At 50.7% G+C, this 287454-nt stretch overlaps 2 protein-coding genes and 1 long non-coding RNA gene across 29 annotated transcripts; 2 read left to right on the top strand and 1 right to left on the bottom strand.

Annotated features, from left to right (window-relative positions):
* The first annotated feature begins 55411 nt into the window (after positions 1-55411).
* Positions 55412-68378, top strand: POFUT2 (protein O-fucosyltransferase 2). Of its 3 annotated transcripts, none has more exons than XM_081570188.1 (9): positions 55412-55558; positions 56819-57069; positions 59076-59220; positions 59829-59939; positions 64827-64893; positions 66099-66224; positions 66506-66686; positions 66982-67105; positions 67327-68378. In XM_081570188.1, the coding sequence occupies exons 1-9, from the start codon at positions 55428-55430 to the stop codon at positions 67478-67480; spliced, it is 1290 nt and encodes a 429-aa protein (XP_081426314.1). In that variant the 5' UTR covers positions 55412-55427; the 3' UTR covers positions 67481-68378. The 3 variants fall into 3 exon arrangements, with proteins under 3 accessions (XP_081426314.1, XP_081426313.1, XP_081426315.1); XM_081570187.1 differs by having other exon boundaries at positions 66479-66686; XM_081570189.1 differs by lacking the exon at positions 66506-66686.
* A 33262-nt stretch (positions 68379-101640) lies between these two features.
* On the bottom strand, positions 101641-215411 carry ADARB1 (adenosine deaminase RNA specific B1). Of its 23 annotated transcripts, none has more exons than XM_081570162.1 (13): positions 192787-198452; positions 191987-192093; positions 169580-169716; positions 139891-139965; positions 139689-139727; positions 135196-136130; positions 130548-130662; positions 129656-129824; positions 128897-129045; positions 127200-127368; positions 121808-121989; positions 106815-106993; positions 101641-105973 (listed from the first exon to the last, which is right to left on the bottom strand). In XM_081570162.1, exons 1-13 carry the CDS (start codon positions 193234-193236, stop codon positions 105794-105796), a joined length of 2886 nt encoding a protein of 961 aa, XP_081426288.1. In that variant the 5' UTR covers positions 193237-198452; the 3' UTR covers positions 101641-105793. The 23 variants fall into 23 exon arrangements, with proteins under 23 accessions (XP_081426288.1, XP_081426294.1, XP_081426292.1 ...); XM_081570168.1 differs by having other exon boundaries at positions 106815-106986; positions 121804-121989; positions 192744-192890; XM_081570166.1 differs by having other exon boundaries at positions 192744-192890.
* Positions 215412-215475: 64 nt separating this feature from the next.
* On the top strand, positions 215476-244119 carry LOC145538309 (uncharacterized). Of its 3 annotated transcripts, XR_014076772.1 has the most exons (5): positions 215476-215785; positions 218417-218468; positions 234817-234946; positions 237053-237216; positions 241703-244119. It is a non-coding gene; the product is annotated as an uncharacterized LOC145538309 (long non-coding RNA). The 3 variants fall into 3 exon arrangements; XR_014076774.1 differs by lacking the exons at positions 234817-234946; positions 237053-237216; positions 241703-244119 and adding exons at positions 217506-217674; positions 229303-230362; XR_014076773.1 differs by lacking the exons at positions 234817-234946; positions 237053-237216; positions 241703-244119 and adding an exon at positions 233829-234683.
* The last annotated feature ends 43335 nt before the right edge of the window (positions 244120-287454 follow it).

Below are 287454 nucleotides of genomic sequence, written 5' to 3'. Positions count from 1 at the left end.
GCACAGGAATCTGACCCCAGCTCTGAGCTGTTCTGCAGAAACCAAGACCTCCCCCGACTCCCCCAACACCAGCTTGCCCCTCTTGCTGCCCCGACCTGCCTTTCAGTTCAAATGGCCAAGAACCTGGACTACGCAAGCTGAGTCCCGCAAGGTGGGGGCCACCCTGCTCCAGGAGCAGTGGGTGGGGCCCTCACTTGAGGGAGGTGGGCAAGGGGCTTCCCCCAAAGGGGTTCTGGTGCTGCTCAGCCTCTCATCCCAGTTTCAAGGGGCAGCAGACATGTCCTGCCCTCAGTACCCCGTGGGTATGGGTGTGGGCGGCACAGCACAGGATAGCGACAATGGGGTAAACGCCAGCACCAGGGGCACAGGGAGAGCAGGCAGGGCGGCTTCAGGGAGGAGGTGGCCTGGGACCTGTAACACATCTTGCTGGGCTGGGAGTCAGCAAGGTCAAGGCTGGGAGGGCAGGGTAGATGCAGACCTGTGTCCCCTACCACCATTATCCTGAACCTCACTGTGTCCCCTCCAATGTGACCAGATTCGCTATGGGTGTCACGGGCCATACAGGCTGCTGAGGGGCCGCTGGGAGAGCAGAGGGGCCAGACCAGGCAGGGACCACCAGGTCCTCAGCACACGTGGCCTTGTGCTCCAGCCAAGCTCCTCTGGTGGCAGGCACAGCAGGAGGCATCTCTGGGTCTCCCAGGGACGTCACTTTCCCAGAGAGGCCTCTGACCCCATCCAAAGTGGCCCCCATTTTCCTTTTTGTTGTAAGCAGAGCCTCCCTGGGCCCATGTTCCCTGTCACTCACAAGGATGTGGGCATAGGGCCCCAGGAGGCCAGGCAGGGCTGACCTGTGTCTAGAGTCTCCCTGGGCCTCATGTGGTCACCCCTGCTCCAGCCCCCACGGGTGCTCCATAAATGCGGCTGAACCCAGTGAACTTTCCAGCATCATCCCTCCACCAAGAAACAAAGGCTCCACGATTGGAACCTTGTGAAGTTCTTAGTACAGTTTAATAGTCTCCTCTCACTGACCCCCATGCACCATCAACTGCCTCTTCCTAATCCCCTGAAGCTGAAGTTCCAATACTTTGGCCACTTGATGCAAAGAACTGACTCATTGGAAAAGACCCTGATGCTGGGAAAGATTGCAGGAAGAGAAGGGGTGACAGAGGGTGAGATGGTTGCATGGCATCACCGACTCAATGGACATGAGTTTGAGCAAGCTCCAGGAGATGGTGAAGGACAGGGAGGCCTGGCGTGTTGCAGTCCATGGGGTCGCAAGGAGTTGGACACAACTTAGCAACTGAACAACAATGATCCCCTGATGGTGATGACGACTGTGAGGAGGGCCTGTTTGTTCCCTTACGTTTTCTGGCTAGTGCGGGTGCGGTTGGGGGTGCGGCCTCTGCAGAACTCAGAGCAGAGGTAGGGTGGGGGGAACCAGACCAGGTTTGACCGCAGCTGAGGAGGGCGCTCCCCTGGGGCTTCCAGGCCACCTCTGAGCACAGTCACTGCTCAGGGCCCTTCCGTGTGGCTGTCTGCCCTCTGCTCCGAGCCCAGCTCACCTTCCCCGGGTCTGCAGAGCTGGCCCGTCCCCTCAGGGCCTGTGTACAAGCCCTGCTGTGAACCCTCCAGCTCTTCATTCCTGTGCTGCTCCAGGTCCCCAAGAGCTAGGACTCCCACATATCCTTATTGATGTTCCTTTGGGGAGCTGGATGCCTGGTGAATTAGAGCTTCAAGTTCAGGCTCTGAACTTCCAACGATGTGGTCTCCTGGCACCTCAGTTTCTTACCCTCTTCTGGTGGGGATGATGGTAGCACCTATGCCAAGGTCGCTGTGAGCACTGTGTTAGAACTAAAACCTGCACCTACCAGAATTAAATACAGATTTGCAATGTGCTGACCCAGCCCCTCCCCCACCCAGGAAGCTCTTGTCCAGTCCTGTGCCCATGGCCCCCTGTCCAGCCCAGCCCTGTCCCGAGCCGAGGAACCTGGTGAATGGAAGAGTGCCAGGACCCATGGCTTCTGACTCTGACCCGAACAACCATCTAGGTCCTGGAACTGATTGTGAATCGGGTCCTTGCCTTGCTCAGGAGTGATGTGGAAGTGGCCCTGGGGCAGTGTTAGTCACCATTGGTCAGATCTACGGGCGGTAGGGACCCATGGTACTCATAGCAAGGAGGTGGCTGGAGGAAGAGCAGACTGATCCTCAGGGACACGCGCCGCCCGCTCTCTGGAGCCCCACCTGTCAGGTGACATTCGTCAGCTGAACGGCTCCTGGAGTCCTGGGCGGGTCCTCAGTTGTCATGTGTGGCTTTCCCCAGGGACAGGGCTCAGGAACCAAGGGAGCTCAGGCCAGCATCCCCCTCCACCGGATGGTCCATGTTTGTGACCATTACATATGGGCTTCATTTCCACCCGTGCTGTTGTTTACATGACTGATCAAAACATTTGAAAACCGCAAGATACCAGGCGATTTGACTATTGTCTCCATATTTGACAGGAGATGAGCTGGGACTCTCAACCGCCTGCCTGTAAATGCCTCGGCTGGTGAGCTCACCCACGTCACCCATGACCTCCTCTGTGTCCAGCAAGGGACTGGCGCCTGTGTCCAGTGGGCCGGCGATCTGAACTCTCGGTAGAGAAGAGTGAGTGCACCCGGAAAGCATCATTAGCTGGGAGACCAAATGCCAGAAGCTGAATGTTCATTCCCTGCAGAATAACATCTGATTGGAAAACACGCAGCTCCAGGGAGCTAAGGTCAGCTTTGAAATGTGCAGCTTCAGCGCATTTGGCAGCAAAACAACCTCATAAACATGGAGCCGGGTCTTGCTTGCTGGGCTTGTGACCATGTGGTCGCCTTCTTGGGAGAAAGAGATTTAGTTTCTGACCTAACTTCTCTTCTTTTTTTTTTTAGTATTTATTTTGAAATCATTTCAAACTTAAAGAAAATTCACAGAAAGTTGCCAGAAGAGAGAGGGCCTTAATGCTGACTTGCTGATTTCCTGCATTTTATCCCATTTCCTCCAATACTCACCCTCTGCCTGAAGTGCTTTCAGAATCAGCAGAAAGTAAGTGGGGGATCCTATGTCCACTGGCCCTGAGTACCTCAGTTTGCATCTCCTGGGAGCTTGGACTCTCCCCACAAATCCTCAGTGCAACTGTTGGGTGATGCAACATGACTGTGTTACCCACGGTCCCCGCTCACCTTCTCTCAAGGGTCCTTCCCATCAGGGGTGCTGCCCAGGACCTCACACTGAACTTGGATGTCACCTCCCCTCAGGTGCAGGCCCTTCTGGCCTCTCTCTGGCACCTGCTCTTGGCCAAATGTGCAAAGAGGCAGTGGGCAAAGGAGGACTGATGTTTGCAGAGCCTCAGCCTAGTAAGCCCAAGCTGAGCAGAGGGGGTTTTGGTGGAAGAGGGGCCCTGAGTAACAGACACATTTTGCAAACCATTTGCCTCTGATTTCTCAGCATCTCTTCTTGAGTTGGCTGTAATTTCCAGTACGACGTTGCAGTGCGGTCAGAGCACTCAGCCTGGCCTGGTCCCAGACTTTGGGGCCCAGCATTTGGTACTTCACCACTAGCTATAAGTGTTTCTTGGATGGACAATGTCAGATGAGAAGGCTCCACTTAGTCTGTATAGAGCTTTCATCGAAAATGGGTGTTAAATCTTTGATAATTGATTTTTCTGCATTTATTGAGGTGATCATGCTTTAGTCTACTAATATGGTGAATTACACTGATTTTCAATATTAAATCTTGCATCCTTGAGCTAAACTATGCTTGATCACACTATGTGTTTCATTTTACATGTGTCACTGAATTTAATTTGCTAATATTTTGTTAGGTATTTTGTATCTATGTTTATGAATATTATAAATCTCTACAGTTCTTTTCTTATAATGTTTTTTGACAGGTGTGGGATTAGAGTTATGCCAACCTCATGAAATGAGTTGGGAATTGTTCCCTCTTCAATTTTCTGAAAGATTTTGTGTGAGATTGATAATATTTCTTTCCTAATCTTTGATCAAACTCACAGGTTTCTTTGTAGAAACAGTTTTGATGATGAATTCAACTTTTAAAGATAGTTCAGTTCAGTTCAATTCAGTCACTCAGTCATGTCCAACTATTTGCAACCCCATGGACTGCAGCATGTGAGGCCTCCCTGTCCATCACCAACTCCTGGGGCTTGCTCAAACTCATGCCCATCGAGTTGGTGATGACATACAACCATCACATCCTGTCGTCCCCTTCTCCTCCTGCCTTCAATCTTTCCCAGTATCAGGATCTTTTCCAATGTGTCCGTTCTTTGCATCATGTGGCCAGAATATTGGAGTTTCAACTTCAGCATCAGTCCTTCCAATAAATATTCAGGGTTGATTTCCTTTAAGATGGACTGGTTGGAACTCCTTGCAGTCCAAGGGACTCTCAAGAGTCTTCTCCAACACCATTGTTCAAAAGCGTCAGTTTTTTGGCACTTAGCTTTCTTTATAGTCCAACTTTCTCATCCATACATGACTACTGGAAAAACCATAGCTTGGACTAGATGGACCTTTGTTGGCAAAGTAAAGTCTCTGCTTTTTATTATGCTGTCTAGGTTGGTCATAGCTTTCCTTCCAAGGAGCAAGCATCTTTTAATTTCATGGCTGCTGTAATCATCTGTAGTGATTTTGGAGCCCCCCAAAATAAAGTCTCTCACTGTTTTCATTGTTTCCCCATCTATTTGCCATGAAGTGATGGGACCAGACACCATGATCTTAGTTTTCTAAATATTGAGTTTTAAGCCAACTTTTTCACTCTCCTCTTTCACTTTCATCAAGAGGCTCTTTAGTTCTTCCCTTTCTGCCATAAGGGTGTTGCCATCTGCATATCTGAGGTTATTGCTATTTCTCCTAGCAATCTTGATTCCAGCTTATGCTTCATCCAGCCCAGCATTTGCACGATATACTCTATAAATGCCTCGGCTGGCGAGCTCAGCCGAGTTAAATAAGTTAAATAAGTTAAATAAGCAGGGTGACAATATACAGTCTTGACGTACTCCTTTTCCTGAATTGGAACCAGTCTGTTGTTCCATGTCCAGGTTTCCAGACACCTGCATACAGATTTCTCAGGAGGCAGGTCATGCGGTCTGGTATTTCCATCTCTAAGAATTTTCCACAGTTTGTAGTGATCCACACAGTCAAAGGCTTTGGCGTAGTCAATAAAGCCAAAGTAGATGCATTTCTGGAACTCTCTTACTTTCTCGATGATTCAACAGATGTTGGCAATTTGATCTCTGGTTCCTCTGCCTTTTCTATATCCAGCTTGAACATCTTGAAGTTCACAGTTCATGTACTGTTGAAGCCTGGCTTGGAGAATTTTGAGTATTACTTTGCTAGCATGTGAGATGAGTCCAATTGTGCAGTAGTTTGAGCATTCTTTGGCATTGCCTTTCTTTGGGATTGGAATAAAAACTGACCTTTTCCAGTCCTGTGGCCACTGCTGAGTTTTCCAAATTTCCTGGCATATTGAGTGCAGCACTTTAACAGCAATGTCTTTTAGGATTTGAAATAGCTCAACTGGAATTTCATCACCTCCACTAGCTTTGTTTGTAGTGATGCTTCCTAAGGCCCACTTGACTTCGCATTCCAGGATGTCTGGCTCTAGGTGAGTGATCATACCATCGTGGTTATCCGGGTCATGAAGATCTTTTCTGTATAGTTCTTTTGTGTATTCTTGCCACCTCTTCTTAATATCTTCTGCTCCTGTTAGGTCCATACTGTTTCTGTCCTTTATTGTGCCCATCTTTGCATGAAATGTTCTCTTGGTATCTCTGACTTTCTTGAAGAGGTCTCTAGACTTTCCCATTTTATTGTTTTCCTCTATTTCTTTGCACTGATCACTTTGGAAGGCTTTCTTATCTCTCCTTGCTATTTTTTGGAACTTTGCATTCAAATGAATATATCGTTCCTTTTCTCCTTTGCCTTTCACTTCTCTTCTTTTCTTAGCTATTTGTAAGGCCTCCTCAGACAATCATTTTTCCTTTTTGCATTTCTTTTTCTTGGGGATGATCTTGATCACTGCCTCCTGTACAATGTCACGAACCTCCATCCATAGTTCTTCAGGCACTCTGTCTATCAGATCTAATCCCTTAAATCTATTTGTCACTTCCACTGTATAACTGTTAGGGATTTGATTCAGGGTCATACCTGAATGGTCTAGTGGTTTTCCCTACTTTCTTCAATTTAAGTCTGAATTTGGCAATAAAGAGTTCATGATCTGAGCCTCAGTCAGCTCCAGGTCTTTTTTTGCTGACTGTATAGAGCTTCTCCATCTTCAGTTGCAAAGAATATAATCAATCTGATTTCCGTGTTGACCATCTGGTGATGTCCATGTATAGAGTCTTCTCTTGTGTTGTTGGAAGAGGGTGTTTGCTATAACCAGTGCATTCTCTTGGCAAAACTCTGTTAGCCTTCACCCTGCTTATTTTGTACTCCAAGGCCAAATTTGCCTGTTACTCCAAGTATCTCTTCACTTCCTACTTTGCATTCCAATTTCCTGTGATGAAAAGGACATCTTTTTTGGGTGTTAGTTCTAGAAGGTCTTGTAGGTCTTCATAGAACCATTCAACTTCAGCTTCTTCAGGATTACTGATTGGGTCATCGACTTGGATTACTGTGTTGTTGAAAGGTTTGCCTTGGAAAGGAACTGAGTTCATTCTGTCATTTTTGAGATTCACCCAAATACTGTATTTCAGGCTCTTTTGTTGACTATGAGGTCTACTCCATTTCTTCTAAGGGATTCTTGCCCACGGTAGTAGATGTAACGGTCATCTGAATTACATTCACCCTTTGCAATCCCTTTTAGTTCACTGATTCCTAAAATTTACTCTGATTCATGGACCTAACATTCCAGGTTCCTATGCAATATTACTCTTTACAGCATTGGACTTTACTTCCATAACAGTCATAGGTCTATTCAGATTTCCTATTTCATTTTGTGTTAGTTTTGGTAAGTTGTATTTTTACAGAATTTGTGTCACCTAAGCACTCATCTCACATGCTAGTAAAGTAATGCTCAAAATTCTCCAAGCCAGGCTTCAGCAATATGTGAACCGTGAACTTCCAGATGTTGAAGCTGGTTTTAGAAAAGGCAGAGGAACCAGAGATCAAATTGCCAATATCCGCTGGATCATCGAAAAAGCAAGAGAGCTCTAGAAAAACATCTCTATCTGCTTTATTGACTATGCCAAAGCCTTTGACTGTGTGGATAACAATAAACTGTGGAAAATTCTGGAAGAGATGGGAATACCAGACCATCTGACCTGTCTCTTGAGAAACCTGTATGCAGGTGAGGAAGCAACAGTTAGAACTGGACATGGAACAACAGACTGGTTCCAAATAGGAAAAGGAGTATGTCAAGGCTGTATATTGTCACCCTGCTTATTTAACTTATATGCAGAGTACATCATGAGAAACGCTGGGCTGGAAGAAACACAAGCTGGAATCAAGATTGCCGGGAGAAATATCAATAACCTCAGATATGCAGATGACACCACCCTTATGGCAGAAAGTGAAGAAGAACTAAAGAGCCTCTTGATGAAGGTGAAAGAGGAGAGTGAAAAAGTTGGCTTAAAGCTCAACATTCAGAAAACTAAGATCATGGCATCTGGTCCCATGACTTCATGGGAAATAGATGGGGAAACAGTGGAAACAGTGTCAGACTTTATTTTTTGGGGCTCCAGAATCACTGCTGATGGTGATTGCAGCCATGAAATTAAAAGACGCTTACTCCTTGGAAGGAAGGTTATGGCCAACCTAGATAGCATATTTAAAAGCAGAGACATTACTTTGCCAACAAAAGTATGTCTAGTCAAGGCTATGGTTTTTCCAGTGGTCATGTATGGATGTGAGAGTTGGACGGTGAAGAAAGCTGAGCGCCGAAGAATTGATGCTTTTGAACTGTGGTGTTGGAGAAGACTCTTGAGAGTCCCTTGGACTGCAAGGAGATCCAATCAATCCATCCTAAAAGAGATCAATCCTGGGTGTTCATTGGAAGGTCTGATGTTGAAGCTGAAACTCCAATACTTTGGCCACCTCATGCGAAGGGTTGACTCATTGGAAAAGACCCTAATGCTGGGTAGGATTGGGGGCGGGAGGAGAAGGGGACAACAGAGGATGAGATGGTTGGATGGCATCACCGACTCGATGGACATGGGTTTGGGTAGACTCCGGGAGTTGGTGATGGACAGAGAGGCCTGGCGTGCTGCAATTCATGGGGTCGCAAAGAGTCGGACACGACTGAGCGACTGAACTGAACTGAAGTTGAATTTATTGACCCAAGTTAGAACCAATGGAAAGTTGGTTGTAACATAAATTTGTGTATAAAATTTATTTGTTCTCTTTTTATTAATTTGAAGGATCTGTGTTGATGTCCCTTCTCTCACCCTTGATTTCTGTCTCTTCTATTTTTTTAATAGTTTTGATAGAGAGTTATCAATTTTTAAATTTTCAAAAAATCAATTTTTTGCTGTGTTAATTTTTTGTTTGTTTTCTATTTATGATTTTCTTCTATTATTTCTTTTACTTTTTGTACTAATTTGCTTGTCTTTTTCCAGTTTCTTATGGTGAAAACTTAGATAATGAAGCTTTTCTGTTTGTTTATATCTAAATATCTAATGTAAGCATTTAATTTCTTAAATTAAATTCTTAAAGAGATGGAAATACCAGACCGCCTGACCTACCTCTTGAGAAATCTGTATGTGGGTCAGGAAACAACAGTCAGAACTGGACATGGAACAACAGATTGGTTCCAAATAGGAAAAGGAGTGTGTCAAGGCCGTATATTGTCACTCTGCTTATTTAACTTATATGCAGAGTACATCATGAGAAACGCTGGGCTGGATGAAGCACAAGTTGGAATCAAGATTGCTAGGAGAAATATCTATAACCTCAGATGTGCAGTTGACGCCATCCTTATGGCAGAAAGCAAAGAAGAACTAAAGAGCCGCTTGATGAAAGTGAAAGAGGAGAGTGAAAAAGTTGGCTTAAAACTCAACATTCAGAAAACTAAGATCATGGCATCTGGTCCCATCACTTCATGCCAAATAGATGGGAAACAGTGAGAGAATTTATTTTGGGGGGCTCCAAAATCCCTGCAGATGGTGACTGCAGCCATGAAATTAAAAGACACTTGCTCCTGGGAAGAAAAGTTATGACCAACCTAGACAGCATATTAAAAAGCAGAGACATTACTTTGCCAACAAAGTTCCTTCTAGTCAAAGCTATGGTTTTTCCAGTGGTCATGTATGGATGAGAGAATTGAATTATAAAGAAACCTGAGCACCGAAGAATGGATGCTTTTGGACTGTGGTGTTGGAGAAGACTCTTGAGAGTCCCTTGGACTGCAAGGAGATCCAACCAGTCCATCCTAAAGGAAATCAACCCTGAATATTCATTGGAAGGACTGATGCTGAAGTTGAAACTCCCAATACTTTGGGCACCTGATGGGAAGAACTGACTCATTGGAAAAGACCCTGATGCTGGGAAAGATTGAAGGCAGGAAGAGAAGGGGACGACAGAGGATGAGATGGTTGGATGGCATCACTGACTTAATGGACATGTGTTTGAGTAAATTCCAGTAGGGAGATATGGCGTGCTGCAGTCTATGGGGTTGCAAAGAGTTGAACACGACTGAATGACTAAACTGAACTGAAGCATTTAAACTATGAATTTCCCTCAAAGCTCTTCTTTGGCTGCTTTCTGTATGCTCTGACGTGTGTATGCTCTGACCTGTGCATACCCATATGCATATATGCACACCTGTGCATGTGTACATGTGCACCTGCATGTGTGCATGTGTGTACCAGTGCAGGTAAGTGCTCTTGTCTGTGTATCAGTTTTCTAGAGCCACTGTAACAAAGTGCTACAAATTGGGCAGCTTACACGACAGCAATTTATTTTCCCACTGCTCTGGAGGCCAGAGGCCTGAGATCAAGGTGTTGTTGGCAGGGTTACTGGCTTCTGGGGCCCTAGAGGGAGAATCCCTTCCAGGCTTGTTTCAGTCTCTGGCAAGTCTTTGGGGTTTCTTGGTTTGTGGAAACATCAGCTTGGTCTCTGTCTTCATCTTCACATGACATTCTCCCAGGTGCCTGTCTCTGTCCTTTATCGAAGAACACAAATCTCTCCTTTATCTAAGGACATAATCATATTGGATTAGGGTCCACCTTAATGACCTCATCTTAGATTATCTCTGTTATGGGCTGATTTGTGCCTTCTTAAGTTCACATGTTAAAGTTCTGACCCCTCGTCACCCCATAATGTGACCTCATTTGAAGACAGAGTCTTAAGGAATAATTAAGATAAAACATAAAGAAGGAAATGGCAACCCACTCCAGCATTCCTGCCTGGGAAATCCCATGAACAGGGGAGCCTGACGGGCTACAGTCCAGGGAGTCACAAAAGAGTCAGACACAACTGAGCAACTAAACAACAACAACAAAAGGTAGAATGTAGTCACTGGGGCGGCCCTGATCCCATTTGAACAGCATCCTTGTGAGGATGGTTGAGACGTCCTGTGAGGGGTCCTTGAGACAGGCGGTGAGGACACACACATGCAGAGGAGTGACCCCCTGAGGACAGAGGGAGAGATGGCTGGCCACACGCCCAGGAGAGAGGCCTCAGGAGGGACCAACCCTATGACTCCTGGATCTCAGACCTGAGCCTTCAGGACTGTGAGAGAATACTGTGTGCAGTTTAAATCCCATTCTGTGGTATCTGTTATGGCCGCCTAAGCTGAGACACCCTGTGAAGACCCTGTCTCCAGCCAAGGTCACACTCTGAGATGCTGGGGGTCAGGACTTTGATATGTAAGACGTGGGGGCACAGTTTGGCTCACAACAGCATGTATATGTGTGTACATGTGTACGTGTGTGTGTCTATGTGTGGAACCACATGGCTCTGTGCATAAAGGACACAGGTGAAGAAACTGGGTTCAGTGTGGGCCCAGGACCTACTGGGGGGCCCGGAGGCCCACGAGTGGCCTTCTCTCATGGTGCCCCCCAACACATCTTGAGGCCTTGACCACCACTGCCCAGCCCCCATCCCTTCTGGAGGTAACTTTCCAAAGGGATGCAGAGGTCAAGAGAGTGGGTCCCTGAGATCCTGGCTGTGGACACCGGGACAGGCTGTGGGTCACACACCACAGCGGGGGACCGGTCCCGTGGGCAGGAGTGTGGTGATGCTGCAGAAGTGACCACTGGGCACTAGAACAGAGTTGCAAAGCCAAGGGACAGAGGAGGCTGGTGGGGGAGCCAAGCCAGGGAGGAGCCCAAGGGACCGTGGGCTGGACGGCAGGGCCAGCACATTGGGTCTGGATGGCCGGGTGGGCTCTGGGGGCCGGTCGGGCTCTGGGAGCCAGCCTCCTCTCTCCCAGTTTCTGGCGTTTTATCTCTGGCGCATCCTTCTTAAGGCCCCCACGCCCCAGCACACGTGTGGCTGCCCTGGAGAGAAGGTAGAGCCTTACCCTGGGCTGTGTCCATGACTGATGGGCTGCCCCAGGCCGGCCAGCTGGCCGTGGCCCAGCCATGCCGTGTGTAACCAGCAGGAAATGGGTCCCAGATGCTGCTGTGCGGGGCTGGGTGTAAGTGTCCCAACGTATGGAAAGAGGAGGTTGGCCGTGATCAGCTGGTCAGAGTTTCCAGGGCTGCACTCCCGGGGTCGCCAGTGTGGGAGGAAGGAAGCTGTTCTGGGAGGGGCAGATAAGCCAGCCCACCCCCACAGGAAGGGTGGGCCTCACATGCTCTATCTGGACCCTTCCTTCCCTGGAAATGTTGGGCCCAGTTTAACCCAGAGCACCTGTGGGGGCAGGCGCAGAGGTGAGCTGGCTGGCTTAGCTGCACATAGACCCAGGGTACCCCCAAAGCAGAGCTCCCCAGTCAGCCTCCTGGACCAGGGAAAGGAGTAGGATCCTCTCCCTGTGCCCCAAGGCTGCAGATGGGCCGAATCCTAAGGGAAATCAACCCTGAATATTCACTAGAAGGACTGATGCTGAAGCTGAACCTCCAATCCTTTGGCCACCTGATGCAAAGAACCAACTCACTGGAAAAGACCCTGATGCTGGGAAAGATTGAGGGCAGGAGGAGAAGGGGACAGTAGAGGATGAGACGGATGGATGGTATCACCGACTCAGTGGACATTAGTTTGAGCAAACTCAGGAACATAGTGAAGGACAGGGAAGCCTGGCATGCTGCAGTCCGTGGGGTCACAAAGAGTCGGACACAACTTGTCAACTGAACAACAACAAGGGGTGGGGGAAGGCAGGGAGGCCCGGCTTCTTCTGGCCTCAGATCCCAGCTGTTCAGAAGGCCTGAGTGTGAGCCGAATGCAGGCTCAGCACGAGCTTCAGGGCTCCACATGCCAGGTGAGGGCCTTTCATCATCACCAGACAAGTCTGTGGAGTTTCTCTTATTTCTCAGCAGCTGCCTTCCTGGAATGGAGAGAGACCTGTCTGGCAAGCTAGCTCTTCATGGTCAGCCTTGGTCAGCTGGTCCAACCAGTGGCCTCTGGCCCTACACACGCCTCATACCAGCTGACCACTGGAAGAGGCTGAATGATGGAGACCTAAGCTCCCTTTTGTGAAATCCACCTGCTTGTCTGGGATCATAACTGTCTCTCACTTGAGTTGCAGCTTCTGTGACCCTCCACAGGCCCAGCACAGCTTGTCAAGTAGAATAGCACAGAGAACCAAGTCCTGGCAGAGGCACTGACCTCACACGATGATCAGTAGAGGCTGAGGTGACAATCCTGTCATGCCAGAGCAGGGACCGCTCAGATGTCCCACACGGTCTCATGAGACCATCATCCCCACTGGCCAAACCTGTCTTTGGGCCAGAAAGCCAGGTTAAACTGAGTAAGCCTTGGTTGATAATTTTGTCTTCGGAATTATATAATTCAGTTACAAAAGTTAACAAAAATTAAAAAAACAAAGCAATCCCTAAAAATCCAAAACAAGTGAACAAAGTTTATATCATACTGGTAGCCTATTTGCACAAGAAATAATTTCGACTGAATTTAAACACAAAGAATTGGAGTATACACTCCTAATGACACATGCCATAAGGATGAAAGGAACCAGGCAGAAATACTAAACTGCATTCATAATCCACTCATTGGCAATAATACTGGTTTTATTAACTTTAAACTGCAAAAATACAGTTTCAAATAAAGCATGTAAGGATGAAAGCAAAGGCTATTATGTTAATGCCTTTAGGAATGAACATTTCAGGGTTAGAGAAGAGACACAGATATGAAATCAAAGAAGTTGAGAAAATTCTTGCACTGCAAACAGGCATGCAGAGCACGCCTCACAGAGTGACTGTCCTGCCAGCAGGCAAGGGGTGCAGAAAGGGGCTACCCCACAGAGTGGGGCAGGTGGTACTCCATGAGCACAGGGCACGGTGTGGAGACCACAGTGAGGGTGGGGAGGGCTGACTCAACAGCTTGCTGGTGACCTGGGCAGTCTGAAACATAAAGTCCCAGCTGCCAGATCCCAGGTTCACATTCAGAGGCTGTGGAATTGGACTCAAGCGACCACAGACCAGAGGCTGTGTGCTGGGCGACACCCCCACTGACTCCTCACCCCCCTGCTGTAAAGAGGGTCCCAGGTGCACCACGACACCCAATTTACAGATGAGGACTAGGGGCCCCCAAGGTGATGAGCCTGCCCAAGGTCTCATGGAAGAGAGGCGGTAAGAGCCTCTGCAGGCTGCAGGCAGGGCCTTCACACCGCTCTGCGAGGCTCCATCACACCGCCAGAGAGTGTAGGACCAGAGGGCGCTGGGCCAGAGGGCAGCGGCTGGGCCAGCTGAGCCAGCAACTGACCATGAGGAGTCTAGTTTACTCTGGTATGAGCTCACCTGTCCTCATCCGCCTGTAAATCCAAACTCCTTCCCACTGCCCGACAAGCAGCTGGACCTTTCACAGGACACTTTGTGGATGCCTACCACTGGCTGGACCTGGCTGTGGGGCAGGTGGAGAGGATGGGTGTTCACACACCAGAGGTCACAGCGCCCAGCATCGTCACTGAGGACTCTCATGTTGAGTCTTGGTATCTGGTGGCAGAGCCCCTGGGCCGGGTCTTCTGCAAGGTCTTCTTGGTTATTCTGGTCCCTTTGCACATCTATGTAAACTTTACAATCAGCTTGGCAATCGTCCCCTCCCCCCAATGTGTGCTCAGTCGCTCAGTTGTGTCTGACTCTGCTACCCTATGTACTGTAGCCTATGAGGCTCCTCTGTGCATGGGATTCTCCAGGCAAGAATACTGGAGTGAGTTGCTCTTTCCTCCTCCAGAGGATCTTCCTGACCCAGGGATTGAACCCGCATCGCCTGCGCACACACACACAAATACATACACCCCTGCTGGGATTTTAATTGGGATTAAAATGAAATCTACATTTCTATAAAAATGTACAAAAAAATACATTTGTATATCTATATAATGTTTATCTTTTCATCTATGAAGGTCATAAGCCTTCATTTATTTAGGTCTTCCTTAATACCTTAATAACTGTTTTACAATTTTCAGAATATTTTTTTAGCTTTATTACTAGGTATTTGATGCTTTTGAATTCTATTAAAATGGTTTTGTTCAGAAATTCTTATTTTCTAATTGCTTGTTGCAGGTCTATATAAGTACAACTGACTTGCGTGTGTGTGTGTATATATGTGTGTTGTGTGTGTGCTGTGCTCAGTTACTTCAGTCATGTCTGACTCTTTGCCACCCCTATGAACTGTAGCCCCCCAGGCTCTTTTGTCCATGGGATTCTCCAGGCAAGAATACTGGAGTGAGTTGCCATGCCCTCCTCCAGGGTATCTTCCCTACCCAGGAAGTAAACCCTTGTTTCCTGTGTCTCCTGCATTGCAGGAGGATTCTTTACCCACTGAACTCAATGTCCTTACTAAATCCACTTTTAAAATAGCAGCTTTATTGACATATAATTCACATGTCATGTAATTCAGCTATTTCAAGTGTAATTCTTTTAGCATATTCACAGAATTATTCAACCACCATTGCAATCATTTTAGAATAGTCTTATCACTCTCTCCTTAAAAAAAATCTCATACTTTGGCTACATTCATTTTTAACCAAAGAATTTATCTGTAGATTCTTTTAGATTTTCTACATACATGATCAAACTCCTGCTGTGCTTGTGGTCATGAAACCTCAAGTAGAACTTTTACTGTAGAAGTAAAACTTTAATAAAAACACACACCTGCTGATGAGGGAAACAAAGTGAGCTTAAGGAGATAGTCTGAGTTTGCACGTGTGCCTGTGTGAATGTGGCAGCCAGAGCAGAGCAAAGTGGGTGGCATGGTGAATGTTTGCGTGTGTGTGTGTGTGTGTATGTGTAGTGTGTACCTAGTCTTAGGTACGGGTTGAGAACCAGTCAGGTGTAAACAGCACTGGGAGTTTTGAGTGACTCCATTATAAGCTCCTGACCACCTTTCCTGCAAAGTCATCTCTGGATCATAAGAGAAGACTGAACCTGCCAGGAGCCTGGTTAGACAGGTGACTGTATGTGGCCAAGCCTGGCCCCTCACCTGTGCTGCTGGCAGGCCAAGATTCACTGGGCAATCTTAGCATCTGATGATGGAGGTGATGCTGATGAAGCTAGGCTCTAAACCAGCCACAAGCTTCCTCCCACGGGAGGCACCAGAGGGCCTTCCACCTTCGCTCCCCACATCCTCAGAGGACAGGCTGATCCCAACCTCCAGGTGCCTTGAACAACTAAGAGAAAAAAGCTGTTTGTGCCTTAACTGTCTTTTCTGCATCAATCTCAGGTACACTGAGAGTAAAAGACACTGTATTTAAGAGAATTTCTGCTTGAGAAAAGAGCACAGCGTGTCACAGAGCTTGTGATTTTCGGGGGGAAATCACATCAATAGTAACGCAGGAATTTTCACTGTGAAAATTTTACACATTTTACAGTCACAATGATCACACTGGTATACTGTGTCAGGTTTCACAAGCTGAATTAAATTTTCAGGGATAACTGGGCAAACAACTCCCTGTAGTGCGAGGGAAATCCCCTACTTGACCAGTGAAGTCCTCCCTTCCTGTTCTCCCCTCCTCCTCTCCTGTCCTCGTGTCCTGGGACTTCCCTGGAGGTGAGCGGACGTGGCTCAGACTTCAGCCTGGCACCAGAGCTCAGAGCTTTCCTTTGTTTCGACCGGGCTTCTGCTTTCTAAGAGGAAGAAGTGATGTTGAAACCTCAGCTTGAAAGAGGATGGACTCCTGGACAGAAAAGCACAAATAAATGAGTGAAAAAAATGAAGAAATGGGTGGACGAATGTTTATACAGGAAGAGATTGTAAGTTTCATCAGTTTCCATGTGAATTCCGACTAGTAAAACTAAAATGTCGTCATGAAACCAAACTGTGTTTTGAATTGAAGATCCTGTTTTGAGGATCAACTTACACTCAGAAGAAAAACACGGCTTCTGAGCTACTTGTCTGTGAGTTGGCACACACCACGAGAGATAAGATAACACACTTCTGGCTGCATGCCCCAGACGCGAAACAGTGGCTGCTGTTGAAAACATTTCCTTCCAAGGCTAATATTTTCAGAAGGAAAAACATGACGAAAGTTATTACTGTGACATTTTGATCTCTGTTAGGCCCCACTTAATTTTTAACCTAATAAAAAGGACCCAGACTAGTAGACACATTATTATACATTTTTTGAGACTCACAGAATGAGCATCACAAAGAGTGAACCCTAAAGTAAAGTATGAATTTTAGTTTACAACAATGTGTCAATGAGTCTCTCAGTTGTAACAAATGTAGCACACAAAACATCACGGGGGGTGGGGGTGGGGGGCATGTGGGGTGCCCCATGGGAACTCTGCTCTTTCTGCTCCCTTTATCTCTAGACCTAAAGCACACTCCAACAATAACATTTACTAATTTAAAGAATTTTAAAGGAGCCAAATCGCTTTCCAGTTATTTAATAAACCTTCTATAAACGTTTTTGTAATAATAATATTAATCATTTTAAATGTCAGATTTGGAGTCTTTTGTGTCAACTTTTGGAAACACACAATCAAAGAACACTGGCATTTTAGTAATTTCCTGTCTGGTAATTCCCCACCCTACAACCACTGCTGATGCTGTTAATTAAATATTTTGTAAATGACTAACTTATGCAGGTTCTCCCTTTTCTTCCACTCTTGAATAAGAATTTAAAGGTGCAGAGGTGATATTATGACCGACCCCATGGACTGTAGCCCACCAGGCTCCTCTGTCCACGGAATTCTCTAGGCAAGAATACTAGAGTGGGTTGCTTTTCCCTTCTCCAGGGGATCTTCCCGATCCAGGGATCGAATCCTGGTCTCTCGCATTGAAGGCAGATTCTTTACTGTCTGAGCCACCAGGGAAGCCCTATTACAACGTTATAAATACCTAAAAACAGCTCCATTTGAATTTTCTCACCCTGTTCAGGCTGCCATAACAAAATACTTCAGGTTGGGTGGCTTTTAATTCCTTATTCTGATGTTCACAGTTGTGAAGGCTGGGAGTTCAGGTTAGGTGCTAGCAGTGTGGAGGGAGGGGTCCCAGATGTCTCACTGGGCCCACATGTGGGAAGGGGTGGGGTGGGCGCTAATCCCACCCTGAAGCTCCACTTCATTCCTGGACCACCTCCTAACACCATTGCATGGGGTCAGGGTCTCAATACATGCGTTTGGGTGACACTAAACCTCTGACCACAACACAGACATTCAGGGTGGAGCTTGAAGGTGAACATCACCAGGAATGTTGACATGATGATCACTTTTTAGTTTGATTTCATCATGGTTCTTAATGTTCTCAATGGCCTCTGCACTTTGTACAGATACAACATTAGAGAACAAACACCTAAGTTCCTTTTAAAAATTGGAATTCCAACCCAAATTGTGAGGTTTTTTTATATCAGAATTCCCAGACAAACCCCCAAGCATTACTTGTCTGGCCCTTCTGTAGACCCCTCCACTATCCGCAGCCACGCTAGGGACAGACCTAGGCCTTTTGGAAGGTAAAGATGTCTTTTTCTCTGTCCTCTGAACTATACTGATTTAAAACACCCACAGGGATAGCCACCAATGGCTGTGGCTGTGACTGCAATCCCAAGACATCGGGACAAAGGGAAGGGACATGCCCAGTGGGGTGACAGTCCTGGGGCCTCGCTGGGCCCTCACGGCTCCTGCTGAAGCAGAACCAGCAAGCAACAAGACCAGTGAGGCCGGGTCATCTGTGTGGCAAGCTACGTTTAAACTGAGGCCCCGATTACTTTCTGGGTGTCATCAAGCAGACTGTTTGGTGTGACCCTGTATAAGCAAGGTGTCATATGAGCATTAATAATAGAACAGTAAAACGGGACCTAGAAGGAAAAGGCTGGTTAATTAGAAAAGTGGGAGCCATCAATATAGGGGTTCTTATGAAAATGAGGTCTGAATTGACATGTGCTTCACCCCATTTTGCTGCCCATTGTAACTACGTATGGCACCTCCCTTTCTAAAAATCATGTGTGCAATTCCATGATGGGAAGCCCTGGTGCTCAGCAGTAAAGAACCCACCTGCAATGCAGGAGATGTAGGTTCAGCCTGTAAGTTGAGGAGATCTCCTACAGAAGGGAATCCTCTGCAGCAGTTGGGGAGAACACCCCAGTCTTTTTGCCTGGGAAATTCCAATGACAGAGGAGCCTGACGAGCTATAGTCCATGGGATCACAAAGAGTCGTACACGACTGAGAGACTAAACATGTTTCCATGACAGCGCTAGACACTCAAGTCCTGTGAACAGAAAAACATAGAGCAGGCTTGTCTAGTGGACCATGTCCCCATGGAGCCTGCCCATGGGGCCCTGGCGTCTGGGAATCCCATGATGCTGAGTGAGACTTCCCATGTGATAGACGGTTGAGACAGACCACCCCCAGGAACAAACCACCGTGGCCAGGCATGAGCTCTAGGTATTGAAACACCAGAGCCTTCAAAGCAAACATTTATAGCTGGACAGAGTGTATCCGACAGGAGGGCTTATTCATCACGATCCCACAAAAATATCAGACACACTCAAAGCAAGGTGACTGCATGTCATTAAAGAGATACACTCAAAAGTGAGTCACAAAATACTCAGTGTAATATAAAATTTCATTACACACCCACTCTTTTCATGCTCATATTAATTTTTATATTAGACTCATCTTTACTGTTGACAATGCCACCAACATATACCATGCTCCCTGAATCGATGTTTGGTTGGATAAATTATTGTATCATCTGGGAAATTATTAACAGGGAGAGTTAAAATGCCAGCAAGGGTTATTAAAGAATGGACTCAGGTCGATATGATATATGATGCTGTAGATACGTTTAGACACTTTGGGTTGTCCTTGTGAGTTCAAAGCCTCACTCTCGATCTGACCCTGGGTGCTAGAACCAGAGCCATCACAGGGACAGCCTGACTGGGACCCAGAATCCACCTTTTTGCAGAGGGTCCCTGGGTGCCTGCATACGTGGGGCGACACCAGCTCAAGATGCTCATGATGGGCAGAGACTGACGGGCTGAAGGGCAGCAGACCTCAGGGTCACTTCACTTAAATGTGGTCTCTGCAGGCTGCAGGCTTCCAGGTACTCAGGGAGAACTTCTCTTGTCAGATTAATAGCACTAGACTGAGGCCAGTTTATTCAGCAAAAATGCTGCTCCGTTGAACTGGTTTTGAATTTATATTTGTTCTCAAAAGACACAAAAACTGGTTTGGAGAAGGCAATGGCACCCCACTCCAGTACTCTTGCCTGGAAAATCCCATGGAGGGAGGAGCCTGGTAGGCTGCAGTCCATGGGGTCGTGAAGAGTCGGACACGACTGAGTGACTTCACTTTCACTTTCATGCATTGGAGAAGGAAATGGCAACCCACTCCAGTGTTCTTGCCTGGAGAATCCCAGGGACGGCGGAGCCTGGTGGGCTGCTGTCTATGGGGTTGCACAGAGTTGGACACGACTGAGGTGACTTAGCAGTAGCAGTAGGGCAGCTAGTGTGTGGTGTGTATGTGTGCTATGTGGTGTGTGTGGTATTTGTGTGGCATTTGTGTGGTGGGTGTGTGATGTGTGTGTGTTATTTGTGTGTTGTGGTGTGTGTGTGGTTTGTGTGGTATGTGTACGTGGTATGTATATGTGTGTGTGGTATGTGGGTGATGTGTGTGGTATGTGTGGATGGGTATCTGTGGCATGTATGTGTGTGTGTGTGGTGTGTGGATGGTTGTGTGTGTGTGGTACATGCATGTGTGGTGTGTGTGTGGTTTGTATGTGTGGTATGTGTACATGGTATACATGTGTGTGTGTTGCAAGTGTGTGTTGTGTTTGTGGTGTGTGTGTGGTTTGTGTAGTATGTGTGTATGGTATGTGTACATGGTATGCTATGTGTGGGTAATATGTATGTGTGGTGTATGTGGTATGAGTATGTGGTATATATATATGTGTATATGTGTGTGGTGTGTGTGAGATATGTGTATGTGGTATATGTATGTGTTTGTGTGTTGTATGTGTGATATGTCTATGTGGTATATATAAGTATGTGTGGTGTGTATGTGGTATGTGTATGTGTGAGTGGTGTGTGGTATGTTCATGTGGTATGTATATGTGTGTGGTGTGTATGTGTGGTGTACATGTTTGTGTGGTGTATATGTTTGTGTATGATGTGTGTGGGGTATGTGTGTTGTATGTATATGTGTGGGTGGTATGTGTGGCGTGTGTATGTGGTGCATATGTATGAGTGTGGTATATATGTGCGTGGTGTGTGTGTGTTGTGATGTATGTGTGTGTGGTATGTACATGTGTGTGGTATGTACATGTGTGTGGTGTGTGTAGTATGTACATGTGTGGGTGGTATGTGTGGTATATGTGGTGTGTGTGTGTGTGGTGTATATGTGTGTGTATGGTGTGTGGGGGGTATGTGTGTGGTATGTATGTGTGTGGGTGGTATGTGTGGTGTGTGTGTGGTGCATATGTATGAGTGTGGTGTGTGTGTGGTATGTATATGTGTGTGGTGTGTGTGTGGTATGTGTGTGGTGTGTGTGTAGTATCTATATGTGTAGGTGGTATGTGTGGTGTGTGTGGTATATGTGGTGTGTGTGTGGTATGTGTGTGTGGTGTGTGTATGTGATGTATATGTGTGTGTGGTATGTGTGTGGTGTGTGTGGTGTGTGGTGTGTATATGTGTGTTGTGTGTGTGGTATGTATATCTGTGGGTGGTGTATGTGTGTGCGTGGGGGGGTGTGTGGTGTGTGTGTGTGTATGTGTGTGCGCACGCACAGGCGGGCACGCACACCTCTGGGTCCTAACTTCCCATTCCCATGAGGACACCTCCCACAGGATCAGGGCCCACCCTCACGACCTCATCTCAGCTGATCACATCTGCAGAACCCTGTGCCCAGGTGAACCCGCAGTCACAATACAGGGCATGAGGACTGCAGCACACCTTTGCAGGGAACACAGTTCAACCTGCAACAAGCATCCCTGTGAGTCAAGACTACAGAGGGACTATCTCCTCAGGTCTGGGGAGACTCCCGCCAGCCGTGTATCAGCCACCTCCTGCTGTGTGACAAGGGGGTGTCCTGTGTGCCCTGTCTCATAGGCAGTGGCCTTTACTGCCCTCACAGCAGCTGAGCTGGAGGTTCCAGGCACAGCAGCAGGTGGTCCCTGGGCTGTGTCACCCAAGGGTCATTGAGCCCACAGGGTCCAGCTCCAGATGGGGGCTTCCGTGGGGGCTGGAGGGGGCTGGTGGGGGCTGGCTGGGGTCTCTACTCTACCGTGAGCCCTTCCGCTGTCCAGCCTCTGGGAAGAGGAGCCGGCCCCCTCACCACTTTTCCAGGTGGGGGGGTGGTGGGCATTCCTGGCGAATTCCACAGGAAGGTTTGTGCAGGAGGCAGGGTTTCCAGACATTCCTGTGGCCAGGAAGCTCTCCTTTTTTGGAACAATGAAAACACCTGGGTGATTTCTCTTTTCCTGCCAGGTGTGAAAGCCACAGACGCTTCTAAGCTTTGTGCCTCAGAGGCAGGCCGCCTCAGTGCACTGAGGGCAACTTGTCCAGAAACCATGGTGATGGGCAGCGATTTTAAGACTGATCATGGAGCACTTGACACCTGTGGGGAGCTTAGATGAAGTCAGTTCTGACTCCTATTTGGGGAAAGGATGGGCCACGGCAGAGCCTGGATCAAACCCCTGGGAGCAAGCCTGCCTCGAGGACATGCACCAGGACCCATCTCACCGGGGCCAAGGTGGGGAGTAATGGGGTCCTTCCTAGGTCTCCTGGAAGGGCCACCCACCTCCCCTCTACTGTCGGCCAGGGCAGCTTGGTCAAGCACTCCTCAGGCACACCCATGTCCCTGCATGTGGGTAACAGGCAGCCTGACAGTACTGCATCTCTGAGGCCCGGGCCCATCTCTGGGGGTCACGCTGGGGAAGCACTGCCCCAGAGAGGGGACCAAGGCCCAACCGCACAGGCAGCTAGAGGTCGGTGGGCCCTCAGGCCTTGTGGCTCGAGGGACTGTCCCATGAGAGCACTGGGCTGGGGCTACAGGCGGCCCCCCTGCCGGTGGGTCCCCAAGGACTGTGTCACTTTCAGCCACTCACTGTCAGATGTAGCATAGAAATGAGGAATGGCCCCTCATGCGGCAGGCAGAGTGATCGTGAACTAAGTCATCATCTCCTACCTCAGGCTGGCCTCGGGGACGGTGCACCAGCAGAGGGGAGGGGTCTCGGCTCCATCGGCAGTGCCCCACTCCCCGCCCAGCGTAAGTGAGCAGACGGGCGAGCACAGGCCTCAGGCTGCGTCTACAGTCTATCTTATTGACATCGTTGTCCGAGCCCCTGCAGGGTCAGCGGTCAGGAAGGCGCCAGCTCTGAGCCCAAATCCAGGGCCCTCCCAGCAGCCGCCTCGTCCTGGTGACCTTCTGACCCCAGTGGATTTAGGGGAGGGGAGGACACATGGCGTCATCAGCTCCCAGGGGTTGGTCCTGCCTGTGGCCTCCAGACCCGTCTTGGAAAGGAATCTCAGGGAAGAGTCCACTGGCAGTGAGCACCTGCCTTGCTTGTCATCGGCCCTGAGCCTCAACGGCCCCTTACAGGGGCTGTGGGAACAACTCAGAATCCATTCTCCCAAAGGGCCAGAATTTCTGAGGATGCTGGACGTTGCGGTAACAAATGGACAGAATATGAAGTGGTGAGACGGTTGCTCACACTCATCTTGAATCAGCAGAGGCACCGCCTCCAGGCAGCCCTCCAGGGACCACTGCTTCCAGGTTTCTGTCATGAGTTTATCACAGCAGCTAGGGGCCCCCAGGAAGGACCTGAGTCTGTGCCCACCACGCCCACTGGCCAGGGTGTCACATGGCCACACCTGATTTCTAGAAGGAAGGAAAGTGCTGAGACCTGGGGAAGCTGAGGGCTGCCCCAGAGCCTCCCCACTCCTCAGCCCACCCTCATCGGGCTGCCACAGGAAACTGGTACTTGTCTGTGGGAGACCTGCTGGTTCTGGGACAGCCCTGATACAGAAGAGGCTCCCGCCCCTGGAGTCGCTCATCGTGGGCCACCCCACATGTGCTGACCTGCCCACCTGTGTCCACAGGTTCTCTGACACGCGGCCCTTCCCAGGGTGCAGCCTGGAGCCCCTCCTGTGAGTGGGGACTAGAGTTAGTGACTGGCTTCCTGTGAATAAAGGAGGGAAAGGGGCAAATGGTAACGTTAGGGGAAGAAGCCGGAAGACGTCACTCTGAGGAGGAGTCAGGCTCCACAGCCTCTGCGACAGGACATTGGGAAGCCCTGACGAGCCATGCTGAGAAGGGTGCCCGGCTCCAAGGCTGAAGTGAGGGACGGTCCTCAAGCCCAGGCCAGCGTCCAGGTGCTGGGGGGGACACCAGGAGAGCTGAGGGGCTGTCGTCAGGCAAGAGACGCCTCAGGGACCCACAGCAGGTGCGCTGTGGGACCCTGGACGGGACCGGCAGTGACTTCCTGTGTCCCCGAGGCTGTGGGTCCTGGAAGGGACCCCATGTAGGGAGGTGTGGAAGGTCACGGAGCACCCCTGGGAGGGTAGAGCTATGGCAAAATAAAAAGTTTAAAGTCTTTCAGAAAACACATGTTCAGGGAATTAGCTTATTCTTGCTGAGTTGGGACAGTAACTTGAGGGGAATCCCGGGTCTCCTCTGTGACGGGGGCCACGGAAACCAAATCCATGAGAGTTTCCTCTTTCAAAGGTCAGCAAGCTGTAATTTGGGCGACTGCACCTCAAAGTGTTCTCTACTTTGTGGCTCGGTAACAATGAGATGACATTCCTTCACCTGAGAAGGCCCTGAGGGCTGAGGAATTTTTCTCTAAAACCAGGAAGTTCCTTCTAGGAGCAAGACCTCCCCGAGCCCATGTTACCCAGGTTCTTTGTGTCAGAAGAGCTCTGTGTTTTGGCAAGACCTGGTTTCCTTGATTGCCAGTTTCCTGAAGATGCCCCATCTCCCCAAATATGACCCCCTCCACCCTGGCTGCCCCCTCCCCTCAGTGATCTGCGCTTCTTGCCCCATCTGAGTGGCCAGAGGCCTGCCAAGTGTGCCCCACCCAGGCAGCCTCACTGGGGCTGGCATCCCAGAGGGCTGGGTGGGCGCAGCCTCAAGGGGCTCCCGGACTCTGAGCCATGTGGACAGGACTTGCCATGGCCTGTGCACAGGGTCAGAGGGCGCTAATGTGGGCTGAGCTCGAGCCTTAAGCCACAAGCTCTAGGGCTTTCAGAAACTGTAATCACCCCATCTCCAGGCAAAGTTAGCAAGTCCAGAATTATTGCTTCCATTTCACAGAAGAACCTGAGACTCCGAGCCATGGGCTTACTGTGCGTCTAGGGGTGGGTGCCAGTTCCTCCTGTCCCAGGCTTTGAGGGCTTCCCCTGGATCTCTTCTTAGCCTGGACCCCTCAGAGCCCAAGGATCAGAGGGTGGCTCAGCCCAGACACCCCACTGGACGTGCAGAGAACGAACACCCCCTCCTTCCCTACATCCTCCCCATCATGGGTCCTGGACTCCCACACGCCCAGAGCCAGAGCTGCCAGGTGTGTCAGACACCCTCCCCACTCCCTCGTCCAGTTCTGTCCAGTGAGCTCAGCCCCCAGGAGGGTCCATCCACCATGCAGGCCACACCACCATCTGGTCCAAGACCTGCTCACCTGGGCGTGAGTCAGCTGCTCCCCTACCTGGACCCTGGCACCTTTTCTCCCCATGCCATCTGATCTTCACCAGCATCAAGTGCTCAGGAAATTCCCTGGCTCCCCTACTGAGGACACTTTTAGGGGTCTCTGGGCCCCTGGCCCCTCCATCAGGGTCTCCCCGCTGCTCCCTGTTTTTGCCTCAAAGACATCTTTTTCCCCACAGCCCCTCTTTCCAGCCTCAAGATATTCACACCTGCTGTCCCGCTCCACCCCGTTCCTCCTCCCGCTGTGCCCCGGGTCTCACCTGCAGGGCTCCCACGTAGCACCACATGGTTCTCCCTCAGTGACCTTGGGTCTGCTCTGGTAGTGTCTGCCCCTCCACAGCGAGCTCTGCAGGCTGTTCCCGTGTCCCTCCCCCTCCCTGGACTCCACCATCCTCGGCCCCTGACACAGAGCCTGCCCCTCAGTGGGAGCTTCACAGACACTCATAGAACGTCAGGCGAATGGAGCAGCTGGCCTCACACCTGGCCGTTTGACTCCCAAATCTGAGATCTTCACTGCATCTGCAAGGGGAATTAACTACCCCCAGACAGTCATGGCAGGGAGGGGGGCTTCCCAGAAGAGGTGATGTGTGAACTGGGCTTCGAAGGCTTACTGTCAGACAGCAAAGGGCAAGGGAGCACCCTGCGCACAGAGTCAGCAGGAGTGATGCTGGGGACAAGAGCTGTGGTCACTGCAGCCAGGAGGCAGGGGAAGTGTGGAGGAGAGATTGGAGACACCACAGTGCCCAGCCAGAGCACAGGTGTCATTGGAGGTGACTAAGAGGATGTGACCCGAGTCTGGAGGGATTGGGTTCTGAATAACGCTGCACAGGGAGGCGGGTGGGGGAGACCAGGGGCCAGGTGTGGGTTTCAAGGATTCCAGGGCCATGAATGTGGTAGCTGCAGTATATCTGAGCAGAATGGACAGAACCAGGATCGGGGGGCAACAGACGCTGTGTAAGCTGGGGGTCGGACCTGCTAAGGTTTTAACTCTGCTGTATTGAAGAGTACAGAGTGCATCTTGAAGAAAAATTAAGGAATAGTGATAGACACAAGCGGAGTGAAAGAGAGAAATGGGGACCCCTACCCTACTCAGGGTGTCCTGGGCAGCCTCTAGGCCTGTTCTCCCAGCAGGTTCTGTGCAGTGCCCCGTCCTGGTGAGCCTCGCCTGGCCAGGGGTGGTGGGTCCCACAGGCCAGGTATCAGACAGGCACGGCCCGTGGCCGGGACTCCTGGGAAGAGGCAAGGCAGGACGACTCACAGCCAGTGACTCTGGGACAAGCCCGTCTGCCTGGAGAGACATGTCCCATCCTGCCAGACGGCCCCGCGGGCCCCACTGGAGGAGGGGTCTTCCGGGGCTCAGCAGGAGAACAAAGCCCCTGTGTCTGTTCCAGGGCCGAGGCCCAGTGGAGGACAGAGCCCCTTTCAACACCAGCCCTGGCTCCTCCACGTCCAAGGCCAGCTCAGTCTCCTGGCTCATGGGGGCCACTGGCATGATTGACGCAACTGAGTGATTCAAAAATAGCCACATGCTGGCCATGGCCACTGGGCATCTCTGCAGATGAGCTCAGCTTTGTCTAGTCTTAGCTCCATCTCCAATCAAAACTCAGAGCAGGCCCTCTGAGGGGCCAAGCTACTCAGAAACCCTGGAGGGTGATGGCTTTGCCAACTCGGTGAGGTGTCTCCAGGCAGGGCCTACTCTGGAGGGGATAGGCATCCAGAGATGATGACGTCCAGAGCAGACCTTTCAGGGGCATGAGGGACCAGAGCCCCTAGGGGACCAGAGCACCCCATGGAGGGCTGAAACCATTTACCACAGATTGGGACTTGAACCCATATGCTGGGACTCAAACCCAGCCAAAATGCACGGTACTTGGTTTCAGGGCTTAATGAAGCTCAGAAAGAATTCAGTGAGAGACAAAGTGATAGGTAAGAAATGGATTTATTCAGACTCAGAGAGAGGCACACTCCACAGAGTGTGGGCCATCGAAGAGGGTGAATGTGGTCCCAAAATGTGGCATGGTTAGTTTTTATAGGCTGAGTATTTTCATATGCTAATGAGTGGGAGGATTATTCCAGCTGTTTTTGGGAAGAGGTGGAAATTTACAGGATTTTGGCCACCACTCACTCCTTGGTCTTTTAACAGTGCCTTGGAACTGTCATGTCACCTCTGGGTGTGACATTTAACTTACTGATTGAGGATCAAGGTCTAGTCTTGTCTGCCATCTTGGTCCCATTTGATTTTAATCGGTTGATGTGGTGTCCTTGGGCTATGTCATTCCTTCAAAAGTTGTGCCCTGCCCCTTTCCCTCCTGTTACAGGGACACAGCCCACGTGGCCCACAGCCAGGGAGAAGTGGCATCATGCAGCCAGGTGCAGGCAGGATGAAAACCTAGGGGCACTGTCAGCCTGGAGCCTGGGGAATGGTCAGCAGCTGCAAGTTCAGGGTCACAGAGTCAGCGTCATGGCCCCCAGAGTGCCAGGCCAAGAGGGCCCTGGATGAGGCAAGAGGAGGAGGGGACCAGGTATTTTTGTCCAGGACATCTCTGTGTGAAGGCCCTGTGTGGGCAGCCCCCCATTCCCTACATAGCAGCCAGTGGCCCAGGAGTTGGCCACACACAGGCTCCTGCTCCCTGCAGACGTGAAGCTGGACGTCCCCCAGGCAGGGGGTGGGCTGCGACCTGAATGCAGGGGACAAGGCGGGATGTGACAGTGGTGTGACCGAGAGGGAATTCCCGGAAAATCTGGCCTTTGGTCCGCGGGAGGGAATAGCCGGCAGCCGCGAGTCATCCAGACACAGGACCTTCCCCAATGCGTCCCCGGGGCCTATCCCTCCACCTGTGGACCATCCCTCTCTGGAGGACCTCTCCTGTGCCCCAGCTGCCCAGCACCCTGGCTCTTGGTGCCCTGGCTCTATTCATTCCCATCCCAGAAGCCTGCATAGTGGGTGGGTCGATGGGCCTGGGGCAGGAGGGGACAGCCACCTGGGGAACTGCAGTTCTGCCAGGGGCATTAGGGGAGTTGGCTTAGGGGCCAGGACCCCCACATCAGGTGGGAGGGCAGGAGGATGGGAAATTGAAGGGTTCTCGAGAAGCAAGAGCTGAGGCCAGACAGATCTCTTGGGGCAGAACTGGAGGAAGCCTGCCTGTCCCCTGCATGCCCACTGAACTCACCCCACCATGCTGTGACCAGCCCTCCATCTCCATAGGGCCAGTCCTGCCCCAGGGCCTCAGTGCCCCCTCCTGCCCTCCTGGGAGGCTCCTGGACTGGGTCTGGCAAGACTGGGGGGCCCAGAGCCCAGCCCAGTCTGTTCAGGGAAGCTTTGTCTCCCCCCGCCATCCTTCAGCCAGTCCCAAGGCTACACCTCCCAAGTCCTTCCAGAATCTGGCTGCCCCACCTCCCACCCCTGCCTTGGCCCAGCCTCTAGCACCTTTTGGAGCCTGGCCTCCCCCACCAGTCTCCCTGCCCTGCCGCATCTCCTCCCCGAGGCAGCCAGTGTTTAAACAGGAGAGGTCTCGGCTCCCCTGGAGCCCTATGCAGGGACACTTTCTTCAGAGGAAATTGTTTCCGAGCATGTTCTGCCATCTGCAAGGGTGGTCCTTCCACAGCAGCTCCTGCCATGTCCCCAGGCCCCCCTGGCTCCTTACTCTCCCTGCCAGAACCCCCTCTCTAGACACCTTTGTGACCTGGAGCTCTGGGACCCCGCTTCCTCCCCGCTTCCAGTCAGTTGAAAGTGTGGGAGGTCAAGTTGGGGCTTCTTTCAGATGATCCCTGCGAGGTGGCTGCCCAGGGTGGGCGTGCTGACCCTGGGAGCCTCGTCTTCCTGGGGGCTGACTGCTGGGGACAGAAGACCCTCAGACCCAGTGGGTTCATCATCTCTTAGCCGCTGGTTGGTGAGGGAGGGGCAGGGTGGGCCGCATCCCCACTGCTGAGCCCACACAGGCTGGCCTGGTCTGGAGGGGGCATGGCGTTCACAGCACCTTGACTGTAACAGGCCTGGAATGCGGCCCTCTGCTCGCGGGAGGGGAGGGTTAGGGGCCTCACATAGGTAGTGTGCATGTCCTGTGTTACGGAGAAGGGGGCTGGGGGCCTGGTCCCAACGTGCAGGGACTGAGGGGGTTGGGACGGCCTCGTGCAGAGGGCGCAACTGAGCAGGATGGGGGTTGGCACACAGGGGCTTCTGAGCTCATCCCATGAGGGCTGTAGGCATCCACCTGGGTCTCATGGGACCCCGGCTCTGGGACTCAGCCACGTGCAGCGGCCATGCCTAGACCAAGCCTGCGCCCGATGGCCGGCATTGTCCACGTCCCTGCGAGGGAGCATCTCAGAGTCCAGCCTTTGGGTGACACCCCTGCTAAGCCTACGGACCCTCAGAGCCCCAGGCAGGGACAGATGCCACTGGGGCTGAGACCATGTCCCCAACAGGCTCCCAGTGACACCAGGGGCCTCCTGGCAGAGTCCAGAGGGGAGGGGCCAACTGTTCCCTGTCACCTGCTTGTCCAGGGGGCTTCCTAGCAAGGCTGGCTGCGTCCATTCCGGGAAAACACCTGTGAAGCACCCCTCAGACTTTCCCCACTTGGTGTCCTGGCCTGCCACACACAGACGGCCACATCACAGCCTGGGCAGCGGCCACCATAAGACTGCGCTGGGCACAGTTGGTGTGTAAGCCTCCTCTTCCCAGCACTCAGGGCCCCGAGAACAGCCCACCCCTCACTCGCATGTTCCCTCTGGTGTTTGCACAGTGGATACCCAGTGCCAGCAGAGCACATGGGCACCAGGCTCAATGCCCAGAGCCACCCAGGAGTAAACCTCTCAGGAAGGACGTTACGATCTGGTCCTGGTCTCATGTTTCTAGCACTGTTTCTCTCGACCCTGTTTGAAAGGAAGAGCAGAAGTGACGGGGTGGCTTGCTGCAGCGTGTCCCCTGGGGACACATCCACACCAACCAGACCCCCAGTTGTGCGCTGTGGGTGGCGGGACTCACGGGCTGCTGCCTCAGGAAACCCCCCCCCCCGGGCTCCCCAACTGAGCACTGTCTCCCTGTTGAATGACTTGCCCTGAAGTTATGTTTTTGAACCAGTAAGAGATGTGTGTTAGTTGGGCCCAACCCAGGTGTTCCAGTAAAGAGACTATAAATAAGTGGGACCACTGGCTCCCACGACCGATTGTCCAAACGCTGGTGACTCAGCGGGACCAGGCACTTCATCTTATAAGGATGTGGAAGGCCAGCCCGGCCAGCTTGGAGCTCTGCTCCCTGCTTCTCTCCCGAGACCCCCTACAAGACCCAGATGCTGGTTAAATTTCATTTTAAATCTCAGGAGAGCAGCTCTGGAGACAGGAGGGAATTTGGATCCCAGGCCAAATGGGTCAGGGCAGCGAGGTCCCTGCAGCCCTTGGGCCTGGCTGCAGGCGGGTGGCATGGCAGACCTCTGGGTCACACAGCACCAGGCTGCTGGACGGGGCCTTATAAGGAGCTCCCGAGCCTCCACGCAAGCTCCCAGAATAGACTCCTGGCTTGGCCTTTGGACGGGCTGGCGCCTGACCCAGATGAGCAGCCACTCAGGCCCACACTCAGCCCGACTTCCTTCCTCCTGGAGGTCTGGAGGTCTCGGGAAGTGAGGAGGGAGGGCCAGGCACCTCGGGCCGCAGGTGCGAACATTGGCTATTGTCCCAGCCCCACTTGGCTGGTCGCTGCCCACCGGGCACAGCTCACACGGGGCCAGACCAGGGCCTCTCAGCCTGCTCAGAGCTGCAGGCCCTTGGCCATCTGGGGAAGCCTATTTATTCTCAGATGCTATTTCAAAATATGTAAAGCCAAACACAGACAATTATAAACCCATTGTGTTGACATGCAGTCGGAACACGCTTCTCAGTGTGTACAGGGATGTGCACGCTCACTACTGAGGCCCTAATAGCAGCATCCAGGCTGAATCCAGCAGCTGCCGTCACCTTCTCTGGCCAGTTCACAGCTCTTGAGGTCCACCCGGGACCCAGGAGAGCGACCCCCAGCCGGCCACTGTCCCGAGTCTGACACCTTGAGGGGTTTGTTACCTGAAAGACTCAACCCACTCACTGTCTCTGCCTGTTTCTAACTGCACACATGCTCACATTCACGTTTACACCAATACAGCCTTGTACACACATCTGCTCACACACACACACTGACACAGGCTTGTACACATTCACATCCATTTACACACACTCACACTCAATGTTTGTACTGACACAGGCTTATACACACTCACATCCACTCACACATGCTCACACTTCCCCCCAACTCAGACTCGACCCCTCTCATTTGATGCCCAGTCCCTTCCCACCTCCTGTGCCCATGAAAGGTCAGCTGTCTGGTGCCCTCTGACTAGGCCTGATGCAGAAATGAGTCATCAACAGCCCTGCCATCCACATGGGGTTCCACTCCTACCCAGAAAGGCTGCCCAGTGCCTGGGACCTGCAGGACATTGGACCACGTCCCATCCAGCTGGCCACTGACCATTTAGGACAAGGGGTGGTGACTCCATTTCCAGGGCATGAGGGACCCCAAATCCTGGACCCCAGCCCAGGAGAAGTGTCGGGGTGCACACAGACCCTGAGGAGGTCCCAGAGCATAGGATATGATAAACAGATGTAGGAGTTGGGGGTGGGGGTAGGCAGAGGTGAGGCCTGAGGGGGTGAGGGGAGGAGAGGCTGGGGTGGCACTAGGGGGACCCTCGCAGCCCTGCCCCACCTGGCCTGCCATCCTCTGACACCCCCAAGGCTAACCCAGGCCTCGGCCCAGAAGCAAGCCCCGGGGAGCCTCCCCTCCGGGCTAGCCCTCCCACACCCCTGAGCTCACACCTCCCTGTGGGGTGGGGGCACCCTCTGAGAGCACAGGCCCTCCCCCGTTGGGGGGTCAGCAGTCTGTGGCCACTCGGAGGCCACAGAGACCGAAGGAGGGGCCAGGAGGCCCCCTGAACCCGGGGCTCCAGTATCCCAGGCTGAGACACAAGCACACACTGACTCTGGGCAGCTGTGCGGGGAGGGGCTCCCACATTAGAGTGGTCTCTGGGGAGGGGTGGGGACAGCAGGCCTCTGCACCTGCCCCCAACCTGGTCCTCCTCTACACCTGGACCCCACCTTCTGTATAGGGTCTGGGCCGGCTGTGAGTCAGGAAGGAAGGTTGAGGTCCAGGGATCTAGGGTGGGGGACAGAAGGGCCCATAAGGGGGTGCCCCCACCAGGGGGCTCTGGAGGTGGTACAAGGGCTTCCCCACCAAGGCGGGGAGGGGCAGCCCTACAGACATCCTGAGCCATCCAGAGGCAGCCCAGAGACATTAGTTTGCCAACAAAATTCTGTCTAGTCAAAGATAATGGTTTTTCCATTAGTCATGTATGGATGTGAGAGACCATACATTGGACCATAAAGAAAGCTGAGCACCTAAAAATTGATGCTTTTGAACTGTGGTGTTGGAGAAGACTCTTGAGAGTCCCTTGAACAGCAAGGAGATCAAACCAGTCCATCCCAAAGAAAATCAACCCTGAATATTCATTGGAAGGACTGATGCTGAAGCTGAAGCTCTAATACTTTGGCCACCTGATGTGAAAATCTGACTCATTGGAAAAGACCCTGATGCCGGGAAAGATTGAAGGCAGGAGGAGAAGGGGGCAACAAAGGATGAGATGGTTGGATGGAATCACCGACTCAATGAACAAGAGTTTGAGGAAGCTCCGGGACTGGTGATGGACAAAGAAGCCTGGGGTGCTGCAGTGCATGGGGTCACAAAGAGTCAGACATGGCTGAGCTACTGAACAACAAATTTAAAGGCAGCAGCTGGTGGGGCGGAAATGCCCTCGAGGGAGACTGGGCCCCCTGAATGTTGTGTAGAAAGGTAGCACTTGTGGTCCCACCCGGGCCTGCTGAGTCAGAGGGAGGGCTGGGGCCCAGCATCCAAGCACGGGCACCCAGGGGGCATCTGGCAGCCCGAGAATGAGCACTGGGAGGCATCTGGTGACCACCACAATTGGCGCAGACTGCCCAGCCTCGCCAGCTCCTTCCCCCGCCTGCATCCTCAGACCCGTGGGTGCGCCCCAGCGGGAGTGCCACCCCTCCCCCTCCCCTCCCCCTCTGGGCGGGGCCCAAGTTTGCATTTCCAGCTGCGCCCAGGGGTGCAGAGACGGCTCAGAGCAGCCAGAGGGTGCAGACACTTGAGCTCCATCTCTGTGTCTGGAGCCAAGGATCAAATGGCAGGGTAGAGCCGAGTGGCTGCACGGAGAGCCTGTGTGCAAAGACAAACATCTTTAATGCCCACCCAGCTCTGGGTGCCAAAAAATAGGAGGCCCTGAGGCCATGGTCATGGCTGGAAGCCACAGGGCTGCCTGGCCGTTGGCCACGACTCTTGCTGAAGCTTCAGGTGGTCATGCAGCTCCTGTCTGCTGACAAGACCCCTTGTGCACCTCCACCAGCAGTGAGTGAGAGTTCCATCATTTGGTCTTGTCTGTGTTCTGGATCTCAGAGATCCTAAGTGTGCAGTGGTAACTCATCGTTCTTTTAATTTGCATTTCCCTGGTGACAGCTGAAGTGGACCATCTTTCCCTATGCCGAATGGACGTGTGTGTATCTTCTTTGGTGATATGTCTGTTCAGGTCTTTTGTCCATCTTTTTAAGCTAAACTTTTTAGTTTTTGAATAGTTTTAGAAATACAGAAAAGTTGCAAAGATGGTACAGAAAATCCACCTCACCCAATTTATTTTCCTCTGATGTTATCATCTTACACTGTCATGGTACATCTAAGAAATCAACATTGTTCAATTATTTGAACTTAGCACTGTTTTCCCATAATGCCCTGTGTCTGCTCTACAGCCCAGTCTGGAGCATCACGTTGCATCTGGTTGTTATGCTTCTTTCAGTCTCCTCTGGTCTCCCTCAGTTTCTCAGGCTTTTTTTTTGTTTTCATGACCTTGGTGGATCTGAGATTTGTCTCTAATTCACTTATTTATTCAAACCCAATTTTAGGTGTTTGTTTATTGTTTTTACTACATTTGATAACATAGGTTCTAATGCCACTTGTCATAGTAGTATCTTTGAGTTCTGCTTTTCTTTTTCTTATTTTTAGTTGGAGGGGTTTTGTCCATTTTTTAATTTCATTGTTGAGATTCTAGTGTTCTTTGTATATTTTGGATAACATTCCTTTATCTGATGTACAGTTTGCAAATTTTTTCTCCCAGTCTGTGGCTTGTCTTCTCATTAACAGTGTCTTTTAGAGAACAGACATTTTTCATTTTTAGGAAGTCCAGCTCGTCAGTTCTTTCATGAATTGTGCCTATGGTGTGCTTAGTTGCTCAGTCATGTTCAGCTCTTTGCGACACTATGGACTGTAGCCCACCAGGCTCCTCTGTCCATGGAATTCTCCAGGCAAGAATACTGGAGTGGGTTTCCATTCCCTTCTCCAGAGGATCTTCCTGACCCAGGCATCAAACCCACATCTCCTGCGTTTCCTGCATGGGTAGGCAGATTCTTTACCGGCTGAGCCACAAGGAAATAGTGTTGTATCTAAAAGTCATTGCCAAACCCAAAGTCTTCTACGAGTTTCATAGTTTTGTATTTTATGCCGTTTGTTGAAAAGTTGATCTTTGCTTCATTGTTTTGCCTTTGGTCCTTTGTCAGGGTCAGGGGCTGTGCTTGTGTGGGTCTATTTCTGGGCCCTCTGTTCTGTTTCATCACTTACTTGTCTATTTTTCCCCCAACTCCACACAGCAGCTTCGGTCTTGAAGTTGGGTAATGTCACTCCTTCAACTTTCTTCCTCTCCTTCAATGCTGAGTTGCCTTCTTAGTTATTTTTCAGAATTGTCTTGGTTCTTCTTTTAGGTCTCTTAGTATCTCCAACTGTCAAGTTCCATAAAAAATGGGGGATTTGGCTAATATTGCTTTTACGGTACATGTCGGTGTGGGGAGGAATGCCATGTCTGTAGTTGGAGTCTCGGGCTGTGGGGCTGAGCCCTCTGCTATCCTGATCGCCATTCTCCCTGACTAGTCTTCAGGGGGTCTTGGGGGAAGTGTTCTGTGCTGACCCCAATTTGCATGGGGACCCAGAGCTGCAAACTGGTTAGGAGGGTCAGTGTCGTTGGGGAGTTGGAACACTTGCTCTGTTCCAGGCCCCACCCAGGTTGGGGGAGTGGATGGGCAGTGCCTCTGATAGGGTCTGGACCCTGAGACTAGGCATGTTCAGATGCACTGGTGCAAAGTGCCCCCCCTCTGCCGGAGTGTCCTGTGCCTTCTGGGCCTCCAGGGGTGTCTGCAGCCCAGAGGGAGGAACCCCTCTACCTGATCTGATGTCTCCTGCGTCCAGGCGTCGGGGAGCTGACTTCCACCTGCTCCACAGTCAGAAGCGAGTCTCACAGGGGGCACTGCCCGTGACGTGTCCCCAGCTCTCCGGCCATCTCGTTGTTTGCCTCTGTCTCTGACGGGGGATGGGGGGGCAGTGCTCTACAGCCTGCTTAGCAGCTGATAGACATCTATTTATTTTGGCAAGAAGGATTTTTCCAGAAATGAGAAATGGAACACATTGTTTAGTCTTCCGTCTTTCTGCTGGCTCAGGAAGAGGCCAGGGTGCCCAGCCACAGAGCAGGGATCAGGAGCAGCCAGGAAGGGAGCTCCAGGGTATGGGGTCCTCATCCCACATGGGGTCCCGTTTCCCTGCTCAGGGCACTCATCCAGCTCCACATGGACTGGCTCATCCTGGAAGCCAATGGTCTGGCCAGTTTCAGCACCTGAAGCAAATGGAGCAGGGGCCACCCCACCTGCATCTCCAGCCAAGGCAACACCAGAGGCCTTCCTGGAGGTGGCTGGTTTCTCTGGAGCAGCCCTTTGACCTCAGCCATGTTGTTGCCCCTTTGCAGAACCCTATTCTCCTTGATTCAGGACAAGCAGGTGCAGGACTTAGATGTCCACCTGAGTTTATGGCCAGGTGGGGCTCCCTGACCCCCCAGGTCAGGGAGGAAATCTGTCCACAGGCATCAGGGGGCGTTTCAGGGTAGGTCCTGGCACCAACTGGCTCTCCTCTGGTGTTGGCCTGACCAAAACAGGTCAACGATTAATTTTCTTACATGAGAGTCAGGTGGGCCTTTCTCTGAGCAGCCTGGCTGTCCTCTGCTCCTGTCGCCCTTAGTTTAGAGGAATTTGAACAAAACGTGTGTCTCCAGTCCTGAGAGGGGAGGCACCCAGGGACCCATGGCCTCTGCAGTGAGGACCACAGATGAGGGTTTAAACCACAGAAGCCATTCCCTAGCAACCTGGTGGCAGAAGCCCTGCATCCAGGCGTGAGGGGCCTCACCAGCTCCTGGTCCCAGGCTGGCAGCCACGTGGCCTCCTCCCTGTGTGTACTCCCTTCTGTCTCGTGAGGACCCAAGTGACGCTGTTTAGGGCCCCCTGGATCAGCCAGGGTGAACGCGTCGCGAGGGCCTTTGCTCAGCCACGTCTGTGCAAGTCAGGGTTGTGGCTTCAGGGACTGAACATGGATACTGAGAGGCAGGGCGTCCTGCCGCAGGCTGAGGACAGAAGACTCTCCCCTAAATGCCCTGCTCCCCCAGATCAGAGCGCCTTTGCAGAGGCAGGGGTGAGGCTGCCCGGAGGAGGCATCTCTGCTAGGTGGGGCTGCTGCTCTTGGCCCCGGCTCACTGGTCAGACTCTGGCCGGCTGCGCCTCATCCCTTTAAACTGGCCCAGCTGCGGGGTGAGGTGAGGCAGGTGAGTTTATCCGTAGGTGACCACAGGCCAGCACAGGGTCCCCAGGATGCCCACCCACTGGCCTGAGAGGTGCTGCCCTCAGGCTCAGGGGCCCTCGCTCCCCTTGAAAGTTCCACTCCATGTTTGGATGCTGAAACCTCGATTTTGCAATTTTCCTGTGATGTTTACAAGAGCCTCTTTCTGTTGCCCCAGCTTACAGTAAATACGCAGGCCCCACTCTCTGCTGCAGAGCTGCGGTCTGGAGGCCAGTTCCAACAACGTGCTCCAGCCCCGCGTTATCCGGTTCTCTGGGAAGGCACTGGATCCACACTGTGGCAGGGAGCAGGGCTCGCAGGACTCCCCTCCCGCCCTCTTGCCCTGCCCTGGCAGCCGGAGTCACGCCTTCCTGTTGGCCTGGCATCACCTTGGGTCCCACTCCTGACAGCAGGGACAGAGCCCAGACCCTTCAAGCCCCTGGCCTGGGGCAGGGCCAGGCGTGGGCAGCAGGCAGGGATGGGGAACAACAAGCCTGATTTCACTGGGATAGTAGCTCTGCCGGGGCTGGTGGGGCTGTGTGTGCACGTGTGTGCATACATGTGTGTGCCTGTGTGTGTGCACATGTGTGTGCACCAGTCTCCTTAGGAAATGGATTCTGTGCCCATCACTCTGCCAGAAATCCATCTTTTTGTGTATTTGTGCGTGTGCATGTTCTTGGTGTGTGGGTGTGTGTGTGTGTGCAGGTGATTGCCTGTGTGTTCCTGCTGTGAGTGTACGTGTGTGTGCACATGAGTGTGTGCCCCACTCCATCTTCCTTTGGTCCCTGGGCTGCCTGTGCCCAGACCAGCCCTGAGTGGAAGGTGCTGATGGACAGGTGGCCAGGGCAGGTCAGCTGGGTATCAGGACCCCCTGCATGGAGTGACTGGGGAGGATGCCCTGGGTCCCTTTGTCCAGCGTGAATGTCAAATGTCAAGTGCAGCCTGAGGCAAATATTTCCCACACCTCATCATCTCCCAGAGCGAGGTTGGAGAGGGCACACGTGACAGGAACAAGGCCCCTTTGTGTGCCGGGGCAGCTGTGGCCCTGCAGGAGCTGAATGGCCTGGCTGTCCGGCCGCCTGCTCTCCCACTTGTCACATCAGTGTCTGAGGTGCCCAGTCACGCGGAGCCTTGTTTCTGGACCTGCTTGGGAGCCTTGCCCTAGGCTGTGGGCTGCTTTCTCCCCAGCAGAATGTTTCCAGGCCAAGGCAGTCACAAATATGGTAATCTCTGGTGGTTACTCAGAGCGGCCAGAACAATTAGAAGTGAACAATCTCAACTGGCTCTGGCTGAGGCCGAATCCCAGGATCTACAGACCAGCCTGGATCTGTGCCCCACCGGGCACGGCCTCAGGGAGATGGGGGTGCAGTGAGGATGCGCTCTGTGCCTGACTGCCCTGCCATCCCCCTGCGACCCCCAGTGTCTCCCTCCTCTATTGTTGGTCTGACCCCGGGCTGCCCTGAGACCAGCTGAGCCCCCTCACCCCCTGGGGCTGGTGTAGAGCTAGCGTCCCCTCGCCCCCACCAGGATCTCCACCCTCAGGTCCCTGGGTATCTCCTTGCTGTTGAGAAGCAGGCGGGGAGGGAGTCCTGTGGAGGTCAGGCCCCTTCAGGTGCGTTGGAGTCGTGGGGAGAGGCAGCCTGCTGCGGAGGAGGCCTCACAGACAGGGCACTGCCAGCAGCCTGGCTACATAGAGGCTGGGGAGGGGGGCAGAGTAGTTGAGCAAATAGTACTTGCCCAGGGGCTGCCAGGACCTGAGTTCTTGCTGGTGGAGGAGGTGTCCAGTACAGAGGAGGGGGCCAGGGAAGCTGAGGGTTGGAACTCGGGAAGGAGACACTTGCAGACTCAGGTGCAGATTGAAGAGACGGGAGACCAGTCTAAAGGGACTCCTACCAGGGCACATTCTAGCATCAGAATAAAACAGACGGTGACAGGTGAGAGCCTGTCACATGAAGTGAGTCTCTATCGGCATAAACAGGTTTAATTAACTAATGAGGGGAGGAGACAGTGCTCCCCTGCACTAGAACTCCAGTCAACCAACGATGGGGTTAGAAACACGCCGCCTGGCTCAGGTCACACCAACAGCAAGGAAGACTTCCGGCTGTGAGAACAGGCCAAGATGCCGCCCAGCTGTGAACGTGGACTGACTGATCTCACATGTCCCCACAAACCCGCATGAATTACGCAGAGGACATGCCTTTCCAAGGGCAACCCCTACAGACCCACAGTCACTAGCCAGCCAGGACTGGCGCCCCAGGCCTGACACAGGAATGTGTCCACAGCCTCCAGACAGGACAGGACACACCCAGGTAAGCCACTGCCCTGGGGTAAGCCTGGGTCTGCTTCAGTTCAGGCCGCACAGCAAACCCAAAGTGGGGACTTGTCAGTCTTCAACAATGTCAAGGTCATGGAAGCCCAGGGAGGACTGGGGATGCTCCTGATAGAGGGAGAATAGAGACAGGGCCGCTGGACACACCATGTGACTCTAGGGTGGGTCGTCTTGCTGCAAAGGTTGTTATGGGGACAATCAGAAAGACTAAAATGGGTCTCTAGGTATATATGAGCATTTTTTGCATCATTTTTGCAACTTTTCAAAATGTCTAAAATTGTTTTGAAATAAAATAAAATTTTGGAAGAAAAGGCAGTTGCTCTGGCATCCGGGTTCCAGCGTCCAGAACCACCTGCCCAGTTCGGAATGCAGGCCCATGAGGTCTTGAGGGTGGCAGTGCTGGGACACCCGGGACAAGGAGGATGGAGAGGAAGGCGCTCCCCCAATGGGGATGCAGCTTGGACTCAGAACCCAAGGGGGGCAGGTGGGGAGGCGCACTCATGCTCACTGCCCTGACCGCATCCCCTTAGTCCCGAGCCTCCTCTACCCACTTCCTCCCTTTAGTGAAAGCCCACTGCGAACACCCACTCAGCTGGGGTCCCGCTCTGGGACCCAGGCTTGAGGTTCTGGTCTGAGTTTAGTCTTGACCTCATGCCCTGCAGCTGGGGGCTACCTGGCCGTCTACAGGCCTGGTTCTGGCTCCCACGGCCATTCCCCAGGGAAGAGTGTTACCTGTGACCTGGACGGGGGGGGGCACACGTCTTATAGCTAAGCCAGACTATGTACACACAGGCACACACATATAAACACATGTACACACGTGTATACATACATCCATGAGTGTGTGAGTTCAAACACACACACGACTTCCTTGCAGATAAGCCTGGAGAGCTGCCCTGGAGAAACATCCAAAATGCAGTTTCATCTCCAGGGTGTGGAACTGTACACAGTTTTGACTTTTTGTGTTTTGCTTGTTCACATTTTCTAAAAGAATACATAATATTTTGTGGTGAGAATCTCTAAACAATACTCTTTAAAATACAAACAATGAAAGCAAATGATCAGGAAATGATGCACTCTCAGCATGCTTTCCAAATGTTTATTTAAAACACAATCTTGGGGACTGCCCTGGTGGTCCAGTGGCTAAGACTCTGCATTCCCAGTGCAGGGGGCCCAGGTTTGATCACTGGTCAGGGAACTAGATCCCACATGTTCCAGCTGCATGCTGCAGCTGGAAAGGCCCAGGACAGCCAAACAAATAAATGTTTAAATTAATAATAAAATAAAATGGTTGTACCTTTAAAATGGAGAGGAATTATAAAGTATTTTGAACAGAATTAAATGAATACATAAAATGCAGCCTCAGTAGATCCTGGCACTGTCCCCCAGAAAGTTCTAACCTTACAGCAGCCTGCCACAGGATTTTAGTCTCTAGGAGGCCAACTCCAGAGCAGGCCACCCCTCCCGACCCTCCTTCCCAACCTTCCCAGACCCTGTCGCATTTCATCCCCAAGGCCAGGTCCCAAAACAAGTCCTGCAGGGCTGCCCAGACAGGGCCACTACAGGTGAAGGACCCTGGGGGTGAGGAGGAACCGTAGCCCCCTGCCAAGGAGAAGGCTTGACGGAGGTGATCCCGCCTGTGCAGTGCTGGAAGGGAAGGCTGAGGGCTGACAGCTGAGCCATGTCGGCTCGGTGGGAACTGGGGTTTGACCTGGAAGCTGAGGAAGTGAAGGAAGGAACACTAAGTTTTTAACCACAGTATAATATGTGTATTAAAAAGCAGAGACATCACGTTGCTGACAAAGGTCCATATAGTCAAAGCTATGGTTTTTCCAGTAGTCATGTATGGAAGTGAGAGTTGAACCATAAAGAAGGCTGAGCGCCAAAGAATTGATGCTTTCGAATTGTGGTGCTAGAGAAGACTCTTGAGAGTCCCTTGGACAACAAGGAGATCAAACCAGTCGATCCTAAAGGAAATCAACCCTGAGTACTCATTGAAAGGACTAATACTGAAGCTGAAGCTTCCAATACTTTGGCCACTTGATGCAAACAGTCAACTCATTGGAAAAGACCCTGATGCTGGGAAAGATTGAAGGCAGGAGAAGGGCAGAGGATGAGATGGTTGTATGGCATCACTGACTCAATGGACATGAGTTTGAGCAAATTCCAGGAGATGGTGAAGGAGAGGGAAACCTGCTGTGCAGCAAGCAGTCCATGGGGTTGCAGAGTCAGACATGACTTAGCAACTGAACAACAGCACATAATATGTATGTACACACACACATGCACTCATATACAATGTTTTAAGTGTGTAAATGTGATCACATCCATGCTTTCTCAGAGCAGTGTTTCTTGTACCTAACAGAGGGCTGCGGAGCCGTCCCAGGACAGAGGGGAAGTCCGCGGTCTGGCTGGCACATAGGGTCAGAGAGCATGAGGTCCAGACAGCTAGAAAGGCTGCAGGGCCAAGTTTGGACTCAATTCTGTTCCTGGAGCACAGCACTGAGCCACCTCTGATTTTGTTCTGGGTTGTTTGGGAGCGGCAGGAATGGGACCCCCTGGGGAGGAGTTGGTGTGGCTATGTTCACAGGATGGACTCAAGGAGACAGGACAAGGGAACACAGGTCTGCTAACTGAGGCAGTAACACTTCCCCTGCAGGGAGCCCCACACTGGGGCTGACCTTGGCTGGCAGACAGTGGCCCTGCTCCTGCTCTCAGAGCCCAGGGGTGGCCCTGATGGCCCTTGACGCCAGGAGATCTTCTCCAGGCCGTCATACGCAGGGCAGCAGATGCACGGCCCCTACTGGGTTGGGTCCCGGATCTGGGCTCCTCTTCTGGAGCAGACACGCATGTGGTGTCACCTGGTCCACTTCAGGTCATCCTGTGGGGACTGGGTTCAGGGGACAACACAAAGCCGCCCCTCCCTGGCTGCCGTCCTGGGTGGGAGGCACGACTGTCCTTGGCCCTGGTCCAGCTCCCGAAAGCCTGGGGCAGGATGATCTGTCATCCAAGAGCTCCTGCAAAGCCCACAGCCCCTGGAGATGACGCACACGTGGTTCAGCTCCAGACGTGCATGGGGCGACGCGGAGCCACATGTCTGGAGGGGACAGAGGGAAAGGCACTCAGTCCTGCGAGGCTGCTGGGCTCAGGGATGCGAGCTGCAGTCTGGCCCGGGGGTAGGGGAGATGGAACCCCCACCCTTTCCTTCCACAGACGGACACGGACAGTGGGCACACGGCAGCCAGCCGCCCTGGGACGTGAGCACATCCGGGCCACTCCAGGCTCCCAGGAACAAAAGGAAAAGCCATTGGCCTGCAGGCTCTCTGAGGCGGATGCTGATGGATTCCCCATGTGCCTCCGGACCGCGGGGCCACCTCTGGCACCTGGCTCTGATCAGAGAGATAACCTTTCCTCTCGGGACAGTGGACTGCTTGTGTCCACGCTCCAGGGTGTGAGGCCTGCACTTGGGGACGTCCCTGGGGCCACGTCGAAACACTGGGCGATGCCAGGGTGGGGGCAGCTCCCTGGCTGAGGGCTGAGGCACTTCCTCTGAGTGGGAGGGTGGCTGATCTGTGCATATTTGGGAGATAAAAGCACCCAGAACCACTGCCCAGTCCCTTCTCCTGCCCCTTCGTCTGGCTGTTGTGAGGCTGAACTTTAAAACGCCAGCATCGCCAAGTAAGTATTTTAACTAAGTGCAGGCAGCACTGCCTGGATGACTAGAGTTCACATTGAAATCCCCATTTCTGATCCCTCCCCCACCTCAGAGTCTTGCATTCCTCCCCGCAACAAGACACATCCATCCCTTCTCCTTGGTGACAAACTGCCCTGGATGGGCCCGGTTACGTCCATGAGGCAGGACAGGGGTTCAGGGTGCTGGCTGGGTCCCCAGAGCCAGCACTGCCTGGCGTGGCCTCTCCCACAAGCGTCCCAGCCTAGGGGTCACAGCCCCTGGGCACTGGGCTGACAATGACTTGACCTGGGTTCTGGCTGAGCTAAAGGCTGCTCGCCCAGAGGAGGGTAGACGGAGCCTGTCCTGGCCTCGGGCGGCCTCGTCCCCAGAGGCCCAAAGGCAAACAGGGACCTGGGCTTTCCTGACCCACCACAGGATTCAGGCCCCAGCCCCACACTGGGACCTGCTGGTTCAGTCTAATCTCTGGGCGATGGCCAGGGGTAACCAAGGCCTCTCTGCATGAGAGACCAAATCAGGACCAAACCAGGTCACCTGACCAGCCCTGGCCCTTGCCTGGAGCCGAGCCGTCCAAGATGGAAGAAAGTTCATTTTGATTTCCCAGCCATAGTGGACTCCTGCGTTTTTCTGTCTGGGAGGCTGGGTGTGGGACTCAGGAAGGGTGGACAGTGTGGGGCGGCCCATGGCAGGGCTGACCTCGCTCAGGTCCCAGGGACTTGGGAGGACCCCCAGTTGCCATGAGAACTGAAGGACATACCAGGAGGGTCCCCAGGAGGCAGGACCCACAGATCACTGTGGGCCCAGATATTTCCTCCCTCACCTGGGCAACAAAATCTACTGAGGTCCTGGTGTGAGACACAAGAGGGGGGCCCCAGGGAAGGAGACGGACTTGAGGGGATGAAGGACACACCCCCAAAACCAAATGAGATAGAAGAAGAACTCAAGGGGTGGGGGTGGGTGAAGTCTTGGGGTCGTCTACATTTGACACATGGGGGTGCAGTGAGCAAGGAGGACAGGAGGGCAGCTGAGGGAAGATTCTTGTCACGTTTGCCTTGGTTTGAGTGAGAGGCACTGAAAGGCATCCCAGAGCTGAGGGATGAACCAGGAGGAAGAACCAGGAGACGAGGGAGGAAGTGGCGGAGGTCAGGGACCAAGGAGGGGGCATCAGGGCGTCTGGGACAGGCAGGGTGTGGGCAGCCCCAGGACAGCACTGGGGTCCTCGCCAGCTGTTCTCAGATTCCCCAGGGGCAGCAGCTGCATGGGGGGTGGCGGGCCTCCCTGGGGGTAAGCAAGGCCCCAGACAGAGGCAGAGCCCTGCAGGAGGGGACGGGGAAGGACGGGGCCTCAGGAGTCTGTTCTATGGGCACACGGGCAGGCTAGATGCCTGGGGTGAATCTGGGCAGAGACATTTCCCAGGGTGCTGACTACCCTTCGCTGCAGGCACAGTTCCTGCTGGCTTTCAAGTTCTCATGATCCAGGCTTTCCCTGTTTTGTGAGATTGAGACAGAAAGTTGTGATTTGCAGAGGATGGAAATTCCATCCCTGTGGTCTCTCATGGAATCATCGTCAAATGCCTCCAGTGTTTGCATGGACCAGCCAGCTCTGGGAAATTCTCCTAGCCCCTGACCCTCACCATTCCTGCGGGCTTTGGGGGCCCAGGAAGCCCCAGTGGGGTGGTATAAATGCTGGACCCACACCTCCCAGGAGTCCTAGCCCAGACTTCTGTCTCCAAAAATATCTTCCGTTCAGGAGCCTGGTGCTTCCTTTACACTTTTCTGTATCTGTAAAGCCAAGTAACTTCTAAAGCCACCAAATTCAAGCATCTCTGCTTCCTGTGCATCTGGCTCCCAGGGAGTCCACGGGGTCCCTCTGCTCAGTGCCCATCCTCTCCTTCCAGGCAGGGTGTTGGCAGAAGTGTGTTCTGCCAGCTTCTAATGTGGCTACCCCCTGCAGGAAGAGGCGAGAGAGAGACAGAGAGATGAGGTGGAAGAAGTGGGGTGAGGGGAGGGGAGAGGGGTGGGAGAGAAAGAGAAACTGAGGGCTGGGGATATCACAGGGACCCCCAGACTGCATTCCCCTCCCCCACTCTAGCCGGATACCCCAGGACATTCTGCTCTTCTTTTTTAAAAAAATTGAAGTACAGTTGATTTACGATATTGTGTTAGTTTCAGGTGTGCATGCATGCATGCTAAGTCGCTTCAGTTGTGTCTGACGCTTTGCGACCCCATGGACCATAGTCCACCAGGCTCCTCTGTCCATGGGATTCTCCAGGCAAGAATGCTGGAGTGTGTTGCCATGCCCTTGTCCAGGGGATCTTCCCAACCTGGGGATAGAACTCAAGTCTCTTATGTCTCCTGCATTGACAGGCAAGTTCTTTACCCACTAGCACTATCTTGGGAAGCCCAGTTTCAGGTATACAGCAAAGCAATCAGATCATTTTCCATTATAAGTTATTACATGATATCAAATTTTGTTCCCTGTGCTATATAGTAAATCTTTGTTGTTATATATGGTGGTATGGATCTGTTAATCCCAAACTCCTAATTTATCCCTCCCTGACCCTTTAGTGTTAGTTGTGTCTGAATCTTTGCAATCCCATGGACTGTAGCCCGCCAGGCTCCTCTGTCCATGGGATTCACTAGGCAAGAATACTGGAGTGGAGAGCCATTCCCTTCTCCAGGGGATCTTCCTGACCCAGGGATTGATTCCAGGTCTCCTGCATTGTAGACAGATTCTTTAGCACTGAGCCACTAGGGAAGTTGGTTCCCCTACTCTTTGGAAATCATTAATTTGTTTCCTATGTCTCTGAGTCTGTTTTATATAGATTCATTTATTCTCTTTTTCTGTCTGACTTACTTCACTTAAGTATGATAATCTCTATGTCCATCCATGTTTCCACAAATGCCATTATTTCATTCTTTCTAATATTCCATCGTATATATGTATCCCATCTTTATCCATTCATCTGTTGATGGACATTTAGATTGTTTCTATGTCTTGGCTAGCATGAATAGGCTGCTATGAACACGCAGGTCCACGTATCTTTTTGAGTTTTTAGAGTTCTGTCTGGATATATGCCCAGGAGTGGCATTGGTGAATCAGATGGTAATTCTATTTTTAGTTTTTTAAGGAACCTCTACACTGATCTCCATAGTGGCTGCACCAGTTTACATTCCTACCAATAGGGTAGGAGGGCTCCCTTTTCTCCCTCTCCAGCATTTGTTATTTGTAGACTTTTTAATGATGGCCATTTTGACATGTGTGAGGTGATACCTCACTGCGGTTTTGGTTTGTATTTCTCTGATGATTAGCAATTTTGAGCATTTTTCATGTGCCTGTTGGCTATTAGTATGTCTTCTTTGGAGAAAAGTCTAGTTAGATCTTCTAACTGATATTGAGTTGTATGAGCTGTTTGTATATTTTGGAAATCAACCCTTGTCAGTCACATGGCTTGCAAATGTTTACTTCCATTCTGGGGTTATCTTTTTGTTTTGTTGATGGTTTCCTTTGCTGTGCAAAAGCTTTGAAGTTTGATCAAGAAGTACATTCTTCTCTTAGCTCGAGTCCCTGGAAGTTCAGCTCTGTCTCTGCAGCCAAAAGGCCTCATTAACACAGGGAGGCTCAAAGAGCCAAGCCTGTGAGCCCCAGCCCCGCTGGGCACTTGACCAGCCTTGAGCAAGTACTGGCTTTAATCACTGCATTTAAATATTCGATATTTGACACACATTCCATTTGACTGTGAGGTTGCCTGGCACCCCATGTCCCAGAGGTTGTTTGGAGCTCTGGTTCTAAACCCTTTGGAGATACTGGCCCAGATGAGACTCTCTGGTCCAGAAGGTTCCCACAGACAAGGGCTGTGATAAGAGCCCTGCCTGCATTCTCCAGCTCCGACTCTGCTCCTGCCAGAAGCACATTATCTTCCCCAAAGGAAACAGCTCAGACCACGTGGTCTGTAGACCTGCCTCACCCCAGGCACTGACCACAGCTAACTGTGAGCCCACATCGAGCCCTCATCGCCATCTTGCTCATCCTCTGAGACCTTGTCTGTATGACAGCTTTGCAGGATGTTAACATCACTCACCTACCAGATGCTGCCCCAATTCTGAGCTGGTTTTGGTAGACATAACCTATTATATGCTTCTGATGAACACCATTCTTAGCACATTTCCATCAATTAACAAAATCCAGAGGAGGAACTTTTCAAGTATTTTTTGGCAGGTCACTCTTAAAAACACATCCATATCATCTTTGTAAAATGTTCAGTCACTTCATATTGACAACTTTTTTCCTCTGTGTCTTTAGACACATTCTCTATTGGAATATGAAAACCAAGTATGAGCTAATCCCTGTAGTAAAGGTAACTTGGATAAATGTTAAAAACCAAGCAACTCAGTATTTATAGCAACTTTCCTTTCATGTTCTGCTGGGAGGGACAGACATTAATGTGAAAGCCCCCACAGAGCCTGCTGGCCGAAGTTCACAACCAGCCACTGTCCCAGTCTTACTCAGCAGACCCTGGGGGTGACAGAGGTGAACACCCGGCACACACACTCTGTCCCCAGAACAAAGGGCGAGAGGAGAAAAAAAGAATGGGAGATTTAAAAAAATTGAAACAATCATATTCCAGCTTGTAGGGATAAATTTTAAAAGCTAGATTAAATGGTTTTCTTCAAAAAAATATAAAGCACAGAATTGGCTCAAGTAGAAATAGGAAATCTGGTCATTCCAGTGGTGCCAGGGATGGGGGCACAGGCGGTGTTATGTATGTTTTCACAACCTTTAAGGGGTAATCTCTCTGCAAGGGAGGCACAGAGTGGCCTGTGCTTAGGAATGCAAGCCCCGGAGACCAGCTCCCAAGTCCTAGTTCCATCTCCACCTCCTGCCAGCAGGGTGACTTTGGACAGGCCACTGAAATGGCCTGTGCCTCAGTTTGCCCAAATGTCAAATGGACATAAAAATAGAGCCTAACTCACAGGGTTGATGTGAAGTTTAAAGATTTAACTCGTGCAAAATGTGTAGAAATGTGCCTGTTGCCGAGTAAGAACTCCAAGCAGATGAATTGTTGTGAAGAGCTGATATCCTTCCCAGGCACAAGAAAAGACAAGAGCATCACTCTTCACTCTATATAGCTAGTCAAAATCCTGAAAAACCGATGGTGGGTTTTTACACACACACACACACACAAACGCATAACACAGCAATAGGGACACATGAGTTATGAAGGGACATCATTATTCTAAGTAAAAGCAATGACAGACAGATAGAATCCAATATACCAGGAGCGAGTAAAGCTTATCTCAAGAATGCCAGGATGAGTCAACATTATAAAATGTGTTAGTTCAATTTGCTGCATTAAGAGATTAAAAAGAAGAAAATCCCCAATTATTTCAAAAGATAGTCAGCCCCCTCCAAAAGCATTTGGTACAAGTTAATATTCATTATTGAATTCTAAGCACATACAACTGCAAAATTTTTAGGAAGCAAGTATGGTAGGAAAATTCCTCAACCTCAAACAATATGGTACTTAATACATTAGAACAGGGGTCATAAAACTTCTATAAAGGGTCAGATAGCAAACAGTTTAGATTTGGGGAACCATATGGACACTGAAGTCACTGCAGATGGTGACTGCAGCCATGAAATTGAGACACTTGCTCCTTGGAAGAAAAGCTATGACAAACCTAGACAATGTATTAAAAAGCAGAAACATTACTTTGCAGACAAAAGTTCATCTAGTCAAAGCTATGGTTTTTCCAGCAGTCATGTATGGATGTGAGAGTTGGACCATAAAGAAATCTGAGCACCAAAGAATGGATGCTTTTGAACTGTGGGGTTGGAGAAGACTCTTGAGAGTCTCTTGGACAGCAAGAAAGTCAAACCAGTCAATTCTAAAGGAAATCAGTCCTGAACATTCATTGGAAGAACTGATGCTGAAGCTGATGCTCTAATACTTTGGCCACTGATGCAAAGAACTGACTTTGGAAAAGACCCTGATGCTGGGAAAGATTGAAGGCATGAGAAGAAGGGGACGACAGAGGATGCAATGATTGGATGGCATCACCGACTCAATGGACATGAGTTTGAGCAAGTTTCAGGAGTTGGTGATGGACAGGGAGGCCTGGCGTGCTGTAGTCCGTGGGGTCGCAAAGAGTCAGACACAACTGAATGACTGAACTGGACTGAACTGATAGTCACTGTCCCAAGTATCTGACATCACTGTTACAGCACAAAACATTTAGACCATATGCAAATCAGTGTGAGTGGCTATGTACCAATAAAACTTTATTTACAAAGAGAATCGATCAACTGGGCTGGATTTGGCCCTTTGGCTATAGACAGCTCAGATAGTAAAGAATTTGCCTGCAGTGCAGGAGACCCAGGTTCCATCCCTGGGTTGGGAAGATCCCCTGGAGAAGGGAATGGCTATCCACTCCAGTATTCCTGCCTGGAGAATTCCATGGGCAGAGGAGCCTGGCAGACTACAGGCCATGGGGTCGCAGAGTCAGACACAACTGCATTAGAGCCGTTCACATTATAGTCAGAAACAAAAGAAAGATACTTGATTTCATGCTGCAGTCCTTGTGCAGGCAAATTCTTTACCAGCTGAGCTACCAGGGAAGCCCTCAATATAAGAATACATACATGAAATACAAATACTAGAAAGGCAGAGATAAAAATGCAATTATTTAATAGTGATATGACTATTTGTCTAGAAAATCCAAAACAATCAACTGACAAACTGGCAGAATTAGAAGTGGCCAATTTTAAGGTCAACATACAAAAATAATAGCATTTGTTGAAATGGCAGTATGTAATTGTAACATTTCATGAGAAAAAGGGTCCCATTGGTGATAGCAACAAAACCCAGAAATAAACCAAGAAATGAGCAGTTCCAAATCCAACCCTGTTGATCGATTTCTGTCTTAAAAGAAAACTTGAAATATCACTAAAGTTCTAAACGAGTCTCCAGACAGACCCCTTCCTGAACAGGGCTTCTCATCACGCCAATGTCAGCTTTCTAAACTGCCCACACTCAGCACAACCCTCATAAAACCGCCAACAGGGCTGGTTTGAAGTAGCAGCTTCTTATCTTCACGTGGAACAGAAAATGTGCCAGCTCCACTGAGACATATTTTCTTTTAATTTTAAACATTTTTATTTTGTATTGGTGTATAGCCGATTTGGAGAAGGCAATGGCACCCCACTCCAGTACTCTTGCCTGGAAAATCCCATGGACGGAGGAGCCTGGTGGGCTATAGTCCATGGGGTCGCTAAGAGTCGGACACGACTGAGCGACTTCACTTTCAGTTTTCCCTTTCATGCACTGGAGAAGGAAATGGCAACCCACTCCAGTATTCTTGCCTGGAGAATCCCAGGGACGGGGGAGCCTGCTGGGCTGCTGTCTATGGGGTCGCACAGAGTTGGGCATGACTGAAGCAACTTAGCAGCATAGCCGATAAATGAACAATACTGTGACAGTTTCAGGTGAATGGCAAAGGGACCCAGTCATACATACACATATATCCATTCCACTGACACATATTTTTAAAAGAACACAAGAAGGAACTTGCTGTAAAGCCATCGTAATCCATGCACCTTTTGTTGTGCAGAAATTGACATGTAGGTAGGTCCGCACTGAAAGACCAGAGGCTGAACCATGTTTGTAGGAAGTTAGTTCAAGATGAAGGTAGCATTTCACATCACTGAAGAAAGATACCTTTTTCAGTGAATGATGAGATGACAACTGTCTGTGCATCTGAAAAAGAGAATAATAAACCCCAGCAGCACACAGCCCACTTCTCTGCCTCCAGTTGCTTCCATTTCTTGCTCAAGCTCAGAACCTATGGTGAGCCTGGACCTCCATCACCTGCAGAGATGAGGCTGCAGAGTGACCTGCTGGAGAAGGGAGACAGATATGGAGCTGTAGGGGCACTGGGGGTCACCACCCCGATACCAGATGCCAGTCACACCATGTGGGGTGAGGAGGGAGCAGAGAGAAGGCAGAGAGAGTGGGGGTCACCCTGAGAGTCTGGGGGAGATTGTGCCCCAGCTGCAGTGATTAAGTTGGGAAGACTAGGGATAAAGGCCCCTCCCCCTCCACCCCCTGTCCAGGTTCTCACAGGCTGGTCTAAAACCCGCCCCCCGAAGTCCACCCTCTGAGTTTCTGGAACTCAGCTGGAAGAATCTGCAGTCCCGGCCAGACCCAGAGCCCATGCCCTGCAGGACAGGGTTACGTTGAGCCATCATCTCGAGCTCGCAGTGGGCCTCTTTGTGAATCCACAGACCCCCCGGTCTGCCTCCTTCTGAGGAGGAGCCTGAGCCTTCCTGGCCCTGCCTGGGCTTCTGCTGACGATCACCCGAGATAGCCCAGCCCTTCAAACATAAATAAGCAGTCTGCTTGATAAAACATATTACGCACTTTTTGACATTTGCTGGTATTCCGATCCCAGAAAGGCTGTTAAGATGATTCTGACAATCCCCTGTCCCCCCACCACCAGGTGGTCCTCTGCTGGGGGGGGACATGAGTTCCTGCCCCTGCAGCCCACCTGTCAGCTGGGCCAGAGGGGAGGCTCCCACAGAGACACAGATGTTCACGGGGTCCTCTCCCTGGCGTGGCATCGAAGGCGGCAGCATCCCTCCAGGTCCAGCATCCCTCCAGGGCACACTCCCGAACAAGCTGCCTCCCCAGGACTTTCCCTACTCCCACATGACCACCCAGGCTGTGCCGGAGCTAGGGGCTTCACTTGTCCAGGACAGGCAGGACCACTGGGGCCAGGGGGAGAGGTCTGCCTCTGCCTCAGTGGGGAGGGGGCCCCATGTGGCCGGCGGGATGGCACCTGGTCACTTTCTCACTGTGGACCTCCAGGAGTCCCTGAGCTGGCCTCCTGCTGGTCCTGGGAGCCACTGCCCTGGAGGACAAGCTCCTCTGTGGGCAGGCTGTCAGGGAATGCTGGGCCCGTGTACTGACCACAGGAATCCACACGCCCCCAGGAAACGCTGGGCAGCCTCGGAATTTGGCCACTTGGTGGCCTGAGTCACGTGGGGACCTGGGTTGTTCCATAGGGCAGGTGCTGCAGTTTAGAAATCCTGGCACATGGCCAATGGCCACAGAGCCAAGCCCAGAAGTTCCCTGCCCGCAGTGACTCCCACTGTGGTCAGATCCCCTGTGCCAGTCCAGCAACAAATGCCAGAACTGCAGAGGGTGGATTCCACACCAAGTCCCAAAGCTCCTAACATATGGACTAGGTCATTCACTCTGCACCCTAGAAAGCACCAGTGAGAAGCATGAGTATTGGGGTGTCTGTGCCCCCAGGAGAGCCGCTCCTTGGGATCCCAGGCCCCTCTATCCTTCAGGGCTCTCAGGGACTGGGCCTAAAGGTCCAGGTCCTCCCTCCGAGGGTGGAGGCCCCCTGTCTCGTGGTCTGCCTTCACTTTACTGGACCTTGGTGAGTTCTCAGTGTTGGCTGCCTGGCCTGCCCCCGGCACCCCACTCTGCCTTGCTCCTGCTGACCCTCCACACCCAGTGCGACTAGGCAGCCCTGAGGCTGCCCCTCCCCTCCCCCCATCTGCTCCCAACCCTGGGCTACCTCCAGGTGGTCTGAGGGCTGTTTGTGAAGTGTCCAAGCTGTGAACACGACAGGACAAAGCTGGGGGGCCCCCTCAGAGCACTTCTTACTCTCTTCTCTTAAGAGGACCTCATGCCCCACACCCCCTCTCCGGGGTCTGGTCAGGACACCACCCCCCAACTCTGGGAGGGCCATGCCCTAGAATCCAGCGTCCTGAAGAATCTGTCTCTCAGAGACTCCCAGTTCAGAGCTGCTCCTGTGTCTCCTCCCACCCCCAGAATTGGGACCGAGGGCACCCAGGAATGACCCTCCTGAGTCCAGGGGAGAGGAAATCGAAGCGCTGGCTTGAACAGGTGTCCCTGGGGCTCATAGGACACCCCTGCCTGGATCCAGGCCAAGGGCCTCCCTCCTTCCTCCTCCCTCCTGGATCCTCGGTTCCTGTTTGTGGGGAGCTCAGCCAGGCCGTGGGGCCTAGAGTAGCTCTTGGGGTTCGCCAGGCAGGGAAGACTTGAGCCAGACTGGCTCACCTGGTTTCCCAGCTCTGAACCCTGCTCCTTCCTTTGGGTTGGGAGGCTCAGCCAGCTTCAGGGTGGGCCCTTCCTCCATCTGCCCTCACGCCCTCCTCTGCTGGCCTTGGGGAAGGGCTCTCTTGCCCTCTCGTGGCCAGGATGCTGCTGGGTGAATGCAGCTGGGGCCGGAAGTTAGAAGGAGCGCTTTCTCAGAGGTGAGGGCCTCAGAAACTTGACACCAGTTAATAAACCTCAACCACAGGAAAGAGGATCACATGCAGGGAAAGAAGGAAGCTCCCTTCAGTTGTTTGTGTAAAGATTTTTTTTCCTCTCTTAAAGGCTCATAAAACATCTCCTGGGTCATTCCTGGTAAAGACCACCATTCAGGGATCAACCAAGAGATGCAGGTAAGGGGAGAGAGAAGGGCAGAAGGAGGAGAGGGGAGGGGAAGGGAGGGGAGGGGAGGACCGACTGGGAGGAGCCACCTTTCCCTCCGTTAAAGAACAGGGCGTGGTGGGTGCCCAGCACCAAGAGCCTCAAGCTTCTGGCACCTAGCAGGGCTCTCCTGTCCCAAGACCTTTTTCATCTGGGGGTGTTCCCAGAAGGAACAGTGGGGGAGGGGCTGAGAGGGGCTACACCTAGACCCCAGGGAATGAACAGCGGGGCAGTCACCGTGCTGGCCCTGGGGTCTGGAGCAGGGCCGGCCCTGCAGTGGAGATCAGGGTTCTTCTCTGCAGGTGCCATCGGGCTGCTGTGGTTCTGCCCCACCTGGCACGCTGGCTGCCAAGCCCTAGCGGGAGGGTGAGGCCTGCCTTGGTCTTGTGACCCTTGCTGGGGAGGCTTGATCTTGGTTGCAGGGTATTGCGTGGATCTCTCTAAAACCGGCTTTGGCTTCAGTTTGAGTCCAGAGCCAACAGAAAAAGCGTACCCTTTGTCCACTTGCATTCAAACTTTTTCAAAAGAGCAAATGATATTTCCAATAAAAATACCTACTGCTCTCCCAAAGTGGCCTAAATGGCCAGCAGTGTGGGCAGTGCACTCCTGGGCAGCAATGGAGGAGAGGGGCCAGCTGTTCTTGGCCGCGCATGACCCAACATGGCTGCAGTGCTGAGGGCGCCTGGCCTGGACAGCCAAGCAGGGAACACCACCCTGCAGGGCTCTGTGCACCCAGGGGTGAGGGAAAGGCCCTCCCTTTCCAGGAGGGTTGCATTCAGGCCAACTATCCCAGAGAGAACCTGCAAGTCTAGAAGCGGGTATCTTCAGCCAGGAGGTGCTTTGTCCAAGACGGGAATGAAGCTTTCGTTTGGGTCCCCGGAGAGGGGAAGTCCAGGGGCTAGGGGGTTTCACACTGGAGACTTTTGGACATCCCAGAGACCCCGTGGTGTGGTGGTCTTTCTCGGGCCAGGGGGCCTTAGGGGCCTTGGGGCCAGGTCTGCAGCGAGGGAGCAGGTGTGGAAGCTGGCTCCAGTCTGCAGAGAGCCCACCAGTGCCCCCAGCACTGAGAGAAGTCCTGGCAGGCAGGGTGGCTGCAGAGGGAGCTAAGTACATCTAATAGAGACAGTGCCAGTGCGGGAAAAGGACAGTGGGCACTCCTGGGGCAGGGGCGTTGGTGCTGGTGAAGGAAGCGAGCTCAGTAGAGGGCGGAACAGCAGGACCTCTTGGTCTGGAATGACGGTTCCTGAGGAGACCCCAGAGCACCATACACACCATCCCACACCATACCCCAAATGTCCGAGGCCCGCTGGCTGCTCTGCTCCCTCGAACTGTCCTTCTCCAGTGAGATCGCACCCATCCCAGCATCTGGCACCCCCGCCCCACCCGCCTCCTGCCGCACCTCCCATCTTGGGAGAGAGCCTGTCATCTGGGAAACTGCCCAGCAACGCGAATTCAAGGCCCGCAGCGGACCTGGCGGATTTCTGGGTCAGGTACCCCACCTGGACAGCCGTACAGGCCTGGGGCTTGCTTATGGCTAGCCCTCCCGCAGAAAGCACGCTGACGGGTTTCGCGTCCGCGGCCCCTGGAGGCAGCAGAGACAAGGAGGCCCGCGAGGCCCCGCCCCCTCCACGGCCACGCCCCCGACCTCGCCCCAGTCTCCGCCTGGCACGAACTGCAGGGAGGACCTCAGCGCGGCCCCGCCCAGGGATCGGCCCCGCCCTCTCGCCCATTAGTCCTGCCTCCCAGCCCCGCCCCAGCCTCCGCGGCTCTGCAAGTTTGACAGAAGGAATGTCCGGACTCGGGATCACACACGACGCATGCGCTAGGTGGGGCCCCGAGGCGTTGCCGTGGCTACGGGAGACGCTCTCCGCGAGGGCGCGCTGCGCTTCCGGGGTGGGGCGCGGCTACAGGAAGTGCGTGGCCGCCCGGCGCCATGGCGGCGCGTGCCGTCGTCTTCCTGCTTCTCTGGGCGGCATCCTGGCCATCGGCCTCGGCCTCCGGCGACGAGTTCTGGCCTGGCCAGTCGGCAGCCGACATCCTGTCTGGGGCGGCGTCCCGCAGACGGTAAACGCGTGTCCGCGCCATCGGCGGGGCCGGGGCCGGGACCGGGACCCGGAGCACAGGGCCGGGAGGTGGGGCTCGGAGACGGGGTGCGGAGCGGCGGGGCCTCGGTCTGCCCTACACCCTTGGCGCCCTGGCCTAGGGGCGCGAGCCAGGGTCGCCTGGCGACCGCGGCCTCCCGGAGTCCCTTGGAAGGAGAGACTAAGGTCCACGTTAGGGAGCAGGGCGGGGGCCCCAGTTAGTTGATACGGAGTGTTGCCTGGCGTTCGAGGAGCCCCAGAATCAGATGTTCGAATGGGGTGTCTCTTATGAAAGCCCAGCCGTATTTATCTGCAGGAGAATTTCCGCCCTATACAGATGCTGGTTGTTCTATAGATAAGTCTCAGGAGTAAGAAACAAGCGTTACAGCTGTTACTGAGGGAGGGCCTGACCCAAAACAGACTGCTGGGTGCAGGGTGTACAGACGGTAGACTGGCAGTTTTGGGGAATTGGAGGCCCAGGCCGGGCATTCCAGCATGGTCTCATTTGCAAACGGAGGTGCAGAGAAGGGAGGGTGAGGCCATAGCAGAGGCAGGAGTCCCCTCCCTGGATCTTGTGTAGGGGAGTCTCTCTGTGGACAAGGCAGCAGTTCTCAGTGGGTGCTCAAGGACCCCCAAGGTGCCAGGTCATTTTCCTAGAAACACTGAGATGCCGTCTGCCTTTTGCACACACTCGTGAGTTTACTGTGGGGGTTTCCAGAGAAGCAGACAGGAGAATACAGGTGTCACCTGACTGAAGAGAGACTTGCAGAAATTAAAAACACTGACACTCTTCTCACTCATGGTTTTTGTCTTGAATATACTGGGAATTCATAAATAAGTTCTTGCTTTTTTTCCTAGTATAGGAATTATTGATAGATTTAACCCACATAAACAGCAGCCTTTTGGAGTCCTCAATAATTGTTGAGAATGTGCAGGGGTCCATAGACCAAGAAGATTGAGAACCCCTATGGGACGAGGACTCAGATTCTAGCCATTGAGATCCTGCTCGTTATAGCTGTGAGTTATTGCTGATGGTTAAACAGATGCTAAGATGCTTTCTGCGCCTACTCGAGGGCTCTTTAAGTAACTGGTCTCATAGAAATGGGTGGGCCACTGCCTCCACTTTACAGACCAGAAACTACTGATGGTGCCTGGTGTTGGGGCCAGGCTGCAAATGTGTGCCATTGGGTTTTCCGTGCAGAGCCCTGGCCCTGAGGCGCTGTTGTCCTGCCCACCCTGCCAGGTACCTTCTGTATGATGTCAATCCCCCCGAGGGCTTCAACCTCCGCAGAGATGTCTACATCCGCATTGCCTCCCTCCTGAAGACTCTGCTGAAGACGGAGGAGTGGGTGCTGGTGCTGCCCCCCTGGGGCCGCCTCTACCACTGGCAGAGCCCTGACATTCACCAGGTCCGGATTCCCTGGTCTGACTTCTTTGACCTTCCGAGTCTCAACAGAAACATTCCTGTCATTGAGTACGAGCAGTTCATCTCAGGTGAGGTGGGTGGTGGTCCTTTAACTGGGGCCAGGCGGTCATTGGTTCTGGTGTGAATGTCTGGCCAGGCTAGAAACCTCGGCCATGGGGCCATCTTCCCTCAGGCCTTTGTGTAGAGGCCCTGCTTCCTGCTTCTGTTTTCCCCACTACCAGTGATCTTGGTCTTTTTGTAGTTTTTTAGGGAAATAGATCTGAAGCGTCGGAGCTATGTGTCCCCTCACCTCTGAAAACCCGGGCCACCTTGTTGAAGTGGACCTGTGATGGGGAGGCCACTGCCCACAGGCCGGCCTCGTCCCAGCTGGACCGCAGGCCTCCCTTTCTGTGCAGGCCAGGCCACTCACCTGAAGGAAAGCTCGGTGCATGATTGGTGGTGGCTGCGTGCTGACAGACATCTAACGCCATGTCCTGCCTTGTTCGGTCCTGCTCAGGGTTCCTGTTTTAATGTTTTTAAGAGAGAAGAGCTGACGATTTCTAAGAATAAAGGTGTTGGAGCACACTGCTACCTTGTTTAGGAGACATGAACTTAAATAGGGTTATCTCTGCCCCGTGTCCCTGGAGCTGCCCAGAAGTCATGGCTCCTGAGTGATGGTCACGGGACTTCTGCTGTGTGAGGGCCTGGGGGCCTGAGAGTCGCCGCTCCCGCCAAGGATAGGCCCGCATGTCCTCACCAGGTTCTGTTCTTGCAGCGGGCCCTGTTGCCCGAAGACATTCTCCCCGTCAAGATCAGCACCGTGGGTGCCGCAGGGCCGGAGCCTTGAGGTGGCTGCTGCTGGGAAGGCAGACCCGAGGCTGGAGGTCGGCCTCCCTACCCGAGAGGGGATGGGGTGTCCAGTCTGACCCAGCTCCTCCCAGGGGGCAGGCTTGGCCTTGCTCTGCATAGGGCTGGGCCCCCAGGGAACTGGCCCCTGACTTGCTGGTGGGGCACGGCCTCGACCACGAGCTGGGCTAAGTGATGGCAGACAGGTGTGGTTCCTGCTGCTCTGCTCATCCCTTGGGCTGGGCAGCAGGGTGAGGACTGAGCCCATGGGTGACAGTGTGAAGGTGGCAGCCTTGACCCCGCTCAGGTTTCTTCCTGCAGAGGGGACAGGCGTGGGTGCCACCGCAGAAGACTGTCAGGCATTGTGCCGTGGGTGCATCGGTGTCTCAGTTCCAGTGTCACCACCCCTGCCTTAGGAGGGGTGCCTTGTCACCACTCCTGCAGTAGGATCACCTGAGCTTCGGGTGTTAGCACCCAAGCCGAACGAAAGTGAATGAGCCTGGGTTTCACTCACTGTGGCATTCTCATTCCCAGGCTCCATCGTTCCGTCTGTGAACACCTCTTCACTGAGCACCGGATGGTGGGTGGGAGGCTCTAGGTGTGAGGGGAGCGGTGGGTGAGAGGGACACTGACCCTGCTCGCCTGGGCCCCTGTTGGAGAGTGGGGGCCAAGCTTAAGTCAGTGGTGGGGACACGCAGCTCTGGGACAGGCACCAGAGCCACGGGACGAGAAAGCTGGAAGGGTGTGGGGTTGGGTGGTGGTTGTGGCCTGGGAAGGCATCTTTTTTGGGGAGCTGCACTTTGAATGGGCTCACAGGGGTCAAGAGAGAGCCCTGGAGGAGACAGCTGGTTAGGGGCCTGGGGAACGAGTGTGCCCTGGGCTCCAGGCACCACGTGGAGGGAGCCAGAGGAGGAAGAGCCCAGGAGAGGAGAGGGCAAAGGATCGGCCATGCCCCCAGGGAAGGGGGTTGCAGCCAGAGAGGGCAGGGGGCCCAGGGCCAGCACAGGTGCTGTCAGAGGTCAGGGCAGCGTGGGGCCCTGAGGAGCTGCAGGGCCTGGACGTCCCCACCCTGGTGGCCCTCCTGTCCCGTTGGACCCCCATGTCCCGAGGTCCTTGTTCCATGGTCTCTGTTGCTACAAGCTCTCTCCAGTCCCGTTTGGGAAGACAGTGTTGTTCTGTATGGGGTGATTCTCTGTGTCGCCATAACCTGGGCTGTGGTCCCTATTCTTGTCTGCCCTGTCTCCTCCAGAGTCTGGCGGGCCCTTCATCGACCAGGTCTACGTCCTGCAAGGCTACGCAGAAGGCTGGAAGGAGGGGGCCTGGGAGGAGAAGATTGACAGCCGGCCCTGCCTCGAGCCACCGCTGTACTCTCAGGACAAGCACGAATATTACAGGTACCACTGGGAGGTCCACGGGCACGGCCCACGTCCAGGGTGGCTCTCGTTGCTGCATTTAGGGACTCAGGCTGTTTAGAAGTATCCGTTTCCATTTCTAATGCATTTGAACCTGGTTGTGGAGATGTCATCACCCCAGGCTGCGTTGCTGTCAGATGAGCTGCCTGTGAAAGTGCTGTCCCTCCTCCCCTCCGTCTGCAGCCTTCCCAGCCCCTTTCCCCACTTCCTCAGCAGAGGACCAAAGTAATATGGTTCTAAGACCTGGAGTGACTAGGAGCTCCTGAGAGCAGAGTTGCTTTGAGGAGAGTTATGTCAAAACGGGCCCTGACACATAAAGCATCATTTCCGCCGGGTTTCTCTGGGACGGCCCTGTTTTCCCGTCATTGAACCCTCCGGGTTCCTGAAAAGAGTGTCAGTGGTCTCATCAGGTGAGATGAAATTTGCAGTTTCTTTAAACATTTCCGCACTATCACTACCTGCAATCACAACCAAGTTTTCACATAGGAACCAGCTGAGTTTCTCCAGGTCAGGCTATGTATCAGGACTTGACTCCCTGCCCATGGACGAACACACCACACTGACGGGGTGCCGTGGGTCTTATTTTCCAGAGGATGGTTTTGGGGTTACGAAGAGACGAGGGGTTTAAACGTTTCCTGTCTATCTGTCCAGGGATCGGCCTCCATCATCGCGCCTGTGCTATTGAGAAACACGTCTGCACGGTGAGTGTCTGCGTGGTCGCTGGGTGATGGCTGGTACGTGCGCGCGCGTGTGCTTGTGTGTGCGCGTGTGTGCCTGTGTGCCATGCTGCTGGCATGGCGGAGGGGAGGGGCACTCCCTGGAGGGTTAGCCCTCGGCCCTCCCCCACCCCCAGGGGCCCTGGCGGTCAGGACCCAGGGAGCACCCCCGGGTGGGGAGGCCATACCTGCTGTCTTCTGGGTGCTGCTTGGAGCAGCTGTGCTCTGAGCCTCACCTTGGTGTGTGTGTGGGGGTTGTCTCTGGTCCCACCAGTGGTGGGTGGTGCAGTCGGATTCACACCAGATCCTGCCCTGGGGTCCCATCAGCTGGCGAGGAGAGTTGGGGCCACGGGGTGCAGGCGGGGGCGGGGGCAGGAGGAGAGGATGGGGATGAGGGCCGTGGGGTTGTGAGGCTGAAGTAGGGTCAGGGCCAGTACAGGAGCGGGAAGAGTGACCCCTGAGGGATGGGAGTTGGGGGGCCTGTAGCTTGTCTTGGAGTCTCGCGGTGGAGGAGGAGCGCTTCCCTTTTGGGCGGAGGGGTCTCTCCTGAAGCAGGCCTTCACGAAGCTGGGCTCTGAGAGGTCAGAGGGACAGCTCGAGCCTGAGCACAGCACCCTGGTGGCTGCTCCTGGCCTCTCATGTAGGAAGTCTGCACGCCCAGGCTCTCTGAAGCAGAAAACCAGGCATGCACACACCTCCCCCACCACACACATTACCCTCTCTCCCCCACAAAACACACACACACTCACCAGAGGGCCAGCAGGAAGGGGCACAGGTCTTGGGCGAGTCTCAGGTTCTGGTGTGTGAAGGAAGCTCCTCTGGGGGTACATGCTTGGCTCCAGCATGCCCTGGGAGTTCCCTTCAGGTGTGAGTTGTGGGGGGCGTGGGGACCCCAAAAAGCCAGCCATCCCATTAGCCACCATTAGTGTCCTGAGCCTGTAGCAGGCGCTGAGCCCCTTCCCTGCTCTCTGGGGCCTGGCAGGTCTGGCTGTCCCAGCACTGCCCCATGTGCCAAGACGCCAGGCCGATCCCTCCTGGGCCTTTGTAGACAAAACGCAGGCGGGCCCATGTGCTCTGTGGGTACGTCCGATCTCCAGGAAGAGAGGAAGATGCACATGGTTGCCAGAGGTTTGGGACTCTGATACAAGTCCTAAAACTTGCATTTCCAAAGCAGATCTGGCTGAAGTTTTAGGCTGTGGGGCAGGTTTTTTTTTTTTTTTTGGTCGGATTTGCAGGTAAGGGGAGCTAAGCCCAGGAGAGACTGGTGCCCAGGGACCCCTCCTTCTGTTTAAGAGACATTGGTGGGAGGGAGCGGGACTAGGGTTAGGTTGCTGACACGTGAGGCCAGACAAGGCGGGGAACCCCTACCACACAGATAACTCAAGATGTGAAAAGCGCTAACCAAAGAGAGGATGGATACGTTCAGTGACACTGAAGTTTAATAAGGCCGGTCTGCCAATAGATACTATGAACAAATGGAAACAAAGCACACAGAGGGGCACTTGTAGCCTGTCCTATAGGACCCAGATGCAGACAGAGCTCCTGAAGGCTTGTGAGTGCAGGGCAGGCAGCCTTAGAGCAGATTCAACAAAAGACACAATTATGTACATTGTTGGGGGTGCGGGGGTATCAGGTACACCCTGTTTGTGGTCAGGGAGGACACACTGCCCTTAGACCCGAGGAGAGACGCAGCCCACTGCCCTGCAGTGCCCTTGGGAGAAAGGGTCCCAGGAGCAGAAGGAGGTGGGAGACCCCTGGGGGTGCAGGGGATGTCAGGCGGAGAGGGGCAGGCGCGTGACCCTAAGTGCACGAGCATCCCACACGTGTTCCGGAATTCCTGCGAGCCCCAGACCAGGGAGCCATTATACCCCTCAGCAGTCAATCACTGGAAAAACTAGGTTGTGCCAATTCAGAATTGAAACGACTGAGCCGTGAAAATCAAAAAGCACTGCTGCCTCGAGCAAAGGTGATCACGAGGAGCAACAGCAAGTGAGAAAAGCAGAAGATAAGTCCAGCCATCCCAGGGCGGGAAGTTAGAGGGGCATGGCCGCCTGCTCGTGGGGGCCCAGGGCCAGGGCAGGGCTGTAGCACGCCCTCCAGGCCCCAGAGCCGCTTCAGAGCCCCGCTTGGCTGTTGATGGTCTAGGATACCTGCATCTGCAGGCTGTGCCGTGTCTTGTCGTAAAACGGAGGCTTCAGAAACTGTCTCTGTTCTCACAGGGACCTCAGGCTGCCACTGTGTCCATCTGCTCTCATCTTTCCAGAGCTCTTCTCCCACCCAGCACTCGTGTCCGTCTCCCTGTAAAGCACATGTGCAGTCACACCACAGGCGTCTTCTCTGCAGAGTGTCCTGTTTGTCTCTTTCCCACTTGGCGGTACCCCTTGGGAGTCTGTGAGGTGAGACCCACGAGGTCACTGCAGAGGTTGCCACGCTCCTCTACAGCTGTCTCCGCACAGAGGAAGCAGGTTCACTGAACCTGTCCGAGGTGGTGGCCTTTGACTGGTCCCAGGTTTTGCCGTAACAAACAGGAACCGTGTTTGCACAGTCATGGGGGAGTGAGGACACAGGCTTTCAGAACAGAAGCTAGGTCTTGCTTTCCAAGTGGTGGCTGCTGAGCCGCGGTCCCCACGCAGCCCCGGGCAGGGCACTTTGGGCTCTGGAGCTGACGAGTGAAGATGGACCTCTGCTATGTTCATTTGTGTTTCTTTGATTTCAGAGTAAAACCATGTTGAAAAGCTCTCTTACAATGATTTTCTGTGAAGCATCTGTTCAAATATTTTGCCAATTTGTTTCTTTGCAGAAGTTTTAAACTTTTATATATTCAAAGTTGTTACTTTGTTTATTTTTTAAAGGTTTCTGTGTTGTTGTTTTTTTCTTAATAACCTTTTGGTTCAGTTCATTTCGCTCAGTCGTGTCCAACTCTTTGCTACCCCATGGACTGCAGCACACCAGGCTTCCCTGTCCATCACCAACTCCCAGAGCTTCCTCAAACTCATGTCCATCAAGTCGGTGATGCCATCCAACCATCTCATCCTCTGTCATCCCCTTCTTCTCCTGCCTTCAGTCTTTCCCAGCATCAGAGTCTTTTCCAATGAGTCAGTTCTTTGCATCAGGTGGCCAAAGTATTGGAGTTTCAGCTTTAGCATCAGTCATTCCAATGAATATTCAGGACTGAATTCCTTTAGGATGGGCTGGTTGGATCTCTTTGCAGTCCAAGGGACTTTCAAGAGTCTTCTCCAACACTATACTTCAAAAGCATCAGTTCCTTGGCACTCAGCTTTCTTCATAGCCCAACTCTCATATCCGTACGTGACTACTGGTAAAACCATAGCTTTGACTAGATGGACCTTTGTTGGCAAAGTGATGTCTTTGCTTTTTAATATGCTCTCTAGGTTGGTCATAGCTTTCTTTCAAGGACCAAGCGTCTTTTAATTTCATGGCTGCAGCCACCATCTGCAGTGATTTTGGAGCCCCCAGAAATAGTGTCTCACTGCTTCTGTTGTTTCCCCATCTATTTGCCATGAAGTGATGGGACTGGATGCCATGATCTTAGTTTTCTGAATGTTGAGTTTTAAGCCAATTTTTTTGCTCTCTTACACTTTCATCAAGAGGCTCTTTAATTCTTCTTGGCTTTCTCCCATATGGGTGGCATCATCTGCATATCTGAGGTTATTGATATTTCTCCCAGCAGTCTTGATTCCAGTTTGTGCTTCGTCCAGCCCAGCATTTCGCATGATGTACTCTGCATGTAAGTTAAATAAGCAGGTGACAATATACAGCCTTGACATACTCCTTTCCCGATTTGGAACCAGTCTGTTGGTCCATGTCCAGTTCTAACTGTTGCTTCTTGACCTGCATACAGATTTCTCAGGAAGCAGGTAAGGTGGTCTGGTATTCCCATCTCTTGAAGAATTTTCCATAGTTTGTCGTGATCCACACAGTCAAAGGCTTTAGGATGGTCAATAAACCAGAAGTAGCTGTTTTAATACTCTCTACCATTTCAGTCTTCTTAAACATTCTCTCGTGTTCTACTTTTTATAGTTTCCGTTTTCACGATTAACTCTGAGCCCCTGAGGACCTGTTCTGGCTTCAGAGCCTCTGCTCACCCAACCTGTGTCCCCAACCCAGGCAGCTGGGAGCCGCCCTCTCCAGGGTTGTCCTGCCCGGGGGCCAGCCTGGAGTGGATGTGGCCTGCTCGGGAGGGTCCTCTCTGCGTGTTCTGATTCTTCAAGTTGCTTGATGAGCTCAGGTGGGCAGCCTCTTCTGCCTCGCACTTTGAAGGATCGAGTTGACGCTTCTGAAGAAGGGGCCTGGCTTTTGGCCGGAGAATGACACACACGACGAGGATTCTCTTTCGTTAAGGCGATCCTTAGAAGCAGGAGTAAACACTCCTTCCTTTGGGGTAGCTGTGGTTGTTTGGCTTTTCCCTTTACCCAGGAGTGTGAGTTAAGCCATAGCTGTTCTAACATTGAACCAGCTTTGCATTCCTGGTATGAACTCCATTTGTCATTTGTGTTTTTCTTTTAGTATGTTGCTGGGTTCTGTTTGCTAGTTTTATTTATTTTGTGTCTTTGTGTGCTTTTTTTGCATTGATAGTCACAAATGAGCTTGGCTGCTGAGCAAGTTCCGTGGCTTGGGCAGGAGAGAGTCCGTGAATGTTTAGAGCCACTGAGGAAGCAGAAGGCCTCTGCAGACGGCTGCCTTTGAGAGGGTCAGCAGAGACTTGCCTCATGCACCCAGCTGACCCTGCAGGGTTTGGACCTGCTCAGGTTTTGTCCGGGACTCTTCCCTTGGCCCAGGGCCCTCCCACATGACGGTGCTCAGCGGAGCACGTGGGCATAAAGACCTTCTTTTTCTGTTGTTTAAAAATAGGTCTGTGATGTTGGACCGAGCCGAGAACCTCCTCCACGACCACTACGGCGGGAAGGAGTACTGGGACGTGAGTGTTGCCTCGAGTGTCTGTGTGCACGTGTGTAGTTTGGGAAACACATCCCAGCCCCAAGACACACACATACGCACACACACAGAGCAGCTCCTGTGTCCATCTGCTGACTAACACAGTGAGGCCCAGAGCATCTGGGGGTGGGCCCACCGGTGAGTGCTCCCCACCTGCCCTGAGGTGCTCCTAAAGAGGGCTTGGGCGTCCCAGGCCTCCTCTGGCACTGGCTGTCCTTGCTGCTGGCGCTGGGAGTCTAGATGAGAACTCTGGCCCCATGTCCTCAGCCATGGGAGGTGGACGCACTCTGCTCGAGTCCTTGATAATGTAGTTGGGCTCTACTTTGACGGGGAAGTGCTGGTTCTGGTGGACAGATGGTGATGGAGGTGGGCCAAGGCCTTCTCCCGTCCTTCTGGGGTGGGGACGCCTAGTCATCAGGTATCTGGTTTGGAAAAGAGGTACACTCCTGCCCAGGGGGGCCCAGTGCAAAAGCATCAGACCTTCCCTGAGAAGAGCCCTCGACTACGAGGCGGAGACCCAGGTGACGTCGGCACGCCTGGCCTGTACCCGGCCTGGCCTGTCCGGGGCTCTGCCAGGAGCATCGGGATGGGTGGGCGGGCTGCACGGACAGCTCCCACCCTCCACGGGTACAAAAGCTGACTCTTAGCAGGGACATTTGTTTGTTGTTGACATGAAATAGAAGTGGGGGTTGGGCTGGGCAGAGGCCCCCAAGTGAGACCTTAGACTCGGGCACCTCCTGAATGGCTTGTTTCAGAATCACAGAAGGGCCATTGTCATCAGGTGGACACAAGTTCTATGCCTCTCAGCAGCACTGGGCCCCCACCAGCTCTTTCGGGTGGTGACCCCTCAGCACTTTCCCAACCCTGCCAGTCACATTCACTTAGCCAGAGCCAGGCCCCAGGCCACGGGGACACTTGGGAAGAGACAGAGCTGCAGCGTCGGCCTGCACAGCCCGGCGGAGCGTACCAGGCCGATGTGGTCACCCCCCTGGACGCTCCTGACCATCCGAATGGTGGACTCCACTTTGAGTCCACTGCACGGCTCATGGGCCAGTGGCCAACCTGCCTGAGGCCCTCGCTCGCTCTTTGTCCTCAGGTTGGACTCCGGATGAATAAGGGGGTTCTGGGGATGAGAGGGAGTGGCGGGCGAGGAGGGTTGGTGATGGGCTCACGCCCTGTCTTCTGCAGACCCGGCGCAGCATGGTGTTCGCCAAGCACCTGCGGGCGGTGGGGGACGAGTTCAGGAGCAAATACCTCAACTCCACGGACGTGGCCGATGGAATCCCCTTTGAGGAGGACTGGACCCGGATGAAGGTACCCCAACCCCCGTAATCCTGGGGGATGGGGTGCATTTCTCTCCTTGAGATGCCTCACAACTAAGCCCTTAAAAGTTAGGAACTGTCTGAGGGGGCAGGTTTGCCCATCACACGGCTCCTGGCCCTGCATCCCAGTTACCCGAGCTGCTGCTCGTTAGCGGGGAGCCCTGTCCTAGTGTAAACCTGAGGACATTGGTAATCAGGCCAGGGACAGACCCCATCAGGCCCTGAATCTTGCCTGCTTGTCACCAGCTCAGCCAGTTTGGTCCCCTTCGCCAGGTCAAGCTGGGCTCCTCGCTGGGGGGCCCGTACCTGGGTGTCCACCTGAGGAGGAAAGACTTCATCTGGGGGCACAGGGAGGACGTGCCCAGCCTGGATGGGGCCGTGCGGAAGATCCGCAGCCTCATGAAGGCCCACCAACTGGACAAGGTGTTCGTGGCGACAGATGCCGTCAGGAAGGGTATTCAGCTCCTGTCCATCTGTTCCTCTCTGGGTTAATGGTGGGGTCGTGTTTCTGTCCTCGTCCCCCACCCCATGGTCCTGCTTGTGGGCACATGTGCATGTGTGTGCGAGTCCCTCTTGGCCTGTGTGAGTCGTGGGCATGTGTATATGCGTGTGCTAGTCCCCTGCAGTGTGCGAGTCGTGGGCACATGTGCATGCATTTGTGAGCTCCCTGCACCCTGCAGAGTTATGGGTATGTGCCTGCCTGTGCGAGCCCCCGCGGCCCCCCCTCACTGGCCCCCTCACGCCCACAGAGCTGGAGGAGTTGCGGAGGCTGCTGCCTGAGATGGTGCGGTTCGAACCCACGTGGGAGGAGCTGGAGCTCTACAAGGACGGGGGCGTGGCCATCGTGGACCAGTGGATCTGTGCGCACGCCCGGTGAGCGCCCCCTCATCTGTGGCCCGTGCTCCTGGCTGGGTCCTCCTGTGTAGACTCAGTCTGGTTGCCCACCCTGAGTCCTGAACCCAGGCCGCTTGCTGGTAACTGGCTACAGGGAACCCCGGCCAAGGGGACTAGGGTGAGGGCCCGGGCAGGCGTCTGGGTGGGTGCTGGATGGGGGGTTTGCACTGCAGCCCGGGTGACAACCTGTTCCTTGGCAGGTTTTTTATCGGCACATCAGTCTCCACGTTCTCCTTTCGAATTCACGAGGAGAGGGAGATCCTGGGCTTGGACCCCAAGACAACATACAACCGGTTCTGCGGGGACGAGGAGAAGGCATGTGAGCAGCCCACTCACTGGAGGATTGCGTACTGAGCCCCTGCGGCTGCCCGAGGACATGTGTCCCATCCCGGATCTCAGGCTGGCGGCCCCGCGGGGCTGCACTGTGTGCATCCTCGGCCTGGTTGTCTCTCTGTGAGCCAGCGCCCCTGCATCCCCAGGACTCGGGTTGCTTTCACTTGGGATCCACCCGGAAGCACGCGTCTGTAGAGAGCGAGGCCCCTGGTGATGCCGCGGAGGTTCCGGCTTGTCCTCGCTGACCTTGGTCTGCGGGGTTTCCAGCAGCGCTGGCAGGCCTGGTACCTGGGCTGCTCCAGCCCTGGGCCGGTGGACGCGATGCTGACCCTGCCTGTGCCCGAGAGCAGTGTCCTTGGCCCTGCCCTTTTCCCCACAGAACCCCGTGCCAGCTGGACGGCAGGCGGACCCCACTTCACCAGGGCTGGGCTGAGGCTTGTGGGGGCTGTGATCCCCACCCCTCACCTCGGCCTGCATCAGAGCACCAGAATATTCCTCGGGAGGGCCCGGTGCTCTGTGAGCTCATATTGAGGAGGGGGGGAGCCCTTTCGTGGTTGTCTGCAGGGTCCGTCCAGGCAGTGTGGTCTAATGGCCACAGCAACACGCTGGGGAACCGGATGCTCATCCTTGAAGCCTCTGTGCCCCCGCCCCCCTGCCTTGAGGGCAGAAGGAGCAGGCAAGAGGAGCAGGGTCGGGCCAGCCTCAGACCGGGTGCCCAACTTCCCCAACACCTGGGGTGACTGCTGATGTGGGTGTGGGGAGCCATGCAGAGTTTGGGGGTAGGGTACCCAGAGCCCTGACCTTCCTGCGTCTCCTCCAGGGTCCTAGGTGTCACTCTCGGCTGTGCAGGGTGAAATGACAAGATATTTATTCTTTCTCCATTTGTACATCAAATATTCATAAAATACATTTTCTAAAAGCGGTGGTGCTTCCGTCGAGTACTCTTTTGGCCAAGAGCTGGACCAAGCATTTGGACTTGGTCGTCACCTTCCTCTTTCAGGAAGGCAAGCTGCTCTGTCATTGGTGTGTTTGTAGTTGTGAGCGTGATGGAGGCACTGCCCACACTGCCAGCCCTTCTGTCCTTTACGCGTGGCCGGCAGATGTGTTGGTAAAGAGTCTGTGGTTCCAGACGTGTGAGAACTGCTGTCGTCTAGGCGCCAAGTGGTGGGAGCCCTGAGGTCACGGAGCCCTGAGGCCATCAGCAAAGCCTCCCACGGTGGAGACGGCTTGGGCTGCTGTGCGGGGACAGGAGGACCCACCTTCATTGGGCCAGGCTGGGCTGGGTCCCCCAGGACACACCTTTGCGGGTGGAGGACGAGGGAGACACGCGTCCCAGAGGTGTCTGATCAGAGGGTGGGAGGGGCAGGTGGCGGATGACTCACGCCCTCTGGGACTGGTGCCCTCTCTCCTGGAGGTTACCGTTCAGTCGCTCAGTTGTGTCTGACTACGACCCAATGGACTGCAGCACCCCAGGCTTCCCTGTTTCACTACCTCCTGGAGTTTGCTCAAACTCATGTCCATTGAGTTGATGCCATCCAACAATCTCATCTTCTGTAACCCTCTTCTGCCCTCAATTTTTCCCAGCATCAGGGTCTTTTCCAATGAGTCGACTCTTCATAACAAGTGGCCAAAGTATTGGAGCTTCAGCTTCAGCCTCAGTCCTTCCAGTGAATATTCAGGGTTGATTTCCTTTAGGATTGACTGGTCTGATCGCCTTGCTGTCCAAGGGACTCTCAAAAGCCTTCTCCAGCACTACAGTTGAAAAGCATCAATTCTTTGGCACTCAGCCTTCTTTATGGTCCAAATCACATCCGTACATGACTACTGGAAAAACCATAGCTTTGATTATACAGGCCTTTGTCGGCAGAGTAACATCTCTGACTTTTAACATGTGGTCTAGGTTTATCATAGCTTTACTTCCGAGGAGCAAGCGTCTTAATTTCATGGCTTCAGTCATCATCCACAGTGATTTTGGAGCCCAGGAAAATAAAATCTGTCACTCTTTGCATTGTTCCCCTGTCTGTTTGCCGTGAAGTGATGGGACCAGATGCCATGATCTTAGTTTTTGCACTCAGAGGCTGTAACTCACCTGGTGAGGAGGGGCCTCACCAAACCCCTCCCACCTCTCCTCCGGACCCCTAGATCTGCTCCAGCTGATGGCTGCTGACACGCTGATCACTTTCAGGGCTGCGTCTCCTGTCTGTGGAGAAGGTCAGGAGTCAGGTGAGCGGGCAGGAGCCAAGCCAATGCTCTGATTGGCTCCCACCCTCCACACCTGCCCCCCCACCCCCCCGCCATCGCCCCATCCTCAAAGGCAGGCACAGCTCAGCCTCAACCAAGTGGAGAGGCTGGCCTGAGATGAATGCTCATGTCCCTGCTGCCTGCCGGTTATCTCTCTGATTAAAGTCGGCCCTTGTTCAGGGAGGTGATGACACAGCCAATTAACTCTCAGGACATTGTCACCAGCATCAAAGAAACCCAGACAATCATGTGGTCCTTTCCAACCAAGAGAAGGAGGTGAGAGTGGAAAATTCAAAGATGTCACTTACAATGAAGGCTGACTTCCAGAAATCCTTCTGTCTTGGCTCATGTACCTGATTTTGGCCATGGACCCTGGGGTCAAGGCCAATGATGTCTAGGTGTGGATTTGGGGAGAGCAGGAGCCCCCTCTGTGGGGACAGGGAACTCCCATCCAGGCATCCCACCCTGGGCGACCCACTTGGGTGAAAGAACCAGGGCCTGGGCTCCTCCCAGAGGGAAGAGACTTCCGCTTCAGGAGCGCGCCTGCTGGCCCAGAGGATGTCCCAGGGGCGGGCATCTGGGCCTGGGCCCCCTCTAGATGGGAAAATGGGATTCTCTTCCTGAAGCCAAGCATCAATCAAGAGAACAGAAACCCCACCAAACTCTACCCTCCAAAGAGCAGATTTGCCTCCTGAGGCCACCACCAAGGAGGCCAAGCTGAGGGAATGGGACGTACAGAGCCGGTGGAAACCAGACGCCGCCTGGGTTGGGGCTAGTGACAGGACTTCCGCTCGCCCGGCTTCAGAGCAGGCCCTACCCGCAGACGCCTCTCACCCGCTGGGGTCCAGGGGGCACAGTGAAGGTGCAGAGGGCCACACACACCTGAGCTGCCCCCAGACACCCCTGAGCCCTCACGTGGACACACCTCAGCAACCCACCCCAGGCACCCCTGAGCCCTCACCTAGACTCACCTCAGCTCCTCACCCCAGGCACCCCTGAGCCCTCACCTGGACACACCTCAGCCCCTCACCACAGACAGCCCTGAGCCCTCGCCTGGATACACCTCAGCCGCTCACCCCAGGCACCCCTGAGCGCTTGCCCCAGGCTGCCAGACTAGTGTAGGAAAGTTAGGAGCCTCTGGATTTTCAGATGACTGTATCTTTGGGGGCCTGGTGGGGGTTGGTTCTCCAGAGCCTCCACACCCCCCCTGCCCCCATGTCTGCCTAGGGCACCAGGCACCGTGAGACTCTCTGACTCCCCACTGCCCCATCACGGCCACCCTGGTATGGCTAGGCCAGGCCTCAGACCACCAGGAGTTGGCTGCGGCCATGCACCAAGGCTTGAGATCCAGAGAGAGCTCGGGAGGAAGGACGTGCAGCTGCCTCCTACCCACCCTCCTACTGACCTGAAGGGCTGGGCCTGGGGGCCTGGCCATAGGAAGGCTGCAGGCTTGTGGTCACTGTCCGGCTCTGCTGTGTGGGAGCACCCTCCAGGGTCCCAGCCGGGCCCTGATCCTTCTATCATAGGGTAGGGCAAGAGCGCCTTGCCCACGGTCACTGCGATGCCTGTGGAGACCCCAACTGCTCACCTGCCTCTTCTCCTCCTGACCCATGAAGACAGCCCGTGTGTGGGCCTCACTGGGCCGCCCCGTTGTCCACCAACCCACGGCTCCTGCCCAGATGGCCCAGTGGATGTGGAAGCTAGGGCCCGACTCCTGGAGGCTGGGCGAGGAACCAGGCTGCCCACCAGGAGTGTGCCCTGGTTTCTGAAACACATCCCAGACCTGTCCTTGCCAGGTCCTCAGCGGCCCCTCCTCTTGGCCATGGGTCCCCGCCACGCCCTGCCCTGCCCCTGAGAGTTCCCTCTGCCCTGGCTGAGCTCTGCGTGTGTCCTGGGCGGGGGCATCCCTTGCGCACACTTGACCCCAGCCCGCTCCATGGCACCCTCACAGCGGAGCCCTCTACCCTGCCTGTAAGCCTGGTAGACCCGTCAGGGGCTCTGAGCTCACTGGGTGCCTCCTCTCTGGCTGACCATGCGGGACATCATCACGGGTCCCCTCTCCTGCCCAGGGCTCCCCCGAACCCACACCCCAAAGCCCTGCTCCCACCCTCTCCTCCCTCCTACCTGCAGGCCCCCAGCTTTGAGGCAGCCAGATCCCACCTGAAATGGACAGTAGCAGCCTGAGAACCTCCCCCCCCGGCCAGTGTTCCTCGGCTCTCAGGATGTCTGGCCTGGCCCTCGCCACCCTGAGACCCTCAGCACGTCTCCCTGCCTCTCACCTCTGCCAGGCCCTGCTGCCCTCCCTTCCCTTCACTCTTTGCCCAGAATCCCTCTGCTGTCCACTCCTCTGCTCGTGTTGTCCCTTCTCCTGAGCTGCCCAAACCTCCTCACAAGCAGACAGGAGACAAACGAACTGAACTGACTTAGATGGTCCTCCTGGTCTTGACCTCCTGCCGCACTGGGTTCATGTTGGGCCCTGGTTCTCCTCTGGGCCGGCTCTGTCTGCTGGGACCTATGCTGCCTGCCTTGGGCCCCAGCTGGCCTTCAGAACCCCTCCCGGGGGACAGGTCCACCATCGCCAAGTGCCCGTGGCCGCACTTTCCACCAACGCCATTGTGGTTTGCTCCCGGCCATCCAGCCCTGGACCCCCACAGGCTTGTTGAGGGGTCACACAGCAAAGCCCCCTAGTGCAGGGAGGAAGGACTTTGGGGCCTGAGAGGGGGCAACTCACCCGTGAGCCCCAGCAGGGCCCTGGAGCTGCCACTTCCAGGCTGTCCCCATGGCCGGGTCAGTCCTGGGGCTCTGAGCAGGGATGTCCATGCTGCTGTAGATGCTGACACGGTGGCCCTATGGGCATCACAGGGGACTGGCCATGCACTTCTGGGTTCATTCCCTAGGGGCCAGAGTGGACCTGGCTCCCTCGTCTTCTCCATTGAGCTCTGGCCCTGGGGCTACACTGCTGACCAGCATGACTGGGATCCACCTCTGGAGCTGGGTAACTGTCCTCCCTGAAAACAGGGATAAAGTTCAGATTTGACCTGGAGACAAACCACGTTCTTATGGTCAGGGAGATGTCCAGCCACCCTGCAGGCCTTGTGGTATTGAATGCAGGGTGTCCTGCCATGAAGACCAGAACGTTTTTGTGCCCCTCCCCCAAAGTGGGCAGCGGGGAGCCCCTGGGAGCACCCTGCTGCCCTCGCAGCCACACGGACAGATTCCCCAACAGCCTAGTGCCCTCCAGCTGGTTCCAGCACCCCTATCCTCAGCAGGGCAGGGTGGGGGGAAGGGAGTGTGGGGTGTGGGAGCTCACCACCCAAGGGGATGATGAGGGCCGCCTAGAGCCGGGTGCTGAGGGGGCGCCCCTCCTCCCCTCTGACCCACAGGGTGCCTGGGGAGGGAGGGCCGGCTGGAGCCCAGCGCTCCCCAGAAGTCAACCAAGCGGGTCTGCAGATTCAATAACCTGGTTCCTGAAACCCAGGGGAGGTAACAGGATGCAGAGCCCTTTCTGCTGGGCACCAGAGCCATCTGTCCCAGGACCGTCCATCACTCCTGGATGACATTAGATGGCTAATGCAGGTTAGACGCCTCAAGAAATGGCCTGTGACAGATTAAATCTCTTGATTCTATTAAAAGGCCTTTTCAGGACAAACCAGGGAGGCTCTGTGTCCCTGGGGCCTCTCTCTTCACGGCTGGGCTGTGTACACAGTGGGCAAGTCGGGTGTGTGTGTCGGGGGGCACAGTGCCATTGACCGTGTCCTGGGATAAGCATGACACAAGCTCCCCTGCAGGTCCCCCACCTCCCCCCGCTCCAGCCCCCTTCCACCACACCCCCACGCCCCCACACCCTGGCATTTCTCTGGAGGACCTGCTGGCAAAGCTAGTCTGCAGGGTAGGGCCTGTTGGCTGGTGGACTGGACGCTGGGGTCTGGGGCCCTGCTCCTTGCACTGCCCCCTGCCTCAGCTTCCCAGGGACGGTGAGGATGGGTAGCAAGTGCCGAGTGACCACAGTGACAGCAACTTGAGGAGACATGGGGGAGGCGGCAGTTTGGGGAACAAGTGATGTTTTGCTGCCAGGACATGCAGGGGTGGTGAGGCCGGTCCTGCAAGCGGTTCGGAGAAATACGGCCCAAGAGGAGGAAGGAGTGGATGTGGAAGGATTGGCCCCCCTTCCAGGAGTGGGTGTAGTGTTGAACACCAGAGGCTGACAGGGAAGGGGCTCTGTGGACCCTCAGTGAGTCTGAGTGGGGCTCCAGCTACACAGGGAGCAGGGCGAGGAGGGGGTCCTGGCAGAGGACTTCTACTCCCCAAAGATGACCAGTGAGCCCCCAGTCACTCCTTTTGGATGCAAGGCTGAGCCCGGGAGTGTGGAAGGGGAGCCCCCAAAGGCCAGAGAGGGAAGTGGGGGTGCAGCATAGGCTATGTCCAAGGAGATGCCACTGGAGGATTTCCAGATGCTGGCTCTCATATTCAGAAGGCTTAGTGAATCCCAACAGGTTAAGCCAAGAGATGCACGTGCAGAGAATGACAGTGAAACTACAGAAAAACTGAGACGGAGAAGGTCACCGAGTCCCTAGAGGCAGGGGACTGATAGCCCACGAAGAGCAGCTAGACTGGCTGCTGACATCTTCACAGGACTCAGGGCAGAGGTAGACTCAGGCCCGGGATGAAGATTTGTGTTACCAGCAAAACTATCTTTCAAGGATCAGAACAAAATATAGCTTCAGTTCAGTTCAATCACTCAGCCTGTCAGGCTCCTCTGTCCATGGAATTCTCCAGGCCAGAACACTGGAGTGGGTTGCCATGCCCTCCTCCAGGGGATCTTCCCAATCCAGGGGGTGAGCCCGGGTCTCTTGCATTGTAGGCAGATACTTTACCACTGAGCCACCACGGAAGTCCCCATAGAAAGGTATGCCGCTGCCGCCGCTGCTAAGTCGCTTCAGTCGCGTCCAACTCTGTGCGACCCTGTAGAGGGCAGCTCACCAGGCTCCGCCGTCCCTAGGATTCTCCAGGCAAGAATATTGGAGTGGGTTGCCATTTCCTTCTCCAGTGCATGAAAGGGAAAAGTGAAAGCGAAGTCGCTCAGTCGTGTCCGACTCTTAGCGACCCCATGGACTGTAGCCTACCAGGCTCCTCCGTCCATGGGATTTTCCAGGCAAGAGTACTGGAGTGGGGTGCCATTGCCTTCTCCAATAGAAAGGTATAAACGAACCCAAATATATCAGCGACTCCAATAAATGTAAACACAGAAAACTTCCAATTAAAAGACTAGATTGAGTGAAGGATGAGACTGACCCTTTAGCTGAGTTCTGTGCTGCTCTGAAGAGGCCTGTCCTGTCCTGAGTGGGAGATGCGGCCAGGCCTCTGGGTGCCTCTGCTGTGACGTGAGCTGGCATGGGCTGGCCCTCTGGGCCCCACAATGAGGGTATAGCCTCACTGCTTTGGATCCTCACACCCAGGGCCTCAAACCACACAGCTCAGATGGTCAGAAGTCCGGCATGGAGCCTGAACGAAGAGGTCTTACCTGGATCAACTTCTGGCTCCCTCGGCGTTGGGGTGCTCAGCCCTTCTCGTGACTTCCACATGGCTCCTGCACCTTCAGTGCCTCATGGTCTGGTGCCACAGGGCTCTCTGCACTTGTCCCATCACCACGCCTGCCTGCCTCTGCCTGGGGCACTCCCATGGCCACACCCACCTGCCTGGGTAGCCCAGAACAGCCTTCTGTTTTCAGGTCCCAGCCTTGGTTGCTGACGTGTGTCGGCACCACCCCTTGTGCTGTGTAAGGTAAGAAGTTCCTGGGCATCTTGCCCGGGGACAGAGATGACCTGGCCAATTTCTGCCAACCACACCCAGAGATACCAAGGAATATTTCATGCAAAGATGGGCTCAATAAAGTACAGAACTGGTAGAGACCTAACAGAAGCAGAAGATATTAAGACAAGTTGGCAAAAATACACAGAAGAACTATACAGAAAAGATCTTCATGACCCAGATAATCACGATGGTGGGACCACTCACCTAGAGCCAGACATCCTGGAATGTGAAGTCAAGTGGGCCTTAGGAAACATCACTACAAACAAAGCTAGTGGAGGTGACGGAATTCCAGTTGAGCTATTTCAAATCCTGAAAGATGATGCTGTGAAAGTGCTGCACTCAATATGTCAGCAAATTTGGAAAGCTCAGCAGTGGCCACAGGACTAGAAAAGGTCAGTTTTCATTCCAATCCCAAAGAAAGGCAATGCCAAAGAATGCTCAAACTACCGCACAGTTGTACTCATCTCACACACTAGTACTTCCCTGGTGGCTCAGACGGTAAAGAGTCTGCCTACAATGCGGGAGACCCGGGTTCAATCCCTGGGTCGGGAAGATCTCCTGGAGAAGGAAATGGCAACCCACTCCAGTATTCTTGCCTGGAAAATACCATGGACAGAGAAGCCTGGTAGGCTGCAGTCCATGGGGTCACAAAGAGTCGGACACGACTGAACGACTTCACTTTCACTTCACACACTAGTAAAGTAATACCCCAAATTCTCCAAGCCAGGCTTCAGCAATACGTGAACCATGAAACTCCAGATGTTCAAGCTGGTTTTAGAAAAGGCAGAGGAACTAGAGGTCAAACTGCCAACATCTGCTTGATCATCGAAAAAGCAAGAGAGTTCCAGAAAAACATCTATTTCTGCTTTATTGACTATGCCAAAGCCTTTGACTGCGTAGATCACAATAAACTGTGGAAAATTCTGAAAGAAATGGGAATACCAGACCACTTGACTTGCCTCTTGAGAAACCTGTATGCAGGTCAGGAAGCAACAGTTAGAACTGGACATGGAACAACAGACTGGTTCCAAATAGGACAAGGAGTATGTCAGGGCTGTATATTGTCACCCTGCTTATTTAACTTATATGAGAAATCCTGGGCTGGATGAAGCACAAGCTGGAATCAAGATTGCCGGGAGAAATATCAATAACCTCGGATATGCAGATGACACCATCCTTATGGCAGAAAGTGAAGAAGAACTAAAGGGCCTCTTGATGAAAGTGAAAGAGGAGCGTGAAAAAGTTGACTTAAAACTCAACATTCAGAAAACTAAGATCATGGCATCCCATCACTTGGTCCCATGGTCCCATCACTTCATGGGAAATAGATGGGGAAACACTGGAAACAGTGGCTGACTTTATTTTTCTGGGCTGCAAAATCCCTGCAGATGGTGACTGCAGCCATGAAATTAAAAGACGCTTACTCCTCGGAAGGAAAGTTATGACCAACCTAGACAGCATATTAAAAAGCAGAGACGTTACTTTGCCAACAAAGGTCCGTCTAGTCAAGGCTATGATTTTTCCAGTGGTCATGTATGGATGTGAGAGTTGGACTATAAAGAAAGCTGAACACCGAAGAATTAATGCTTTTGAACTGTGGTGTTGGAGAAGACTCTTGAGAGTCCCTTGGACTGCAAGGAGATCCAACCAGTCCATCCTAAAGGAGCTCAGTCCTGGGTGTTCATTGGTAGTGTTGAAGCTGAAACTCCAATACTTTGGCCACCTAATGCGAAGAGCTGACTCATTTGAAAAGACCCTGATGCTGGGAAAGATTGAGGGCTGGAGGAGAAGGGGACGACAGAAGGTGAGATGGTTGGATGGCATCATCGATTCAATGGATGTGGGTTTGGGTGGACTCCGGGAGTTGGCGATGGACAGGGAGGCCTGGCGTGCTGAAGTCCGTGGGATCGCAAAGAGTCGGACACAACTGAGCAACTGAACTGAACTGAACACCCAGGATCTGAGTCAACCTGGTGTCCAGTTGGTTTCCAGGGGGACAGAGCTGGTCAGTAGCCAGAGGTGAGGACCTCACCCAGAAAGGGAGTTTTGTTAACCTTCACCCACAGGAAGCAGCAGGGCCATGTCAGGGTTTGGGTTCCAAATATGGAGGGAAATGTAATTCCCGTGCACGCTCCCTCCTTTTACCCCCACACGTCTGTCTCCTCAGAAGCACTGTTAAGTGCAACCAGGGCAGGATCAGGAAGCCAGTGCATGGGTGCAGGCAGTGCAGGGGGCCAGGCAGTTCAGGGATGCTTGGGTGCTGGGGTGAAGGGTGAAGGGATGCAGGTTGTATATGGGTACAGGGTGCAGGAAGTGTAGGGGTGCCAGTGGTACAGAGGTTCAGGGGTGCAGGTGGTGTAGGGGTGCAGGGGTACAAGGGTTCAGGGGTTCAGGCTGTGTAGGGGTGCAGGGGTTCAGGGGTGAAGATTTTGTTGTGGTACAGGTAGTACAGGGGTTCAGGGGTGCAGGCTCTGTAGGGGTGCAGCATGTTGCCTGGGACCTGAAGCTGAGCTCTGCATTTTAGTGTGGATTCCACCCTTCCCTGAGCTCATTTGCATAAATGGGAAGGTGACCCCTGCACCTGCGGTCTAGTGAATAGGGCTGCTTTTTGACTTTCGTGCCCAGTTGGTCAGGGAATGGCTTCCAGATCTAACAGAGCTGGATCACAGCCCAGCCGCCAAGGAGGGGCAGCGCCTTAGACTGCCCTGCCTCTCACCACCTGACTTTGGCCTCTTAGTCCTCCAGGTCCTGGTTTCCAAAACTCTGAATTAAAATAGAGTGCCTGTCTGGGCTTGGGAAGGGCCCCCTGGGCTGCCAGGAACATAAAATTTTTCAGTAGATGTCAGCCAATGAACATTATCAGTACAGATAATGAAGCTTCTGAAATGGAAGCTTTTAAAAAAAAAAAGTCAACCATGCTAAAAAGAAAAAGGCTCAATTAGTGAAAAACACAATGGAGATGGTAGACTGTGTTTTTTCTGCTCAACTGTGTACATACTTCTTTCTTTTTTTTTTAGAACATCTTTGATGTGTCTGAGAGCCTAAGAGTCCTGACTCTTTCAAACCAACTTAAAAACAACCCCTCTGCAAATAGTACTTAGGAAATTACTATCATATTATCAGTTATAGCAAAAGTCCCAGAGATGGGTATGTGCTTTGACCCAGCAATCTTGCTCATAGGGGTGGGGGGTTAGCTTAAGAAAATATCTCACCTGAAATAAAACCCCCACGAAGGCATCCATTGTAGTGTTAGTTATCAAGTGTGCGATGACAAGACACATGTTGGTCCATCAATGTACGTGTCCTTAGTGGACAAGTGGGCATTGAAAAGAGTCATAGAATCAGGTGTGTAGATGAGCCTTGATGGGAAGTCAAGTGGAAAAGGGACAATATCAGAATAGCACAACTCCATCTTTACAACCATGAGTTAGTTAACGTAAGACATGAGCAAAAATTAAAAGAATGTGTCCGTTTTGGTGGGTTACAGATAACTTGCTCATTTTCAGGCTTGTCTTCAGTATTTCTGGTTTCTTGGGATAAGAAGGGGCTTCAGGTTGTGCTAGCGGTAAAGAACCTGCCTGCTAATGCAGAAGACATAAGAGATGCAGGTTTGATCCTGGGGTTGGGAAGATCCTCTGGAGAAAGAAATGACAACGCACTCCAGTACTTGAAGGACAGTGTCAACTACAAACTGGCACTTGCCATGGGTGCTTACTATCTACCTCTACTAGGATTAGATGTGTCCTAAGTGGACAAGGGGGCACAGATGTAGCTGTGCGCTGCAGCTGCTGACCTTCAACACCCTCTGAAGGAGTTCAGGGTGGAGAGCAAGAGACTGGCAGGACAGGTCTTCAGATAGTTAGATGGTTTCAGGGCCCGATTTTATGAGCCCAGTTTTTGCATCTCCTCATATCTAGAAAGGGGCTTCCCTGGTGGCTCAGACAGTAAAGCACCTGCCTGCATTGTGGGACACCCAGGTTCGATCCCTGGGTTGGGAAGATCTGCTGGAGAAGGAAATGGCAACCCACTCCAGTACTCTTGCCTAGAAAATTACATGGGTGGAGGAGCTGGTGGGCTACAGTCCATGGGGTTGCAAAGAGTCGGACACGACTGAGCAACTTCACTCACCACATATCTAGAAAATGACTAAAATCCTTCATGGTGATGACTGTTCCCCATGACTAGCAGAAACCTTCTGGAAAAATGTGTGCTAAATTGCACATACTCCCCCTTCACCAAAATCACATGTATACTGACCTGCACCTGCCTCTTTGGAGCAGACTCTCAGAGCTATCTGAGGTGCTGTCTCCCAGGCTGCAGACCTCTTTTTGCCCTCAAATAAGACATAACTCATTACTCTTGACATTGTGCCCTTTTTCAGTCGACAACACTCTGTGGGGGTGACCCTGAGTGGCCACACGTCCAAGGGAAGGTTATTCTCAGCCCTGATCGTGGGTTGGGGACACGTCTGCATAACTGAAAAGCCACATGTGGTTAGAAGGCCATGAACTCCCTGTAACAGGGACCCCCACACACTGTAAGCTCACCCATAGGCCCAGGTGACCACCCCCCACCCGAGCAGCTGCCAGACTCCCCCACCACCCACACTGAAAGAGGAGGGCTTGGGAGAGGCAAAGAGCCACTGGCCCCTGAGAGAAGCAGGAAGCAGAAACGCTGCCACTCACGGTGTCTCACCACTAACTCCCTAGTCAGAGAGACGTAGCCAGGGCTGTGACGCTGTCCACCCCATTACTGCTGCCAATAGGACTCAAAACCCTTAAATTACAAATTCCCACTGGAAGCACAGCCTCGACCGTCACCTGCCATGAATCTTCTCTGCTGCTGCAACTGCTCTGCTCCGCTGGTTAGCATTATGAGAGTCCCTGCATGGTCAGACCGGACACCCTCACCTTCCTGACTCGTCGTCCCCAGGATGTTCCTAGGGGGAGGTCAGCAGGTGGATGGTGGTGTGGGGTCTGAGGGGGGCCTGGTTTGCCTCCCTTCGACACCTTTGTCCCTCTGGCTGCCTTGTGCCCCACACCTGGAGGTCAAGCTGCTGCATCCCCCCTGGACAGTGGAAGGGTGCAGCTGGCCCCATTTGGGTGACTGTCTGAGCGTGGGTCTTGGGAGCACATCAGCAGGTGGCCATGTGTTTGGCCACGGGGTCCCTTTGTCCTATACTCTGGGCGATGTTTTCTGGGGTCAGTGATCGCCTCCCAGCCAGAAGATACCTGTGCGTGACTTTCAAGGGGTCGCATGATGTTTGTGGGCTGGGGAGGAGGTGGGTAAAGATGTATGGAGGCTTGGCCAAGGGCCCCGCAGAAGTTTGGAGTCTTGTCCTGGAAGGACTGGGGTGTCAGCAAGGGTCTGAGAGTCTGTGAGTGCAGTGACAGTGGCCAGGGGACAGGCGTGGACCTGCCACCAAAGCTGGCTTCCTGCCAGTTCACCTAAACTGAACTTGCCCATCAGATCACAGGCTGGTGGCTGGCAGCCCAGAGCCTCTCCTTCAGAGAGCAGAGCCTGTCATCCCACCCCTGTCCCACGACCCACCCCCGGAGCATCCAGTGACCTTCCCCAGGGCCCACCCACCAGGGCGGGATGACAGGAGAGCTGCAGGGCCAGGAAGATGGAAACATTGTCAGTTCACACTACTTCTAAAAACAGGAGATTTTACTTCTGTCAGAAATCATAACCTGGCCTGGCAATGACACCCTAGTCCAGCAGGTGTGGCCAGAAGTGCCCAGGTCTCTGCACTTCCCACTCCTTCCTCCCCCTGCCAACCACCTCAGTACAGCCCTCCTGCCACTTCTGCCGCCCTGACGACATGGTACCCAGAGCACCGTAAAGAGGCCAAGAGATGCAAACCACGGCAGCTGACTCTCACGGGTGAGAACCTCGATCAGTGGAGAGTGGGTACTAGGAGGCTCCCAGGCAGAGACTTTCCCTCTCCCCTGCCCCTGAGTGCTCCAAGAGCCATTTTCTCTGTGCAGCCTGTTTGGGGGAGTCCCTAGAGCTGAATGGATGCAGCAGCCATGGTGTGTCATTCCAGCCCCTCTTAAAGCAGTAGCCAGTGCCCATGTCTCCCCTTGCACTGACCACATCTCTCCTTGCCCACTTCCCAGTTTCTTACACTCTCTGCTCTATGTCTGCACCTCCCAGTTGAAGTAGCAGCACTTTCATCCTGGCCTCAGTCTCTGTTTTCTGGAGAACCTCAGCTAAGACGAGCCATACCTAAGGGGTACCAGAAGTGAAGAACAGCCATGAGGACTTCTATTTCCTGTGTCTGGCAGGTTAGATGCCCTGAACAACCCTTCTGAAGAAAATAGATGTATAGCTGAATTAAAAGAAAACATACAATATATCATAGACCTTTCATGAAAACAAAGAAATCACATGGCACCAAACAGAAGAAAATCAGGAACGCAGGAGGCAAGCTAGGTCCAAACCAGGTTTCAGATGTGGGGTGCCATGCAGGGTCCTACAGACCTGGTGCCCCTCTGACAACCACCCAGGGCTTGGAGGAAGACAGAAGGCTGAGAATCTTCCAAAGAAGATTAACACAGAAATATGTAATTAAAAGTGAAAGCATACTTTAGATCCATGTTGTCTGATGCTGTAGCCGTTAGGTACACATGGCTCTTTACATTTAAGTTAAATTTACATTAAATAAAAAATTCAGCTCCTCAGTCACACTAACCACATCTCAGTTGCCCATGAGCCACGTGTGGCTGGTGGCCACCAGACTGAACAGCACAGACTTTCCATCATCACTGCAAGTTCTATTGGACGAGTGAGCCTTCATTATCTCCCAGAGTTTGCTCAAATTTATGTCCACTGAGTTGGTGATACTGTCTAACTATCTTATCTTCTGCTTCCCCCTTCTCATTTTGACTTCAATCTTTCCCAGCATCAGTGTCTTTTTCGATGAGTCGGCTCTTCACATCAGGTGGCCAAAGTATTAGAGCTTCAGCATCAGTCCTTCCAGTGAATATTCAGGGTTGATTTCCTTTAGGTTTGACTGTTCTGATCTCCTTGCTGTCCAAGAGACTCTCAAGATTCTTCCCCAGCACTGCAATTCTAAAGCATCAGTTTTTTGGTGCCCAGCCTTCTTTATGGTCCAACTCTCACATCTGCACAAGGTTACTGGAAAAACCATAGCTTTGACTGTATGGACCATTGTTGACAAAATGATGTCTCTGTTTTTTAACATGCTGTCTAGATTTGTCATAGCTTTTCTTTCAAGGAGCAAGTGTCTTTTAACTTCATGGCTGCAATCACTGCCTGTGGTGATTTTGGAGTCCAAGAAAATAAAATCTGTCACTGCTTCCACTTTTCCCCCTTCTATTTGCCATGAAGGACCAGATGCCATGATCTTAGTTTTTGCAATGTTGACTTTTAAGCTTCTTTCATTTTTGGTTTTTGGCCTCAAGGCATGTGGGATTTTAGCTCCCCAACCAGGGATTGAACCAGCACTCCCTGCATTGGAAGTTTAACCACCAGACCACTAGGGAAGCCCCATACACCACAGACTTTTTAAACCAAGTATGCATTCACAAAAGGGCACTTACTACCTGGATGATCCCAGAGAATACAACTTGTAAACATATAGAGGAAAAAAGGATTTTTAAAGCATGTCAATAAACAAAAACGAAGATAAAAAAGGAGGGAGGAAAAATCTATAATGGGACAAATTAAAAGCATACACATTAGATCTGAAATGCTGCTATTGTGAATCTTACCATTTTGTGTATAATTAAGGAAGAAAAAACACTGACAAAGGATGATGATAATTTCTTACCATATCAATTATAAGACACATTTAATTTTACATATATGTGAAAAATGTACATCTTAGAATTGATGGAACCCAGTAATAATATGGAGAAAATTAATCCTATTTTGTCAGCATTTACATGTATAAAATATATAAACATGGACTAAGTCACACCACTTAAAGATATATAGTGTCAGTGTGGATAGTTGTTGGGTTTTTTTTTCAAGTATCTGTTTATTTGGCTATGCCAGGTCTTAGTTGCAGCATGTGGGATCTAGTTTCCCAACCAGGGATCAGACATGGCCCCCTGCATTGGACACGTGCAGTCCCAGCCACTGGAACCAGGAAAGTCCCTGGGTAGCTTTGAGAATTCCAAATTATTCATTGTTTAGAAGTCAGGCGATCACATACCATACTGTCCAAACCAGGTTACTTTGGACTGTAAGAGGAGGTTCTAAACCTGGTTCTGGCTGAGAACCAGGGATGGCATAAACCATCCCTGCCCGGGGCAAATCAGGAAGTGTGGTTCCCCCACTTATAGGAGTGCTCAGTCTCTCAGTTTTGTCGACTCTTTGTGATCCCATGGACTGTGGCGTGCCAGGCTCCTCTGTCCGTGGGATTGTACAGGCAAGAATACTGGAGTCGGTTGCCATTTTCTTCTCCATGAGAGATCAACCTTAAAAACAAGGGCGTTAAAAAATAGAAGGTCAAAGTTAGAAACAGATAAACAAACTAAACACCAGTGAAAGAAGGCTGAATTGCTGCTATCAACCTCAGATGACATAGTCTTAAGAGCAGCACCCAACAGTGGCTGTGTCTGTTGCATCTTCTCCCCACAGGTTATGAAGGACAAGGACCCAGTCTCACCCTGTATCCCCTCTTCTCCGAGGATCCTCAGGACTCCCAAGGAATGTACCCTGGGTGCGGGCCCACCTTCCTGTCATTGCTGTGTCAGTTTCTCCCTGCTGCATCGTCTGTATCTGGTGGCCCTCTGCATAGGACTGTGCCCCTAAAGTCTGTTTGCTGTACGACTGTTGATGTTCAGGAAGGACTCACAGACTCCAGTGTGATTGGATCTGTTATTGTTGCCAGAGCGAGTATGACATTCTCTCCAGCTGTCACCCTGAATACAAACCCTCCAAGCACACTTATTTTTTTTCCCTTAGTTTTGTCACCAGGGGTGGGAAAGCGGGCAAGCAGAGCAAACTGAGTGACAATAATGAGTTTTGAATTTCAGTGTCCTTTTAATGTCAAGGGCTAAGTCACGCACCCTCTTGGTCACTAGGAATACAGGGATTGGCTTTGTCCCCACAATGCTTCAGTTTGAACACAGACAGGTAACCCTAAAAAGGTTGCCTTCTTCTGGATTCAGGCAGCCCATGTGACAGGGCACAGAAGGAACGGCAGGCCATCTCCTGCCGCCTGGGCTCCAATCCCCTGATGGATGAAGGGCGAGTGACCAGGCTCTGGTGGCTCTGCTGGGCAGGTGACAACATTTTAAACCACAGTCAGCATTTCCACCCTAAAAGGTTAAAGATCAAACAGTTTGAAATAATCCGGAAAAGAAACTGTCTCTACTTTGTCCCTTACATGACCCAGTGTTAGCTGTTCCTGAGAGAAGGTCTAGAATAAACCAGGCACTCGTGAGACATGGGATTTTCATTTTTTTTTTTTTTTAATAAAAGATACACTCTGGATGCGGTGGATCCTCCATCTCAGGGACCCAGGGCATCATGATGAGCTGATTAGTTCTGGGCAGAAGGAGAAAGACCAACACTGCTTTGAAGGTCAGTGTCATCTGACTTTGCTTAAAAATATTCCAGCTCCAAAAAAGCCCTTCCCACCCACTCTCTCTCAACCTCTTGGTTCTTTCTCCCCAAAGGAGGCTGTAGGGAGTGGGCTCAGGACACACAGTTGGACACTCAGCCGTGCAGACCCAAACCTGGGAGGGTCCTCTGCCCATGACACTCAGGGGCCTGTCCTATGCCCTACAGGCCCAGCCAGCCTCATGACGGGGTCTCAGGGGTATCAGTCTTGGCTAGAAGCCCACCCCAGGACTCGGGATTGGGGCAGTCAACCTCCCCAGAGAAAGGCTCTGTGGGACTCCCAGTGTGGCAGGATGGGTGGGGCGAGAGGGTCTTGAAGGGAGGCCCCCACAATTTCAGTTTTGCTGACAATCTCTGAGAGATTTTTGACACCCTGTTGTTATTGTTCGGTAGTTCAGTCATGTCTGACTCTTGTGACCTCATGGACTGCAGCACGACAGGCTTCCTTGTCCTTCACCATCTCCCAGAGTTTGCCCAAACTCATGTCCACTGACTAGGTTATGCCATTCAACCATCTCATCCTCTGTCACCTTCTTCACCTCCTGCCTTCAATCTCTCCTGGCTTCAGGGACTTTTCTAATGAGTGGGCTCTTGGCATCAGGTGGCCAAAGTATTGGAGCTTCACCTTCAGCTTCACTCCTTCCAAAGAATATTCAGGGTTGATTTCCTTTAAGATTCACTGGTTTGATTCCTCGCAGTCCAAGGGACTCTCAAGAGTCTTCTCCAACACCACAGTTCAAAAGCATCAATTCTTCGGCACTCATCCTTCTTCATGACCCAACTCTCACATCCATACATGACTACTGGAAAAACCATAGCTTTGACTATACGGACTTTGGTGGCAAAGTGATGTCTCTTTTTTGATACACTGTCTAGGTTTGTCATAGCTTTTCTTCCAAGGAGCAAGTACCTTTAATTTCATGACTGCAGTCACCGTCTGCAGTGATTTTGGAGCCCAAGAATATGAAGTCTGTCACTGTTTCCCCATCTATTTGCATGAAGTGATGGGACCGGATGCCATGATCTTAGTTATCTGAATGTTGAGCTATCAGCCAGCTTTTTCACCTTCCTCTTCCACATTCATCAAGAGGCTCTAGAGTTTCTCTTCACTTGTCTGTCATAAGGGTGGTGTCATCTGCAGTTCAGTTCAGTCGCTCAGTCGTGTCCGACTCTTTGCGACCCCATGAATTGCAGCACGCCAGGCCTCTCTATCCATCACCAACTCCCAGAGTCTACCCAAAACCATGTCCATGGAGTCGGTGATGCCATCCAACCATCTCATCCTCTGTTGTCCCCTTCTCCTCCCGCCCCCAATCCTACCCAGCATTAGGGTCTTTTCCAATGAGTCAACCCTTCGCATGAGGTGGCCAAAGTATTGGAGTTTCAGCTTCAGCGTCAGACCTTCCAATGAACACCCAGGATTGATCTCTTTTCACTCTCCTCTTTCACCTTCATCAAGAGGCTCTTCAGTTCTTCTTCACTTTCTGCCACAAGGGTGGTGTCATCCGCATATCTGACATTATTGATATTTCTCCTGGCTATCTTGATTGCAGCTTGTGTTTCTTCCAGCCCAGCATTTCTCATCATGTACTCTGCATAGAAGTTAAATAAGCAGGGTGACAATATACAGCCTTGACGTACTCCTTTTCCTATTTGGAACCAGTCTGTTGTTCCATGTCCAGTTCTAACTGTTGCTTCCTGACCTGCATACAGGTTTCTCAAGAGACAGGTCAGATGGTCTGGTATTCCCATCTCTTTCAGAATTTTCCACAGTTTATTGTGATCCACACAGTCAAAGGCTTTGACATAGTCAATAAAGCAGAAATAGATGTTTTTCTGGAACTCTCTTGCTTTTTCGATGATCCAGCGGATATTGGCAATTTGATCTCTGGTTCCTCCGCCTTTTCTAAAACCAGCTTGAACATCTGGAAGTTCACGGTTCACGTATTGCTGAAGCCTGGCTTGGAGAATTTTGAGCATTACTTTAATAGCATGTGAGATGAGTGCAATTGTGTGGTAGTTTGAGCATTCTTTGGCATTGCCTTTCTTTGAGATTGGAATGAAAACTGCACCTGCATCTGAGGTTATTGATATTTCTCCCTGCAATCTTGATTCCAGCTTGTGCTTCATCCAGTTCGACATTTCACGTGATGTACTCTACATGTAAGTGAAATAAGCAGGGTGACAACATACAACGTTGACGTACTCCTTTCCCAATTTTGAAAGGGTCCATTGTTCAATGTCCGGTTCTAACTGTTGCTTCCTGAGCTTCATACAGGTTTCGCAGGAGGCAAGGTGGTCTGGTATTCCCATCTCCTTAAGATTTTCCATAGTTTGGTGTGATCCAAACAGTGAAAGGCTTTAGTGTAGTCAGTGAAGCAGAAGTAGATGTTTTTCTGGAATTCTCTTGCTTTTTCTATGATCCAGCGGTTGTTGGCAATGTGATCCCTGGTTCCTCTGCCTTTTCTAAGCCCAGCGTGAGCAATGGGAGTTCTCGATTCACATACTGTTCAAACTAACTTGGATCATTTTCAGCAGTATCTCTTCATATACTTTACTTCATGACTAAATTTCAGCTCACAGGCTCCTGCGTCCTGCCTGGGACACTGTGCCCCTGACTTTCAGGCAGACTCCTCCTGCCTCAGACAGCAGCACCAGTGTCTGTCCTGACGGGAGCCTATCACCCCAACCGGCAGCGGGTGGACGAGTCTACAGAGCAGAAGGGACCATCTCTCCCCTGGTTCCTGTTACCCGATCTTCTGCTCCCTACAGTTGGACCTCTGGGTCCCCTGGACCATGCACCTGGGTGACTTCTTCATCCCTGGATCCAACACCCAGGACAGTCCTGGAGACACCGGAGGAGCCCGGAGACCTTAACTGAACAGATGGATGGAAATAACGGAGAACACCCCCACCCCATACACACTCAGGATTCACTGCAGTGCAATGCTCACTCCAGCACACCTGTAGGGGTCCTTTGCAGGTGGCTCTGCCCCAAGGCTGCCCTCTGGCCACCTCCCCAGGGCCTGTGCCTGACCCCAAGGTTTGCCGTGAGCCTGGGTGGGACACACTGCCTTCCCCCACGGCCACCTCCCCCAGCCTGGACACGAACGATGCCTTTCTTTCTTTTTTTTTTTTAAATTTATTTATTTTAGTTGGGGGCTAATTACTTTACAATATTGTAATAGTTTTTGCCATACATTGACATGAATCAGCCATGGGTTTACATGTGTTCCCCTTCCTGGACCCCCCACCCACCTCCCTCCCCATCCCATCCCTCTGGGTCATCCCATTGCCCTGGCCCTGAGCCTTTGTCTCATGCATCGAACATGGAATGGTGTTCTGTTTCACATATGATAATATACATGTTTCAATGTTATTCTCCCAGAACGTCCCACCCTCACCTTCTCCCTCAGAGTCCATAAAATTGTTCTATGCATCTGTGTCTCTTATTCTGTCTCTCATATAGGGTTATCGTTACCATCTTTCAAATGTAAGTCAGAGCCTCTCCTGAGAACTAGCTCTTGAACCTGGTGTGCCTCCCCTCCCCCACCGCAGTGGCCAGCCCTGGTCGTCAGGCACCTGTTTACCTTAGAGACGGGACACTCCCCAAGGTTCTGAGCAGTTGGTCGTGGCCCACAGGACACTGGCCCTTGGAGGCAGAGCTGGGGAGCCCTCGCAGCCATGGAGGGCCCACTGCCTGTGCCTGGGGTCCACAGCCAGCTAACCCTGGAGCAGCTGGGGGGCGCTCTGCTGCTGGCTTCTGAGCGCTTGACCCGAGTCCCAGGCCTCCCTCTGTTGCCCTGGGGGGTCCTGGTTTGTGTGGTATGGCTGCTGTGGGTACTGAGGAGACGGCACAGTGTCCGCAGAGGGAAGATGCCAGGCAGGAGGTGTACTGCCCGTGATGAGGTCTGTGGACAAAGTAGCGAGACGACCGGCTCCCGCAAGGGACAGGCCGACAGAGCCCCCGGGCCGCCCGACAGGGAAACCGGCCCACCCACGCTCCACACCCCGTGCCTGTCGACACTGAACGCACGCCTGAGCGACTCCTCTCATCAGGACACGGTGGACTCTGTGGAAAAGGCACAGAAGAGCCGGGAACCTCAACGCCCCCGAGTGACCGATGACAGACCTGGCCTCAGAGCATCCGAGAAGAGTGGGGAGCAGCCTTGGCCGAAAGCTGTGAGCGATTTGAATGAAAACACTCTTGTTGCCGAGCATCCAGGCCTGCTGGTCCAGGAACTTGCCAGATGGAACCAGAGAGTCCAGGAGAAGCAGGAGGAGAAAGAGAGGCTGCGGGAGGCAGACGCACGGAGGCAGCAGGAGCTGGAAGCCCAGGTCTGCCAGGCAGACGCCCTGGCTGAGCAACTGCTAAGGGTCTTCCCGGTCCCCGACCTCCTTGGGGGCCGTGAGGGTGACGGGGACGTTGAGCCGGCTGGCAGTGCCCCAGTCCAGCAGCCAGAAGGTGTCCTGAAGAAAGTGGGCGCTGGCGGGGACATGTGCGTGTCCCTCCCGGGCCTGGAGCCCCAGCCCCAGGGAAGAGCTAGACAGGAGCTGGAAGAAAAGCGGCGCTTCAAGAAGCTCGTGGTGGAGACAGTGCGTCTGCAGCAGGAGCAGGCAGCCCTGAGGGGAGCGGCCTTCCGGCTGGAGCACAACGTGCAGCTGCTGAAGCACAAGCTGCAGGTGCTGCCAGGACAGCATGCTCGGCTCTTGGTGGAGCTGCAGGAGAGGGAGCTGGAGGCGGAGACGCGCTGCCTGGAGCTGGAGGGGAGGTTGTCCGCCATGCTGGAGGACCTGGCTGCCCAAGAGGAGGCCCGCAGCATCTACCGCGAGACGGCCAAGAGCCTGGGCCATGAGCTGGAGGTCAGCGTCACCTTCCTTCGCAAAGAGGCCCTCTTCCAGGAGAGGAGGGTGTGGGAGAGCTGGATAGCCGCCGAGAAGACCTGGAGAAAAGTCCAGGAGCTCAAGAGCTACAACGCGCGCCTCAGGCAGGAGCTGGCCGCTGACCTGGCCCCCTCCCAGCCCTGCCCCCGGAGACCCAGAGTGCCCGCCACTGCCCCAGAGGCTCCCTGGCTGATCGGATCCCCTACAAGGGGGAGGCTCGGGGGTCCCGGGAGACAGGCAGGTCTTGACTCGGCTCCAGCATCCAGCCCAACCGCCAACACCACACCCAAGACCCACGTGTGTCTGTGAAGGAATCTTCCTTCCTCTCCACGTGCAGCTCCCAGGACTAAACAGATGCCCCAGTGACTCCAGATCCCATCATGACTTCTCATGATGATGAAATTCCCCCAGGGAGCCTTTAGAAGTATATTCTATAAGTCTTGTGGTTTTGTTTAAATGATATGCCCACTGTGATCCTGAGCCTCCTCTGTGTGGGCCTTGATAGAAATGTTTCAGATGATGAGAACTCTTCTGTGTCTGGGGCCAGGACTAAAATTGACTGGAATAAGTTTTCATTGGTTTTTAAAACAGAAGCAAGAAAGCAAACAAAACAAGAAAACCTTAAGGAAAAAACGAACTCCCGGCAAATTACTTAGTATTGGTGTTAGTTTATTCTTAACTCATAATTTACTTCTACTTCATAGATTAGGAAAAGCTGGGCAAACTACTTAGTATTTGTGTTAGTTTAGTCTTAACTCATCATTTACTCCTCCTTCATAGATTAGGAAAAGCTGGGCAAACTACTTAGTATTTGTATTAGTTTAGTCTTAACTCATCATTTACTCCTCCTTCATAGATTAGAAAAAGCTGGGCAAACTATGTAGTATTTTATTAGTTTAGTCTTAACTCATCATTTACTCCTCCTTCATAGATTAGACAAAGCTGGGCAAACTATGTAGTATTTTATTAGTTTAGTCTTAACTCATCATTTACTCCTCCTTCATAGATTAGAAAAAGCTGGGCAAACTATTTAGCATTTTATTAGTTTAGTCTTAACTCATCATTTACTCCTCCTTCATAGATTAGAAAAAGCTGGGCAAACTACTTAGTATTTGTATTAGTTTAGTCTTCACTCATAATTTACTCTTAATTCATAGATTAGAAAAAGCTAAGATTTTGCAGCCACTGTTTCATGCCTAATTAATTTCTTTTTAATCTTTGTTGCTTTGTTTAAGACCATATTTTCATTTAACTTTTCTGAAGCTATGCACTCAAATTCACAAGTTTTATTTTGATGTCATGCACACGCACACATACACACTTCGCAAGACAGGTATTAGACCCTGTTAGCTGTGTCGTGTGCCTGAAAAATGTAAAAGAAGACTTTCAGAAAGTATTTAAAATAAATATGTGTCTGGGAAGAAACAATGGTGCATGTGTCACTTCTAGAAATCAGGCCCATCTCGGACATACAGAGGGGTGGATTCCCTGAGACCGTGAGCAGGCTCCAGCGGGACACCTCCCCACGTGGAGCACAGGAGACGCTGAGCTGAGGCTGTGTCCTGAGCGGTGGCAGGAAGAAGGGAAGGACCAAGGACAGGCCTCCAGGGTCAGCAGGGAAGCTGTCTCTGCCCTGGGCATGGAGGGAGGAGGGGAAGAGGTGTGGTTTGATCTGGGGAGCGGCTTGTCGGGAGCATGGAAAGAGCCCCCACCTGGGTGCTGTCCCCACATTGATGCAGGAGCAGTGGATGGTGCCCTAGACCTGGCTGGTGCCGGCAGAGGGGAGCCTTGGGACTGGCCAGGCCAAATGGATGCCTGGGGGCGTGGGGAGTGAGCACCACACTGCAGTGTCCTGGATCAGAGTGTGTGTTTGGGGCGCGGGTGTTCTCCTTTATTTCCATCCGCCTGTTCAGTTAACGTATCCGGGCTCCCCCGGTGTCCCCAGCGCTGTCCTGGGTGTTGGATCCAGGGATGAAAACGTCACCCAAGTGCATGGTCTAGGGGCCCCAAGGGTCCAGCTCTCGGGAGGAAAGGAACCAGTTGAGAGACGGTCTCATCTGCTCCCCAGACTCGTCCACCAGCTGCCTGGCGGGGTGACGAGCTCCCACCAGGGCGGACATTGGTGCTGCTGTCTGAGGCTAGGCGAGTCTGCCTGGAGGTCAGAGGCACAGTGTCCCAGGCAGGGTGCAGGAGTGGCAATTCCTGCGATTCGGTGTCTGGGGCCGGAAATGTGGCAAAGGTGACCTGGGGTAGGGGCGGGGTGGGGCCTCATGCTCCCAAGCAGGTCCTCTAGTGCCCAGACCCCACCATGGAGGGGCAGCCCTGGGGAGGGAGTTGAGGGAAGTGGGGTGGTAGCTGTCCCCTGCAGACCCCTATGGGGGTGGGAAGGGTGGAATGTAGGGGCAGGAATAGGGGGAGAGCCCTCATGGGTCTGCAGGGAGAGCTAGGTGGCCCTCGGGTGGCCATCACGGGATGGAGGAGAAGCCCGAGGGGGCTTGTGGTGTCAGAGGGGAATGGGATGACCAAGAGCTTTCTATGGGCCTTGTTGTCATCGGGACCCAGGTACCATGTCTATGGGAGGCCGTGGGAAGCCCTGGAGAAGGAGGGGGAGGCCCGTGAGAGCTCTTCCTGGGGACAGAGGACAGTGAGCTGGATCTGTCCATCCAGACTCATGGGATGGGGGTCCTGCCAAGCCGCATCCTGCCATCAGGTCTCAACTCCCAGGACCTCCCACACAGGGCCTCCCAGGGTAGGAGCGGGGGCTGGATGCAGGTGAGGCCTCCTGAGGGGGCTCCCCTGCCCGCTGAGTGCAGCCCGTGTGGTGCTCCTCAGGGGCCAGGGTGGACCGGGTTTCCTCCTGCACTTGCACGGCCTGGAGGAGACAGACTCGGGCACCCAAGTGCCCTCAAGTGTGCCTGTACCCTCACTGCTGGTCCTGCCTGGTTCTTCACCTGTCTGGGCAGCCAAATGGAGGGAGGATTCAGGGAGGGCTCCCTGGAGGGCGTGGCCCTGAGCTAGGTAGTGATGGAAGAGCAAGAGTTCTCTGCAGTGCTTCCTGCACCTTAGGTCACAGGGACCCCTGGAGAACTTGTTGCCAAGCAGGTCCTGATTCCCAGGTTCTGGCCTGGGTCTGACCCTTCACTGCTCCCTGGAGACCCTCAAGCTGGGAGGAGGCAGGAATAGCATGATCATTAGAAGATGATGGAGCAGGAAGGGGGAATGATGGGCAGGGACATTTCTCCTCAAGGGCAGCCACAAACAGACTGGAGGCAGGAGGAGCCTGGCGGAGCTGCGGTGTAAGATGTGCAGGTCAGCTGCCCAAGGTTTCCTCCCAGAAGCTCCCCTCTCCACTGGACCCACATAGTCTCGAGGACACGGCCCAACTCAGAGCTACATAAGGAATCTCGGATTCATGGTCATCCTTGGGGAAGCCGGCCATGGACACTGACTTCCATCCTGATCCCTGTGGTCAGCAGATGGCTTGCTTTATTTCTGGTTTCTATTGGTTCAGTTGATCCTTTTTCTGTCTGTTCTTCTTAACTAACACAGTGCTGTTGTTACTACTGTGCTTTGCATTAAACCTGGAAGTTAGTTAATGTATTATAATTTCTCCAAGTTTGTTCCTTATTAAATTCTATTGGCTATTCTAGGGATTTTGAATTTAATATAATTTTTGAGACGCTTGTTTGGTGATTGAGGGTGGCATTCCATCTACAGGTAAATTTGAAGCAAACTGACATCATAAAAATGTTGTGTCCAATCCTGTAAGCACTATATTTCAGTCGATCAGTCATGTCCGACTGGTTGTGACCCCACGCACTGCAGCACACCAGGCTTCCCTGTCCTTCACCAAGTTCCGGAGCTTGTTCCATCAGGTCTGTTATGACATCCAACCATCTCGTCCTCTGTTGTCCCCTTCTCTTCCTGAGTTCAATCTTTCCCAGCATCAGGGTCTTTTCCAATTAGTTAGTTCTTTACATCAGGTGGCCAAAGTATTGGAGCTTCAGCTTCACTTCAGCATCAGTCCTTCCAGTGAATATGCAGGACTGATTTCCTTTAGGATTGACTGGTTTGAGCTCCTTGCTGTTCAAGGGACTCTCAAGAGTCTTCTCCAACACCACAGTTCAAAAGCATCAATTCTTCGGTGCTCAGCTTTCTTTATGGTCCAACTCTCACATCCATACAAGACGACTGGAAAAACCATAGCTTTAACCATATGGACCCTTATCACTAAAGTAATGTTTCTGCTTTTTAATATACTGTCGAGGTTGTTTATAGCTTTTCTTCCAAGGAGCAAGTACCTTTTAATTTCATGGCTGCAGTCACCCTCTGCAGGGATTTTGGAGCCCAAGAAAATAAAGTCCGTCACTGTTTCCATGGTTTCCCTATCTATTTGCCATGAAGTGACGGGACTGGATATTATGACCTTAGTTTTTTGAATGTTGAGTTTTAAGCCAGCCTTTTCACTCTCCTGTTTCACTTTCATCAAGAGGCTCTCTAGTTCCTCTTTGCTTTCCGCCAGAAGGGTGGTGTCATCTGGGTACCTGAGGTTTTGCTATTTCTCCCGGCGATCTTAATTCCAGCTTGTGATTCATCCAGTCTGGAATTTCACATGATGTACTCTGCATATAAATGAAATACACAAGGTGACAGTATACAGCCTTGACGTACTCCTTTCCCAATCTGGAACCAGTCCGTCGTTCCACATCTCTTCTAACTGTTGCTTCTTGACCTGCATACAGATTTCTCAGGAGGCAGATAAGGTGGTCTGGTATTCCCATCTCTTGAAGCATTTTCCAGTTTCTTGTGATGCACACAGGTAAAGGCTTTAGCAGAGTCAATGAAGCTGAAATGGATGTTTTTCTGGAATTCTCTTACTTTTTCTATTATCCAGCAGACATTGCCAATGTGATCTCTGGTTCCTCTGCCTTTTCTAAATCCAGCTTGAACATCTGAAGTTCTCGGTTTATGTACTGTTGAAAGCTCGCTTGGAGAATTTTGAGCATTACTTTCCTAGCGTGTGAGATGAGTGCAATTGTTGGTAGTTTGAAAATTGTTTGGCATTGTGTTTCCTTGGGATTGGAATGAAAACTGACCTTTCCCAGACCTGTTGCCACTGCTGACTTTTTCAAGTTTACTGGCCTATTGAGTGCAACACTTTAACAGCATCATCTTTTAGGGTTTGCAATAGCTCAGCTGGAATTCCATCACCTCCACTAGCTTTGTTTGTAGTGATGCTTCCTAAGGCCCACTATACTTCACACTCTAGGATGTCTGGCTCTAGCTGAGTGACCATATCATCGTGGTCATCTGGGTCATTAAGATCTTTTTTGTATAGTTCTTCTGTGTATTCTTGCCACCTCTTCTTAATATCATCTGCTTTGGTTAGGTCCATACCGTTTCTGTCTTTTATTCAGCCCATCTTTGCATGAGATGTTCCCTAGGTATCTCTGATTTTCTAGAAAAGATCTCTAGAAAAGTAGTCTTTCCCATTCTACTGTTTTCCTCTATTTCTTTGCATTGACCACTTTGGAAGTCTTTCTTATCTTTCCTTGCTATTCTTTGGAACCCTGCCTTCAGATGGATGTATCTTTCTTTTTCTCCTTTGCCTTTCACTTCTCTTGTTTTCTCTTATTTGTAAGACCTCCTCAGACAACCATTTTGCCTTTTTGCATCTCTTCTTCTTGGAGATGGTTTTGATCACCAGCTCCTGTACAATGTCACAAACCTCCACCCATAGACCTTCAGGCACTCTACAGATCTAATCCCTTGAATGTATCTGTCACTTCCACTGCATCATCGTAAGGGATGTGATTTACGTCATACCTGGTCTAGAGGTTTTCCCTACTTTCTTCAATTTAATCCGGCATTTTGCAATAAGGAGTTCATGATGTAAATACTGTAGATTACCGTTAATTTGGTTCCACTTTACATATCTCAGTCTATCTACCATGCGGGTCTGTGCTCGTCTCTCAGTCGTGTCTGACTCTCTGCTACCCTCTGGTTTGTAGTCCCGCCAGGCCCCTCTTCCATGGAATTCTCCTGGCAAGAATACTGCAGTGGGTTGCCATTATAGTTTATTGTAATTAATGTATTACGTGTCTGTTCAATTACTATATTTATATTTTTTACTCTATATGCCCTACACAACTTTTCTTATATTTATCTTAGTATTTTATGTTTCTGGATAATATTATAAAGGGTACTTAACATTTTTATTGTTAAATATTATATAAAAAATATATAGAAATCTATATATGTACGTTTGTGTTTGCATCTACTGCCTGTCTCTCTATCTATACCTACCATCTATCCATCTATATCATCCATCTGGTATGAGTACCGTTTCTCTGAATTGGCTAAATTATAATCCTCAGTTCATGGAAGCTTCCATCATTAGCCATGCTTGGCAGGTATATTTCATGCATGCACACATATGAGTGTATACTTGGTAATGCATGAAGCCCCTTTAATGTCTGCCATACCAATAGCTTCGCTAGTCATCAGTTGTGTCCATGCCCTCTCCCCAAGACCTCTTGCTCCCCCTTACTCATAGAATATCATCCTAAACCTATCTCTGAATTGACTGAATTGTCCCTTTGTGTTTGGACCTTCAGTAACATTTCTAGGTTTCTGCTATAACAAGTAATTCTGTAATAAATATTCTTTTTTGGTATATCTAGTCCAAACACTGATTATGGTCCTGGGATGTGTTCCCATAACTGGAATTTTTATGTCATCAACATCCACGTTCCATGGTCTACAATTCATCTTCCAATATCCACAATCACTTTCCACCATCCCCCAGTCAATTTCCACAGCCCACCACCTCTCACTCTTCTGCATCCACCATCCACAATTTACTCCTCACTATTCTTCAGCAACCATCAATCACCACCATCTGCCTTCCACCAACACTCCACCTTTCACCACCTCTCACCCATCAACCACGATTCACTTTCTTCATCCTATCCTCCATCACTGGCCATTTGCTTTCCACTTTCAACATGCCACACCCCACCACACTCATTTCCCCAATTACCACCCACCACCCACCCTCCAAAACCCACCACACACCATCTGCCAGCCTCCATCCACCTCTGACAGTCCACCTGTTACTTCTCACCTTTCGCCGCACACATCCACCATCCACCACACAACATCCACCATTCATTTACCACCCAACATCCTCTATCCACAACAGATCATCCACCTAAAACCCTGTAACCTCACCACCCATTTCCCACTATCCACTTCCCACCATCACGTGCCATTATTCAAATCCCATTCCTGCTATCCATCTTCCACCACCACCCTTCCACCCTTACTTCACTTTCCACCACCCATCTTCCTTTCCCTACCATCCCCATGCACCACCTTCTACTGTTGATTTTTCACCTTCCACTGTCCTCCATCCTCCACCCACCTTTCACCACCCACATTTACCACCCACGAGCCACCACACACCACCTACCACTCACTATCCAAAACTCACACCTGCCACCACTCACCTTGAGCCATCCACCTTCCACTTGTCACCTACAACCTGAACCTTCCATTGCCCATCTTCCACCTTCCAAAACCCATATTTCACTTTTCATCACATGATACCCACTACTTACATCCACATAAATTTTCAGCTTCAACCAGAACCACCTTTCACCTGTGACCACTCACTGTCTACCTGCCACCAACCCTCCATCACCCTCCACCTTCCACACTTTACCACCCACCTGCCTCCTGCCACCTTCCACCATTCACCTTCCATCAATCACCACTATTTCCCACCACCCCTACCAGCCACTTTCTACCACACAGCATCCACCATGTACCTATTACACCCCCCATCTTCCTTCTACCATTTACCAGCCACCACCATCATCCATAATCCATTTCTACCTTCTCCACTCCACCATGATCCTCGACTGTTCACAACCCACTTTCCTCTCTTTGACTTTCCAGCATCTTTTATCCTCTTTGCCTATCCTTCCTTTTCATCTCTTTGTGATTACCAGATTTTACTTATTAATAATATCTCCTGGATTTGTATTTTTTTTAAATACTCTCAGTTGACAATTATTCAAACAGCATAAATACATACTGGAGAAGGGAATGGCAACCCACTCCAGGATTCTTGCCTTGAGAATTCCATGGACAGAGGAGCCTGGGGGACTATATAACAACATTGATAGGCAAGTATTACTCAAGAGTGAAAAAACTGGCTTAAAATTCAACATTCAAAAAACTAAGATCATGGCATCCAGTCCCATCACTCCATGGCAAATAGATGGAGAAACAATGGAAACAGTAAGAGACTTTATTTTCTCGGGCTCCAAAATCACTGCAAATGGTGACTGCAGCCTTGAAATTAAAAGACACTTGCTCCTTGGAAGAAAAGCTATGACCAACCTAGACAGCATATTAAAAAGCAGAGATACTACTTTGCTGACAAAGGTCCATATAGTTAAAGCGATGGTTTTTCCAGTTGTCTTATATGGATGTGAGAGTTGGACCATAAAGAAAGCTGAGCACCGAAGAATTGATGCTTTTGAACTGTGGTGTTGGAGAAGACTCTTTCTTGAGAGTCCCTTGGCCTGCAAAGAGATCAAACCAGTCCATCCTAAAGGAAATCAACCCTGAATATTCACTGGAAGGACTGATGCTGAAGCTGAAGCTCCAATACTTTGGCCACCTGATGGGAAGAACTGACTCACTGGAAAAGACCATGATGCTGGGAAAGATTGAAGGCAGGAGGAGAAGGGGACGACAGGATGAGATGGTTGGATGGCATCACGCACTCAATGAACATGAGTTTGAGAAGCTCTTGGAGCTGGTGATGGACAGGGAATCTTGTTGGGCTGCAGTCTACGGGGTCACAAAGAGCTAGACATGACTGAATGACTGAACTGAACTGATTACACACAAAAGCAACATCTGAGGTAAAAGGCATTCCTTAATGAGATGAGGACTGTTCTTCTAACTAGATGGTTCTCAGGCATAAGGATCAGGAGCAGTCTGCTGCAACAAGACCAGCTCAGTCTTAGTTACGCTCTTAGTGTTTTTTCAATAGCTGTAAAGCCATGACACTTTGCAGAATACACTGAGAAGGAGGCAGTGATACATGACAGCAATGTCCCTCAACTGCTTATTGAACTCCAACCTAATATCCTTTCATCAGAAGGTGATCTGTAATAAAAATTACAGAAACACTTAAAATGCTTTATCAGGTCTCTACCAGGTCACCTTTTCATTCAAATGCTTTGAAAGCAAAGGATCCGAAACTCTGTACTTGTCAGGTGATACGTTGTCCTGCCATTCTCAATTGCTGGGACATTCACTGGCGCGGCCCCACCGCTGCTTACAGTGACTCTCATCACCGAGCGGTACTTTGTTCAACCTGACACATTCTGGGAGGGTTGGGAATGTGGAAATGTTCACTTCATTGCTTTTTAGCCCATTTGACATTTTTTCAATAAAATGCTCTGGCCATTCTATTATTTTAAATCTATTTTCACCAAGGCTTGGAAGTGCAGATTATTTTCATTCTACTGATCCTAATGGCCTGTGTCTGCCATGCAGCCTGACCCTCCTTGTCAAGCCTGGGAACCGAGTTAGACTTACCTTCTGTCAGACCAGGTCTGACCCAGTTTTCTGATTGAAATAAAAACATTAACATGATTTTCCAGCGATTTTCAAAAAGAAAATCCTGAGAAATAAAATTATAGGACACACCTTATAAACGTCTGAAGGCAGTGAGGCCAAGATTTAGAACACCTAGATATCATTAATTGACCCACTTTATAATCTGCCATTAAAAGAAAATCAGTCTAAATACTGATTTCCTAACTTAATTTGTAAAATTTAATGAAAGTATGTAGGCAAATGTTCAGGTTATATACTGAGTTAGGAGAATGATGACAAAAAACGTGTATATGTCGGTATTGAACATCATTCCCAGAAGCTAAAGGCTAAGTAAGAATTAAGTCTAAAAAGCATTTTAAAAAGCCCTTCCTCACTAATTCATGATCAAAGCCTCCTTCGTGTTTAATGAAAAAGAAAGTTATGCATTGCTAAAACTAATCAGTCTGATAGCTAGCACTTTCCAACGTATGTCTGCAGTGTTACTTAAGAATATTCAGTTTATCCATATAAGAAAAGAATAGAGAAGTGAGTAGTCTGACTCATGAAATCATTTAAAGTGGGGAGGAATTCAGTATTCACGAGAAGCTCATGCTCACGAGGCCAGACTTTATCCAAACATAGCTGACTTTCGCTTTGGCCCCACTGTTTCCTGCCCGAGGAAAAAATTTAAACACATAAAAGCAGAAAGAACAGTGTAATGAATTTATATGTGCCACTCTAGCAATTTCCTACATTTGGCCAATAACCTTTCATCTAGACCTTCCCACCATTTATGCTGCTTTTTCTTTTAAGCAAATTCCAGACTTGTTCATCTGCAAAGACTTCACTGTGCACCCTAGCAGTGCCTTTGTGATGGTGACAAATGACACAGACTCCCCATTAGCTAGATGTCAGTACCTTTCTGCTAGTGTCCCAATATTTTAGCATTTCTCTCTTCCTTTTTCCATCAGTTTTCTGATTGTAAATGCATTCTTTTATTGAGATCATCCATTATGTTCACTATTTCAACTCTTCTTTGCTCTCACATTTTCTTATTTCTTTTAGAGTTCATTGAGCTCATTTTAAATTCTTGGGCTCTCTGTTTGAAAATATTAGCACATACTGTGATGGAGTCTAAATCACTGTCACCATTCTAATTATCAAATAGTTGTACTCATCACATGTCTTCTCCTCAGGTTATTCCTCAGGGTGCTGTTGGCTGCTTGGCAGCTGGCCTCAGTGGCCACAGCCCCAGGGAGCTGAGGGGTAGGGAGAGGTGGGGAGCACCAGGGGGGTGGTGCCCCGGCTCAGCAGCCTTGCCGCTTAGGGCTACAGGTGAACGCTCCCAGCTCAGGGCCCTTGCACGGCCCAGAGCCAATCATCATTTTTACAGCTATGAAGACGGCAGCCCATGCTTTATAAACAATAAAAAAAAAAAAAAAATGATGATCTGGGAAGTCCTGGGGCCCGCTGCCCCCATAGACACCCGGTGAGTTCTCACTGTGCCCTTGTACCCAGAGCCAGTAGTGTGGGGACCATGGTTCTGACCAGAGCGGGGTCGCTGTCACTCACACATCTGACTGGGACAAGTGATGCCTCTCATCACAGCTTTCAGAGGCTGCACCGACCCATCCTCAATTCCGGGGCTCTTGCAACTTAACAGGTATGCTTCAGTGTGATCTGCACATCTGCACCCTGTTCTTGGGCCTGGGGACTGCAGGGAGGTCAACGAGGCCCAAGAGGGGGCGTCCGAGGTACAAGGCTCCCCCAGGGCCTGGAGGGCACCCGGCAGGCTGAGGCTCGGGCACAATGATGAGCCAATGGCTCTGAGGATCCAGGATGGGAGCCATAGGAAGACCCCACGACTCTGTGGACTGAACCTGTGAAGGAGAGGCGGCTCCCAACCTTTTCTCTGAAGCATCATCGGTCTTTCTGATGACACATTTCTTCACTCGAATGTTGCTTTTATTGTGGGGAAAGAAATGGAAACAGAATCAAAACTGACGCGAAAGAGAGCAAACCACTTGTCTCTAACAGTGCTGCTTTTTATTTGTATGGGACTGTTCACTTTCCAAAAACTTTTCCTATTTGCTTTTCATGTCATTGTAGGAATGCTGGACAAAGGTAAATTTTTTAAAAAGAAAAATAAAATGAAAACGACTTCCCATCCCGTCATCCACGCACAGTGACCAGACTCAGTCCTTTCAGATTGTTCCATGCATGCTTGTACCTCCTTCCATGAAGCATCCAAGTTTCTCCACAACCATGAACTTAAAAAACTGGCTTTACAGTTTTCCACTCTATTGGGAATGTCCTTCCAAAACACCAGCCCTGAACATTACTGCGACCGGGGGCTACCTCATGGCCCCAACACCCAGATGGTCTGGTCAGCACCACCCTGGGGTGTGGCTCCCCTCTGCTGCCCCATCCACATCCCTCCACACGCCTCCTGTCACGTGGGCTCATGTCCCCCCTCCCCAACAGATGGGACAGGAGCAGGGCAGCTGTGCAGTGGGACCAGACTCGGAGGGCTGACCGCTGGGCAGGCGCTCAGAGCAGGCACAAGTGGGGAGCAGAGCCCAGCCGCAGCGCCCCCAGCAGGTGTTGCTCCTGACACCCCTTCCCAAGCAAGCAGGGGGGTACTGGGAGGAGAGAGAGTCCGGGCAAGGCTGTGGTGGTGAAACATGGTTTTATTGAGAACATCTCATGCCCTCTGTCTGAGTGACAGCATCTCATGCTCGGTTCTGGCTGGTCTCGGTGCAGGAGGAAGCTCATGCGGGGGTCATGTGTGGCCTGGACATTAGTGTAGACGTGTGGACACCAAGGGCTGAGCCCTAGTGACAGTGTCCTCAGCTGAGTTACATTCACAGAAAGTGTCTGAATTCTAGAACACAATTTAAAGCATATAACCCAAAGTCGGAGAAGCAAACAGTTTTCAGGGCTCACTCCATAGACCACCTTAAACTGCTCACGACTGCGTCTGTGATACACTGTTAGCACAAGTTGTGGCCCAAACACGAGTCCTTGGAGGCAGGAGGGGGGTGGGGGGGCGGGGAGCCTCATCCCTCCAGACACTGAGTGTGTGGGTGCAGACATGCTGCCAGGAACAGGAGCTCAGAGTCAGGATTAAGTGAAAGTCCCCCTCGCTCACAGTCATGTGGACACAAAACCCAGCACCCTGGGCTGGCTGCTGGTGAGGGAGAGATGGTCCCAGCACTCACAAAACTGGACCCACATGGTCACACTCGCTTTTTCCATCTGTATAGGTTTGATGAAAAATAAACCTTCTGAGAGATTCACCGATTTCATAGAATTTAGAGATGGGAATGCCAGCTTACTTTATTTCTCATGCCAGATCAAAGTGATGATTGGGGCAGACCTTACATGTTGGTGTAAGGTATTTTGGAAATGCCAAACATTCATCCTTTTTGTCTGTTTTGAGAAAAGGGGTAGGTGGTGAACCCTGGGACCTGCCCAGCAAGGAGACCCAGAGGCTTGGTCCTGAGACGAGGACAGTAAGGGCTCTGTAGTCTGGAGGGCAACAAAATTATTGCAAAGAAATAAATTCCAGAGAATATCTCATGAAATGCTGGCTTGTACATTTTAAAATAAAATAACTCATTTTGATCACAATAAAAATCTCCAAAACAGAAAAAGACGAAAAGCCCCACTAAGACTCAGAGTCAATCGGCAGGAAGGAGTAGTGTCCTGACCCCAAGCAAGGGTGAGGGATGGAGAACCCAGGATGGGGGCCTGCCTTGGCCCCAACCCCACGAGCCCTGGCTCACTGTTCTACAGCACAGGACAGCTGCCCCTTGGACTGGGCACCGCAGAGGGGCCGGTGTCTTGGCAGAATTAACACTCCAGGCTCAGCCAGCAAGTCAAAACAGGGCCCTTCCCATCCCTGCTGGTCAAGCTGTCCTCAAAAATGTAAGATTGTTTTCAAAAGATCAAATTCTTGGTTATGTCAAATCTCTGTTTCTAAAGCCCAGATTAAGGACCCTATATGTAAAGGACTCCTCAAGGGAACAGCTCCATGGTGATGCCCTGGGGGCATCTGGGAGGGGTGTGTAAGATGCTGGGCTCCCTGATCTCTTTGGGGGTTGAGGGGGTGCGCTCTCTGCTTTTCCTGCCTACAGACAGACAGACAGACACACAGATAGAGGAGACTGGGTGCGCTCAGGACGATCGGGCTGGAGACTTCCTGCCATGAGTGCGTCCACTGTCCTATTCCAGGAGCAGGGCTGGCCTCCCTCTGACCTAGCACAGGGGTCCTGCCCACCCTGGGCTCCCTGAGCCCCTACCCCTGGGAACCTTGGCATCTCCAAAGGCCTGAGAACTCTTGGGGCAGGAGCCCTGCGTCAGGCCTGTGCTGCCCAGTGGCACAGATCCACCTGGGAGAGGCAGCGGCATGCAGCTGAGGCCCTGGGGACCCGCACATAAGGCAGCCAATTATCTGAGGGGGGGGGCGCCGGGCGTGCTGGGTGGATTGTGTGTGCGCAACACCGTTCCTCTGGACTTTGTAACCAAAATCCACGTATTTTTAAAAAACTAAGTCCATCTTCCAATCCCCATTAGAAAAAAATACCATCTACAGAGACGAGAATACAAATGCAGGGGCTCACAGACGTCTTTTTGGAGTGTGCAGGCCCCCCAGGCACTGTGCTGGCAGGTCAGGCTGAGCCACCCTCCGCAGAGGGAGGTGTGGGTGACCTGTCCTTTGACCCGGTAAGCCCTGTGTGTGGACAGCCCCCAGCACGCATCCACAGGGCACACCATCTCACGTCTCTATGGTGCAGGGAGACAGCTGGAGGCCAGCCCTCTTCAGCCTACCTCCCACCCTGAGCACAGGGTGATGGCCAGGGCCGCCCTGCTCCTGCTGACTGAGTCCATAGAGGACACCCCCACCCCCAACATGCCCCCTGGGCACACAGCCTGACTCCTGGACTCGGCTGGAGAGTGGGGTCTGCCCTCTCGCCCACAGCACCCCAAGACCAGGAACTGGCACTGACCCCACAAAGGGCAGGAAGCTCCTCTGCGGTCCTGAGTGGAAGCAGGAGGCAGTAAGCGCGGACTTTGTACTCAGTGGGGATGGCCTCTCAGGCCTCCTGCCTGCCCTGATCCCAGCTTGCTGGCTCAGTCTACCTGGGCTCGTCCCTGCACAGTGGGGTGCCGGCCTGTGTCCCAGGTGTTCTAGACACCAAACCAACCCCTTCCCTGCCGTGACACCAATACCCGACCCTAGTCGAGACCACGTGAGCGACACGCTGTCTCGCCAGCTTTTGGCCTGAACACTTCTTATATTTAAAACATGTCTTTGATAAAGTGGGAAAGAATAATTTAAAAATATGCCTTCAGTGGCATTTTCCAAGAGTGAATATCTATGTAATTCATCCTATTTCCATCCTGCGAGGATTCTAGGATGGTCGTTCCCATCCACGCGATTCAGAGGAGGGACCAGAGGGAATCCTAGGCCATTTATTGTGCAGTTAGCCTGCGGACTCCTTCTGGTCCTTAAGAGTTAAATACTGCTTAAAAAACCCAAGTGAATGGCCAGGCTCACCAGCCACATTTGACCTGTGATTACCAAGAGGTTTTCCAGGATATGGTCCGACAAGGGGTACAGACGCTTCTAGAAGAGGGGGCTGCAGGACCTGGGCCGCAGTCCCAGGGGCCACCCGGCGGGTCACTGTGCTGAAGGTCGGATTCTGGGGGAGGGCAGCGACTGTGGCCGGAGGGGCCACGGGCAGACGGGGACGGTTTCCTTAGGCTAGCTTCCTCGCTACTTCCTAACGCCCTCCATATGGAAATGCCTCTGCACTTAAAACGATGTGGCATAAGAGTGACCTGGCATAATTATTTCTTATTTTATAAACCACATTCCTAGTTCTGAATAAATTATTTAAGAATTTCACACAAAGTAATTTCTATTTTCCTAAACTTCAGGAAGCCCTACTTAGTAGAACTCAATTTCTAAACGTAAACTGAGATCAAAAGCAGTCACTGGATGACTCAGAGGGGAAACGCTGCTGCTGAGATGCAGGTGGGGACTGGGACCCCGAGCCCACACCCACCACCCCACCCCTGCCCCGAACCACACGCCTGCCCCCAGAATGGCGCCCGCATGCCCACACCTGCCCCAGCCCGGCTGTGAGGTCGGGGCTGCGCTGCACGCCATCAGGGTGTGAGTGAGAACTGGTCCTGTTCCGTGGGCTTCTCCACCCACGCACCAAGCCCGGCCTTGATGAAGGCTCTGAACAGACACGCCTTGGCAGCCTGGTACTCCTTGGCGACCAGCTTGGACTCGTGGTACACATTGGGTTTGGTGATCTTGGAGCGCAGTAAGTTGGAGGGAACCTGTGAAAAGACAAAAAGGCAAGTGCAGCTGTTCAAGCCATAACAGTGGAAAACACAATCCAGTACGGTGTTCAAAGAACAGCATTTGAACCTGTGCTACTTCTGGGGGACCCCACTGACCCCAAGGACCACATCACACAGAGCCACGCCAGACACCCCTGTGGGCCTGTGTCCTCAGCCCCAGTGGCAGCTTCACAGTTAAACAGGCAGGCTGCTGGTGACCCATGAGCAGGGGACTCAAATGATACACTAACGCTTTTGGGTCTTGAACAAACACGGCTCTGCTGTTTGGTCACAGAGAACTCGGTTCGCCCTGCCTCGGCCAACGTATTTCTGTGCAGCTAGGATCTGCAGGGAGGGCAGCTGCCGTGAGGCCACCTGTGTGGTGACCCTCTTGCTACATGGACATGGCAACTTCTGTCCATCGCAGATAAAAGCTTCTGACTCGACTTAATAGGTGAAAACTGGTCACATACTGATCCACTAGAGAAGATTTTATTTGGGGAAAAGGGGGCCTGTTGCTGTGAAAACCCTCTAACTCCAAACCAAACCTCAAAATCAACAGGTTTAAAAGGCTTCCTGAAGGGCTGAGTGAATTCAGGGCAGCCCCAGGTTGCAGGGCCGAGTCTGCAATGAGGGGGAGTGCCTGCCAGGCAGAGATGGTGGGGGGCCGAGTGGAGGGGGTGCTGAGTCCTGGGTTCATATGGGGGTGGGGGCTGGGGGTTGTGGGATGAGCCTGCTTTGGATCTGAGGAGGCAGGCCCTGACTGCCAGCTGAGAGCAGCCAGAGGAGACAGGGAAGGGTGGCCACGAGCGGGTGGGGGATCTGGGCACCTCAGTACCTTGCCGTGCACACGCATCCAGCGACAGTACAACGCGTGCTTACACAGGCGCGAGGCGCGGCCCAGCTCATCCTTCCCCGTTGTGGCGTTGATGACCTCAATGGCTGAGTCGCCCACCGTCCAGTTGACGCTGAAGTTGGGGGCCTTCCCTGGCTGCCGCGCCTCCGCGTTGCTGATGCCTGGAATGGAACGAGACGGGGCAGGTGACACGGGTGCTGCGGGGACAGGTCTAAAGGTCACCAGCCAGGCACACCTGCCCTCCCAGCAGCTCAGCTCAGGCCAGTGCTGCCCAGAAACACGCCTGTGGGGAGGCGAGCAGGTCCACAGAAACCCCAAACCTGAGACTTCATGCAGTCTGAGCTCCCTTGGGGCCCAAACTGCTGACATCCAGGAGCAGATGGGCTGTTTCCAGGTTAATTCAGGGGCCACGTGGCTGTGTACCTTGACATGTTTGTGCTTGGGCCCTGCCGCCGGGGCCAGCCAGGTTCAGACCCCGCCCCACATGCATGACACTCAAGACCCAGCAAGCTCGCCTCTTAGCGAGTGTGTCGGTGCTGTCTCAGCAGGGTACAAGTCTCCTGTTTTAACCAGTCAGAGGCTTGTGCTCTGGGGCTGACAGGTGGATGCGCTCGGGTCACTGGGGACTGAATGCAGGTGCCCACCATGGGCAGAGTGACTCAGTCCTGTGGACCCAGACACAGGCCACAGTGTTCGCAACAAAAGCTGGTTTACGGTGGCAGTACCGGACCTCAGGAAGCTCCCCCTGGGTCCCTCGCTCTTGGTGACCACCTCCTCCCTCTTGCACAGAGTGTTAAAGCCAGGACAGCAGGTCCAGGCAGACCACAGCTGGCACCCAGGCCTCGCTCAGAAGCCTCACTTCTTCAGGGCAAAGCCGCATGAGAAGGAACAGGGAAAATTCATGTTTACAGGCCACCAACCTCAGGGATTCATTTCAAGGGACAATATGTGTTCAATGTGATGTCCTTGCCCCCTCCCCCAGATGTGCAGGGGAGGGGTGGGTACCCACTGTGCCCGGCCTCCCCTTTGTCCCTCCACTGCCTGGTGGGTGCTGGTGTCTGAATTCACATTTGGATAGCAATGGGTGGAGCTTCCTGAAGACCCGGGTATTTAACACAGACCCCATGATGGAACCCCTGGGGTGGCTACCCAGTATGTCTTCCCCAGGGAGGTGGGGGGGGGGTTGTCCCAGCAGAGGACGGGTACCAGGCACTGGAAGGGAGCTCATGCTGGGAGCAATCCACCCTGGGTCGCCTGCCCTTCTGAGGTGACTGGCAGGGTGGTGTCAGGTCAGCAAGTGAACACTTGAAAAATGATTTGTCCCCAGGAAGAGTATAGAATAAGAGGTGCACATCCCCTCGAGTCATTTGTCCACAGAACTGCCTGGCCCTGCCAATCTTCATTCTGATTCACAAGTCCTCCTGGCTACAGTGGCCACCTCTGAGGTCTCTGTCCAAGCCCCACACGGGGGGTCCAGTTGCCTGACTGGCTGCACACCCTCCTCCTAGAGGCAGTGAAGAGCCTAACCACGGAAGGGGTGAGAGCCCCCGGTGAGGCCAAGTGGAGAACACACCTCACGCACAGAGCAGAGGCGCGCTCGTCCTGACCTCCAGTGACTTCTCCTGCAGCCCCAGCCTGTCTACCCGCCTGTCTTCTCAGGTGTACACAGCACCCGCCTGCGGAATCCTCCCAGCAAGGCCAGTCCCTCGTGCAGTCCCTCACAGGTGCCCAGGGCCGCTCCTCCCCAGCAGCCTGCCTCCAGCTTGGTGTGGGGGACTCGACAGCCGCTAGGGAGACAGACCCAGTTCTGAGAAAATTTTCATGGTTTTTCAAGGTTTCTGCCTTCTCCATGAAACTGCTGAACGAATCATTTTTTTCATTCTAAGACATGAGCCCTGAATTATTTCACTTTCCATAAATGCTTTAACTAAATTATAGAACATCTAACAGAGTGAGCAAACCCTCAATAAACTGAGCCTCTGGCCCCAGAGTCTGCCCCTGTCCCCAGTCCTCCCCCAAAGCAGCCACCAGCAGCCTGACCACTGCTGTCTGCCTTAGTATCTGTTACACAAGTGCTTTCCAAATTAACGTGTGATCTCTGTACTTACTAAAAACACGTATTAATAAGGCTTATTCCTTACATCCTCTCTGTCCTCAGAGTTACTTTCTCAGCTGTGTTTTCTCATATAGATCACTCTCTTCTGTGTTTATTTTCCTCAGAAGTTTGATGGCCATTCATTCACGTTTGTGAGTAAATGTCTTGGCTGATGAACAGAGGCAGCTGGCATGGCCTCCAGAGCCTCTTTCTGGGACGGGCCTGCGAGTACAAGGAGAGCCTGGACCCATGTCTGTCTAGACCAAGAGTCCAGAGTCCAGCTTGACTCCTGTCTGGCTGTCGGCATGGGAGCCTCACCGTAAATAAACTACCATCTTTAGCAAGAATGGAGAAAATAAAGCTACAAGACAGCAGCCAGTCCAGGGTTCTAGTACCAGCCATGTACTTTCCTGGGGCAGGGAGCCCACATGGGGCCAGGAGCTCCTGTCTCTGAGTCTCTGGGGTCAACACTCCTGCAGGACAGACACCCGGAAGGAGTGCAAAGTGAGAACTGGGGTAACGAGCTAACCACAGGCCACCATGCAGAAAACAGTAAAAGCAGCAACAGCTTGGCGGTCCTGAGAGTGTCTCTGCTGCTATATATCCAGCGTGCTGAGTCAGAGCTTTTAGAGCAGAAGTATGAGAAACTATGAACTGGCCTAGTAACTGACCCAAGGGAAACTCAGGAAACCTGGCTGCTGGCGCTGGTGTTTCTCTTGCTCCCCTTGTAAGGCTGCTTGCTGTGCCACACACGGTGTGACTAGATGCAGCACACACACAGTGAAGAGTAATGGATGCCTAGGGGACTGCTGCTGCTGCTGCTAAGTCGCTTCAGTCATGTCCGACTCTGTGTGACCCCATAGACAGCAGCCCACCAGGCTCCTCCATCCATGGGATTTTCCAGGCAAGAGTACTAGAATGGGGTCCCATTGCCTTCTCCGGCCTAGGGGACTACGGCTCCTGTTACAGAGGCTACTGTTCACTCATTAAATGGCCGGGACAACGTGTAGTTATAATCTGGACTGAGTGTGGCCTCTTTTCTGCAAACACAAGAAACCCCAAGCAGAGCTAAACGGGAAGGAAACCGAGTGCACAGCACAGTAATGGCCATGTAGTCCGTCGGCCGGGCCGTGTGTCCCGGGCCTGCAGCCCCTGGAGTGGGAACGTCCATCTCATTTCATCAGAAGAGGCCCCTGGGCTGACGGAGGGGGTGGGCAGCATGAGTCTGCGAGGGCAAGGTGGCTACACACACCCATTCTGTCGTCTTCAGCTCCCCAATCCCAGACACAGATCGTGAGACTACAGGCTCCACATGGTGGACCTCAGGCCAAATCAGACCCCCTTCTTACACCAGCTCATGGTGGGGGGATGTTTAAAGCACCAACTTAGGCGAAATACTGGGTGCTCTGGTCCACAAGGTGATATGCACGCGGCTGGCAACCTGGCCCAGAGGATAGGGGACCAAGCCAGCCTCACCCCCAGGACAACAGGGCTAGTGGGTGGAAGGGAAAGTGCCCCCACCCCAAGCAACACGCCCTGAGGACAAGAGGGGAGCTCCAACTCTGGTGCAGGGGAAAGAGGACATCTGGGCAGGGCAGGGCAGTAGACCCCAGGACAGACACAGAACATGCGGCTCCACGGGAGGCACTTCAGACAGGGTTCAATCCTCCATGTGCCATTATATCTACTGGTGTGGGCAAGAATCCCTCAGAAGAAATGGAGGACCCCTCAAAGTGAACAAGAGTCCTAGATGCAGTACTTGGGTACAATCTCAAAAATGACAGAATGAACTCAGTTCATTTCCAAGGCAAACCATTCAACATCACAGTAATCCAAGTCTATGCCCCAACCACTAACGCCAAAGAAGCTGAACAGTTCTATGAAGACCTACAAGACCTTCTAGAACTAACACCAAAAAAAGATGTTCTTTTCATCAGAGGGGACAGGAATGCAAAGTAGGAAGTCAAGAGATACTTGGAATAACAGGCAAGTTTGGACTTGGGAGTACACAATGAAGTGGGGCAAAGGCTAACAGAGTTTTGCCAAGAGAACACACTGGTCATTAGCAAACATCCTTTCCTAAGAACACAAGAGATGACTCTATACATGGACGTCGCCAGATGGTCAATAACGAAATCAGACTGAATATATTCTTTACAGCAGAAGATGGAGAAGCTCTATACAGTTAGCAAAAACAAGACCAAGAGCTGACTATGGCTCAGATAATGAGCTCCTTATTGCAAAATTCAGGCTTAAACTGAAGAAATTAGGGAAAACTACTAGGGCATTCAGATATAACCTAAACCAAATCCCTCATGATTATACAGTGGACATGACAAATAGATTCAAGGGATTCGATGTGATAAAGAGTGCCTGAAGAACTACAGACAGAGGTTCCTAACATTGTACAGGATGGCCAAAATCATCCCAAAGAAACAGAAACGCAAGAGAGCAAAGTGGTTGTCTGAGGAGGCCTCACAAATAGCTGAGAAAATAAGAGAAGAAAGGCAAAGGAGAAAGGGAAAAATATACCCAAGTGAATGCACAGTTCCAGAGAACAGCAAGGAGAGACAAGAACGTCTTCTTAGGTTAACAATGGAAAGAAATAGAGGAAAATAACAGAATGGGGAAGACTAGAAATCTCTTCAAGAAAACTGGAGATACCAAGGGAGCATTTCATGCAAGGATGGGCACAATAAAGGACAGAAACGGTATGGATCTAACAGAAGCAGAAGATATTAAGAGGTGGCAAGAATACACAGAACTATACAAAAAAGGTCTTAATGACCCAGATAACCTTGATGGTATGGTCACTCAACTAGAGCCAGACATCCTGGAGGGTGAAGTCAAGTGGGCCTTAGGAAGCATCACTAAAAACAAAGCTAGTTGAGGGGATGGGATTTCAGCTGAGCTATTTCAACTCCTAAAAGATAATGTTGTCAAAATGCTACATTTAATATATCAGCAAATTTAGAAAACTCAGCAGTGGCCCGGAGAAGGCAATGGCACCCCACTCCAGTACTCTTGCCTGGAAAATCCCATGGACGGAGGAGCTTGGTGGGCTACAGTCCATGGGATCACACAGAGTCGGACACGACTGAAGCGACTTAGCAGCAGCAGCAGCAGCAGTGGCCACAGGACTGAAAAAGGTCAGTTTTCATTCCAATTGCAAAAATGGCAATGCCAAAGAATGTTCAAACTATTGTACAACTGCACTCATTTCACATGCTAGCAAGGTAATGTTAAAAATCCTTCAAGCTAGGTTCAGTAGTACATGAACTGAGAACTTCCAGATGTACAAGCTGGATTTAGAAAAGGCAAGGGAATGAGAGATTAAATAGACAACATCTGATGGATCATAGAGAAAGCAAGGGAATTCCAGAAAACACATCTACTTTTGCTTCACTAACTATGCTAAAGCTTTGACTGTGTGGATCACAAGAAACTGTGGAAAATTCTTAAAGAGGTGGGAATACCAGACCACCTTACCTGCCTCTTGAGAAACCTGTATGCAGGTCAAGAATCAACAGTTAGAACTGGACATGGAACAACAGACTGGTTCCAAATTGGGAAAGGAGTACGTCAAGGCTGTATATTGTCACCCTGCTTATTTAACTTATATGCAGAGTACATCATGAGAAACTCTGGGCTGGAGGAATCACAAGTTGATCAAGACTGTCGAGAGAAATATCAACAACCTCAGATATGCAGATGATACAACTCTAATGGTAGAAAGCGAAGAAGAGAGTGAAAAAGTTGGCTTAAAACTCAACATTCAAAAAACTAAGATCATGGCATCTGGTCCCATCACTTTATGGCAAATAGATGCGGAAACAATGGAAACAGTGACAGACTTTATTTTCTTGGGCTCCAAAATCACTGCGGATGGTGACTGCAGCCATGAAATTAAAAGATGCTTGCTGCTCCTTGGAAGGAAAGTTAGGACGAATCTAGACAGTGTATTAAAAAGCAGAGATATCTCTTTGCCAACCAAATCAAAGCTATGGTTTTTCCAGTAATCTTGTATGGATGTAAGAGTTGGATCATAAAGAAGGCTAAGTGCCAAAGAATTGATGCTTTCAAATTGTGATGATGAAGACTCTTGAGTCCCTTGGACAACAAGGAGATCACACCAGTCAATCCTAAAGGAAATCAACCCTGAATATTCATTGGAAAGACTGCTGCTGAAGCTCCAATACTTTGGCCACCAGATGTGAAGAGATGACTCATTAGAAAAGACCTTGATGCTGGGAAAGATTGAGGGCACGGGGAGAAAGAGGCGACAGGGGACAAGATGGTTGGCATCACCAACTCAATGGACATGAGTTTGAGCAAACTCTGGGAGATGGTGAAGGACAGGGAAGCTTGGCATGCTACAGTTCATGGGGTTACAAAGAGTCAGACACGACTGAGCGACTGAACAACAGCAATAATAACTAGTGATTCTGGGCATCTCTTCCTGTTGACCATCCATGTCTTCTTTAGAAAAATGTCTATTCAGGATTTCAGCCCATATTTTGTCTGTTTTTTAGTACTGAGTTGTATACACTTTTTGTACACGTTGGATGTTAACATCTGATCAGTTATATCATGAGCAAATATTTTCTCCCAGTTGGTAGGTTGTCTTTTCATCTTATTGATGGTTTCCTTTGCTATGCAAAAGCTTTTAAGTTTAACTAGGTCCCATTTGTTTAATTTTACTTTTCTTTCTTTCCTCTTTAGAGACTGATCCAAGAAAATACTGCTATGATCTTTGTCAAAGAGGGTTCCACCCAGGTTCTCTTCTAGGAGTTTTATGGTTTCAGTTCTTAAAATTAGGTCTTTAGAAACCATTTTGAGTTTATTTTTGGGTATGGTGTGAGGGTGTGTTCTAACTTCACTGATTACAGGTGGCTGTCCAGCCTTCCTAATACCACTTGCTGAAGAGACTTTCTTTTCTCCATTGTATACTCTTGCTTCCCTCCTCAAAGATTAATTGACTACAGGTCTGTGGGTTAGTTTCAGGGCTCTCTATTCTGTTGCACTGATCCATGCATCTCTTTTTGTGCCAGTACAACACGTTTTGATTAATGAAGCTTTGCTGTATAGTCTGAAGTCAGGAAGCATGATTCCTCCAGTTTTATTCTTTTTTCTCAAGATTGCTTTGCCAATTCAGGGTCTTTTGCGGTTCCAGAGAATTTTACGATTATTTGATCTAGATCTGAAAAATGTCATGGGTATTTTGATAGAGACTGCATTATATCTGTAGATGTCTTTGGATAGAATGGCCATTTTAATAATAATAATACTTCCAATCCAAGAGCATGGGATATCTTTCCATTTCATTGCATCATCCTCAATTTCCTTCATCAACGCTTTATAATTTTCAGGTCTTTCAGATCCTTGGTTAAGTTTATTCCTAGGTATTTTATTCTTTTTGATGCAATTTTAAATGGAATTCTTTTTAAATTTTCTCTTTCTGATACTTTATTATTAGTGTGTGTGCTGTGTGCTAAGTTGCTCCAGTCATGTCCAACTCTTTGCGACCCTATGGACTGGTAGCCTGCCAGGGTCCTTTGTCCATGGAGTTCTCCAGGCAAGAAAACTGGAGTGGGTTGCCATGCCCTCCTCCAGGGGATCTTCCCAACCCAGGGATTGAAACTGCGTCTCTTATGTCTCCTGCATTGACAGGTGGGTTCTTTACTACTAGCACCACCTGGGAAGCCATTATTAGCATACAGAAACAAAATGATTTCTGTACAGTAATCTTGGATTCTGCAACCTTGCTGAATTCACTTATTAGTTATAATAGTATTTGGGTGGACACTTTAGGGGTCTCTGTAGAGATATCAGATCATCTGCAAATAGTGAGTTTTACCTCTTCCCTTCCAACTTGGGTACATTCTATTTCTTTTTCTTGTCTTATTGCTGTGGCTAAGACTTCCAAAACTGTATTAAATGGTAGCGGCAAGAATGTTGCCACTTGTCTTCTTTCTGAATTTAATAGGAAAGTTTTCAGCTTTTCACCATTGAGTATTATGTTGGCGTGGGTTTGTTGTAAATGGCCTTTATATTGTTGAGATATGTTTCCTCTATGCTTTATGAAAGCTTTAATCATGAATGCATGTTGAATTTTTTCAAATGCTTTTCTTGAGTCTATTGAGATGATCATATGATTTTTATTTTTCATTTTGTTAATGTGGTATATCACACTGACTGACACGTGAACATTAAACCATCTTTGTGACCCTAAAGTAAATCAATTTGACCATGGTACATGATCCTTTTAATGTATTGCTGGATTTGGTTTGCTAATATTTTGTTGAGGAATTTTCCATCTATATTCATCAAAGATATTGGCTCAAAGTTTTGTTTCTTTATAGTATCTTTGGTTTTAGTATCAGGGCAATGGCGGCCTCGTAGAATCAGTTTGGGAGTGTTTCATCCTCTTCAATTTTGGGGAGTAGTTTAAGAAGGATACATAGAGGTTCTTCTTTGTATGGTTGGTAGAATTCCCATCAGGTCTTGAACTTTTGTTTACTAGTTTTTTTTTTTTAATTACAAATTCAATTTCACTTCTAGTGATTGGTCAGTTCAAATTGTCTGTTTATTCTTGACTCCATCTTGCCAGGCTATGTGCTTATAGAAATTTGTCCATTTCTTCTAGATTGTCCAATTTGTTGGCATATAACGATTCATAGTACTCTTATGATTTTTTGGATTTTTGTGGTATTGTTTGCCATTTCCCCTCTTTCACTTCCTATTTTGTTTATTTGGATCCTCTCTCTTTTCTTCTTGATGAGACTGACTAAAAGTTATCAAGTTTGTGTGTCTGTACCAAAAAACCAGCTCTGGCTTTCACTTATCTTTTCTATTGCTTTTTGAAAACTATTTTTAAATTTTTCTCTCTGATCTTTATTATTTCCTTCCTTCTGACTTTGGGCTTTTTTCTAAATTTTGTTCTTTTTCTAATTTTTAGATGGCAGCTTAAGTTGTTTATTTGAAATTTTTCTTCTTACCTGATGAAGTGCTGTATTGCCATGAACTTCCCGTTAGTACTATTTTTGCTGCATCCCATATATTTTGGAAGGTTGTGTTCCATTTTCATTTATTTCAAGTATTTTCTGATTTCCTCTTTGATTTCATCATTGACCCATTGTTTTTTTCGCAGCATGTTGTTTAGTGTCCACAGATTTGTTTTCTTTCTGTTTCTCTATCAGTAGTTGATTTCTAGTTTCATACTACTATGGGGCAGAAAAAATACCTGATATAATTTCTGCCCTCTAAAATTGTTGAAGTTTGTTTTATGACATAGTATGTAATCTATTCTGGAGAACATTCCATGTGAACTTAAAAGAATGTATATTCTCCTGGTTTGAGACATAATGTCTTATAGCTATCAGTCAAGTCCAACTAGTCTAATGTCATTTAAGACCACCTTTGCCTTATTGATTTTCTTTCTGATCTGCCCACTGATGTCAGTGGAGTGTTAACGTCACCTACTATTGTATTACTGTCAATTTGCTCCTTTACATTTGTTAGTATTTGCTTTATAAATTTAGGTGCTCCTGTATATGTTAACATATTATTGACCTGGGGGGGGGTTGCAGAAATTAATGCCTGTGGCTGGCGATTTGTTATGTAAATAAATATTGAAACACTCCAGTTAATAACATTCAGGTAACAAAAGGCATATTAACACATCTCTAGTCAATACATGGTTAAGGAATGTTATATCCTCCTCTTGTATTGATTTCCTTTATCTCTATATAATGCCATTCTTTGTCTTTGTTAATAGTGTTTGTTTTAAAGTCTACTTTGTTTGATATGAGTATTGCTATCTTCTTTTTCTTGTTGTTTCTATTTGTATATCTTTTTCCATCCCCTTTCAGTCTGTGTGTGTTTTACCCTGAATTGAGTCTCTTGTAGGCAGCATATTGAAGCGTCTGTTTATTACCCAATTAGCCACCCTGTGTCCTTTGATCAGAGTATTTAGTCCATCAACACTTAAAGTAATTACTGATATGTACGTTCTTATTGCCATTTTGTTACTAGTTTTCCAGTTGTTTTTATAGTTCTTCTATGTTCTTTTCTTCTTTTTGCTTCTCCTGTCATGGTTTGATGATTTTCTTTAGTAGTATGGCTGCAATCCATGGGGTCACAAAAGAGTTGGACATGACTGAGTGACTAAACAAAAACAATGCTTAGGTTCCTTTTTTATTTTTGTGTATGTATTGTAGGTTTTGGATTTGTTGTTACCTTGGGGTTCACATGTGTTGACCCATAATCATATCTACTAGATTTACACTGATAAGTCATTTAAGTTCAAACACACTCCGAAAGAGCTACATTCTTTACTCTCCTCCCCCACATTTTGTGTTTTTGATACCATATTTTACATCTTCCATGTTTATCCCTTTACTGTTTTTTTCTGGTCAATTATAGTTGAATATTTACTATATCTGATAACAATATAAACTGTTTTACAAATAGTTAAATCAAAATTATATATACATTAAAATGTTTGCCATTCAGAGGGATATTAGGGGTTCACACTAATTTCTAATTCCTCAGAACTGACAAATGGGTGAAAAACATTAACCAAGTTTGAATAAGGGGAAATGTTCATTTCTTTGTGATTGATCTGTCTTGCCATGAATGGAAATTGTCATACTCTATGAGTTTCAAGCTGAAAAGCATGTCTGCCATTGGACAGAAATATGGGCATCATGATATGTAACTGTATTCAGTGTCACTTCTTTTCCCATCAACTCACTGTTAAAAGTTTATGAATATGCTTATAAATAATATCAAAACTCACTATAAAATGCATTATTTAAGACAGTAGCATTTTAATTCATAACTTGCTATGGAAAATATAATAAGTCTAGTTTTTTCATTTTTTTGTTTTCTCAATCAAATTACAACATTCCTGTACTTTAAATTATTTTTCACATAGTTTACATAACTAAATTACTACCTAAGATAGAAGGCAGCACTCCTGCAAAGTCTTCACTATGTTAAGGTCAGATAATCAATTTCCTATCTCAAAAGACACAACTAATACAGCACAGAGAATTATCACTAAATATTAGCAGCTGCTTTTGTTAAGATGAGCTTTTATAGGGAATACTACAATAATGGAGTAGGAAGGAAACAAAATTTCATGTATCTCTATCTGTGAATTCTGTGAAAGCTACACAGGTTTTTTTTTTTTTAACTTATCATTTATTTTGAATACATATACCTGTATCTATTCTTATTTTCCCAATTAGGTTGTTACAGAATATTGAGCAGAGTTCCTTGTGCTATACAGTAGGTCCTTGTTGGTTATCCATTTTAAATATAACAGTGTGTATATGTCCATCCCAAACTCCCTAACTATCCTTTCCCCCCACTTCCTCCTTGGTAACCCTATGTTCATTCTCAGTCTGTGAGTCTGTTTGTTTTGTAAATAAGTTCATTTGTATCATTTCTTTTTGGATTCCACAAAAAGCAGTATCATATAATTTCTGTTTCTTTGTCTGGCTAACTTCATTCAGTATGACACTCTCTAGGTCCATCCGTGTTGCTGTAGATGGCATTATTTCATTCTTTTTATGGCTGAGTAATATTCCACTGTATACACGTACCACACCTTCTTTTTCTATTCATCTGTCGATGGACATTCAGGTTGCTTCCATATCTTAGCTATTGTGAACAGTGCTGCTGTGAGCACTGGGGTGCACATATATATTTTCCTTTACTGTTTATCGTAGTCATAGTTGCTTTTATATTTTTTGGTCATTTAATTACATACTGGATTAGTTAAGTGATTGTCTTACTCCATATTTGCCTTTCCTAATGGGGGTTTCTCTTTCCTATATTTTCTTATTTCTTTTCCATTTAGAGAAAGCCCTTCAATAATTCTTTTAGGGTACATTTAGTACTGTTAGAATTCTAGTTTTTGCTTGTCTGAGAAGTCCTTCATCTATTCTTCTATTCTAAATTATAATCTTGCTGGGAAGAGTATCCTGGGTTGTATGTTCTTCCCTTTCAGCACTGTGAATATACTGTGCCACTCCTTTCTGGCTGCCGATAGCCTTACCAAGGATCTCATGTAACTGACACCTTGTTTTTCTCTTGCTGCCTTAAGAATTCTTTAGCTTTTGCCATTTTAATGATGTGTTGGTGTGGGTTTGATTGGGTTCATCTGGTTTGGGACTTTCTGTGCTTCCTGTACCTGGATATCTGTTTCCTTCTTTAGGTTTGAAAAGTTTTCAGCCATAATTTCCTTGAATACACTTTTTACCCTCCCTTCTCCTTCTAGAACTCCTACAACATGAATGTTGGCACATTTGATGTTACCCCAGAGATCCCGTATGTTCCACTCATTTTTGTTTCGTTGTCTTTCTGTCTACTGCTCTGGTTGGGAGAGTTCCATTACTCTCTCTTCCAGATCATTTCTGTGTTCTTCTGTGTCATTCAATCTATTATCCATGGCTTCTAGAGTGCTATTTAATTTCAGATACTGAACCATCTATTTCTGATTGGGGCTTCATTAAATTTTCCATTTCCTAGGCTTTTGTTCTGGGGGTAGGTGAGCTCCACACCCTCACCCCACCACCTTGCTCTTCCTCTGTGTGTTACTGTTCTGTGACACTGCTGGCAGTAAGATTGGCACCATGGGTCTCACCCCACGACCCCAGGCAGCTTGGCTGTGACCACAACCCTGGAGCCTAGGCACCACAACAGTCAAGCGTCTTGGTCTTCCTCACTGAGTTCTCTCGGTTCACCTGACAGCAAACAGGGCCAGTGAGAAACTCAGACCTGGGGGCCAGTGGAGGAGAGTCAGGAGCCAGAACTGTCCTGAACTTGCAGGTGCTGGATTTGAAACTAATCTGAAAAGGAGAAACAAGAGAGTTCAGAAGGATGGTAAAGTGCATCACATGGTAAAGTGCATCACGTGAATGCCCAAGGCAAAGGTTCACCTCCAAGAAGTTCTTTCTTAAACACACACTTTTCATGCTGAAATTAAAGGAAAATTTTCATTTTAACCTCGACGGCATTTTCAAACACAGTCCGCCGATAAACCTTTTAATAAGTCCATCTAGATTTGCTCCAGTTTCCAGGGAACCTTGTTCAGTCACCTCAGCCTTTCTCTGTGTGGCATTCAGGTCTATTTCTCTCGCTCCCTGCAGACACTACCGTTCTCTCACAGCTGTTACACAGCATTCTCCTTCCAACATGGGAATGACCTGTGATAAACTATGAGGTGAAAAAGAGCAACAAACAGGGCATGACTTGTTAGGCACACAGCTGTGCACCATGTGTGCACAGCAGGAGGACTGGGAGGGGACAGCCCAGGTGGACCTGGCCACTCACTGATTGTGGGGACTCCCTGTGAGAAAGTTGAGGGCTGTGCCATGGGCCCATTTAAAAGGAGTGTGACCTCCTGAGTTACTGAGACACGGACACCCTCTCCTCCAGATTTCTCCTGCTTGAATCCTTTTGTCTGTGAAGATGCCCTGCATGGTGTCTGTGGGCCTCAGGGCAATACTGGGGAGGAGGAAGGAAGAACAGATCTTCCTTATTTGTAAGTTCATGTTTGTAACAAACATACATGGTGAAACACTATTTTCCAGCATGTGCTCATAGATACAGATGCACTCTGTACACGTACGACACGATAAAAGCACACCTGAATTCATGGGTGAGCAAGCCTGTCAGTGCCTAGGACACTCCTTTAGCAAGTGGTGGAGCAACACACCTGGAGTCACCCAACTGGGCACTGGGCAGCAGTGACTCCTGAGTAGCCCCTGGCGCCGCGTGTGCCACACATGATGTTCTCAGTGGCTACGAACACTCAAGACAAGTGACAGCTGATTGAATCAAAGCACTCTTGCCCCACACACAAAGCACAGACTGAACAAGGAAAACTGTTTTCTGACTCATGAGAGATTCACACGCAAACACATATCCAAGTATACCCACTTCACATCTACCAGTGTAAGTTCAATGGCAAGGATGCTACAATTTCAACTTACCATCAAATTTTATCAGTCTACTTTTATCTTTTTTCTCCTAAGAAAATAACAGTTTACAGTAGAGAGCTGTGAAACTGAATTTGGAGCAACTTTTTCTCGATTCCTGTGTGATCCATGTGCTCTAAGAGACATGCTTTCAAACAAAGCTCCACGTTGCTTTTCTCAGTTAGAGATGGGCTAGTAGCAAGACCACAGACCACGGCAAAACACACACACACCAAGAGGCATTCTAGTTCACAGTTAGGGTTTTAGTTCTAGCTTTAAAAGTAGGTAAAGCAATATTTCCAAAGGATAAAAATACCTTAACTGTGTCCTTTTAAGTAAAGGTGAACTGAGAAGTTAGGGCCCTTGAATTCAAAAGCTCTTGTTCACTTTACTGCTAGCCACTGACATTCTAGAAGAAAAACAATAAACAACCAGTAACCCAGGGCGCACTGGTCAGGTGCACGTCCCCACTGAGAGACATTGCTGCCTGCCACGGGCACACAGCCCCATTGCCGACCTCCTGCAGAGCTTGTCACTGTGGCCATGACTCCTCTGTGGGCCAGCCCAGCATCATCTCGGGCAGCTGAGGCCCGCGGAGTCTTCATGGCACCTGCAAGCCTCTACAGTGGACGCAGGACTCAGCAGCACGAGTACGGGCGAGAGGAAAGCCCACAGGTGCCAAGTCTGGGCTCTAATTTCCCTGTAAATGGCGAGGTTTTCAACTGGCAAGAGAGGGGAACCTTGAGGGACCCACTTAAATGACCCATCCATTGCCTCTGCCCCTTTTTAATGGCCCAACACTCCCCACCACCAGCCCGCCTCAGTGCAGCCCCCACTGGTGTGTTACTCCTGAGACCTGGAAGCTGCAGTCAGGAAGCGGGGGTACTTGCCGCTGAGCAGAGGCTTGTTGAGGGTGTACAGCGGGGGCAGGTCCTCGATGTTGGAGATGCGCTGGTACATGGCCCTGGAGAGGTGGTCCCCATGGTACAGGCTGCCCAGAATGATGCTGGAGAAGTAAATGGGCTCCACGAAGATGCTGAGCAGGGACCCCTGGATGCCCACCACATTCCACCTGGAGGCAGAGGAAGAGGCCCTCAGTGCGGGGTCCCTTTGGCCTGGGCTCTCCATAGCACCATGCTCACGCGGGCATGTTGCTCATTCCGTACAAGTGTTAACCAATTTAAAAGGCAGTTAAATAACTGACTTGGGTTCCCTGGTGGCTCAGCTGGTTAAGAATCTGACTGCAATGCGGGAGACCTGGGTTCGATCCCTGGGTTGGGAAGACCTGCTGGAGAAGGGAACGGCTATCCAGTCCAGTATTCTGGCCTGGGGAATTCCACGGACTGCACAGTCCATGGGGTCGCAAAGAGTCGGACACAACTGAGCGACTTTCACTAAATAACTGACTTAGTTTAAAATTCTAAAGAGAAAAATCTACTTAATTATTTTATGCTGGAACGATCTTTTGCCTCCATGTTTCCCAAGATGACACATTTACCGAAGATTAGTTCTAAAAAGATATCGAGCCATGTTTCTTGTGAGAAAAATCAAAAGAAAAAATAAACCTTTATTTCATTACTTCTAATAAATAAAAAACAGTAGCTCCAGAGGGACGGAAACTGGTCTCTTCCTGCTCCCTGGTGGCAGCACCGACCTTCCTGACCCTGCATTTGGTGTGGGTGAGATCACAGCACCAACCCTCCAGGGCTTCGTCTCAATACCAACCTCAACACTGCCTCATGGACACGCCACTGCTCTGAGCCCCACAGACAGCAGGAAAGCCACTCTCCATGGCCTCAGGTCAGGGTTCCAAGTCCCAGCACCCAGGGGGCAAAGCTCACTGGCTCCAGGGGTCTCCTCCCTCACACCCCTTCCCCGAGCCAGCAGCAGGGGCACCCTCTGCTCCCTGCAGAGCTCCAGGGGTCTCCTCCCTCACACCCCCTTCCCCGAGCCAGCAGCATGGGCATCCTCTGCTCCCTACGGAGCTCCAGCCCTCAGCCAAGGGTCCCCAGTGCCCCCACCTTGGTCTGTGCAAAGTCCTTCTCTCTGGGCAACCCCCCTCAGCTGCCACTGGAGCCCACCAGGTGCCCTCTCTGCTGAACCCCTGCAGATCTTACCATCTGTCCCCCACCTTCTCCCATCAACAGGCTCCAAGTGGGAGGGATTCGTCTGTTTAGCATACTAAAACATCCCAGCATTCAGGGACCTGGCCTTACAGCTCAGTGTGTGCTGACTGGACAAATCCCCAGCTCCCTCCACCCTCTATGAAGGAAATTAGAGCACAGGTTTTCTCCTATCTAGCAAGGAACAGGAGGGAAGGATTCACTGTGCACGAAACCCACAGGGAGCCCTTTCTTATGTAAATCAGAGGCTTGTCAGGGGGTTTAGGCCCCATTAAGCTGAATTCAGCCTCCTGGGGCAAACTTGAAAACCCTGCTCTTGCAGAAACCTATACTAGTTACAAGTCGTTAATTCTGAACACATGCTTCACAGGCGAATCCTAGGCCCGACTGCTCCACGGAGACCCTGGTGAAAAGTGGTCCACCCACTTGGCTCAGCTTCCCTGGGCGAGCCTCATGGGGAGCACCGAGGGGCTGACTTTACCAGCAGCAAACACGCGTGGGGTGTGCGCCGTACAAGCCCACCGCCCCCAGCAAACCCCTGTGAAAACTGGCTGTCCCCAGACCCCACAGCCTCCCCACGGCAGAGGGGCTCACAGCCGATGCCCCCAGCCCCCTCTGTGTCTCGGGGAGGGGGAGGAAGCAGTGGTGGGGGACAGGGCTCTGCATGGTCGCGCGCACTGCTGCCCTCAGGCAGGTAGTCTCTGCTTCTTCCCCAGCTCTGCGCGGAGCACAGGTTATGCTACCTCTTTCCATGGCCCAGTCAACAGAATTCACCCAGACGTGAGAGCCCCCAGGACCCCTCACCGCCACCCCCTAATGTGGTCTCACCCGAAGCCCGCCCACTGCCCTGACCCCTCTGGAACCGGAACCGTCTGTGGGAGGCAGCCCTGCCCATGTGAGACCCAGGCCAGCCCCCCAGACCCTGTTCATGGTGACCACATGACTGCCAGAGGCAGGGGCCGCACTCCAGGGGCACCAAAGATCAGAGGCTGGGAGTTCAGCCCCGCCCCCACTTCCAGGGTTGAGTTAATCACCAAAGACCAAGGATTCAATCATCTGCATGGAGATCCCAGAGGACAGGGCTGCTGCCGTGACCACTCAGCAAGACAGGCTTACTTTCCCACTTGAGTGTCAAGTGCTATGAAAAATGATGAGATTTTGATCAAAGTTACAGATTTGGAAGAAAATCAAGCTATTAGAAATAATGTTGAATTTGGCATATACGTGAATGTTTTAGATTAGAGGACAGCTCATCATTTTGTTTCCCCTTCTGGCTTGGTCTGGGGATACGGGATGAGCTGGGGCCCTTCCCCACATTTCTGATCTGTAGAAATGACTGAATGTATGAAGAGGATACCTCCCCAGATGCAGAGAACTCACTCAAGGGTCTCCTGCAAGAGCTGCATCCTCTTTCTCTGCAGCCACCTCTTTGATTTTCTCCAATTTATTTACTTCTTGGGAGTGAGGGTGTGACTGGTTTACTTTTTCTTAATGTTTGGAATTCCATTCAAATTTCTTACACATGCTTGAGTCAATTTTAGGAAAACACACGTTTCTACAAAGCTTTTATGTCATCTCAGCTTTAATGGTGTCCGTAACTCTCACTGTAGCCATCTGCACACGTGTGCATTCCTACTAGACCCTGATACCCTTTCCTCCTCCCCTGACTTGGCCTGGCTGCACCCTGTGTCTTGGTCAGACTTTCAGAGGTCTGCCAATTTTATTACCTTTTTCAAAGCAGCACTCCAGGTTTCTGACTGTTCGCTGCTCATCGCTGCTGCATGGAGTACTAACGTCTGCTCTATGTCCTTCCCTCCCTTCTGGGAGTTTGGACTTGCTCTCTTGTTCTCAGCTGTGGTGTTTTAAGTCATTCACTTACGACCATCTCCTAGCTTCCCCTGCAATTTCTTCTGTGAGCTGCTGAGGCTTGATGGACACACAGAGCCCTGCATGGGGTTAGAGCACAGAATCGGGGGAGTCCTGGCACAGGACATGTAAACACCCTCCTCGGTCAGGAAGATCCCCTGGAGAAGGAAATGGCAACCCACTCCAGTATTCTTGCCTAGAGGATTCCATGGACAGAGGCGCCTGGAAGGCTACAGACCACAGGGTCGCAAAGAGTCAGACATGATTTAGCAGCTAAACAACAACAAAACCACCACCCCCAGCCTTCTAGTCTCTTCCTGCCTTGCTCCAGGCCTTCCTCCTGCCCCTCCTGCTCTGCCCCATCCCTGGGCACCACTGACCTGCTTCTGTCACTTTCTAGAAATCTACACAATGGAATCACATGGTAAGCACTCCTTTGGTTCCTGGCATGCTACACAGTTCTAATGCAATGTGTCCACATACAACTGACTGAACATCAGTTTATTCTGTCCCTTGCCTGAGCAGTGCCCCGAGGCACAGATACCCCCATTTAACCCTGTTTAAAGACTGACAGCCGTTCGAGCTGCTCCCAGATGTGGAGAAGCCTCTTCAATCACTCTAGTGTGAGTCTGCATGGACAGTGCTTCCATTTCTCTCTGGAAACAGGAGTAAAGTGGAGGGAACACACGCCAGAAATGCCTTTAACATCTAAGACATGGGTGAGCTGTCTTCGCAGTTGGCTGCTGTATCTGTTCCCAGCCTGGGAGGATGATGCTCCAGGGCCTGGGGTCCCCACCGTACCCAACAGGGCTCTAACTCTGGAATGAAGAATGTGCCCTCATAGCTCTCTGTATGTCCCTGTGATTAACGATCTTCTCATGTGCTAATCTGACATCTTTTTTTGGTGAAGTGTCCATTAAAATATTTTGCCCATTTTAAAAACTGTTTTTCCCCCTTGTTGGTTTTAGAAGTCTTTGTATAGTGTGGATCTAGGTCCTTTATCAGATGTACAATATGTAAATATTTTCTTCCAGTTGGTGACTTTATTTCTCATTCTTTTAACAGAGTCCTTCAGAGAAGCAATTTTTAATTTGATGATGTCTAACACCATTTTTTTTCCTCTCAAGGAGCATGCTTCTGGTGTTGCATCTAAGACATAACCCATCCCAGTGGCCAGGATTTTCTCTTCTTTTCTTCTAAAACTTTTACATATTTAGGTCTATGACACATTTTCAGTTAACTTTTGTATATGGTGCAAAATATGAAGTACACTTGTTTGTTTTTACATAGGGATGTTCAGTTGTCCCATTTGTTAAAAACACTATTCTTTCTCTACTGAACTGGCTTTGAACTTTGATCAAAAATCAGCTATGACCAACAATGAACTTGTGGAACTTGAAGTTTAAAACACAACACTGTTTACATTAACACCTCCCAAAATTAAATATTTAGGTACAAAATCTAACAAAAATATAAGACCTATATAAGGAAAATTATAAAACTGACAAAAGAATCAAAGAATTAAGTAAATGGAGAGAGAGCCCATGTTCATGGAAAGGAAGATTCGATTCTTTCCAACCTGAGCTACAGACTCAGCACAAACCCATCAAGACTCTAACACAGTATTCTGCAGATGCTGACAAACTGATTCCGAAGTTTACATTAAGGGGCAGAAGGCCCAGAAGAGCCCACACAATACAGGAGAACAAAGTTAGAGGACTGACTATCCGACCTCAAGACCTACTATGAAGCTACAATAACTGATCTTGTGATTTATCAGAAAAGTACACTTGGTCATTCAGATGATCAAAAATATATTTTTCTTATATACGTTTGGTCTTCTTCTGGGGTTCCTGGCTCACAGCTCCCAGGCCCTGGGAACTTCCTAAGTGATTAACCATAAGGTGTCTATGTTAATGAGGTAGACTGTGTCACCCACCTGAGGACGGGGGGCTGGTTAGCTGTGGAGCCAAATACGTGATTACAAACAGTGGGAACTTTCAGCCTCACTCTCTTGACCTCCCGGTAGGGGAGAGGCACTGGAGGTTGAGTTCCCATACCAACAGCCATGATTTTAATCAATGGTGCCTTTGTAGTGAAGCCTCCATAAGAACCCAAAAGACCTCCATAAGACCCCACCTCTCCTCTCAAGGTGGCCCCTGAAGCACCTTTTAAAACCTGAGTCCTTCAGTGAATCTGCAGGACATATGCCCAGGTGTCTCTGGAAACACCCTGGGGCACCCAGGCGTGCAGGGGTGGGGGCGGGCCCGGGAGCATGTCAGAGGGGATTTACCTCGCCATCTTGTCGCTGCAGGACATGGTGAGCAGCCGCTCCCCTTGCAGCACCCCGTCCCACGTCTGGACGCTGGCGTTGGAGCGAACAGGGATGGTCCCCTCACCAGACTCTATCTTCGTCCGCAGCTGTCCACGGGCTTTTCGGTTCGGATGTCTGTCTGCTGGCTCTAAGACAGAGACACAAGGTCCTCTTGAGAGTGTCTGCTGGTCGATCACCTATTTAACTCACCAGAAAGCATGTCTAACAACACTCTATCAGTTCAAAATACAGCTCACACGCACGTGTGGATGTGTTCATTCTACATGCACCTAAGGCATGTGCGTACAATGCAAGCACAAAAAATTGGACAGGAGGATACAATACAAACCAAATTCACAAAAATGGTTCCCTTGGTGGCTGGGAGAAAAGAGGGCCTCCACTTTAACCAGGGTCTTCCCTCATAGCTCAGTCGGTAAAGAATCTGCATGCAATGCAGGAGACCTGGGTTTGATTCCTGGGTCGAGAAGATCCCCTGGAGAAGGAAATGGCAATCCACTCCAGTAGTCTTGGCTGAAAAACTCCATGGACAGAGGAGCCTGGCAGGCTACAGTCCGTGGGGTCACAAGAGTCAGACACGACTTAGCAACTAAACCACCACCACCACCACCACCACTTTAACCAAATGATGTATTTCTAGGATTAGAAACTAGCTGAAGCAGACAGAACACAAGGCTGACATTTGTTAATTCTAGGTGATGGATATTAGAGTACTTGCTATATTTCTTTGGTGCATATTTAAATTTTCAAAAATAAATCTAGAGAGATGTGGAAATAAATCCATAGGAAACATTCACAAACACCCAGAGATTTTTTACATGAATACGGTGATTTAAATGTTATTTTTTATGTTTTAAAAATATTTGGCAATTTCTACAGTGCATATTTGTTGCTTTTTAAATTTTTTTTATAATTTTGTCTTTTCTTTTTAAAAATTTTTATTTATCTGTTTATTTATCTGTGTTGGGTCTTCTTTGTGGAATGCAGGATCTTAGATCTCGGTTGCAGCATGTGGGATCTTTAATCGCAGCATTGGGATCTAGTTCCCTGACCAGCATCAAACCCATGCCCCCTGCATTGGGAGCGAGAAGTCTTAGCCACTGGGTCACCAGGGAAGTCTCCACATGTTGCTTTTATAATCAAGAAAAATAATGTAATCAAATGTAATCTATTTGGAACAAATAATGCTTAAGCTTGTAAGCAGGGCTGTGGATACAAATTACTATGAAACAAGAGCAGGAACAAGAATGAGAGCAACACGGAGGACAGAGCGTGGCCTTCCTGCCCTCCGACAACCTGCTTCTGAGGCTCGGTCACACTCTCGTGATATCACAGCCCACCAGAAACATGGACCACGATGTGCATTTCCAATCTAGAGATGCGTGTCATCCAAATTCAAAATCCGAACACAATTTTGATTTAATATCCTCACTCTATTCTAATTTCTTGTTTGAATCCACATTTTCATTCATTAAAAATTTCAAATTACTAATTGAGAAGAAAACTTCATGTTTTTATACATTCCTATCAGATCCACATCCAAGGTTGAAATTTTTGAAGAAGAAACAACATTAATACAGGTTTGTCCTTTTCTCTGTTACAACACAGTCATGAACTTTCTTGGGAAGCGGCGGCTGCCGCCGAGCCTGGCGTGGTACCTTCCAGGATGGGTTCATGTGGTGAGAAGATCCTGGCGTCCCCGCAGGGGGAGGTACTGATGTACAGGTGGAACTGGACATTCTCCTTCAGCTTGAAGCCGCCCCGCTCAGACTTCTCAAAGATGGATCTCTTTTGATCATCTTTGCTACTGAAAGGAGTAAGTTGCAAAGATAAACCTTAAAGTTGAACACAATCAAAATTCAGTCTCTCATAGCTTATGATGAATTTCAAAGGCCAGTGTTTTCAACAGGGTAAGATAAGTTTGCACTGCGGTATTTACTTGACGTGTTTATGATAATTAGCATGGCTTCTGTCTGCTCACCAATGAGACAGGTCATCAATAGACAAGTGACCCCATTCTCCTCATTCACAACCTCAGAACAGAAAGGCTGCGAGTAGGACATGGCCTGGGGCAGGAAGCAGTCAGACTCACAGTCAGCCGTCCGGGCACAGTGACCTCCCCAGCACTTATTCCTGTATAAAGCAAAAGCCTGGGGTCTGGAACACAGACATGACCCCTCTGACTGCAAACGTGGTGGGTATGTATGTGGGCATGTGAGTTATATAACTCAGCCAACTCTACTTGACAGCATGAGCTTCAAGGGCAAAAGGGATCCCAACCTGTAACCTAGAAAGTTACTATGTTGAGAATTTTTCAGTGATGATAGACACAGTGAAAAGGATGCAATACACTTGGATTGGAAGAAAATTTTTTTTATGGAAAACAGCTTCCTTCACCCATTTCCTCAGACACTCACTTTAAGTAAAGCTCAAGCTGCGTGTAGAGAAACCTCAGCAGGGACCTGCGGGCTATGATCTCCGCGTGGCAGTCATTGAGTGCAAGCCCACGGTCACTCATGTACTCGCCATTGATGCATTTTGTTCCCGTGGAGATGCTGATCACCTTGGCGTCCTTCACATCTGTGCCTGGAACACAGGAGAAACCGTCTCGTGATTCCTCTCCAGGAATCAGCTCAGCCAGCTGGGTTGAGAGGATACTCCAAGAAGAGAGGGCCCCGAGACAGTCCCAGACCCGGCCCCCAGGAGCCCAAGGTCCTCCGGCCGCCCCAGGGATGCAGGCACTGGCCGTGGTTGTGGTTCCTGCTCCCAGGAGTGGTCCGTGTAGATGTTGCTCAGGGAACTCACTCCTGGAAGGTGGAAGAGGACTTGGGGAGGGATCCCTTCACAGCTGGGAACTCAGGGGCAAATTCAGCTGGATTTCTGTTGCTGTCCCCGAGCGTGCTTCCCCCATGGACTCCCTATGCTTGCGGAAGCCTCCTCTCGTGGGGAAGGGAACAGGGAAGCTTATCTGACAACAATGATGTGAACTGACACACCAGAAATGGCTACTCTCAGTGAAGCGAAAACCAACAGGTCTACTGCATTTCCCAGACTCGCTCAAGATGATGCAGGTAAGATTACTGGACTCAAATACTAATACAGGACGCTTTCTCCAAACAAAATACTCAGGTTAAACAGATGAAATGGTGGGCAAAAAACAAGTGCAGCTCCTCTATTTACACACAGCAGATATTCTGAAGGAGAACGAAAAAGTAGCCTCCTTCTGCTGTCAGAGACTTCTCTAGACTGAGAGCGTGTCTTCTTCATTAAGCGTGAGAACAGGCAGTGGACACATGCTGACACGGTTACCTGTTGTCATGACGATCCCAGCAAGGACCTTCCTGCGAGCGTGGGGGGAGGCGAAGCTGTCTGTCAGGTCCCCAAACTTATCCAGCACCAGGCGGGCCACAGCATCAGCAAGGACCTGAGGACCAAGAAGGGGTCAGCGCCCTCTGGGGTTACATTCTGGGGCTTCTTCTCTGAGCCACAAGGTAGGTCTGGCAAATGAGTGTGTGTGTGTGTGTGTGTGTGTGTGTGTGTGTGTGTGCCCTCTGGGGTTACATTCTGGGGCTTCTTCTCTGAGCCACAAGGTAGGTCTGGCAAATGAGTGTGTGTGTGTGTGTGTGTGTGTGTGTGTGTGTGTGTGTGTGTGCAGTTTTTCTTCCAAGACATTTCTTGGAAACAGGCATCCAAGGAGCATACGAGGGTCTCTACAGACAGGATGGTAGGAGCCCAGCCACATGGGAGCAGCACAGAGCAGCTAAGGCCTTCCATCCCAGCCCTGTCTCCAGGGGGAACCCAGGCCCAGGGCGGCAAGGTCACCTGCCTCCCTCCCTCTGTGGCTTGGAGCCAGAGCTCTGAGTCCTGCAGCCACATTCCCCAAGCAGTAGGGCTTCTGGAGGAAGTACAACCACAGGAGGGACCGACTGGTCACCTCAGGGTGGAGGCCAGAACGGCCCTGCAGGGGACACTCAGGAAGGAAAGGGGAGTCAGAAGGGAAACCATATCTCAGCACCTCCCTCCCAAGGCACCAGTCCACCTGTGCCTATTACTTCCACATCTGAGACCAGAGTGCAGCACTGCTCAGAGCCCATAAGCGAGGGCTCTGTCCCCTAGCTGGGACAATGGGGGAAAGCTGCAGGACCACTCATGCACAGCAAGTGCTGGTCACGTCTGGGGGGTGTGCAGCACTGCACTTGGGAGCAAACGGCTTCGAGAGTGTGGACCTGGTCCTTCTTCCACAGCATGGACTGAGGGACCCCGTGTTCTGGGAACAATGCTTGATGGAAGGAGGTGCAAGGAGTCACATGGAACCCATGTCCCAGCAGCTCACACTTGTCTCAAGTTCCCAGCTAAGCCCTCAATGAAACACTCCTGAGTGGACAGAAGAGCCATCATCCTCAATGGCAGTTTATCTGGAAAGAACAGTCGTCAGGACATTGCCTCATCCCCGCACCAGCAACGAGCCCCAGAAGATAGTGCTCACAGCCGAGTAGGAGGGGGACAGGAGAGTAGGGACAGGGCCAGGACCCCACCCTGCACCCTCGGAAGAGGAGCAAGGCCATGGGTGAGCACAAGAAAGGCAGCGAGACTGAGCACAGGACAGGAAGTAGAAGGAATGTGAGCGAGAGGAGACAGCGGCCCCCCTACAGGGTAAGGAGCTCCAGATGGGCTGATGGAGAGTCTGGGCTGCTGCCACGCCTCTGCCTGGGCAGTGCCCCCCCAGCCATCCCCCTGACACACTGGCATGAAGCCCCTCCCTCCAGTTTTGGGGCGGACAAGGTCACACAGCAAGCATGCTCTCACAGTCAGTGGGGACTGGGTGGGCTCCTGGGACGCCTTGTTTGGGCCACGTTCATCAAGTTCATGGATGGCCCTGTGCTCACCACGTGGGCAGTACCATCTGACTTTATAATCTCTCAATGCAGCATGAAGGTAACGCAGAAGCAACAAGTCCCTGGGACCAGGGACAGCCCCCCCACATCCTTCAGGGTGACCCCAGGAAGACAGCAGGACGCCTCACTCCCAGTATGTATGTCTGGAAAAGGCCGTCAAGTCCAGAAATGACACTAAGTGGACTGACTTTCTGACGGCCGCCCACAGGTCCTCTGAGGAGGGCATGACTGCATCCTTGGGTACCGCTTGGGGGCAGGGAGCCACCCTGGGGCCCCTGGAAGCAGTAGGGGATGGGGGGAGACAGTTCACCTCCCCAGACCTGGCTGGCCTGGGCCACAGAGGCAGCTGGGCAGGGCTGATGAGGCCCCTCCAAGCCAGCAGCTCTAGTCACTGCTCCCCACTGCTGTCACAGCCAGGACAGAAGCAGGCTGCCACTGCACACGCATGCACGCACACGCATCCCTCCCCCTACAGGTGACTCCCATGCAGCTTTTGATGACCCCAGTCTCTTTACATGACTGCTGACACTAGGAGAAGACGGCACATGTCAGGAGTCACCATGACCACAGCATGGATGAACCTCGGCTGAAAGACTGCATCAAATAGTCAACTTGAAAATAAAGTCCCTCGAGAGCTGGTGCCCCTGATGTGTGCAACGATAAATGGACCAATAGTCCTTATAAATCATATAACAAGAGGCTAACACGGGAAGCAGTTACTTGGTTCATTTAAAAAAAAAACAGTAATATACTTTGAATATATTACTTTACGTTGATGCTGTTTTGGTTGCTTTAAGCAAAAATAAATAAATAAATAAATAAAGTTTCTTCTTTCACAGTTGAGAAAGGGTCCCCCAAAGCAGGACGGGGGTGAGTTTTCCTGGGGGAGTGCAGGCTGGCCTGTCAACCTGGGCTCCTCCATACCTTCTCATCACATCAATGTGTATTTTATCCTCAAACCGAATCATATGTTGATAGAAAGGATTAGAGAACAGGGTGAGAATTTCTCCCTGAAATAAACATCTTCACAATAGACCAGAAAGATGTTGCATTTCCATGAAAAGAAGCGATAAATAACCAAACAGTTCTAGGGTGTTGAGATAACTAAGCATTTCTTTCTACTTCACTCTCCTCAGAGCCCCCCCTGAAATGTCCCCTTTTCACCCTGAGATGACCCCTCACCTTCTTGTGACATGAATCACCCTTCACCTTAAAATGTCCCTTCTCTTCACGCTGAAATGTCCCCTCTCCTCACCGTGAGATGACTCATCTTCACCACAGATGACCCCTCCCTCACCCTGAGATGACACCTCCCTCACCCTGAAATGACACCTCCCCCCACCCTGAGATGACCCCTCTCCTCACCCTGGGATGACCACTCCCTCACCCTGAAATGACCCTCTCCTCACCCTGAGATGACCCCTCTCCTCACCCTGAGATGACCCTCTCCTCACCCTGAGATGACCCTCTCTTCACCCTGAGATGACCCCTCTCCTCACCCTGAGATGACCCTCTCCTCACCCTGAGATGACCCTCTCTTCACCCTGAGATGATCCCTCCCTCACCCTGAGATGACCCCTCTCCTCATCCTGGGATGACCCCTCTCCTCACCCTGGGATGACCCTCTCCTCACCCTGAGATGACCCTCTCTTCACCCTGGGATGACCCCTCTCCTCACCCTGAGATGATCCTCTCTTCACCCTGAGATGACCCCTCCCTCATTCTGAGATGACTCCTCTCCTCACCCTGAGATGACCCCTCTCCTCACCCTGGGATGACCCCTTTCCTCACCCTGGGATGACCCCTTTCCTCACCCTGAGATGACTCTCTCCTCACCCTGAGATGACCCTCTCTTCACCCTGGGATGACCCCTCTCCTCACCCTGAGATGACCCTCTCTTCACCCTGGGATGACCCTCTCTTCACCCTGGGATGACCCCTCTCCTCACCCTGAGATGACCCTCTCTTCACCCTGAGATGACCCTTCCCTCACTCTGAGATGACCCCTCTCCTCACCCTGAGATGACCCTCTCTTCACCCTGAGATGACCCCTCCCCTCACCCTGGGATGATCCCTCTCCTCACCCTGAGATGACCCTCCCTCACTCTGAGATGACCCCTCTCCTCACCCTGAGATGACCCCTCCCTCACTCTGAGATGACCCCTCTCCTCACCCTGAGATGGACCCTCTCCTCACCCTGGGATGACCCCTCTCCTCACCCTGAGATGACCCTCTCTTCACCCTGAGATGACCCCTCCCTCACTCTGAGATGACCCCTCCCTCACTCTGAGATGACCGCTCCCCTCACCCTGAGATGACCCTTCCCCTCACCCTGAGATGACCCCTCTCCTCACCCTGGGATGACCCTCTCTTCACCCTGAGATGACCCCTCCCCTCTTCACCTGATTTTCCTGCTCCGTGCCCTGTCCAAGACCAAACTAACAGCAATGCCCACCTGTGGCTGAGCAGGCAGAGCTGTAGGGACCCCACAGGGACTCCAGGTGCAGACAGCCCTGGGACCCTGGGGCTCTGGAGCACTTGTGGAGGCCCCAACGCCCCAGCCCTTCTGACACGTGCTCACCACTGTGGAGGCTTGGCCTCTGCCTGGACACACTCCACAAGGCCCTGGTACCTTGACCCCAACTTGGGTTTCAGCTGCTGACCGGCTGGCCTCACCTTTCCCATACCTGGGGTTCCATGTGAGACGTGGAGGGAGGAGACCACTGAGCTGTGACAGGCGCAGGGCTCTGGCCCCTCTCCTGCCCTCCCTGCTCCTCTGAGACAGGCTCTGGGGGGTGTGGTCACCACAGGGTGGGCAACAAGGTGAGGGCACCTCAGCCTGCCTACCATGGGGAGCACTGACCACAGAGCACCTGTTGGCGTTGGCTTTGGCTGGGCTCCCCGTGAGCACACAAGCAGCACTGTGAAGGGAAGGCCACCTGGCAGCCTGGCTACGGGAGCTCTCTCTCTGCTGGGGACAGGGTGGCAGAGAAACAGTGACCCCGACAACCACAGCTTGTCTCAGAGCATTAGCCACACACGGCGTTCAGCGGCCCTCCTCACCTGCGGCAGGTGCAGCTGCAGGCCCTCGCTGGGGATGGGCTGGCGAGACGGGGTTTGATCCAAGTGCAAGTTAAAGATAGTTGCCAGGGCGGACTGTGCGGCCCGGGCCTTGGCCAGCTTTTTGTTCCTCCCAGAGCCTTCAAAGAACTGGCCGTCCACGACCACGGACATGACGAAGTTCTTGGCGTGGCTCTCCCCACTCTCTGAGAGGAAGTCATACTTGAGTCCCGGGCGCAGCTCATTCAAGATCATCACAGGGTTCTTCCCGCTGGGTGGCGGGAAAGGCGGGGGCCCAGGCAAGGGCGGCTGGGCCAGGCCGGTGGGCACTGGGGACGCGGCCAGGCTGAGGTCCCCGCTGGAGCTGAAGGAATCGTCGCCATTGGAGCCCAGGTAGAAGGGCACCTCCGACCTGTCGGGCGTCTCGAAACCGTTGAAGAGCGCATCAGGGAAGTCGGCCTGGTCAGACGTAAAGTCCGCGTTGGTGGACAGGCTGCGGCCCATGGCCAGGTGGGCCTCAGAGGCGTTGGGGAACTGGACGAATGAGCGCAGGGCCTTCTCGGCCGCATGCAGCTTGGCCTTCTTCTTGGTGGGGCCGGAGCCCTCAAACACCTGTCCATTGACCTCAACGGACATGAGGAAGAGGGGCGCATGTACTGGCCCCGTCTGCGACAACAGCGTGTACTGCAAGCCGGGCTTGATCTCATTCAGCTGCATTAGCGCATTCTTGGGCAGTGCTGGCCCTGGCGCCCTCCTCCGCTTCTTCAGGCGGAACTTGGCATGGCCGTTGCTGCCCTCATCCAGGGCCCGCTTCCTGCTGGTGCCCCCGCCGCCCCCGTTGGAGAGCGGGGCACCCTCACCAGGCCCTGGGGCGCTGCCGTCCTTGGGGGGCGCGCCGTCCACATTGCAGTTTTCCTTAACATCTGTGCTGCTTGAACCTGCGGTGCCCAGAAAGAGTAACTTACAACGCCTTCGTTGCAGGATCTTGTAAATGCAAAATTTATAGATTCCTTTATCTCTCTTTGTAACTGGTTAAGTGATGTGTGCTTATACATCTTATTCCTGGCTGCACTTTTAACCACAGAACTATCCACCTACGCTGGAACAAGCAGTTTGATGTTCTGCTAAATAATGGCTAATCCTGTTTCTATTTAGTATCAACGACTGCTTTTGCATCAAAAGGTGAATCTTTAAATCATCTTTTTCTATGAGAATATTCTGAAGCATCTAAAGGTATCTATTCAAGTTTATCAAAATGTGGAATAAACTAATCCAAGAAGACCTTACATTAATAATCTAACATCAGTATCAACAAAGTGCCTTTTATTCTAGCATTTCCTCCTTTTCAAGGCTGTTTCTCATACTATACCCATGTTGGGCTTTCAACTGCAGCCTTTCCAGAAGAGAAAATATGATGTAAAATATGCACTCACAAGTCATTTAGTTTTTCTGGTTTCAAATATTCAATTAATATGCGCAGTTGTTTGATTTGGTTCATGGAAAAGTCTTAGAAAACTATTTATGTAAAGTGTTCTGGCCTTTTAGAAATTATTTTGAAGGACACAGCTTCGCTTCTGGTGCTCAGTTAACATTTTTTCAATATGTTATGGGGACCGATTTGCCTCTGAATCCTTAATACACCCCATGATAGAAAAAAACATATAAGGCCAGACATGAAGACTGACACTGCCGGTGGTGGCCACGGCTTCCTAACTTCCTGAGGCTAGCAATGTGCTCTTTTTTAGAAAAACAAATATTTGATGAAATTGCAAAATAATTTGGTTATATTACCTTTTAAAGGTAGTTTATTTTTACAGCTAATATAAATAATTTTAGAACTCTAGAAGTTCATGGCAAAATAAATATGATTTTAATTTCAAAAAAATGGGAATAAAAAAGCACTCACTCTTCCTTTTAAGTTTATCAAGCCTTTTGGAAAAGAGAAAAAGCAGTAACTTCTTGTTTTCCTGGTTAGCTTGCATAGGCCACTGGCTGCAGGAAGCACAAGGTTAATGACCACCAGGCTTTACAATACTGTTGATGTGAATGTATTTAAAGCCCTACTGCTAACTTTTGAGAAACCACAAGTGTTTTCAGCAACGGAATATTGCTGACAATCATAAGCTGGTTTACAGGTGCCCCATTAGGTGCCCCCCGCTCCATCTCTATTACTTAATGTGAAAGAAGATTCTGACTATGCTAAGGAGGCCGTTTCTATTACTTAATGTGAAAGTAGATTCTGACCATGCTAAGGAGGCTGAGGATAGCCGTAAAGACCTTTACCAGCTGGACCCCTGGGAGGCGCTTAATGTGGTAGCAAGTCTGGGTCCCCAGCTGCCAGTGTCCACAGTTCAAGTTCCCGGGCTCCCGGGCTGCCATCCTCACTGAGATGCAAGAATGGTGCTGATGTAAACACAGCCACAGGGAGACTGACTCTATCTCCACTGTGGTGAGATTAGGACACTGCTAAGCCTTCCCTGGTGGCTCAGACGGTAAAGTCTGCCTGCGTTGTGGGAGACCAGGGTTCGATCCCTGGGTCGGGAAGATCCCCTGGAGAAGGAAATGGCAACCCACTCCAGTACTCTTGCCTGGAAAATCCCATGGGTGGAGGAGACTGGCAGGCTACAGTCCATGGGGTCGCAAAGAGTCAGACATGACTGAGCGACTTCACTTTCACTTTTCAAGCCTTCCTATGACTCACTGTCTCCGAGGTACACCTGACACACACACCACTTCTCCCAGTTGACAAAGCTGACGGAATGAACACTAAATTTTCATTTATAACATCCTCCAGCAAAAGCTCAATAGGTTACTCCTTTCGGTGCTCAAAGGAAACAGAAGGTTAGAGAGGGCAGAGCAAGATAGAGTTTAGATTAACAAGTGAGTGAGAACATGGCACATTGCATGGCTGCATACATTCTCGTGTTACTGCTAAACAGAATTATCAGTTAAGAAGTCATGATAAACATTCTGACATACATTTAATCAAATGTTCATACTCTCTGAAACCAATGCTTTCCTTTAAGAAATAAAAATAGTGTTGATTATAGAAAAATACACTTTCTACAAGAGAGTTCATATAAATTCTACATTCTTATGTGCTTCAGTTCACATGAATTCTACGTTCTCATGTGCTTCAGAAGCTCGGAAATACTACTCATGCTCTACTTTTCTAAAAACACTTCTACATAAAGGCAAATAAAACACTAGAACTACAAGAAGACATCCCACCCTCACAACTCTTCTTAAATAGATGCTTTCTATTTCCATATCGTGCTATTTTATTTTATAAATGTGAATACTAATCATGATAAAAATGTTTCATTGCTTTCAAAATGACAGAAAAATATGGGACTGGCATTTCAGTTTCAGCACTAGAACCAGCAGCTTATCCTTCCAGAAAACGTATTCAGAAGGATTCTTTATCTGGTAACTGACCCCCAGAGCAGTCTGGGGACAGTTACATAACCTACAGCATTGTGATGCTTCCTCCCAAACCCGACGGCCAGCACTGTGGACGAGAGCTCACAGTCCTGATGGCAGGGGGAAGGCTGCGTGGGTGACAGTGGGCGTGGGGAGTGGATTGGCCCCAAAGCCTCCTGAGAGTGACTGCTGGGGCAGTAGCCTGGAGAAAGTGCGGGCAGCCAGAGGCCACACCCACGCCGTGGGAGGAGGCACTGCCAGGTGACCTGAAACCGCACCTGGTCACGTCTTCTCATGCCAGTATCCTGGGGGTGGCCTTCCACATGAGGGCACACAACTGCAGGGTCACCCGGCAGAGACCCAGCAACCCACAGTACCCACTACCCTCGGGGACAGAGGCTTGGATTCTGCGAGCAGACAAGCTAACCCCAATGCCTCGGCTGCAGGCTCTGGGTGAGGCCGCGGGACCCTGGGCTGAAGTATGTCCTCATCCTAAGTGACCGTTCATCCCTTACACCCGTGGGCTCTTCCAGGGACATCTCAACATGCACAGGTAACAGGGAAGGGCACACATTACACACACCCGAACTCTGGGGTCTCTGCTGTGACCCCTCCTACAGAACACCCCCAGCCTCTGTGGGAACACTTAACCTGATCTAACTGCTCTGCTACGCGGGATCAGCAACAAATAGAACAGAGAAGTGTGTCTACTGACTCTTCACAGGGAACAGTGTCAAGGGTGGAGCCAAGGCCCAGGGAGGGCAGCGAGGAGGGGCTTCTTCAGCCAACTCCAGCCCTGAGGCTCATCAAACAAGACCAAGAGACTCCTGTGTGTCCCTCAAAGTGCAGGACAGCCCACTGCACCTGAAGCTTCTAGGCACTGGCACCCACACAGCCAATATCAAAGGCCACCTTAGATTTACACAAATGGAAATCAGGGCCATTGTTATGAGAAGCAAGCAGGGACACAAAGCATGCAGCTTTATGGCATGTGTGCCTGGAGGCTGGGCCCCTCCTTTCAGCCATGTGCCCTGGGGCCCCAGGGCGAAAAGAAGATAAAAATTCAGACAAACCTCTGTAAGGAAAACGCCCACAGCAGACTCTGAAACCTACTGTAGAGAATATATGAAAATTAAACACATGCCACTGTGAAGAGGCTGTATCGAAGGAAAAAAATCACCCTCCCCAAATCGGTCCCATTGGATAAATTTACAACACTAAGATTTTAATATAAAAATGAGCCACTTGACACTACAGGAAAGGCCTGGGTCTTACTCATGTTTTCTTCATCTTCTACATCCATGGTAAAATACTTTTGAGGATTTCTTGACTGGCGGAGGCTGTTTCTGTCTGAAAGACATCAAGAAGACCACACTGAGTGTACAAATAATGTGGGTAAGTCTCCTCTGTGGGAAAATGGCAAAACAGGATGGTTAGGTCTGCCCTCTGGACAGCATTCTGACGTTCCCACGTCCTGAGCATGTGCCAGGACCCCCAGGGTCCTGGCCAGGACTCTGCAGCTGCGGTGGGGTTGGGGTGGGGCCGGGCCGATTTCAGGCCACGTTGCAGAGGGCAGCCTGGATTCTGTGGTCAGGACCATGGAGAGCTCCAAGCCAGGGCAGGGTGAGGACCTATGCATCACAGATGCCTCATCAAGTCAGACCCCAGACAGAACTCAGGCCCAGCTGCCACGTGATCTCTGCTCTGGGGAGACTTCAGTTTTTGGGTCATAAGATAAAGCTGTGGCGCAAGAACAAACATGCCTCAGCATTCACCCCACCAGTCCCCTCTCATCTTGAGCAGCATCGCATGGATGACATTAAAAAGCAAGTAATTCCTCAAATCTGATCTAATTTCTTAACCATATGTAACCTATTATTTTGTTGGCAGGAGAAACCACAGGAAATCCTCAAAGAACAATTATTCCAATTATATAATTTTTAACAAATTCAAGAGTTTCCTCTTCCTAAATATTTAGGAAGAGAAATATTCTAAATACTTAGGCTGTACTTTGCAGGACTATACTAACGTATTTGCTGCTGTTTGGTTGCTAAGTCATGTCCGACTCTTTGCGGACCCGATGGACTGCAGCATGCCAGGTTTCTCTGTCCTCCACTATCTCCTGAAGTTTGCTAAAATTCACGTCTATTGAGTTGGTGATGCCATCCAACCATTTCATCCTCTGCCACTCACTTCTCCTCCTGCCCTCAATCTTTTCCAGCATCAGGGTCTTTTCCAATGAGTTGGCTCTTCCCATCAGGTGGCCAAAGTATTGGAACTTCAGCATCAGCCCTTTCAATGAGTATTCAGGGTTGATTTCCTTTAGGATTGACTGGTTTGATCTCCTTGTTGTCCAAGGGACTCTCACAATTTGAAAGCATCAATTCTTTGGCACTCATCCTTCTTTATGGTCCAACTCTCACATCACACATAACTACTGGAAAAACCATAGCTTTGACTATGGTGGCAAACTGATATCTCTGGTTTTTAATATGCTGTCTACGTGTGTCATAGCTTTTCTTCCAAGGAGCAAGTATCTTAATTTCATGGCTACAGTCACTGTCCACAGTAATCTTGGAGCCCAAGAAAATAAAATCTGTCACTGTTTCCACTGTTTCCCTTTCTATTTCCCATGAAGTGATGGGATTGGATGCCATGATCTTTATTTTTTGAATGTTGCATTTCAAACAGCTTTTTCACTCTTCTCTTTCACCCTCATCAAGAGGCTCTTTAGCTCCTCTTCACATTCTGCCATTAGAGTGGTATCATCAGCATATCTGAGGGTGCTGATATTTCTCTCGACAGTTTTGATTCCAGCTTGTGCTTCATCCAGTCCAGCATTTTGCATGATGTACTCTGCATATAAGTTAAAAAAGCAGGATGACAATATATCCAGTTATAACTGTTGCTTCTTGTCCTGCATACAGGTTTCTCTTACCTGTCATACAGGAGACAGGTAAGGTGTTCTGGTATCCCATCTCTTGAGGAATTTTCCATAGTTTCTTGTGATCCACATGTCAAAGGCTTTAGCAATGAAGCAGAAGTAGATGTTTTTCTGGAATTTCCCTGCTTTCTCTATGATCCAACTGATGTTGGCAATTGGATCCCTGGTTCCTCTGCCTTTTTTACACCCATAATAAAGAATCCCATCAAATTGCCATTGAGGAAAAAAAGAGATTTGCAAATTTTGTAGTAATATGTTGCTTTGTATACAAATTAAATTATAAATCAGTAAAAGGCAAATTTATTGCTTTTAAGAAAATGTTAGCCAAAATGAGCTAAATCATGCTTATATCTTTTATATCTCTCTCATATAACACATATATAAAATAGTTTCCATGACAATCATTTGTTAATAACATTAACTCTTACTGTGTATCTCTGGCAAATACACAGTTAAATGAGTTAAAAGTTAAATGGGTTTCTGTTTTTTGGCTTTGCCATGCAGCATGTGTGATCATAGTTCCCCAAGCAGGGATTGAACCCGAGCCCCTGCAGTAGAAGCACAGAGTGTTAACCACTGGGTCACCAGAAGTCCCTATGAGTTTCTTATTTAGACTCCTTTATTCAAGAAAGTGTTTCAGATAGTTTTTAAAGTATTAATATTTTATATTCATGAATTACTTCAACATATATCTTCTGAAAATTTATATAGGAAAAGCACAGTACTGGCTACTATAAGAACCTAAAACGAATCAGACAGACTCTACAACTAAGAAAATTAAATAAAAATATTGTCTGGATAGCTGCCTATATTAAGGAATTGCTTTTTATCATTTTAGGTGTAGAAATAGTGTTTTTATCTTTTGGTGATATATACTGAAATGCTTACAGATGAAATGGTACCTGGGATTTATTACATAAGATGATCCATTGTAGCCAGAGAAAGTAGATACAGATGAAACTGAAGAGCTGGCAACGCTGGTGCTGCCGGGGATGTGGCGTTGAGGCTGCAGTTCTGTATTGGTATGTGTTTTAACCTTACCCCTATGGAGAGTGTTAATAAAAGTAATTCCCTTGAGATCCAAAACAGACATGAGTGCTGACCGCCCCTCACCCCGGGTGAGGTAGGGTGTGCTGAGGAGCCTCTGGGCTGTGGTCAGGCGTGCGGTGGCTGTGCTGAGCCTGGAGGGGAGGGGTGTTTGGGAAGCACAGAGGCTGGATCAGAAAGGACTTACAAAGCGCTGCTGAGAGCTCGAAGGACCAGTCCTGGAAGCAACCACACAAGCCGTCCAAGCACCCTGCTCTCTCTGGCTGAGAGCTGGAGTCAAAGCAGGCAGAGGGGCTCGTGTGGTGGGAGGTCAGAGGGCACATCCATCTCCTCCCCTTCAGCCCAACTGAAAACCCCAGACAGCACAGCACAGCACAGTGAGAAAGCTCGGGCAGGGGGTAGGTGAGAAGATGGCAGAGCAGCTGGGACCCGAGGATGGTGTGGCTGCGAATCCCCTAGTCTTCTGTTTGTGTCACCACCCCAGACTTGGAGCTGAGACACCAGCAACCTGGAAGCACCAGAGGGCAGACCCAAACTCCCAACAAAACTGTCTTTCTGGCCAAGGGGCCAGGAGAGGCCCTCCCAGCAGGACAGGAGACTGACAGACTGAACTGCGCCATTCTAGCCAGACCCCAGCCTCCCACCCAGCAGGAACAGGGGGTGGGGGAGCCTTGAGTCCCATCCCCTTTGGGCTGTGACGACCCCTCCCACCCCGCCTGCGATGCAGTCAGGAGAAGAGGTAGGAGCCTGGACTGCCCCCACCCTGTGGCACCCAGGTGCTTGCCCCCTCCTCGCTGGGGTGGCGCAGGAGGCCCCACCCAGCAGTGCCAGTGGAGGCCGGGGAGCCTGGACGTGCACTCCCACTGGCAGCAATGAGGCAGGTCTCCCCTCCATTATAGAGGCCATGAGAGAAAGCGCTGAAACAGAGGTTCAAGTAGGATTCAGATCTGGTAACATAATAAGTCCAGGTTGCACTCGAAGTCACTCACCAGACTGAGAGCCTCAAATTGAATGAATGAAGGCAACAGATGCCTACCCCAGGATGTCAGCATTATCTGAGAAGGGCTTTCAAGCAGCAATCAAAACAGAAGTGGGAGGAATCAGTAACCAATCTCAACACAGCCTATACAGCCTGCGTCACCAAGACAGACAGGCAGGCCACACAGAACAGAACAGGGGACTTGGAGACCAGCCTGCAACCAGCCTGCACAGCATACCCGCTCACTGTTGACAAAGGCAAACAAGCCATGCAGTGAAGGGAAGACGGCCTTGTCTACAGACAGCGCTGGGTTAACCAGGCATCTCAGCTCACATCCCACACAGGTCCTTGGAATGAACCACAGGCTTAATACAAAGCATAAAACCAGAAAATTTTCACAAGAATCATACCCCAAATCCAGGACTGGGGAAAGAATTTGCAGACTAGCCGCCAAGTCCATGAAAGAAGAAAATGATAAACTGGAACCCATCGAAATTTAAGGCTTTTGCTCTGTTAACAACCCTGTTAAGAAGATGAAAAGACCAGCTATGGACTGTGAACAGATATCTGAAAACCACGCATGCAACAAATAGAACATAACTCACAGAGCACACACTCACACGAGAAAGAGACCTTTCACCAAAGAGTGTACACAGGCAGAAACACACAGGAAATGATGCCCATCGTCATCAGCCACAAGGGAAGGGACTGAGAACCACAGGCCTCTACCACACGCCCGCGAGAACAGCTGAAGCAGAGGACTGACGACCCAAAGGCAGCGAGGACAAGGGGAACTGGATCACCACAGAGCCACTTGGGAACAGTCTGGTGGGTTCTTAACACTAAACACAGACATCTATCCCAGAGAAATGAAGACTTACATTCACATAACCAAACAGTGTGGGAGAATGTTTACAGCAACTTTATTCATAACAGCCCCAACCCAGAGACAACCCAGATGCCCTTCTGCAGGTGCCCGGCTGGATACACTGTGGACTGTCCACACCAGGAGCACCACAGACAATAAAAAGGAACAAACCGTCAACACGCAACAACCTGGATGAGTCTCCAGAGGACTCAGCTGAGTGGAAAAGCCAACCCAAAGGTCACATACGTTACATCTATTTACACACTGGGAGCCTCGGGCAAGGCAGGCTTGAACTGCGTGGGTCACTCAGACACAGATTTCTCTCACTAAACGCACACTGCCCACTGCACAGCCAAAGGCTGGCTGAGGCCAAGGACAAGGACACAGAAGGCCGATGACCCATGACATGGGCTTTTGATGGCAGCTCTGGTCAAGGGTCAACTTTCAAGGGTTCCAAAATGAGAAAATCATAGAAACAGGAAGCAGAGCAGTGGCTGTGGGGGTCGGGGAGGATGTGGGCGTGGCTACAAAGCACAAGGGGGTGGGGGGTCCTGGTGACAACAGACACGCTGGACCTCTCCCCGGGGTCTGCATCTCACTGAGACCACGCACCGTGTAAAGGGAACACAATTCCCCTGTATTCACAGCTGCACATGAATGTAGGTTCTCTCAAAATAAAAATGTCGATTTAAAAGTAGGCAGCACATTCATATGTAACTAATCAGTGACTCGTGTGCTGAGAGGCTGGCTTCCCTGGGGCCTGGGACGAGGGGAACACATGCTGGCAGTGACCAGGATGGGCAGTCTGAGCCACAGGAGGAGTCCTGTGGCCCCAGAGTTCACTTGGTCTATAGGACGTGCCTTGTTTTCCTGCTCTTTCATACTCAAGTCCTAAAAAAGGACAGGAAAAATGTCTCACAATAGAAAATAGTCAGACTGCGCACCGTGCCAGTGAGTACACGTGTAACAGAATGGAAGCCAGAGACCTCTTGCAGGGCAGAAGCCGGCACTTCCAGCTTGTACAAATGCCAGCTTTCATACTGAAGTTATAAAACAAAGTAAAATAGCAAATACGTGCACTTCAGAGCATTTTACATAACCATTTTTCTTTCATTCTGAAAAGCACCTTATATGGCCTGGACCACAAATACCTAAGAATTAAAACCCCATCAAAAGTCCCATAGGAACAAAATTCCAGGAGCTGCCAGTTAAAGAAAAGCTCTATCTGATAGCAACATTTGAATAATTTCTTCATTTTGCAGGATTCCCCCAAAGCATTAAGAAGTAGGCAGTGAGGTATGGAAAGACTATTAAACTTGGCATCAAAAGGCCTGGGATTTCAGTTTAACTTGGTTCCAGTTATAATTTCAACTTTCCTTTTTTAAAGTAGAACTAGACACACTGATGTTAAAGTTTATGTGGAGAAATAATCAGATTTGAATAATTAGGAAAACTATGAACTGAGGAACAACGTGGTGGGGCTGGTCCTCCCAGACTGGAAAGGATGGAGCCCCAGAATGTGCTCACAGCTCATGGACGCAGAGCAGAGAGACAGACTCAGGACAGAAGGGCTTCCCCACCACTGACCAATGCACTTTATAACAAGTGGGGCCGGACCTGGGGTGACCCCTGGAGGAAGAGGAGGCTGGAACCACCAGGGCCCTCGGTCAGTGTCGGCGTTGGTTCCCTGTGGGTTTGCATCTGACTTCCCATAACTCGACCCAATGGCAAAGCTTTACTTTCTAAGTGGCTGGTGGGTAGATGGTCATCCATTGTGTGATTCCTTACATGCTTGTAGGTGTTTCTGATGTAAGACAAAATATAAATAAATATGTAAACTATAGCATCTCTCTCTGCATCTTATCTCTCACTGTGGAAACACCAACCTGCACACATACCTTCCCTCCCTTTGTGAAAAGAAGGTCTTCTGGAATAAAACACGAAGAACAGGACTTATTCACACTCAAGATGCATCAGAACATGAATTCTCTGTTGCTCTGGTTAAAAAAAAAAAAAGCTATCTTGAGGAATTCACTAAAAATTTAAAAAATGTTAAGACAGACAGTAAAGTCGACAAAACTTACTAGTAATTATTACTTGTTTTAATCTACCTTATGCTCTGAAAAGGATGGTTTTGAAAAAAGTTTTCCATATTCTTAATGACTGTTATGGGTTTCAGTTAGGAGCCATACACTACAAAATTTTAAAGAGAGAACTGTTAAAATGAAGATTCTTCATGTTAATTATTTTTACTATAAATCAATCAACTTGCTAAGGGGCTTCTCTGGTGGCTCAGATGGTAAAGAATCTGCCTGCAATGCGGGAGACCTGGGTTCAGTCCCTGGATTGGGAAGATCCCCTGGAAGAGGGCATGGCAACCCACTCCAGTATTCTTGCCTGGAGAATTCCATGGACAGAGGAGCCTGGCTGGCTACAGTCCATGGGGTTGCAAAGAGTAGGACACGACTAAGCACAGCACAGACTAATTTTGCAGCTATGGGAAAAAATTGAATGCTGATTTGATTATTTATTTAACAAAGGTGATTGAAGTACAAAATTCTTTAATTTAAAAAATAATCTCAAATTCAACAACTTAATCATGCATGTTTAGAGAATGCATTCATGACTTGTATTTTGCTTCCAATATTTTGCTTTCTAAACAAAGTAGTATCACTAAAATATTCAAAACAATCAACTTATAATTCTTTACAATGAAATATTTTCCTTTCTAGGAAACCACCCAAATAATAGATGTTCAGTTCAGTTTCCCTTTAGAAACTCAGTACACATTGAACATGGTAAGGCAGACTGTGTACAACAAATAAGGTTCAAGCACTACTTTCAGAAAACGTAGTTTTCCTAGTGAAATGCAACACAGAATAATTAAAATATGCACAGCAACCGACAGGAAGACTCTTGGAAGCAGTTATATCAAGCTTGCAGAATGTGAAGTTAATACACAAAAGACAACTGCTTTCCTACATATGAGCAATGAACTAGAATTTGACGTGAAAAACTATACTGTTTACATTAGTATCACTCCCCCCAGTGAAACAAATTTAACAAAATATGTAAAAGATCTACATGAGGAAAAGTACAAAACTCTGATGAACAAAACCAAAGAACTAAATAAGCGGAGATATAATCCATATACATGGATAGAAAGACTCAACAATGTCGATATCAGCTCTTCCCAACTTCACCTATAGATTCAACAAAATCCCAATAAAATCCCAGCAAGGTATTCTGTGGAAATCGACTTGTTCCCATGTTCATGTGGAGAGGTGGACACCCGGAGCAGCCAACATAATACGAAGGAGAAGAAGAGAGGGGCCCTGGCAGTCTCTGACTTCAAGACTTATTGTGTATACAGCTATAGGAATCAAGACGGATCTGAACAAAGATGGTGGAATAGAAGGACGGGCGCTCATCTCCTCCTGCAAGAGCACCAAAATCACAACTAGCTGTTGAACAACTATCGACAGAAGGACGCTGGAACCCACCAAAAAAACATACTACATCCAAAGACAAAGAAGAAGTCACAGTGAGACAGTAGGAGGGGCACAACCACAGTAAAATCAAACCCCATGCCCGTCGGGTGGGTGACCCACAAGCTACAGGACAATAATACCATAGAAGTTCCCTTGCTGTTGTGAAGGTTCTGAGCCCCACATCAGGCTTCCCAGCCTGGGGATCCAACAAAGGGACTGGGAATCCCCAGGGAATCAGGCTGAATGAACTTTTTGGCCATCCCAATACAGTCCACAGACCTAACCCCATGTTTGTTTTAGAATTTCAACTTTCAGACAAGGGGCTCTGTCCACCCCAAAGGCCCCCCACTGGAGCAGCTCCTCCCCAGGGAGCCTGGCCCCCACTCATGCTGGGTAGCCCATTGGTACAAGTGCAGTAACATGCACCCACACATGTGTCACGGCCAATGCTGGGAGCCCTGGGCCAGCTGCTATCCACAACTGCTGCTCATCAGCAGTCAGCAACTTCCCCTCCCTGTACCCTCTGCTGGCAGACATGGCGCCTCCTACTCTTGCCAGAGACTGGCTCAGATCCTTCCTTCCTGACGCAGACACGGAAATCTTCCCTCTTCACTCTCCAAAGGGCACTTCGGGTGGCCTGCGGCAGAGCGGTCTCCAGGCCTACCATCCTATCACCCATGCCTGCAGACACAGGCCCCAATCCTGGTGCTGGCACATTGCCAATAGCTACTTGTTGCATGAAAGGATGCCTGGGTGGATGAGTGGATGGACTGGATGAAAGAGTGAATGGGCGGGTGAACGAATGGATGGATGGAAGGATGGATGGATGGGTGGGTGGGTGGTAGGATGAGTGGATGGACTAGATCAATCAGTGGGTGAACAAATGGATGGATGGATGGATGAGTGGATGGATGGGTGGGTGGATAAATGCTCTCCCTCCCTATGCCTCCAGCTGGCACAGTGTTCCACCCCTCACAAGGAGGTGTTCTCTCAGCAAGGCGGAAACAGGGAAGGAGGCTGAAGCCTCAGGCAGTGTTTGCATCTCCTCACTCGATGAGGAAAAGTCAGCCCAGTCTCTGCTGCCCTGTCCTCTGGCGGTACTCAGAGGAGGCTCACCTCTCTGGGTCTGGGCTTCCATTTTTACAACAGGCCCCATGCCCATCCACTTCTCCATTCTGCAAAGATGGGGGCGCCCAGATGGCCTGAGCACAAGACAGTGACCATCACAGGGTGCACAGATAAGGGTGTTGTCACACTCAGGACCCAGCACTCACTAGGGAAGCCCTTAAACCCAAAACACAGGAGCCTGTTCACATAGGGTTCCTCCCCTCCCCCACCCATTCTCAGCAGCAGGCCAGAAGTGGAGGAGGCCACAGTGGAGCTGGCAGCACTGCTTGGGGACCTGGGGAGGCTGGGGTGTGCTCCATTGTCCCCGGGTATGACCTGGGCTCCAGCCCATCTTGGGCCTTGGGCAGCAGCGTCTGCCTCACGGGTCCTGGTTGGTGGTTGGTAATTAAACTGCACATCACTCTCTTCTAACTGCCATTCATTTCCTGATGACTGAGCTAATCCACCGGAGTCTCATCCACAGCCACAGCCAACACCTGCCTTGTGGAGGGGGCGACCACAGGGATAATTCAGGAGCAGTGAAAAGCCACTGAGACCCCATCACTACTGAGAGCAAGTCTCCTGCTGCTCTGCTGTACTGACAACCAATGACATTCGAAAAGCCACACGTCACCAGGCTTTACACTTGACTGGGAGCACTTTAAAATTACACAATACTAAAGACTACATTTCAAATCCTGTGAAACTGCCAGTTTGGTATAAACAGGATGGCCAGTTCTAATAACACTCATAAATTTGAAAGGCATTTTTATTAATTTCAAACAAAGGATGTGTGGAAAACAGGAGCAGGCATTCACGTGTGCCCCACTCATCAGCAATGTCCACAATGAGTGTGCATGCACAGCAACCACGATGAGCGTGCACACACAGTGTCTACCATGAGTGTGCATGTAACGTACAGAGGCCACCATGAGTGTGCACACATAGCGATGTGCAATGGGCACTGCTACATCTCATTACACTCAGCCTCTCAAGATGCTGGTCTGAAAATGCAAACAGCTTTCCTACTGCAGAAAAAGATTCCAGCGTGTGTGAAGACATTCAGAATTTGTGTACGGTGGGGCTAACACAAACCACTTGAGTTACAGCAAGTTCCAAATGATGACACAATTGTTCTTACACTTCTCAAAACTTCCCCCAATTTAAATGTCTGGTGATGAAGGACCATGGGAAAAAAAGGTGGCAAGTCTAAATTTAGGGTCTTTGAATGAGAATTCTTGCAGTTTTGGCTCCTGCCTTTGTTTCAATTCCCTGCTGCTTGTCTTCCTGCCATCTTGCTCTCCCACGCCTGACTGATACTGTCACCCAGGTGCGGGGCGGGAGCAGCAGGGACATGCTGAGAGGCAGCACCTGCATGCCCTCGGGTCCTGGACAAGCATGTGGGCACAGCACCCCTGGAGGTTTTGCACTGCGAGCCAGCACCACTGTTCCCACTAGTGTGGCTGTCTGTGTCAGTCAGCAAGATGCTCATATCGAAAGACTGCCAATAGCAAGATGGGTTTCCTCCTCCTCCTCTCGGGAAGTGCACTAAAAACTGAGGCTCATTCTATTTCCTAGAAAGGTGACGGTCTCCTGCTGCAGAAGACCCCAAAGATGCGGTGCTCCTGAAAGACTCCAGCCCTGTCGGCTGCTGGGTAACAGTCCAGAAATCACCTGGCTTTTCCCTCAGGAGGGGCATCTTTGCACTGAGGACGTCTTCTGTTAGTTCACGCACGTTACATGGAGACAGCAAACTCTCAACATCTCTTAAAGCAGCAATTTGCCCCAAAGCCAGAAGTGTGTCATTTTTGTAGTCAAGGGCAACTTCTGAATCTGATGTTAAGAAAAAAATAATGATTTTAACCTCTTAACACATTAAGTTGAATTAAAGACTGAAATCATCTGAAGTGGTGAATGCAACGCTCTCTGCATTTTTAAAAGGCAAACACGTAACAGTGGTAAACAGCATGAAGAGCAGTTTTAAGGTTGGAAAAGTCAGTAAGGAAGCGTGGCAGCAGAAGGGAAATTACAGAGCACCCGTCTCTAGAGGGAGAATCCCCCAGGACTCCAAGCTGCATGCACACTTCTGAGATTCCATAAACATCTTTCTAAACAATACTTTAAACCTGGAAGCCAATGCGATTTCTAGATATGTTTCTAGACATGTTTTTTAAATCTGCCTTTGTAAGCTGGCCCCTCACTGACATTCTATGAAGTGCTAACAGAGAAAAAGAGGAGGGCTTTAAACAGAGAGCTGGAATCACCGGCATCAATAAGATGAATTCACAGCACAAGTCAGAACACATTCCCACAGCGCATTTGCGTCCAGGATCTGCATTTCAGAATAAAAGAGGACTCACCTTTCCTCTCGGAGCATCTCTTGCGCCTCCTCTTACGCCGGCGGCCCCTGATGCTGAGGACGGTCCCCATAGCCAGGGTCCCCATGATGAGGAGCCAGCCCAGGGCAGGCCGGCCCTAGTCTGGCCCCGTGGCCACTGGGGTGAACGCTCAGCCAACCCTCGGAGCTGCACGGCTATGACAGCCGCCCGGGGACACGTGGGAGGGCAGTTCCTCCCCCGCCCCAGGCTCACTCATCAGAGGCAGACGGAGGGGCCACCAGCTGGAGGGTGACCCGGGACCCTGAGCCCTAAACACAGGCAGGGACATGACCCTGAAGGGGGAGGAGAGACATGCTCTCCCCGGCAAACAGAATCCCACCTGAAAAAGCCCAGCATCTTCAAAACAGACAGAACCCTCTAGTAATGAAGTAGAACTGCCAGGAGACCAGTTCACAAAACACACTGCACAAAGTAACGCTGCTAGGCAGCACCACACAGGGGGCCAGGACCCCGTTTCCTGGGGATGCCACCGACCTGCATGTGTGCATCCAGGCCAGGCAGTGCCACTCTCCCCTTCCCATGCAGCCAGGCACACAGGCACATGCGTGCGCGCACACACATACAGAGTTACACACCTGCATGCACGCACATACACACAGTCACACACCCGTGCACACGCAGTTACACACCCGCATGCGTGCACACAGTTACACACACACAGAGTTACACACAGTTACACATCCGCGCGCATGCACACACACACAGAGTTACACACACACACACACAGAAAGGCACATCTCGGGGCATGGGACCCGCACTTGGGCTGGCCCAGCACAACCCATGCCCTCGGCCCCCCTCATCCAGACAGGCTGTGTAGACACTCTCCCACGTCTAGGGGGCCCTGTCCTCAGAACAAAAGGCAGCTGCAGCTGGGAGGACATGAATGGCAGAGTCCTTCTCCCACAGAAAAGTCAATCAATGTGTCAAACCCTTCTTTTCAACATGACTGACTGTCTTGCAAAAAAAAATGTTCCTTTCCCGGTAATGCCAGCATCCCTTTAAAAATTTAGTATTCCAAAGATGCACACGAATTAACACCGGATTCACCAACTGCACGCAGAACTGAGCCATGTCTTGTCATGTCAAGCAGCTTCTATTACCTGAGACTTGTGGGTGTGCCCATCCAAATGTGCCCCACAGAAGAGGTTGCCCTGCACAGCCCCCTCCCCAAGGCTCCAGGCAGTGGGCACCAGGGGAATAGACTCCACTCCTGGCCTGGGGCGGGGTGGGGCGAGGGGACCAGGGGGCAAGCCCGAGCGGTGTGCCGGCTTGCTGGGCAGAGCCCAGGCACTGTCCCCAGCCTCAGGCACAGCCGTTCATGCTGCTGATGGGGGCACTCATGCTAGCTCTGCTTTCCGGAACTCTGTCCGGTATTTTTCCACGTGGCATCCATACACCACATGGCACGTTACTTTAACTACATTTCCTTTTTGTTGATGCTCTGGCACGGGGAGAGGCCTTGCTGACCCCAAGAGAGACTGCCCCTCCCCAGTGAGCCAATTCTCAGAGACAGCAGAGGGCTCAGCCAGGAGCAGTGCAAACCCCAGTGCCCACCAGCCTCTCCAACCTCTCCCCAGGCCCCTCTGCCTCACTCCAAGGCCCTCAGGCAGGGACCAGGCCACCAGAAGCCACTGTTCCAGCCCAGAGCCTGTCAGCACAACCAGAACCAGTCAGTCCTACGTGGTTGACTCTGCCCTGCCTTGCTATTCCCATGTTGTTATTCAGTTGCTAACAAAGTCATGTCCGACTCTGCAACCCCATGGACTGTAGCATGCCAGGCTTCCCTGTCCTTCACTATCTTCCAAAGTTTGCTCAAATTCATGTCCATTGAGTCAGTGATGCCATCCAACCATCTCATCCTGTGTCATCCCCTTCTCCTGCCTTCAATCTTTTCCAGCATCAGGGTTTTTTTCCAATGAGTCAGCTCTTTGCATCAGGTGGCCAAAGTATTGGAGTTTCAGCATCAGTCCTTCCAATGAATATTCAGGGTTGATTTCCTTTAGGATTGACAGCTTTGATCTCCTTGCTGTCCAAGGGACTCTCAAGAGTCTTCTCCAACACCACAGTTCAAAAGCATCAATTCTTTGGTGCTCAGCCTCCTTTATGATCCAACTCTCACATCCATACATGACTACTGGAAAAACCATAATTTCAACTATATGGAACTTGGTAGGCAAAGTGATGTCGCTGTTTTTTAATATGCTGTCTAGGATTGTCATAGCTTTTCTTCCAACAAGCAAGTGTCTTTTAATTTCATAGCTGCAGTCACTGTCCACAGCAATTATGGAGCGCAAGAAAAGAAAATCTGTCACTGTATCCACTTTACCCCCATCTATTAGGCCTGAAGTCATGGGACCAGATGTCATGATCTTAGTTTTTTGAATGTTGAGTTTTAAGCTCTTTCACCCTCATCAAGAAGTTATTTAGTTCTTCTTCCCTTTCTGCTATTAGAGTAGTATCATTTTCATATCTGAGGTTGTTATCTCTCCTGGCAATCTTGATTCCAGCTTGTGATTCATCCAGCATGGTATTTCACATGATGTACTCTTGTGGCTCAGCTGGTAAAGAATCTGCCTGCAATGTGGGAGACCTGGGTTCCATCCCTGGGTTGGGAAGATCCCCTGGAGAAGGAACGGCTATCAACTTCAGTATTCTGGCCTGGAGAACTCCATGGATTGTATAGTCCATGGGGTCGCAAAGAGTTGGACACAACTGAGCAACTTTCACTCACTCACTCTGCACAGAAGTTAAATAATCAGGGTGACAAAGTACAGCCTTGACATATGTACTCTTTTCCCAATTTGGAACCAGTCCGTTGTTCCATGTCTGGTTCTAACTGCTGCTTTTTGACCTGCACACAAATTTCTCAGGAGACAAGTAAGGAGGGCCTGGTATTACATCTCTTTAAGAATTTTTCACAGTTTGTTGTGATCCACACAGTCAAAGGCTTTAGCATAGTCAATGAAACAGAAGTAGATGTTTTTTGGAATTCTCTTGCTTTTTCTATGATCCAAAGCATGTTGGCAATTAGATCTTGGGTCCTCTGCCTTTTCTAAATCCAGCTTGTACATCTAGAAGTTCTCAGTTCACATACTATTGAAGTGTAACTTGAAGTATTTTGAGCATTACCTTGCTAGCTTGTGAAATGAGTGCAATTGTGCAGTAGTTTGAACATTCTTTGGCACTCCCTTTCTTTGAGATTGGAATGAAAACTGACCTTTTCCAGTCCTGTGGCTCTATTGCTGAATTTTCCAAATTTGCTGGCATATTGAGTGCAGCACTTTCACAGCATCATCTTTTCAGTTCAGTTCAGTTCAGTCACTCAGTCGTGTCCAACTCTTTGTGACTCCATGAATCGCAGCACGTCAGGCCTCCCTGTCCATCACCAACTCCCGGAGTTTACCCAAACCCATGTCCATAGAGTCAGTGATGCCATCCAACCATCTCATCCTCTGTCATCCCCTTCTCCTCCTGCCCCCAATCCTTCCCAGCATTAGGGTCTTTTCCAATGAGTCAACTCTTTGCATGAGGTGCCCAAAGTATTGGAGTTTCAGCTTCAACATTAGTCCTTCCAATGAATATCCAGGACTGATCTCCTTTAGGATTGACAGCTTTGATCTCCTTGCTGTCCAAGGGACTCTCAAGAGTCTTCTCCAACACCACAGTTCAAAAGCATCGATTCTGTGGTGCTCAGCTTTCTTCATAATCCAACTCTTACATCCATACATGACCACTGGAAAAACCATAGCCTTGACTAGACGGACCTTTGTTGGCAAAGTAATGTCTCTGCTTTTAAATATGCTATCTAGTTGGGTCATAACCTTCCTTTCAAGGACTAAGTGTCTTTTAATTTCATGGCTGCAATCACCGTCAGCAGTGATTTGGAGCCCAAAAAAATAAACTCTGACACTGTTTCCACTGTTTCCCCATCTATTTCCCATGAAGTGATGGGACCAGATGCCATGATCTTAGTTTTCTGGACATTGAGCTTTAAGCCAACTTTTTCACTCTCCTCTTTCACCTTCATCAAGAGGCTCTTTAGTTCTTCTTCACTTTCTGCCATAAGGGTGGTGTCATCTGCATATCTGAGGTTATTGATATTTCTCCCAGCAATCTTAATTCTAGCTTGTGTTTCTTCCAGCCCAGCATTCCTCATGATGTACTCTGCATATAAGTTAAATAAGCAGGGTGACAATATACAGCCTTCATCTTTAAGGATCTGAAATAGTTCAGCTGGAATTCCATCACCTCCATTAGCTTTGTTTGTAGTGATGCCTCCTAAGACCCACTTGACTTAGCACTCCAGGATGTCTGGCTCAAGGTCTGTGATCACACCATTATGGTTATCTGGGTCATTAAGATATTTTTCGTACAGTTCTTCTGTGTATTCTGGCCATTTCTTCTTAATATCTTCTGCTTCTGTTAGCTGTTCCCATGGAAACTCCCCAAAAGGCCTTCTTACTGCCAGACCCCAATGTGTGCTACCTGTTCTACAGGGCATGTGTGCAGCCAGGCCTCTCCAGGGCACCCACTGCTCACGATGATCCCGTGGGTGCAAGAGGACACAGTTTGGTTCTCAAGACACCTGGTGTGATGACACTGAGTTCATTTAGATTCCTTTCAACTAAAGGGCACATAACAGTCTATGAGACACAAAGGCAAGCTAGCTTCCTACAAGCATGTGCACAAGCCCACTTCACACCCACTCTACATTCGTATCAAGAGGCAGGCAAAGTGGCAGTTACATGCGTACAGCCTTCACTTCATAAACTGATACCTTGCTTTTTCTCATCAAACGACATGACCCAATGCACAATGAATCTTCATCAAGTAATACATGCCATATTCTCAAGAGTAAGCGTGAGGTAGAATCCACCAGAATGACAAGGTGAGTGGGGCCCTGACCATGCCGAGCCTGTGGCTGTGGTCAGGTGGGACCCTCAAGGAGCCCCATGCTTCTCTCTGCATCTTAATTTATCTCAGAGCCACTCCACATGGAGTCCCCAGAGGTGAAGTAATGACCTCTCGCTGCATATATCATATTCTTCTTTCTTCCCATTTCCTTCTTCCACCTTTAGGATTATTTCAGAGAAGTGTAAAAATAGAATTCCCATGTTCATGAGAATCAAGAGGCCCCCAGCAGAATGGCACTGATTTGTTGTTTCAGATAGGGATTCCAGAACGATTAAATTGACAGTTTATAATCTAAAAAAAATACTTCAAAGCTCTTTTTCTCATTTTAAAAACACATCAATTTCGGACTTCAGCTGTCACATCTTTGCAAGTTAGTAACTACTGACTTCCAAGAGAAAGTCATAAATATCCAGACACCATTTAGCATCTGACATTCCTGGTACCTAATTAACTGTATTTTTATCTAGGTCCTAGAGTAAAGACACTAAAATTTAATGTTCCTAGACTATTAATCTAGAATAAGACTCTTGAAAACTATTTTTCTACTTTTACGAGAAGGAAAAAAACGTTTATTCTATTAGAATTCTAAACCTTCTAAATGAGTCAGTTATTCATTAGTTACTCATATATAATCAACACATGGGAAATTGTAACAGTACTTGATTTAATATTAATATTATGGCACCTCAGAAATATCTCTCAGTAAGAAAAGCAACACTCACTCACTCACTCACTCGTCCGACCGGTCTCTGGGGAGGAGTGGGCGTGGGGAGGGGCTGAGGAGGCAGACAGGGCAGGAGGCCAGAGCCAACAGCCCCAATGGCTCTGAGCCCACCGGTGGACGAGGTGAGAAACAGCCAGACTCCACACAGTGGAGTGGAGCGCACAGCAGGCAGGCCAGCCTGATGGCTCTGGTCTGGGGCAAAAGAGAAAGGATGCCTGCTTTTATCCTGAGAGCCCAGAAGGACGGAGCTGCTGAGCTCAGAGGCCTGTGGGGGGTGGGGGTGGGTCACTGGGAGTTCACTCTGATGTGCCAAACTGGAGATGAGGTAGTCCCCCAGAAGATGCGGGGGGACCCGGGGTCTGAGTACAGAGAGCAAGGGAAAGGTCTGGGCTGGAGACTCAGGTGTGGCACTCACCTACACAGAGAGGAGGTGAGAGTCTTGAGTGTGGATGCGATGCATGCTGCTGCTGGGCAGTTAGGAGAGGGAGCAGCCACGAGGTGGTGTGCATAGGACAGGTTTATCCAATGACCATCACCTGTCGGTCACTACCCGTGCTTTAGCTCACTTAAACGTCACCAAATCTTAGTAAAGAAGACTCTGCAATGACCGCACAAGGGGCAGCCTGGACACAACCACCATCTGTTTCACGACCAGCAGGGGTGCCAGTCAAGCCTCTGTGAGGGGAGTTGTGCAGTGCACAACCTGTATGAATGTACAGTGCGGCCATGATTACAGCATAGGGGTCTCCCTGCTGAAGCCCTGCTCTACCTCCTACTAGCCTGGAGGCCACAGGAACTTCTTACCCTCCTGGCTCCCACGTGACAGTGAAGGTTTCCTCGAGGCTTGCTGGGGAGACCAACTGAGGACGGTGCGCAGGGCAGGGCAGGGGCCCCTCAGCTTTAGCTGCTCTTGTATTAGCAGCACCGCTTTACAGAGGAGCCTGCCAGCTGGAGAGGCTAAGTGACCTGTCCACGGTCACAACTGGACAGGCAGCAGGACCCTGTTCAGAACCCAGGACATGCCCAGCTCAGACCCGGCGCTTCAACCTCTATAACACAGCCAACACAGCAAAAGCACAGCCATTCAAGTTTACTTTTTTTAGTATATTAAGATTCTACAATATCGTCAAAATGACATGCACATATTTCTTTAACATTGCACATTTCTGCTTTCTACAATAGAACAGTTTCAAGCAGACTAAGGTGAGTGTAGTTGTCAGTCTACTTGCAACACTGCTCCACTCAGTTAAGATCATGGATTCAAGTAGCTTTTTCCATTTTCTTTTAAAGTGACTTTACCAAGGAACTTTGGATTAAAATAAAAATCTACACAGCTCAAATAAGTAAAGCAGGTGTTGAATTTGAAAAAAAAAAAGCGAGGAGACACTTGAATTGAAATTAGGCCCTGAAATTAGTTCCAACAGCCAATCACAGTAGACAGTGACTGCAGCCATGATATTAAAAGAGGCTTGCTTCTTGAAGAAAAGTTATGACAAACAGGCAGCGCATTAAAAAACCGAGACATCACTTGGCCAGCAAAGGTCCGTCTAGTCAAAGCTATGGTTTTTCCAGTAGTCATGTATGAATGTGAGAGTTGGACCATAAAGAAGGCTGAGCACTGAAGAACTGACACTTTTGAACTGTAGTGCTAGAGAAAACTCTTGAGAGTCCCTTGCACTGCAAGATCAAACCAGTCAATCCTAAAGGAAATCAACCCTGAATATTAATTGGAAGGCCTGATGCTGAAGCTGAAGCTCCAATACTTTGGCTACCTGATGGGAAGAGTCAACTCTTTGGAAAAGACCCGATGCTGGCAAAGATTGAGGGCAGGAGAAGGGAGTGATAGATGAGATGGTTGGATGGCATCACTGACTCAGTGGATATGAGTTTGAGCAAGACAGTGCTCAAGATCCAGGAGACAGTAGAGGACAGGAGCCTGGCGTGCTGCCATTCATGGGTTTACAAAGAGTTGGACACAACTGAGCAACTGAATAAAGTCACCTATAGCAAGGAAGTAGCCACAGATGGCAGCAGGCAGAAGGCTCAAGTGTTCCATGGATGATGGAGGTGATCCACAAGTGGCCACGGTAGCCCGTGGGTGAGTGCCCACAGCAGAAGCCATCTCAAACCCAAGAGGCCTGGGCTGTGCTGGGTGGGCTCAGACACCTAGCTAAAGATGAAAGGAAAGTCTGAAATAAACATTGCCATCAAGCCTGAACATAAATTTGAAGCTAAACTGAATATACAATTGATAGTCATGATTAGATAGGTATTTTTTTCTCTATTGTATATTTTTTAAATTAATTTATTTTTTAATTGAAGGATAATTGCTTTATAGAATTTTGTTGTTTTCTGTCAAACATCAACATGAATCAGTCATAGGTATACATATATGTATGTTTTTCTTTAAACATTATTTTTTGAAGCATCCTTTAAAATGCTTTACCTATTACTGATTATTAATAACAACTTAGAACACAAACTTTGAAATACAAAGTAAATCTGGCTGGTTCTTCAAAGAAGACAGAGTGACTTTGCTCAATCTAGAGTAGAAAACCTCTGGCCTAGTTAATTTATTTATAAATGATTCCAGGGTTGTCGTTTTTTAACTGGGTATGTGAGGATGAAAGAGCTGACGTGAACGTATGTATGTACAAGGAAGGTTCAGTTCAGTTCAGTTGCTCAGCCGTGTCTGACTCTTTGTGACCCATGGACTGCAGCATGCCAGGCTTCCCTGTCCATCACCAACTCCCAGAGCTTGCTCAAACTCATGTCCACTGAGTTGGTGATGCCATCCAATCATCTCATCCTCTGTCGTCCCCTTCTCCTCCTGCCTTCAACCTTGCCCAGCATCAGGGTCTTTTCCAATAAGTCAGTTCTTCGCATCAAGTGGCCGAGGTATTGGAGCTTCAGCTTCACCATCAGTCCTTCCAATGAATATTCAGAACTGATTTCCTTTAGGACAGACTGGTTTGCTCTCCATGCAGTCCAAGGAACTCTCAACAGTCTTCTCCAACACCACAGGACAAAAGCATCAATTCTTTGGCACTCAGCTTTCTTTATGGTCCAACTCTTACATCCATACATAACTACTGGAAAAACCAGAGCTTTGACTAGATGGACCTTTGTTGGCAAAGGAATGTCTCTGCTTTTTAATATGCTGCCTAGGTTAGTCACAGCTTTTCTTCCAAGGAGCAAGTGTCCTTTAATTTCATGGCTGCAGCCACCATCTGCAGTGATTCTGGAGCCCAAGAAAAGAAAGTCTGTCACAAGGAAGGTACAAGAGGACAAAAGTGACCATATTTGACTCAAAACTTCAGCAAGACTGAAGGGGAAGAAACAACTTGAAAGGAGATCAGAGACATGAAAGCCTGCACCCACAGGTGGCGCCTGAGGCACGCAATTCAGGAGCCTGAGGAGCAGACACAGGAGGGGCACACTCAGAGCCACGTGAGGGGAAACATCTCAGGGTGTGAAGAGCCAAATCTGCCACCAAATGGATGCCACGTGCAAGAAGACGGTGATAAAAGGCAACAACGAAAACCCACATCTTTGTCACCAGTGTCACTGAAATCCGTGACTAGAGAGCGCCAAGGGAGTCGAGACCAAAGCAGTCTGGTTACTGAGGCAATGAAGCTGGGCTCGAGGGCAGTGGCCGGGTGTCACCCAGTCTGAGAGGGGGTGACCCAGCTCAGGTCCCTCAAGCTGGTCACCTACGGGGGCCTAGGAGTCCCCGAGTCCCAGGGTGGGGCAGCCCGCAGGCCTTACCCCACCTGCAGATCTGTATCCCCAAACTGCCAGGAGGCCATTAGGAGACGTGAGTGTCATCCTGGGCGGACGTTCACAGGGAGGTGTGGGAACAGGTCCCTTACTCGCTCTGGCCCACAGGGATCTCTACTGGCTGGAGTGTGCCTTCATCCCTAAAGTCTAGCACTCTGGGATCTCGGAGGCAGAGTCTGAGCCACAACTTGGAGGCCCTGGATTACACCATGGACCCCGGCTACTGCCTGGCCAGACCCGACCCCCCTCCCCCGGACCCTGTCCTAGTGCATACTGCTGCATGGTCCGCCTCAGGAGAGCAAGTGAGGGTGGGGGCAGGACAACAGTGTGGGCGTGGGCTTCAACACAGCCATAGGGCTGCAGACAGGGGTTTATGGAAGAGGAATTTTAAACCTTAAGTAGTCACATTATTTCTTCACTTTATGTTGGCAACTCTTCACTAAAGATCAAACATACAGACACAAATTTTGGTTAGTCTTATTAAAATTAGCAATCTGTTACCACACATTTAGAACTTGAGAGTACAGACTGGGATTTTTTTTTTTCTTTTGCATTTTTTCTTAATTATTGCCTATTTGAAATATTAAGCTAAAACAGTAGAACTATAGAATTATGTTACACATAAATAAGCAAAGCAATACTTTTTTAAAGATGAGAACAAATTATGCAATTGTGCTTTCCAAGTCTGTAACACAGACTCAACTTATTAGTATAGTTAAACATAAATTATTTGATAAAATTTAATTTATAAATCAGGTCACTAACTAAACTAAACCAGCTGTAAGTATTCCATGCCATTGTCTCCTAGGCCCTTTAAAACGGTTAAAACAAAGCCAGTGAACCGAAACTTCCCTGCAGACTTTTCTACAAGAAGTTGGTATCTGGGTTCAGGATGTGAAACGGGCTTTTCTTGTTATCTCAGCACGACCCCACAGCGCCACCTACCGTCTGAATGCGTCCACCTGGGGCTCAGCACACTTGACAGTGCGGTCTGCCCTCTCCACTGCTACGTCCTGGTGCTCTGTTCGTAGCAGGCAATGACCCAGAACACCACCAACAGACAAGGCCACTCTGTGATGAGGGTGGATGGGGACATCTGAGTGGGCCAGAGGGCGCCTCTGGGAGGAAGGAGACACAGTGGTGCTGTGCTAAGTGCACACACTGTCAGCACACGTCCAACCACTCACAGAAAAGTGATTTTTATTGCATGTCATCTATATCTCAGTAAAGTCAGCTTTAAAAAAAAAATCCCAGAAAAAAACACAAATTGTATGAGAAAGTCGTCGTTCAATTTGAAATAAAATAAAAGGTATGTAGATTTCAAGAAGAAGGAATGAATAGATTCCAAACACAGAATGAATCAGTTGGAAAAGACTGGAAAGCACGGTCTCTCTCATTGGGACAGCAGAGGACGGTACTACCAGCTCTCGCTGCTATGGCTGACATATCACACGAGGAGACCAGGTCGGGAAGCCAGCAAACTGCCCCAAGCACAGAGCTGTGTCAGGGAGGCCAAGGTCCAAACTCGGGCTGCAGCCACTTCTCACCACCGGTTCCACCACCCCAGACAATGCAAGAATGCAGGAAGAGGGTAACACTGAACAAAAAAGGCATGACCCAATGATAAGGCTAGCTAAAATGCCCTCCATGCCCCTACCCCGACAGCTGCAGCCTCCCTGGGCCCACCAGACTGCTGGGGTCCTCTCCTGTCCCTAATTCCCTGCTCCATGCCCACCTCCCCATGCCATCTGCCTGGAAAATACATAATGTTCAGGACTCCCCACCGCCATGAAGCCTGCAGCCCCCGTCTGGATAGCAGGTCGCCTGCCTCTGCCCCCACTGCTGTCACAGCAGCAGCAGACACCACTGTCATCACTTGCTTCCTACTCACCCCTAGCCACAGCCGTCCCCCAGGGCCTGCTTGTGCGGCACTGCAGAGGCCTGAGTGCCACCAGGAACCAAGAGACCCACCCTGTCCTCTAAGAAGCTCTGTGCTTTGTTCTTCCAGAATGGCGCCCATGGAGCTCTCACCACTGCTGCCAGTTGCCACCTGACAAACTCCAGGGAGTGATGAGACCACATGGAATGTCCCAGTTCATGTTCAAAAGGTGGACCACAAATCCAGCAGCAGTCACAGCCAAGGGTGCATTAATAAGGTGGTCAGGAAACACCAGTCTTCTAGAACTCTCCATGTGCACAGGAGGGGCAGGGGGTCTCATAGATTCAGCCTTTCAGATTTTAGAGTGGTGACTACGTAACAAACCCATCCACAAGAGGGCGATGCTAGTATTTCTAAAAATCCCTCCGTGAGGACACAGGGAAGAACACCAGATTTTCCTGTATCTACAACGATCAAGCAACAGAGGATGGGATGGTTGGATGGCATTACCGATTCAACGGACAAGATCTGATTAAACTCCAGGAGATACTGGAGGACAGAGGAAACTGGTGAGCTATAGTCCATGAGGCCACAAAGACTTGGACACAACTTAGCGACTAAACAATATAAACGAATCTCTTAATTTTTCTTTTACACATCAGTCTGAAGTGTCTGGATCTATTATCTGGTATTGAGTCATGACTAGAGCTCAAAACAGCTGGAAGAAAATCACCAATTAATCTCTAAGAACAATAGATACAACTGCACACAACACTGCAAAGGCAATTAAATTTTTATTTACCAAGTCGTATTTCTGAGGTTGTGCTGGGCTTAGTTGCTCAGTTGTGTCTGACTCTTTGCAACCCCATGGACTGTAGCCCACCAGACTCCTCTGTCCATGGGATTCTCCAGGCAAGAAAACTGGAGTGGGTTGCCATGCCATCCTCCAGGGGAATCTTCCCAACCCAGGGATCAAACCTGGGTCTCCAGCATTGCAGGCAGATTATTTACTGTCTGAGCCCCCAGGGAAGCCCACTCTTGAGGTTAACTGTGCACTATTTTTGCCTGCAGCCACCCTCAGCCAGGGATATGCAGAGAAGGCACATGAGGGCCCCTCCTGGGTCCTCTCTGGGATGCTGCCCCCGGGAGAGGTCCCACCCCTGGCCTGCAGGTCCCCCTCACAGCCGACACTGCCTGGTGGCAACCATGACTGTCCTCTGCTTCCAGTAGCGTCAGTGGGTTCTGTCTGTCTCACCCACCCTGGTCCCAGGGGCCTCGGTTAGTGCCTGCCCACAGGTGTGAGGCACATATCTGCTAGATAAATGACAGACTGGGTCCAGGGTGCAACAGAGATCTTTCTTGAACACCGCTGCAGTTAGTAAGAAGCAGAATTACCAGAGTAACAAACTCCCAAGCTTGGTGGCCCCCAACTGTGGCCACAGTCCCTCTGTCCACTGGCTCCACACCACCCTTCCCTCTGCCCTGCCAACATCTGGCAGGTCTGTAGCTTCACTCGAACATTCCCTGCCATCTGAGCCCCATCTAAGGCCCTGGAGCTGAGAAAGAAGGAGCTTTAGGGGCCTGGGACGTTGAAGGGGGCACCCCCAATTATGCAAGACCAGCCAGGAGATCATGAACCCAGTGCCTGGTCGGCAACATCACCCACAAGAGGGGTGGGGAGGAAGCCAGAGCTGGACCACAGTCGGGGACGACAGCCTGGGGAGAGTCCTCCCAGCAGGTGAGCTCCAGGTGGGGGGAGAAGATGGGAGTTCTTCCCTTCCCCCAGCTCCAGGCCCCGGTCCACTCACCCCAGCCTCGCCCCAACCCTAGGCACCCCAGCAGTCCAGCTGTAGCACTCTCCATGCACCTGACCACCTAGTAGGCCCCCATCCTTCCCAGCCCATCTGATGGGCAGTGAGGCGCAGAAGCAGGCCAGCAGTTCCAGAATGACCTCCTGGCTCTGCTGATGAGCCCGTAAGGCCTCCCTGCGAGTATGCTCACGGCAGCCTCTAACTGTCTATCCTGCACTGAGTGCCGAGACAACAGCCGCAGTGAAAATATCAGGGCCTCCTTGGGCACCGGGAGTGCCAAGTAGCAGGAAGGGGGAGAGGGTGAGCAGGGGAGGGTTCCCCAGGAACCAGCCTCTCCACTCTGGTTTCAAGTCCAGGCACGCAGCCTGAGTCAAGGGCCGCTGCCAGGGTCTCAGTCTCTAGGCTGCACATATCTTCAGACAGGCCCCAGAAGTAGAATGCCAGACCCACCTGGGGCCCAGGTGCCCCCCTGGGAGATGGTTCTGGGAGGATCCCCAGGTGGCTTTCGGGGTGGTGCTGGCCCAACCTCCAGACATGCTGGGTTTCGCTGCCAGTGGGCACTGCTTCATATGTCCATTGGCCGCCCATATTTCATTTCTGGTGCCAAACCTGTGCAAGCTTTCCTGCCCTTTTTCCCCCACTATCTTGTCCATATTGGTTTGTAGAGACCCTATGCATTACGTGCTCTAGAGACCACACGGGACTCTGCCTGTCTGATACACACCAATCAGATACACATCCTGCGAGGCACACACCCATGTCAGACACATGCCTCGACCGGGCACGGTGCAGTAAGTCCTTCCCCAGTCAGTGGTGTTGGCACCACACTTCATTTCACACCTTGCTTCTCCCTCCCCCTAGATGGTGGCAGAGCTGCAGACATGATGGGCCTACTGCCACAGGAGGCATGGGGAAGGGACGTGTAGATATGATGAAGGTCTCAAATCAGATGGCTGAGTTAATGTAAAGGGGACTTCCCTGGGTGGGCTCACCTAATTAGGGTGGAGGAAAGAAATCCGAATAGGAGGCAGCAGAAGAGGCTCCCTCCCCCTCCTGTGTCCAGGGGTTGGGGCCAAATGCCTGCATCCTGCAACCACAAGTAACTTGGTGGGCTGGGTAGGGCCCCGGGGCCTCTAAACTCTGGACCAGGTGAGAGCGGGAGCAAGGAATCTGGCCCTGACCCTGAGATGGCTGGAGGACATTTGCTGCGGTCTGTTTCACAGCGACAAGAAGTTAGTCCACGGGCATGTTGACCACAGATGCTTCCAAGGGCAGAACTGGGTTCACACTCTGCACTGAGTTCACGGGTGACCTGTGGCGGCTGGGGAAGTGTGGCTGGCCTGACGCTAGCCATGCCAACTGCACCAACTGCAACCACGGTGCCCACCATGCCCACGATGCTGGCCACACCCATGGTGCAGGCCACGCCCACCACAGAGGCCACACCTACGACCTGGGCTCGTTGGACCCTGAGCGCACCTCCTCCAGGTGGCCTGAGAAAGCAGGCCCTCGCTGCCCCACGAGGCAGGACACAAGCTTCCCAATGAGTGATGACTGACCACCACGGTTCACATGCAGAAGCCTCCAGAAGAGCACGTCCCCGGCACGATCCATTTCCTGCTCGGCTTCCTGGTTCCGGAGCAGAAGAGCGAACACGGGCAGACCTGAGCTGGGTGGACCGCAGTTCCCTGGGCAGCACCAGGGCCCCACAGGGCCAATCTCTGCCCCTGGCTGCCCCAGACCCGCGACCTCCCAACCAGGGCCACTTCTGCCTGGACACCCCTTGCTGAGCTGATGCTGATGAGTCAGGCAGGCCACACAAGGCCACCTTCTGGGCAGCAGGGACTCCTGCCAGAAGCACGCTGAGACACTCTTCATTTTCAGCCAAACTTTTCTTTATTTCACTGACCTTCAGCAGTGTTTGTAAACTGAAGTGTCATCTGTGTTAAGCAGATTCTGTTAGCCAATAAATCACAGTAAGGGGGAAAAGTCACGTTTCTACCCCAATATGTAAGGAGTTAGCCACCTGCCTTAGCACTAGGTGCCCTCGCAGCGACGCCTCCCGCTTTCCCCACTGCTGCTGTTAGTTAGGGGCACCTGGGGTCACCTGCGCCTGCCAGGGCCTGCCCGATGCCCCAGGGGACCCCTCCCAGGCCCACAGCTACCCCAGCTTTCAGAACACCCAGCAGGCCTGTGAGGGTCTTGAGGCCATCAGGGGATAGACCCTCCTTGCCACTTTCTTCTCTCTGCAAAGGCTCCTGTCAGTGGTAGCCACGTGTGGACGTGGTCTGGTTGTCACAGGGCTGAGGTGCTCGGGCACCGTATGGGGAGAAGGAATGTGTGAGGCAAGCAGGACCATCCCAGAAATAACCGTTCTGTCCGAAGGACTGACATGCAGGTGACAAAGAGATTCATGGGGACACAAGCCCAGGCCTGTTTCAATACGATCACAACTTCCCACACACCCAGCAGTCCAGAGTGCAACTGCTGTGTGAAGGCAGACAGGACCGCATCCTGCTGCTCTGAGAGCCAGTCCATGAGCTGAGAGCCATCCCACTCAGGCTAGCACTGCAGTCCCACGTCACCATCACAGCGCCTGCTGCGCAGCACAGAGTGTTCAGAGGTCCACATGAGAGCTATCTCATTGTGCATCCTTAAGTTCTCTTTTACTACATTTGGATATGGTCATAATTATAATGATTTCATTTCAGAATTAGAAGGGGAGTCTATACATATTTGTCATAAGCAGACTGCGGGGATTGGTGGCAATGAGACACTGAGGAAAGCCTCAGTGTCTGAGCAGAGCCAGGCCACCCCGGGACCCCCATAAATTAACCCCCTGAGGGAGCTTAGGGGCTTTCCAGGTGGGACTAGTGGTAAAGAGCCCGCCTGCCAATGTAGGAGATGTAAGAGACTCGGCTCGATCCCTGGGTTGGGAAGATCCCCTGGAGGAAGCATGGCAACCCACTCCAGTATTCTTGCCTGGAAAAGTCCATGGACAGAGGAGCCTGATGGGCTACAGTCCATGGGGTCACAAAGAATCAGACAGGACTGAAGCAACTTGGCCTGCACAGCACGCACGGGGCCTTAAACTCTGCAAGGGCTCCACAGCACGACCTCAAGAGGCCCAGCCTCAGAAGGTGTTCTCACCTGTGAGACACAGGAAGCAACTTCAGCCTGTTTAAGGAGCAGGAGAGGTGGAAGCAGGGACTGGCCTGGAGTTAAAAATACAGGCTGCCTGCAGCACTCCCGCCAGACGGCAAATGAGGCTACTGACCAGGAGTGCGTCAGCCAAGAGATGCTTTATCCAGCCAGAAACTTGCGTGCTTTTTTCTTTTACAAATTACTGTGAAAAAAAGATTAATACACGGGATTACGGTTGCTAGAATTAGCTCTCATTTTATGAAACAAATGCAAAGTGTCTACTCTGCAGGTACCATCTATCAGCACAGACTCAGCAGAAAACCTGATTCCTGACACTGGGTGTCTGACCATTCCTGCCCTCCGTTCTGCTTCAGATGCCACCTTTTGTCCTTGCTTTTTTTTCTGTGCCTTCAGGGACAACTGACTTGTGCATAGGATCGAAAACAATTCGCTTCTTCAGTGCATGCTTATGTCACATTAAAAAACACTTTATAATTCACTTCAACAGCATAATTAAAGTGATAGTTTACATCGCATTATAATTGGCTCTGCTGCTTAGCTATGAAAGCACCTGTCTAGTAAACAGGAGATCTTTGGTTTGAATCCCAGATGGGCCTAAGAGGGCAATGTTTTGGGGGCTTCCCTGATGCCACAGTGGTAAAGAATCCATCTGCCAGTGCAGGAGACACAGGTTCAATCCCTAGGTCAGGAAGAGCCCCTGGAGAAGGAAATAGCAACCCACTCCAGTATTCTTGACTGGGAAGTCTCATTGACAGAGGAGCCTGGTGACCCACAGTCCAAGGGGTCATAAAGAGTCAGACACGACTAGGCGACTCAACAAGAATGTTACATCTACAGCACCCTGGATGTAGGTGGCCATAAATCACAGCTCACTTGCAGTGCTAAAGCATGGTCTCACTCTGGGCTTTTCACCATCTCCCAATCAACTCTGGCTACAGAGAAACTGATTTAAGATCACTAATTGAGCTAAAAGATGAGCTGTGGTTAAAAATACAACTCCATCCCACTGGCACAAGCAGTGATAAAAGTAATCATGGTTTTGCCCTCTCCATACACTTGCTGGCTATGTACAAATAAAAAAAAAAGAAAACAGAAAGAAAGCACCAGTTGAAGATTAGGCAAAACCTCTTAAAGGTTTCCCTGGGAACCAGGGACCTGACGTTCCTGATGTCTATGGACACAGAAATGGCAGGTGGGGCCTTCAGGTACAATCCCAGGGTCCTGTGGTCAGGCAGGGCAAGTCTCCCACCCCTAACCGACCCCATGGGCTCCACACCCACCACAGCCCAGAGAGGGCTGTGTCCTGGCTGACACGCTTCAGCCCCCAGTGAGGGAGTGGACGAACGCAGAACGTCCTCTTTCTGCACGCGGCAGCCTCTGGCAGCCACTTCCTATAATACTTCTTCCCCAAGAAAAAACCTCCGTGAAAGTTCAGCGCTCGACCTTCCTGACTCAGTCACTCTGCAGGCCACAAACTAACCTTACGTCATACTAACTACCGGGATTTTGAGTCGTCTCAGCTTCCCTCAAAAGCAGACGCTGAATCATGTAATAGTCACCAACAATAAGTACTGAAGAAATGTTCTTTTAATTACCTCAAAGAAAATAATCTGCAGTAAAGGCTGTACAGCGAGTCCCTGGTAGTGCCCAGCCCTTGGCCGCCCATGGCGGCCACTGGGGGGCAGCAGAGCACTGGCTGAGAGGCTGTGGGGACAGGAACAGACCATCTGTAGGAAGCTCCTAACAAAATGCGTTTTAAACGACCAGCCAAAAGGCTTAACTAATGCGTTTACGTGGGGCCAGAGGCATTTTTTATGAGTCGAAAGTTAGCAGAGGTTTACAGGTTCCATTCTTACCGTGAATCCCACGTGTTCCTGTGCCTCCTGGGCCCTGCGGAGCGGGTGGAGCTGAGATGATCCGAGGGTGGCGTCCGCTAGGCGAGCTTTCTTCAGGCCCTTGTCTAGCTCTCCATGACGACCGGAAAGCCTTCCCCCTGGAACAGACGGTTCCCGTGCTTCATGTTAACTTTAACCCAACAATAAAGCCTTTCCACCATAGCAGAGGTCAACTCGATAACAAATGCTGCTCATGAAAAGTCCTCTCCCAGGGAACTGATCCTACAGGCTGCACAGCACAGCCCCAAAACACCAGTCCTCTCTTGAATATGGGGGCTTCCCTGGTGTCTCAGCAGTAAAGAATCTGCCTGCCAATGCAGGAGATGCAGGTTCAATCCTTGGGTCAGGAAGACCCCCTGGAGAAGGAAACGGCAACCCACTCCAGTATTCTTGCCTGGAGAATTCCATGAACAGGGGAGCCTGGAGGGCTACAGTCCATGAGATCACAAAGAGTCAGACACAACTGAGCGACTGAACAACAACTCCTAAATATGTTTCACTTACTTCTAATGTGTTCTTGATTTTTAAAGCAGATACCCCATGATAACTTCCACCTTCACCCTCTGCCACAACAGGCAGGTGCACACATGACACACACCATCAGATCTCCACTCGCCAGCAGGCCAGCACAAACAAGCACCAACCCACATGCTAAGGAATGAGGCCTCGGGCAGAGTCCTGTCCGGACCCATCTTCCGAGAAAGCAGAGGCCACCTGCGCAGGCCTGTGCACACGCGTGTGAGTCCAGACAGACCCAGAGTTGCAGGCTCAGCAGCCCCCGCCCCTTCCCACCCAGGTCAACGCCGACAGCCAGCCCTGTGGCTGGAGCGGAGCCTGGAAACAACTCTCTAGATCACTTCCTCCCGACCAGTGGGACAATGGAACTTGCTGATATATCTATGAGACCTGACAATGGAGCACCCATATTTTCTTTCTGAAAAACAAACAATATCCAAACGACACCTGCTTCTCCAGTCCACATCCGTGGGGAGAGTGGTGGGTCTCAGAGGGGCAGTGGGAAGACCGAGGTAGACAGTGCACCTGACTGCGGTGCGGCCGAGCTGTGTAGACCCCCATCCCCAGCCACCAGGACCCTCCCTCTGCATAGTCATAGCTGCAGGTCCTCAGGCTCCGCCACACCTCTCCGCCGTGATGGGCTCAGATGCCCCTAGAACATGTACCAGTGGGTGCCTGTGAGGACAGGGCACGCGGAGTCCCTATCTCCTTCGGCAGCATCACCAGGTGTGACGGGCACTCGCTGCAGAGCCCCGCAGGCCTGGGGTTACGGTCACACAGCCATCTTGTCCAGAGATTCTGAGCCAAGTGCCCAGAGCTGTGCATAGCGTCGCCCACCCATCATCACCCAGCCACGGGAGGTGCCAGCCATGTCACTCATGAAGCCTCCTCGGGCAGAACACTAAGCACCAATGAACCCAGTTATCAGCCTAAACAATGGTCCCAGACACATGGCCAACCTCCAGATATTTGGGCGAGCCCAGCTGAGGTCCCCATCACTGTGGAGCACAGACAGGCCATCCACACATGCCCCACAGATCCCTGAGCCATGTAGATACAAGCAGAACAACATCATGGCTGTTCTCTGAAGCTAGGTCTTGGGTGCGTAAGTTAAGCAGCAAGAGACCCCGGAATGGAGCTACTCCAAAAATCTTGTAAACTCAGGTAAAATGAGCAAATTCCAAGAAAAATGCAACTCATCAAAGCTGACTCAGGAAGAAATGGAAAATCTGACTAGACTACCAACGTTAAAGAAGTAGAATCAAGAGAGAAAAAAAAAATCACTGTACGAACAACAGTCCACACCCGGATGGCTCCCCCAGGAAGTTCGCCCAACACTCAGCAGGAACGCATCTGCCAAGTGCGAGGAGGAAGGAAGAAGGGTTAGCCAAACTACTCCCAAGGACAGACGTAAACACCCTCGACAAAACGTCAGCAAATGTAGTCCTGACTAATCCTGCATGATCTAGCTGGATTTGTGCTGGGAACACGAGAATGACTGCATGCGTGGAAATCTATCGATGTAATCCTCTGCGTTAATAAACCTAGAGGGACATAAGAGGACATCCCGTGACCCCACTACAGGCAGCCCAGTAGCAGGCACAGTTGAGCTGGATTCCAAGGGACACAGGCTTCCATGCTGATGATGAGAGAACGGCAAAGGACAGCACTGTTCTGAAACATGTCCACATGGGGCGGGGCTGTGGTCAAGGAGGAGCTCAAGGGAGACCAAGACATGTCTGCTTTTACCCTGGGGAGGGCAGAGGACGGACGTGTCATCAGATCCGCTCTCCTGACCCTGACGCCTCCGTAGGAGTCACACAGCTTATAACACAAATGTAGGAGAAAATCACAAGGCACAGAAGACAAACCCGCCCATGGTGCCCACGGTGTTAGGGAGCGCTGTCAGTAACGATGGAGCCCAGCACAGCTGACCCGGGAACAACCAGGGAACGACACAGCCACGCATGGTGCCCCGAGTCCTCAGGTCCCCCGTGTCCTCGGGTCACGCAGTGCTATAAAACTACTGCTGACGGAAAGGTGACCCATTCACACCCAAGCTGGGTCAGGGCCAGCGGCACCTGCCACACTGTGAAGCAGACAAGACCAGTGACAGTGGCATTACCTGCAGCAAAGAGAGCCGAGGAGCCTGGTATAACGGGCGGCAAGACTTCAGGAAAGTCAGGAGAGGCAGCTGGAGGATTCCTGCAAGTCAAAGTGCAAGTGTCCGTTGCTCAGTTGTGTCTGACTCCTTGTGACCCCATGGACTGTAGCCTGCCACGCTCCTCTGTCCATGGGATTCTCCAGGCAGGAATACTGGAGTGGGCTGCCATTCCCTTCTCCAGGGGTTCTTCCTGGGATCCAAACCTGAGTTTCCTACATTGTAGGCAGATTCTTTACCATCTGAACCATCAGGGAGGTTTCCTATTTCTTGCAAAAGAGTTAAGAAGAGAGACCCTGTGGGAGAAGGGAGAGGTGCACAGGGAGCCAGGCTGCAGGGAGAGGAGGTCAGCTGATGGCGCAGGGTCAGGAGCCAGAACCCTGCCCGGCTCGATACACCCGGCATGCCACAGGAGAAGGGCAGGGCCTGGGCACCCTAAAACTCCAGAAAGGGCAGAGGGGGTGGGACACGGAGGAGCCCTGTCATCTGGAGGCTCCATGGTCTCTAGTCCCTGACACACCCAGGCACCATCGCCACTGCCTCCCGGAGCCCTCTCCTGGTGGCTGCGCCTGGCTCAGGACACCCTGCTCTGACAGTAGCATGACCACTCATTAGTCAGACTGCAAGGGTTTCTGCAGGGCTTCACCTGTATCTGCTGATAAAAGGAGCTCAGATGCCACAGCGATGCTGGTGAAACAGGGTTGGTGGGGCTGAGCTCGTGGGCACTAACTGCAGACACAGAACCAGCCCTGTTACACGAATGCATCGCTTGGCACCCGATGGACTGCTGTGCCCTTGGAAATCTTGCTGACAGAATGAAGCTCTCGAATTTCCTTGAAAAGTGGCATTTATCATTACAATTTTACTAGACTGTGGAAATTAAGGCTTCACTCTGCCCCCAAATAAGTGTCTCACATTCTACTCACAGACGTGTAGCCCCATTCGTAAGTGTGCAGATACACAAAGCAGATACCCACTCCAGTATTCTTGGGATTCCGTTGTGGCTCAGCTGGTAAGGAATCCACCTGCAATGCAGGAGACCTGGGTTCGATCCCTGGGTTGGGAAGACCTGGAGAAGGGAAAGGCCACCCACTCCAGTATTCTGGCCTGGAGAATCCCATGGACTGCATGGGGTCGCAAAGAGTCGGACACGACTGAGCGACTTTCACTCACTCACTCTGCCCCTACATTCTATGTTGCAGGTGTGTAGCACCGTTCATGAGTATGCAGTTACACAAACCAGATTCCCTGATGTTAGAGATGCTATCTGAGACACAAGGCTTCATAGGCTCAAGGCAGGAAATGGTCAGCAGAGGGATGCTGACACACAGGGGTACTTCTGCATCACTGGTACCCCCACTGCTTCAAGTGCTTAACTAGTCCTGCGATCTTCCACCAAAGGAGGGTCAGCCAGGGGCACCAGAAGGAGCGCCCGCAGGGGAGGGCACCAGAGAAGGGGCTGCGGGGGGGTGGTACTGGAGGAGGGGTCGCAGGGCCCCCCCCGCCACTGAGTCACTGAGCGGGCAGGAAGGGCACTGGGAGGGGCCATGGGGGAGGCACCAGAAGGAGGGGCTAGGAGGAGGGGGCACCAGGAGGTGGGACCACGTGGGGGGCACCAGAGGAGGGGCTGCAGGGTGGACCCCAAGTCACTGAGCCAGGAGGGGCCCCCTAAGTCACTGAGCCAGGAGGGGGTGGGGACGCCCCTCAGCTGAAGCTGAGACTGAAAGCAGCAGGAGTCCCTCCAGATGCCTTTGGTGGGGGAGGGGCTCTCGGCAGAAGCTGGTGTGAGAAAGAGGAATCTGGGCTGTTTTCTGAAAGATCAGGCTGATAGCTCTGTGGGTATTGCCAGGGGTGAGGCCGGGATAGCTGGGGGGCAGAGGGATGACAGAGATGGAAACGTCAGGCTTCTCATTGGGAGGCTCAGTGGACAGGCCTTGGGGATGAGGCCTATGGGTGGAGGAGTGAATCAAAGCCGAGTGACTGAGTGACTCTGAGTGACTCTGAGGATCCTGGCTCCACCCAGAGGGCAAAGTAGCTCTTCAACAACTAGCATGAGAAAATGCAAAGGAAGTTCTAGAAGACAGGTGTTTTCAACTGTTCTGAACTAGGGAAACCTCTGAGCATTGATATTTCAGCTCCGATATGACAGAAGCTTCCCTGGCTAACATTTCAGAAGAATCAAGCCGATCCTGGTATGTGACCACTGTGGAGAAAAGCAGTAGCTTCATGTGGTAAAACTACAATAAACACTTAAATACAAAAAGGTCCCTAGGAGAGGGACACCCAAGGAAGGGAAGTGGGTGGGGGACACTGGCCCTCACGTCCTCTGGGAAGTCTATGTAGAAAGACTCGACCAAGGAAATGATTCTCTAGTCCAGAGGCCTTGGTTTGATTTCATCTCTTTTTGTATTACTTACATTCCACTTGGAATTCCCTGGCAGTCCAGTGGGTAGGACTTGGCGCTTTCACTGCCAGGATCCAGGTTCAAACCCTGGTTGGAGATCCAAGACCCTGCACCCCGACGAAACGCTCCACACAGTGCATTTATTCCAGGACACCCAAGAACCACCCTTGTCATTGCTCCCAAGCAGGGCCCACTCCAGTCTGAGCCAGCAGGACGGGGTCCAGGGGTAGAGCATGGGATCTAGCTGGTCCTGAAGGCTCAACCAGACACAGGTTGTCATGTGACCTTGGGACCGCCCAGCAGGGCCTCAATTTACCAGCCTTTTATTCCCCCTGCATTTGGGGCTTAATAGCCCCAGTTGAAGTGGACTTTGTTCTACTCAGTGAATTAAATCTACCCCACCTTCTGAACAAGAAAGAGTACTGTCCTCCCCTAATAAAAAAGATTCCTTTGGGATGAAGCACTGACAGTTGCAACAACATGCTGGGCCTCTGAGTCATCGCACTGAGTGAAACGAGCCAGACAGAGAGGGACGCATGGCCTGATCCCGTCCACGTGAACCAGGAGCTGCAAAGGATCCACTGTGACAGGACGCAGCAGGGTGTGGGCGTTCACCACCTTCACAGGGCGATGCCCTTTGGGGCTCAACACTCAGCCAGCTGCACCCGTTACAACATGTGCAGGGGCCAGGCATATGTCAACTGCACCCCAAAAAAGCTGCTGTTAAAAAAAGACTACTTTGTTTTGTATTTTAAAACCCCCCTTATTTTTTGAAGTGAACTGGTGAACATATTGGAAATATTTTTATGACCTGAAGGAAATGTTATTTTTTTTCAAACTTTCAACAATCAAATGCTTCATGGGCAATTAAAGCATGTTGCAAATATTAAAACAATTCATTAAGTAGGTGGGAAGTTGCTCCCTGTCTGGATATATTTTATTGTTTTATCATCATTTTAGAGAAACCCAATGTTCCCAACACTAGGAATGAGCCCTGGGTCTCCACTGGAAGACAGCAGAGATGGAGTGGAAGACAGGGAGACAGACAGAGACCCAGAGAGGGAAAGACACACACAGAGAGACACACACATAAAGAGAAGGAGAGGCACACAAAGAGGGAGACACACAGAGAGAAGAGTAGAGAGACAGCGAGAGAGGGCCAGACATGCAGGCGGGACAGAGCGAGCTGTCACCCAGCACCCAAGGCATGGCCTCCCCTGCCTCTCCCACACTCGGGCCCAGGACAAGCAATGCTGACACGAACTGCAGGCAGCACCAGCTCAGAGCAGGAGTGACTCCATGCTGGGCACAGGGCAGTGGCCTGGTCACCAGAATAGCAGGTGCAGCAGATGGGGAGGAACAACCATTCTGAGCCCACCCCGTCCTCGGCCCCTGCTCCCTTCAGGACAAACCAGCAAGACCAATGGGTAAGCACAGGAGGTGTCTTTGGCAAGGGGAGCCCAAAGGCACACTGGCCTAGAGTGGACTCTCGCACCTCATCACAGCCAACAAACAACAGGACCCAGAGCAGCAGGCGAGGGGGACCTGCCCCAGAGGATGCCCCCCTGCCCCTAGTCTGCAGCCGCTGCCCACAGACACCAGGAAACCCACAAGGAAGGCCCTGCCACTCCCCCGAGAAACCCAGACTGGATCATGAACTGAACAACTGGAGAAAACAAAATGCTCTCCAGGCTGAAATGCACAAGCCAACTATGGAAGGCAGAGTGACAGGAAGAATTAACACGCAGAGCAAAACTCAGGAAGCTTCCTGTAACTGAAAGAAAGAACAAGGCTCTGAGACCCGCACAGACCCGAGCGGACAAGCCGAGACACTGGGGCAGCAGCCCTGGCAGGGAGCGCAGGGATCCACCATTCACTGCAAGGTCTAAAAATACCAATAATGCAGAAACTGCCCTAAGGACGCATGTCCCTGAGTGACAACAGCGCCAGCTTCCACCGTCACGTCCTGCGTTACATAAACCTGGGACAGCCATCAGCCTCTTGGATCCGATTCATATGTCAAACTAACACATTCTCAGAAGCTCTTAATTAAAGCCCAAACAAATATGATCTCTGTATTTCTTAAGTAATGTTATAACTTTAAAAGCCATCAGTAAGGTTACGTATCAGATACTGAAAATTAATATAGCCTATTATCCATTGCAAGATGAGCTGTCTAGACAGGAAAAACCTTTAATCATTTTTGATAGAAAGTTCTCAAATCTGTCTCCCTGCTCTTACATAAGATGAACTAAATATAAGTTTTTAACCAGAAAATGGTCTTTGGTTAGGGATCAGAGAGGAGAAGGGGGCAGGTCCCTAGAAAGAGTGAACAGCCAGCTGGTTGGGGGGGCTGGGGGACCAGCCCAGTCACTCCAGATGAATAAATGAAGCTATAAAGACTATGAGCTGAGACCCCAGAGAGCATGAAGCCCAGGCTCAGGAGGGGTGGCGAGACCCCCACCAGCAAGAGACATGGGCAGTAGCCCTTCCACAGTGAGGAAAGCCGAGAGGCCCAGATCAGCACCTTGGGCCTCCGGCAGCCGGCACAGTAGCATCTCAGGAGGAGGAGGTGAGGTAGAGGATGGGGAGGATGGAGATGAGGCAGGCAGCCCGAGAGCCTCCCAGACCCTCAGAGGAGGGAAGAAGCCACACTTCCCAACGCTCCTCACGGCTGCCACGACCTTGGCCGGAAGCCTTTTGAGGACATCGGTTACAGGCATTAAAATCTAGGGGCCAACTTCTCTTACAAACAGAGACACAAAAACCATAACGAAAATACAAGCGAGTTCAAACCCCAGCACATGTGACAATATGTCACAACCAGCTCCTTGTGTTCATACCAAGAGGGCACGGTGGGCTGGATCTGAAAACAAATCAGTACCCACATCACCAGCGACAAGACTCCCCAGTGATCCAACTGGTGTTCTCCCAACTGTGCACTAGTATGGTGAGCCTGGTGCTCTTCCCCAAAACCACCCTCTACTGTGGAAAAGAACTGAACACAGGGCAAGGAGAAATAAAGAAGCCAAGAGGATGAAAGTCAGCGTCCTTGCTAATCATGAAGATGAAAACCAAGCACACAGAAGTCCCCCCAACCCCATCCTTCCTTTGGAAGGAGGAGGGCCACAGGGCTCGGCGTCCTCAGAAGACTCTGGGTCATCCGTCAGGAGGTTGTGAGAGAGCCTCAGGCTGAGGCAGGAGGGGGCAGTGGCCTGTGGGGCCTCTGTCCTTAGTTTCCATGCATGATGCCCCCGCCGGGTGGGTGCTGGGCAGAGGGAAACAGTGGCCCCATACCTTACCTAGAGGATGAGTGCACCAAGGGGTCCTCAAGTCTGTGGAAACATAAAATTAGACACACAATGGTGTGCATGTGTCCAGACACACCTTCCTAGGACAGATGAACAGAGCTTCAGTCAGACGCCCCGAGACCCTCTGGCCTGCACCCTGCTTCAGGCATGTCTAACCACAGGCTGTGGCTGACCTCAAACCCAGTCTCTTTTTTTTTGCTTTTTAATGATTTTCAGCCTTTCTTCTGTTTATTAGGTCATTTATTGGAGGGTCTTCATTGCTGCGCATGGGCTCTCTCTAGCCGTGGCAAGCAGGAGCTACTCTTCGTTGCCCTGCGTGGACTTCTCACTGTGGTGGCTTCTCCTGTGGAGCAATGGGGTGTAGGTGTGTGGGCTTCGCAGGCTTCAGTAGTTATGGCACGCAGGCTCAGGAGTTTGGCACATGGGCTTAGCTGTCCTGGGGCATGTGGGATCTTCCCAGAGAAGGAATCGAACCTGCGTCTCCGGCACTGGCAGGCAGATTCTTATCCACTGGACCACCAGGGGAGCCCTCCCTCCTCTCTTTGGCACTTAACCAACAAGATGTTACAGCCTTTCTTTTTTTGATATAACTATTAATCAATGATAACCTATAAAGTGAATTATTAAGGAGAACCAAAAGTTGTAACTTATAACCCAAACCTGGGGTGTTCTCCAGTTTGCAGAGGGCCACACACTCCCAAGTTCAGAAAGAATGGTTCTTTATCAATGATGGCCTTAATTTATCATGGACTTCAATGGCTACTATTGTTTTCTATCATTATAACAATAGCTTTGCTTTATCATTCCATATTAGTTTAATATGGGCTATTTGGGTACACAGGGAGGAAATCTGGTCAGTTTTCCTGGACCATAATTTTTCAATAACTAAACTTATCAGTATCATAAATGATCTCCAACTTTATGGCAAAATAGGTGTATAGAGCCCCTCTGAATTGTGATCCGGTAGAGATGTTTATCAGGAAACCATGTGCTGATACTGAGTCTGTGAAATTTAATCAACTTGCAACACACTATCTAGGTAAATGTAACAATATTACCCAGCTATTTTTAAGTTTATGGGGCACGCTTAGATAATACAAAATGACAAGTATATGCTGCTGACAAATTTACTCAAACTGGCTCATTTAATTTCTTCCCAATTCTCTGATAATGTTGGGCAGTTCTTCCGGTGGAAAGAAAGAATCCCGATTGTTGGAGATGTTCAAGGTACAGAACCTTGCCGCTCACAGTGATCTAAAAAGGCTTTTAATTGAAAACAGTGATAAAGTCCACTCCTTCCTTTCCTTCCTTTCCTTCCCTTCCTTCCTTCCTTCCCTCCCAAGGCCCTGTCAAAGGGTCAGAAAAAGTACGTTCTGGAGGTGAATGAGCTGAAATAGTGCTGAAAATTCACCAAGGGGGCTCAGCAGTGGAGGAAGCTGGGACAGGCAGGCATGGCAGAAGACAGGTGGACCCAGGCTGACTCATGTGAGTGGAAGGAGCTGTGTGCTGGACGGCAGGGCAGGGGTTCCAAGAGCAAGCAGCCAAGAGCAGGACTTGAGAATGACTGTCAAAAGACAGGCCGAGAGTCTGAAGGGGGCCCAAGCATGGGCCTGGAGGAGAACCAGGGCGGAGCAAAGGGCAGTCCTAAGGCAGATGAGCAGCACTCAAGGCCGTGCAGGGACATGACAGGAGAGCAGGAGATCTACCTGCAGAAGAATGAGCATCGCCATCCTGACTTCCCATCAGTGACACCAGACCTTGGAAGATACTAGAGAATACTTGCCAAGTTCCAAAGGAAAGTGACATGGACCAAGAATTCTAGACCCAGCCAACTATCGATCGAGTTCAGGAACAAAAAAACCACATGTTTGAAGACTGTGTGCAGGAACCCAGGAAGTCTCTAAGCTGTGCATTCCATAAGGAAGTGGATGAAGGAGCTGCACCAGCAAAAGAGAAACGGAATCTAAGAAATGAACATCATGGGGTATGAGGACCCACAGCAGCTGGAGCAGCCAGAGGCAGTACGGAAGCCCCACAGGAAGGCAGGAGGTGCCGTCTGAATGTCCTCTTTGCTGGGCAGGAGCTCTGTGATTCGGAGTTGCATTTTCTGCTACTTGGCTCTGCAGTGAAATACATTTATATGATCATAGTACTATACACGCCACTTTCCTTCTGTTAACATTCCCGGACTAACCCTGTAGAAAAAGCACAGAAAGCCTAAAATAATGGTGGATGAGAAACAGACTACAAATGTTTAGAGCTTAGTCAATATAAATCTGAAAATGTAACTCGTAAAAGTCAAGCACAGGAGAGGCACTGCTTGCCGGCTCCGCACATGAACAGAAGTGAAACTAAGTGATGACGGTCAGGACCAGAAGGATGGGGAAGCAGAGGAGCCGCACACCATCAACTGCTCACCTCGGGGAGCACAGAGAGCGGAAGGGCACAGGTAACTTCGTTCCTACCGTATGCTCACAGCACTTTGGGCTTTTAAACAGTTCAACTGCAAGGGCACCCTCACCCATCAGGGCATACTGAACGACTGCAGTGCATCTGCAGGACAGAAGGACAAGCTCTCCTGATAAACAAGGCAAAATGAGCCCGATAACAAGGTTATGAGCAAGGTATTAGTTACATAAAATCAGAAGGCTTCTGAAACTATTTTTAACTGTGGAAGCAAACAGATAAAATGTATCAGTCCTAGGAAGAGGGAGATCCCTGTACACTAACATGCCCACAAGGTAATAGAAAAGGTGTGTTACATTTGTGCAGAGAGTAACCCAATATCTAATGCAGAAAGCCCACAGATACGTCGTGTATATACGTGCTATATGATGTGTACATAGATCTCAGGAATCCCATGTGCACAACAGGAGTCCCATACGTACCACAGAAATGCCACACAGACAACAGAAACCTCACACCTGTCACAGGAAGCCCACCAACATGATGACAGACCCACACCCAGCACAGAAGGAAGTCAGGGCTACAAGCACGTTTCTCCTGCGTGTACACTCGCACACTCACACGCCCCACACGCCAGCCGGGAAAGTGCACAGACATCATGGGAAGATGCCAGAGTGCTTGGAGATGGCCTCCCTGGAAACTCAGAAGGGCAGCAGGCACAGCGTCCTAGAGGAGAGCAAGGCGGGAGCAGCGCCCGGGGCTGCTCCTCTCTGCTGCGCCACCGTCCTCAGAGGAAGGAACCCCAAACGTACAACAGTGCCGTCCACTCCACGTGGGACCTGCAGCAAAGTCCTTACTAAACGACACTGTACAGTGAAAGCTAAATATAAACCATTTTTCGTCACTGCTGCTAATCTGTAGCATATGTTGCTCCGATGACATGAGAGACCCACAGAAATACGCAGAGGAACAGCAGTCTCTCGACTGTGTTCAGGGAAAAATAAAACATGTCCATATGAAAGAAGACTCAGAGGACACAGACAAATGCTATCAGCACAGCTGCCGTCAGGCAGGGGGATCACTGCACCTGCTTCCTCCTAGTTTGCATCCCTGCAGAGTACGCAGTTTATAACAATATTTTGTTTCTGAATAAAACATAAAATCTTACTCAAACTCAGCAGTGCGAGGAGTGCTCTGCAGAGACTGCAGGTGAGGCAAAGGGCACATGTGGTGGGATAGTGTGGCCAGGGGGCACAGAGCCTGTCCTGCCAGCCCCGCCCGGACAAAGTGGCTCCCAGACTGACCCTGCTTGTAAGATACACCCAGCTCAGAGGAGGACCAGGGGGACACGCCAACCACGGGGACATGCCAGACCAGGGGGACACGCCGACCAGGGGGACACACCAACCACGGGGACATGCTGGACCAGGGGGACACGCTGACCAGGGGGACATGCTGACCAGCATTTCTAGAAGCACTCACCACCCCCCGCCCCATTATCTGCCCTAATGAGTGGGCCAAGTCTCCATGGTGGAAACGCAACACACGGGCTCTGTGTGGTGGCAACCAAGGAGAGGTCATTGAGCCAACAGATGTCTGTCTCCCCAGCTTCCGCCTGTGCAGAAGATGACAAAGCAAGCTCCCTTCTGGACAAGTCCACATTCCAAACACTAAGTTAGGAGGATGACCTCACCCTGCAGTTCAGGGGACGAGGCCTGGCTCCGGCTCTGCCCGCGACCCCGTGTGTTATACAACAGCACGCAGACCCCACAAGGGCATTCAGAGCAAATGAGTCACCCATACCTTCCAGACAACCTTGACGACTTCTGCAAGAATCCTCAGGTTTCACCAACACAAGTAAAGATAGACATCTCAGCTCTTAAACATGTGAAGTTCAAAACCCAAGACTTTAGGAGAAGGGGGAGGGTGCTAAAGCCAGAGGCACGCACAACCAGGAGATCGCCCCTCATCACAACAGGACCGGGAACGAGAACTCTGGAGAGGGCACCGGCAGGGCAAGTGGTGCCGTGGCATTCTGAATTCCACGCGCCTGGTGAACCCTGCCTGCGAGGTGGCCCTGGGGGATGGAGGTGGGGAGGCTGTGGGCCGGCAGGGCTCCGCTCCCGGTGCTCAGCGTCCTGCTCTGTGACAGCCCACTGGGCTGCGTGTCTCTGCTCTGTGCGCATTCCATGCATGTGATGCCTCTCAGTAACAGTTCAAACATTAATTGTTTTAAGTCACTGCCGAGTCAGAACAGGTGAGAGAGTAAGTGCGCAAGGGTTCCTGAGAGAGTCGAGCACCCTCACCTCCCAGGAGGGCCTCCACAGAGGAACAAGTTCTCGCAGGGCCCACGGCTGTCCTCTCCAGAAGAACCAAACAGGACAGAGAGGCATGGCGAGCTTTTATGAGGCAGGACAGGAGTCTGTGTAACACTTCCCATGAGATTCAACGTGTTTGTTTATTACTTTTAACAGTGGCCAAAGATTCATCACCTGTTCAAAACAAAATGAATCCTGCTGGGAGCTAACTAGAAAGGTCAAAGGTGCTATAAATGTTAGCAAGTCCTCGACTGTGAGACTCTCCAAAGGGACAGAGGCTTAAACATATCAGGCTGACCCCTCCCACGGCTACCAGTGAGGGGTTCACTCTCTGAGGAATTAAAATACATTTCTGCCAGTGATTATTATTTAGTTTAATTCCTGTAGGAAAACATAAATAAAAACCAAACAGTAAGCAGATCCTCCGCACACTTGCCTCATCTGGCTCTCTGACAAAACGGCCCTCATGTGCGGCCACGCCACGACCCTCTGCCCTGGGAATCTGCTGGACTGCCTGGAAAACACAACCACTGCTTGGGACAGGTCTGTGCTGTTCTCCAACTTGCTGAGAAAGAATTAACAATTACTTCATAGAGTAAACAGATTGACATTTTAAAGTGTGCTTCATGAACGGAAAATGAACATGCTACCCTGAGGTTAATCCCACCACTTTCGGAGCATCTAGTGCTGAAAGTGGCTTCTTGTCAAGGCACAAAATTATGCAGAGAAAAGAATCACACATTTTCTACTCAAACTCTGGAAGTGAAAAGGCCAAGTAAAAATAAATACAAAGCCAACTGACTAATCTGGGCTTCTCTCCTCCCTGCGCTGGCTAATAGAGCAGAAAGCTAAAGTTAGAAAGCAAAGCGGTCTGAGCTTTCTGGAGAAAGGCTGAGGATATAAATACATGCTCACATCTGACTTGGGGCTGAGTCGTGACTGCGGAGCAGCCCTGTGCCCGACCTGCACATTTCCATGAGCAGCCGAAGAGGAAACTCCTCACCTCGTGGCTGGCAAGCGGCTGTGCGCCGGGAATGATCCGCTTGTCACAGGACCCCAAAGGGAACTTCAGGAGTAGATTAACTATGTTTGCTGACAATCAGATCGAACTGGCTTTTCTATCGTTTCAACTGAAAGCACACTAAGAGCCGCTGCAAACACTGGTTAAACAGCAAACCTGGAGACAAGGAAAAGGCACACCAGGATTAAAACATTGAGGCACCCAGCCACTCTTCAACAAGCGAGGGCCTAGTCCCCTAGAGGCCAGGTGCTGGGGAGGGTGCTTAGGAGGAGCGCACACTGGCTCCAGAGGGAGGGACGCGGAGGGACACCACTGCCCATGAGGGCACTCACACACAGAAATGGGCACTTGACAAGCCAGCAGTGCCACGACCTCATGTGTGAGCCCACGCAGATAAGACATGGATGTGCTTGGGCGTGGCTGTACAGTGACACACATGTGAGCCCAGAGCTATGCACCCAGGCAGCTGCTTGGTCCCCCTCTGCTCCCTGATCTGTGATGAGAGCGGAGAGGCCGGACCCCATGTCCCCTTGGCCACTGACATGCCAGGGGGACTTGGGTCCAAGGTACACCCCCCCATGCGCCCACATGTACCCATGAGAAGGCACCGCCCCAGATGGTCACTGCAGTCCCCTCTGGGTGGCGAGATGACGTCTTTTGCTTTCTTCTGCTCATCTCTGCAGTCTGAATTTTCTACAGCAAAGCAAACGATTCTCACAAGAGAAAAAGCTCCAGCGGTGAGAGGGGCAAGCCCCACAGGAGAGGAGGTGGCTAAGCCCTGGCTGCCACTGTGCCTGGGATCTGCGGCTGGGCCTTCGGCTGGGCTCTGTGCCCCACACCGTCCCCTGCTGTCCCTCACTTAGGCCCTCGGCATCCGTTGCACCTGAGCAGACCAACTTCTGTCTCTATTTAATTTAAATGCAAACTGGCACAGCAGGCGGCACTGCTGTCAGGGTCCCTGCGAGTCTTACGGCCACTCAGGAGGCGGCTCCCGTGCCTCCCTCCCAGGCCCTCTTCATGGCAAGGCATCTCTCCTCCCCTCCAGACGGTCCCCAAGATGAAACAAAGCTTCAAGGCCTGGCACGCACAGCAGGAAGATGCCAGGGACAGGAGCTTTCGATGAGATGGGTGATGCCCGAGCAGCCTGTAAAGGACGGGCTGCCTGCAGTGTAGGGGGGAAGGGAGTGAGGGACAGAGGGGGACGCACACCTGCCAGACCTCCCATCCACCCAAACGTCCACTGTCTCTCCTGCAAACACAGAGTCTAGGCTGGGCCATGGCCACAGAGGAGGACTGAGAGTGTCTGGTGGGAGGGCAGGGAGCAAGCCTCCAGCCAGCCATCCTCATGGCCCCACCATGGGGCAGACCTGTCACCCTCTTCCACTGCTGACCCTGGTGTGACGGTGGGGGTTTGTCTCAATATAAGCGACAGGGTGGGTGCTGAAGCCGGCCGGGGCCAAGCTGGACCCCCAGAGAAAAGCAGGCCTCAGCCCCACAGGCGGCCAGCAGGATGGACAACACCCACCATGTTGTCACCCGCATGGAATGGGGGCACGGCTTCCAGTCTGGAAGGGGCCTTGGCCTGGCCTCCCACTCCACCCCGGGCGAATGCCCACTCCCACATACTCACACTCACACACACTGGGCACAGGAGGGCCGGAAGCAGCCCTGAAGCTCCTCAGTCAGACCTTTGAGGCTGCCTTCCCTGTGTGCAAGGCTGTGGGCTCATAGGTCCACACATGAGACACAAAATCAAAACAATTTGGCCTTTCATCAGAACCCAGGAGCAGAGAAGGCTGTCCAGTGTCCCTAGAGGGTGTCAGTGGTGAGACAGCGGCCTGAGAGCCGGGCCTGAGGGCCAGGATGGGAGGGCCCGGCACAGCCCAGGCAGCAGGTCTGACATGCAGGCAGGCCTCTCCTCCCTACCCCACCCCGTCTCACTTCCTCACATAAAGTTCCCGAGACAGATGCCAGTGGGGCGAGGCCAACACTCTCCACACTGACTGCACCGGGCTGTCTTGTCCCCAGAGACCAGCCCCGAGGGTGAGCCGGCCTGAGGATGGATGAAGGGCACCCACATGGCCTACACGGATGAGGCATCACCCTTCCCCCTAAATCCACACACGCATCGCAGACACCTGCCCGCCAAGCAGAGCGTGAAATCCATGTAAGCACAGAGCCACCTACAGCAAAGGGCAGCAGAGCAGTAGCTCCTAAACTTCAGGTGTGGGGAGAGGGAAGGACCAACAGCCCGAGGGACCCATGGGACCCAGGAAGGGGCCCAGGGGCCCAGCAGCTCACTCATACAGCTTCCCAAACACTTGCTCTATGCTCAGAACCTACGAACAATGAAATCAAGGGCAGAGTTGCCACTTCATCATAAAGTCCATTTCAAGGCCAGTCGCAGGTCAGCTCAGAGTCAACCACTGTGAACTCAGCCTCTTGGTGGAGCCAAGAGGCCCCTTCATCCACTAACCGTCATCTCCCACTAAGCACACACATAGTGATAGCTTTCCAAAGGGCTTTGGAATTTCTGCCAATCTGATGTGTGAGAAACAGTACCTCCAAGAAGCTGGAGGGCCATGTTTACATGTCTGTGTAAATACATGTGTACATACATGCACACGTGTGCATGCATGCATGTGTGCATGTGTGATATGTTGCATAAATGTTTCTCACAGCTGACCTGTTTTCTGACATGTGTGCACAGTGTGTGCACATGTGTGCATATTCATGTGCATGCATGTGTGTACATGTCTGTGTGCACGTGTGAGGATAGATGTTCCTCACAGCTGACCTGTCTTCTAACCTCAGTGTATGCACGTGTGTGTGTTCATGTGCATATGTGTGCATGCTGTGTGTGCACATGATATGTTGCATAGATGTTTTTACAGCGGACCTTTCTGACTTCTGATCTCATGCAGTGTGCACGTGTCTATGCATGTGCATGTGTGTGCATGCATGTGCACACGTGTGCGCACATGTGCGTGCCGTGTGTGTGCATGTGATAGGTGGCATAGATGTTTCTCACAGCTGACCTTTCTGACTTCTGACCTCATGCACAGTGCTATTGCTGCTGTTTGAGTCCTCGTCAGACAGAAGTTCTTCATCGCTGGAGTACTGTAATGTCATAAGATTCGCCATCTCCTGGTTGACTCTCAACTCTGAGTCATGTTTTAAAAGCCCTTCCCAGCACTGAGGTTATACTGGCAGGTGTTTCTAACACTAAAATAGTCTCCTCGGATCCATCTGGCACTTATCTTCGTACATGGTTTAAGGCATAAACCTAATGTTGTCTTTTACAAAATGGTGTCAGACTGTCCCAAAATCACTTACTGAAAGTTCACCCTGACCCAGCACTCTGAGATGCCACCTTCGTCAGACCCGAGGCTTCCGTCTGTACCTGGGCTCCTTCCTGCACTTCTGGTCTGCTGGGCTGTCTGTTACTCGTTTCTGTCCTGTGAGATGCCGCCTTCTCAGACTGGAGGCTTCCGTCTGTACCTGGGCTCCTTCCTGCACTTCTGATCTGCTGGGCCGTCTGTTACTCATGTCTGTCCTGCCCGGTCACCACCTTATCTTACTTAGAGGGTGAGTTAATGTCTGGCAGGGCTCTTCTCCTTGGCCCTTGCTCTTCTGCGTTTTCTAGGTGGTCACAAATGTTTTCCTGTTAATGACACAATCAACATGTCCAGCCCCAGGGGGAAAAAACAACTGACGTGGAGAGAACTGCCATCTCACTGATGCTGCAACAACCAAACCAGGAAAAGGCCTGTCCTTCTGTCAGCCAAAGGCTACCTTTGTGTCTTTCTGGAGAACTTTGAGAATGTTCTTACTTAGGTTTTGAACAATTCTTATTCCATTTACTCCTAAGGACTTTATTTTGCTATTGTAAAGGGGGCTGTCTTCTCCCCAATATCTTCTAATTGGTTAACTCTGTGAATGTGAAAGGCACTATGAACATCTGCATATTAACTCTGTATTTCCACTACCTTAGCAAATTCTTTCATTACCTGAGTTGTTCTCATCACTGATTCTCTGAGTGGTGGCCTCTGCATGGACAGCTCAGGTGTGAGTAGCCCCGCCCCCACCACAGAAAGTTCTGCTGGACAGTACTGCCCAGGTTTGCGGCAAAGAGTGGCCACTCACCTCCTCTGGTCCAACCCCACCTTTGTGTTCTCCTATTCTTTCCTCAGCCTGGCTGGTAGGAACACTGTGATCGGTCATCACACTGCACACTTGTGTTTTGTGCAGCCCCTGCCTCCTGCCCTCCCTTTGGTCCTACGCCTCGGAGGGGAGTACAGGGGATGGAAAGAGGATCAACTAGCACCTAAAATTTATTTTTCAATAAAACCTTCTTTACTTTTCTGACTCTTATCTAAACCCCTGATAAGACTTTTTCAGACAGAAAAACAAAACTTCCATCTGGGACAAACTGAATGATTGACACCTGTGGACCTGGAAAAGAGATCCTTAAGATTTCTAACATTACATTCATTAGAATTTGAAACAAACAGAACACATGTTTCTGCCTCCCATTCCATGAGTGCAGCATCCAATGATCACATGCCTCAGCGACCCCATGCTTAGCCCCGGGCATCGCACTCACACAGGGACGTAGGACTCCTTGCATCCTGCTGCTCAGGGTCTTTCACTGGGAGGACCCGAGGCCACTGCAGATGCAGTAACACAGTTTGTAAACGTGACGTGGGCTGAACTTCTTTATGTTGCTGGGAAAATTCATTTTTTATTCATTTGTTGCTCTAATTCCCAAGTCACTCATTATTAGAGAGGAAGAAAAAAGGGGTCAGCAAACACGCCAAAGGCCCACGGCCTCCCAGTGCTCTCCAGGGTTACTGTGGAGACCACACCCAGGAAGCTCGATGCAGGCACCACAGTGGTCAGGCCTAGGCAAGTTCACGCGGTGGGACGGCTGTACAGAAACGATCATGGAAACAGAAGGATGAGTTAGCTGACAGACCACAAGTATACTGAATATACTGGTCTAGGCTGCAACACGGAGCAGGCCTACCACCCGCGCTGAACACAGAGAGCTCTGTTGGATCCAGAAAAGGGCTTTAAACTCAGCAGGCATCGCGGAGAGAGGGACCTATAAAAACCTCCAGAGGAATTTAATAAGCCTGGTTTTACAGGATACAATTGCAACAAAAACAAAGAAAGGAATTACTACTGCTGTGAAGAAGGAAAAAAAAAGCAGCTTTGAAAGCCTGAACCCTATTGACGATGCCTGAAAATCTAAGAACAGCTTTGTAAACAAGCTGAGAAGAATCTTAAGACTCAAAATGGCATCAAGGTGCTTTCTCTTCAGGAGAGAAGGGACACCAGGTTCTTGACATTCCTCCACAGCTGCTCCACTGGACAAAAGCAACAATGTCATGAGCAAAACAGTCTGAAAAAGCAAAGAAACTGAGTTCAGCCCAAGTTCCTAGACAGAGGCCTGTTATGAAAAAGGCACACAGCCGACAGGTCCAGAAAGCCTGGCCAGGGTGAGGGTGTCATTGCTTCTGAGGCCAGTGAACCCCACTGCGGTCGGTCGGTCCCATGGCCTCCCATGGCCTTTGGTGCATCTTCATGAAAGAGGTCAGTTCCTGAAATAAACCCCCTCATGCAGTCTCTAGGTAGCAGGTGTACCAGAGAGCCAGAACCCCCAACACTTTTGGGTGCTTTCATCTGTACAGTGTTGGAAATACTTCCCTGTTTCCTTACAGCTGGCTCTCAGGGGCTGTCTCCTTTAGAGTACATGTATGTGTGTAAGTGCTCAGTGTGTGTGAGTGCTCAGTGTGTGTGTGTGTGAGTGCTCAGTGTGTGTGTGAGTGCTCAGTGTGTGTGTGAGTGCTCGGTGTGTGTGTGTGTGTGTGAGTGCTCAGTGTATGTGAGTGCTCAGTATATGTGTGTGAGTGCTCAGTGTGTGTGTGAGTGCTCAGTGTGTGTGTGTGAGTGCTCAGTGTGTGTGTGTGAGTGCTCAGTGTGTGTGTGAGTGCTCAGTGTGTGTGTGAGTGCTCAGTGTATGTGAGTGCTCAGTGTATGTGTGTGAGTGCTCAGTGTGTGTGTGTGAGTGCTCAGTGTGTGTGAGTGCTCAGTGTGTATGTGTGTGAGTGCTCAGTGTGTGTGTGTGAGTGCTCAGTGTGTGTGTGTGTGAGTGCTCAGTGTGTGTGTGTGAGTGCTCAGTGTGTATGTGTGTGAGTGCTCAGTGTGTGTGTGTGAGTGCTCAGTGTGTGTGTGTGTGAGTGAGTACTCAGTGTATGTGTGTGAGTGCTCAGTGTGTGTGTGAGTGCTCAGTGTGTGTGTGTGTGAGTGCTCAGTGTGTGTGTGTGAGTGCTCAGTGTGTGTGAGTGCTCAGTGTGTGTGTGTGAGTGCTCAGTGTGTGTGTGTGTGAGTGCTCAGTGTATGTGTGTGAGTGCTCAGTGTATGTGTGTGAGTGCTCAGTGTGTGTGTGTGTGAGTGCTCAGTATATGTGTGTGAGTGCTCAGTGTGTGTGTGAGTGCTCAGTGTGTGTGTGTGTGAGTGCTCAGTATATGTGTGTGAGTGCTCAGTGTCTGACTCTTTGAGACCCCATGGTCTGTGACCCACCAGCTTCTTTGTCCATGGAATTCTCCAGGCAAGAATACTGGAGTGAGTTCCCATTCCCTTCTTCAGGGGATCTTCCCAACCCAGGGATTGAACTCATATCCACTGTATCTCCACTGGCAGGTGGGTTCTTTACCAGCTGAACCACCAGGGAATATATTCCATTACTTGTCCTCTGAGAATGACCAACACAAGAGACCTGGCTTTGCCCCTTGGTTATTACACAAAGGGCCAAAATGAACCCAAATGTTCCTCTAAAAACACAAACGCCACCGTCAGAAAGTGGAAATCAAAGACTCAGTGATGCATCTGAGGCACCAGAAGAGACTCGGAGAAGGTGAGCCAGCCAGCTCACACACCCCTGGCACCGTCACCCTCAGCAGGAGGCGAGTTTCTTCCACTGAACCCTGCCCTTCATTTGGGAGGGTGTCCCTTTGGGGAAAACACAGATTAGTATTAAGGTCATAAAACCCAAGACCCCTCCCAGCCAGCAGTCACCCCAGGCAGCCAGCAGGAGCATGTGCAGAGGCGACACTCGGAGCAGGGCTCCCAGGCCAACAGGCAGGAAGCTCACAGGGCTGCCATCCACTGCAAGGCAGAGTCCCCGCTCCCCAAGGTCACATGGTGTCCCACTTGGAAAAACAGACACCTCAACTCTGCCGGAGGCATGGCCGGCAAGCAGGACAGTTTCTGCTCTCAGCCCTCACTAGTGACCTGACCTTTTCCCCCTGAGCAGGGTCTGCACTGGCAAACCCACAAGAGACAGCGACCAGGGCAACAAATCAAGGTGATATCTACGAGAACCAAGCGGACAGCTGTCACCTAAGTCGGACTTTAGCTAATGAAACCAGTAAATCACAGTCTGTTCAGACTCCTCAGTTTCCCCCAGTGACCTTCTGCTGCCCCAGGACTCTGGCCAGGACCCCACATGACATATAGCCATTCTGTCCCCTCAGAGCTTCTCTGGGCTGTGACAGTCTCTCAGATCCTCTTGTCTTTAATGACCTTGACAGTTTAGAGGAGTCGTCCAGTGTTTTTCAGGACGCCTCTCAGTGAAGACGACAGAGGGGAAGGGTCCTTCTCACCATGTCCCGTCCAGGGTGCATGCCATCACGTGACCTACATGGTGGACGCTGACTGTGGTCACCTGGCTCAGGTGAGTCTGTCGGGTCTCTCCACTGTGCTGCCACCACCTCCCACTGTACTCTGGAAGGAGGTCGCTGAGCCCACCTCCCCACCCAAGGAGGGGGTGCTCCCCTCCCCTGAGGACGGGGCAGCTGCAGAGCTACATGGATCCTCCTGGTTTCCTTCTCCATCACTTGTTTATGTCAGGTTGGCCCCGTGGGTATTTATTTTATGCTTTGGGCCATGATCCAGTACAACTCTGTTCTGTTGCTGAACCTGTTCCAGCGCTGGCCCTCGGGAGTTCCTTGGTTGGCTCCGCTATCTCCTGACACGCCTGTCCATGGGGGCTGGGTTTTTGTTTGGTTTTTTTTTAGCACTTCTGTACTTTCTGGCACTACCAGGGGCTCCATATCATCTTGGGTATTTCCTGCAGTCTCAGAAAGGAACCCTCACTCTTAATTTTTTACATGTTCATTCATCATGTTAAAAAACACGAGTGGCAGACAGCTAGCTTTGCCTACCTTGCAAAGGTAGGCATCTTCCTCCAGGGAACGGCACCTTGATGTTGTTTAGAAGTAATGACCTTCTCCCACTGGACATGACTGGGTGGTCCTGTGGAAAGGGTTACCTGCAGGGAGTAAGATGGGGGAGGAAGCCCAAACTTTTCATTTTAAACTGCTTGCATAATTTTTTCCAAGGATGTGTATTATTTCCATAATTTTTTTAAAATGTAAAAAAGAAATTTAAACCCTTGTGTTGTCAATAAGTACAGACCAAATCTAAGAAAGACAGAGAATACTAACAATTCTGATTTTGAATAAAAATAAACACCAAGCATGCTCACTTTAGAAAGGACTGAGTCTAGCAAAGCACATACCATGTGTCCAGTGTCCACTCTTTTTCTTACACAATTTTAAGTTGCTCTTTCACTCATTTAACAATCAGCAAAGACTCTGGTTAACTAACATGAATAGCATTCAAAGTACTCAAATGCTTTTGCTGAATACACAGTATTTAGAAACTTTTACAAAACGCTTTGCTTGAGAAGTTTTACAGCTGCAAAGATGGTGAGGTTCACCATAACTCCCCAAAGTGAAAGCATTCTTGATCTACTTGAGAAGTGTTACCCCTTAAACTCCAGGACGGTAAGTAAATGTTGTACGTTAGCAGAAGAGAAGCATTAGCCAAAAAAATGTTTTAGTTACATCACAGGTATACTTAAGAAAAAGTATAATTTATAACTTCAAGGTTTTTAAAACCGAATCTCTGTGTGCATACTTTAGGAGGCAAGGTTTTCCGATGTCCTCTAAAATATCCGCACCTGGGGATCTGCGGAACCGGGCGGGGGTGGCGGCGGATAGAAGTGGGAAGGGGAGACCCAGAGCAGGCAGCTCGCTAACCCCTCACCCAAGGCTGGGCGCGTGCGCAGCTCCCGAGAGGGCGAGGGCGCAAGCGCGCGGCCAGCCCAGGGCAGACCGTTAACAGCAGCGGACGCGAGTTCATAGGGTGCAGCCTCACAGACCTCGCCCGACAGGACCCCAAAAGGTCTCTGCTGAGCAGACTCACCGGGCACTGACGCGTCCCGCTGGCCTGACTGGGAGGTGCCTGAGCACACGGCCATGGCGACCCCGCCCACGATGGTGCTGCTGCTGCTACTGGCGCTGCTTTTGCCCACGCAGACCTGCACGGAGCCCACGAACAGCGCGCCCACCCCGACTCTGACCCTGACCCCAGAGGGCAACACCTCGGAGAGCCGGGCCTTGCCCGGCATCGAGCTCAGAGCTCGCGGCTCGAGCCTCGTGCCTGGCCCACTCGCCCTGCTGGCCCCACTTGCCCTGTGGCTGGTCCTCGGGTAGGGACGCTGCGTCCAGGCCTGCCCAGCGTGGACACTGTGCAACAGCACCTCGCCAGCCTCCACGTCTCGACCTCATGGACAGAAACAGGTCCAGAAAGCAGAACCCCACCACCACCCGTGTGCGGTCAGTGATTGTCAAGGTCACACCTCCCAGCAACTCCGTGAACAGCTGAAAGGAGATGCCACATCCCAGCAAACTGAAGACAGGGCTCAGGAAATCTGGGTACCAGGAAATCAGAAGATAGTTTATCTCTACTTTGGTTCATTAAATTATAAAGTCAAAAAATGGCTGGGTGGTGTGCAAAGAGTGTCTCTGAACTGTGGGCCACTGGCAGCAGCCAGGCCTCCCACCAGGGCAGCTCGTAAGCTGCAGTCCTCTTAGGAGGTGGTGGCTGCATTTGACCTGGGAACAGTAAGTGACGGGGCCTACACAGTGATGGCAGATGGTCCCCAAATGCAGACCCAGTAAATCGCTTGTGTACCCTGCTTCCCCACACCCCACACTGACCCAGAGAGCAGATGCACATAACCTCCTGAACTGTAGATGCTGCTGCTTTATTTCTGTATGTTCAATAATTTTTACAATTTAAAGGTGAGGGGTTTTTTTTAACATATTTAAAAATCTTAAACATAAGGTTTGGGTAAAAAGGTAAATTGAGCGTTTGGAAAGGGAAGACTGGAACTTGCCTAGCTTGAGTTCACACAAATTTCATGCTCTTTTTATAAGGTGTGTTTTCTCTTTACAAATCCATACCTGGACTATTTGCTATCAGTGTTTCCAGACAGTATCTGGGGCAAAGCCTAATATAGATTCCAGAGGTAACTCTAATACGGTCAGTGATGCACAGACACCCCCTTTAGAGTCTGTGGTTCACGGTCGCACATGGACACTCCAGCACCCAGAGGCTACAGGCCTTCATAACCAAACATGTGCCAGTCTTAGAGGGCATTCCAGAAACACCGGGGCCAGAGATCTGGAGACAAGGCCAGCACATGTGAACAAACACTGCGTGTGTCCTGGATCACATGCTGTGTTTAGTGTATAATTATGTTTTGATTTACATAAAATGAAAAAGTATTTGCACTGAACATAAGTGGTAGTTTTTTTAAGCTTATAGAGCAATTGAAAGAAAAAGATCCTAATTTAACAGCTAGGTTTTACCCTGCAGTAAAGAATGGTGACTAATAACAGCTTTATTTCACTTAAAATAATGATGAAAATGCTGCTCTCCCACAGCAAACTACATTTTCTTGGCCACCAATCCTACAAACCCCATTTCTCAAGGAGTGGTGCTGAATTAACACCCCTTAAGAGAAGACATGGGAATTCCTTTCAATCTCCAGCATCTATTAGATTTCACCTCTGAAGCCTGGAGAAGCCCTTGCCAGCTCCACTCCTGCTAGTAAATGATCAGGTATCTATTTTGTTGGGGGAACTGTGTTCCTGTCCTGTGGTCAGCCATGGCTGCTCTGCAGGGAACATGCTCACTCTGGTCTACCAGGCTGAAATACTAAGAATAGCCTGGCCATGTGTCCAATCCCAAGGCAAGGCAGTAGGGCTCAAGGGTAAGGGGACCAGTTCCTGACTGCCTAAGCGTCCACTCTCTGCGGGGCACTCTGCCAGGTGTCCAGTCCAGTTCTTCCCAGCACCTGCTGTCTACACACAGTCGCAAATGCTTCACATGATCATTCAATCCTCATCTTGCAGATGGGGAAACTGAGGCCCAGAAGGTTAAATGTCAAGGTCACACAGTAAGAGGCAAGGTCAGCATGACTCAAACCCAGTTTGGTTCCAGAGACTAGGCCCATGACCAGGTCCTGAAGCCACCTCCCTAAGAACATCAGAAGACACCACCACAAACAGGGGCACCAGGACCACCTGAGAGGCGGTCACCTGATGGAGAAGAACAGCCCAGGACAAGCCAGGAGGTGGGAACAAGTGAAGCATGTACAAGAGCTGGGAGGCTGGTGCGGACCAGGTAGACGGCGGGGGCGGGTGGTCAGAAGGGGGAGGCTGGGGTGGACCAGGCATAAGGAAACAGTGGTCAGAGGGAAGCCAGGGCCAGCTGGAGGCCAGGTAAAGCAGAGAGCTGGTAGCTAAGAATTAAGTCAGGGTCCTCTGTAGATGCACAGGTACATCAGGAAAGACTGAAAGCACAAGGTAAGATGGTTTGACCTCCACTACCTTGCGGAGGGCTTGGAGAGACAAGGGAAGACTCAGGGCCCATTGGGATGCTTCTGTCAAGGCCAAAGGAGAGACAGCAGTGGCCTGCAAGCTGTGGTGGGGGCGGGGTGGGGGGGAGTGGGGAAGCAGGCGTCCAGGAGGAGATGAATGCAGGGACAGCAGTGACACAAGGTGAGAGGGACTGGAGGTGACAGCAGGGAAAGTCTAGGACAACTGCCGGGTTTCTAGCAGAAAACCTGGGGGGGGTTGTGACACTGACTGGGGGGGGGGGGTAGAAAATTTAGGAAAATAGAGCAATTGGTTCCAAATGTTCAGTTTGGGGCCTGTGACTTGTCAGTGTGGAGTGGGGCTGTACCGTGCTCCTGGCAGGCCCGGGGCCCAGAGCTCCGCGGGAGCTGAAGACGGAAATGCAAACCTCCCTCATGTCCAAGTGTGCGCGTGCAGAAGAGACCTGCTGCTACAGGCCTCCTATCACTACAGCCGCCTCCCAGCAAGCTCTGTTCAGGCAAAGGCACCCCTTCACCCCACACGCAGCCCCAACACGCCTGAGCTCTCCACCTGCCCTAATTCTCAGAGTAGACACAACTGCCTGCCACCCACAGACCCTCCACCAGCCTCCTCTCCTGCAACCCAGGCTTCCAGCAAAGCTCTGCTCCATCCCCATCAACTAACAAAGAGAAGGTACAGGGCCTACCTGGTGGTGAGTGACTCTCTCTGAAGAACTGAAGGGGCCATCCACCTGCTCTTGCCACCCCTCTCTGGGGGCTGCAGAGGAAACCCAGCCCCTTCCCTGCAGGAAACAAGGTGGCAGGGGTCGGGGGGGATGCCGGGGAACACTCCTACCAAATCCCAGAAGGGTGTCCCCAGAGGTGCCCCTTGGCTCCCAGGACTGTGGAATCAACCCTTGGGGGGGAGGTTCTCCTCAGAAGCCAAAAACAGGCAGCAAGAAGGGGGCAAGGGTCAGCAGGGCCCCCAGGGGGGTCACAGAGGTATGAGGGGGACTCATCGGGGGCTGTGTGAGGACAAGGCCACCATCCCTGAGGCTGCCCCATGTCAGGCTTCCCCACTGGAGATGGCCAAGCCCACGCAGGATGAGGAGGCCACCTTCCTGCTCCTGTTGCCCTGAGGGGAGAAGCCAGTTCATCCTCAAGGAGAGAGGAGGAAGCAACGATGGTCTGGCAGAGGGTGGCCCACCCCTGAGCCTGGCCCCTCAAGTCACTGTGCAGGAGGGGCTCGTCCCTGTCAAGGTCACCTGCCTGGCCATGCTCGCCACCATTAGTCGGTCTGACTAATCTGAGATGAAAGAGGAGCAGCCTGTACACTAATGATAATGTCGTCCCACAGGGATGGGCTTGCCTCTGTTCTCCACGAGCCCATCCATGGGGTGTGGGGCCCTCCCCACGGAGAAACTTGAGCCAAGAAGAGTGAGTGCAGGTGACAGGAGGCCACACCCTATAGCCCTGCCAGGCCTCCCCCAACCATCTCCCTGCTCCTTGCAGAGCCTGACTCTGGAGACACCCTCCCAGCCAGTGGGGTGGCGGCAGGGCTCCTGAAAGAGACCCGTCCCCTGCTTCCCCTCAGAATAGCCGCCCCAAGGCCAAGGAGCCAGCAGAATGCTGGCACAGCAGAGAGAAGAAATGGAGGGTCCCGGCCCCTGACAGGAGCCGGTGGTCTGCTATTTGCTGCCAAACCACTCCAGAGCCAAACACAGGCCCGGGAGAAAGCCCCCAGCAACCTGAAGCCACCAGTGACCCAGGACCGCCTCTGGCTTCCAAAAGCTCACATGTCAGGGCAGGGGACAGACAGCACACGTACCTACAAGCAAATAGGGCACCTTGAGTGCTCACAAGAGTGGGTAGGAAGGCCAGGGGGCCAGCGCGAGGGTGGCTGAACAGGGAGCAGCGGCAGCCCTATGAACACCAGGAGACAGTCACCGCCCATAGGAGGAACAGCAGACATTCCGGCCCTGCGGGGTAGGAGGCAGGGTGGGTCTGCGCAGAGCCGCACACAGGGCAATGGGGGAAGCAGGCTGAGGGAGCACGGTGAACTCCTGCCAAGGGACTGCCCTCCCGGTGTGATGGGAAGTCACCAGAAAGGTTCCCTGACAGGATGTGCCCCCAGAAAGATGCCTGCAGGGGCCAGATGAAGGGTGGCCTTCTCGAGAGCAAATCCAGACCCAGGAAGCTGAGGAGGAGTGCCCATGGCTCGGAGCAAGGCTCAAGCGGGAGACAGGAACTGGGAGGAGAGGATGACCAGCAGGCTGAGACACAGCAAAGCTGAGAGGGGGGCTGAGCACATGGCCGGCTGGTGAGGAGCAGGGGTGGGCAGGAGAGGTCCCGAGCCCAGAGCACGAGGGAGGGTGGTCTCGGGCTGAGGGTAGACAGGAAGATAGGCTGGCATGGGCCACTGTCCTCAACAAAGACAGGTCCCCAGGGGCTGGAAGAGTCACGTGGAGGGGTGGCGAGGCCACCCGACCACAACACCCCAGGAGATGCTGACAGCGGGGCCAGGAGGCGGGAGGCACCTGTGCAGAGAGCCCCCAGGCTGGCACTTGAGGGAGGTGAGTTCACCTGGGGTGGGGTGGGGGGACAGGGCCCACTGAAGCAGACACTCTGGGGCTGCTTCTCCAAACAGAGGGGTGTCCCGACCAGTGACCACACCAGCCCAGACAGCAGTGAGGGCACTCGGCGGCAGTGGTGGCAAACCATCCAAAGCAGATTATCCACCCAACACACAATTCAAAAGCACCCCAGGGAACAAAGCCAAAGCTTTCCAAACTTTACTTAAAGATTTCCCACCCTAAAGGTGATTTCAGACAACAAACTAGCATTGGGTCCAAAGTAGGCTACAGCCCTTGAGAAGCCCCGCCCTCGATGAAGACAGGCAAGCGGCCCTGCACTGGCTGCTCTTCTGGGCCTTTAATGAGACACATTAAAGACTGTGTTTAAACCCAGCTGCTCTCGGAGTTGTGAAACCTACTTCTGGACATTTCTGAACAAATCATTTGATTTATTCCATTTCTGACAAGAGCCTCACTTTTTATATACAAAATCACCAGAAACCCACCTTAACAAAAAAGACTTTATATACTAAAAACAAGACACCACTTCTAAGAATGCTTTGAATAAAAACGCTGCAATCACACAAAGCAATACAAATACTCAGATGAGTCACAAGTTGAGAAGGCAACTAAAATGATTGTCCTATGAAATGCCGGAAGGCAAGTTATTTCATCAGATTTTATCAAACCTCTTCTGGGCACCGTGTACAGCGGGGACATGAAGCCCAGCCCTAAGGTGCCCAGCAGGAAGGACATGGAGGAAGGAGGTTCCAGACTGTGACTGAGAAATCCAGGAGGCCTGCTTGTACCCTGCACCCTCAGACTAGGCCTGTACCTCCCCAGGCCCTGTGCCCTAAGGCCTCCTCCCAGGAGTGGCTGTGCCCTCGCAGTGAGACCGCAGCCCTGAGCTTGCCCACGGAGCCTCCCCATGGAGGGCAAGGCTGGTCCCAGGGCCGCAGAGTCAGAGGACAGCAGAGGGGGGTCTTTGAAGGTGGCACCATGAGAGGTCCCGCTTCTCTCTCTTCCAACTGATAGCCAGGGATGCCAGCGGGTCTGGAAAGTGGCCAACAGGAAGGGATCCGCCCCGGGACAGCAGTGCCCAGGGTGTAAGAGGGCTCACAGGCCAGGTCCAGCTCCAGAGCCGCCCAGGAAGTGGGAAGGAGGCCAGCCTCCAGCGGCTGCCCCCACCTCAGGGCCCAGCGCCCAGCAGCCAGGGTCTCGAGGTCCCTCTTGGCCAGAGTCACGTGCGGGTGGGTGTGACCCCACAGGGTGTCAGGAGCCAAGCTTCCTTCCTCCCAGAGACCTTACTTATCTCAGAGCCTCGGTTTCCTGGTTTTCATTGTGCCTATTGTGTAAACATAGGGGTGGGGGCAATCTGAGACTCCCCAGAAGAGTGTCAGAGGCCTGTAACCTTGTCAGCTCTAGAAAGGAGGACAAAGATTTCCTCAGCTTTAGGAAACTCAACGTGACAGTGGTTTTCACATCTCTAGGACCCAGGATCCACCTTCAAGAAAAAGAACCAAGAATACAAATGTATGGTGATGAATGAGTGCTACTTCACAGTACTGAGAGGCTCTACTCATTAAGACACTTTAAATAAGGACACAAGAGTTAGGTTTGAGCCATTAGAGCTTCATCAATCTCCCCCACCTCATCTGCTGTGTCTGTTACAATCTCTAACTCGTCCATTCTTCTGCTATCTATAGAAGGATGTTTTGTTTTCATATTCTATGATACTATTAGTATCTGACTTACACATTTAGGTACAGATAAATAAGATGTATCTATTTTAAAATCCAATAGGACCACAACAATGGAAAATTACTTCTGACAGGGGTTCTTGAATTCTGATTCTAAGATTTAAAGGTTGTGAGGATTCAATCTTCAGATTAAGCCCTCACCCCCAGAATTGTTACTTTCAAAGACTAAATTCCAAGGTGTAGCTATACTCCCACCAAAAGATATTTAATCCCATGAAAAACGCTTTCTGTCACATCCATTTTTATAATAAATCCTCCTCATAAGTCAGTTGCAATATGGTCAGAAGAGAAAGGAGAGCCAGCTCGGGGAGCATTTACTAATGGTCACACGTCACCCATGGCAGAAGGCTCTCAGAGGTTCTGTCCATCCTTGACACTGAGGGCCAGGCCACACCTCTGGACCGACAGCTGGCAGCAGAATGACCCGTCGTTCCCTGGAAGGTTCTTCTGTGCAGACAGACACTCGGGGGCCAGGAGCCAAGGCCTACCCATGATGTACTTTCACACATTTGACTTCCTCATATCCTCCCGGAGGGGCAGCAAAGTTGATCTCTGAGGTCTTTTAAGATCCTGAATAAATAAACTACAACTGATTTTTCTTATTAAAATGAAATACTGACTTTTAAAGACAAACTAATTGTGCAAAGGTGCAAAGGATTGAAAAGCAGAAATCTTAATCAGCTTAGCAGAGACGGGGAGGTAAACTTGCAAGGCCCGCCGGCTGGCACTCTAATTTTCCAGCTGCCCCCATGTCGACTGCCCCGGATCAAGATCCCCTCATTCTTCCTCCCCAAAGAAGCCTCCTCTCTCCTGGCCTGTAGCCCATGGGGCACAGGGACCTGGCCCCCACCTCCTCCACCTCGCCTGGTTCCAGAGCTCCCAGTGAACATCTAACAAGGATCGGTCGCTGGGCTCCCACCCTCAGAGTCGCCGAGCTGCCAGAGCACAGCCCCATACACCCTGATGCGTCCAGAACAAGATGAGACCATGGTGGTGGGGAGCAGCTGTGGACACCTGCCCCCCCCCAACCAGAACTGTAGCAGAAGACCATTAGCTTATCCCCGGCTCCTCCTCAGACAACAGGCCACACACCATAAAGAGCGTCACTTCACTAAACTTCAATTAGTCTACTGACCAAACCCTTTAAAAACACTGATCTTTCCTAACATAAAAGTCACCAGATGCAATTCTTTGCCTTTTCCTGGTGAGATTTTGGTAAAAGTAGAAATTGCTGTATAAGTAGTTAAGGTAATGTCAACTAACATCGAAGCAGGGAATTTCAAAACTGGAGCAGTGGAAGAAATTGGATTAATTTAGGGTTGATTTAAGATAACACCACCGGCAAAGACAAGTGGATGTCTAAGGTGAAAACTCACAAGGATGATCAGATCAGAAAAACACACAACTTAAAGTTATAGCAGAACTTGGGCTCTCTGAAAAAAGAGTGCGTGCATGCTCAGTTGCTCAGTCATGTCCAACTCTGCAGCCCCATGGACCATAGCCTGCCAGGCTCCTCTGTCCATGAGATTCTCCAGGCAAGAATACTGGAGTGGGTTGCCATGCCCTCCTCCAGGGGATCCTCCTGACCCAGGGATAGAACCCACACCTCCATGGCTCCTGGAATGCAGGCAGATTCTTTACCAACTGTGCCACTGATGAAGCCCGCTATGAAGAAAGAGACTGAGTCTTTTATTCACTGCTATACCTTTGGCACCCAAATGCCTGACACTGGTGGATGTTCATAAAATGCCCATTGAATGACTGAACAAATAAATGAAGGGAAAAGGCCCTAACTAATACTAAGGAAGATGAAAAGCTACATGATTATAACATGCTAGTAACCCTTCAGATTTAAAGAAAGTTACCATCAGAGAACCCTCACTGTTTTCTAGTAAAGTTAGTGCCACAATAGTAATCATGAGTCCAATGTTCAATTCTTCAACAGAGCTCACTGTGACCCAATATCTTACCCTCTCTACAAGAAGTGGCCAGGGGGAGAGAGGAGCTGTGAAAGAATGCCAGGGCTCCAGATGAGGCAAGGACCCAGGATGACTTAAGGTTAGACCCGGGGCGTGGGTGCCAGTGTGGACGGCCAGGAAGCACAGAGGACATCTGAGATGATCCCGTGAGCCACATGGGCGTAGCCATCAGTCAGCAGGCTGCCCACCAAACTTGGCAGCTGGGCCAGCTCCTACCAGCTCAAGAGAACTATCATATCTCAGGACCACCAGCCAATAGCTCGTCAGTATCCTGAAATAGGTGATGGTGAGAAGATTTGTGCCGTGGAAATTGGCAAATGCTACAAATCAGGGCTTTTTATACCGGCACCAGCACCAAAAAAGTCACCTGTTAAACATGGATCAGCACAGCCCTGCAGGTGCCTCACAGTATGTACACCATGTCTCAAAAGCACACAGGACAAGGGGGAGAGAAGAGACACATTCTAAAAGAGAGAAAACATTAAAATAAATAGCAAGTTAAATAGCAAATTAAATAAATTTAGTCAGGATACAATGGCATTTCTGAACACTGGGCAAAGGGGCAGACCAAGCAACAACTGAGGCAACTGGCTAGCCAAGCAGAAAAAATATTAGATCCTGGCCTCAAACTGTACAGAAACAGATTTCACGTGGATTAATAGGCTGTGTGGAAAACAACAGAAGACTGCTGGAAGAAGAACGACTCTTGAAACAGGAAAGTGTTCTTAGGCAAATTCAAAACCAAGTCATAAAGGAAAAGACTGAAAAATCTGAACATTTAAAATTTTTAAATTTCTCTTCGGAAAAAATGGGCTTCCCTTGTGGCTCAGCTGGTAAAGAATCTGCCTGCAGTGCAGGAGACCTGGGTTCGATCCCTGGGTTGGGAAGATCCCCTGGGGAAGGGAAAGGCTACCTACTCCAGTATTCTGACCTGGAGAATCCCATGGACTGTATATTTCCTGGAGTCACAAAGAAGTGGACACGACTGAGCAACTTTCACTTCACTTTGGAAAAAGTAATAAAATCAAAAGATCAAGAACAACCCAGGACAACCCTCCTGTTGCTGAGAGGTCCCAACCACGCCTCTTGAGGTCACTGCCTCTGGGTCACAGGGTCTCTCTGCCCACTGGGTCCAGGCCACCCCAATGGTCCCACCTTGGGAAGAGCCATGCCCCTCTGCCAAGGGTGCAGGTCACATGTCTCCAGAATGCTCCATGCCCAGTCCAGATGGCCAGAACTTCCGGTAAGAAGGCATGAGAGTTTCTCGTTGAGACAACAGGGACCCTCCGCGGGACAGTTAGGAGCCATGTGCACATCTCGCTGCCCTGTCTCCTTAGGCCCCTCCAAGCCGAGACCCCCGCAATTGCCCTGTTTCTCAGGATGTGGACATGTGAAGGGCCTGGCCTGGTGTTTTGGGGACATCCTCTGTGGGGCGGGCCTGCACTGTGCCCATGCCCAAGCAGGAGGGAGGGCACGAGGGTGACCTGTCTTCTCACGGGTGACACTGCCCAGATCATCGGGTGGGGTGGTGTCTTGCTGGCTCTCTCCACTCTAAAGTTACTGCTTTTCCCTTTTCAATAAATAAGTAACTTGGGGAACAGATACTTTGAGATGAAACAAATATCCTGTTTCTCCTCAAACTCTCACTAATTTAGCAGCAGTCCTGAGCCCTGCCTAAAGCAATTATTACCTTGGTGTCTGCCTCTCAGTGATCCTGTCTTCACTCCTTCTCTGTTGCTTAGCTGGAACTCTTTGGCTTCGCTCTCCTTGCTTGCTGACTGCTGCTCACGCGCACCAGCATGGAGTGATGGGCTTCACTTTATTCTACGGATTATGAGCCACATCATCGCCACAGAGGTCCTCGCTCAGACCCACCAGCTCTGCTCCACCCCCTCCACGTGGTCCGGTCTCTTCTGGGCTCCTCCTTGCTTCCTGCACCTAGGGCTTCTAGTCGCATCTTCTTGGAGGAGCCCTGCTTCTCTGCTCGGGAGAGCGCTGACTGTCCTTGGGGGATTGGCTGGAGCTGAGTGGCCTGGGCTCTGACATTTATTCTCTCTGCCTATCTGTACACACTGACACCTGCTTCCAGCCCAGTGCCCAGGCTCCTCTGACCCCTCCCCTTGTCCACACCTTCCTCCTGGATCCCGTCCCTACCACACACTCGCTGTCCCACCTTTGTGAACGCTGCACCACTAAGCTGGCTCTGGGAGAGAGAGGGACAGAGGGTGTGCAGCCCTTTCTGTCTGTGGCCCTACAGAACCCAGAAAAGTTTGTTTTCCAAAATCCAGCGAATCCCTACCCACCCCCACTGCAACTCGGTGACTGTTTGTCCTACACGGAGCTTTGGGTCTGTCTGTGTTCCATCCTGGGTCCCCCACATCCTGGCTGAGGCTCATTTATTTTGTCTTGGGGTCTGTGGTTCCCAGAGTTGGGCTATACTGAGAGGGTCGCTCAGAGCAGCCCCTGCCACCCCTCCACCCTCCTGGGTCCTCCCTCCTTTCCACCGGCCAGGGCCGCACCCCTCTCACCCAGGCTTTTCTTTCCGGTTTCCCTTCTGCACGAAGGCACAGATACGCGTTTGCTCACTTCAAGGGCACTCACTGGCCACGCTCCAGTGCTTGGCCCAACTCCCTTCCTGTATGTTCTGGAAATCGCCTCAGATCAGAGACCAACACCTCCACATAGCTCATTATGGTGAGTTCACCCAGAGCCCATCTGCCTGCCCCTGACTGCACAGTTAGGTCACTTCCATCTGTATCTCCATCTTATTAGTGGTGTGTCCTCAGGCTGAATTCCTAGAAGAGGACTGCAGGGTCAAAGCATGAAGCCCGTGGCATCTGCAGGCCGGGTGTGGATTTTAACAAACCTCACAGTTCTTCCTTGATGGCTTCTGATGAGTGAAAGGAAAACCCAGACACTGGGGAAGGGTTCCTCAGCTCCACACCCGTCCCCGAGGGCGCCATCACGTCACAGTACTTCATCCCAGAAGTAACGGGTCCACACGGATCTGGATGCGCAGTGCCCCTCGCAGGGACAGGCCTGAGTGCGCCTGAGGTCCCGAGGGCGGCTGTGCCATCATCCTAACCCCATCCGAGCACCAGTTCCCACAGAGATGCGCCCACTAACACTCAGAGCACACTGTTCACAGAGGCAAAAGGCGGAAACAATCCAAATGCCCGTCCCTGGTGGAGGGTGATACAGGTGTGTGAGCCTCATGCAGCAGGGTCCTAGTCGACAACTAAAAGGAAGAAACCACTGATCCACTTACAGCACAGGTGAACCCCAAAACAGTCACATGAGGCGAAAGAAGCCTGATTCAAAAGACTGCATGCTTCACAATTCTATTTACATGAAATGCACAGAAAAGGCACACTTAGAGAAACAGAAAGCAGATCAGTGGCTGCCCACGGCTGGAGGTGGGAACAGGAATTAACCACAGACACAAGGGGCACCTTGGGGTGATGGCAACGTTTTAAAATTGGACTGTGGTTCTAGCTGCACAACTCAGAAATTCATGAAAAGTGCTAACCTGTCCCCTTACCGAGGGTGAAGCTCATGCTAGCTTTTGAAGCAAGAAAGCAACGCTTCCCCAGGGCCTGCCGGACCCTGTACTTCCTGCCCACGACCTCCAAGCCCTTGAAGATGGACATGCAGGCCACAGGCTGACTGTGCGCACCATCTGTCCATCTGTATGGCTTCTCTCCCCCACCAGTGAGGTTGGGCAGGCTCCCGGGGTTTCTGCCCGTGAATAGCACACACCGGCCGTGCAGCACTTCCCTCCCCAGTTGCTCCCAGCAGAGCTCTGGCCCCACGAGTCCTGAGCACCTTACCCAGCTACACGACTAGTGCATGGCTCAAAGCCCTGGTGAACTGAAGGGAAAGCCCTGCTTTTCCTACAGAAAGGCTTTTGGAGAGAAATGCTGAAAGCCATCAAGCGCCTCCTTCCCAGCTGTGCTGCACATGCCCAGGGCTAACAGCTCAGGGAGAACTCGAGGGGCACTGGGTTACACAGCACCTGCTTTTCCTGTGGAAATGTCATCAATACCCTTGGTTTCACTGGAGGGTAAAATTAAAGAATAGAAAGTGTCACTGTGTAAACCAATCCTCACCCAATTTAATTCAACAACTATACAGTCTCGTCCACAGAGACTGAGAAAATAGAGACAGGGCTCATCTGGACTTCCCGGCACTCCAGTATCCTTGCCTGAAGAATCCCATGGACAGAGGAGCCTGGAGGACTATGGTCCACGGTGTCACACAGAGTCACATGTGACTGAGTACAATCTAGTCTTGTCCCCAGAGACTGAAAAAACAAGAGACAGGGGTCATCTGGACATCCCAGAGACTGGTGTTTCCTCAGCAAGTCAGAACCCAGGCCTCCGCCCCAGCCCTGTGTCCTAAACCCCCTCTGGCCCCCCTTCAGGAAAGCTACGGGGCTGGGAGGCAACAGGACACCCCATGCCGAACGCAGTCTCCTGTGCACCCAAAGTCACCGGGGGACTGGCACCCCATGCTATCCTCACAGGGCTGTTCTTGACAAACACTTGTGGACAGCTGACTGCAGCTGTCTCAGAGCACTCAGAATTTGTCATCTGACTCCCAGGTACAACAGCTTTCTAGGAACAGTGTGACCTTGGACATTGCCAGCTCAACCGACCACCCCTTTACACTCCAGGACCTGCGGAAGAGATGCGGGAGCAGCCCTCCACGTGGGAGTGGGGCTGGACTAAGCGCCAGTGCCCCATTCCGGTTCACTCTGCCACTGGCCCCGCTACCAAACAGCTCTTAAACACGCTCCTTCCAATCTTTAAACCCATTGAGCCTCCATGGAGAATCTACTTCATTTTATTTGGCTGCTTTGCTGAAATCTCCCAGAATTATTCAAAGTATCCTCACTTTCATCAAGATGTAGTTAGGACTATCACTTCTCTACAACAGATACTGTTATTTCTTATGAGGATGCATTTCAATCTGTCACCTGAAAGGGGTTAGCAGAACAGAGCTATTTTTTTTTCAAGTTGAGAACTCCATGTTTTCAACAGATCAATTGCTATATTGCAGTTGATAGTTTCAGAATAAGTTTGTTTTGTAAATGTTTCTGTTCTACAAAGAAAAGCACAGAAATCTGGAGATAACACAGACATATGGGCCGTAAATATATGACTGATTCGCCAAGTACAATGGGAGCCACTGAGGGGGGGCAGCTGGGGGTGCAGTATGCTTGGGTGGAAAAAAATATATTTTCAAAGGCAGACAGCCTTGTTTTGGATTCTACTACCTACATTGCAAGTAAGAAAAACTTATTCATTCAACAAACATTGGTAAGTGCCTCTATCTGCCAGGCACTGTTCTGGGCCCTTAGGATAAAGACAGAATAAGATCCCTGCCTTCCTGCCCTCCATTCTGCCAGGCAGGCTGGTAAAAGGAGCAGTGGGGGACATAGAAGAACAGAACAGACTGAAGGGCCCACAGCAGGGGGGAGGGGGAGGGCAGGGCATGGAGGAGCGAGGGCAGGAGACAGCTGGAGGGGGTGGCCAGAGGGGAGGGCAGGAGAGGAGGCCTGAGATGGGGGCAGGTACAGGGCTCTAGTGCAGGCTTGAATCTGGCTGCTGGTCAAGAAGAGACAGGGGGAGGGGAGGAGTGGGAAGGGCGGGGGGAAACGGAGGGGAGGCTATAAGGCAGCTACTCAGGTGAGCCAGGTAAGAGGGGATAACCATGCTTCCATAGAACCAGAACCTTCTGAGATTATGGTCAGGAGTAAATGACATTAAACTGGTTCCACCACACCTGACACATAGCAGAAGCTTAACAAATGTCAGCTAAATATTATTAAATTATTAATAATAATAATAATTAAATTAAATTATTCCACTTTCCCAGGAAGTTACTGAGCCTCTTCTACCAGTTCCTGATGGAAAAAATAGGGGCAATGAAACATCTACAGTAAGGACTCACTGACGGAAGCGAAGTCCCGCCCCACAGAAGTGTAAGCACACATGTGCCTGCCTTTCACAAACAATGCGTGTTATGTCTACAGATCACACCTAAGTATATCCAAATAAATACTCTGCACACCTCACAGCAGGGGGAAATGATGTGCAGACGCAAACCGAAGCCACCACAAGCAGACGTCCATCACTGAGGTTCCCCACCTCGGACCCTCTGGCCTCAGCAGCATTGGATTCACAGCTCCAAGAACCCTTCTTTACCCTCCTGCTCCCTGCCTCCCAGACCCCCTGCATCAGCAAACCTGCTGACTCCCAAGACACCTCTTTTCTCTCCTCCAGCTGCCTCACACAGCTCCAACCAGGTCTCTGTCCTCTGCCACAGGCTCCTGTCTTGCTCCAGGGCCTCTCGCCCCTCTCTGCAGGCCCTTCCCAGGCCCAAGAGAGCCCCCACGGCTGGCACCCCACACACACGCCAGTGAAGGCTGCCAGCCTCCCTCATCCCTCTGGAAAGTGACCCCCACGCTGGGGCAGGCTGTCTGCCCCTACCTCCACCTCGCTGGGTCGTCCCACAGGAAGGCTGGCTCCCAGAGGCAGAAACTGGCCCCCTCCACGAGTCTGGCCAGAGAAGGTCCCCAGCCAAACCTTCACATCCACAGAGGGCAGGGGGACATGACCAGCTCCCCTCAGCTCCCCCATGGCCTGAGGACAAGGGGTTGGGGGACCTCGTGTGTTTCATCCTATTGACTGAACAACTGAGAAGGCTGACATTTCGGAACTTCAAACCTAAAACCCCAAATAACCACAAACAGTACAAATCAACACACAGGGAAGATGTTCTACCATTTCACCAGGCAACTTGAAGTGAACGCTGCTGCCTCAGGGGAGCTTCAGCCCACAGGGCCCAAAGCAACAGTGCCCGCCTCCAAGTGGTGGGGGCAGCTGGCTCCAACGCAGATTCGGACGCACCTCCCTCGAGAGCTTTCAGACAAATAAAGGGCAAACCAGGAGCCAAGTCTGGTTAGTTCCCTGTGCAGGACTGGATTTGGTGAATAAAGGTGACAACTTCTAGTTGAGTTAATGATACTTCTAGAGACAAGTGAATATTTTCAAGAAAGAAAAATGCCATTTCCACATGTATCTTTCTGTAAGGATGCCCTAAGGTAATAAGAAACTAGATCCTAAGTCCTACAGTGCAGTTCCCAAGGTTCCTGGACTGAGCACAAAATTTTATTTTATTTTATGCCCTCCTTTCAAAGGGGCAGTATTTCTCTTAGCAATATTCTTGGAGGCTCCCATGCACAGAAGTCCCGCCTTGCTCCAGGGCTGCTCCACCCTGGCCGCTTCCCCTCATGCTAGAACTCTGTCCTATCAGCCCCAGGACACACAACAATCACTCTACCTGAAAATTAACAATAAAAGCTCCCTTGAGCCCACGACCCTCCAGTCACTGTCCAGTTACTGTGTCTCCTCCTGGGGGTCCTCCACACCAGATGCTCTCCACTCACCACAGGCTACCACCTCTTATCAAACCCCAGACCCTCCTCTTCTGTGGACCAAACCCCCAGGCTCAGTCCTCACCCTCCTGTCTATACCCAGGGCCCAGCCTATAGTCTCAAACACCAGCAATATACAAATGACCCCCAGCCTCTCCTTGAACCCAAACCTAAATTTCTGCGCAGACCCAAACACCTCCACTCAATGGCTGATCACAAAGATAACAGCAGAGTAAACCCTCCTAAGTACCGTCAGTGAACTACTGTTTCAGGCCCTTTACATCAGCTTGGCTATCGACCCACGGGCCATGGAGGACCAGGTGTTGCCATTCCTCCTAATCTACGGGAGAGAAAACTGCAGCACTGGACGGTGGCAGAGGGAGCACAAGCTCACACGGCCGGTGGGCCGGGGTCAGAGACCCGCAGGTGGGCCCTGCTCTGAGGACCAGACACCTCCCCATCTCACAGCTCCGCTGGCTGGCTGCTCTGCCGGCCAACACCTGGGGGCGTTTCTGGGCTGTTCCATCACAGTCTGCCAGCAATCCCCACCAGCTGCCAGCAAATATACCAGGGCTCCTGGGCCCTAAGACCCGCGTTTTCCCACGATGTCACGACTTTGAGGTGGGGTCAGGGCTGAGCAGTCACTCAAGCCCAGCAGTTCCTCGAGGAGGCATGGCTGAAGGAGCTCCCTACCCTGTCAGCGGGTCAGTCCACAAATCATTCAAGGACCAGAAACCTCTCCTTAACACCTGCTGGGAGGACAGAAAGCACCCAGACTCCGGGGGATCGTGTGTCCAAAGCTTGGACGCGCCCCAGAGACAGCAGTGGTACCCTCGAGCAAGACGCCGTTTCGGCACCAGATGGTGACAGCACAGCGCCCCCAGCCGTGGCGTGGACTTGGAGGAACTGAATTCTAAAGGTGAAAAGCAATTTTACAATTACTTTTTCTCACTTTCATTTTCCTTCTACGTCAAGGTGAGACTGGCATGGCTTTAAAAGTCTATTGGTAAAGTCTGAGAGCTGTCTCAGAGCACACAAGTGACAGGGAAGCCCTGTGTCGCAGGCAAATGGGCAGCGTTTCCTGGTTAACAACACAAAGTGATGCTGAAACCGGTGACCTCCACACCTCTGCCCTGGTCACCATGGCCCTGCTGCTCCCCTCCGGCCCCGGGCAGGGACAGGGGAGTCCGCCCTTGGCCCCTGAGCTGTGGTCTCCCTGCACCGAACTTTACGCACGCGTGATGTGGGGCACTGAGAGTACTGCCCGCCTTACAGATGATCACAAGAATTTAATTACTATATGTGAAGCGCTTAAATGGCCTGGCACACCACAAGCTCCCAATAAATACCGCTGCATAACAGCCAGAGCAATTCTTCTCAAAGAGAAAGCAGATCGTGTCATCTGTCGTCCAGAACTGTGAAGCCCACTAGGACTGTGAGCAGGCATGCCAGCAGCCCCAGTAAGGCTGAGACTGCCATCTAAATTCCACGCCCCAAGCCAGGCTCCACAAGCCACAGCGAGCCGCCAGGCTCTGGGCTCACTTCCTGCCACCCTCCCTCCCTCCCTCCAGGCCACACTGGGCTCCTGGCTATTATCAGCACAGGACAGGAAGCTGGGACATGGGGCCAGCCTGTGAGTCCAGAACCCCCTTCACCAGCACCCAGCCAGGCGGCACCCAGCTCCCTCCACCCTGAGCTCTGCCCACAGACCTCCGGGCCTGCTGGTCCCATCCCCATCCAGGCACTCAGGACTTCGTAAATTTTATATTGTAACATAGTTGATTTACAACAATATGTTAATATCAGATGTACAGCAAAGTAATTCACTCATACATATACATACATCTATTCTTTTTCAGATTCTTTTCCCATATAGGTGATTGTAGAACCTTGAGTAGAGTTCCCTGTGCCCTACGCTAAGTCCTTATTGGTTATCTGTTTTATATATAGCAGTGTGTGTATGTTAACCCCAAACTGCTAATCTATCCCTCCCCCTACTTTTCCCCTTTAGTAACCAACCATAATTTTGTTTTCTATGTCTGTGCATCTATTTCTGTTTTGTAAATAAGTTCATTTGTATCTCTGTTTTTAACTACACATATAAGTGATATCATATGATATTTGTTTTTCTCTGCCTGACAGCTCACTTGATATGATAATCTCTAGGTCCATCCATGTTGCTGCAAATGACATTATTTCATTTTTTTTGATGGCTGAGTAACATTCCCTTGTATATGTGTACCACATCTTTCCATCCATTCCTCTGTCAGTGGACACTTAGGCTGCTCCCATGTCCTGGCTACTGTAAATTATGCTGCAGTGAACGCTGTGGTGCACGTATCATTTCCCATTATGGTTTTCTCTGGCCAGCACTTAGGACTGGAGCTGCAGTTTATGATCCTCATCTCCTCCAGAATGTGAACCCCTGAGGGCAGAAACTACCCTGCTGTGTTTACTCCCCTGTCTCCAGCACCTAGAACAGGACCTGGCACATGGTAAATACTTGTGGGATGAGCATGGGAATGAAACGAAACTGCCCTCCATGCAAACAGAGTATCACTGCACTCTCCGCAAGAATACCAGGCCCCTCTCAGCTCCTTCTTCCCACTCCCTGCCCTGTCTTCATTTTAAATCCACCACAAAGACAAACTGAAAACCAAACTCATTTTTTGGTACACTCCTAGAACACAACCCACACATACAGGAGAGCAGCCGGCCGTACTAATCAGACCACCAAGAATACAGCAAGGCCAGGTGAACACGTCTGTCCACACTCCAAACAAAACGTAACCTTGGAAAGAAAAGTCACTCTCAGAACAAGAAAATCTTAATGACTTCAACTTACAATTTTTAAATGAAATTTTGTTTGTCTTTCCTATCTCACATATTATGAACATACTTTTTAAAGGTTTTTTTCTTTTTTTTTTTCAACAGCAGCATTACCAGGGGTGCTAGTGGTAAAGAACTTGCCTGCCAATGCAGGAGACATAAGAGATGCAGGTTCCATCCCTGGGTTGGAAAGATGCCCTGGAGGAGGGCATGGTAACCCACTCCAGTATCCTTGCCTGGAGAATCCCATGGACATGGGAGCCTGGTGGGCTACAGTCCATGGGGTCACAAAGAGTCAAACATGACTGAAGTGACTTTGCACACACACAGGCATTTCTATCACACCAAATTTCAGATTTGGAAATTTGTTGTTTAGAAAACTGACACAAAAAAGCATCAAGTTTTCCAATAAAATCTGACCTCTCTAAGCTCTTCAGTTTCATACCAAGATTGACTTGGGGACCTTAGTTCTCTGACCAGGGATCAAACCCAGGGCCTCAGCAGTGGGAGCACCAAGTCCTAACCACTCACACCTCCAGGGAACTCCTCCAACAATTTTTCTTAAACAAGTTTTTTATAGGCTGGATAACTTCACCTATTAATCTCTAAAATGTACTTTCTAACTATCTCCAACCTAAATATTTAAATAAATTCCTTGGTACTAAGTACTTACATAGCTCATCACAGCATTCAAGGGAATAAAAACCAGCTCTTAAACAAACCTTACAGCTAAGGAATTTTGACAATTAATAAAAAATGATTAGTGGATTTTGTTTGCACACTCATATATAAAAAATATTCACGGCAGTACTGTTTTAGCAGATACTAAAAATTATATTAAAACGTACACATAAGCATGTATATTTTGACTACTACTGGGACAATCCACAGTCAAATGACCACAGCAGTGGCAGGGACCCAAGTGGCTAGGGGTGGAGTAGAATGGGGTTTTCTTATATGTTTATACCTTTGTGCAGTATGCATGCTCATACTTTCACATCTATAAATAAAAATTTCAATGGTATACATTTTAAAACTTTATAACTAAAAGTATAGATTTAATGTTTAAAATGTAATACTATAACACTGTTTAGTAAAATAAACTGCCAGCTTTCAAGCTTTTTTGAACTCTGTCTAATTTGTTCAGCACTGTATCGAAGGAGCCTAAAACAGTGAGCAGCAGGACACAGATAAGTACCTGCCAACTGAATAGTCTGCTTCATTCATTCACCAGATAAATATAAATATAAAGAATGTTCCTACTCCACTATAAAAGCGGTTGAGATGCTTTTACAACCTGTAAATTTATGGAGGACTGGATTCGCCTATAAGCTGAGAAGTTTCTTGAGGAAGCTGTTACTAGCTAACTGTCCGTCCTTCACCTCCCAGGTCAGAACTGACCTCATGAGCACACTGCATCTCCAGAGCCATGTGTCATCACTTTCTCAGAGCTGGACCATTTTTCTTTTCACCACTGCCCCCTGCAGAAAGGCCTCTTTTTTTTCCCCCTTCCACAGCTTCAAATTTTGTCGAAGATGTCCCTGAATACATTCAGTCTCAGGAACGTTCAGACATCAAACAGGACGCCACTCAGAGACAAGGCTCTCCCTGCAAAGCAGGGGTCAGTCCGTGCCTCCACCCGAGCAGGGCAGGCTCATCACCCAGCTCAGCGGCTCTCAGCCAATACTTTACAGGCCCTGCTGGGGGTGGTCTGGGGAGTTGACCCTGTCCCTGGAGGGACCCTGCAGGGAGGGCAGCGACTTCTCACACCCAGGAGGAAGGGTACCAGCCAACCTTTGCATTTTCCTTCTCCCTTTCCCCTCAAGGAAACCCTCAGCAAACAGGTAAAGGAATCTCAGCCTCAGAGAAACCATGGTATCAAAAGACACTGCAGGAACTGCTCCTAACACAACCCAGGTTTTGGAAAATGTAGCTCTAGGTGGCACCTTTTGAAGGAATAAAACAGACTGTAAATTTAGGAGAGATCAAAGAGAGCTAAATAAATGTTTCTATTCTCAAAACTTAACTAATCATCATCTCAATTAGGGCACTAAGAGTAGAAAAGTAAGTCTGACACCAAGCTAGTTTTCCTTATACTTAGAGGGCTGAATACTAACCACTATTGCTTGTGTAGGGGAAAAAAATAAATAAATAAACTCCCTTATCATTAGTAACAACCCAAACCTGCTGGCTAAAAATATGAACTGCGAACCAAACACGGCGCTGTGGGTCTTGCATATACAAATCGGGATTAGAACACATTTTAGGTTTTCCAGTCTGTACACTGGGACTCCCACCCGTTCTAGCGTCCACAGCCCACCTTGACACCTTCTCCCAGACCCGTTCACAGCTCGGTGATTTTCCTACTGCAGATCTGAGCACGACGGAATTCACCTCAAGCCCCTGATCGCCTCAGACAACCGGCACCCGCGGGAACTTCCCGGCCCCGCGACGCCCGTGGCGAAAAGCATCCCACGCGGACACTGCGCCCTAGAGGGGACGCGGGCCGCCCTGGCGCAGCCTCCCCACCCCGGGGGCGCAGCCTCCCCCTGGGGGTGCCTCTCCCCTCTGCGTAGCGCAGGGCACCCCGCGCGGACACGGCGCTCTCCCGGGACCCCGGGCGCAGCCTTCTTTCCCTAGGGTGCAGCCCATCCGGAGCAGAAACGGCACCCCCGGGGAGGGGACAGGGTTGTCCCCAGGGGCGCAGGCTCCCCTCCATCCCGGGTTCGGTGTATACGCGCCGGGGCGCAGCTTCACTCGGAACGCAGCCTCCCTCCATCCCGCGGCGCGGCGCGGCGCAGAGCAGCGCAGCGCATCCCGCGCTTATGCGGCGCCCGGGGAGGAGACGCGGGGCCGTCCTGGGCGAAGCCTCCCACCGCGGGCGGCCGCGGCCCCTCCGGACAGGGCTCGGGGCAGCACCGGTCCAGCTCGAGCCGCACGACGGCGCGGCCTCACCACCTGCCCGGCGGCGCTTACATAAACGCGGCCGCGGCGCTGCCCAGCGCTGCCCGGCAGCATGGTCGGGCCGTGGTGTCCGCCCGCGGTGTCCGAGCCCCGCCGTCCCCCCAGACCCCGCCGCCCTGCCGCCCTCGCCAGCGCGCTTCACCTCAGCCGCGGGCCGCTCAGCTCCGCGCAGCTCAACGCCGGGGCTCGGACAGCGAGTCCGTGGCACTCCTCTCGGGTGCCGGGGGCTGCGGCGCGCTGGCCGTGGCCTGGCGCGGCCCCGAGCGCGCCCCCGAGCGCGCCCCCGAGCGCGGCCAGACCGGCCGCCGCCTTAGCCGTCGCCTCAGCCTCCGCCCTCCGCCCCCAGCATCGGCTCCGCCCTCCCACCGCCCCCGCCGCCGGCCGCGCGCACGCCGGGGAACGACGCCACGACGCAGGAGGGCGCGCGTACGCATGCCGCGCCGAGCCCTGCCGGTGGTACGCTGAGGACCGGGGGTACGCGGCGCGGGGGTAGGGGGTGGACCCCGGGGACCCGGGTGGGATGGGAGAAGCGGGAAACCCGGCGGGGCCCGCACCACAAGACCCCCGCCCTGAAGCACGAAGCTCTGGACGAGGCGAGCGAGTCCACACAGTCCCCGCGCTGGAGGGCGCGCCAGGAGCGGGACGCGAAGGTGCAGCCGGCCTGTACGGGATCAGGTCGGGACGAGTTAGGAGGAGGTGGGGTCACGGCCCCAGGGGCGTCCTGGGTGCGAGCAGAAGCGAGTCCAGGTGAGCGGTTGGGGGAGGTGGTCGGTGGGTTTGCTGTGAGGCAGTGAGAGCTTCTTGCAGCCGGGCACTACGTGGACTCTTGTCTGTATCCACTGGCTCCTGCACAGCTGCACCAAGAACGTTTGCACACCGGACGGCAAACATTTGTAGAAGTGCCACGTCCAAGAGCAGAATAAGCAACTCGAGGCCGCAGGTCTACTCAACATAAAATAGTTGGGTAGGGAAAACTAGTTCTTGAATGCACTTGGCCAGTCAGTGGTCGGCCAGGGTAGCGTGCAAGCCTGGGGCCTCCACCTGCTCAAGGCCCGTGACTGCAAGACTCCGAGGTCAAGTGCCACTGCCGCCGTCCTCAGCTGTGGGGCCAGGGGGTCTCTCCGGACCTCTGCCTGTTTTCTCCTGTTAAAATGGGGGAGAAAAGTCAAATGTGGGGGCAGAGGCTAGCGCAGCGTTCAATGATGGTTCCCTCTTGCAGCTATTCCTGATCATCAGACAGAACTGAGCTTCCCTGAGACTCAGTGGCTTGGAGCATAATTTAACCACAGGGGAAAGTGCAGCAGCCGGCCAGTTATCTGCTTCAGGTTGCTATCTTATGGAAAGGAAAACCTGCCTTCGGGGCCAGCCAGCCACCAGACAAGCCCAACGCCCTCCTGAGGGCTAAGTGCCAGCACAGGGTTCAAAGGGGTGCTTGTGAGGGCATGGAGAAGTCAAGACTCCTGTAATGCCTCCTAGGAGTTCATCCTTAATGAACAAAAACCACCTGAAAACTAAGTGACTTGAAGCATTCCTTTATTTGCTCATGATGCTGAGGGCCAGCAGGTGGGATGGCTCATCTCTGTTTCTTGGGGTGCAGCCTGTATTAGCTGGGACTCCCATGGACCACTCCCCTCCCATGGTTTGTGGGCTGGGAACCCCTGTGGCCCCAGCTGTTGCTTGCACTGGCATGACTTGGTCATCAGCAAGAGAAATGGCCGGCAGAGCTTGGTCGCAGGGCTTTTCAGCCCCTGCATGGTGTTTATTAACATCCCCTTGGCGGAAGCGAGGCAAAGGGCCCAGCTTGAGCCCGTATGAGGGGCGGATGTGTGTGCCCTGGAGGCCATGGCCTCCTACATGTCCTGCAAGGAAACATGAGCCTCCCTCCTGTCGGAGTGGGTGGTATGAACCTCAGCAGCAGGGTCGAGAGCGGTGCCACCATGACCAAGGCCTGCACGCTGCTCCCACTGGGTGGTCAACCTCATGACAGCTGTGGAACCTGAGGTCACCCCTGACTGTTGTACTCTAACCTCTGCCTCCGTTGTCTCCAGAAATGGGTTTGTGGTGGAGGTCTCCCGACCTGGGGGCATGACACACAGAACTTGCCAGTACAAATGGACACGGGAGGCAGCGACTTTCAGGCACCAAGGCCAAGATAGGTGCACCAGACAGGGAGGGTCTTTCAGGTGCCTAAGAGGTCAGATTCCTTGAGGCAGGATCCCACAGCCCCCTGAGGAAAGGCCATCCTTCTCCCTTTCACTGTCAGTGTCAGACCCATGGGTGTCCAGGAGGGGCCCCAGTCTCCACAGAGGTGCTGGCAACTGTGATCATACAGCCTTCGGTGCAAAGAGCAGCAGTCAGACCCCCACCACCACCCAGACAGCGTTCTGTAGTTTACCTCCCCTGTGCAAGCTGGGAAAGTGAAGGTTGTCCAAGGAAATGCAGGTGATGCCTGGAAATTCGCTTGCAGGGATCCGGCTGTCCTCTCTGCCCCAGAAGTTGGGGGATAGGATCCACGTGAGTGCGTGAAGCCTCGACTGGGGCATTGGCCGCCTTGCTGCTTCTCACCAGCTGAACCAGACAGCCTGACCATGCAGCAGGATGAAGACTCCTCTGGTCACCACATGCGGCACAGAATGGTGCAGAAGGATTTGTCAGGGACTAAGGACAAAGACCTCGCCTGCTCCGGGGCAGGGGTGTGACTGGTTTCAGCTTGTAGCTCAGGGCTGTTTGGGAACAGCTGGAAGGAGGGGTGAGGGGCTCAGGCCAGTGGCCAAGAGCTGCTCAGTGAGCATTCACAATCTGACTCTCAGGACTGCTTTCCACACAATGTTGCATCCCAGGTGTAGAAACCACTGTCTGTCCAACAATCCAACAAAGTATGGCAGTCCTGCAACCCTGAGGGAGCGGCTGTCAGCCTGGCTTTCTGATCCTCTGTTCTAGCCTGGGGGCCACCTGACCTGCTCACATGGGGGGTGAGCTGGCCTGAGTGACCCAGTCCCTGTCCCCCGCTGGCTGAGGACGGTCCAGGACGGTCCTGCTGAGACTGCCACCCGGCCACAGTCACAGTTCACTCAGGCCTTGCTGCACCACGTGGAGTGTTGGTTTAAGTCACTTGATGCTGAGGAAGGACCACCTTTAATTGTTCTTTGGAAGCCACTTTCACTGTCGTCCCTGTGAAACGTTTGTGTGTGTGTATGTGTGTGTTAGTAGCTCAGTCATGTCCCAGTCTTTGCGACCCCATAGACTGTATAGCCCACCAGGCTTCTCTGTCTATGGAATTCTCCAGGCAAGAATAGTGAGTGGGTAGCCATTCCCTTCTCCAGGAAATGGCTTCCCTTATCCAGACTGGGGATCAAATACAGGTCTTCTGTGTTGCAGGTGGATTCTTTACTGTCTGAGCCACCGGAGTAGCCCAGATGATAGTCTAAAAGTAAGTTATTGATTTCTTGGTTTCTGAAAATGTCAGGAAGCTAAAACTGCTAATGAGTGGTAACCAGTATACTGTCTTACACTTATTTGAGACATATTTTTTTGCCCTATTTTTTTTAAAAAAAGCATGAGACTAGAGTCATAAAAATCAGATGCTACTAAACCTTCAGCCAGCTCCTCCCGGGAATGGACACGCTGGCGTCTGCTCAGCTCCTGATGACCCTCCTCTTTTGGGCCCCCAGCCCCCTCCGTGAATCCTGCCTGGACACGAGATGGGCCCAGAGCAGCCTCTCCTGTGCTGGGAACACACACTCACCGCCCACCCCAGCTCCAGGACCAGAGGAGTTCTGACCCAGGGTGGTTACACTGGGAACCTGGGGCTGGCACTGACTCAGCCAGGGCCCCTCTATGCACCAAGTCCTGAAATGTTTAAACCCAGAGGCCGTCAGGCTCGTTCTCTGCACCTGCCACATACCCCTACCAGGAAGGCGGCCTGAGGTGAGCTGCAGGGCACCAGGCAGGCAGAGGCAGGACACTGAGGACCTTCAGATGGTGTATTGGTACCTCGGGCCGTGTGTCCTGTGCATACTGGGAAATGAACTTGCTGTGACGTCCGCAGTCTGGAGCTGGGGACGGAGTGGGAGGGAAGGTAGGGGGAGGGGAGGGGTCTTCAGGGCTGTGCCAGCCTGGTGTGAGGGCCACAGGCTGGGCTGGACAGGTTCACCCCACCCTGCCCCTCACTAGCCTGCAACTCAGACATCATCTGGCTGCTCAGAGCCTGCTCCTTATCTGAAAAAGGAGAGTGTCACGCCCATGTCACAGGCCAGCCCAAGGCCCCATGTGCAGAGAGGCTCAAGGTCAGGGCATGGGCCCCGCGTGCTGAGGTGTTTTCATCCCAAGAGCTTCAGATGATCAGAGCAAGCTACCGCAGATGCCACAGCCTCAAGAAGAGCCCCTAAGGACCAGGAGGCCTTGGGGGTGAGGCTGTCTGGGCAGGGGGGTGCTCCATCAGCATGTGATCCGGGAGTCATGCTGACTGGGCCCCCTGAGTCATCTGCCCTCCCCAGGCGGCCAGTGGTCACATCAGAGGCCCACACATGAGTCCTGGGGACAGGCGTGTGTCTATCATCCACAAGCTCGGGATGACTTGTGCATTCATAAAGTGATGGGAAGAGGAATCAAGAACAGACACACATGTGACTTGAAAAGCCTGAGCTAGGTACCATCTGAACCTTTAGAGAAAAGGCGTGTCACCCTCCCCTCCCCCTCCCCCTGCCCCAGGTTCTAGCCAAGTAGGGCCTCCCCCTGAGCTTGGAGTTGGCCTGCTCCATCAGTGCACAGAGCCTGCCTGGGAGGTCAGTCAGTTCAGTTGCTCAGTCGTGTCCGGCTACGACCCCATGGCCTGCAGCATTCCAGAATTCCCTGTCCATCACTAACTCCCGGAGCTTGCTCAAACTCCACAGATGGAATCTGTGATACCATCCAACCATCTCGTCCTCTGTTGTCCTCTTCCCCTGCCTTCAATCTTTCCCAGCATCAGGGTCTTTTAAGTCAGTTCTTCCCATCATGTGGCCAAAGTATTGGGAGTTTCACCTTCAGCATCAATCCCGATGAATATTCAGGACTGATTTCCCTTAGGATTGACTGGTTTAATCTCCTTGTAGTTCATGGGACTCTCAAGAGTCTTCTCCAACAGCACAGTTCAAAAGCATCAATTCTTTGGCACTCAGCTTTCTTTAAGTCCAACTCTCACATCCATACATGACTACTGGAAAAACCATAGTTTTGACTAGACAGACCTTTGTCAGCAAAGTAATGTCTCTGCTTTTTAATATGCTGTCTAGTTTCATCATAGCTTTTCTTCCAAGGAGCAAGCATCTTTTAATTTCATGGCTGCAATCACCATCTGCAGTGATTTTGGAGCCCAGTCAAATCCCTTATAGTGAAAGTGACAAATAGATTCAAGGGATTAGATCTGATAGGCAGAGTACCTAAAGAACTATGGATGGAGGTTTGTGACATTGTACAGGAGGCAGTGATCAAGACCATCCCCAAGAAAAAGAAATGCAAAAAGGCAAAACAGTTGTCTGAGGAGGCCTTTCAAAAAGCTGAGAAAAGAGAAGCTAAAGGCAAAGGAGAAAAGGAAAGATACCCATTTGAATACAGAGTTCCAAAGAACAGCAAGGAGAGAGAAAGCCTTTCTCAGTCATCAATGCCTGGGAGGAGTGAGATGCAAACCCAAGCCAGGGCACGTTAAGAAGGGGAGGTGACTATGAGACACCCACTGGGGTGTGCCCCAGCGCTGTGTGTTCCCAGGTGGACTGCTGATGGCATCCATCAGGGGCAGTGGAAGGAATAGTAAGAGGTCAGACATGCCGGGAGGGGCACTTGGCATGCTTGCTGGAAACAGACTTGGTGGAGGATTGGGTACAGGGTGTGGACAGGGTTGTGGCCATGTGTATTGGAGCAGGTGACCGGGTGATGTGCTTTGTACTGCAGGTAGGGATCTTCCCTCATAGCTCAGTGGGTAAAAAATCTGCCTGAAAGGCAGGAGACCTGGGTTCGATTCCTGGATCAGGAATATCCCCTGGAGAAGGAAATGGCAACCCACTCCAGTGTTCTTGCTTGGAGAATCCCATGGACAGAGGACCCTGGCAGGCTATAGTCCATGGGGTAGAAAGAGTTGGACACGACTGCATGACTAAATCACCACCACCACTGAAGGTAGAGCCTGGGAAGAGCTGAGGTTCCTCTGGCTGTGCTGTGTGCAGCCCTGGGAGATGTCCCAGTGGACATCTGTGTTCAGTGGAAGATGGGGATCCATAAAAGGGAGCTGTACTGGGGACACACACCTGGGAGTCTTGGGGGGGGTAGAAGCAGCCACCCGGAGAGAGAGGATGGGGAAGAGAACCTGGGCCACCCCTGAAGAGCCTCCACCGTCAGCCTGGGGTACAGGGGAGCAGGGAGGCTGAGAACCCGGGAAGCCAAACGGGACGGTGCTTCAAGAAGAAAAGATAGTTCAAATGAAGTGAGGACGGAAAATCTATTGAAGGTCATAGTGACCTTGAAAACTTCAGGAGAGTGCTGGGCACAGAACTGCCTAGAAGGGAAACACCCCCTCCCACATGAGGCCAGCCTAACCTTGACCCCAAAAGCTAAACAGGATGACTAGTGGGGAAAAGCATGGACCAACTTCACTCATGAACAAAGCCTAAGTAAGTTATCGGAACATCCTGGACAGAACACTTAGCAACCCAAAATTCAGTAATATGTACAATGAAAACAAAGATGTCATAAACAACTTGGGTTTACCCAAGAATATAACTGATTTAACACTTAAAAATCTATTGCTGTAAATCACTGCATCAGGACTTCAGAGGAGAACCCCTGGATAATAACCACGGCAGGTGCAGAAAAGGCTGTTAATAAATGAGCAGGCTCTGGGAGTTGGTGGACAGGGAAGCTGGGCATGCTGCAGTCCATGGGGTCGCAAAGAGTCAGACACAACTGAGCAACTAAACTGAACTGAAACCCAGCATCACACCGAGGAAGACAAACTCTCAGAGAACTAGTACTAGATGGGAAACTCCTTAACCTGATGAGGGAACCTACACACAGCAGACCCAGTGGTGCAGATGTTCCCTGGTGGTTCAGAGGCTAAGACTCCACACTCCCAATGCAGGGGGCCTGGGTTCCACCCCTGGTCAGGGAGCTAGATCCCACATGCCACAGCTAAAAGTCCCACTTGTTGCAACTAAAGATCTCACATGCCACAGCGAAGATTAAAGATCCTGTTTGCTGCATCTAAGACCTGTTGCAGCCAAATAAATAAATACTAAAAAAAAAAAAAAAAGTGGTGAAGTGTGAGGAGCATTTTCTTTAAACCAGGGACAAAGCAAGGGTGATGGTTCTCTCCACTGCTGTTCAGCATTGTAATGGAGTATAAACAACAGCACAGATGTGGCTGAGGAATGAAATGCATAAAGTCACATGTAATATGATTGCATATACAGAAAAGTAAAAATAATCTACAGTTAAATTATTAGATTTAATAAAATCCAGAAAGATTACTGGATATAGAATCAACACACATCCAGAAAGCCAATTTCTGTACATCAGCAATGAGCAACCTGCAATTGAGAAAAATCCTGTTTGTAGTCAAGTATGAATTACAAATAAATCTAACAAAAAACTGTATGATCTTTAAGGAGAAAAATGTGTTAAAAATTATTGAAAGACCAAGTGAATATAGAGACCTGCCATTTTAACAGATAAAAATATCTCTTTCCCCTAAATCACCTATACAGTCAATGGAATTCTTATAACTATCCCAACATGGATCTTCATTCAACTTGACTGATTCTAAAATATGTAACAGGAAGGTAAAGGGTCCAGAATGGCCAAGACACTCTTTAGAAGGGGGCAGGGGATTTGCACCAGCAAATGTCGAGGCATACTATTAAGTTTTAGTCAACCAAGCCCTGTTATTGGGCCCATAGATGGACAACTTGACCATTGAAACAAAAGAGAAAGCCCAGAAACAGACCCCCACGCATCTTGACATATGACTGAAGAGGCTTTGCAGATCAGTGGGGAAAGCAATGACTTCAATAAATGATGCTTAGACATGTGTTTGTCCATTTGGGTAATAACTAGAATTAGGAATGTACCTTACACCCAACCCCAAACTAAGTTACAGATGGATTAAGGAAAACACAACTTTTAAAATTCTAAAATATAGGCGAATGTCTATAACTTTGAGGAAAGAAGAATTTCATAAGGTACAAAAAGGGCTAACCTTAAAAGGTAAGATTGATAAATCTGATCATAACTAAAATTAAGAAGGACTTCTCATCAGAAGATTCAATGAAGGAAAAAAGTACACAGCAAGTAGGAAGAAAATGTTTGCAACACGTATAACTGTCAGAGGATTTGTATCCAGGACAGAAAAAGAACTAAATGTCCAATGAGCAAAGGCACACAACCTAACTAAAAATGGACAAAAGACCTGACAGACATGGACAGAAGAGGGACTGTGTGGCCACAACACACGTAAACAGATGTTCAGTCTCATCAGTAATACAAATACAGATTCTTGGCCCCAAGAGTGCAAGTTTACAGCCACCATATTGACAGAACTTCTAAAGGCTGACAACAAATATCAAGTGTTAGAGGAAATGTGGATCACCAGAATTCTGGATCATTGCTATGGGAGGATGCTTTGCAACCATTTTGGGAAACACTGGTCTCATAAAATTGAATATTTGTGTACCCCACTAGCCAAGGACCTCACTCCTGAGTGTACCCGGGAAGAGTCCTTCCTTCTGTGTTCAGGAGGCAGGCAGCAGACCGTGCTCACAATAGCCCACTGTCCATTTCCTGGGGAAGACGAGCTGCATTGGGGCTGATCCATACACGGCACACACGTGGTAAAGTGGTCGTACAGCCATTCAGTGAGTCAGTGACAGCAGCACCCACCATGGGCGAATCTTGGAAATTAGATGCTGGCTGAAAAGCATGCCATTTTATAGAGCCTAGAAAACAAGGGAAACTAATCATCGAGGGTTTAGGCTTAGGCACACATGTGGCACTTATGTGTTTATAGTACTATGTATACATAAAACCTATTATGTGTACATGTATGTGTATGTACACACACATGTGTGTGTGCACACGGTACACGAACTAGCAAGGGAGTGAGACACATAAAGTTCTGGGGGGAGATTGCCTCCAGCAGGAAGACAACAGGAATAGGTTTGGAAAAGAGCAGATGGATGGATGAGCTCCTGGAAATAGTGTTGGTCTTGGGTTGTGTGGTAGATGAGAGCTCAGATTCGATGCTTTGTAACTTACATATGTGCTACATACAACATTTGGTCAATCAAATTGCATATTAAGAATATTCCAGTACATGGAAACAAAGTAAATATCCATCAACAGATGAATGGATCAGGAAGATGTGGTACATATAGACAAGAGAATATTACTCAGCCATAAAAAAGAAATGAAATAAAGACATTTGCAGCAACATGGATGGACCTAGGTATTATCATACTAATCAAAGTAAGCCAGAAAGAGAAAGACAATGTGTAATCTTAAAAAAAAAAAAAAAAGATGCAAATGAATTTATCTGCAAAACAGAAATAGACCCACAGAAATAGAGAAAAAAAAATTATGGTTACCAAAGAGAAAAGGTGGGGGAGGGATATTTTAAGAGTCAGAGATTATCAGAAACACACTACTATATGTAAAATAGATAACCAACAAGGACCTATTATATAGCACAGGAAACTCTACTCAATATCTTGTAACAACCTATATGGGAAAAGAACTGAAAGTAGATACAGATATAGATAAAAATGAATCATCAGTGTGTGTACACCTGGAACTAATGCAACATTGTAAATCATCTATACTTCAATTTTTTTAATTTTAAAGAATATTTTAAACTGTGAATTTTAGGAGAAGGGGAAGGCTGGGCAAGAGAAGTATCAGGCAGGGAGAAACCCTGCCCCCACCCAGGCACCCTGTCAGGTGTCAAGGTGTAGTCCTAGCACAAAGGCTCCTTAAAAGTGCACCAGGGAACAGAGTGATCAATCGCTCTGGAAACCAGTTTGGAATGATCTTGCAAAGACATGTTCATTCCCCCGAGAATCTGCAGGCCCTCTCCTAAGCGCACACCCTCAGGAAGCTTGCACCTGTTTCCGGGGAAACGTGTCACATCAGAGTTCGTGATGTCAAAACCTGGGCAAATTCAGCACGTTCTCCATGAAAGCTTGGGGTGCTTGCAGATCCCCCAGGATAGCGTGTGGGAGGACATGGGTTCTCCACGGTGACACTGGGGCAGTAACACCACACATGACTGTGAGGACTACATACAGCAGACTGCTTTGTGGATGCTGCTGCTGCTAAGTCGCTTCAGTCATGTCTGACTCTGTGCGACCCCATAGACGGCAGCCCACCAGGCTCCCCGGTCCCTGGGATTCTCCAGGCAAGAACACTGGAGTGGGTTGCCATTTCCTTTAATGCATGAAAGTGAAAAGTGAAAGTGAAGCTAAGGGACTCTAAATGCTAGGGATTAGTACTGCCAACTTCGCTTTCACTTTTCACTTTCATGCATTGGAGAAGGAAATGGCAACCCACTCCAGTGTTCTTGCCTGGAGAATCCCAGGGACGGCGGAGCCTGGTGGGCTGCCATCTATGGGGTCTCACAGAGTCAGACACGACTGAAGCGACTTAGCAGCAGCAGCAGCAGCAGCAGTACTGCCAAACACCTCACATTCCTTGTGGGACAAAATAGGTGCAAATAAATACATAAATCAGACAAAATTAGTACCTGCATCCACTTCTTTTGCATGGTAGTAGTTTGGGGTATTTTTTAATAAAACATGCAAACACAGTATGGCTTCTGGTACATACTATTCTAAGATCATGGACTAGTACCGGTAAAAGGACCTTTTTTCTTTCTTTCTTTCTTGCTGAGTTACCTCTTAATTATTATGTTAGCAGTCATTCTTGAGAAGCTGAAAGGCAATTAAGAACTGAAACTGGGCAAGGGAGAGAGGGGTAAGGGGGTCGTGGGAGGGACCCTCCCGAGGGACCCTCCCCCCTTCTCCCTTCCTGGCAGAGCCCTTCTGGGGGGTCTGGAGGCTGAGCGAGTGCCTAATAAAAGTTGGTTAATGACAGTTTAGATGGTTGTGCAGTTATTTAAAGCCTTCTCTCCAGGAGACTTCAGCTCCCACGCAGTCAGCTCTTGAGGGTCACAGCTTTAGATTTGAATTCTACGGGTTCCAGCCGACTATTACATGTATTACTTGGTAATACAGTGGCTGGGAGTGGTGCCATGAAAAGGGACAATCACACATGCGTTTCTAAACGTTTTGTTGAAGGATAATATCATATAGAAAAATATCCATCTTACAAGTGTGCAGCTTGACAAATTAACCCAAAGTGGATGCATGGTGAAACCTCTGCTCAGGACAAGAAATAGAACCTGGTCACCACGGAGTCGCCTTCACACCTGCTCCCTCCAGGCTCCCAGAGGACCCCTGCCCTGGCTTCCAGCGCCGTGGGTTGGCTGTGCCTGTTTTTCACTTGGCACAAGTAAAATCATACAGCTCAAACTCGTCAGAGTCTTGCTTCTTCCACTGGACGCCACGTTTGGGGGAGCCATCACACTGTGTCCGAGCATCGTCCAGAGTACATTAATCATCCAGAATGTTAATTCCATGATATATTAATTCATTCTACTGTCGATGGAGATCTGAAAAGTGAGAGTGTCAGTGGCTCAGTCTCATCCGACTGTTTGCTACCCTATGGACTGTAGCCCAACCAGGCTTCTCTGTTCATGCGACTTCCCAGGCAAGAATACTGGAGTGGGTTGCCATTTCCTCCTCCAGGGGATGTTCCCAACCCAGGAATTGAACCCAGGTCTCCTGCATTGCTGGCAGATTCTTCACGACTGAGCCACCAGGGGAAGCCCATGGAGATCTGGGTTGCTTCCTGTTCTTTGCTCTGTGCATAATGCCCCAGTGAACATTCTCATATGTGCCTTGCAGCACACATGTGTACATGTTTCTTTTGGATGTCTACCATATCACAGGTGACACATGTGTCCCACTTGTTAGGTAACGCCAGTTTTCCATAATGTTGAGCCACATTCTGCTCCCACCAGCATCCATGAGAGCTCCAGCTGGTCTCATCCTCAGCAGCCCCTGATGCTGGCGGTCCTCTTCTTTGGGGCCCTTCTGGAGAGTGTGTGGGTCTCACATGGCCCGTGGGCTGAGCATCTTTGCAGGAGCTGGTGATCCCTACGCATGCCCTGTTGGTGGGGAAACTGCTCCAGTGTTTTCTCATTTGCTTATAGAAATTCTTTATGTATTCTGGACACAAACTGTTTGGTCCATTGTATTTCAGATCTTTTCTCACACTCAGTACTGTGCCTTTCCACAAACAGGCGTTCTTAATTTCAGTGTGATCCAATTCTTCAACCTTTTTACTATGGTTAATGCTCTCTGTGCCCTGTTTAGAAAACCTTAACTAAACTCCCTGCTCGTGAAGACATGCTCCGTTATCTTCTGTAACGTTTATTGTTCCAGTTTTCTTTTTAAAAATATTTATTTTATTTATTTGAATGTGGCTGGGTCTCAGTTGCAGCATGGGGGATCTAGTTCCCTGACCAGGGGTCAAACCTGGGTCCCCTGCATTGGGAGCCTACAGTCTTAGCCACTGGATCACCATGGAAGTCCCCCAACTTTCTTTGTCAGAGCAGTAATCCACCTGGAATTGTTTTTTCTGTTCAGTGTGAGGTAGGGGTCAGGATTCATCCTGCTGTTGCTGTTTGTATTTGGTATCCATTGACCGAGCACTGTTGACGGGGAAGACTGCCCTTTGCCCTGCTGTTCTTCAATGCTGCCTTTGTCATAAATCTAGAACCCACATGAGCAAGACTCATTTTCATATGAGACTCCCTCTTCTTCTAGGCAATGTGCCTGTCCTTACACCAACACTTAACTGTCTTAATCACTGGAGTATATCACAGTCTCGTTATCTGATGCAGTAATCTTCAGTTGTGTTCATCTTTAGAATTTTCTCCTAAACATGTTCCTTTATACTTCCATATAACTTCTTGGATTGGCTTTTCAATTTCCCCAAAAGACCTGCCAGAATAATGATAATTGTGGTTAACCTATAGATCAGTTGGGTTACAATGAATGTTCTCACAGTATTGATGCCCTACTATTGTTTATTCTGATATTCATTTAAGGATTCTTCAATTTCCCTCATTAATTTATTGGAGTCTTCTGTGTATACAGTTCACACATATTTTGTTAGGTTCATCCCTGGGTATTTGGTGCTTTGGATGATATTTACTTTTATTTTATAACCGCTGGTTACTGGTTTACAGAGAATGCAGATGATTTCTGTGTGTTGACCTAGTGTCCAGCCATCTTTCCAGATTCACTTAATAAATTTATTAAGAGTTATCTGTGGGTTCTGTTGGATTTTCTATGCACATAATCATTTTGCCCGTGAAGGCTGACTTTTTAATTTCTCCCTTTCCAAACATCGTTCCTCACTGCCTTTTTCTTGGCTCGCCTCACTTCTGGTCTGACTACAAATGTCCATAGCAAACGTTCTTATATTGGTCCTGACCTCAGAGGGAAAACATTCCCTGTTTACCAGTGAGTGTGATATTTGTTGTAGGAAAGTCGTTTACATAGATACCTTCTATCAGATTAAGGAAATTCCCTTCTATTAGTACTTTGCCACGAGTTTCTTTTCATGAATGCATGTTGAGTTCTATTGAATGTTTTCTTCCTCACCTATTGAGATGATAGTATGATTTTTCTCATTTGTTCTATCAACATGAGGAACTAAATTGCTGCTGCTGCTGCTAAGTCGCTTCAGTCGTGTCCGACTCTGTGCAACCCCATAGACGGCAGCCCACCAGACTCCACCGTCCCTGGGAATCTCCAGGCAAGAACACTGGAGTGTGTTGCCATTTCCTTCTCCAATGCGTGAAAGTGAAGTCGCTCAGTCGTGTCTGACTCTTGCGACCCCATGGACTGCAGCCTACCAGGCTCCTCCGTCCATGGGATTTTCCAGTCAAGAGTACTGGAGTGGGGTGCCACGTTCAAATGTTAAACAAATCTTATATGTCTGGAATAAGCCCAATTTGGTTGCAATGTGTTATCTTTTTTGTATATTACTGGATTTCGTTCACTCATATATTGCATCTATACTTATGTGGGAAATAGGCTATACTTTCTCTTTCTTTATAATGTCCTGATAAGGCTGTATATTGTCACCCTGTTTATTTAACTTATATGCAGAGTACATCATGAGAAACACTGGGCTGGAAGAAACACAAGCTGAAATCAAGATTGCCAGGAGAAATATCAATAACCTCAGATATGCGGATGACACCACCCTTATGGCAGAAAGTGAAGAAGAACTAAAGAGCCTCTTGATGAAGGTGAAAGAGGAGAGTGAAAAAGTTGGCTTAAAGCTCAACGTTCAGAAAACTAAGATCATGGCATCTGGTCCCATGACTTCATGGGAAATAGATGGGGAAACAGTGGAAACAGTGTCAGACTTTATTTTTTGGGGCTCCAGAATCACTGCTGATGGTGACTGCAGCCATGAAATTAAAAGATGCTTACTCCTTGGAAGGAAGCTTATGGCCAACCTAGATAGCATATTTAAAAGCAGAGACATTACTTTGCCAACAAAAGTCCATCTAGTCAAGGCTATGGTTTTTCCAGTGGTCATGTATGGATGTGAGAGTTGGACAGTGAAGAAAGCTGAGCGCCGAAGAATTGATGCTTTTGAACTGTGGTGTTGGAGAAGACTCTTGAGAGTCTCTTGGACTGCAAGGAGATCCAATCAATCCATCCTAAAAGAGATCAATCCTGGGTGTTCATTGGAAGGTCTGATGTTGAAGCTGAAACTCCAATACTTTGGCCACCTCACGTGAAGTGTTGACTCATTGGAAAAGACCCTAATGCTGGGTAGGATTGGGGGCGGGAGGAGAAGGGGACGACAGAGGATGAGATGGTTGGATGGCATTGCCGACTCGATGGACATGGGTTTGGGTAGACTCCGGGAGTTGGTGATGGACAGAGAGGCCTGGTGTGCTGCAGTTCATGGGGTCACAAAGAGTCGGACACGACTGAGCAACTGAACTGATCAGATTTTAGTATCAAAGTTTATATTAGACTTCATGAAATTAGTGAAGAAGTGTTCCCTTTTTTGCTCTTCTCTGGAAGAGTTTAGTATAAGACTTGTGTAATTCTTTCTTAACCTTTGTCGAATTCAGAAGCCTTGGGGGAAAGCTTGCAGCTTACTTTGTGAGACAGTTTATAATTACAGATTCCATTTCTTTTCTGGCCATCAGACTATCGGGTTTCTATGTCTTCTCAATTGCACAAAAGTCAGATTCTGGTCTTGCCAAACCCGATCTCTGCTGCCCTGAGGAGGATGGCTGGGTGGGAGAGGGCAGCCGAGCCACTCACCCGCCTCGGCACGACATTCCCTTTGGAAGAAACGCCAGCCTCACATGCACCAAGAATTGAAAAGCAACTGAAATCTGTGTGTGAGTGATCTGAGGATGCCACAGCAGAGGCGCCGTGTGCGCACACACAGAATAACCCCTGCAGACCTTCCTGCCCTCTGCCTCCCCTGGGGAGCCCGCTCTCCCCGAACCCCAGACCTCACCATGCCCAGCAGCCTTTGGCTTCTGTGGCTTTCTCTCAGGGAGCCTCTGCCCTGCCTGTTCGTTGTGACTGGTTAAAGCTCATCTTGTCTCTTTATTCCCCACTTGCTCCCAGTCCTGGTGGAATCCAGCCAGCAGGTGTGGAGGGGAGAAGACAGCTCACTGTCTCGGTTGAAGAGCATGGCGGGATCAGTCAGCTGAGTTGTCCTCTGAGCATGGCCTCCACACTGGCCACCTTACAGTCTCCGGGACCGCTCCTGCCTCTGCCACCAGCAGCAGAGCCCCCGGCTGGCCCAGGAACCTGATTCAGCAGCAACCGTGGGGGCGTTGAGTGTCACTGAGAAGCTGTTGTTTGCTGTTTCAGGCTGGTTGTCCCCTGACCCGTTGAGGACAGATGGGAGCTCCGGGAAGTGACTTATGATGGCAGGACCTCCCAGAGTGCTGACACCCTGACCATTGCCCGAGGCCTGGTGCCACCTGCTCCCTGTGCCTCTGAGGTGGCATGCCCAGTGCTTCCAGGATTCCTGTGACATGCCAGCATCCGTCCAGGGTCCCCTCACCCTGCCTCTCTCCCCCAGCCTCAGTGATTTAAGGCAATGCCTGGGAAAGCTCGGGCCTCGGCCCTCCTGCTGGCCTTGCTGAGCCTTGCCCGCCTGTTAACTGCATCCTAACCCCTGACTTAGCTTGGCAGAGGGAGTGCCCTCGGGAGAAGGCAGCCTGGCCAGTGCAGGACGGGCCACCCTGCTGGTGGACAGGTCACTCCTTGGGCAGGCCGCTGGCCTCTCTGGGACCGTCCTCAGAGAGGTTGTCTTAAATGAAGTATCATTGAAGTAAACAGCTGATATTAAAATAAAATGTGTAAAACAAAATGTAAGCTAAACATAAATATTATATAAAGTTTACATCGTAGGTAGCACTAGTGGGAAAGAGCCCGCCTGCCAACACGAGAGACACAAGATACGCTGGTTCAATCCCTGGGTCAGGAAGATCCCCTGGAGAAGGGCATGGCAACCCACTCCAGCATTCTTGTCTGGAGAATCCCATGGACAGGGGAGCTTGGCGGGCTATAGTCCATAGGGCCACAAAGAGTCAGACCCGACTGAAGCGACTTAGCACACAGGCACATTCAGGTGTAACTCATTGTTTCTGCCTTTGGGGGTGGGGTGGGGGGTGTATGCAAAGAACCTCACCACCACGAGGTGGGCATGGCTCTGAGAATTTTAAACCATTGAGGGTCCTAATGGGAAAATATCACTACCTGTCCAGTGCCAGCCACCACAGGGACTTGTGACTGCATAGCCAGCCAGCAATGCTGGCCTGTGATTGGTGCAGACTCCTGAGGCCCGTGTGGCCCCGAGGGGGCCAGGGCCTGCCGGGGGAGGGTTCAGGGTGGCCGTGCTGGTGCCGCCCCAGAGCTGGTCCGCAGCCTTGTGGAAACGCAGGCCCGCATTCCATGGAGATGACAGCACTGCTGGCCATGCAGACAAGCTTGAGCTGCACACACGGATAAGCCCACCTATTTTTGCTTTCTAGAATTCCACTTCTATTTTTGGTGGAATAGAAAGGCTTTGACTATTTCCCAAAGTGGAAAAACACAGTTTCTCCCTTGACTGTCTTATAGATCATGGTTGCCCTTAAGTGCCTCCTTCCAGCCTGGATGGGCTCTGTGCCCTCCTGACCTCTGAGTAAGAGGTGACTGTGTACACCCTGCCTTCACTTTGTTTGGTTCAGGTTTTCATGCCTCAGTTTATAACACGTATCCCGGTAGGTGGATTTGAATGAGGGTGTTAGCTGTGCCCACCGCTCCATAATTGATTCCAGGCCTCAGGTCTCAGACCTGCCCCCTGGGAGGGGCGGGGGGAGAGGGGGACTGGGAGAGAGGCCCTCTCATTGCGTTGCCCTAAAGTTGTGTGTGGTGGGCGCTGGTGCTCTTGCTATGAACGGAACTGGGGAATTTCACTGGGTGTTTCAGGAAACCCTCAGCCCCCTCAGGCTGGTGTGACAAGAACGCACCCAGCTCGGCGCAGTCCCACTGGCCATCAGCCTCCATCACAACCGGTTAATTTGCAGGAGGATTTCAGCTTCATTATTAGATATTTCTAGAAAGTAACAGAAACCTAACACATTCGTTCAAGTAGTAATCTGCGTTCCCCATCCCCTGCTGCCCTAAAAAGAGCCTGCAGTGGGTCTACCAGAAACATGAGCCCCCACAACAGCAATGCCTGGTGGGAGCCCCGCCCTGGCCCACTGCACCAAGACACAGTTCACACAGTTAAGGGCCTCAGTCTCATGGGGGGACAACCAGCAACAGAGTTTCAGTCACATGAGAACGACCACCCCCAGGCAAGTCCCTTTCAAGTTAAGCCATCCTTCTTTTCTGACCCAAAGCGGGTCTGGTTCTAGACTCTGTTCTGTTCCACTGGTCTGAGCATTGTCACCACCAGCAGTCGCCATGCTGCCTGTAGTTCTGCCCTGAAGGAGCTGTGTCCACCCCTAGACCCTGCCAGAACCCCTGGTTCCACTCGAGTCCACTGTATCTCCATCGCACTTGTGAAATCAGCTGGCTCATTGGTTTCCACACGGAAGCCTGCTGGGGTTTGGTGAGGATGAGTGGATCGGTCATCCTGGGGAGAGTGGGCCTTCCTCCTGAGTCTTCCCTCCATGGTCATGGTCACTTAGCCACTCTCCTTTCTCTGGGCAGCATTTTGAAGTTTTCCAGGTAGAAGTCCCACATGTATTTTTGTTGAATTAATTACTAGGTGAAAGTGAAAGTGAAAGTTTAGTTGCTCAGTCCTGTCAGACTCTGCAACCCCGTGGACTGTAGCCTACCAGGCTCCTCCGTTCACGGGATTTCGCAGGCAAGAGTACTGGACTGGGTTGCCATTTCCTTCTCCAGAGGATCTTTCCGACCCAGGGATCAAACCCAGGTCTCCCACATTGTAGGCAAACGCTTTATCGTCTGAGCCACCAGGGAAGTCCTAATTACTAGGTACTTCATGGTTTTTGCTGTTGCTCTAAATGGCACATTAAATCTAATTTTCCTGCTCTCTCTTGCTAGCATGTAGAAATACTACTGATTTACTGTGTTACATTGTATTCCTTGGCCTTGCTGTGTTGGCTAACTTGTAGGTTCTTGTTTTGTAGGTTCTTTAGAATTGTCTATAACTAACTACATGCAGACCATGACTGCAGCCATGAAATTAAAAGATTCTTGCTTCTTGGAGGAAAACCTATGACAAACCTAGACAGTATATTAAAAAGCAGAGATATCACTTTGCCAACAAATGTCCATCCAGTCAAAGCTATGGTTTTTCCAGTAGTCATGTACGGATTTGAGGGTTGGACCATAAAGAAGGCTGAGTGCCGAAGAAATGATGCTTTCAAGCTGTGGTGCTGGAGGAGATTCTTGAGAGTCTCTTGGACAGCAAGGAGATCAAGCCAGTTAGTCCTAAAGGAAATCAACCCTGAATATTCATTGGAAGGACTAGTGCTGAAGCTGAAACATCAATACTTCAGCCACCTGATGCAAAGAGCCAACTCATTGGAAAAGACCCCAATGCTGGGAAAGATAGAAGGCAGGAGGAGAAGGGGACAACAGAGGATGAGATGGTTGGATGACATCACTGACTCAATGGACATGAGTTTGAGAAAACTCCAGGAGATGGTGGAGGACAGGCAAACCTGGTATGCTGCAATCCATGGGGTCACAAAGAGTTGGACACAACTAATCGATGAAACAACAACATCTACATCCAAGTCATGTTGCCTAGAAGTAAATAGAGATTTATTGTATTTCTTTTTCCTGCCTTGTTGAACTGGCCAGAGCTTAGATGCGGCATTGCTTAAAGCATTTGCTGGGCCCACAACTGCACTGGTGGGGGACACAAGAGTCTCAGGTCCCAGGAAACACAAGACAACACTTCATATTGTGTAAAGCTTGAGAGCCTGACTGGCTACGTAATCTTCAAGGCCCTTTGGAAAATTAAAAAAAAAAAAAATGTGTTGTTTTTAGTTTGAGTCAGACATTGTTTTTTTGCTCTGCAATTTTTTTTATTCTCATACTTTTCAATTTTTTCTTTGTGTCATCATTTTTTTTGTTTGTTTTTTGGGTCTTTTTGGCAATGCCATGCAGCATGCAAGATCCTCCTTCCCCGACCAAGGATTGAACCCATGCCTCCTGCAGTGGAAACACAGAGTCCTGACCGCTGGACCTCCAGGGAAGTCTCTCTTTGTGTCCTCACTAGAAAGAACTTCTCATCCAGGTGAGAGTGGACCTCACCACATCATCATGTAGTACTCATGTGGTTTCTTGTTTCACACCAGGTCCCCTCCACCAGAAGTTCATTCCTGGGTCTGATGTGAAGAGCGGATCTATTTTGGGGGGAAGGGGTGTCTGCTGTAAAAGAGGAATGGTGGGAAAAACCACCGTATCATTTCAATTACCGCCTTTTCAACCCTTACTGCTTTTCCTCTGTTTCCTCAAAGGTGTGGGATGGGATTTGCATGAGTGGAATGTGCACATGCGCTATGTCACCTGTGTGCAGAAGACCCTCTGCTCTGCTTTCCATGTGCTGGAGATTCCTCTTGTCAGCTGGTCATCCCTCCTTCCTAACCCTCTCCTCCCCGCCTCCCCCAACCCCAGTCCCACCTCGGCCAATGGTAGCTTTGTTTGTCAACCCAAGCCAAATACCTGAGAATCACCCCGGGTTCTTCTTTCCCTGAATGCCCACATTCTATCAGCCATCAAGTCATATTCATCCTGCTTTCTTACAACTGCTCAAACCCATGCCTTTTCAAGCCCCCACCCCACTGCTGTTGCCTGAGTTCACACTCTGCCCATCTTTTGTCTTTCCCCAGAATTTTTACATGGGCTTATTTTCCCTCCTTCCTCCCTGTCCCCTCTTACTCCCGCCTCCAACATTTTTTTCTAACTATTAAGTGTTTTACCTTTTCCGTCTAATGTGATTAGTTATTTTCTCCCTATATGTCTCCCTAGGAGATTGGATATAGAAAGGCTATTTTAAATTTATATATATATAAAGGATATATTTTAAGGATCTATTTGATATTTGCTTATTTGCTTTATGTCAGATGTGGCCTTGGTTTTCCCTAAATCTTTCATCAGACACTTGTGCTTGCCTTCTCTTATATGGAAGAAAACTGGACCTTGTGACTTCTAAAGATGATCTCTGAGACTTTCCTTTCTTCTGGGAAGCTTAGCTGTATTTCTTTCTTGCTTTCTCCATTTTTCCCTTGTACCTTTTGATCCCCTTCACCTATTTCTCCCACCACCAGCCCCCCCTCCCACCTCGCCCAGGTGGATCTACTTTAATTTCTTTCCCAAAGGCTGTCCCATGGGACCCATTTATTAGAAGTCCGCTTGGGGTTTCCCTGGTGGTCTGAGTGGTTAAGAATCTGCTTGCCAATGCAGGGGCTAGATCCATGGTTCAGGAAGCGCTCACATGCTGAGGGGCAACTAAGCCCAAGCACCACAACTACTGAGTCTGTGCTCCAGGGCCTGTGCTCCACAGCAAGAGAAGCCACTGCAATGCGAAGCCCAAGCACCGCAGCTAGAGAGGAGCCCCCACTTGCCGTAACTAGAGAAAGCCTGCGTGCAGGAGCAAAGACCCAGGACAGCCATAGTGATGATAATAATAATAAATAAATAAATCTTTTTAAAAGAGTCCACTTTGCCAAGGGGTGTGCGAACCTCCTCAGCCACATGCTGACTTCCTGATGCGTGTGGGCCTTTTCCCGGCTCCTCCTCTCTCCTGGGCTTGGTGTGTGTCCACACACCTGACCAGGTTGCTGTGTGGGAGCGAAGCCTGGTCCCAGCCTGGCGCCTTTTATTCAGGGCTTTTCTGGTTCTCTTTGCAGGATCTTTCAGAGATGATTTCTTGTGACAAAGATTAATTTATGTGAAGTTTACAGCCTTCGATTGTGCTCAATTTCTTTTTTTTCTGTTAAAATCAAGAAGGATCCTTACTCTCTTTCCCTCTGCCTATCCACTCACGTGGCCCGGCAGCCGCTCTGTTGATGGTCTGCATGGGCCTGCCTCCCCTGATGAGAACGGGGTATTTCTGGCCACGGGGCTGGCAGTGAATGTTCCATTTGTTGTTGCTGTCTCTCTTCTAACTTTTGGAATTGTTTGACTCTTTACAATGTGCATACCTCCCTCCTATAAAAACAACCACATCACTATTCTCAAAAAGAATTATAAAAGGTCACTCAGATGACTTTGGGTAGAAGAGGGGGAAGGGGGTGGCCGTCTGCAAATGAGCGCTGGGTGCCTTGATCTTTCCTAAGACTGTCTCTTATTTACATCTCTGACAAGCACATGTTTCATGGGAAAACCACTTTCCTTTCAGGATTTCTGGGATGGCCGCTGGCCCCGCTCTGCCACCGCTGCCCACCGTCCTGCGTTTCCTGTCGTTCTGAGGCAGCACGATCCTGGCCTTCCACGAGTAGAGGGAGCCGAACAGTGCAGGAAGGGAGATAAACGCCCACGAGTGGAGCCGTCTCTGCCCCGCAGGTCAGCTTTGGGGTTTTGTCTCCTGCTTCACAACCAAGAAATGGGCTTTTGTTTTGTTCTTCTCATGGTTAATTTGAGATCCTGGTTATTCAAGGAGCTCCAAGGTGGAAGAGGGTGACTCAAGTCCACATTGGAGAGGGGATTCTACAGCAGATGGCTCAGCATGTGGGAGCACCGGCCCCAGCCTTGCTATTTGCAGGGCGGGATTCCCATGCCAGGGGTGGCACCCAGCTCAGGGCACTCAGCTGAGTGACTGTCCCCATCCCAGAAGTTCTAGTACAGGAAAACCAGCAGAGCCTTTGGTTGACAGCATCCAGCTAAGGCAGACTGGGCACCACCATGAGGCGGACGTGCCGGGGCAGTGGTCAGCGGCTACTCCTGCCGGCTGTCCCCTGATCCAACACTCCGGGACCCCCACTCCACGCTTCCCATCAGCAGGTGTTAGAAGAGGCAGACAAACAGCAGAACTCTCAATGGCTCTGTTTCTGAGATGCTGAGTGTTTCTGTCCCAAAGGTTTGCAGAGATAGCTCAGGTCAGCCACCCTTGGGTCCCCACAGTTTCTGCTCCCCTACTGCAGCCGGGGACATCGCAGGACCCCTGGTCCATCTCCTGTCTCTCTGGTGGCTGTTCTTCCTTGTCTGAGCCCATGAACCATTGTTTCATGTATTTTGTCTCTCTTAGGTTCCTTTTTGTTCCAAGCAGAAGCCTAACTTGGTTCCTGTTCCTCTGTCACGACAGGAATGAATTCTCTTACTTGAATTGTCTTACGTCTTCATTCCTCTTTAGCTTGTTGGTCCAACATTATTTCAAGTGTTCTAGACGAGATTAACATCTAAGTCCGTGGACTAAGAGATCGCCCTCTGCCATGTGGGTAGGCCTCGTCCAATCAGACTGATCTCCCCCAAGTTAGAAAGACTTCTCTTGCCTAACATCATTTTAAATAGGATATCGACCCCTTTCTGCCCTTGAACTAACCCATCAGCCCTTGTGAGTCCAGCCCACCCATAGGTCCTGGGTCTTGTCGGCCTCCCTGATGGTCATATGAACCAATCCTTGCAATAATGCTTTCTCTGTACACACGTCCCACTGCCTGTCTCCCTGGGGAGCCCTGACCAGTGCAGGTGTGCCCACGGCACGTTCAGAGGGAGGTGTGGATGGATTGCCTTGGACAAAGCTGGTCCCTGCAGGAGGGACTGCAGGCGAGTGAAGGGAGGAGAGGTCAGCCGGGGCCGGGGGCAGGAGGGTGGCCAGCCAGGTGAGTGGGGCCGGGATCTGCCGGCGTCCATGGCGGGCTCCCAGCGGTGCCGTCCCCGTCCTGGCCACAGCCTGGCCATTGTCGCCCATCCTTCTTCCACAGACAGCATGGCAGTTACCCAGGACCTCGTGCCATTTGTGTCTCTGCCCAAAGCAGGCCTGCAGGACTGAAGGACTCACCTGCTCATCCCCTGGCAGTGCGTGGGCTCCCTCCAGCCCAAGTGAGAGTTCAGGGCATCATCTCCAGACAGTAAATTGAGCAAAGTCTTATGACCCATACACCCAAGGGCTGTCCATGTCCACCCGGCTGATGAGCTGTGGCCGTATTAAGCTTTAGACGCCGGCCTGTTTGGTTACATGGCTGATGCCACAGGCTTTCTGCAGCATCCAGGCTGTGGAGGCAAGCTGGCATCTGGAGGATGTTTCTCTGTTTAATGGATAGTCTGTGGGGACTCTGGTCTTCCCTCTAGGCTTTCCCTCCCAGGGACACTGTCTGCCAGTCATTTCCCTGCTGTGAGGTCCTCGGGGTCCCCAGGCAGCTGCAGCTCAGACCATCCTCTCTTAAGTAACCCACAACCCAGGTCCAAGTTGTCGCCCTTGGAGGACTGGAATTAACCTGTGATCGTATGTAATGAAATAATCATATAGCTACATAATGTTAAGGCTAAACTCCACAGCAGCATTTCTATTACTATCCCACTTAGGGTGGGTGGATTTATGTATCCAGGAGGCAAGTCTCTTCAAGGGTCCAGCAGCCAGGGATGAGGGTGAGCAGGCTCTCGTCCCATCTCGGCAGCCCCAGCACGCATACCTGCCTCGCAGGAAAGAATTGTGGGGTCTCCCTAATATCTACCAGCTTCTAAGAATCCCTCACTTGTCCCATGGGAAAGGGAATTCACTTCGCACCATGCACCAGAAAAATGTCCAACATTTAAAGAGCCGAGTGTAAAAATCAAACACAGATACACACAGAGAATAACTTACGCCCTTGTTATAATAACTGAGGTTAAAGGCATAAGTCAAGTGGGAAGAAAAACTGATAGATTAAAAACAACAACAACAACAAAAACCCAAACAAAGTTTAAAGGCATATGACAAACTGGGAGAAATATTTGCGGCAAGTATAGCAAATAAGGGGTTAATGTCTTGCTATTTAAAAAAACATCAATGCATCAATTTGCTGGCATGTCGAGTGCAGCACTTTAACAGCAACATCTTTTATGATTTGAAATAGCTCAGTTGGAATTCCATCACCTCCACTAGCTTTGCCAACAAAGGTCCGTCTAGTCAAAGCTATGGTTTTTCCAGTAGTCATGTATGGATGTGAGAGTTGGACCACAAAGAAGGTTGAGCACCCAAGAAATGATACATTCAAACTGTGGTGCCGGAGAAGACTCTTGAGAGTCCTTGGACTGCAAGGAGATCAAACCATTCAATCCTAAAGGAAATCAACCCTGAATATTCACTGGAAGGACTGATGCTGAAACTGAAGCTCCAATACTTTGGCCACCTGATGCAAAGAGCCAGTTCATTGGAAAAGACCCTGATGCTGTGAAAGATTGAGGGCAGGAGGAAAAGGGGACGACAGAGGATGAGATGGTTGGATGGCATCACAGACTCAATGGACATGAGTTTCAGCACTCAGGAAGACACTGATGGACAGAGAAGCCTGGTGTGCTGCAGTTCATGGGGTCGCAAAGAGTTGGACATGACAGTGACTGAACAACAAATGCATCGATTTAAAAAAGACAAACTAAGAAAGAACTGATGAAAAGGAAACAGGCAATTAACAAGAGGAATGGCAAGTGGTCAATCACATGAAAATAGATCAACACCATAGATAAAACTGTAAATTAAAAGAACAACAGTGCTTCCCTAATGGCTCAGTGGCAAAGAATTTGCCTGCCATTGCAGAAGACATGAGTTCCCTCCCTGATCCAGGAAGATCCCACATGCCAACAAGCAGCTAGGCCCATGTACCACAAATACTGAGCCTGTGCTCTAGAGCCTGGGAGCCTCAACCACTGACCTGACCCCACCTGTCTCAGCTACTGAAGCCCAAGTGCCCTAGAGCCCATGCTCCACAACAAGAGAAGCCACCACAGTGAGAAACCCACATACCACAACCAGAGAGTAACCCCTGCTCTCCACAACTAGAGAGAAGCCCACGCACCACCCAAGACCTCACACAGCCAAGAATAAATAAATAAAATTATATTAAGAAAAGAATATAGATATACTATGTTTCAGTGATCTGATTAGCAGATGTTAAAAAGAATGGGCTTCCCAGGTGGCTGGTGGTAAAGAATCCACCTGTACTGAAGGAGATGCAAGTTCAGTCCCTAGGTTGAAAAGATCCCCTAGAGAAGGAAATGACAACTCACTCCAGTATTCACTCTGGAGAATCCCATGGACAGAGGAGCCTGGCGGGCTACAGTCCATGGGGTCACAAAGAGTTGGACATGACTTAGTGGCTAAAACAACAACAAAAAAAGATGTCATTCTTAGTGTGGAGGGGATATGGAGGACACTGGAATTTTGGTCACTTATTTCTGTGGGATACACTGATAACACCCACCAGAAACATGGACAACTTCTTAGAATTAATCCTGAGATGTAATAAGAGACCTGCCCCAAATATATGCCCAACAATGTTTTCACAGCATTCTCATAATAGCTAAACTTGAAATAAATAGCTGGTCACCAATTTTATTTATTTAAAGCAGTGTCATTCTTGTCACTGCTACAATGACCCAGTAGATCTACATTATTGATCTTGAAAATGCTAGCAGTATAGTTACTCCATAAAAATTGTGTCAGACAGACCATATACAGCATCCCCAGCCATCTATAGGACAGTGTGCGTAGTTTTCTGTGTTCACAGAGATGTCAGTTGTTTGTGCGATGGAGCTGTATCTCTTTCTTCTTTTTGTTTATAATTAACTCTATGTCTTTATGCGATGATATGTATGGCTTATGGACTTTGCTGGTGGCTCACTGGTAAAAAAATTCACCTGCCAGTGCAAGAGATATGAATTCAGTCCCTGGGTCAGCAAGACCCTCTGGAGAAGGAAATGGCAACCCACTCCAGTATTCTTGCCTGGGAAATACCATGGACAGGGGAGCCTATGGCCTACAGTCCATGGGGTCAGAAAGACTTAGCAACTAATTAACAACATGTATGGCTTGAACAGCTAAAGTGATCAATGTTACCCATTTTTCACATCCCAGGTCTCAGTTCTCTGGAAACGTGGTTTGGAACCTCCTGCCTCTGCAGTTTTGCTGCCCTGTCACCTTCTCAGAGCAGACTCTCCTGCAGGGACAGGCCTGTCAAGCTCCCTGGGCTAGAGCAGCCTGCAGCTGAGTAAGGCTCCGCCCGAGCAGATCCGACAGGAGTCCGGGCCAGTCATCACCCCATGCACGCAGGCTCTGTGCTCAGACCCCCAGGACTGTGCTCAGACCCACCAGGACGGAACATTCTGGAGCAGGAGCAGGTCAGAACAGGGGCTCTGGTAGACACCCAGCGTCCAGATCCCGGGATGGAGCTGACCGTGGCGAGTGTGCCGGAGCCTCCAAGAGGCACAGCTAATCTGTTGCTGCCGGGAAACAACCACAATGGTGGGGTGCTGGGAACAAAACCTCGGTGTCTGGGAGGAGCGTTTCTAAACCAGTTCCAGTGACAGAATGGAAGCTAGTATCCCGGGGGAAAGGGGTTGGTGAACAGAAGACAGGGATGCTAAATGGTGCTTCAGGATGAATGCCGCGAGGAAACCTTACTGTTCACTAGATGTGCTGGGGTGGGCGGACTGAGAGACAGGACCCACAGTGTTCAGAGGTCCAGAGACAGGAGGAGTGTGCAGACTGCCCGAGCCAACAGTGGAGAGAGGCTCGAGTTGATGGGATGGGTGGGGTGGGGATGGGGGTCTTAGCGGGGAGACAAAGGTCCCTCCTCTGCTGGGGCATTCAGGGACCAGGCTACTGAGGTTCCTCCGTTCCCTAGGCCCCCAGGCTGCCTCCCATCCCACCTGCTGCAGGGAAGAGGCGTCTGGAAGTGCTGAGCCCCTTCGGCTCAGCTGTCTGCTGGAGCTCAGCGGTTGCCCAGTGACCACAAGGAGACCAACAGGCGACCAGACAGTGGGTCAGGCAGCGCCTACATGTATGCATAGTCAACAGTTGACTATTTGGGCACTTGAGAAACCCGAGAGCTTTCTAGAGTGAAAATGATTAAGACAAGTTTGAATGTGGTGATGACGGAGGTACGAATCCATACAGACACAGTGGGTCACTTTAAATCTCCCACTAACAGCAAGAAACAAGGAGATTTCTAGATATACACTTGGCATTTATGAACTATTTTTGTTTCCTTTAAATGGACAAATATAAGTAGTATATCTCTCAAAGAGTCAGACACAACTTAGCAACTAGAAAACAGCAGTTGTTATTTTATGAGCATACAGAGAAACATCATGATTTTAGACTCACAAATTACTGAGTGTATGTATCTATGTGGTTCTTTTCAACCAAAATTAATGTAAATACCATAAAAACGTTGAAATGAAGATTTGGTTTCTAAAAACAACTTTTGTGGCAAACATCGCATTTCTTTGAGTGGCTTTTAGTTTGTTTTAAACAGATATTCCTGTTTTTCTGACAATGTGTTTTCCTATTTTTTTTTTTTTAATTTTTTTGATCCCTGGACAACTTTGCTCTGACTACACTTATTTTTCTAAATTCTTTTGTAATCGAACACTGTCTTTCCAGTTTGTACCAAAACTATGTGAGAGTTACCTCAACCAGTGAGTCTGAATGCTCAGCAGATGGGCTGCTGTCTGGCATTCCCTGCAGAACTCATCCAAATCCTGCCCAGATGGTCGTGATATTTCCTGAACACGGGCTGGATGGGGGCACAGTGGGCGGATCATCTGTCTCCTAGCCGCCAGCATCTAGAGAGGAGGAGACTTTCAACGCAAGGAGGGGAAAGCAGTGCTCTTACCTAAGTTGCTCTCAATTTGAAGGACGTTCAGTGGAAAAGGATGATCAGAAGAAGATAAGTTTATCTTGGAAGCATAATAATTACTCTGTTAATTGGTAACAATTTCCACTCAGCGTGTTTTTAATATGCAGAACCCAAAATAAAATTTAAAACTGCAGCTATCAAATATGGAATTTTCCTTGGGAGTTATTTCTTACCAAAGGAATATCTCATCTAGGGATGGAAACTTAAGGCTTGCTTTCTTTTCACAGTGGAATGCTTAGGGTCCACAACCAGGTTGAGAAAGCCACCTCATGGTTTTAGTGGAACAGAAGGCCAACTCTCCACTCTTAGGAATTTTTAGATGTTGAAATGTACTCTGCAGAAAAATTTTGAAAGTTAACCATCCAACCTCATGTTGGCCTAGGAAATATAATCATTAGTGAAAGGATAAAAACAACTCTAAAATCCTATTTTATCCAGCTCTTCTGATGACATAGTTATATAATCACAAAGTGGAAATGTCTTTTTTGCTACTGATTCTGGCTGCCCTGTTTTAACCACCATTTCCAGATACAAAATAAAAAAGATCAGCATGAAAGGAATGATGTACACACTGGCAGTATTTCTTTCTGTCATCACATTTTGTATAAAATAAACAACTTTAAAAAATTTATTTATGTATTTTGTTTTTGGCTGTGCTGGGTCTTTGTTGCTGCCTGCAGACTTTCTCTAGTGGCGAGCGGGGTCTACTCGGTAGCTGTAGTGCTCGGGTTTCTCATTGTGGTGGCTTCTCTTGTTGGGGAGCACAGGCTCTAGGGGCACATGGGCTCAGTAGTTGTAGCTTCTGGGCTCTAGAGCACAGGCTCAGTAGCTGTGGCCTGTAGGCTTAGTTGCTCCACAGCATGTGGGAACCTCCCAGACCAGGGGTGGAAGCCATGTCTCCTGCATTGGCAGGCAGATTCTTTGCTGCTCAGCCAGCAGGGAGGCCCTAAAATAAATACCTTATATTTTGACAACCACTTCAGGTGTATTTATTTTATTTTTAAATTTTAAATAATTAGTTTCTGTATTTGCTGCTAGTCTCTTATCTCTAAGTCGTCTGTACTGAGCGCCACCATGAGTAGAGGGCTGAGCAACAGGGGGCTTCCTCGCTCCCCCCTCCTCATCCCCATCTCCTTGCTGAGTGCCAACCTCTCACTGTTAAGTACACCTGTGCCTCCTTCATTTGCTGTATCGGTGTTAAACACTGTTTGTTAGCCCCTGGCTGTAAAGATACAGAAGTCAGCACTCTTTTCTATTCCCAGCTCCTTGCTCCTTGTCACTTCACACCATTGTTAGCAGTACAATTTTTCTGTAGTGGAAATTTATGACCTTACATTCTTGCAAACTTGTCCTAGCCACATTTGGTAATGTTTTACAATTCGTTTCTTAGTTGGCTGCAGTTTATATTCTACTTCATAGGAATAGCATCCCCAAGGCTTTGCACACTGAAACGTGTTTGTTAGTTGCCTCTCACTCATGACAATTTAGCTGGATATAAAACTGCATCCTTGCTGTCTTTCCCTGAGGGTGTTACCCTGCTATCTTCTGGTGTCAATTGCTTTGTGAAGAAGTTTGGGGGCAGACTGACTTTTTTCTCTTTATAACTGACTTCATATTCTTATTGGGTTGCTGAGCAAGAATTTGTTTTTTAATTATTTGAAGTCCAGTAAATTTCCAGGAGTCTTTGTATTAACAATGCTGTGGAGTGTTCCTTTTTCTTGAGATCCAATGTGACTTTTTTAATCTATAAAGTTAAGTCTTATTTTATTGTAAAGAGTGTTCTTGAATTCTATGCCTAAGTATTTGTTCTGTTCCACTGGTGTAAATTTCCTCCTCCAGGGCTCCGTTGTGCATGTGTTGAATCTCTTTTGACTGTCTTCCTTGTTGAACATTTCCTCTTCAATTGCTTTTTTAAAGAGGATACTTTGTTATGGCAGATTTCAAACACGTTACACATTGTATAATACACTTCTGTGTATCCAACACTTCAATACTCATTAGCATTCTCCCATTCCTGATAATCTATACTTCCACTTACTCCTCACCCTTCACTCAGTTACTATTACTGTTTTAGTCTTTTATTTACATTTAAATTCATCAAAATGCACAAATCTTGTTATCATTGTTGTTCAGTTGCTAAGTTGTATCAGATTCTTTGCAATCCCATGGACTGTAGCATGCCAGGCTTCTCCACTATCTCTCAGAATTTGCTAATTCATGTCCATTGAGTTGGTGATGCTATCTAACCATCTCATCCTCTGCCACCATCTTCTCCTTTTGCCCTGAATCTTTCCCAGCATCAGGGTCTTTCCCAGTGAGTCGGCTCTTCACATCAGCTGGCCAAATATTCGAGCTTCAGCTTCAGCAACAGTCCTTCCAAATCTTAGCTGTACACTTTTTAAATGACATTTTTAGAGCAGTTTTACTTTCATAGCAAAATTGAGTAAAAATTGAGTAAAATACAGATAGTTCATGTATTGCCTGCCCCCACACAGGCACTGCCTCCAGCAGCATCATCTCCCACCAGACGGTACATTTGTTATTGTTGATGACCCTACATTGACACATCATTGCCCAAAGTCCATAGTTTACATGAGGGTTTGCTCTTAGTGTTGTGCATTCTATTGGTTTTGACAAACGTATAATGACATGTAGCCAGTAATATCATATCATACAGAGTAGTTTCTCTGCCCCCAAATCCTCTGTGCTCAACGTGCTCATCCCTTCCTCCCCCTAAGCCCTGGCAACCACAGATGTTTTTACTGTCTTCATAATTTTACCCTTTCTAGATTGTTGTATAGTTAGAATTATACACTATGTAGCCTTCTCAGATTGGCTTCTTTTATTTCGTAATGCTATGCAATGAGGGTTCCCTTGTGTCTTTTCAGGGTTTGCTAGCTCATTTCTTTTCAGTGCTGAATAATATTCCATTGTCTGAATGGACAAGATTTTATTTATCCATATATTTACTGAAGGACATCCTGGTGCTTCCAAACTTAGACAGTTGTGAATAAAGCTGCTAAACATCCACATGCAGGTTTTTGTATGGACGGAAGTTTTAAAATTCTTTGTTTAAATACCAAGGAGCTTGATTGCTGGATTGTATGGTAAGAGTCTATTCAGTTTCGTAAGAAACCAACAAGCTGTCTTCCAAAGTGGCTGCATATTCTGCATCCCCACCAGCAGTGAATGAGAGTTCCTGTTGCTCCACATCCTCACCAACATTTGGTGGTGTCTGTGTTCTGGATTTGGTCATTCTGATAAATGTATAGGGATGTCTCATTGTTGTTTTCATTTGCATTTCCCTGATGACATTACATTTGTTTATTATATGTATATCTTATTTGGTGGGGTGTTGGTTAAGGTCTTTGGCCTATTTGTAATCAGGTTGTTCATTTTTTTGTTTTCAAATTTTAAGTATTCTTTGCTTATTGTGGGTAACGGTCCTTTATCTGATATGTGTTTTGCAAATATTTTCTTCCAGTCTTTGGATTGTCTTTTTATTCTCGTGACAGTGTCTTTTGAAGAACAGAATCTTTAATTTTGATGAAGTCTACCAATTCTTTCTTTTGTGGATCATATCTTCAGCGTCATATCTAAAAAGTTGTTGACACACCCAAAGCTTCCAGGTTTTCTCCCACCATATCTTCTAGGAGTTCTATAGTTTCATATTTTACATTTAGGTCTGTGATCCACTGTGAGTCAGTTTTTGTGAAGAGTGTAAGGGCTGTGTCTAGACTGATTTTTTTCATGATATCCAATTGTTCCAGCACCATTTCAGTTGCTCAGTCGTGTCTGAGTCTTCCCTCGCCTCTCTGCTGTCCTCTCAGAGTCCCTTTCATGCACTGCAGCACAGCAGGCTTCCCTGTCATTGTGTCAAATCCCTTTTTGCATCTATTGACATAATCATGTGATTTTGCTTCCTTACCCTGTTGGTGTGTGAGATTACATTAGTTGATTTTAGAACACTGAACTGGCTGCTTTGGATCACCACTTGGCACCGTCACAGACTTGCCTTCATGTACTACTCAGCATTTACAATTGTCACCTACAAAGGACAAGAGGATGGTATGATTAGGAGCCATGACTGGAAGCAGAACATGTTACAGCTCATTCTTTTCTTCACAAGGAGATCACAACAGAAATACGTGAAAATATTAAGACAAAACCAGCAGGGGGAAAATTCACCATAGCCTGAAATTTCAGAGAAGAATCATATTCCCTGATCAAATTTTTATAACTCTGCATTAAAATTTCTTCAGATGCAAATAAGCAGTTCACATTTTATTTTTAATGATGAAATAGTTTACTGATTTATGCTTAGACTGACAAATAAATCATCTTTATGTAAATAACAGGAAAGGCCTTCCTATAGCTGCCCTGTGGGCATGAGGAGGTTTCCCTGGGCTCCGTCCTGTCCACTCAGGTTGTGGTCTTCCTGGGGAGGCCATGAGGGGAATGATGTTGACCTGGCCTTGTGGCCTTGGGTGCTCTGTTGAAATGAATAGATTTTGTCCTGTTATTTTCCACTTTCCTTTGCCTGACTGCTAAATTCACTAAAAAAAGAAAAAAAATCCAAAGTTGACTGTTTTCACTAGCAGCGTCACAGTGTTTACCCCAAGTCCTGGATCTGCAAGTCACGTCCCGGCCTCTGCCTGCCCCTAGCCTCACTGACTCTGGGCCACACGAACCTGCCACCATGGGCAGCGTCCCACCTCTCTTCCTGAGTTTCACCTCCTCTCTAAGCAAGGAGACAACATCTCCTTTGGACAATCACAGCTTGGCTTTGTGTCTGGGGATGCAGAGGAGAAGGCTGGGCTTGGCTTCGTGTTGACGGGGAGTCTGGAGTGAAGGGGCAGTCCTTGAGGAACTCTCAGGTAGCGCCACCTGCCTCACGCCGCTCCTTGGCTACCAGGTGGGCTCTGTGTTTCTGGCAAGACGCGGTCCCTGGAATCTTAATCAGGTTAAGAGAGAGGAGCATTTAAGTAGGCGATTTTACATCAGCTGCTACATCAGCTTCACAGGCATCACATGGCGGTATAGTCGCACCAACACGGTGCCTCCTGGACACTTACAGAGTGATGAAGCGTGGAAAGGCCATGAGCCGCTAATGGTTTTCTTTAGGCTAGAATGAAACCTGTGAACACAGCAATGTGTCTAAATGGTGATGAGACACCTCACCCTATCGGGCCTCTGGTTAAGTGGCTCAGATGGGGCTTCTGGGGTCGGCAGGATGGGGGCTGAGAGGAGGAGACGGTACAGAGGGAAAAGCACAGCCAAGTGGCTTGTGAACTAGGTGTTCTAGGGACTTACTTCCCTGGTGGTCCAGAGGTTGAGCTTCAGCACTATCAATGCAGAGGGTGAGGGTTCGATTCCTGGTTGGGGAGCTAGATCCCATATGCCATGTGCTACAGCCGAAAGATTTTTTTTAAAAAAGAGCAAGGTGTCCTGGCTAGCCCAGATCCAGCAGTGTGTTAACCACAGCACACACAGCAGATGTGCTACTTCTTGAATACTCAGTTTCTCATCTGATTCTTAAAAACGGGGACATTCCTGCTTGCTTTGCCATGTCACATGTATTTTGTAGACCCACCGAAATGATTTATCTAACATTTTTATATACATACAGTGCTGAACAAATGTATGATCAAATTTATGACTATCATTATTTCATGTAGTCACCATACATTTATTATGAAGTGTCAACCATTGAAAAAAAGATGATTTGTGTTTAAAAGGAAATAGAGTCAATAATAAACACCTACTTTGTGTGTTAATGTATAGAAAAGGATGTTGCTGGTATTGTCACCTTTATTCTGCGTTATTGTGATTTGAAAATGTGTTTCTGTTCATGCCCTAGTGACCTGGAAAAATAAACAAGAGGAGTTGCCCACCAGCCCTCCTGGCCTTGGCCACTGCCCATGCCCGGGTAACAAGTTGTCCCCAAGACAGTCCCTCAGGGCTGCTAGAGACAGGGGCCAGCATCCTGGAAGGGCGGAGGCCTGGCTGAATTCTCCTCATTTCTCTTCCTTGAAGTGGATTTTGAGAAAAAGGCAAGAGAAGGGTGTGAAGGTGAAGGTGGAGCTCCTGGGTCATCCCCCCCCACCACCACCACAGGAGATCCTCCACACCACTTGGAAGGAGACCAAGCAGCTCCCCTTCCCCCAACCCCGAGCCTCCAGGCACAAAGAGCTCTGAACTTTGCTGAGGTTCCCAACTCACCAAGGCCAAGTGACTTTTCACTTATAATTTTGTTAGTTTTCCTTTTTCTTCCCAGAATCACCCAGGGACAGGGGGGACTCTCAGCAGCCAGACAAAGCAAACATTTCAGCTTTTGAGTCTCAGCTGCATTGCATTTATCTGTGGGCAACGTAGGAAAACCCTTGAAGATGCCTTTAAAGTGGCAAGGAAGGAATTCATCACCGTATGTAAATTGTAAAACGAATGAAAGTAATTTAGTTAAACTGTAAAATGTGAATTTAGACAGAAAACTTCAGGCTGAAAGTAAACATTTGTGGAGCCTTAGAATAACAGGCACTGTGGTGAGGCTGATCCACCTTAATCACCACTTCCACGTCCATAAATAGAGAGGCTTCTGTGCTGGGCGCAAGGCACGAAGGCCAAGCTCCCGCTCCCTGTGGCTTGCCCATAAAAACAGAAGTCAGGGAACCCTCCTCCAGGCTCCACTGATGGCCACTGGTGCCAAGTGCGTCAGCCGTCATGAGTGCCCATGCGGGCCATGCACACAGAGGTCCTCACCCTTGCTGCATTTCATGGTGGGCTTCCCTGGTGGCTCAGACGGTAAAGAATCTACCTGCAATGCGGGAAACCTGGGTTCGGTTCCTGGGTTGGGAAGATCCCTTGGAGAAGGGCATGGCAACCCACTCCAGTATTCTTGCCTGGAGAATCCCACGGACAGGGGAGCCTGGCGGGCTACAGTCCATGGGGTCAAAAAGAGTCAGACATGACTGAATGACTAAACACAGCATGTTTAATGGCAGAGATTTTTTCCCCAGTAAAATCTTATCCCATTACATAAATCAGATAGAAAAGAGCTTCTCGGGTCAACTGCCCCCACCACCTGCAGGCCCCTGGTTCGTCTGTCTCCTCTGGATCCCAGGGCAGCCCCAGCATCCTGGCATCTTGGGATGCAGCCACAGCTACCTCCTGGTGAAGGCTGAGGGCCCTCAGCTCTCCTGTGAACCAACGGTGTATTTCAGACACTGTTCCTAAACCTCTACTTGTCAATGAAATACCAATGTAATTCCAATTCATTTGGTTCTCCCCATTTATTTTTTTCAAATCATAAGCATAAGCCAAAATGGCAATTTAAAAAATGATAAAAGTGATGGTAAATACTCAAACCATAAAATCAAAGTACAGGAAAGCCTTCTGGCTCCTTCTGTATCCCTGCTGCTCTTTCTGGGAGGGAAGCATGGGCTGCCTCTGCTCCTTCCTCTGGGGGTGGCCAATTCACCCAAGTAAGAGCTTTACACTCGAGTTCTTTAAACAACAACAACAATTACACTTTAGTATAGGTAATACATTTACAGAGTTCGAAATAAAGGAGAATGGGCAGTGCCAGGATTGGAATCCCATGGTCTTCCAGGGATGGCACAAGCTGATCACTCTGCCCATGGTCTTGCTGGGCTTTGCCTGAACCAAGAACCAGGACATCCGAGAGACCCTTGGACAGAAAGAGCGTCCCCTGCTCCGTGTCTGTAGTGTATCTATAGGAAAACTCCTGGATGAGGACATGTGAGTCCACGGGTCTGTGTGCGGAATGACAGTGGTGTGACAGGTCCCTTCTCGAGGCTGCAGCCCAGTACCAGCAAACAGGGGCCCTGTCCAGTCTAGTCTATCAAATGGGGCCCCAGGCAGAGCCAAGGGCACTTTCTTATGGGCTTAGAACTCTCACTTTCTATGTGTGCTGACTCTCTGACATTTTCTTTCTCACTTTTTATATTTAGTCTTTTTCTTCTTGACTCCTAGGAGCATTTTATATGTTACAGCCCTTGAGACAAAGTGCACAGCCCACTGTGCCTTTTGACTTTGGTTACAACAGGTCAGGTCATGTAGAAATTGTTTCATTTTTATGCAGTCAACTCTGTCAGCTGTTCACAGTTTCTTGGTTTTGTGTCACAGTTTAAAAAGCCTTTTCCTAGAAGTAAAACTCTCACTGTTTGCAGATGACATGATCCTCTACATAGAAAACCCTAAAGACTCCACCAGAAAATTACTAGAGCTAATCAATGAACATAGTAAAGTTGCAGGATATGAAATTAACACAGAGAAATCCCTTGCATTCCTATACACTAACAATGAGAAAACAGAGAAATTAAGGAAACAATTCCATTCACCATCGCAACGAAAAGAATAAAATACTTAGGAATATATCTACCTAAAGAAACAAAAGACCTATATATAGAAAACTATAAAACATTGGTGAAAGAAATCAAAGAGGACACAAATAGATGGAGAAATATACCGTGTTCATGGATCGGAAGAATCAATATAGTGAAAATGAGTATACTACCCAAGGCAATCTATAGATTCAATGCAATCCCTATCAAGCTACCAATGGTATTTTTCAGAGAACTAGAACAAATAATTTCACAATTTGTATGGGGATACAAAAAACCTCGAATAGCCAAAGCAATCTTGAGAAAGAAGAATGGAACTGGAGGAATCAACCTGCCTGACTTCAGGCTCTACTACAAAGCCACAGTCATCAAGACAATATGGTACTGGCACAAGGACAGAAATATAGATCAATGGAACAAAATAGAAAGCCCAGAGATAAATCCATGCACCTATGGACACCTTATCTTTGACAAAGGAGGCAAGAATACACAATGGAGAAAAGACAATCTCTTTAACAAGTGGTGCTGGGAAAACTGGTCAACCACTTGTAAAAGAATGAAACTAGAACACTTTCTAACACCATACACAAAAATAAACTGAAAATGGATTAAAGATCTAAATGTAAGACCAGAAACTATAAAACTCCTAGAGGAAAACATAGGCAAAACACTCTCCGACATAAACCACAGCAGGATCCTCTATGACTCACCTCCCAGAATATTGGAAATAAAAGCAAAAATAAAAAAATGGGACCTAATTAAAATTAAAAGCTTTTGCACAACAAAGGAAACTATAAGCAAGGTGAAAAGACAGCCTTCAGAATGGGAGAAAATAATAGCGAACGAAGCAATGGACAAACAATTCATCTCAAAAATATACAAGCAACTACTGCAGCTCAATTCCAGAAAAATAAACGACCCAATCAAAAAGTGGGCCAAAGAACTAAACAGACATTTCTCCAAAGAAGACATACAGATGGCTAACAAACACATGAAAAGATGCTCAACATCACTCACTATCAGAGAAATGCAAATCAAATGGGATGGGGAGGGAGGTGGGTGGGGGGGTCCAGGAAGGGGAACACATGTAAACCCATGGCTGATTCATGTCAATGTATGGCAAAAACTATTACAATATTGTAAAGTAATTAGCCCCCAACTAAAATAAATAAATTTATTAAAAAAAAAAAAAAACCACAATGAGGTACCATTTCACGCCCGTCAGAACGGCGGCTATCCAAAAGTCTATAAGCAATAAATGCTGGAGAGGGTGTGGAGAAAAGGGAACCCTCTTACACTGTTGGTGGGAATGCAAACTAGTACAGCCACTATGGAGAACAGTGTGGAGATTCCTCAAAAAACTGGGAACAGAACTGCCATATGACCCAGCAATCCCACTGCTGGGCATACACACAGAGGAAACCAGAATTTAAAGAGACACGTGTACTCCAATGTTCATCGCAGCACTGTTTATAATAGCCAGGACATGGAAGCAGCCTAGATGCCCATCATCAGACGAATGGATAAGGAAGCTGTGGTACATATACACAATGGAATATTACTCAGCCATTAAAAAGAATACATTCGAATCAGTTCTAATGAGGTGGATGAAACTGGAGCTATTATACAGAGTGAAGTAAGCCAGAAAGAAAAACACCAATACAGTATACTAACACATATATATGGTATTTAGTTAATCGGTAAAGATAACCCTGTATGCGCGACATCAAAAGAGACACAGATAAATAGGACAGTATTATGGACTCTATGGGAGAGGGTGAGGGCGGGAGGATATGGGAGAATGGCATTGAAGCATGTAAATTATCATATGTGAAACGAATCGGCAGTCCAGGTTCGATGCATGATACAGGGTGCTCGGGGCTGGTGCACCAGGATGACCCAGAGGGATGACATGGGGAGGGAGGTGGGAGGGGGGTCCTGGAAGGGGAACACATGTACACCCATGGTGGATTCATGTCAATGTATGGCAAAACAAATACAATATTGTAAAGTTAAAAAATAGATGAGTAAACTAATTTAAAAAAATAAAAAATAAAAAAATAAAAAGTCTTTTTCCTTTCTGAAGTTTTAAAGGATTCTTCCATTAAAAACAACTTTTAAGATTTTGTTTTTTAATTATTAAATGTTCAAGCCAATTGGAATGTATCCTGCTGGACAGGGTAATGTATGAGCATCACTAACTTTGCTTTTAGGTAGCTACCTGATGTCCCCAGCCTCCTACTAATTTCCCCATGGATGTGGGTTTCAGTTTCAGCACAGACCTCACCCCCGTGTGCATGGGGTGGGGGTGTCTACCTCTGCACCTTCTATTCAGTTACACCAATTTGTGCTACTTTACACACTGAGGCTCCATAACTTGCTTTTGTTTGTTTGTTTGGTTGGTTGGTTTTTGGCTGCACCAATCAACATGCAGGATCCTAGTTCTCCAACCAGGCATAGAACCTGAGACCCTGCAGTGCAAGTACTGAGTCCTAACTGCTGGGCCACCAGGGAATTCCCTGTAACTTGTTTTAAATACTCCTCTCTTTAGAAATCACCCTGGCAGTCCCTGCACTGGTTTCCCCTGATGCCGCAGGAATACCCTCTTTCCTCACCCACCTTGCTCAGTGCGGGCCACTTCCTGTACATGATCCTCCTTCCAGCCGCCCTGCCCTCTCTGCCTGATGCTGCAGCCCCTAGAAGTGCTGGGAGGTGCCTTCTGTCACTCCAGATCCTCAATTTTCTTTCTTTTAAAAAATTTTATTTATTTTTAATTGAAAGATAATTGTTCTACAATATTGTGTTGGTTTCTGCCATATATCAACATGAATCAGCCATAGGTATACACATGTCCCCTCCCTTTTGAGCCTCACTCCCACCTGCCACCCCATCCCACCCCTCCAGGTTGTCACAGAGCTGGTTTGAGCACCCTGAGTTATACAGCAAATTCCCACGGCTATGTTACATATGGTAATGTATATCTTTCAATGCTAATCTCTCAATTTGTACTACCTTCTCCTTCCACCACTGTGTCCACAAGTCTGTTCTCTATGTCTGCGTCTCCATTGCTGCCCTGTGAATACGTTCATCAGTACTATCTTACAAGATTCCATATATATGCGTTAATATATACTTGTTCTCTTTCTGAGTTACTTCATTCTGTATAATAGGCTTTAGGTTCATCCACCTCATTAGAACTGACTCAAGTGCATTCCTTTTTATGGTTGAGTAATAGTCCATTGTATATATGCACCATAGCTTCTTTATCCAATCATCTGTTGATTGACATCTAGGTTGCTTCCATATCCTAGCTACTGTAAATAGTGATGCAGTGAACACTGGGGTACATGTGTCTTTTTCAGTTATGGTTTTCTCAGGGTACATGCCCAGTAATGGAATTGTTGGGTCATATGATAGTTTTATTCTTGATTTTTAAAGGAATCTGCATACTTTCTTCCATAGTGGCTGTATCAGTTTACATTCCCACCAACAGTGCAAGAGGGTTCCCTCTTCTCCACACTCTCTCCAGCATTTGGGTTTCCCTGGTGGCTCAGATGGTAAAGCCTGCAATGTGGGAGACCTGGGTTCAGTCCCTGGGTGGGGAAGATCCCCTGGAGAAGGGAATGGCAACCCACTCCAGTATTCTTGCCTGAGAATCCCATGGACAGAGGAGGCTGGCAGGCTCCAGTCCATGGGGTCGCAAAGAGTCAGACAGGACTGAGCGACTGACACTTTCTCCAGCATTTATTGTTTGTAGATTTTTTGATGATGGGCATTCTGACTGGTGTGAGGTGCGATCTCATTGTAGTTTTGATTTGCATTTCTCTAATAATGAACGATATTGAGATGAAAACACATCTTTTCATGTGTTTATTAGCCATCTGGTTGTCTTCTTTGGAGAAATGTCTCTTTAGGTCTTCTGCCCACTTTTTGATTGGGTTGTTTGTTTTTCTCGTATTGAGCTGCATGAGCTGCTTGTGTATTTTGGAGATTAATCTCTGTCAGTTGTTTCATTTACTATTATTTTCTCCCATTCTGAGGGTTGTCTTTTCACCCTGTTTATAGTTTCCTTGGCTGTGCAAAACCTTTAAGTTTAATTAAGTCCCACTTGTTTAATTTTTGTTTGTATTTCCGTTACTCTAGGAGGTGGGCAGGAGAAGGCAATGGCACCCCACTCCAGTACTCTTGCCTGGAAAATCCCACGGATGGAGGAGCTGGTAGGCTACAGTCCATGGGGTCGCTAAGAGTCGGACACGACTGAGCAACTTTACTTTCACTTTTCCCTTTCATGAACTGGAGAAGGAAATAGCAACCCACTCCAGTAGTCTTGCCTGGAGAATCCCAGGCACTGCAGAGCCTGGTGGGCTGTGGTCTATGGGGTTGCACAGAGTCGGACATGACTGAAGCAACTTAGCAGCAGCAGCAGGAGGTGGACAGGTCCTCAATTTTCATTCCCTTCTGCTCATCTGAAGGCTCCTTGCTTCAGCTGTTGGGACATCTGGGCAATTCTGTGTTCCTCAGTTTCCAGAAAATGGAGTTTGCGCATTTATTTCTCTCCCTGTTGCTTGTGGGTCATTTCTACAAGGAGAAAAGGGACGTGCTGGCTTTAGCAGACCTGTGGGGCCTGGGGCTGTAGGTCCGGGCCCCCTGTGGACATCCTCTCAGTTCTTCCTCTGCAAGCTGAGGAAGGGGCATGCAGCACTCCCCCCCTTCCCCTTTGCCTCCCCCATTTCCTCTCCCTCTTCCCTCCCCTCTCCCGCCTCCATTCCGCTCTCCCCCTCCCCCTCCATCAGCTACAGCCCTACTTTCACACTTCCACATTTTCGCTACATATCCTCCCTTTTTTGTCAAGGAGTACAAACCTCTGCTTTGCGTTTCAGGTTTTGGCACTGTCAGCAGCATCCTCTGTGCTCTAAGCTCAGTGCAAACATCTCTAGCAGGAAGGAGACACAGAGCAGTCCCATCCTGGGCCACAGCTGTGCTGGTGTTTCATGGCAGGTGCAATGTCCAGGCCAGGAGGGTGGACAGGCAGAGATGCAGACGGCCTCTTCTCCTCCTTCTCCCTGAGAGGCTCTGAGTGTGAACCCTCTGGCCCCAAAGTCTCCTGCAGAGGAACGTGGCTGGGGTGGGGTCTGACGTGGACCCAGAGGGAATGAAGGACAGAGCATGTGTCACATTTATGTTAGACCCTGTTCAGAGCCTCACCTACCCAGCCACCTCCCACAGCGGTGCTTCACTCCCTGGACCAAAAATGATACTTAACCTCCAGCCTTGCTCATCAGCCTAGAGAAGGGATTTACCACTTAATAATGAAATAAATTACCGTCAGGCCAAATGTCCGTTCTGAGTTTTTCTTCAATTTTACTTCTACTTTTTCTTTTGTTAAAAAGTTTGCCTTCTGCAGGTGAGTTTCTGGTGTTCTATTTCCCAAGTCAGACAGAGGCCTTGCTCCACCCTTCTGCCAGCCGTAGCCTGGAGCTGCGCTCTCCCTCTGCACCATGGTTGAGTGTGCCAAGAAGGAACGGGGTCCTGTGGATGAGCAGTGCCACCAAGGCAGATGGGCAGGTGGAAGCCCTCAGCCCACACACCCTCTGCTGCCCTCACTCCCCCGCTTCAGCTTCTTGCACAGCCGGATGTCCGCTCTCTCAGCACGTTGTGTTTGTCCTGGAGTTTCTAATTGCCTTCCTTCTTCTTGATGATGGAGACATGTGTCTTCACCACAGCTCATCTGCTGCTTAATGATTCTGCTGCTGAAAGGACTCCATCGGGGGCTCTGACCCTGCCTGACTTGGAAGGTGCCGTCTGGACCTGGGCCACGTCTTCATCTGTTCTCTCTGCATTCTTGGGTGAGGAGAGGTGGGGGGGGGCACTTTCCCTCAGTCCCACGTCTTCCTCTTCCTTCCGAGCCTTGTCTCAAGGCGGATGGGAAGCACATGTTCTGAGCTCCTGCAGGTCCAAAAGTGACTTGGCTTCTCCATCAGCCTTGATGGACTACTTGGCTGGGTATAGAATTCCAGGTTCCAAATCATCGTTGATCAGAAGCTCCAGGGCCCTACATGGAAATCTAATACCCATGACACTGAATTCATGTGCTTCTGTTCCCTTGTGGGGATCTCTGTCTTCCTCTGGCTGAGTTTGTAGAAATTTCTCTCTGCACTGGCGTTCCCAAATCTCAGCAGGTGCATCAGGGCTGATGTTCTGTCCTTCCCCCAATCAGGACACTGTGGACTTTCAGTCTGATTGACTTTCTTCAACTCTGGGAACTTTTCTTCTATTAATTCTTCTAGTACTTCCCCAGTTTTCTGCTTTCTCATTCTGAAAATCCTATCAGGTGGTTTTTGGAGCACCTGGATTAAACTGCCATACTTAATTTGTCCCAAATTCATCCACATCTTTGTCTACATTCTCTGCCTTTTAGAAACTTTCCTCCTTTCTCTTCCAGCCCTCCACTGAATTTTTATTTTGGAAATTGCATTTCAAATTTCAAGAACTCTGGCTTATTCTCCAGCTGTTTCTTTTTTTGTTTTCTTCAGAGAATCCTGTTCTTGCTGTGGGTGTGGTGTCACCATGAGCCCGTTCCAACAGTAACTATGGTTTCCAAAGGTTTCTTCCAGCTCTGAAACATTAAGTGTCTATGAGAACCTGGGCCCCATTCCCACCGTGGCGCCTGAGGGGCAATTTGGAACCGTTGAGAAGACAGAGCTTGTTTAACTCTGGCTCTGCCTGTGAGTAGCCTCAAGCACTCTCTGCACCCGCACTCCAGATGTCAGTGTTCAGTTGCTCAGTCAAGTCAGTATCTGCGGACTCATGGACTGTAAGCCCTCCAGTTCCCTCTGTCCATTGGATTTCCCAGGCAAGAATACTAGAGTGGATAGTCATACCCTTCTGTAGGGGATCTTCCTGACCGACCCAAGGATTGAGCCCAAGTTTCTTGCGTCTCCTGCTGCACTGGCAGATGGGTTCTTTACCACTAACATCACTGGGTGTCAGTTTATCCCCTAAGCCCCAAAGGGCTAAAATAGGTTGCTCTTTTACAATTCCGTTCCAAAGATGTGTACTGAGACCCCTCATGTGCTGACACCTCACAGAGAAGGGCTGGGAGCTGTTGGGGGAGGGCTGTTGTCAGGGGCAGTTGCTAGGGATGCTGGTCGAGGAGCCGAGCCCTCCAGGTGAGTTCAATGTCTCCTCTCTGGGTCGTTTCTTCCTCGTGATCCTGTCTCAGTTGCAGGCCACTCCAGCCGTCCTATAACTCAGGCCCAATTCCTTGGGGTCCTTCTTGGCTCCTCTCTTCCTCTCATACTGCATCTAATCTCACAAACCTTTCCACCTCTACCTTCAGAGCACCCCAGGACCCATGTCCCTCATGGCCATCTTGGGTGGGGTCGTTTCCCCCCTGAACCCCTGTGATGCCCCCACCCCCTGCATCTCCTGGGCCTGTGCTCCTCACAGCAGGAGACATGGGGCCCATGACCTCCCCTCTGTGACTGTTAGACCTCCATCCCTCTGTCCCCGGGGCCTGCCCTGTGGTGCTCTCCTGGCCAGATGTGCCCACCTGGAAGGGGGCCCAGGACAGGTTTTTATGTGGACGAAGAGCAGAGTTACACTTGATGTAAGGAAGGGGCAATCGTGAGCGTTCATTCTGCTTAAATTTTTGAAAAGGAACAATGGAAGGTAAGCCAAACGCCATGAGTAAATACTTGCCTGATGGGTGAGGAAGGGGAGGAGTGGAGGTGTGGTTTCTAGAATGTGCTTGGTCATAGAGTTTTGACTAGGGGACTGTGTGGTTGTCTTTTATAACTTTTTGAAGAAATTAAAAGTAAAACCAATCCCTAAAAAATTATTTTAAAACTGGAAATGAATTTGTGGTTAGTAAATGACTTCAAAATGTATTATTTGAAGAGATTTTTTAAATTTATTTATTTTTAATTGAAAGATCATTGCTTTATAGTATTGCACGGGTTTCTACCTTATTTCAAGAGATTTTTAAATGCAGTATTTTGAGTGCACTTCCCCAGTAGGACATATTCTCGGGACTCACAGAATCACAAAGAAGTCTTAACCGGCATCCGGTCCCCTTATGGTTGGCAGTGTTATCAGTGCTGTTTTCTTGAAACTATTTAGATAAACTGTAGGAATAAGCAAACAAGGAATTAAGTTACTGCTGGTAACAGCCAGAACTTTTTTACACATGACAAGGGAGATTTTCAGAGATACCATGTGAAGTCAATGGAGTGAAGTAAAAACTTGTTAATAATAAATTTGAACAAATAGTAAGGGCTCCTGCTTTCTCTCCTCTTAGAAATATGTCTTTGCATTATTATCACTGATAGTATAACAATTGGAATTAAAAGAATTTCATTGAAAAAAAAAAGAGAAATATGTATATTTCCTAAATCTGTCGGCTGGAGAAGCTTGGAAACAATGGCACTGTAGCAGCAACAAGCATGTGCATGCTCAGTCACTAAGTCGTGTCTGACTCTTTGTGACCCCATGGACTGCAGCTCGCTGGGCTTCCCTGTCCACAGGATTTCCCAGGCAAGACTACTGGAGTGGGCTGCCATTTCCCTCTTTGGGGATCTTCCTGACCCAGGGATTGAACCCACATTTCCTGCATCGCAGGTGGATTCTTTACCACTGAGCCACGAGGGAAGCCCAGCAATGAGCACACCTAACACCAAACTGGGGTCTCTGGGACCGTTTCTCACTCTGAGAAGCCAGGACTTGAAGAAATGGCTGTTTCAGGTCTGGGCACAAAGGCACAGGATGAGCCTGGGGAGAAGGAGGAAGGACTTGGGCAGACCTGAAGAGGAGCATGTGCCACACAGGGACGTTCACCCCACGACAGGCGGATGGGCTGCGAGCAGACCAAGCTCATCCCACTGTGATCCTGGGAAGGGAGGGGATGCGTCCTAGACCCTTCAGGAGCAAGGCTGGCAACAAGGATACACAGAAATGCTGTTTTCAAACTTACTTCAGACATTTAAAAATCAGCCTTCAAAATTATGAAAAGTGATGGAAAATGTGAGAAACCCAGAGAAGTAGGAAGAAGACGGGGCGCCTCCCAAACCCAAACCTAGTCTCACTCCCAAAGACCCAGCTGGCTCTCAGAGCTCCACAGGATGAGGTGGGCTGCTGACTCTGGGCCCCAGGGGCAGAGCCCCCTGCCAGCTGGCTCACATCCTGCAAGTGTGAGAAAGCAGGTCTGAGGCCTCCAAGCCACCCTGTCCCGGGGCATCGGCCCCGCTGCCCCTGCCTCTGTTGCAGCAGCCAAAGACTCCAGAGAATCCCTCGAACCCTTTGCAGTGTGGTCAGAGCCAGGTGGTCGCGTCCTGCCCTGTGGAGCTGTCAGGGGCTCAGAACACATTCAATGTATTGGCATTTGTGAGGCTCTGCCATGCGTGGGGACTCAGGGATGAGTGTGTGACCTCCCGGCAGGGCTGTGGTCCCTGAACCAGGACCTGGAGTCACGGGGAGGCTGTGGTCTCTGCAGGCCAGGAAGCCCATCCCGCTCCCCGCCCCCTGGAGAGCTGTGCCTGCCCCCCTTGCTCTCCCGGGGTCTGTCTGGTCGGCTGCTCCCGGGGAGCCCCGTGGGACACACATTCCACTTCCTGTTGGAAAAGCCTTCACCTTCCATTTTAAAAATCCCTGCAAAATGGAAAAAATGAAGCTGAGAGAAGTGCTCAGAGACTTGGGGACTCAATTCAGGATGTGAAGGAGATGCACTGGGTCCAACTTCATGGAGTGCTGCCCCTCCCCCACCATGAGGCGCTGAGGGGGGAAGAATGGCCACCTCCAGCCCTCTTTGTCTGGGGAACGAGAGTATCCCCATGCAGGCCCTGTCATGTCCAGCTGTCCAGCCTGGCCTGAGGGGTGGTGTCGAGGGCATCATCTCCACCATCTCAACCTCACTGGGCAGTTCCTGTCTCAGGGGGCTGGGGGCCGGTGTATGTGATCTCACTCAGGACAGTCACTGAAATGAAACTCAAACTTGGGTCTCCACGTCCAGGCCAAGTCTCCCCCACAGGCTCTGCTCCCAGTGGCAGAGGCTGAACTGTGGATCCTGAGGCTGGAGAGAATGGAGACTGCCTGGGCCCCTCTGATGGGGGTTGGGGGAGCAGCTAAGGGCAGGGGTCTGGGTGTGACTCCAGAACACCCTGGTCCCAGCTTAGGGCCGTTCAGTACAGCAGGACCCCCAGCACTGCTGCAGAAGCCCCCACCCAGGGTTAGAGCTCCAGGGCTGCCAGGAGCGCATGGGCTATGTACTCAGCTGACCGCATAAGTGAGGCGGTTTCCTGGGTCTGCAACCCATGGGGTGGGGGTAGGGGGTCGTGACTCAGAGAGGCCCCTCCTGGGGAAATCTGTCACCTGGACTGGGAACCCATTCCTGTACCTCCTGGAAAACAGGTTTGCTTTCTGATTCGCCAGTTGTTCCCAGCTGATGGTGCGGACTCGGTACACATGGGGTGGGGGAACCTTGGGCAGAAGCCTCCCCAGAAACAGGGCACACACAGCCTGCTGTCTTCAGTGTGGAGCCGAGACCCTCCCTTTCTGACGGGAAGGTTCCAGGATTGGCGTGGGTTAGGGGACATAGTTCTCATCCTAAAGTTGGCCCATCTTAAACAACCCAAATAATATCAAGTGTCGCATTCCTGAAGCTAAAAATAAAAGTGCAACCCAACATTTCCTAAGACACAAATGTCCTGGCCAAGAACTTTTTGTGGCTGCAAATCCCACTGCAAAGCAAGGCTCAGACAGGAAAATAAATCACCGTGCTCCCAAACAGACGTGCGGAAACGGCCCTCTGCCGCCATAACGACCGCCCATCAACCCTGCCTCTCCCCTGCACACGCATTTCCACCAGCAAAGAGAGCCCTCTCTGGCTTGGGCCTCAGGCGGCAGGTCCGAGTGCCCCTCACCCATGGGGACTCGGCAGGTGCCCTGAGCCCTGGAACATGCATGTCCCTACACACAGGGTGATGGCATCTGCAAACCTCCTGGTAGAAGCATGAAAAATAGCTGGGGCTTCATGTTCACAGTGGGGATGCGAGCCCAGCCTGCAGTTCCATACCCTGCAGTCTCTCACCGGCTCTTACGAAACTCACCTGAAAGGTGCTTTCCTGGCTGTTCGGTGGTTAGAACTCCAAGTTTCCAATGCAGGGGCCTGGGTTCCTTCCTTGGTAGGGTAAGCCTCCAGGCCTTTTTATCTGGGGGAACGAGAGTATCCCCATGCAGGCCCTGTCGTGTCCAGCTGTCCAGCCTGCCCTGAGGGGCAGTGTCGGGGGGCATCATCTCCACCATCTCAACCTCACTGGGCAGTTCCTGACTCAGGGGGCTGGAGGCCGGTGTGTGGGAGCTCACTCAGGACAGTCACTGAAATGACTGTCCTAGGGTGCAAGCCGAGCATGGTCCCTGGTGGGAGCAGGAAGTGCCTACCCATGGGAGAAATGACTCAGAACTTCTAGAATACATACACAGCCTTGAGTGATAGAGGGAGGGTGACCACCCCATCTCGCTCATAGTGGGGCAGAGGAGGCCCCCAGGGTTATCAACCAGTTAGGCATCCCCAGGCAAAGTCACCCCCAGAGGGGCCAGGCTCCACCCTGACCACCAGGCTCAGACACAGAATCTCCTGGGAAGCTCCTGCCCTCACCCTGGGGTGGGATTGATGGAGAGCGGTGTGGGGGTGGGGTGGGTGGGGGTGGTCCCCCCAGGTGGCAGGGCCATCTGACCACAGGGCTAGAGAATTTGATATCTCAGCTCCCCAGTCAGACACTACTCTGCTCGAGCCAGCCCCTCCGGGAAGGAAGGGGGCAAGGGGGCACTCCACCACCCGTCCACCCAAGTCCTTTGACCTGGCCCCTCCAGGAACTGGGCGCTAGACTCAGATGGCCCACCTGTGCACCCAATTCATCTCAGAGGAATCTTGTGCCCAGGCCACGGGCAGGAATTGCTCTGAGAGTAGGCTAGGGTCTTGGAGGGAGAGAGTGGTGAGCTTGTTGACTCTGAAAGCAAAGGGCAGCTTGCCCCACACCCCTAGAAAAACAAACCCAAGAATTCAAAGAGAAGTTCAGAAATCCTCCCAGGACTGAAAAGACAGGGGTAGAGATGAATGTGACCAGGGTGGCCGAGAGTCCTGGAGACAGAGTCAGGCTGGGGGCACACAGCCGACGTGCGGACAGAGGAAAAACAGACCCAGGGAAAAGCCTTCCCCCTGAGTCAGACAGATTCACGTCTTCAGATGGGAAGGGCTCGTGAGAACAGGAAAGTTGACGATTAAATATGAGAGAGAGAGAGAGAGAGAGGAGGACAAGCATAAACCCCAAGATGAACTTATGGGAGAGAGGAGCCGGAGGGCTGGCCAAAATCCCTCCCCAGCAAGGAGGGAGGTGCCAGAAAAGAGCCCCTCAAACCCACCAGCAGCTCCTTAGTAGGACTGGGGTGAACTCCATCTCTCCAGCCTGAGGTTACGTTCCAACCGTGTTCATTAAAACTTGCTTGAGAGAAATTTTGGATTCTTAGAAAATCAGACACATCCCAGCAGCTTTATAGCTCTGGCCTTGGGTCATGTTAAATTCCTTGCCACTGCACCATCTCAGGCGGCTTTCCTAGTTCTGTTCTAACGCTGCCATGGTCTCAGCCATGCGCGTACACATTTGGTATGAAGTTCACGTGGGTGAGCATGGGCGTATTCTCACCTTCTGAGGGGTGCAGGTGAAACCATGAGAATTCTTCTCCATAGGTCAGGATCCTCCGTGCAGCCCCAGGTCAGAGCTCCACGGGGCAGGGTGGGGAGTGTCTCCTGAAAGGCACACGGGAGGAAAAGCCCTGCCTGGATGCAGGCTTCCCAGACCAGCGGGAGCGGCTGGGAGGCAACAGCTGCCCCTAGGCAGAGACCAAGAACCTACAGCCAGGCCCCTCCCAGGACTGCAGCTCAAGGACCCGGGACCCCCTGTGGCACACAGGGGAGTGGGCACAGGGACCCTGAGGATAAAGGACAGTGTCACAGGCAGGCTGGAGTGGGGCTCCAGGAGGTGGAAAGTGCCCTGGGAGGGGACGGACCTGGTGGAGTCTCCCCCCAGGTGAGGCCTGTGACCAGAGCCATTGCCAGCACTTCCATGGGTCCCAGACCAGGACAGGGAGGCAGGGGCTCGCAGGGTGCTGGCGAGGCCTGGCCGAAGATGGTCATTTCTCCTCTGTTGTTCCCCTCAGGCCTGGGCCAGGGTCCTTGCCCCCGAGTTTGGGCTTCTAGGGACACCCTCCCCCACAGCCACAGCTGAGGGGCATGTGTGAATCTAGGGTCCCCTCTTGGCCTTGCTAACAGCTGACCTCTGACCCTGCAGAGCCACTACCCGGAGACGGGTCCCAGATCTCTGAGCTAGGATGAGAATTCCCCAAGAACCTGGCACTTTAATCCTTTCTTTCAGACTTTGGCTTTGTTATTATTGTTGTTCAGCTGCTCAGTCATGTCTGACACTACGATCCCATGGGCTACAGCACGCCAGGCTTCCCTGTCCATCACCAACCCCCAGAGCTTGCTCAAACTCATGTCCATCGAGTCGGTGATGCCATCCAACCATCCCATTCTCTGTTGTCCCTTTCTCCTCCTGCCTTCAATCTTTCCCAGCATCAGGGTCTTTTCCAATGAGTCAGTTCTTTGCATCAGGTGGTCAAAGTATTGGAGCTTCAGCTTCGGCATCAGTCCTTCCAATGAATATTCAGGACTGATCTCCTTTATACTTCAGGTTACGGTTTTTAATTTCTCCTGGGGGCTTCCAGAGAGGGGTTCAGAGGCACATGAGAGGCATGTCCTGGGGGGGTGTTTCAGGTGGCATCTGTCATCTCAGCACCACTCCCTCCGAAAGAGGTTGTGTGGACCTCACTGGGGACGCGAGGCTGAGGACCCAAGGTGGCCTCGGAGAAGCCAGGTGGGAGGGGGACGTGGGGCTGTCCTGTGGGGGCAGGTCCCTGGCTGACCCCAGGCCTCAAGGGCAAACGGCCATGTGGCTGGGGGTGCAGTGGAGGGGGGCACGGAGCCTTCTCCAGAAGCTCCTTCTCTGCAGCAGGACATCTTGGGGGTGCGCCCCAGCCTCTCTGGAGGGGAAGACCTGGAGGGGACATGGAGCCTAGGTGGTTAGGACAGGAAACCCACCCACTCTCAGCCCGGCTGCATGTCTGCTGACACCCAGCAGTTCCAGGCCTTGCTTTCGTATGTCAGCTCTCTGCTCCTTGTCTGTAACTGCCCAGACCCCAGGGTGGGGGAGGAACTGAGACTTCGCTAGCCTGACAGGCTGGGTGACACCCAGTACTCGGGTCACACTTGTGCCTGAGCCCCAGGGACACCGGCCATCCCCTCTTCCAGCCGTTTCATTTGCAGGAAATCTGCACGCTGGGGGCCGAGCCCAGAGGAGCCCTTCCTCAGCCACCAGGCACCCCACTGGCTCCCCTCACAGCCTTGCCCAGGGTACCCAGGACCGCCCTCCCCAGGACAGATGGGGATCCACAAGACCCAAGGTGGCTGGCACAGCACATGAGGCTGTGGCTGTGGCTCCTACCCCGGGGCCCTGTGGGAGGAATGCTGGTGTCTCCCCGAGTCCAATCCCCAGTATCTGAGCACCCGTCTGCCCCCTTTGGGGCTGGCCTCTTCTCACAAAGGTGATGGACAAATGCCCTGTGCCCAGAACTGGAGCAGGAAGCTTGTGAAAGTGCCCTCACCAGTGGCCATCAGATGCTGGGTGGGCAGAAGGGGCAGATGGGCTGAGGGCTGTGCAGAGATTTAATTTCTCCCAATTCCCGAGCTGGGAGCTCAGCCTCAGAGCACCTCTTCTGCTATAAATACACATGTGAGTCAGAAGAGAGGGCGCTGCCAGCCGGGCAGCCGGTCTTCCCCAGCAGCGGCTCCGTGCAGTCCAAGTGAGGGTCTGAGCGCCACCCCCCCTGCCCCCACCGGCCCTGCAGCAGCCTACTTTTCAGGCCAACATACAGATAGATGGAACGTGATTAGCACTGGGAAGCTTCCTGCTTCTCTGAACTTGGGCTGAGGGCACTGTCTGCCTCCCCTCGCCCACTTTGCTTCCTCCAATCACAAGTTCTTCCAGGGAAAACCAACGGAGTCCTAATGCATCTCAGAATAACACAGAAGTGCAGGCGGTCCATTTCAGGGCAGGCCTGGGGCCAAGACCCCCAAGCAGGGCCTGGTGAACTGGCCCTGGCCCCCGGACTCCATCCCACCAGGTCCTCCTTCCTCCCAGCTCTAGAAGACATGGAGTCTCCAGATGTCCAGGAACAGGGACTGGGTCCAGGGAGACCCTGATGCCTGACCTCTGACCCCTGACATCCGAGGCAGCTGATTGATGAGAGGTGGGTGGGCCTGGCTTTTAGGTCCCACAGCCTCAGGGTCTCGGGGCAGCAGGGACCTCAGCTCTCACGTGGCTTCTTGACATTTGGAGCACACTGGGGAGCCCCACCTGTGGGCCCATGTCAGTGGGGTTCAGAGAAACAGCTGTTATCCTGTCCCTGCCTCCCTGGGCCCCCTCAGGGGTCACAGCCCCAGCCCGGCCCCTGCAAGTGCGCCCGGCTTGGTGGGACCCTGACTCCTAGACAGGGTTTTAAATACAGCAGGGATGTATTTACACTTCCTTACACCTTGTAGGCTTACCATGGGGGACTCATAAGGACAGAAATAATGTGAGGACGAAATACAGGCTGCTGACTACACTGTGACTCCCCCTGCCAAGTTTCTCGCAGGTTTCCCGTGTTTTCTACCTCAAACAGCATCATTTACAATCCGAAAAGGAGCACACCCATCTCCCACTGCGCCCTGTCACCTCTGCCGGCTCCTCGCCTGCGGACACGGCCATTTCCTCTCAAACAGCGCTGACTCCTCCAGCCCCAAGCCTCCCTCCCTACTCCAGAAGACGCCCCCAGAGTCCGTTGGAATGGATGCTGCATTGGAGTGGATGCTGCCCCCCAGGCCCCCAGATGATGGCCCCACTGCCCCCAGGGTGCTGCTCAGAAAAGCATCCCCCACCCCGGCCCAGACAGGATCCCAGCAGTTCATGCACTCTCTCGCCTGGGATGAACTGGCGTTTCAAGTATCAAAGCTCCAAAAACCGTGAACTGTTACAGGAATCGGGTGAACATTTGGGGAGAGGCGGGGACACCTGCAGTGTCTGGGGAACCCTGGGTGATACTACAGCAGCTTTGCCCGTTTCTGACCCTAAAGTTGTGCAGGGCACAGAAGTGTTTACTCATGATGCTATCATGCTTCATGCTCTTAACTGGAAAGTGTATTTTATTTGTACATTGATTGCAATTTTACCCCCTTTTCACTCTTTGCTCATTTAAACTGTTTCAAACGGGTCTAGAGCTGCCAAAGCTGCAGAAAGCCACCCTTGGTTAGTTTTGCCCATTTTTGAGGAAGTTGAGACAAAGAGGCAGAACTGTTTTCAGAAGCGGGAGGCCCTGTGGGTGAAGCCAGGCTGGGGCCCCGGCAGCCTTGTGGGAACAGGCGACTCCAGCCAAGACGGGGTCAGGAGGGTAAGGGGACCAGACGGCCATGCAGGGGAGCTGCTCGTTAAACTCAAGCTTGGGTGTGGGAATCTGGGCGTGCCTGCTGCCGGCCACGTGGAGGAACCTGCTGTCCCAGAATGCACTGAATGCCATCTTTGTCTGGGGCCCCTTGTTAGTGCCATTTTCTGAGCTGTCGCACTAGGCACTCTCTGCCCGTCTGGGTCTCCTTACACCCAAGGGGACAGAGCAAGGCCGGAGCTCCCCTCCTGTACATACCCTCCACTCAGGGGAGAGGGGAGGGGGAGCAGGAGCATGGTGACTCCAGGGACATTACGTCAGGGTCACACTTGATGATGCCTGTTCTTGGGGACAAGAGTTGTGTGCCACCCCCCCAGCAGGGACAAAATGCAGCCTGGCCTCAATCAGTGCCAGGGCAGGCAGGATGTCACGACCTTGTGCTGGTTGGTTGTGGACCCTGTTCTCAATATGAAGTCCTGTCACCCCCTAAACCCCCAGTGCCCCCGAGCTACCCTTGGGTGATGTCAGGGCCAATTCCTCCAGACCCTGAACTGGCCATGGGATCAAGCTCTCTGAGGCTGAGGGTCACAGATGAGGTCATCTGCCGTGGTGGGCTCTAATGGAAGGTGGGGGTGGGATGTGGAGGGTCCACAGGGCCTGCCCGAAGAAGACAGTGCCGCAGGGCTGCCAGCTTGTTGAATATCCTGCCCACGTGGGGGTGGGGCAGCAGGCTGAAGACTGCAGTGGAAGCACTTCTGCTCCCTTCCTCCCCAGAACCCCTCCACTCCCAGGGCACACTGCCCAATGATCACTCTGGCCCCACACTTGTCAGATGCCCACCCACCCCACCTCATCCTCCTGGCTACTCCATTCTGAGAATGACCTCAATGGGAACCTGCAAGGCTGCATGTCCAGGCTCCCCTGTCACAGAGACCTTCCCTGGTGACCCTACAGTGAAGACAGAGGGGTCCACGACAAGGCAACAGAAGCCAGGGTCCTGCCGCCCCCAGACCCCACCCTTCCACTTGCATCCCCAGGTCCCCTCTGGTCAGCTGCAGGCCCTGCAGCCCCCATGGCCCTCACGCGTCCACTGCTAAATGCAGCCCCAGCACTCCAACCAGTCCTTCATCTGGCAAGCATTCAAAACATTCCTGAGTGTGTGACCCACGAGACCTTGGCTTTGGCCCTCCCGACAGGGCGCCGTCTGGACTGGGGGGACCTGCCACCTCTGTCCCGGCTCTGACAGCATCTTTAGGCTCTGAGGCTGCACAGTCAGGTTGCTCCTAAGTCTTTAAGCTAAAAATACACTTGCTGAAATTATGACAAAAGCAACGTGCTCTGCACATTTGCTGAAAGTCCTCCTGCCAATACGTGGATCCAGGCAGGAAACAGCTGCTCAAAGCGTCTTCTCACTCATGGCATTGAAACGAGCAAGGTCACTCGGCATCTTGCAAACTGAGCCAGAGCTCTGCACCCATCACCTCTGCCCACATTGCTCCAGGTGCTGTGGAGCACCAACGGCCATCCCTCCCCGCCTCCTTCTGTCATCCCCCAAAGGGGCTGGAAGCTGGGTGGGCACAGCTGGAGGGTATCAGTGGCATGGTACAGCTCCCAGCAGAGGATGACCTCTGACCTTGGCTTGGGCAGCCTTTAGTTGGCCCACTGTCTGGGCTGTACCCTCAGTTCTGAGTGTCTGTCCCTGCATGCCTGTCCCATTCTCCATTTGTTCTCCACTAGTATGTGTTAGTCACTCAGTTTTGTCTGACTCTTTGTGATCCCATGGACTATAGCCCACCAGGCTCCTCTGCCCATGGAATTCTCCAGGCAAGAATACTGGAGTGGGTTGCCATTTCCTTCTCCAGGGGATCTTCCCGACCCAGGGATTGAACCCAGGTCTCCTGCGTTGCAGGGAGACTCTACCGACTGTGCCACAGGGAAGACCTCTCTCCACTAGTGGCCACCCAGAATCAAGGTGACAGCTGAGTCTGATAATGTCCTCTGGCCAGCAGGATAGAAGTAGAAGTGCCTCTCAAGTAACATCCAAGTAGACAGCAGTCATATCTCCTTCTCATTTAATTTCTCCACTTGGCAGGAATACAAACATGATGGCTGGCACTTGGGCAGCAGTATTAGACTATGAGTTAGCAACCAGGTGTTGAGGGTGGCTGTGCAATGGGATAAACTGAGGATGGGGCCCCAATCCCAGTCCTGAGATGCCTACATTTACATGAGAAAAAAAAATTCTAACTATTTAAGCTGCTTTTTACTTCTTTTTTTTGTCCTCCCTATGAACCTTTCCTTGGACTTATACTGTGTTGACTAGAATGGTGACAGTGGTCACCTCCACCTTGTTCCTCATCTTAAAGGGAACACTTTTAAGAGTTTACCATTAAAATACAATATATTACATAGACTTTTAGAAAAACTTCCTTTCTATATACTCTGAAATAAGTTTTTTAGATTAGAATTCTTTCTTTCTTAAATGTTGATAAAACATGGTAGTAAAACTATCTAGGACTGGTTTTCTTTTTTTTTTTTTTTTTATAAATTTATTTATTTTAGTTGGGGGCTAATTACTTTACAATATTGTAATAGTTTTTGCCATACATTGACATGAATCAGCCAAGGGACTGGTTTTCTTTAAAAGATTTTTATCCACTGATTCAATTTAACTAAAATTTATAGGACTATTCAGGTTATTTATTTCTTCTTGGGTTTGTTTTTATTAAGTTATATTTTTCTAGGATTCTATCCACTTCATCCAAGTGGACAGATATCTTAGCATAAAATTATTCATAATATCTCCCATGTAATTGGTGGAGCACCTGTGGTTTTGTCTCCTGTTCCCATCCCTAACACTAGTCATTGTGACTCCTTCTTCCTGATCAGGATGTCTGGGGTTTGTCTATCTTATCAGCCACCTTCAAAGAGTGACTTTTGACATTGTCAACTTGCCACAGTATGTTTGTCTTAAACCTGGTACTTGCCTCTCTTTCCCTCTGTTTCTTTTTGTCTCCTCTCTTGCCTGGCTGCCTCTTCCCCTTAAAAGTCAAGCAGCTGTGTGCTCTGCATCCAGCACCTCAACATGTGGTGTTTTGGATCAGCTACTTTCTCAGTAGGTTTAACTGTACATTTGCCATTTTCTTTGCTCTTAATCATGTACTCTTCATGTTTTCTATGGTTCTGTTTCTGCTGAATTAGAGATCATTTCTGCAGCTCCATCTTCCATTTTACTAGTTCTTTCTTCATCTACGTCTAACTGCAACTGAATCAATTGAATCTTTGTTTTTAATTTTATTTTTTAATCCATTGAATTTTATTTCCATTTATTATGTTTTTAATTTCTAGAAATTCTATTTGGTCATTTTCAGTTTGGGTTGATACCCTTTTTACGATCACATGCCCTTTATTCATATGCTTTTGTTGTTGCTGTTCAGTTGCTAAGTCATGTCTGACTCTTTGCAACCCCATGAACCACAGCACATCAGGCTTCCCTGTCCTTCAGTATCTCCCAGAGTTTGCTCAAACTCATGTCCCTTGAGTCAGTGATGCCATCCAAATATGTTAAGTCTCCCTTTTATTCACTTAAGCATACCTGCTGCTGCTGCTACTAAGTTGCTTTAGTCATGTCTGACTCTTTGTGACCCCATGGACTGTAGCCCACCAGGCTTGTCTGTCCATGGGATTCTCCAGGCAAGAATAGTGGAGTGGGTTGCCATGACCTCCTCCAGGGGATCTTCCTGACCCAGAGTTCAAATCTGTGTCTCCTGCAGTTCCTGCATTGCAGAAAGATTCTTTACACTGAGATACCTGGGAAGCCCCTAAGCATAACTACTTACTAGATATTCTACCCTGACGACCCCACAGGCAGAGTGTTTGTGAGCCTTATTCTTCTGTCTGTGGTTCTTTGGCTCATTTGTGGTGCCTTATTGCCTGGGTGCATTGTGAGCTTTTACTAGGACTTCCTGTGTCCTGAACTTTTACCCTAGGAGCCCTTGGAGTCAGGTTGAGCTTGGGTTCTCCCAGAGGCACTGCCAGCCTGAAACTACTTGAGCTGAAATTATGTGTCTTGGACCCCACAGGGAATGTGAATTTGGGATGCCAACCTCCTGAGGGTCTGCTGGTGGACACAAATCTTGAGGGAGAGGCTTCCTCCACTGCTCAATGGCAGTTAGGGGCCGGCAGTCCCCTGGGTGGGGGTTGGGGTGCTATTCTGGTTCATCCATGTGAGGAGGATGCTGGCTCTTACATGGGTAGGAGGCCCCACTGGAGTGCACTTCCCCCCACTAACGTGCACCCCAACTAGAGTGCACTGTCCAGCCCTGAGCTTCCCCAACCTGGTATGCCCTGGCTCCCCCAGCTGCTGCACACACTCCAGCTCCAGCCCCTGCATCTTCACTCCTCACCTGCTGGCTCCTGCAAATGTCTGAGGAAAAGCTGCTCAGCACTTTTGCTTCCAGTGGGAGTGGAGGGCAGGGAACCAAGTCCCAGGATGCGCCAGAAGTAGAAGTGCTCTGTGTTCGTGTAAGACCCTGGTGCTGAGGGCTCCCCTGCCTGGACCTGCGACGTGAGGGGAGGAAGGCAGGGGATGGCCCTGGCTGCCCAGAGGTGACCTCTGCACCGATGACCGGGGTGGGGTTGGGGAGGCAATGATGGTCTGGGAGAAACACTGTTCCCTCTGTTACCACTACATGGGTCACGGGTCATGCAGCATGGATGTGGCAGTTCCCCCTGTTACTGCTGCATGGGTCATGGGTCACGTGACGCATGTGTGGTACCAGGCCAGCTCTGCTCGGGAAGATGCATAAACTGTAGCCCTGTCTCCACATGTGCTATGTGGAGAGGTTCTTGCTACTAGGATACTCCATAGCACTCGGGTGTCCTGGATCTGTGTCCCTACTTGCCCAAGACACATGTCCACCTGGTCCTGGCTTCTCTGCTCCCAAAACAGCACTGTGAGTAATGAAAAGGCCTTGTGTTATCAACAAGGACACTGAGACCAAAGGGCCGATCATACTGGGCCAACTCAGGGCAGGACTGTCAGCTGAGAAGTCACTGGGTGAGCAGGGTTCTGGTGATCCAGGGAGGGACCTCCCTACTTGAGAGGGGTATGAAAGGCCTGGACACAGAATGCTGGGGAGCACAGCCAGCACAGCAGGACCCGGAAGGTAAAAGTCATCTCTGCACATGGCTGGTTGTTCACAGGTCACTGTCACATACACTGCCAGCTTCATCCCTCATAGCCCTCAGCAGGGATAATTCACATCCTGCTCCCTACAGCCACACTCTCCATGGCCCCGTCAGCCCCAGGGTCATGTCTCCCAGGTTGGTGGTCCCAGCAGAGGGCCTCTTTTCTCCTTGTTCTGCTGCAGCCCCAAGGAGGGTGCTCCCTGGCCGGGTCTGGACCCAAAGGGGTGGCGTGAGTCTGGGCTGTTCTGGGCTCGGGCTGCCCCTCAGGTCCAATCCACGTTCTCGGTGTCCTGTGTGTCTGGAGTGACCACGTCCAGGCTGGTTCAGGCTATCAGCCATGGCTTTGTAATTCTCAGACAGCTTTCTGCTACCCCAGTGGAGCTGGCTGGATTCAGGTGGGAGCAGGAGGTCCCTGGGGTGGCTGGCCTGGAATCAGGCTGCCCATCATCAGATCCAGTCCATGTTCTGGGGGCTCTGGGGACCCTCCGATACTGACCTCCCAGTGCCCCCTTGGCTCTTCTCCTGTGTCAGTGGGCGATCCACCCCAGCCCTGCCACTCGACCTTGGTGCTCAGGACATCCGCCAGTCTCCCCACAACATGGGCCAAGGGTCCTCCCACCTTTCCCCCAGCCCTGCTCCTGAACCAAGCCTGTCTGTGGTGGAGGGGTTCCTGGACACTGCAGCCCAGAGCCTCCCTGTCCTTCTTTGGGCATAGCCCAGTCCAGGGTCTGACCCTCCTGGTGATCACCTGCCCTCCTGGGGCCGGGAGCAGCAGCAGCTCCTCAAGGTGGGCTTTGTGAGGACAAGGATCAGCAGACTCAGTGGGGTCACGCAGAGCCGGATCTTCCCTTGGTGCAGAACACCCAGCCAGGGTGGTGGGCATGTCCACACCCTCCTGTTAGCCCCTATACACCCTCTCTCCTTCGGTGGTTCTCTTGGGCTGACCCAGCCTCCTCCACTTCAGAGGTTGGGGGGGGCCTGGCTGACCAATCAGTGCATGCCACCCTGGCTTCACCACCATGATTGGTTCAGGATGAGCATGTGACTCAATCCTGACCAATGAACATCTTCCTTGGGACACTAGCTGGAACTAGGAGGAAAGAGGCACTGTCAGCCAGCTGTGTCCACCAGGGGGACATGACCCTGGGGCTGGCCAAGGCCATGGACAGTGGGGCCAACAGGAACTCACTAGAGTCAAGGGGAGAAGCAGAAAGATGACTCTGCCCAGGCTGAAGGCACAGTTATCCCTGGGGAAAGCAGCCCCCTGAGTGGGTCTAGCTGGTTAGAGCAGAGTTGGCCTCAGGTGTGGGTGTGTGGGGGTCTCCTGCTCCCGCCTTGACGGGTCAGAGCAGGGGGGTGGAGACCACACCTCTGCATTTGGGTACACACCACACATTGGCAAGGACAGGTGTGAACAGCGTGTGAGCTCTCAGAGTGTTCAGCAATCAGCAAATATGCTCTGGCAGAAGCAGGTGCCAGGTTTTTTCCAACCACATAACTAATGCATATTTATCATGGAAAAGTGAGAAAACAGGCAAAAACAAAGTGATCTACGCCACCCACAGTTCCAGAGTAACAGCAGTCGGTTGCTCTCTCCTTTTGTAGACATTCTCCTGAGCAGAAATTATACCCATCAGCATCTATGCATAAAACGGTTCCGCTTTACACACTATTTAATAATCCCGCTTTCACTACCTAGTGTACCATGAATATTTCTCTTAAATAGAGAAAGCAGTCATCATTTTTAACGGCTATGCGGTATTTCACTGTGGAAGTGAATGATGCTTTAAACAAACTGTCCATTGTTACTGGACATTTACGTTTGCTGCTTTTCTTTGTTTTGGGTTTAAACATCTTGTGCATGCCTGGGTCTCTTTGCACGCTTATTAGTCTTTTAGAGTAAATGACAAAGCAGAACTCCTGCCATGCACGTGTTCAACGATCATGTGCATGTGGCCCCAAAACGTCTCGGAAGGGTGGGGATGACAAGTCCTGGCTCTGCCTTGTCACCCTCTGGAGGCTGCACGCCTCCTCGTCACAATCTGTAATTCTGGATTCTTAAACCTTTCACGTAGTTCCTTGCTACTTGTGTTTCCATGGTAGTGGACCTCTTTCCCACTTTTAATTAGGGGTATATCTTGGTTTGATTCCCTCAGGACTAGATCCTGAGTCCAGGATTGCCTCTAAGTGGCTTGTTTTGGAGAATAAGCCACTGCTTACCATGTGGCCCAGTCAGTAAAGAATCCGCCTGCAATGCAGGAGACACTGGTTAGATTCCTGGGTAAGGAAGATCCCCTGGAGAAGGAAATGGCAACCCACTCCAGTATTCTTGCCTGGAAAATTCAATGGACAGAGGAGACTGGCAGGCTACAGTCCATAGGGTCGCAAGAGTTGGGCTCAACTTAGCGACTAAACCACCACCACCCACCTAGGGAGGGCAAAAGGGGCCAGAAAGAGAAGACAGCCAATACGGGGATCCTATAAGCCACTTGCTGTCCCACTGGGCTGGGTACCTCCTCCCAAGGCTGAGAAAGCTGAGCAACTGACCCCAGCCCTGTCAGGCATTGCTGAGGCTGCTGGTGGAGAGGGGACGGGGACACAGTTCCCCAGGACTCCAGGCCAGCACCGTGCAGGCCCTGAAAAGAGGTGGAGGGGACTCGGGTGGCAAGTGAGGGGGCCAGGACACCTGGCAGGTCAGCCACCCACCCGTCTTCTGGGTCTCTGCACAGTTCAAAGCATTGACTTCCTCACCACACACTGTGTGCATTGAAAAGGCTGAAATCCCTGCCTCCTGCAGCCATTTCCCTTCTCAGTTTGTTTGTGGGCTATTTTCAGACCTGCAAAAATGTTTCAATTCTTAATTTAACTCTGAATCTGTAATTTCTGCTTTTATGAGATGCTTAGAGAGTATTTCTTCACTTAGTGAATACAAACATTGTGCTCATCTATTCCTCGTGTTTTAATCACTTTGTTTCACCCATCTGGAATGTGGCTTCTTTGACTCTTCACTGGTATTTTGGTGAGAAGCTGGCAAGGGATGCCTGGAGGGGCTGTGAGGTTGGGGGTGTTTTGGACCCTGAACAGCCCAGTTTTGAGTTTATATCTGTAACAGAAAATGGCATAAATCTAGACAAGATCAACGACATAAGTCCCTTTTGTGAATAACAGTAGCAAACATTTACACTACAATGCACTCTCTCACATGGGTCCCCCCGACCCCTGAGCACTTGCGTGGACAGGGCAGGGAGTGGCCTCCAGGTTCAGGGTAGAGTCAAGGCCCAGTTCTGCTACCTGCCCAGCCCGCCACGCTGAGGAAGGATGGGGACATGGCTGGGGCTGCCAGGGGTTCCAGCTCTTTTGGAGCAAGACAAGGGGCAATGCCTGCACAGAGGCCGAAGCCGCTCCTCCCTGTGGAACTGCTCTGCAAACAGTGGGGGGCTGTGCTTGCTCCTTCCACTCGGGCTTGGCGACTCTTCCCATGAGAGGCAGAGAGCTAATCTGTGAGGCTCTGTGAGTTTCTGTGGGCCCCTCAGCCTCTTGAAGCTTCTCAACTACACGATTGCAGCCACAGACCCTACATAAACAAGAAACCACGGGCCCTGACATTGAATTTCACATAACTACACAGGATCGTGTCCCATCCTGTCTCATGTGGGGCCCCAGCCCACCTCTCCTCTGCTCCTTTCCAGGGATGGAGATCCTGTGAGCCAGGGACCATCTGGATAGCAGGGTGACAGGAGAGTTGCCAAGCTCCAGGTGCATGGAGAGAGCCCTGGGGGCCTGGCCCTGTCCTCCTCCCCTCTCCCACCTCCTTCTGCCTTCAGTGCTTGTGGATGACCTCAGGGTGATGCCACACAGAGCCGTGTCCCTCAGCACATTGACAGCAGTCGTTGCTGGGGATCAGACACCAGCCCCGGTGAGGTGAGGGACAGCGTGGGCTCTGTAGCCTCGCCTCTCCCCAGAGATCAGATGACAAACCACCCACTCTGCCCCATGACCTTCATACCTGCATGTGAGAAGCACTGCAGATTTCTGCCCTGCTTGACTCTGCAGAAGTCACAGGCACTTCTCTTTTCTCCAGTTTGATGAACTGTTTAGCTGTATACACTTCCCCCAGGGCTCATCCTAGTGACCGGGGATCAGCAGCCAGGTCTCAGGGGGCCCGGACAGCATCTGGCTTTGCTGTGCACAGGTGAGAGCAGACTGAAGCATGGAGGGAGCGGTGGAAGCAGAGGCCTGTGACCAGGTGGGTCTGCACAGACATGGGGCCCCGATACAGCCAGCATACCCCTTGCTCTAACTGGTAGGTTTTTTCCTCTGTTGCAAGTGCCTTTGGTGTCATACCTAAGAAATCATTGCCAAGTTCAGTGTCGTGGAATTTGTGTCCTGTATATCCTTCTAAGAGTTTTGTTTTAGGTCTTAGATTTAGGTGTTTGATCCATTTTGAGTTCATTGTTTATAAAATGTTAGGGGAGGGTCTGAGTTCATCCTTTCACATGGGGAGGTCCAGTTCTCCCAGCGCCATTTGTTGAAAAGACCATCCTTCCTGCTGAATGGTCTTGGTACCCTTGTCAAAACCATCCGTCCACATGTGTGGGGGTTTAGCTCTGGGCTCCCTGTCTGGTCTGTTGGTCTACATGTCTGCCCTGGGGCTGACACCTCACTGTTTTGGCCTCTGTGGCTTTGTAGTAAGATTTGGATTGGTAAGATTACATCCTTCATGAGTCCTCTTTTGAGTTTGCCCCCAGAAATCTGTATCAACCTGGCGAACAGTGAGGCCACGCAGACCTGGCACATGGGCTTGCTCTGGAAAGACACTCGGCCGCCCAGGCCGGTCCCTGTGTGGTTCGCAAGGACACTCGGCCGCCCAGGCTGGTCCCCACATCTGACCTCTCACCATGGGAGCTGAGTTGCACCGCAGAGGCCGCCTCCGTGACTGGCCACGTTGTCCCATCCAGTCATCCTTCTTCCTGGGACACTGCTGTGTGCCTGGTGCCCAGCCGGCCCCGTACTGCTCCCCTGCACACGCATGTGCTGTGAGACCTGCCATGCAGGCTGGGTGTCTGGGCAGGTGTCACTGTCCACCAGTGTCTCCTCCTGTCATCTGTCTCAACTACATGTGTTGACCCGGCTGTGCCTCAGCTTCTGGACGGTTCCTCTCTGGAGGTGTTTTCCATGGCTCTATAGTCACTTGTTCACCGGCACCTCTCACTTACTGGGCGCCCCTGGGTGCCACACGGAGCAGGGAGCCCAGCTGCCAGAGACAAGGACAAGCAGCGACAGGTCATCGGTGTCAAGTGCTGGGAGAAAGCTGCAGTGGCTGGGAGGATGCAGATGGATGCCGACGATTGGTGCTGGGGTCGGGGGTGGGGGTCTGTGTTATAGTGGTGGTGGAGGAAGCCCCAGAAAGTGACTTTGGGCAGACAGCTGCAGGAAGATGGCCGCCTAACCGTGACGGTGCTGCTGCTGTGCGGCTGGGCGGACGTGTGAGGTCAGAGGCAAGCAGCTGTGTGGGGCCGGGTTCCCCTGGAGGTGGGAGCCCTGGGAAGTGGCCCTCCAGCTGTTGTATCCAGGGTAGAGGCGGGGGCCAGGGTAGAGCAGGGGGCGGCTTGCTTAGATGGGTGCCGGGAGTGGGGTTCCGATGCTTCTGAAGGAGGAGCGGGTCGAATTGACCTGTTGCTAGGTGGGTTCCAAGGCTGTGCTACCACGGACAGTGCCTGGCAGGTCACTGGAGCTTCACCCAGGGCAGCACCGCTGACAGTAACGGGCCATCCTGGTCTCCCCAGGGTCCGTCCACTGGCTGTCCCTGCTGTGCTGGCGGGTTGCGGGCCAAGCGTCTGGTGCACTATGGAGGCCGTCCTGGGCTCTGATCCACCCCACTCCTGGCCGCACCATGCTACCCCTTCCTCTGCCTCCATCCCTTGACATCACAGTGAGGTTTCGGGGCAGCACTGTTGGCATCCAGGCACCCCAACTGACCCCAGATCCGCGTGGCCCCTGGGAGATGGGGAATTACACTTGAGAAGCCCCGCTCCTCGCTGCTGCCCTCCTGATGCTAAGAACAGCCCATGTGGTTGACAAAAGCCCAGGTGACCCAGGTGAGGGCCCCCTGCAGGAGCAGGTGCAGCCCGTGGACTCTGCTGAACACGGCTCCCCTCACCCACTGCCGAGGGGGCCCACGGGCAGGGTCTTGACCTCTCCTGATGGCCAGAGTCCTCTGCCAGGTCCCTAGGCCAGCACCCTCCATCCAGGCCCAGTGCCAAGGCACTGACCTGCCAGAGCCCTGACTTTGGTCAGCAGAAGAGTGGCCCCGGGGACGGCCACATCTGGCTCCCTAGACCAGTGACTCTGGGGGCCTATGTGTTGAAGGGGAGCCAACAGCTGACCTTGGGGGGATTCTCCTGGCTGAGGGGATGGGCCCAATGCAAGCACCAGGGCCTTGGACATGGAGGAAGGAGATAGGAGAGAGGGAGAGAGGGAGGGAGGGGGGATGATTGGTCCCCACGAGACCTTGAGACAGAGGAGGGGCCACAAGTCCGGGACTCTCAGAGCCTTGAGAAGCAGGAAAAGGCAGATGAGGTTCTGCCCTGGGGCTTCCCATGCCATCCAGACACCCAGCCTCCAGCACTGCAAGGAACATTTGCTTATATGGCAGTGATGGGAAAATGAGGTGTCAGGTCTGTGGTCTGTGGTCTGTGGTCTCCGGTGGGGCTTCTGGCCCCTGCCAGGGGCTCCCTTCTTCCCTAGGACCTCTTACTCTGCCCGGGTCACTGTATGCCTCTCCCTCCCTCCTCTCCCATCCAGACCATCACACCTGCCAGGAGCCATGGCCCAGGGCAAGGGCAGGCAGCCTCCAACACCAGGCCTGGAGCCCTTAGGTTTTCAATCAATGACCCACTAGTGGGGCTGCAGGAACGACGAGCTCTGAAGGCACAGACTGGTGGGGACAGTGGCATCTTTAGCGGTGGGTGTCCCTCCCCCAGCAACCCACAGCCTCCAGGAAAGGCAAGGTCCAGTGCAAGACCCACTGTATACCCCCAGTGACCTCACAGACCATAGCCACCATGTCCCCCCAAGAGCAAGATCAGTCTGTACATGGCAATGGACTTGCAGTAACTCGGTTTGTCCCCCGTCAGTACCACAGCCCCATGCTGATGTCAAAGGCCGAGTGTGTCCACACACCAGGCCGGCCCAGGCGGTTGCTGCTGGCTGTGTAGACATGAGGTCAGAAGCTGAGGTCCCTACATGGAGGCCATGGCCACATGGAGTGCCGGATGAGGGCACCCTGGGCTCGTCCTGTGGAGGAGGACACAAACAAGCCAGGCAAGTGGCCACACTGCTTGCTGTCTGGGGGAGAACTTAGTTCTTTTTCTCTAAGTCTTCTCGTCCACAGCTCTGTTTGTTCCAAAGCCCTCCTGGCTGGGACCTCAGACTCCTCCTTATACAGGCTGCTTGGGGCAGGTGTGGCCACCGCCTCCACACCACCACCCAGAAGCCTCAGGCTTCATCCGCGGAGTGGGGACTTTTGTGGCAACAGGTTAGCCATCCCCCGTCTGTCCGCAGCATGGTGGCTGAAACAGGCAGCCTGGGGGCGGTGTGGGAATGGAGCTCCAGGGTGTCCTGCCCGCAAAAGCAGAGCAGTAACCAGAGGCCTCGCCAGAGCCCAGCAGTGACAGAGGCACATGTGGGAGCCGAAGCCGGGCTGCTTCCCAGCACCGCCCACCAGGATGCCAGGGGCCCAGGGCCGAAGAATGTCTGGGAATGCTGGACGGCGGGCGAGCAGGGGTGAGAGTGTGCAGCCAGTGGGGCACAGCGGGCCTCAAGGAAAACAGTGGACAGATAAGGCCTCTGCTGACTTTGGCACTAGCATCCCCACACTGGACCCGACGCCAGGGGACAGGAAAGGACAGGCTGGGGGGGCCTGGGCCTTCCACATCCAGATCCAACTTCCAGGGGGGATGCAGCGCTGACGAGTCTAGAGCGACTCCAGGTCCCTTTGCTCCCTGGCGTCTTGTCGCCAGGCTTATCAGGAAATACAGGGCTTGCTGACGAGCATCGGGCTGAGCAGGGCAGGGGGATGGGGCCCGGAAGCTCCTCTGGCCCTGGGGTCCCCTGGCGGGTTTGGGCCCAGCGCGGGCACACTGCCACGGCTATTCCTCCCTTTACACATCTACCTGGTCAGAGCCATAACTGCACTCAGGGGGAAGGCCGACCCTGCTGGAGCCGCAGCCCATCTGGGCCAACACCACCACCCCGGGGGCCTCGGCCCTGCCTGCCCCTCCCCCAGCGGTCAGCCTGACACGGGGCCGTGCAACGGGTGCTCAGCCCAGCACCCTGGCTGTTTCCCTTCTCTTCTGTCCCCCTCATAGTGGGAAACCCATCCATGCTAGCTTCCAGCACCTCCTTGGCCGTCTTTGTACCATCTCTCTGCCTTTCCCCAGGCTTTGCCAGAGGCTCTGGGACCATCAGGGTCATCAGAGAGGCCACATTCCCTCGATCGACCTCCCACCACTGCTCCCCTGGCCGCTCTCCCTTCCTCCCACTGGATCCCAGTCCCTAATCCAGGGCTTTCTCTTGGTTCATGCTCGAGCCCTGGGGCACATCCTGTGAGGTCTCACCGGGGTCAGAGGTGTGTTGACTGCAGAGGGTGGTCTTGCTCCCCCAGACACACAAAGGGAGGCTGAGTGCCCCTGGCCCCCAGCCACACGGAGGCTGCCACATGCAGCCCCCAGTGATTTGCACCCCCTGCAAGGGGTCAGGATGGAGCATCTCAGCTCCGTGGGAACATCTGGGTCATGGAAACAGTAGACCCGGGATTGCGGAGAAGTAGGCAGAACCAGCCCCAGGCCACAGCCCGGACAGTCCAACTGGACAGTGGAGGAGCACCATGTTCAGTTGCTCTGGGTCCCCTAACAACGCTGCTTCATTTCCCCAGTGGCCACATGTGGAGTGGGACAGTGGGGCTGGGAGCGGCTGGGAGCTGTCCAGTTCCGGGGGGCAGGATTGGAGGGAAGGGAGAGAAGGCGGAGGAGAGGAGAGGCCCAGGGCTGCCCAGGTGGGAGCAACCAGATCCTCGACTGCAGAATCTGGGTCTCCACCGGCTGACTGCTTCCACTCACTTGTAGGGGCAGGACCGGGAAGCAGTGACCAACAGAGAAAACGGTGTTTGACCAAGACCTGGCCTGGGGCGTCGGTCTCTCAGCACTGGCCCTGAAGGCCTGCCCAGGCCGGAGGCCCAGAGATGAGGGGCCCCAGGCTGGGAGGAGGGGCAAATGTCTCACCCCCAGACTTCCGCCAGAGGATGCACGTGACAGCAAACCCTGGGCACTGGGAGACAGGGGTGCAAGAGGGCCTCAACCCCACCCCCACTTCAGCTGGAGGAAGAGCCTCAGCTCTCCCACCTGGAGGAGCACACAGCCCTCCCACCTTGTTTACCGGACCCTGCTGTCTTGGGGAGGGTCTGGGAGGGGCTCACCCCATCCCTGCACAGCTGTATTTCCTTCATGGGAAGGAGCGAGCTTCTGGGATTAATGAGCTGAGCTGCGCCTTGATGCCCCTGGGCCGAGTCCTGTGATGGGGTGGGAGGCACTCTTTGCCACTGCCCAGTGGGTGGCCCTGCATGTCCCAAGGAGCCTTCCTCGGGCAGAGAAGCCCTCCACTCACCCTAGCCCCATGCCTGTCCGGCCTGTCCCCTTGCTGCCACGTGCAACACCAGGCCTGGTACCACTGTTGCATCTGTCCAGATGCTCTGGTTGCAAACCCAGGTCCATTCTCTGGTGTATCTCCCACTTAGACAAGCAAATAGCATGGTGGTTGGAGCAATGACGAAGGCAAGGGGACTGATCTGGGCCAGGGAAGCCAGGGGTCCAAGTGGATCCCGGGCCACTGTCCCACCCACTCCCAGGCCTGTTTCTTTCTGCAGAGGATCTCCCTCCAGGCTGACCTGGGGTGACCCCCATGGCTAGCAAGCCCCAGGAACAGAGAGGGCCCTCTCCCCGGGGGGAGAGTGTCCAGATGGCTCAGCTCAGGCCACATGACCATCCCTGACCCGCTCTGACCAGGATGATGGGTCAAGCCTGCCTCACACACCCAGGTCTGGAGCCCTACCTGGAGCGAAGCACGTGGTCTGAGAATGGGGCGCCCCGTCAGACGTGAGGCAGATAATAGACGTAAGGCCAACTACAGGTTAGGGTTAGGGTTCACCACTGGATTGTTCAGAGAGTGAAAACTCTAGAAAAAACCAGCATCTGACCACAGGGCTGGGTTAAACCCACTCAGGTCTGCACACCCAGCAGCATGTGGAATAGCCAGGACACACAGTGAGGCTCTCAGTCACCTGCACAGACAGACTGTGATATGAGAAAGCAGGGTGCCAGTGACAGACACAGTGCGGCCCCACAATATCTGAAATGCCACACAACAAAGTAAACATCAACACAGATTTTATCAGAGCGGCTGGAATGCCCACGGGTTTTACTGTCCTTTCGACAATCTGCATTTTCTCAAGTTTCTAAAAGGAATACACATTAATTCTATAATAAAGGGGAAAGCAAAGCTATTAATAGTATGTCGGAGGGTACCCCAGCCCCGGCTCAGCTTCAGCAGGGGCTGTGGGAACGGATGTCCTCTCGTGAGAAGACAGTGCTGCTCTCGGCAGTCACTTGTGGGCTGCGTGGATGGCCTGGTGCTGCATGCCCGCCAACTGGTCATCCTCCAGGCAGAAGCAAGGTGAGGACTGCAGCCGCCCAGGGTCTTCACAGAGGCCCCATCTCCCTAGCTGTGGGCCCAGGACCTCACCCCAGGCCTCACCCAGTCAGGCCCTCTGTCCGCCCTGAGCAGAGGGTAGGTTCCCCATGATGCCCCTTCCCACCATGCACCAGCTGCTGAGACATGTCAGCTGGACCCTGACCCCCTCCACGAAACAACGAGAGGTCTGGTGGTGTCACAGAAACACACACAGCCTCCACTTCGGATCACAGCCCCCTCAACTTGGGGTCACACCCTCCACACAGGGTCACAACCCCCACATGAGGTCAAGTCTTCACCTGGGGTTACAGCTTCCACCCAGGGTCACAGCCTTCACGTGGGGTCACAGCCCCCTCAACCTGGGATCACAGCCTCCATACAGGGTCACAGCCCCCACCCGTGGTCACAGCCCCCCAAAACCTGGCTGTGGTGGATCCCACTCAAAGTCCCTCCCCAGATCACCTCCCTGGCTCCTCGCTGCCTCCCTGCCAGCATTAAACGATTCTGGTAGGAAAATAAAAACAGGAGTCCAAAAACTGATCTCACGGGAAGCCTGGTCTGCTCTGATGAATAATTCACTTCAAAGCAGACGCTGCTTACACTTGAGTTCTGAATTCTCTGGTCAAACATCCATCAGGCAAATGAACAGAGCTACTTAAAATGGGCTGCCTGCTGGTTTGCGCCTCCTGCGTGGAGCCATTCTCGGGGGAAGGGCTTCTGCCAGGGCACAGGGTCTGAGGCCAGGCTGGGTTCCAGGAGGGCTGCTGGGTGAATGAGGCCACATCTCTGGGTGGGTGATTCCCTGAACATCTGGCCTCTCCACCTCGCAGAGGCTGGGGGTTTGCTGACTTAGAAGACAGGCTGCCTCCACGCAGCCAGCCAGCAAAAACGGAAAGAACAGACAGACCGCTATGCTGTGGGGTGGATGAGGCCCCAGAGTCGGGGGGGCTGGCAGGGGGGCTGCCAAACACTTCCGAGGCTTCTGCAGATGGCGTCTCCGACCTCACTCTTCACTCCTATGTAATGGGCACAAAAGCAGCTCATGAACGTGCACTGTTGGACTAGGTGGGATCTTCTCTTGGCTGGAAACTTCTAGGGTGCTCGTCACACCCAGAGTCCAACCTAAACCTCCCCAGACACCCAGGACACTGGGGCGGTTCCTGTCCCTCCCCTCCTTCCCCCCTTGCTCACATAGCCCCTCGCCCACCCTCCAGTAGTCCTGCCCTGCCCATGGGAACATCCTCCCCCCGACCCCCAAGGCTCCACTGCCAGCTCTCTGCCCAACACCTGTGGATGGTTTCTTTGCTCCCTGCAGTCCTCTGTCTTGGCTGCCTGACTCCCCACTAGAATAGGAGCTCAGAGCTCCCATCAGAGGACCAGGCCCTTGGAGCACCAGGTCTCTGGGAGCACAACTTGGGAGCTCTGTCAGCTCTGTATCCCCAGTGATGAGAGCTCACACCCACTGCCAGCGTCCCATTCAAGAGGCTCTGGGGGCCTGACCCTCTGTCTGCCCTGCAGAAGAACAGAGGGTGTGTGGTGCCCAGCGGAGCGGAGGCCAGGCTGCAGAGCTGAGGGGTCCTGCCCTTCCCTGAAGACAGCCTCCCCCCGGACCCAAGCTGCCCACAGTGAGGCGGCTCAGGGGACCGGGGTCGCATGGCCCAGCCAAGCGAAGGGCCGTCCTCAGAACACCATGTGGGGTGCTAGGTAGGCTCTGCTTCCCCTCGGCCACCAGTCACTGCTTCCCATACCTGCTGGTTAAAACTTTAAATTCACATTTTGAGACAAGATAAGAAAATTGAAGCAGAAACTTCTGTCTGCCTTTTGGACTTCAGTGTTCACCTGCGTTGACCAGGCCGCCCCAAGGACAGGAAACTCAATCATAGAGATCAACTTCTCTCCTCCTGACACCAGTCACATACTTCTGAGAAGACAACATGCCTTTTTCAGTCCTGTACAGGGTCACAGTGACCCACCCCCCCACTGGCCTTGTACACAGACATCTTCGGTGAATTTGGGGTAAAATGCCAGTATGTCATTCCCCTTGAAGGCAGTGATTTAGAGTAGACTGCTCAGATGCCCAGGGAGATGCTGGGCTGCACTGTCTGGAAGTTCTGAACTTAAAGATCAGTGGTTGTGATCGTGCGATTAGATGTGGGAAGAAGCAACATGAGGGACCCGTTTCCTGGCCCTGAACAGACCAGTAGGACAGGCGGCCCAGAGGCTCTGGACCTTGTCCAGGGACAGCACATGAGGGGAGCGGCCTCACAACAATATCCTCTCCTGACCTGGGAATGAGCCCCCGAGGGCCTTGGGACAAACTGAGCATGAAACGCCTCCAAACTTTGGTTGAAATTAAAACTGAAAGTCTTCCCTGGTAGCTCAGTTGGTCAAGAATCCACTTGCAATGCAGGAGACTCCAGTTTGATTCCTAGGTCCAGAAGATCTCCTGCAGAAGGGATAGGCTACCCACTCCAGTATTCTTGGGCTTCCCTGGTGGCTCAGTCAGTAAAGAATCTGCCTGCAATGTGGGAGACCTGGGTCCTATCTCTGTGTTGGGAAGATTCCCTGGAAGTGGGCATGGCTACCCACTCCAGTATTCTTGCCTGGAGAATTCCCATGGAGAGAGGAGCCTGGCGTGCTTCAATCCATGGGGTCACAGAGTCAGACACAACTGAGTGACTAAGCACAGCACACAGCACAAGACTGAAAGGGAGGGGATTCTAAAATAAGGAACATTACCCGCCCTCTCCAGCTCTACGAGGATCAGGTCATCGGGGGTTCAAAGTGAAGAATAGGCTGAGGCTCCCTGTGCTCTGGGAAGACAGGCAGAATTGGCCCTCAGATGACATCTTCAGGAGAAAACGTTTATGATCCTGGATTCCTGCAGATTCCATACTTAGAAGAGCACTAAACCATTAACGGAGACGTCTGTTCCCAGGGACCAGCAGCAGCCTTCTACCAAGACGTGCCTGGTTACACGCCCCCCTCCGCCAAGCCACACGTGTACAACCCCCACCTCCTCAGAACAGACCTCAAAGTCCCAAGAGGCTGCCATGGGGGCAGTCCTCGATTTGGCTCATGTACAAGTGTCCATTTCTTTCTTAGACTGACTATTGATTAGGGTTTTCGTGGACAGGATG

This window comes from Giraffa tippelskirchi, chromosome 2 (assembly GCF_054371585.1).
Source record: "Giraffa tippelskirchi isolate mGirTip1 chromosome 2, T2T-mGirTip1v1.2.pri, whole genome shotgun sequence".
Classification (NCBI taxonomy): Eukaryota; Metazoa; Chordata; class Mammalia; order Artiodactyla; family Giraffidae; genus Giraffa; species Giraffa tippelskirchi.
The sequence above is the reverse complement of the archived record's forward strand: the minus strand, read 5'-3'. Positions and strand labels throughout refer to the sequence as shown.

Coding starts and splice junctions, on each gene's coding strand:
- POFUT2 (XM_081570187.1), top strand. CDS start 55,428: ATGGCGGCGCGTGCCGTCGTCTTCCTGCTTCTCTGGGCGGCATCCTGG. Junction 66,225..66,478: donor AGGACTGGACCCGGATGAAG/GTACCCCAACCC, acceptor GCTTGTCACCAG/CTCAGCCAGTTTGGTCCCCT. Junction 66,687..66,981: donor GACAGATGCCGTCAGGAAGG/GTATTCAGCTCC, acceptor TCACGCCCACAG/AGCTGGAGGAGTTGCGGAGG.
- ADARB1 (XM_081570161.1), bottom strand. CDS start 193,236: ATGCCGGGCAAGGCCCGGCTCTCCGAGGTGTTGCCCTCTGGGGTCAGG. Junction 127,369..128,896: donor ACATGAACCCATCCTGGAAG/GTACCACGCCAG, acceptor TCTCTGTCTTAG/AGCCAGCAGACAGACATCCG. Junction 121,990..127,199: donor TGCAGCGACAAGATGGCGAG/GTAAATCCCCTC, acceptor CTCTGCCTCCAG/GTGGAATGTGGTGGGCATCC.